The sequence below is a fragment of the Carcharodon carcharias genome, chromosome 14, assembly GCF_017639515.1.
Source record: "Carcharodon carcharias isolate sCarCar2 chromosome 14, sCarCar2.pri, whole genome shotgun sequence".
Lineage (NCBI taxonomy): Eukaryota > Metazoa > Chordata > Chondrichthyes > Lamniformes > Lamnidae > Carcharodon > Carcharodon carcharias.
In genome coordinates, this window is record NC_054480.1 from 137,032,315 (window position 1) to 137,307,183 (window position 274,869).

The window sequence follows — 274,869 nt, forward strand, 5'->3', positions numbered from 1 at the left end:
ACGAATATCAAAACATTGCAGAGTTTAGCAGCAGAGATTTTTGGACAGCAATTGGGGCAGGAAATCTGGATGAATTCCCCATCCCTAACCCTAATTGCACTGCTGAACGCGCCTGACAAACACCAAGTTAAAAGTTGCCACATAAATGCAATTTATTGTTGTTGTCGCTCATCCACTCTTGAAATTAGTAAAGGAACAGTGTTGGAGATCGAACCTGGGTCTTCCCTGATTTAAGCTCCTCAGTGACAGGGTCGGTAGGGGAACTCTACCTTATTCCGAATTATTCACCAAAGATAGATTTTCAGAAGTGCAGAACGCATTTGTGTTTTCTTGCTGACAAACAATACCAGTTAAAATAGAAGTCCATCGTAGGGGACCTTCAAGCTCACCTCACGATTGCCAAATCCTATGTTTCCAGAACCGAGACAACTATATCCGTTCCTGCAAGCTTCTCCCTGATGGCCGAACGCTGATAGTAGGCGGCGAGGCCAGCACGCTTTCAATCTGGGATCTGGCGGCACCGACTCCACGCATAAAAGCTGAACTGACGTCATCGGCCCCCGCTTGCTACGCACTAGCCATCAGTCCTGACGCTAAAGTCTGTTTCTCGTGCTGCAGTGATGGCAACATTGCTGTATGGGATTTGCATAATCAAACCCTGGTCAGGTAAGATGTGGGCAGGAATGTGGATAGCTGCCATCTTTGTATCCTGTTTATGTTTTTTCCTAAAGTTAGTAACCCCTGGCTCTTCAGGTGAAGGCAGCCTCCAGTGTCATTCCTTGGTCGCCATTCTTCATAGGAGAACCTTCCCAATGAATAGCTGTAGGATAATCAGTTGGATGATGGCCATTAAAGCAGAGCTTGTCCTTGATCCTCACCCAGTGCCTGCACATGTGCATTTGCCTTTAAGATGTCCCTGGGTGAGATTTTGGCCGGGGACTGATTTAATTTAATATTATGGATATTTAGCAGCCAAAGTTAATGACGAGCAATGCCAGGATCAAAAGCTTAGTGCATTTCGGAACTCTACACAAAAGGGATAAAATGTTGGAATATTGCTGGGGATGATCAGCACTAGTGGTAGAGGCAGAAACTTTAAACTCTTTTAAAAAGTACCTGGATCGGCATCTAAAGTGCTGTAAGCTGCAGGGCTATGGGCTGGGTGCAGGAAGGTAGGATTAAAAAGGGCACCTGGGTGTCCTCGGGCTGGCATGGACAAGATGGGCTGAATGGCCTCCTCCTGTGCTGTAACTTTTCTATGGTTCTATGGCTTGGGCTGCTACCTGGGTATTTTAGGTGTAGCAATTAGGGAAGCACTTGCTACAGTTGCTTTTTAGCAATGGTGTAAGCATAAGCCCAAATTTTCATAACGAAACCGTAAAAGATAGTGGGAGGGAATTTCCGAGTATAGGGCAGCTTTGAGTATAGGGTATCTTTGCCAGTAGTGGAGCAATCAAAATCAGGCTGAGGCCACAATTGGAAGGGTAAGTGAGATGATTCTGTAGTGGTAATATCACTGGATCCAGTAATCCAGAGACCCAGGCTAATGCTATGGGGACATGGGTTCAAATCCCACCACACCAGCTGGTGGAATTTAAATTCAGTTAATAAAAATCTGGAATGTAAAGATTCACATTAGTGAAGGTGACTATGAAACTAGAATTGGAAGGGTGTGGAGATCCTGAAGTTATAGGAGTGGAGGAGGTTACAGAGATAGAGGTGAGGGCCATCAAGGGCTTTGAAAACAAGGATGAGAATTGTAAACCTCACAAAGTAGCTGAGCTTTGCAGACTGGAAAATGTTTCGGCTTCATCCCCAAGCCAGGAATGTTATTTGATCTGCGATGGATTAGCAACAGAGGTATTTCAATTGGTCGCAACAGTCCTGGGATTAGGAAAGAGAAAGATAACCAGAGACCCCCTTCCTAATCACCAGCCAATGAGCTCTGCTGGTGCTTCATGCACGTGACTTTGGACTAATTTAATTAAAATTCTGGATATTTTGTGGCCATCTGTGAGGAGGGGGTGACCACAGGAGCAGCCTTGACTATAAGAACCCTCCAGTTGAAAAATGCGTTGGTGGTGATCATCGAGGCTCAACACCCATGGAACAAAATTCCAGCACCATCTAGACAGCAGGGGCTGGATTTTTAGCCTCCACCAGGGCTGGAATCGGAGCAGGCTAGACACTAAACTAGCTGATCCAAATTTTAATTTTGTCAATGGCCACTAAAAGCAATTAAATGAGGCAGACCGTTTTTTTTTTTTTCCCAGTCAGCCTTCAGGTTCCCGCAGGTGGTGGGGACCAGTTTGACTTCCTCCCAGCAGCAGACCAGGGAGTCAATGTGCCAGTGGGGCCTAGAGGCCTTCCCAAGCTGCCTGCCTGTATGCAGTAGCCTACTGCCTCCTATGGAGGGGTACTCCCGCACCCCACCCCAAATGATGGTCTGGCTGCAAAAGCCATTTTTAATTATTTAAACTTTAAAAGAGTTGGAGAGTGTCTGCATTTTGAAGCACCATCTCTCTTACTCATCTTTCATTGCAGGCTGCTGCTCCTTTCAAGCTGGAAGGCCACTGCTTGGCCCTTTTTTTGGCCTTCGTTCATTCACGGGATGTGGGCTTCATTGGCTTCTGCTTTGAGATTCCGCCCAGCTCGCCGCACAATTGGATGGCAAGCCCACCTTCTGGCCATTAATTGGCCACTCCAGGGAAAATCACATTGAATGACAGTTTCCCGCACAATGTTGGCTTCTGACCTCCATTTGAGCCTGAGGGTTGGATTCAGAAGCCAAAACAGGGAGGAACACCGGAGAAAAATGGCTGAACAAAAAAACAATAGAAAGCAAGATTGATCGAACCAGGAGTTGTTTATTGCACTGTTCAATTCAGATTCTATAATATAATCTATTCTCAATCATCTCCTATAATATTTGCAGCAATGGAATCTATTCTCATGGGTATAACACCTCTCTATTTAACAGTATTTAATTTCATCTGGTCTTTTTTTTTTATGCTCTGTTACATAGGCAGTTCCAAGGTCACACAGATGGGGCCAGCTGCATTGACATCTCAAATGATGGGACTAAGCTGTGGACTGGTGGCCTGGACAACACAGTCAGGTGCTGGGACCTGAGGGAGGGGAGGCAGCTTCAGCAACACGACTTCACATCACAGGTACAGAGCCTGAGAAGTACTCCACAGAGGGAGCAGTGAGGCTTCAAATAAGTTCCAAACAATCAGTATTGACTTTAATAATTACCCTCTCCACTGTTATCCAGCTGGGTGGGACTGCTCTCATCTGGTTCCATTCTTATCTATCCAGTTGTAGTTAGAGAATCACCTGCAATGACTTCACTTCTTCCTCCTGCACTGTTACATCTGGTACCCTCCCAAGGATCTATCCTTGGCCACCTCCTATTTCTCATCTGCATTCCGTCCCTCAGCAACATCATCCTAAATCACAGCATTGGTTTCCACATGTACACTAATGACACCCAGCTCTCACCATCACCTCTCTCCATCCTTGTGCTGTCTCTCAATTGTCCAATTGGTGTTGAATAACCAGAAATTTCTTCCAACTAAATATTGGGAAGATGAAAGCCAGTGTCTTAAGTTTCTGCCACAAACCCTGCTCCCTCACCACTGACTCCATCCCTCTCCATGGAAACTGAGGCTGAACCGCTCTGTTCACAACCTCATTGTCATATTTGACTCTGAGGTGAACTCCCGACCATTTACCTGCACAGTTACTAAGACCTCCTATTACCATCTCCAACCCTGTCACAACTCATCTGGTGCTGGAACTCTCATTCATGCCTTTATTACTTCTAGACTTGACTATTCCAACGTACCCCTGGCTGGTCTCCCATGCTCTACCTCCCTTTCCTAACTCTTTCCAGGCCCTGTTCCCCTGTTCTCACTGAACTACATTGGCTCCCAATTAAGCAATGCCTCAATTTTAAAACTCTTATCTTTGTTTTTAATCCCTCCATGGCCTTGCCCCTCACTACTGCCACAACATCCTCCAGCCTTACTAAGAATGCTTCCTGTAAGCTGCATGCATGTACACAAGAACACAAGAAATAGGAGCAGGAGTAGGCCATTCAGCCCCTTGAGCCTGCTCCACAATTTGATAAGATCATGGCTGACCTGATTGTGGCCTCAATTACACCTTCCTGTCTGGCCCCCCCATAACTCTTGACTCCCTTGTCAGTCAACAATGTAACCCAGCCTTGCAGACATTGAATTATGCATTCTCTACTTCTCTTTGGGGAAGAGAATACCATAGACTAATGACCGTCAGAGGGGAAAAAAGATCTCTTCATCTCAATCTTAAATGCGAGACCCCCTAATTTTTAAACTTTGTCCCCTAGTTCTAGACTTCCCCACAAGTGGAAACATCTGAGCATCCACCCTGTCAAGTCCCCTCAGGACCATGTATGTTTCAATATGGTGACCTCTCATTCTTCTTCAATGAATACAGGCTCAACCTGTGCAACCTTTCCTCATAAGCTAATCCTTTCAACCCAGGAATCAGAGGAGTGAACCTTCTCTGAAGTGCTTCTAATGCATCTATATCTTTTAATTAAGAGGACCAAAACTGTACACAGATGCAGTCTCACCGAGGCCCTGTAAAGCTGTAGCAACACTTCCCTATTTTTTATACTCAATTCCCCTTGCAATCAATGCCAACATTTCATTTGCTGTGTCTGCATTCCGACTTTTTTGATTCATGCACCAGGATGCCCAGGTCCCTCTGTACCATGGAGCTATGCAGGCACTCTCCAATTGACAAGTATACTGATTTTTTATCCTTTCTGCCAAGGTGGACAAGTTCACATTTATCCACATTATACTCCATCTGCCTAATTTTTGCAGCCACACAACAACCTGGAAGGTATCACGTAGGCTGCTCACTTGCACAGCTGTGCAGAAAAAAAAATTAAAGGTACAGCATTTTCAAACAAACAGGCCACACGTTCACTTTTGCAGAACCACTACATCCAATTCAGGTTCATAGGGAGTCGGAACCTATCCCAGCAGGCAATGGGTGCTAAGCAGGGTACAACCAGGATGGGATACCAGCCCATCACAGGGCACGCACTTACATTTTACCATAGCCAATCCACCTAAACAGCACATTTTTGGACCGTGGGAAGAAACTAGAGCACCCGGCAGAAAGCCATACAGACACGGGGAGAACTTGCAAACTCCACACAGACAGACACTCAGGTTCAGGGTCGAACCCAGGTCCCTGGAGCTGTGAGGCAGCAGCGCTAACAACTGCGCCACCATGCCACCCTAGGTCCCACACAATAAAGAAAATTAGAGTGGACAATGCCCACAAGCCACCGAAATCTCTGCTCCTCCAATTCTGGCTTCTTGAGAGTTCAAGATTTTAATCGCTCCAACATTGATGGCCATTCTTTCAATTGCACAAGTCCCAAGCTCTGGAATTCCCTTCCTAAACATCCCTGCCTCCGGCATCTCTTTCCTCCTTTAAGAGATCCTTAAAACCTGCCCCTTTGACCAAGCTTTTGGTCATCTGCCCTAATACCTTCTTCTGTGGCTGTGTCATATTTGATTAATCACTCCTACAAAGCATTTGGGGACAGTTTACTGTGTTAAAGGTGCCATATAAAGGCAAATTATTGTTTTGATGGGCAGAATTTTTCGGGTGGGCCGTGCCTAACCCGAACAGGAATAAAATCGTGCACGATGACATTGGGCGAGTGTCCCGATGTCATCGCGCATTCCTGCGATAATTAAGAGGCCGATTAAGGCCCTTAATTAATTAAATGGAATTTTTCACAGCCTGTCCTACTGTTCAATTGGTGGGTGGGCGAGTAGGCCAAGCATTCCATGGGCAGGATGAGGTTTCGACCAGTGATTTAAAAGAAGAAATAAAAACTTTTAAAACTCATTTTAACATGTCCCTGCTCATGTGACTTTGTCACATGAGACATGTTTTCCTTATTTTTCAACTGCTTATTTTTCATGTTAAAAAATCATCGGCTCCCTGAGGCAGCCCTGTGCCTTCAGGGAGCTTTCACTGAGCACACCATGCATGTGCTGACTTCCACACTCGCCCTCCTCCACCCCCCCCCCCCCCCTCCCCCTCCCCCACCCAGGCAGCGCTGAGGTTATCAGTGCCCGATTCATGGCCAACCAGTGTGAAATCGTGGTTGGGGCCCAATCGCGGCCGGTTCCAGACCAACCTGACGAGGTAAAAACCCTGCCTGATGTGTTGTTGACAGATGAATGTTGTCCAGGATACCATTCAAATTCCCTGGTCTTCTCAAAGTCATATCAAACAGCATGTCCCAGCCACTGTTCGCAATGGACAAGATACAGACCGTACCCAACCAGCCCACGTTTGCAAAACTCTAAACACAGTGTCCAACGTGAGATGTGATTCCACGATTGGACAACATTTTCTAAATAATCTTCAGTGTGCTAAGAATTACGCTGCCAGCCAATTTAAGATTGCCAGTCTCTCTCGCAGTGTGGGACATTTGTGTGTACTGGAAGCTACATAAATTAGTGCATGGGGCCCTGTTTTTTGCGGACAGAAAGAACATGTACACATGTCGTTCAGCTAAACAAAATAAGTGACAGCCATTCGCTGACCCATTCCTCAGGGCAATACCTTGACCAGTCAGGGTCAAAATGCCTGGTTTAAATTTCAAACAATGCTTGGCAGTCAACTGTCGGTCGCCATCACTGCTGTATTCTCCATGGCAACGCCTCTACCAATCCAAGTCCACTTGCCAACCAATCAGCACTCCCTTCTCATAGCGTAAATCGTTGTTTTCCCCTTATTCTTGCAAAGTGTCCTGATGAGTGCAAAACAAAAACAAAAAGCTTCGACACGGCTCTTTTTTCAGCAATACTCAAGTTCAGATAGAGTCAGGCAATCTGTCATATCCCATAGAGTGGGCTTGTGAAACTTTGCCACCTTGACAATTTGAAGCCTAATAGTACCAATAATAAATCCATAGATTTCACCATTCCATACAACTGTAGATGCTTAGAGCAGAGCTAGAAGTCATAACTGCAGTCATGACTGTGCACAATCCAAACCTAATCCCACTGCCTTGTTCTCCCCACATAGCCCTCAGAGAGAAGGGCAGCCTACATAAGATTTTTCTGTGAGCCAGAGCACGTTGGTGTCCATTTGCCTCAATCTCCGGGATGGTCCTAAGTCCACAATGATGTGAAGCTCCTACATTTGCAGGTTGGCTGGCAATAGCTTAACCTTTGCAACTCGAGCATCACAAGTCCTTGTGTGAACCTAACCAATTGAGCTACAGAGGCTGAATAACAAGCAACTAATCAACATGGTCATGGTTTACTTAGTCGACATCCCAACATGGGAAAAATCCTACTTCAGCCAGTACACACATTTAAAGAAACAGATAATTTTGACTGAGTCTACAACCAAAATAATAACTGGATCTGCTATACATTTAAAGCATTTTCTATTTTTATCCCAACTTTCAGATTCTTTCAATTCTTTTAATTTCGAGTTTAGGCAAAAAATGTGAAACGGACAATATTGATTCAGCTGTCTGCTCTTTTGGCTTTTCCTGTTTGTCATTTGCATTGACTGGTCAGTGGAGCATGCGACTGATCTGATACCGCCCACTTCACATTTAGCGGTCAAGATCAAAATGGCCCTCGACATCTCTTCAACCCGTGTTGTAGGGTCAGTGCAACGACGTTAGAAAGGAGTTGCCTGATAACAAGGTGACAATTAGTGAACCCATTGCTTAAAAACCCTGTTGGTTGTGTTTCAGATTTTCTCCCTGGGTTACTGCCCGACTGGTGAGTGGCTAGCTGTCGGGATGGAGAGCAGCAACGTTGAAGTTTTACACGTCAACAAGCCAGACAAATACCAGCTTCACCTACATGAGAGCTGTGTGCTCTCACTCAAGTTTGCCTGTTGCGGTAAGAATCATCTTCAGTTTCCACGTTGCATGGGGCTACAAGGAGATGCTGAACGGTTTTGACAGGATTGCTTTACCTGTGTGAACTTATTTTCTTACCGTCAGCTCATTCCATTATAACACTGCTCTAGCATTGTCATGTTGAATGTTCAACTTATGTTTAATGAATTCCTGGGATGTAGAAAGGCCAGCATTTATTCCCATGCCTAATTGCCCTTGAGTTATCACAATGAATCACTGCAGTCCATATGGTGAAGGTGCTCCCACAATGCTGTAGGGTAGGGAGTTGCAGAGTTTTAATCCAGTGGCAAGGCAGGACTGACAAGATTTGTGCAAAAATGGTGTGTGACATGGAAGGGAACTTGGAAGCGATGTTCCCATACGCCTATTACCCTTGTCCTGGTAGGTGGTAGAGGTCACAGGTTTGGGAAGTGCTGTTGAAGAAGACTTGGTGAGCTGCTGCAGTGTGTTCTGGGGATAGTACACACAGCAGTCACGGTGCACCAGTGATGGAAGAAATGGATGTTCAAGCTGGGTAAACGGGCTGTTGATCAGGTGGACAGCTTTGACTTGGATGGTGTTGAGTTTCTTGAGTGTTGTTGCAGCTGCATCTTTCCAGGTATCTTCCTGTAAGGCTTTAAAAAAAACTTCTTTCACCTCATCGTATTTTCATTTTGACAGCATTAGCATGAGGCATAAACACTAACAGGAAAGCTCCGTGTAAGGCAAAATTGCTATAGCTATTTGAAGTAATGTTTACCGCTCCTTTACTGCACTGGAACTCTACCAGTGGAACTTGTTTTCCACTGATGCAGTTACCAAATCTAAGGGAGGCTTAACATTATTAACATCTGTTAAGCTGTTGGGTAAAATGTTGCAAGCAGTGTGTCCCGATACACAGGAACTTAATATGTCCAGACTTAACACTAGTGTGGATATTGGGTTTCAGTTGGCCTCCTCCTGTGCTGTAATGTTCCATGATCCTGACCAATATTGCTACAAACATTACCATAAGTAGTTTAGCTGATAAATCATCTCACTGCTTTTTGTGGGATCATACAATGACCAAAATGTCTACCTTGGTCCCCTACATCACATCAGTTGGTGGAATCCAAAGTGCCTCGTTAATGTTGAACGAAGCACGCTGGTTGTATTTGAAAGAGGGGACCAGCAAGTTCGATCATCTTCTGTCAAAAGCCAAAAACATAACTTGAAAGCATGTCTTTGTGCAAAATTACTGCAAGATGCCACAGAGTTACATTTTAGACCTTGCCATTTTAATGAAGAGCTACCGTGATGGTAGTGAAGCCAACAACTTGAAAAACACATTTATGGTCAGATTCAAATTGGAGTACCGTGTAAAGTGAAAATGGCTTGTGAGTTTGTTCACTCTGTGACCCTCTCAGGGTTTAGGTGACTGGAGTGTGCTCCAGGCTGTGACACTTTCAGAATTTGGATGATACTGTATTTAAGCTATGATGCACAGAAAGACTTTCAATGACTGCAGTGTGTTCAAACTAATAAATTGAGGATTTGACTGGCAATGTGTGCAAATTGACACACTGAGCACCTAAATGCCTGTAGTGTGTTCTGTGATACACACTGATGGTTCGATTGACTTTGGCAGCATATTCAAACTGGGACAGATGCTGGAGGTTTGCTTGATTCTGTAAATTGTTGGAACTTTCACTGCCATGGTTTACGGTGCTTTCCAAACTTGATTGTTTTCCAGCTGTTCTTTATTCTGTGTTGGATGAGTGGACACTTTGAAGCAGTGAAACCTTTTTAAGCTTCTTTACAGACAATGAAAATCCTTCACCTTGGCACACTGCCAAATGTGGAAGATCACTCCTTTGGCCGCCATGGGGTTTGTTAGTACGCTCAGGAGATTTTTCGTCCTCCTCTCACACAAATAGATGACTTTAGCAGCCAATTTTAATGAAGTATTTGCTTCAGATTTCAGGAAAATGGTTCCCTTGAGCACTTCCCACACAGGGCCCCTGCTACACTTCTCAAACTTCCAGTTCCTCCCTAATGCAGCCCCTGAGAGGGTTTCTGAGGAAGTGTAAGTGCAGGCCTGATCCAATCTCACCATTGATCTCCAGAGGACGCCAAGCTGATGTCTTCAAATTGCTGCTCTTATAACTCTCCTCTCCATAGGTAACAGCAATCTCAGGCTTGCAGTAAGCTTTGGGCAGATACAGCAGTGAAAAAAAGACTTGCATTGATTTCCCAACCTCGGGATGTCCCAAAGCGCTTTACAGCTAATGAAGTCTTTTTGAAGTGTAATCACTGTTGTAATGTACGAAATGCAGCAGCTGATTTGTGCACAGCAAGCTCCCACAAACTCCTAGGTGATAATGACCAGAAAATCATTTTTTAAGTGGTGTCAACTAAGGGATAAATATTGGCCAGAATGTTAGGGAGCGCTCTCCTGCTGTACTTTGTGGTCGTGCCAGAGCATCTTTTACATCCCTCCGAGGACAGACGTGACCTCAGTTAAAACGTCTCGTCCAAAAGATAGCACCTCTGAAAGTGCAGCACTCGCTCAGTACTGCTTTGGAAGTGTCAGCCTAGACTTTGTGCTCAAGTCTCAGGAATGGGATTTAAAACCACAACCTTCTGACCAGAGGCTGCTACCACTGAGCTATGGCTGACAGGCAGAGGTAGTATAAGGTCTCAGGAATGCAGTGTTAACAGGTTATTACTGCAATGATCAAACCAGCATTCTTAGTCATTAAAGAAACACATTATAAAATGAACGTTTGAGAAACAAATCGCAGTATAAGTTATGATTTTGATTTTATTTTTTCAGGTAAATGGTTTGTAAGCACTGGGAAAGACAACCTCCTGAATGCATGGAGAACTCCATATGGAGCCAGTATATTTCAGGTACTGACTGATTGTGAGTTACTCGCTAACAGACATTGAGGGCTGCGTTTCCTAACGGGCTGTTGTTTGAGGGATGCTCTCAGGGGTTCTGTGCATGAGAGTTTCCATGTAGCCACCACTTCCTAGCCCCCAGTGTTTCCAGCTGGCCCTTACACTTGAAGGTAGACAAGCCCGATCTCTATCTGACCAATTTCTCTCCTCTTATTGACTGTAATAAGGGAACAGAACTGAGGCCCAGATCTATTAACATACCCCACAGCCACGGAAGTCATGAAAACAGGCCCAGAAACAATGCAGCAGTAAGCCTACTAAGAATATTGAGTAACTGGGAAATAGACCTATAAATACCACTGTTCAAAGCAGCTAATCTGAGAATTGAAGGAACAGCACAGTTTATACCTCACTTAGCCTTCTTAACATGGCTTTCGAATACCCTCTTGTGCATTATAGACAAGGGCACTGCTGCCACGGGAGTTGGTGCTCTCAGGCTCCTCCAATACCAACTTCCCCTCCTCGCAATATTTGCTTTCTGAAAGTTAGAAACGTGGTTTATCTGTTCAGGGACAAATATGCTTTGCACAACTGAGTTAATGACACTATACTTGATTTTTTTTTTTGCCAAGTCAAAGGAATCATCCTCAGTGCTGAGCTGCGACATTTCTGTGGACGACAAGTACATTGTTACTGGCTCAGGTGACAAGAAGGCTACAGTCTATGAAGTGATTTATTGAGCAGCAATCCCTCTCAGCCAGCAAGAAATCTAAAGGGACATCAAGCTGTTAATGGACATTGGATTTAACTAGGGACAAGTTAAGGACAACAACAGCTACTGCCAAAGCAGACTGCATTTGTACTGTTCAAGGCTGCAATATACTATAGAGCGAAAACTTCAGATATATTTAGGCAAAAAAAAACGTGGGGCGTTTGTCTTGTTTATACAACATAGTGAATTGTAATTGTGAAAATGTAAATATTTTTGAAACAAGTTTTTGCGTTGGCTTGTTTAGCCACAAAACGATCATTCATGGATGAAGTCCTTTCTTTTATACTGTCTTTACCTTCAGGAAGCAGGATTCCTGCTGAAAGCCTTGTACTTAATATTGATTGACCACATCTACCACTGTATAGGGGACAAATGCACTGTGTAGAACTACTTTGTGAATTAAGCAACAGTCTCTGTGAAGTGTTGAATGTTATTGTCAGAGTAGCATCTCTAATTCTAGCATTGGTTTCTTTTTCCGTCTCATAAGACTAGTGCCACACACCTGTGCAGGACACTGCTCCACAAGGCATTACCAAAGGGATAAAAGTTGCTATTTAACTCTTCTGTCTCGTACTGTGATCACTTTTTGTCTTGTTTTCACCCATGTCTTACCCGCGTTGCAGTGGGATAAGTGTCATAGGAAAGGTCGCTCTATGATTGTACCACTAATTTGTACTTTGAAACCCCAACTAGCAGGAGGATGGCTTTGATGTGAAGGTTAATTTCTCTTTCACCACTGCTCATGATACCCTAAACATCAAAGCAACCAAGAACCCTTGAATGTCCATTGGAGTCAAATTCAAATATCACTCTGTCCCCTATTTAATTTTAAAAAGAGATCAGAACTCCCCCCTCTGGCACTGCAATCTTCTTACCTTGTATAAAATTCGAATTCTGTAAATGCTTAATAAGTTACTTCCTAGAGGATGCAGCAGGCTTTGCACTAACAGATGCTAAAGTGCTGTTCCAAGAGAATTGGGATCAATGCATTATCACAGCGAGACACCCTGTGGAACGCATGAAGAGAGTATGCGCCTATGTGGAGCCAGGGGAGGAAGACAGAGTGATTCAGTGTCCTTCCTCGTGTGTGACTCAAAAGAAGTAGGTTAAGGAAAGGTGAGCAGAGGGACTGAGCGTGTGATGTGCTATAATATATTGCAGCTTAAAAATGAATTTTTGCACATAAATGTGCGTTTCAAGAACAAGCTTCTCTTTTGTACAGATCTATGTAAGTGAGTGACTGTAGAACACTGCTGTATAGTAAGTAAAAACAAAAAAAAAAACCCCATTAAACCTGCACCGCTCTGCCCATCATTGTACCTGTCTGTTGAGTGTTCCATGACCGAACAGGAAAAGCCGGAAGTATAACTAGATTTAAAAGTAAAAGTCGTAATATTTATAACAATTCAAGCAAATTTGAACAAACCTGCCTAATAGTAACACTTAGGTTAAAAATGGAGACCAATCCATTGGTTCACCCTGGATGGACTGGTTTGTAAAGTGGACATTACAAGGTAGCTATCTAACGAACTCTATCTCCAAATAATGGACCAGGCTTGATTACAGACCTGTACATTTGCGGCCAGGTGAGTGCGTTTCTCCCATAACCCATCCAAATACTTAGGTACCGAATACAAAACAGGTTCTGGCTCTATGCATGTTCCTATGCAAACCAAAGGCATGACTCGAAAATACATGTTGGGAAGGAAAGCATTTGGCAAAATGCATGACCCTCACCATGAGGACTGACTTGATTTTGGAGCACCAAGATGCAGTGGGAGCAGAAGAATGCCTACTCCAACCACCCCTCTCCCAGACTAGTGATCTTTCCACATCCTAGGATTGGGGGAGAGGACTGTGGTGTCAAGGAGGAGAATGCATGTGGCCTTTGGGGGAGCTAGAGAAAAGGTGGTTGGAGTTGATTTGTTATTTGAACTGTGAGGATTAGATGGGAAACCATTTGAGAACCAAGAGTGGCTCTCAACAGGGTCAGGGGAGTTGGAACATGGAAATGTTGAAAACTCAAATATCACCTTTAACACCAGTACACTTTTGTTCCTCTTAAACCCAAAATACAATATCTTAGATAAAAGCAAAATACTGTAGATGCTGGAAATCTGGAACAAAAACAGAAAATGCTGGAAAAACTCAGCAGGTCTAACAGCATCTGTGGAGAGAAAGACAGAGTCAATGTTTTGCATCTGTATGACTATGGCTCTGAAGAAGAGTCATACGGACTCAAAGCGTTAAGTCTGTCTTTCCACAGATGCTGTTAGAGCTGAGTTTTTCCAGCATTTTCTGTCTTTAATACCATATCTTAGGCTTGTGAATGTTTGAAAAAATCCCGATCCCAAAGCTGGGGATGCTGAATCATTGAGAATAGTGAAGTCAAACGTGAGTAGATTTTTGGGTGCTAAAGGAACCAAGGGCTGTGTGGATGGATCTGGAAGGTGTGGTTAAGGCAGATCAGCCATGATCTTATTGAATGGCAAAGCAGGCTGAGGGGCTTAATGTTTTACTTTTATTTCTTATATACTTGAGTTAGTGTGGGGTAAGAGCCTGCTTCTGGACAGCTCCTGCTTAACCTCATTGGGATACACACGTCAGCATACACACTGAAGCAAGCCACGTTTGGTAGGAATGCGTGCAATTTTAAATTAACTCCTTGTAACCCTGACTAAAATGTATCCAAGGCTATTTAGGTGTGGGTCAACTTACCTATTATATTAATTTAAAAAGAAACTCAAAATGCATTTTTGCTCAGTAATAGGTTTTTTTCTCTCTGTAGCAGTCAACAAACACTCATTTCCAAATTGGAAACAAAGAGCAGTTTTGAATAAATTTCAAAGAAATGTTCAATGTAGATTGTGAAATACTAGAAAATGCACAAAATAGTTTCAAAAATCATCTGTTTCCTGGGAAGGAAACCAACCAACCCCCTCCATCATCAAGTTTGGGGTTTTCACTTCAGGCTTTCATGTGCTGATGCAGGATGAACTTGCATTTAGATAGTGACATTCACACCCACAGTGTTTCATAGTCAATGCTTACATAACAGAACAAGTAGTTCAGACAAACACACGAACATAAGAAAGAGGCAGTAGGCCAAATGGCCCCCTTGAGCCTGCTCCACAACTCAATAAGATCATGCTCATCATCCACCTGAACTCCCACTTTCCCATTCCCATATCTCAATTCCCTTAGCGTCCAAAATTCTCTGAGCAGAATATTGCTGTCGGGGGGTGGGCCAGACATGCCAACGCGTAAAATGACATCAGGCATGTGTCCCGACTTCATCGTGCATCATTTCGATATTTCGTTTGGCGGGTGCGCACCATTACCTGATTAGCAACGCTGCCAATCCAACCTTAAGGTCGGGGGGGCAGGCGAAGGGCCCAAGCGGCCTTCGCGTTTTCCAGGAAACCTCATCCACAGGTGGGATGAAATTTCCTGAAGGTTTTATAAAATTAATAAGTTTGGTAAACTTTACAAACATGTCCCAGCTTATGTGGCACTGTCACGAGCTGGGACATTTTTTTTTTTTACTTTATTTAAAAAACTTTTATAATGTACTTAATCTCCCTGAAGCAGCTCCCACCTGCTTCACCCACCCGTACAGGAAGCGTTGAGCGTTACCGGCCATGCTTTACGTTGGGCAGGCTTTAATTGGCCTACCTGCGTAAAATTGCGGCGAGCAGCCAATCACAGGCAGCAATCGGCCCTGTGCCTGCTCCCTCCCAGCCCACCCGACATAGGTAAGATGCTACCCTATGGATCTTAGTCTTAAACGTACTCAATGACTGAGCATCCACAACCATCTGTGGATAGAGATTTCTAGAGATTCACAAACTTATGAAGACTATGGATGGAGTTTAATGTCCCCTCCTCCTCCCCAGTGCTGGGAGGGCCATGGAATTGGGCAGGTACGGGGTGGAGGCTTCCTACAATTAAGCTTGGGACATGGAAGGTCAAGGTCAGTCCACCCCTTCATCAATAAGGCCCTTAAGTGGCACGTATCAGCAAGCCACTATTCCCTGGCACAACTATCTGCAGCCAGGGAGGGGATGTGAGGGCCTCAGCCGTGGAGAGCCACATGGACAACAGGGGAAACCTTCTGCAAACACACCCCATCCTCACAACCTTGCTTGACTGGCCTCGGCGATGCCCTCCACTTGCCCCGGTCCCAGGGCATCCATCAATGTTCCAGCCCCTGGGCTTGCTGCAATGCCAGCTGTGGCCATGACTCCCAGTGGTGCTGCTAGAACTTAAGAGCCACCAGTCTCTAATTAGTTAATTAATTGGAGGTGGGATCCTCATCACAATGGCCCCAGCAACCCAGATGTGCCCGAATGGGATTAAATCCCATCGGGGCTCACGGTAAAGGCTGCAGTGGGGTTTCCACTGGCTTTCCATCTGGTGGACAGGGCCACTACTATGGTCATTAAATTCAGCCCTACGATCCCTAGTTCTAGGCAAGGGGAAAGGCCTTGGCATTTAACGTGGCAGCCAATTTACACATGGCTCAAGGTCACAAACAGCAAGAGACCCTGGCCAACCTGTTCTGATGGCATTGGTTGAGAAATAAATTGGGAAAACCTCTCCATTCTCCTTCACAACTTGCCATAGGATAGTTGATATCCACCCAAAACACCGGGGTGGGAAGGGGGATGGCTATGGAAAGGGGCTCCTGTTATTTAAAGGCTCAACCAAAAAAATCGCATCTAAGTCAATGCTGCATGCTCTCAGTTCTGGTGTGCCAAACTTCATGATGTACTCAAGTCTTGCAATGCAACTTGAACCTATAATCTTCATGGTCAGAGGAGAAAGTACGATCAATGAGCCAAGCTGGTACTGTTTTCCCTCCAATACAAGTGAAGGAATACTGGGTAAATGTACACGTCATAGACTTATAACCAGTACTAGTCTTCATTGATCAGGACCATCAACCTTTCTGAAAGTTGATTAGCATTTAGCTGGGCTTGTCTATTTTTGTCACTCATTACAATAGATAAGTTGACAAGTCTAATTAAAGAGACATAATAAAAATACAGACATCACATACAAAATAGTTTATTGGGAATTTAAATGAATTAACTACAAATTCATCCCAAATTGGGATGCAAAAGCATGAAAGATGGAAGGGATTTGGACATTACAAATCACCATATTGGGCAACAAAAAAAAATGTTGGTATTACAGAAGAATTTAGCAATTTCTTTCCTCCATAAGAAAGGCTCGAGGCACAGTCACCAAAGAGAATATACAAGTGGATAATTAGGGCACACAATGTATACAGTCAGTCATTAATTTTAACCGTGGAGGCAAAAAAAAAAGTGTACAACCTTCTAGCATTGCGGACATCCATAATACAAAAGAGGAAGTGACTCAACCAAGGTAGTGACCAGCTGCCTATGGACCTGAACTGTCCAGAGCTGATGTTGACTGCAGCAGACTCTTTGCTATAGATTTTACTGAAGAGACTGGTCTTCACAGTAACTATAATGCTCCCATTACGTTGCTATGGTGTGCACGCCAATCCTAGTACTTGAACCAGAAGCATCCACATTTAGCTTCGGAACAGTCCAAAATTGGAAGGTGACAGAGGACGAGAAAGCAAGAGAAAAAAAAAGTCTATAACATAGTCATAAACAGATATAACGAATGGAAAAGGGTTAGAATAAAATAATGTAAGTGTGACATAGCAGGACTGTTTATTTGGTTTATGCTCTGCTATGCATGCTACTCAACAGTTTTTTTTCCCAACCTTTGGGGAAAGATCCCAACTTTCTCATACCCTGAAGACCCACAACATTGCCCAAATTAGTCACCACTCAGGGAATAGCTGCACTTGACTATGTTCCCCAAAGGGGCAAAAATCCGATACTAAGCATGCATGTTTGTAAGTGTTTAAAAATAAAGTCACCAACCTACAGGCTGTTCATTTTGGTCCATCTGGGAAATGCAAAGAGTTATTAGAAATTTCATGTCATAAAGCTGGGTGGGCAATGACAGGACCATTGCAAGCCCCTCTGAACCCCCACATTAAAGGTCCTGGGAAACAGGTTGCAACATTCCATTAGTAAGATCCCAAACAATTTACCTTCAAAAGCCAATGAAAACTGGGTTGGTAAGTGCACTTCCAGACCAGGATATGAAGCATGCAGGCCAGGAAGGACCCAGTTTGATCACTGACCTGATCACTGTGCTGAATTAGCTGATTTTAGGGTTAGCAAGTGGCACCCCAATTGGCCTCAGCACTAATTTTGAGGAGGTTGTGGTTTGGGGAGAAATAAGGAGAGAATTGGACTTTGGTTCTTATTCCTGATCACTAGCAACTTCTGCTGGAAAGTAGGCTTGGTCAGATGTCAGGTAAAGACAGGGTCTCGCACAGACAGTATCCTCCCAGGTCTGGCAATCTTATGGGGACACACCGGTCGGGCACACACAAAAGATTGGGAAAAATACTGTAAAGTAAATAATGCGGAACTGTATTTGTGCAAAGAGTCAGCATTTTGATGAATGGTGAGTTGCAAAGGTACTGAGGAAGGAAACAGGAAAAATATTATCGACATCATTGCTTTTAAATGTTGTGGGTGGGTAAGAAAGGAGTAGGAGAGAAAACACATTAAATGGCACATATCACACTCATCGCTCTCAAGCCCAGTGTCTGAATTGGAACTAACTATTGCAAGTTAGAGAAGGAAAAAACATCACCCTATTGCCAGATGCAAACAGAATAGGATACTTAGCCTAAAATTTACAGGCCATCTCATTGCAATAGCTGTCCACTTGCTTTGAAGGAAAAAAATTTCCAAAAGTAAAGAAATCCAAAATCCTTTTTTTTTTAAAAAAAAGCATGATGATTCCCTTCCAAACCCAAACTGTGTTGGCAATAGCATCATACTGTCTTCCATTATATTAACAACATTATTAAATGGCTGTAGCCCTAGTTTCAGAAAACAGAAATGGAATAAATGTTCAGCTTCTAAATCCAACTGTACATGGATGGACTCTAATGGCTTGTGATCCTCCAGTTGAAAACGGTGTGGATTCCTTTCACTTGTGCTGTGGAATATAGGCATCCACAGTGTATTCAGTAGCTCTTCAGCTCCTGGACAACAGTTGTACCCACAAGGGACATAAATATATAAACTATTTTTTGGTGAATGGAATATATTGATGGTTCAACTTCTTTTTTTTGAATTCTATAAACAGTCTATTTCATGACATCACATTTATGGTCTACTGCACTAAGTGCAATCCCTGTGCTCTCCCCTTGCTTCCTCAAAGATTTACCTATAGCTTAACCAAAAGATGGATTGCTCCATAGGCAATGTCCGCAGTGTAGCAATCCTTTTGCACAATGGTGTTAATTATAGTCTTTGGCATGGCAGAGAATTAGCCATGCCAGCTGGTAGGCAAGAGCATCAAATCAATGAAAGCCTTGAACTAAGAGTGGGCAAATACAACCTGGAGCCAAATTTTCAAAACAGGCAGCTCCTATGGTCACATTTGACCGTCTGTCTATAGAAAGCTTACATTTAAAAACGCTAGTTTATATCAGTGGGGGGAGTGACTAGGAAAGAGAGGAGAGCGAACCAGGATTTCCTGTTTCACGCTGTTCTACGAAGAACGAACAGCACACCATAAAAAAAAGTTGCAGCTTCATAAATATGTTTTAAAGCCTAACTCATTGTGAAAATATTAGGACACAAAGTTCTGTTGCTGTAAAGATCTTCTCGGATCCAAGGGGCAGCACGCTGATGGGGAGTTGCCACTGACTTAACAATCAAGCAGCTTCATACTCCCCCCATCAAATGACCAAACCGAACAATGGATTTTAAAGTTACAGATAGCAAAAATGAAGAAAAAAAAATTTACAATTAATGTTACCCAAAACATTAACATCAAATCTGGAGTTAGCTGGGCCGAGTAAAGAAACCCTTCCTCTTCAGTTGAGCATCCACCATTTTGGTCTACTCATATATCCTCTTTTGTCAAAGCAAGTCAAAGTTAAATTTCAACATCCAAGTCAAGGCCACATCAGATAGTCTTCCAGCAAGGACAGAGACTCCATTAAACGTGATCCTTGGGTAATATGGTTCACCGATCCAGGTTCAAGGTCTCTTCTCAAGATTAAAGGCTCCCCCGCCATTGCATCTCCTCCAACAAAGAATTGACTCCTCAGTAAATTACTTCATACACCGTGGCCTTCTTGTCCCCCGAGCCAGTAACAACATATTGGTCATCAACGGAGATGTCACAGCATAGCACAGACGATGATTCTTTGGACTGAAAGAAAAAAAAAAGTCACCACCAGCAATAATATCAACAACTTATATTAATTAAGCACCTTTAATGCAATAAAGTGTCCCAAGTCACGTAAGGAGAGAATAAGTAAACAGAGAATTCAGGCAACTGGAAGCAGCAATGCAGTACAATATTTAACCTTTTATTGTAACTGAATGGCACTGTAGTTTAACCAACTGAATTCTTCCCACACGAAGGCATCAACCCTTGACTAGGATACAGTTCTACAGGCACTGGCAGCTGCGACAGTGCCTCAGTGCCATTTTTTCCATGGTGAAGCCAAGACAGTGAGCATTGTTGTGCTATTCCACCCAAGGACTGTCTTGCCCCACCTGAAATCTGCCAGGTACCTACATGGCTTTTCCATCCGAAACCAATGAATAGGAATCAGGATTGGGAGCTCTGCTGATTTCTACCCCATCTAACCAAAGGTCAACGAGACAAATCGTAGCAGCGCTACTGTTCCTTCAGCCGAGATCAGTTAATTCAAGCTACTGTTGTATCAAAGTGCCAGCACAGGCACAGTGGGCCGAATGGCCACCTTTTGCACTAAGTTTCTACAAACTCAGCACGGATCATGGATCAAATCTGGGGTCTTCTGTTGTGCCCATCTTAGCGGCCACTTGGAGGAGCACATGTCGTGTAACGGGTTAATAGAATAGGTATACTAATGAGTGATGTAGGCTATGATGTACCTGTGACATAAGCAGTCAAATGTGAGCAACTCTGTATAGCAGACGAGCAGCATTCAGAGATGTGCCTACTCAGTAACCCACCTTGTATTTATTGTACATAATGTAAATAAACAAGTTTTAAGTAAATAGCCGAGTCAGACTATGTTCCCACTTCATAAGATACAAGGCCTAGCATGTCCATCAAACAGTGCATACACCACTTGCATTCAAGAGTCTCAAACTAGTGAAAAATGAAGTTACATCTTACCCCCATCCCAGTATTCTCTCCGACTGCTATTCTGGAAGGTTCATGGTCCTAGGCCAATTTTCAACAGTCAAAAGCATCAGCCTTGACTAAGGAGACAATAGGTGAATACAACATCACCCCATCACCTTTACTGAGATCAACCAACTGAGAACAGAATGGGAATTGAACCTGGAAACTCCTTGGCTTACATGGCTTGCTCAAGTGGGCAAACGCACGAGGCCAAGATACACATTAGAGACTGTTCTTGAAAGAACAGGTCTTGTGCTGGTGAAGAATGGACTGCTTTTATTTTTGCAAGTGTGAAACCGTCTGCCTCAAGCAGCACAAATGTGTTTGAATGATGCACTTTGAGAATTTAAGAAAACATTTCCCCCTCATCAACCATAAGACATTTTAAAAAAAACAAATGTGAATTATTCTTAATGATTGAAAAGAGCCAGCAATGCCATTAGTACAAAATATGCTACTCAAGGAGGGTAATCCTGCAGTACAAGTGCAGATGTGCAATTGTCCTTTGATTCTCTCAAAAGGACACTGTTTCTGATGTCAGGGTTCCCACGAGAGGGGAAAGCAGATGAGTTAAGGGGGTAAAAGAAATCAGTAAGTAGGAATAAAGCTCGGAAAGGGTCTACTCCCCAAGGGCAGACTAGCAAATCTTTGCATGATTCAAGTGCAACATCAGCACAATGTATCTGGAAAACCTTTAATGAATAAGTACGTGCCAAACTTTCCTGGCTATAGTGCCCGAAAAATTTACTTTCCCTTCAGTTCCTCACATGAGCTGCAAATCAAATCAAAGGTCATTTTCAACCAGGGAGCAAGTAGTATATCTAAAATCAGCAGGGGCTGGATTTTGCCCTTGGCGAGGTTGGGCAGGAACGGTCAGAATGTCGGTCACCACCCGTGATCGGCTCCGGTGAGTGGGCCTGACGTGCAGTTCACGCATGGGGGAGAAAGAGCGCTTCAGTCTCCCTCAGGCACAGAGCTGCTTCAGGGAGATGAAGCGCTGCTTTAAAAAAATAATAAAGAAAATAAGAATGGCATAAAACATGTCTCCCTCATGTGACTCTGTCACGTGAGCTGGGACATTTTTTGAACTTAAAAATAAAACTTTTATTTGATGTTTATTTGCTTTAGGAAGCCTCGTGGATGAGGTTTCCTAAAAAATGTAAAGGCCGCCTGGCCTGCCCACCGACCGTTAGATTGGACGGGCAGCGTAAATTTCACTCTGATTAGCTTCTTAATGGCCTTAATTGGCCTTTTAATTGTCAGCTGGCGCACTGCCGACTCCGGTGTGTCATTTTACCTTGGGCTTGTCGGGCGTGTGCCCACACACCAAGCGTAATATTCAGCCCCAGGTGTAAGATGTGTTCCCAGCAAGCAGTCCCAGTTAAAATCCTCCACAGTCGTTTCTTACCTGGAATATACTTGCTCCATATGGTACTCTCCATGCATTTAGAAGGTTGTCTTTTCCAGTGCTTACAAACCATTTACCTGAAATGGAGACGGAGAGAGTCAGCACACAAACGGTCTAGCTTTGAACAGAGGTAGACCCTGCCTGCAGCCATTTTCAAAGAGAGCCTCAACATCCAAAGCCCCTTTGCGAATCACAGCTAGAGCAGCTTCATATTTGTCCTCCCCTGGTTCATTTTGGCTTTAAACAAGAACAAACACAATCACGTTAGCGGAATTGGGGGTCGGCCGAGAGGAATTACCAAGCCTGACAGCAGGAAAAGAGTTGGACGTCAGAAGAAATGGTCTTTAACCCAGGCCATTACAACACTGTGCGTGTTCATTCGCCTCCCTTGCACTTTCTCTCACGGAATCGACAGTCTTCAATTTACATTTAACTTGCTTGATGGAAAAACACATTTAATTGGTGTTGAGCTGATTCTTTTAAAAGACCCTCACAGTAATGATGCTTTTATTTTTCTCCCAACAACCTCCCCACCATACTGGTCATTTTTAGGGATTCATTGCTAAACCAAGTGAGAGACAGTAACACAATTTACTCTCAGGCTATGCAAATTGCACCCAAATAATATGATAAAAGCTCAGTGCAACTTATTCACCTTCGCTCTAGTGGAAGAGGAAAAAATTAGAAAACAAAATACCAGATTAACATGTAAAAGCACCTCTAGTCTATCCAGTGGCACCATTCCGATCGAGAATCTCCAGCGCAGTTATACAATTAAAGCTGAATCAAGCAATTGTTCAGAATGTAATAATATCAATGTATTAGTAATTACATTGTCAAGGTCCAATAACAATCTGCTTGTTGACTGGCAATTACATTGTATAGCAATTAGATTGTTAAGAAAACTGCTTGTAAAAACGGTGATGGGCATTGGTTCACCTGTAAATGGGAATAGCTGTGACGCCCAGTGTGGAAGGGACCGGTACACTGCAGAGCTGTCTTGAGAATAAACCCGCTTGAGATAAAAAACTAGCTTTGGACGCATTCTTCCATGACAGACACGTATTGTGGGGAATAATAGTTGATCTACACCAGAATTGCATTTCAAGTGGGCTGATCATTTTAAGAGAAAGGGATCTTGAAGATTATTAGAGGCTCTGTTTGCAGATGTCACATAATGTTGGTAACTGACCTCATTATACATGGTCACTTAATGTTACGTGCACAGCATTATCTGTTGGTACAATATCTATGGAATCCAGAGACTACCAAATTGCTTTTAATACCAAATAGATCTACCTACATTAAGCTGGGTGACAAAATCTCTCTTCTTGGCCAAAGTTGTGTTTCAGGAATGGTTCCGCAGCCTCAATACTCACTCAAGCCTCTGTCCTTGTGCATAATGTTTGATTGTACTCCTCCAAGACTCTTCGGTCCCTGACGGTCAACTTCACTTTCCAACAACAGCTGGAATGGGCAGACTGAGGGAAACCCCCGTTCTATTCACTTTGCTCAATCTCACTCCTGGACCAGCCAACTGCCTGTAGTCCATCACTCAACAAGATCTAGCAATATCTGGCTCATTCAAGTCTCAGCTACCTTTTGGAAAATGCAATGCATAAAACTGCACACTATAGTTTATATGATAGCTTTGCAAATGAGGGTAAATCGAGGATTTTTGATAGATTAGATTCCTAACGAACCTGCTCGGCAGTAATGTACAGCTTCTCTTCCTCATAATATGAAAGAATATTGCCAATGACAACACTGCGACATTTCCCTTTAGTTTTCTTAATCTTGGACAGGATTTATCTAGCTGCTGCTGACATCAGCAGTTGAGAGGCAAAGCAACTCTTCTGTTTCCAAAGGTCCTTCAATACCTACAAGAGTTGGTGGCGATGAGGTAGCACTACATGCATAACAGCAAAAATGTCAACCCAGTCAGCCAAAAATAAAGATAGTCATTGTTTTCTGCCTATGAGAAAGCGGAGTAGCTTTAAAGACAGTGCTCAGTAACTTATATGGATCTTCTTCAGCCAGCATCGAACAGGGAATCATCGCCTGACTATTAGCACTTGCTTCCCCTCTTCTTCCTTCACCCACTGTTGACTGTAACCCTTCAGCCCCCAAGGCACCCCCCACCCCTGGAATTTTCTCATTCAGCCCCACTGTCTATCTGTCTCTCTCTCTCTCTGTCTCCTTTCAAGACCCGTTTTTGAAACTTAGTCTCCAACCCAGCTTTTGATCATGCCTTCCTGCTCTTCTTCTGATTCAGCATCTATTTCTTCCCTTAGATCCCTGAAGTAGCTTGGAGTGTTTTGTCTACAGTAAAGACCTTACATAAATATGAGTTGTTATCCTTGTGCAGGAGGCAGAAACAATGCTGCAGGACAATAATTTTCAAACACATTTTCCAAGATCTCTGTATTTCCCCCAATTCTGGCCACTTTGGTGTCCCTGATCTTAAATCGCTTACCAGTGGCTTTGTCTTCAGCTGCCTAGGCCCTAAATTTTGAAATTCTCTCCCTAAACCTTTCACTACATCTCTCTCTTTCCTCCTTTACAACATTCCTTAAAGCCTACTTTTGGCCAAACTTTGGTCATCTGTCCTAATATCTCCTTAAACGGCTCGAGGTCAAATTTTGTTTGATTACACTCCTGTCAAGTTTCTATGGACATTTCACGATGTTAATAAAAAATTATAGTAGTGCAAATTGTTGGTATTTGAATTTGGTAATACTAAAATGACGAGGCAGTGAGCTGTGGCTCAATTTTAAGCTACGCCATCTCGAAAACTGCTTTCCTATGAAATCAACATTCGTCTCTGGTATCTACCCACTTTACCGGTATCAATGCTGCCATCCCATCTGCCTGAGCAACAGAATACGGAGCTCAAAACAAAACTCCAGCCCTACCAACGGCCTCTTTCCTCAACACAATCTGAGAAAATTAGAGGGGGTTTGGCAATTTCCCGGCAAAGTTCAAAGTAAAACTGGACTGTGTCATTTAAAGGAAGGAAACAAATCTTTTTGCTACTGGCAGATGTGAAAGCTGCATTTCAAATTTTTATTTTTCAAAATAAAGCCACCAAAATACACTGATTAGTCTTAAGACCATAAATGGGAATGAGCTATTTGCCTCTGATGCCTACTCTGCCATTCAGCAAGATCATGACTGATCTTCTGCCGTGGTACCTTACCACGCTATCCCCATATCCCTCCATTCCCTTAGTATCCAAAAATCTGTCAGTCCTGCACTATCCCCACATCTCTCCATTCCCCTAGTATCCAAAACTCTTGTCAATCCCCCATATCCCTCCATTCCCTTAGTATCCAAAACTCTCGTCAATCTCACCACTGTTAAGATTTTTTTTGAAATAACGCGTCTCAATAGATAGGGTGGCAACCAATTTCAGATAGACTAAAGATTTCATTGAAAAATTGCTTTAAGAAGCTATAACTGATTCAGTACAGAAGCACAGTGTCCTTAGCCTCAAGAGCTCTATCACAGGGTCTAAATGTAACTGGGGGGGGGACGATGGGAGGTAAACAAGAAAGTGAAGCAATTCTGCAAACATAGTTATATAGAATTAATTAACCTGAAGTGTACAATTAATTAAATTACTGGGCCATGTATAGTCTTTGACCCTTTAGCAATTTTATGATGCAAGTGACAGCTGAAAGAAAAATGCTTTACACAAATGAAATGAACAGAGCGCAGTAAGTAAATAATTGCCCAAAACAGAATTAACAACAAATAACTTGTGGGCATATCAGTCAAGGATCTTCCTATTTAAAGACAGTCCCTCACTTTATGTGGAAGAATCAGCTTTTGTGAAACTAAAATGTTTCATCTTACGCACTGGAACGATCGGCGAGGAGTGCCAGTTCCCTCTAGTGGCAGAAAATGCTGCTTCAAATCACTCAACACGTGCAGTGCTGAGCTCTCCACTTTCTACTTGGCCTGTACTTTTTTCCCAAAAAGCAACATATCGAATCACTTAACGAAAAGACAAACTGCAGCCTGTACGTTTGCAGACGACTGTGACGGTCACTTCATTGGCTTCACACAATACAAGCAACTTATTATTTCAAATGGGTGAAAGACCCCTTTAAAAGGTAGCCTGCTAAAGCAGCGAACATCTGTATGCTGGTATCGGGTGGTATAAATTTGAGGCCATCGTATTTAATCTGAAAACTAATGTTGTAATCCCTTTCCGTCCTGAATACGGTGTCATAGGTCTGTATCACAACCACACTTTTCACATGTTCATTACATGCATGGTCCACTTAAAGCTTAAGGGCAAACATATACACTTCTATTCAAATGTTTCGCAGTACAGTGGGGAGGAATTAGCTTGCTATCAGCTCATTCTGCTTTATAAGTGATCTGTTCACTGCTGATTTTCAGCCCATTCATTTGTACAATTGTGTTGCAGCACAAGGAATAAAATTCTCAAGTTGCCTTAATTTGACTGCTTCAGATCCCTTTTAGCTAACCACCCAACCACCCCCTTTCTCCCTCCTAAGTTATCCATTGCACCATAGCTTTAATTTCATTTTGAAAGGAGTAAGGAGGTGAGAGTTGGTGTAGTTCAGCAGGATGCACCATGATTGCATTGTTCTTTTACTCTACTGTCCTCAAATACCACCTCTCAAATCACTCGTCACAACTAGTTAAAAGCCCACTGAGGCTAATAATGAGAACCCAAGGCTACTGGGAACATTAGAATTAATTCTAATCTCTTACTTACACATCAGTGTGGTTAGTGCATGAATGAGCCTGTCAGGCGACCTGTTCCTTGACCTATAGCCAACAACCCTCAAGTCAATCCTATGGTCATAAATGGACTAGCAAGAATTGATCAGTAGGAAGCAAACAGCTAGAGGCCATACAAGAATACATCTTGCATATGCATTTTTTGTTCCAAATAGTGCTCATATACAAATCTCCCTGTTGCCTATTTCAACCTCTGTAAATAGCACAAATTCTGAAAATTGGAGGCCCCATTGTGTCATTGATAAGAGCCCAAACCAATTATTACCAGCCCAACCCAACGAGGCAAAAAACTACCACCACCCACCTCCCCCACGAGTCGTTGTAGAGGCTTAATCTGCAATCAGCAGTCCTGTGTCTCTCCAGCAAGGTTATTTAGGGGAGGAAGAGTGGAATAGGAAGGAAAGAAAAAGGGTATTAATTTTCTGAATTAAAAACTATGGGAGGTATGTTTTAAAGGATTTTCCTGTGATGGAATTTAAGAGAACGACTGAGTGGGAGAAGTAGTAGTTCTACGTTATCAGTAAAAGAAAGGGAGTGGTTATAGTCAGTCACCTTCCAAGCCACTTTCACCTTCCTACTGCTTAGATTGCCCACATAATAAGCAGGTCAGTTTAATCAGTGGGAATGGTCTGAAATGAACAGAAAGGCAACAACAAATGGAAGCTGAGTTTCAAGGCTCCTTCCCACAAATGAAAGGCACAGGGTTAAAACCATTCTTAAAACTGCCTTCTGGGCACCACCCCTCAGGAAGGAGATATTGGACTTGGATGGGGTGCAGCACAGATTCAGAATGATAACTGGGCTAAGTGAGTTAAACCAAGAGGACAAGTTGTGTAGACCAAGCTTGCATTCGCTCAAGTAGAGAAGATTAAGGCATGATCTAATTGAGGTGTCGAAGATGATCAAAGGATTTGATATGGGAAAAGACAGTGAAACTCCTTCTTCATGTGGTAGGACAGGGAGTCCAAACAAAGAGGAATAAGGTTGAAACTCGAGCTGGGTTATTCAGAGGCGATGTCATGGAGCATTTCTCCGCACAAAATATAATGAGAATCTGGAACTTTCTCCCCCAAAACGATGTTGCATCTAAGTCAAATGAAAATTTCAAAACAGGGATCGAATAGAATTTTGAGAAGTTAGGGTGTTAAAGATCATGGAAACCAAGGTGGGTTGATGGATTTAAGGTACAGATCGGCCACTAACTGACAGGTTTGAAGAGCTGAATGCTCACACAGTTTCAATATCGTAGAATCAGTTCTTACCACAATAGGCAAATTTGAGTGACAAAACACAGCTTTCATGAAGGTGAAGCTGATATTTATCCGGTTTGTTGACATGTAAAACCTCTACATTGCTGCTCTCTGTGCCGACAGCTAGCCATCCCCCTGTTGGGCAACATCCTAGTGCAAAGATCTGGGGAAGAAGAGGGAAAAATTAGTATTAAAAGATCAATTTTACTAGTAATACGCAATAGTCTACCCTCATGTTAGGCTAGATATGAATTGAGAGTCAGGGAGAGTCCTGTCTATAAAGCGGATTACTGATGTATTATCAAAGTACAAAGCAACAAGAGAAAAGTGGAGACCTTTATTTGGTATCAGAAATAGAATCAGCACTAATGAAATAAATGTGCAACCACCATCTTAGAGCAGCTGAACTTTCATTTTTGTAGATACATTGATTTTTCTATATTGGCAGCATCTTGAATGCCTCAAGATACAATTGAATTAACATGCCATGATTATTGGGCATATTAAAGAGAGAGACAACAGATAATTGTGAAAGAAGCCTTGGAAAGTGAAGTCAGCATCGCAAAAACTATAATATACATCTTAAGCATAAACACATGGACATTAAAGCTGTTCATGGCAATGAACTGACCAGATGAATGAATTCATGAGGAGCCTGGCCAGTGGTTTTCAATGCCAGTTCATCTCAATCAGCATGAACTAATTGGGATCAAATATTTTAAAGGTTGTATTAGAGTAAAAATACTACCTCTCTGTATAGAGCAAATATGACCATATAGCCAATGTCATGAAACTGTCTGCTACAGAATTGCAAGAAAATCATATTGAGGGGAGTCAGGTTCAGTTGCCTTACAATATGATGCTGTGTCATTTTTCTGTTTGCACCTTCTAATTACTACCAATGTCTCATCATTAAAACAATCTGGCACAATTCCAAATCTTCAGAAGGCTAGGTTTAGTTAAATATAAAAGGAAAGCCTCAAGTCTGTGACCGAGTGGTGTTGTTGACATCTTCCAATGCTTTGAAAGTGAAAAATGGGACAGATCTCAATCACTATAATGAGTTCTCAGATCTGCAGAATCCTAGGATCTGGATTTCCACTTCAGCCAGTTCCCAATAGCCAATATATCACCAGAATCTGACACAGGAATAAGCAGTGTCTCCACTGGCATCACTGTCAGGCAAAGACTTGGATAATAAGACTCTCAGCAAACAGTCCATTTTACAACAAAAAAGGCCTATTTACTCAGCAAGCAGAACTTATTTAAACTGCACGCTACAGCAAACAATCTACAGAGTCTATTTAGACAAAGAGCCTCTATGCCCTACAGCAAATCAGACCTCATGGGTGAAGCAGGTGGATTCTCCAGCAAAATGCAGAGAGTGGAGCTGAATAATAATACAAATTATATGCATAAATTCAATCCCAGTCACTGGCAGCAGTGCGATTTCCAGGGCACGACTGACTGGGAGGGAGGATTACCCAGTCATCCTGGCCTGGTATAGTGTTGTCACTAAATTCAACCAAGGACTGGAGGGAGAAACCTCACCCCAAACCCATCAAACTGATTTAATCTGGTAGCAAGACACTCAACTGCCCTGTAGACCAGAGGTGTCAAAAATGAAATGGGAGAAAGCAAATTAGAATTGGAGCGTGGAACAGGATATTTCCCCTTCTTCATTACTCTATGCATATTGGGAGTGGGAATCTAGGCTCTTAATTAAAGGAGGGCTGAAAAAAAAAATCACTGAAGATATCTCCCAAGATAGAAACTAATCCTGAGCTACAGAAACACCATTCCCAACAAAAGAGAATCCAACCATCTCCCCTTTACATTCAACAACATTAACATCGCTGAATCTCCCACCATCAAAATTCTGAGTGTTCCCATTGACCAGAATACTGACTGGACTAGCTATATAAATATTGTGGCTGCAAGAGTAGGTCAGAGGCTGGGAATTCTACAGTGATTAACTCACCTCCTGACTACCCAAAGCCTGTCCATCATCTACAAGGCACAAGTCAGGAGTGTGATGGAATACTCTCCACTTGCCCGGATGAGTGCAACTCCCAACAACACTCAAGGAGCTTGATACCATCCAGGACAAAGCAGCCCACTTGATTGGTACTCCATCCGCCAACTTAAAACAATTCATTCCCTCCGCCACCAGCACTGTAGCAACTCATTAAGGCTTCTTCAAAGCACCTTCCAAACCTACAAACTCTACCACCTAGAATGACAAGGGCAGAAGGTGCTTAGGAATACCTCCACCTCCAAATTCCCCTACAAGTCACACACCATACTGATTTGGAACTATATCAGTTTTTTCACTGTGTCAAAATCCTGATACTCCCTCCCTACACAACATGGACAGCAGCAGTCCCTCCCTACTCCCTCCCTACACTACATGGACAGCAGCAGTCCCTCCCTATGCTACATGGACAGCAGCAGTCCAAGGTGGCAGCTCATCACTACCTTCTCAAGGGGATTTAAGGGTGGATTATAAATGGTGGCCTCGCCAGCAATGCTCACATTCCATGAATGAAGTTTTTTAAAAATCAAGTTAATCCATTGCATTTTACACACAATTTCCCACTGCTGACAAAACTTAACCCACATGGACAAGTGACTATCAGTAAGAGGTAGAGCAAAGTTGCTACTAAACATGATGACTTTACTCCAATTCATCATATTAGAGAATGGTTGAATATGGGATTGTTCCCACAATTCAATGTCCTCCATGTTTCTGACTTAACCGCCCCTCAAGATACCGACTGGATTCTGGTCAGTGCCTATGAAAGGTGGAAAGTAAGGGTGAAAAAAAAAAAGAGACCTCATCACCCTCAGCTTCTCCACCACCTAGCAACATACTGACAGCAGAATTGAAAGAGGCTTAGTCAGGAAATAATGCATAGCTCAGGGAGCCCAGGATTAAAGAAAGATACACTAGTTAGGGGCAAGGTGGGAATAGACCCTTTAGCAACAAACTTGCTCATATTTGCCAGCGGACACGATGTACCTGTGATGCAAAATCATGTTGATGCACCTGGCGCCCCTCCCTCAGGTCCCAGCACCTGACCGTGTTGTCCAGTGCTCCAGTCCATAGCTTGGTCCCATCATTAGAAATGTCAGTGCAGCTGACACCATCAGAGTGGCCTTGGAACTGCCTGAGTTCAACAAAAAAAAAAACAATCAGAAATACAGTTTACACAATATTCAATTATAAAAGAAACACAACTTCACAACACTGATATACAGCATTCCTGAAGCTAAATGCCAAACCCTCTCCCTGAAAAGAAACCAAAGCTTCACTTAAAAGACTGGAAGCTAGTTTTTTGAAAACCAATGATCACAGACCAAAAGTGCACTGTGCAAATGCCATCAGTTTAGAGAATCCAACCAAAAAAATCCATTGAAGAAATGCATATCATCATTATTGCCTTAGGATCAAGACGATTACTAATCACACATTAATAATTGGAATGTTGTCAACATGCATTTTTTAGAAGTACTTTAATAGCTTAACCTTGAAAGTGACTTCCTCAAGTTCTTTTGGTTATCAGCCCTAAATCAGTGTTTACAGATACTTCAGTGTTTGGTTTATAGTCTCCAGCTCACCAATAAGGGGATGCTTCCTCAAACTTATAGAAAGCTTGGTCAAAAACGCCTGAATACTTCTATTTTTATTCAGCTCACTATAGGAATCTGCCCTCAATCATCCTTCCGATTTACTCTTACTTCAGCCACTAGGAGGTGCAAGAGTACAGCCCGGGGAAATTGTCCCTTCTCACAGTGGAGAAAGTATATGACCTCACTTATTACTTCCTGTGGACTACGTGATAAGAGAGCAAGTATATGTGTTGGGTAGGCGGGGGGGGGAATGCAAGGGAGTTGAAATTTTTAAAGCACCAAATATGTACGATTGGGCAATTGGAACCTGCGGTATTGAACACAATCTTAATGACTTAAAAAAAATCCTTGAGCATGGATGCAAGCAGCATTGTGCTGTATCAACACAGATATTTTGGAACAATATATCATTTTTAAGAGGTACGAATTGTTTAAATAATGGAGGGAGGTGGAGTGGGGGGTGATGGTGAGGGTTGATTTGGCATTTGTGTACAATTCTAAAAAAAATAGTTCTCATCTTATTTGAAAAATTCCAAAGGGAAAAATATCACGTTGACTAATTCCTTCACACAAATAAATAAATAAAATGACTTGGATATTGGAATGCGGAGTAAAATTCCGAAATTTGCTGACGATACCAAACTTGGAGGATTGGCAAACAGGAGTGGCAAACAGTGAGGATGATACCAGTCGGCTGTAACAGGACATTGATAGGCCAACACAATGGGTAGATGGAATTTATCAGTGAAGCGTGTGGGTGATGCATTTTGGCAGGTGTTAGAAGGAGAGGCAAGTTAGACATAATGACACAATTCTAAAGTATGTGCAGGGACAGATGCTTGGGAGCTCACACAAATAGATTTTGGAAGTTAGCAGGACCTATTGAGAGAGTAATAAAGCAAAACATGTGGAATCTTGGGCTTCATAAATAGAGGTATTGAATGCAAATGCAGGGAAATTTATAAAGCTCTGATTAGACTGCAAATAGAGCATTGCACCCAGTTCTGTCCACCTTAAGATAGATGTGAAGGCCCTCAAGAGGGTGCAGAGGAGATTTACCAGAATGGTTCCAAAGATGAGTGAATTTAGCTTACAAAGTTGGGTCAGAGAAGCTGGGGTTGTTCTCCTTGGATCAAAGGAGATTGAAGAGAGATCTGATAGAGGTCACGTTATGACAGGTGTAGATAAGGTCGACATAGAAAAACTGCCCCTGATGGTACAAGGACTAGGGGATACAGATTTAAGGTTTTGGGCAAAGGATGTGAAGGAGACGAAGATTCAGAGATGATCAATGATTTCAAAAGGAAATTGAGGGAAATAAATTTCCAGAGCTGTGGGGATACAGTGGGAGAAACTGAACTGGCTGGATTGCGCAACAGAAAGTGGCATAGACATGATGGACTGAATGGCCTGCTTCTGTGCTATAATGTCACTATGTCTCTAAGGCTCAAGGCTGGGTTCTGCCAAGTTCCATATTTATAATATGATTCTTCAACAGCCCTCCCAAGCCCACAACCCCTACTACCTAAAAGACCAAGGGCAGCAGACACTTGGGAACGCCATCACCTGTAAAGTTCCTCTCCAAGTCGCACACATTCCTGACTTGGAACTGGATCAACATTCCTTCGTTGTCGATGGGTCAAATTGCTTAGTGTGAATGTGCCTGCACCACACAGACTGCTTAGGTTCAAGAAGGTGGTTCACCACCATCTTCTCAAGGGCAATTAGGAATGGGCAGTTCTGATGAAGGGTCATACGGACTCGAAACGTTAACTGTGTTCCTCTCCGCAGATGCTATCAGACCCGCTCAGCTTTTCCAGCTATTTTTGTTTTTGTTAGGGATGGGCTGTAACTGCTGGCCTTTCCTATGATGCCCACATCCCATTAATGAACAAAAGTAAAAGTACTGCCTGTCAGAGGTGCAGTGTGGCCACATGTAGCGTGAATTAGTTTATCTTGGAGGGTTGTGTATTTTAGTGCATTTGATTCCCAAAGACAGGACAGGATTCTAAATCAGGCCTGAGCACGTGTCCGCTTATCCAATGACTGGAACGCTATCTAACTTGCAGGAAAGGCAAAACTATTGTGGTGGGGGTGGAGTGTGTGGATGGAAAAAAAAAATGAGAATGGTTGTGTGTGAACAGTGTGACATAACCCGATGACAAATTACTTGTGGTCTTAGCATTGTGGCAACCAAATGTGTTCAACAGGAAATACAGATGCCAGGGGTATAAAGGTCATGTGTGAGTCGAGTGAGTGAGCAATTTGGTTTCCTCCCTGTTATTGTTTAAGATTTTAAAATACTTGTGTCAAGACATCATGGTTATTGTGTGCAGAGGACTCCAAAATTAACTCTATAGATCTACTCTGATACCAATGTTTTTATAGCAGTAATAGATTATCAGCAATCTTCAAGAGGCATTGAGGGAGGCGGGGGAAGACAAGGGCCACTTGGCAAAAGGAAATGAGCCAGAAAATATTGGCCTTGCCCAATTAGGACCAGCTGTTTTCTAGTCATGTTGTGTTAATGACTAAGAAGCAAAGCATCCATTATTAAAACAAACAGCTCCACTAAACAACCGTATACCAGAAACACTGATAGGTGCTGGCAGAATCATTTTTTTTCTTAAAAACGCATTCAATATAGGTTTCAAAATTCATGATTGGCTTCCCCGATTTCCATGGTGAGAGAGCTTATCAAATTGTGCAATCGCATTCACAGATAATCATTTCCCCTTTTCTGTATTTTAGGATGATGTACAAATGTTTTCTTCTCCAAAGTGTGAAATGTAAGTCCAAGCCTTTTGTGCAGCACAGCGCAAACATTAAAGAAAGACAAGATGGATCTAGCAGCACTGATTCAGTGATGCCAAGCTTGGCTATTAAAAACCTGCCCTCTGTAAGAACAAGACAAACTGGAGGAGAGTTATCGGCAAGATCAAAAAGAGGAATATGAAGAAATGAACCAGGCAACCGAGGGCAAATAAGATGGCAATTGGCATTTTGAGCCTCTTCTCACCACCAACCTGTACAACCTGCCTCTTTCCTATCTTTTCTGTCCCTTCCACCACCCGCCTCTCTCTCTCTCTTGCTTCCCCAAATACGCATCACTTTATTTCTCTACCCCAACCTCTCATTCTCTCTTCCTTCCCCACCCAAGTACATTTACTGTGATAGAATGTACATTTGCACAGGAATCGAACGCCACACCTGTAACACTCTTTTCTTCCCCAGCACAAAACACCTCAACTTATGTTACCACACACATACCACAGAGAGAAGACACTCATCAATCTGTGTGATGGTGGAGAAGCCGATGGCTGAACAGATAAAGATGGGGGCACATAAATATGAATGATACATGTGCCACATTTAAAAGAAGCCACCAAGGGTGCAATTCAACTTCAATGAGGGCACAGAACAGCCATTCATGGATCCATTATGGGAACAAAAAAATTGGGTGGGTGTATAATAGTCCTGTTTGAGCACTCAAATCTTCAGTCCACACTACATTTATATTTTATGCATGTGGGTTATAAGCTTTTTTATAGATGGTCTGTGGTGCAGCAAAAACCACGTGCACTTTAGAAGGGTTTATAAAAAGACACAGAAACAACAGTTTGGCACAGACAGTTCCAGCAGGAGTCATCACTTCAACAGGACGCAGAGTCTGATGAAAAGCCACTTAAAGTTTGGAGAAGATTTAAAACATAGTTATTGCAGCATTCTATATTTATAGACAATTTGATTATCAGTTGTCAGCATGTCTAGCTTTCAAAAAAATTGGATTGAGGGTTAGAAATTAATATGAAGTCCAATTTTCATTCATGATCTAGCATTGACCATTCCTCTCTTCTTGCCACCAACCCCCCACCCTACCCCCTCCCACCTCAGAAAGGGTTTGGGAGATGATAGATGGAGATGATGGAGCAGCAATGGCAAGATGAGGCAGCTAAATGCTGATAAGATATGCACTGATGTTGTTTCTCCAGGCACTACAAACAATTTATTAGCCTGGAAAAACTCAGCAGGTCTGGCAGCATCGGCAGAGAAGAGCAAAGTTGACATTTCGAGTCCTCATGACCCTTCAAGACATTTTCGCATGAGGGGGACATGTTAATGATTTTTTTATTGTTCTATTTTTATTCTTTCACAGCTTTTCAGCGATCTCCCTGAAGCAGCACTTAGCCTCAGGGAGAGATGCACGCAAAAGAGCACACTCTCGCAGTTGGGGAATCCCCTCCACAGAGAGCACATAGCGTTTCCCGTCGGGCGACACGCTGGGCAGGCCTTAATCAGCCCACCCACTTAAAATGGCAGCGGGGCCTGATTCGGCAGCGGCCCGCCCATCAAGGGCAATATTGAGCCCTCAGAAGCGGTCGTGAATATCGAGTGCTAAAAGATAGGGTCAAAGATGTGTGCTGCCAAAGGTATGAGTTGCCAGTCACGGCCAACAAATGGTAGCGAGAGCATGGAGGAGTTATTTTAAAACAAATAAGGTGATGTGCTGAGCATAATGTGTTCATTACTTTGTATTATTATGTACAAGTGAGTTGCACTGATAGATTCGAGTGAGTCCATAACTTGCTTTATTTCTTCACTTGCAGCTTGTGAAATAAAATAGCTTAAATGATCCATATCCAGCTTCGTTTCACCAAGCAATTTTTCAGACCACCTCTGAAGAGGCTGGAGAAGCGCACTTGCTAGAATGTGCAAAAAGACCCTCAATCTATCCAGCTTGTTTGGCAAGTCACATTGTAGCATCTTCTGGGTTATGCTATCACAGAAGTGGATAGGGAGCAGCAAGAGTCCAGTTAACACAAAAGTGTCAGGGAGAAAAGTGACCACAGGGGATAAGCTCTGGAGACAAAAAGTGGAGCATTTATACATTTGATAATTTATATATTTGATAAAATTTGATGTACTATCAACTCGAAAAGCCAATGTTCACAACCGCAAACAATTGAAGCCATTACAAATTGAACCTTTCCTTTCTCTCACTGCCATCGTCCGCATTAGATCTTCAAACCAACTCACCTAATGAGTGTCTCGTTATGCAAATCCCAGACAAAAATACTTCCATCACTGCAGCAGGAGAAACAGACTTTAGCATCTGGGCTAATTGCCAGTGCATAGCAAGCGGGGGCTGACGAGGTCAACTCAGCTTTTATTCGTGGGCTTGGAGCTGCGAGATCCCAGATGGAAATGGTGTTGGCTTCTCCACCCACAATCAGACTACGTCCATCAGGGAAGAGTTTACAGGTACGGATGTAATTTTCTCTGTTCTGGAGGAAGAGATTACATTCAAATGTTAATTGTCCTTCAGAGGGCACAGCGATACACTCAACCGCTAAAAGCTACTAGTCATAGGCTCTTAAGAAATGTCTCACTGTAAAAGAATGGTTCAACTGAACATAGAAAAGGGTTTGGAATAATTTAGACCTTGGACAAAACATTCTAGTTGATCAAAATGACAGAGGCCATGATAAGGTACTAATGGAGGCCCCACTGACTTCTCTCAGTGGTAGCACTCAAACTTATGAATCAGAAAGCAACAGGTTCAAGACCAACTCCTGAGACCTGAGCATTAATTCTAGGCTGACAATTCCAAGGGAGGTACTGTGGGAGTTCTGCATTATCAGAGGTGCAGTCTTTCAGATGAGACATTAAACAGAGCCTCTGTTGGTGCCCTCGAGTGGAAGTAAAAGATCTCACAGCATTATTTGAAGCATGGAATCAGAGCATAAGAAATTAGAGCAGGAGCAGGCCATTTGGCCCTTCGAGCCTGATCCATCATTCAGTAAGATCATGGCTGTTCCGATCTTTGTCTCAACTCCACTTTCCTGCCAGTTTCCCATAACCTTTGTCTCCTCTATAAGTTCAAAAATCTGTCTATCACAGCCTTGAATCTATTCAATGGCTTGGCTGCCTGGGGTAGAGAATTCCAAAGATCCTAAATTCAGAAGAAATTCCTCCTCAATTCCATCTTTTTGAAACTATGGGTCGGATTTTAACCGAGTCAGGAAGACTCCATGTACCTTTAAAAATGGCAGGCAGGACCCTGGTGCAGAACTCTTGCCTTTTGCTAGAAGGGGAAGGGACACGGTGTGATTCACGCAGGAGGGAAACCTGAACTCAGCAGGGCCATTTGAACTTAGTGCTGAGTTTAAGCAGACCCCATTTTGGCTATTGCAAGGGCCTTAATCCACAGTGTGGGAGTCATGAATTGAAGGAGTAGACATAAGTGCTCTCCAAGGGCGGATAAGGCCTGTTTAAATGTCATGATCTGAAGTTTTCTAAATGGCCTGCTCTTTAAACTGTAAAAGGAAACTGGCTGCAGCTGTCAACGATTGCTTAAAAAAAAAGCCTCTGCTGGATTGCTTTGATTGACAGGTCAGCTGGTGTAGCATCTGTCCATGCTGTTTTAATAGAGATGTTTGTTGACATATTCCCAAACACTATCGTTATGTCCTTATGAAAGATTGGCAAAGTTTCAAAAGCTACAATTACCTTAGCAGGGTGGTGGGGTTCTGAGCTTACAGTTTGATTGACAGCTTAAAATATCTAATAAAGGATTAGTTGTTTTTGAGATGGATTATGAATAAAGTTTGTTTTTATAAGAGATTAACCACTTGAGATTTAAGAACTTTGAATAGGTTTCATGAATGGGCATCTTTTCACTGTCAAATGTGTAGAGTGAGAGCTCTCTTAGATTTTTAGAAGTTTATTTTATTTCACCTCCACATGCTTCTGAGCTCTGCCCATGGTGAGACTTGCAGAGTTGGCATAGAGGGTGTAAGGAACCATGGGGGGGTTGGAGGCATTGAGTTGGAACAGGGGTATGAGGAGCCATATTGGGGGAGGGGGCAGTGATAGTGAGGGGGTGTGAGGGGTAAGGACTGGAGAGCCTAAAATCTTCTAAAACAATTGGGACTAAGTCCCAGAGAACCATCCCCATGTCCTCCTGTATCTGCTTCTGGGGCTGGCAGACCCTGGAGCAAAAATCTCACCGTTCATGGTTCTTTTACCGAGGTGTGTCAGGAAATTTCCAAACTTGAGCTGCCTTCCTCGCTAGCCAAAATCCATCCTTTGTTCTAGATTCCCTCATGAGGAGAAATATCCTTTTAGCATCTAGGGGAGCTCACCCTGGTGCCTTGTCATTATTTATTCATTAACCAACATCATTAAAACAGATTATCTGGTTATTATCACATTGCTGTTTGTGGGAGCTTGCTGTGTGCAAATTGGCTGCCGTATTACCTATATTACAGCAGTGACTGTACTTCATCAGGCATAATTGGCTGTAAAGCACTTTGGGAAGCCCTGACATTTTGAAAGCTGCTATATAAATGCGAGTCTTTCTTTCTTTAATGACTTTTCTCATGCTCCAAGTAGGTTTGGTCACAAGAAAATATAACTGAAAATGGCGGGTGATGCAGGGCTGAAAATGATCTTGGGGCTCAGACCGAATCAGGAGGCTGTGTTACACCCAATTTTCTGTTCCACTGAAGTCAGTGTAAAGAATATCAAGCACGGTGTAAAACCTATCCCAATTCACACACCTGGCGAAGCCAATTTCACCTTCTGTGCTATTCCTTTAAAAGTGAAAGTGATAGCATGGCCCTAGAGAATCAAAACGCACATCTGGGAGACTAATACAAATCCATCCCCAGATTTCTCACAATCCAGGCAATTTGAAGATCCCAGAATATAAAGCATGAACTGGAACTTTAACAGTCATTGAAAACACACTGAACAGGAGGGGAGACACATGTCTATAGAAGGAAATTGTACAGATTTGAGGAATGAGGCTAAGAATTAAATAAAAGTGCTAGAAGCAAGTGAAAAATGAATAAAAATGTACCACAAGTCTACATTATTGGTAGCTCTGAGAAATGCAGGATTCGTTCTCAAAAAAAAGTGGACAAGGAAATGTACTGGAAGCAGAAAATCATAAGTAGGTTGATTCTCGCTCAAGGCTTCTTTCAGGCACAGTTTCCCCCTTGGCATCAGTGAAGTTACTCTATACAGGGCCCATCTCCTGGGCTTTTTTTGGGCTCTGGTGTCTGAATAGGTACCAGATGCTACATTGGTGGAGGCTTTTACACTGGCTCTCCTCTTCAATTTATGGTAGATTCTCTGAGAAGTACAAAGAAATGCAGTAAGAGACAGCAAGTTTGTGAGGGGCTTTGCATGGGTAAACAGTAAATGTGAAAACAGCAGGTACTTTGAGGACCTCGAGCAGTTGACCTGATGTACAGTCCCGTCAGGTTGTCTCACCTTGCTGGATTCCTTCAAAGTATACCATCTTATTCATTTATTCCCTGGGTGTTGGAATAGATAGAGAATGAGGTTAACTGCTGTGAGGAATGTCACACTAATGCCCTTTGGAGAAGTTGCCTTGAAAGGCCAAATAAAGCAGCCTTCTTCATACAGCTGCCATATGCCCATTGTTCTAGCCATCAGTTGAGGGGTGAATATAGGTTGGTGGATGGGGTGGGGAGTGAGTGCTGTATCACTTGCCCAAAACAACTTGCATTTATATAGCACCTATAAACATGGAAGCACCTTGGGATGCTTTACTAAGGAGTGTTATCAAATAAAATTCAACACCAAGCTACATATGCAGAGGGTGGCTCAAGACAAGGTAGGTTTTAAGATGCATCTTAAAAGGATCAATCCACGTTAGTTTGGGTTTCACTTTATTTAGATTCCTCTCTCCCACCCTCTGACATTGACAAGGGCTGAGAAATATGAAAGGTTCACTTTGAAACTTTATAAAGATGGAAGAAATACTTGTCTCCCCATTAGCCACTTGTAAGTCTACGCATTCCTTTAAATGTGACCCACTAACCAGATTTTGGCACTTCCCCCATTCGTCTGGCTCCAGTCACCAGACCAAAACTGTACAGGCAGCCACCAGTAATTATTCCTGTAATATTGTGACTGATAGTCAGCTGATTTCGCTGTTGGTTAGCTCTGTGCCAGTAGCTCAGCAGAGAGGCCTAAACTTGGGCCAGGATGGTAGATCAGTCTATTGCCCAGTCCTCCTTCAGACTGCAGTGCTGATGAAATCGAATAGCAGAACATTGAAATCCAGCTAGCCTAGTTCAAAATGACACATTTGGGAGGGATCATTTGCCAAAATGGTAAATATCTAAATAAATTTAACTGTGGAGCCAAGATTTGCTATTCTAATACTTAAGTGATTAACAGACTGGGCTGGCTGCCAAAACCCAATGGCATTTATTAGGTGTTGTAATAACTCCTGATAGCTTTGGGGGGTGGGTGCATGGAATGAAGAGGAATCAGGCACTTTATAACAATGCAATAAAACATGACAAGATATTAAGTTCAAGCAGTTAGAAGCAAACTACTCACTTATATCGGTTTTAGCTCCTCTACCACCAGCTACAGGTCTTCAGCCAATTGTCAGAAATTCTTCCAATTGTATATGGAGCCATTTATTTGGACAATAGACTGGGTTAAAGCTTCCTGCCCACAACTCAGGCCAGTTCCTTCCTCCTCCCCTCCTGAAAGTGTTAATGTCTGTAACTGGGGGTTCATTCTGTGGCCATCCTGGCCAAGTGACCATTGTGTGTTATGTGATCCTTGACAGAGGCTGCCAGCCAAGTCCAATGCCAATCCCACCTCCAGTTGGCATCCACTTTCAGCAGGGCCTGCAGAATGGCAATCAGGAGCAGGAACCCTCTCCCTAAACCAGGAATGCAGAAAGTAACTCGATGTTCCCAATTACCACCCTGAGATCAGATAACAAGACAGACTGGAAACCAAACCTGAGCCTTTCTTGGCTTGTAGGTTCAGCTACTTGCTGCTTCAACGGGGGTTGCTTGTGTTGCAAAGCTAGGAGGCTCATATGGTTGGCATGTATTTGCTATTTCCTTCGCACTAGGCACTTACTCACCCTGGAGGACAGGCATCAGCTATCCAGTACCTTACCCAAGTGACCACTCTCACATGATTCAAGGCAGTTAATGCATGATGACAATTCAATAGCATTGGTATTGGGAAGGTGGACAGCTGGCGGCAAAGCCCAACATTATTTTCACCAAGACCCACACATGGATTTTCCATAAGGAGTTTCTAGACAGTGATAATGAGTGGGAAGCTTGGCTGACGTTTCTGCTCCTGGCATCACTTGGGTGAAGTGCTGGAGGATGACTGACATCCATGATACGAGTGAGAGTCAGAATATGGGGAGATGGAAAAGGGTGAAGGCCAATATGCCAGCCGGACAGGCCTCCTGCTTTGTAACACAGGAGCTCTCATCAAGGAGTGAAGGTGGCTCCGCTAATGTATCAGCGTATTTATCCCATTCAAAGGACCCTTCTTACTGCTTAAGCCTGAAGTGTCCCAATTTATTACTATGGCTCAATCTGCTAATCGTCTTCACTTCTAGCTAGGAGCATTTCCTCCCCCACTGGCACCCCCCCTCCATCCTCCCTATCAGCTTTAGTGAAAGGTAGTAGAGGAATATGGAAGACCACCATATTAACCAGGCAAGCTATTGAAATCAATTACTGCCAAGTTCATGGACTTGCCCATAGTAACAGTGCAGGCAAGCACTGTACAAATCACCAGTCAGTTCACACGATGCTGCTTCAAACTGAATGCAACCTCTTCAGGGCTGCCAAAAATACCTATGCAAGGCCAAGACTGGGCTGTGTGGAGTCTGTAAGCTGCCATAGAGCAGGAATGCACTGTAAACAAGCTTTGAGAGCTCTGCTGGGATATCCTGTATAAATAAGCTGAATAAATGTGCCCTGCATGAGTAATGTTTATATGCATAAGGACACAGCTTTATCCCTGCACTTTGCCTTCGATCCGAGACTGTGTGTGACCCTTAGCAAGGTTTAAAAGAAAAAAGATAAATAAGGATACTGTTTTACCAGACAATCCAGCTGTGAGACCGGGCTCCTGTTTCCTGGCTGACTGATATCCCACACTTTCACGCAGCCTTTTCCCCCAGTGTACACGTGCTTTGTGAAGTTACTGACGGCTACAGCACACACCACCTCTCCATGGGGAAGGTTGTTGATCTGTCGAGCATGTCGTGGGATGCCCGGGCCTGTGAGAGCATCAGTCGGGAAAGCAACAGGCTGCATCTGTCTGTCTGCTCCAACGTGGAACGAGTAGGCGCTGTTAAGGGGGACAAGAGGCAAAAAAAAACATTACACCGATCTTTAGCTGCAAGGGAGGGTCATTCGACCCAGTGAGTTTTCTGATCAATCTGGACTCCGTCTGCCCGCTATTGTAAGATTTCCCACACCACCAATTCCTTCTCCAGGACTCCAGGATGCAATCCCATTAATTCTTGAACCCACTCCTGATATCGTTGACCCTGAACATCAAGGAATTCAAGTGAGTTCAAACAAGACATTTTGAATAACCATTTAACTATTGCTCCAGTGGCACTGTGCCGGCTCATCGTAAACAAAACCCTGGTTGGAAGATATTGTACTCAGTTCTGGGCACCACACAGTTTAGGAAGGGTATATCGGCATTGGAGTGCAGCATAGATTTGCTAGAATGTTACCATGAGTTAAATTACAAGGGCACAAATAACGAAGTCACACAAACTAAGGCCTAAATTTTCCAGCCCTGCCCACCGGGGGAATCGTCGTGGGTGGGATGGGTAATTTGACAGACCAGCAAAATGTCCGTTGGCTTCAGGCAGAAATTTCCAATGCCGCTGCAGACGGGACTGGAAAATCCAGCCCCAACGCTGGAATTTAGAAGATCAGGGGTGATTTGATCAACGTTTTCAATAGGATACACAGAGAGCGACTGCTTTTTCTAGTTAGGGAGTCGAAGGAGCATAGTCTAAAAGCTGAAGCCAGGTTTTTCAGGGCTGAAGTAAAGAAACACATCGACATACAAAAAAAAGGGTGGTAGATGTTTGGCACAATCTGCTGCAAGTGGCAGTTGATGCAAGACCAATTGTTGCTTTAAAATCAGAGACTAATAGATTATTGTTCTATTCAGGGACATGGGGGAAAGGCAAGTTATATGTTGTTATGTCAAGGATCCCCTGAAATCATGGTCGATCCAGGGGAACAGGCAGGAAAGGGGAGTTAAAGCCCAAGATCAGTCACGATCATATTGAGAACAGCGGAGAAGGATCAATGGGCCCCAGTGGACATGGGGGAAAGGCAAGTTATATGGTGTTATGTCAAGGATCCCCTGAAATCATGGTCGATCCAGGGGAACAGGCAGGAAAGGGGAGTTAAAGCCCAAGATCAGTCACGATCATATTGAGAACAGCGGAGAAGGATCAATGGGCCCCAGTGGGTCTTCTCTAGCTCCTATTTCTCGCATTCTTATCTCATCAAATGGTAGAACAGGCTTGAGGGGCTAAATGGCCTCGTGTTCCTATTTAACAGCACTTACTCTTCCACCCTTCACTGCTTAATTCTAAATTGAGTGAGCTGCAATTTCCTCCTCCCCATTAAATATTGGGAGATGGAAGCCATTGGCCTAGAAACTGGAAGGGATAGTGTCAGACTGGCTCTAGGGTAATGAGGATGGAGGCCCATTATTTACCCTGCACCCCTTAATCATCCAAGGGAGGCTCCTCCCAAATTTCTTGGCCATACCTTCGGCTCCCACCAGAAACACTCATGACCAATTCCACCTCTCTCCCAGGTCACAGTTGAACTACATCGCTTGAAAGCTTGCTATTCTATTAAAATCGAGCAAAGCTTCCAAAACCTAAATCCTCTCTATCACACAGATTCTTTACTTCCACCTCTATTATCCTCCACCTCTGCCCTTGTCAGCCCATCGGCTGCTGAAACCATCATTATTCCATGTGTCACCTCCAAACCAGATCATTACAGTTCTAGGCTGGCCTCCATCCTCCAAGCTTCAGCTCATCTTTAACCGTGTTTTACAGGAGGAAGAACCTGACATAGCGGCAACAGCACTAAACTAGTAATCCAGAAGCCCAGACTAATCCTCTGGGGGCACAGGTTCAAATCCCACCATGGGGCAATTTAAATGCAATTAATAAAATCTGGGATTGAAAGCTAGTCTCAGTAATCATGACCATGAAACCATTATCGTAAAAATTCATCTGGTTCACTAATGTCCTTTAGGGAAGGAAATCTTACCTCGTCTGGTCTACATGTGACTCTAGACTCACAGCAATGTGGTTGACTCTTAATTGCCCTCTGCAAATGGAGGGCACAGCAAGTCACCCAGTTCAAGGGCAATTAGGGATGGGCAACAAATGCCAGCATTGCCAGCGACACCCACATGCCATGAAAGAATAAATAAATAATCCTGTGCTGTCTCACTCTTCCATCACTCCTAAGCAATATTAGCTTCCAACGCTTAGCTCTCAATCCTCAACGTCTCCAATTTAAAATGCCATGTCCCTCCCCATTTCAAACATCCCATCAATTCTGGCACCCTCTATTCACACTACCATCGATGGCTGTGACCTCAATATCTGGACCACAAGCTGTGAAATATTCTACCTACATCCCTCTAGCTCCCTCTTCTTCACACCGCAAATCATTGCTGTTTGAACTTCAGACTAATAATCAGGTGCTTCAAAGACTGCTTTGTCATAATAACTAAGATTAATAGATTTTTGTTAGGCAGGGGTGTAAGGGGCTACAGAATCAAAATGGGTAGATAGAATTGTGATACAGGTGGAACAGACCATGGACTAAATGGCCTATGCACATTCCTATATTTACATAAAAGCAAGTTCAGTTACAGCTCAAAGCCACATTTTGGGCAAAAATCCATTGTATTCTACTTTCACTCTCAAGGTACTTACGGTTTTCCTGCTGTTGCTGCCGATAGGCTCCCAGGAAGTCCTGGGCCTCGTTTGTGAGAGTGAGGTTCAAACCCAGCCTGGGCACACCACAAAATGGTGTTAAGACAAGAGAGAAACAGGACACTTTGGATTAGAAATTTGCAACCAATTTATTTTCCTTTCTAAAGTAAAATAGGTGAGAGAAACGGTTTTATTTAGGAAAAAAAAAATTATTGCTTTGTGTGTGTGACCAATAACTTCAGGAGTGGTTGACAAGCAATGATTATGTGAAGGAAAACGCCTTACTTCTTTCTCCATTATACGATTAAAAACAAACTTCCAGGCAAATAATCTTTTGATGCTGAACTACCCCTTCTCCTTCCTTCTATTGGGCTCGACTATTCTGATCAGCCTCCCATCTTACATTTCAGCTCAACCGATACTCATTCTTATATTTTAAGTTGCATCAATTCCTGTTCACTCACCACCCTTGCAGGCCTACATTGGCTCCCAGTCTTTGAACACCTCGATTTGAAAACAATTCTTACCCTCGTTTTCAAATTCCTTCATGGCCTCAACCTTCCTTTATCACTGTGACCTTCTCCAGGTCTACAACCCTGAGATCTCCGCTCTCCTCCAATTCTGGCCTCTTACCCATCCAGATTTTAATCACTCCATAATTGCCTCCAGCTGCCTGGATCCCAAGTTTTGGAATTCCTTCCCTAAACATCTCCACGCCTCTCTCTCTCTCTCTCTCTCCCCTCAAAACCCACCTCCTTTGACCAAGGTTTTGATCATTTGCCCTAATATCTCCTGATGTAGCTCGGTGTTAAATTTTGGTTGATAATTGCTCCAGCTAAGCGACTTGGGAGATTTTACAAAGCCAAAGGCATTATATAAATGCCAGTTGTTCTAATGTTAACTGAGGATTCAAAGTGTATTTAAGAACCTGGAAATTTGGCTTCACGATGCTTTTTACGAACAGCAAAAACACGCAAGCTTATCACAGGTTAGTGTAACTTGAGGTCATCTCAAGTTTCTTTAGCTACCACACTCTGCTGAAGCTACAACTATTAAATGCTCAGCATTTCCAACACAGCCCACGTCTAAATTTGAAAACGAGATACTCAGCTTTCCATTCAAGGTTAGATTCGGGGAGGTGGCAAATATTTGTGAACACAAGACTGAATTAATTATCAGGGTTCACAATTCAGCACATTTAATGCTGCCCCCCCCAACCATAACCCCCACCCTATGTCCCTGCATTTAGACCTATTTCTAAAAGGCAACTGAACATATGATATGCTGGAGGTTTCCTGCATTGAGGAAGCTGCCCAATAATTTAAATAGCTCGGTTAGCAAACATTTCACGCACACATACAGAAGCATCTAGTGCTATTCAAGAATTCAATTGTAATCCTAATCATGATAAGGAATAATTTAGTTCAACAAAAAAAACACATACAAACCAAGGTCTTTCCTAAAATATACTGGGTCTGTCTTTGTTCGCAAGTGATGGGAAGCTCATAGAATAAAATTACTTTGAATTTGGAATTAATTGGCAATCTCACTCAAGGGGCCTCAGCAAGGCTGATGAAGGAAATGATTCCTTCAGAACAGGAATGACTGGGCACTTTACTTTTGTCAGCCATGAGAGGGGCACATTAAAGAGCCTCATGAGGCTACATATAAAGTTATTAAAGCCAGGCTCCCATTAATGTGCATACCTCGAAGTCTGTTGATACAAACAGAACTTTGGTTTTCCAATTTGAGATTCATCAGTCAATGAGACAATGGTCCCTTTCAAATCTCCAGGCCCACAATATCCCAAAGGATAAATCAGTAAGTAAGAACTAGAAGCAAAAATAAGACTGACTACACTAGGTCCAGGCCTTGGAGGAAGGACCAACCTGGGGTGCTTGATGCTAACAACGACACCCAAAGTGGAAAGTCAGTGTCAAACACAAGCATTCCTTGCCTCAACAGACACAAACTTCACACACAAAAAAAACATTTATTGGGCAACCAATCCTTGGGACATTACTTTCTTCCTCTCCCTTCCTTCTCATGGTGTCAACGATTCACAATACTTTCCAGGTTGTGAACTTTTGTCTTTTAAGAACTGTTTGGACAACACAAACGCACAGCTTACCACAGATGAGCGTCCAAACGTGGAGGCTGAGGCTCCGCCATTGAGCTGAGGGGAAGCGAAGTGTAAACCAGCGTAGGCATTGGCACCAGCAATCCCACCATTGACTGCAGTGTGGACCATGCCGAACGGGACAGGGAAAGCACCCTGTACTGACAGGGGTGTTTTTAAGCCTAATGCTAAAGAAGAAAGCATTAAATTAGTAATGCATGGTTAGTTCATCCAAGTGCACAATTTGTGCTAACCTTTGTTTTGTTTCTGAACAACATTAACTAAACAACAAATTACAAGAATGCGTTTTCTATAGTGCTACTAGATGATTAAAAAAGAACAATTATTCGTTCCCTACAAATCTAATTCAGTTTAATGGTTAATCTTTAAGAACACAAGAAATAAGAGCAGGGAGCAGGTCGTATGGTCCCTCTGAGCCTACTCCACCATTCAATAGGAAAATGGTCAGCCTTCAATCAACTCCACTTTCACACCCAATCCCCAATTCCCCCGCCCCCGCCAAAGATGTTTCAGGCGAGGCAGTTTTCTCCCTCCCACTGCAAGTGGAAACATGCCCCAGGGGGAAAGAACTCCACAGTGTAGGAATAATATTTAGAATAATTCAATGTTTCTGTACAGCAGGATAATGTGATAAATTGGGCATCTCTTTGAAAAAGCCAGCACAGGCAATGGCAGGTTGAATGCTTCCATAAGTACAGAAATTAGAAGTACCTGTTTTAACGGTACCAAGTACTGTGGGAGAGGAAGAACTTTCTCTTCACATGTCGATCTTGTGGACAGCTTTGTAGAACTACCATGAAGGGCAATTCAGATTCAATTGCTCACTAAGCCCTTGATTCGAGCATGGTGGAAAGGTGCCATCATCGGGCAATGGGGAAAATAGGTACCAAATAAAAGGGCCATGGCCAACATGCCCTCTAAGTTGCAATTGGGCATATACCACACAAGGGACAAACTGGCCGTGCACAAGTAGTGGCCTCTTTAAGGCAGTTTAGCAAACAAGCCATGCACAGGGAAGGGGAGGAAACTATTGGGACGGAGGCCATCATGAGTTGGCCAAAAAGGGGGCAAGGTCCAATTCTCAATGCTCAACCTCCAACTCTCTTGACAGGAGCATGACAAGCCCCTGAAACATAATCGGAAGCTCTTAGAATACACACCCTCAAAAAAAACAGTACTTGTGTGGGCACAGAGCCTCCGTTAAAAATGCAACAATAGGCACGTTGTCAATAAATAAGAAGAGATTCAAATCAAGAAGGTCACATTACCCAAAGGATCAGTCCCGGCTTTGCTAGAAGCTGAACAGAGCTGTGACGTGCCACTAGTTCCAGGGGTTGCGGAATCGCTCCGTGATGCTGGTATATTCGACTTAAGACCAGGTGTACTGGTTTTCTCATTCTGCCATCAGGAACATAAATAATAGTTTGACAGTTTTTAAACTGAAGCTTGTATTAGACTAATCATGGCCTTGGCACATGACAAAGTGCTTCACATCAGGACCTTTTATAATAGGCTTCTTTTCAGCTGCACTCTGGGAGAATGGGCTTCATATCCTACTGCTAGTGCTTTTGCTGTTAACTCAGGGTTCTGTAGCCCTGAGGATCCAGAGAGCAATGGAGCACACGAAGAAAGAGGGAAGAGGGAAAAAAAAGAGAAAGAGAGAGAGAAAAAGAGAAAGAACGAGAGGGAGAAAGAGAGAGACAGACATAGTGACTCCTGGCTTATTTGAAAACGCACCTTTCAGTTGAGCCAAGAGTTCATTTCAGATGAACCTTTTAGTCATTTTAATTCAGCCACCCAGAAGATGTGACAAATGAAGAGATAGAAAAGGGAAGAAGCACTTACCACAACTGGGTCTTTACTCTTTAAAGGAGGAGGGGGAGGGGGAGGAGGAGGGCTACTCGTGGAAACCAAGGAGTTGGGGCTATTCACTTGGTTCTTTCTCCTCACATGCAGTTTGTCTAATCCATTTTCATGTGCTGCTTGGGAAGGACTGCTGTAAGGCGATGAAGGTTCCTGCAACAGGCAACACCGTGTTGTTAGTCCACAGTAAAAGGCTAGAATGCCTAATTTAAAAAAAAAATGTTCTCAATCTTCAGTCTGTATTGACTGGGCTGAGCTTAACCAGGTCAGTGGCAAGAGTGCTACCATTGCATGTGGACTTTGGGGTGAGGGTGGGAGGTGCAGGGGCAGAAGCAATGGTGTAAGGGAGAAAAGAAAAAAAAGAGACAGGCATAAACTGACTCCTGAACCCCCCCCCAGTGACATTCTGGGTAAGGAGAGGATATGGTTGTCCTTTGGTACTCTCTGCAGTTGTCACTCATCATCAACATTCACACCGGTAACTGGAGTGCACGGAAACAACTCCTAGCACAAGTCAGTGCCTTCCACCCAGCAAGGGGAGAACAAGAAAGTGGAGGGGGTCTCTCGTTTTTGAGCATAAGCTCGACTTCCCAGGACACACAGCTAATGGGGTAGACAAAACGTACCAGGGTCACAGTTGAGACCTGCCGCTTAGCAGCAAGGTTGCAAGGAAGAAGAAGGAGAGGAAGAACTGAAGGGATTTTTCAATGGAGTCTTATACTCCTGATGGGTCCTGGGCAGGTGGAAAGTGGAATTTGGCTCATTGGGATCTCCAGTGTTTGACAGCACCAAGGGAAGGAATTGAAAAGCATCGTCTTATGCCCAGCCCCTGCATGCAGTCTCACCCAGACTTGTTATGAACCACTTCGGCCCAAGCCAACTCATTCCTGGCTAACAATGAGCTAAAAAAAAAAAAATACAGTTCAGTGTGATGATGGGCTAGGTATGGAATGTAGCAGGCTGGGGGAAACAGCATTTTGGGATGGACCAGGCCTAGTTTGGGCAGCAAGTAGGGCACCATACGTGACTGTGACATTGCTCAGAACTGCAGTGGAGAGGCAAGTAGGTGGTTGCACAAGAGAAGCAAACAGCATCCTTGGAGCCAACTTGACAATGGTTAGGTTGGAATAAAAACATTCCCCATAGGAACGAGGCAACTTTGAGCTAGGTTTAAAAAAAAAAGTGAAAAACGTCAAAGATTTTTCATTTATTTTATAAATTGTACTTTAACTTGTATTAATAGTTGGCAGACTGTGGGGGAAAAGTTGTAGTCAAAATAAATTAAGGAAAGATATTTTAAATGATTTGAGTTTGTTTTTATTGGTAGATTTTCTTCATTGCTTATAGTTAAGATTTCTGATTTGTTGCCATCTTGTGAACACATGATTTGAGTTACTGAAAGAGCGACTCCAGTGCACGACAGTATTTTAATATTTACATGAAAGCGTCAAAAATGAAGGCAAGGTAGGCTGCAGGAAAGCTTTTAAGCCGTTAAAACCTAATCTTACAAACATTTAACTGACCTCATTTGAAACGTCAACAACAAGATTATCATCACTCTTGTCTTCATCGCTGTCCTGTTTAAAAAGAGAGAAAAAAATGTTAAAACTTCTGGAAGATGTGCTTGGCTGATGTTCCTGCCATTTCCAGCACAGGGTGATTCATTAAGTTTCAGCACATCTTCCAAAACAAAACAGGTCAATAGTTGATGTCAGTCATCAAGGTCAGTACAATTGTTATATTCAAATCAGGTTGGTAAGTAATTGACTGAGTGGAAACATATGAAATACGAGCAGAAGTAGGCCATTCAGCCCATTGAGGCTGCTCCGCCATTCAGTAAGATTATGGCTGATTTGTTTGTACTGCTAATTCCACATTCACATCTACCACCGATAACCTTAGATTCTTGTTAGGCAAGGGAATCAATCTACCTCTGTCTTAAGGATATTCAATGACCCCGCCTGCAGAGGTAGAGAGTTCCAAAGACTCACAACCCTCAAAAGAATTTCTCCTCATCTCTGCCCTCAAAAGGGCATCCCTTAATTTTAAAACAGTGCCCCCTAGTCCTGGAAAGCCCCTAGCTTGCATCCTCTGCATCTGACCCAAGGAGTGCATTCCTATTTTCGGTCATCTAGTTACTCAAGCTTTAAAATTCACATTATGGACCTCTGAGGAGAAGGCCATGCTTAGCTGTGATGGTCCCTGTGGTCAATGAGCCTGCTGCTCACAGTCTTTGTTCAGGCAAGTACTGCCACTTAGTGGATATTGGTGTTATTTGTAGAATTGCAGTCATGTATGGAATAACATTTTCAAATGAGGAGGGATAGAGAAGGGGAGGGAGACTTGTTATTAAAATCTGGATGTTCTAATTGTTACCATCGCTGAATTCCCCACTAAAATCATCCTGGGAGTTACCATTGACCAGAAACTGAACTGGACCAGCCATATACTGTGGCTACAAGACCAGGTCAGGGGCTAGGAATCCTGACTCGCCAAAACCTGTCCACCATCTACAAGGTGCAAGTCTGGAGTGTGATGGAACACTCTCCACTTGCCTGGATGAGTGCAGCTCCAACAACATTCAAGAAGTTTGACACCGTTTAAGACAAAGCAGCCTGCTGGATTGGCACCCCATCCACAAATATTCGCTCCTTCCACCACGGACACACAATAGCAGCAGTGTGTACCATCTATGAGATGCACTGCAGAAATTCACTAAGACTCCTTACACAGCACCTTCCAAACCCACAACCACTACCATCCAAAAGGACAAGGGCCACAGATACATGGGAATATCACACCTGGATGTTCTCCTCCAAGCCACTCACCATCCTGACTTGGAAATATATCAATGTTCCTTCATTGTCACTGGGTCAAAATCCTGGAACTCCTTCCCTAACTGCACTGTGGACGTACCTCCACCATGTGGACTGCAGTGGTTCAAGAAGGCAGCTCACCTCCACCTTCTCAAGGGCAATTAGGGATGGGCAATAAATGCTGGCCTAGCCAGCGACACCTACATCTTTTGAATGAATAAAAAAAAGAGGGCAGTCCTCTGAACAGATGGAAATAATATATAGCTGCACAAAGGCACCCAACTGTACAGAATTACCAGCAACTGGATACAACCCAAGCAATCATCATTGCAGTGCAAGAGGAGGAAGAGAAAACATGAGACACACAATTAAAGAAAGCAGGCAAAATAGGAAATCACCAGTAAAGAGGTTCTAACCTAGCAATTAAATTTACTTATTCATCTCTCCCATGCCAACTTGACTATAATTGGCATAATGTATGACCTCTTAAAAAGATACAACTTACAGCAACTTGAGTAATCCTATACTGAATGCCCTTTCTCCACCCACACCAATTTTCTCTCCTCTCTATTGAGCTCTTATTGCTCCATAACCCCCCAACCGCTTACCATGGAATTCTCCATGTAACTTTTCTTCAAGTAGCACATCAGACCAGCATATATCACTTGGCTCATTAACAGGGGGCATCACAGATGAGCCCAAATCAAAGCATGCCCATGCACACAGTGGGGGTGGCACAGAATCACTAGAAAGCAGGAACCCAAGGATGATTTCTCCATTCCTCAGGCATGGAGGTGAATTTTAACCCATGGCAGCCAAAAATTAGCTTTAGGGATCAAATCTGCAGCTGTAATGCTCTGTGCAGCTCAGCAACTCTCCACCTTAAGTAATCAGGACAAGGTGACAGCATCTGAATCAAATGCTCATGTCACTCTGAATGAACTTACACTCCTTCATTGTACTTTATTTTATTCTTTCACAGGATGCGGGCATCACTGGTGAGGTCAGTATTTGTTGGCCATCCGTAACAGTCCTTGAGAAGGTGGTGGTGAGCTGCCTTCTTGAACCACTGCAGCCTGCATGGTGTAGGTACATCCAAAGTGCTGTTAGGAACAGAGTTGCAGGATTTTGACCCAGTGACAGTGAAGGAACAGCCAATATATTTCCAAGTCATGATGATGAGTGGTTTGGAGGGGAATTTCCAGGTGGTGTGTTCCCATGTATCTGCTGCCCTTGTCCTTCTAGGTTGCAGGTTTGGAAGGTGCTGTCGAGGGAGCCTTGCTTCAGTACATCGATGGCTGTAAAGTGGTTTGGGGCGTCTGGTGGTTGTGAAAGCTATTATATAAATCCAAATCTTTCTTTCTTTCTCATTCCCAACTTTCCTTCATCCTAATCATAGAAGTGCACTCCCCCTGGCACCAATGTTAATTTAGTCTCCTCCGCGCATCAGCCATGCTCATGTCTTCTTCAAGCAACCTGGCTAATATGGAGCCAGGATTGTGCACAATTTGATGCTTTTACTCCAGGCTCACCGAGGAGTCAGGTCAGAATGTCAAAACACATTTCACAGTGCCCTCTGTTTCACAGAGCCCTCTGTTTCACAACGCCCTCTGTTTCACAACGCCCTCTGTTTCACAACGCCCTCTGTTTCACAGTGCCCTCTGTTTCACAACGCCCTCTGTTTCACAACGCCCTCTGTTTCACAACGCCCTCTGTTTCACAGTGCCCTCTGTTTCACAGTGCCCTCTGTTTCACAGTGCCCTCAGTTGCATCATGCCAGGTTGGGTTGGATTCAAGAACCACTTCCTGAGGTTAAAAATGGCGTAAAACCACCCTGGGACTCCTTTCAAATTTAAAACATGGGGGTGAGTCTTATTAATTTTGGCTGGACTGCGAAATGTACAATAAAATCTATACATGCTAGAATAAACTAAAAATAGAGGGGCAAAATCAGGTAAAACATTCCACATTTGAACTCAATGCTGTAGTCTGCAAATTAAGATCCCAGGGCGATGATAGAGATCAGGCAATTTAATTATGATGAAAGCAATACCTAGGGCTGAACTCAGTGCAATGGAAGGGGATTGTGAAGGGGGGGATGGAATATACGTGTACAGAAGGAGAAAGGATTTTTGACAATAATCAGTGAGGAAGAAAACCTCTAAGTCCGTAACAAGGGGTTCAAACTCAGGATTGGCCAATGGAGCGGTGAGGGACTGGGAAACTAGAAAGGCTAGAAAATAATTTTGTTATCTAAAGGGTTCTTAAGATAGGAATCTTATCAAAACAAAATAAAAACCATAAGTTGCTTTCAAAGTTAGAAAGGAATGAAGCAAAGACGAAAGTGAGGACAGAGCTAAAAATTGTGATGGGAACAGCTGCACTGTGGCCTTCCATGTGGCTGTTTGAAATGCTGGGGTGAACACTGCAAAACAAGCAAACGGCAACATATTGCATTTATATAGCACCTTTAAATGTAGTACCATATCTCAAGATCCTTTGCAGAAACATAATCAAACAAAATTTGACACTGAGCTACATGTAGAAATATCAGGACAGCTGACCAAGATTGGTCAAAGGGGTAGAGAGGGGTTTAGAGGGGGGTTTAGAGGGGGCAGGGGGGTTAGACAGGGTTTAGAGAGGATTAGAGGGGGCTAGAGAGAGAAAGAGAGAGAGAGAGAAAGAGAGAGAGATGAGGGGGACTCCATGCAACACAGGAAAGCTATTCACCACAGAGGCTCACCAACTCCCTTGGCTGCAGTAAGCAAGGAAGCTGTAATTAAAGCAAAATTACCAGTGCCCAACATTGAACAGGGATACCATGGCACTTCTCTGCAAGCTGTCCACACACTTTGTCGACTCTCTGCATTAAATGCACCACACAGAAGTCCGAACTTTCATCAGAGCCAAGAATCAGGTTAGAAAGAGAATTTAAAAAAATAGTGGATTGCAAAGTGGAAAACTAAAGCAAAGATTTGACAAGATAACATTTACATATGGTGAAAGTTTATGGTGAACCTTATAAAAACACTGGTTCATCCTCAATTGGAGTACTGTGTCCAATTCTAGACACCACACTTTAGGAAGGATGTAAAGGCATTAGAGGGAGTGCAGAAAAGACTTACAAGAATTTCCAGGGATGAGGGGATTCAGTTACATGGATAGATTTGAGAAGTTGGAGTTGTTCTCTTCAGAGGAGATTAACAGGAGATTTGATAGAGGTATTAAAAGTCATGAGAGGCCTGTACGGAGTAGATAATGCAACTGCTCCCATTGGTGGAAGGGTCAAGAACCAGAAGACACCACTTTAAGGGGATTGGAGAAAGAACCACAGGCGACGCAAGGAGAAACCTTTTTGTGCAGCAAGTGGTCAGGATCTGGAATATGCTGTCTGAGAGTGTGGTGGAGGCAGGTTCGATCGTGGCTTTCAAAAGGGAATTGGATAATTATCAGAGGAGAAAGATTTGCAGGGCTATGGGGAATAGGAGGAGGAGCAAGGCTAGCCGAAGTGCTCTTGCAGGCAGTTCAGGCCAAATGGCCTCCTTCTGTGCTGTCACCATTCTCTGATTCTATATATAAAAAAAGAGAAGAGCAGGTGTGGGAAGGAGCACAATATTTCAGGGTTCCAAGTTTCTCGGTTGGTGATGTATATACATCCAGCTTTTTCAAATTTAAAACATGGGGGTGAGTCTTATTAATTTTGGCTGACTGCGAATGTACAATAAAATCAATACATGCTAGAATAAACTAAAAATAGAGGAGCAAAATCAGGTAAAACATTCCACATTTGAACTCAATGCTGTAGTCTGCAAATTAAGATAAGTAAGATAAGATAAGCTGAGCACACTTTCCTCACACGAGGGTAGCGCTTATTTGCAGCCGGATAAGTGCACGAGTAGCGCCTTTCCCCTGCTGCAAGTTAAGTACGTTGCATCATTTACATTTTAACTTGTACTGTAACCTCAGCTGTAGATTTCTCACGTCCCCTTCTCCAAATTCGACTCATGCGTAAAAGCAGGCACCTGACGAGGTCACTTTTCTGCGTCGAAGCTGAAGCAACGCTGATCGAGGCACACTCTGCTCCAACACAACCAACACCGACAAGTTCTAACCCCCATTAGGAAAAGTGCCACAATCTGTTGATAGCACTCTAGGGCCCCAGTCACGGAGATCAGTAACTTGCACGGGACGCAGGCTCTGCCCTCTAAACTTGCCTCTGGGGCTGCCAACCCTTCGGGATTACCCTGGAACATCTCCAGGAGTTAGAGATTAATCTCCCGGATATTGTCCCCAGCAAACTTCAGAAGAAAAAGCATTGCGAAATGTGAATTCTTGGGAAACTGCCAATGTTTAATTGTCAAAGTATTGGAGATGGGGAAGATTGACTGATCCACCATCCAACTGAGTTTCCCTGGTATGCGAAGATTGGGCTCGTCTCCTTTGAGCGCAGGACATTCAGACACCTCATGGAGATATTCAAAATTATGAGGGGTCTTGACAGGGTTGGGATAAAAGCAGAAACTGCTGGGAAAGCTCAGCACTGGGGTTTCTCTGAGCCGAGTTTTTCCCCAGTGCTTTGTTTTTATTTCAGATTTTCAGCAGCTGCAGTGGTCAGCCGTTATTTTTGGGAGAGTGGGAAATGAGCCAGCAACCAGAGGTTACGGGCTTAAAATAATTGGCGAAAAAGACCCAAGGCAGAAGTGAGAAGAAAGGTTTTCACGTTCAAAGATCTGAAGCACACGACCGACCATAAAAGGGTGGGCGAACCAGATTCCATCGGAACTTTCAAAAGGCAATTGGACCTGCACTTAAAGAGGATCCATTTGCAAGATAGGGAAAAAGACAGTTTGCGGGACTAAGTTGTGGGCAGTTCTTTCAAAGAGCCGGCAACAGGCACAGTCAGATAAAGATCCTCCTCCTGTGCTGTGAAATGATATGATTCTAGATACCATTTCACACTCTGTCCAATCTCTCATCCTGGCCGTCGTTATTCATTTCGGAGCCTAGAGGAAGGGATGACATGCTACTCAACTTTGAGGGAGTTGTAAATTGCCTCATTCAATCCTTACCCGACATGTCTACACCCAGCTATCTAATTATAGATAGCCACACATATCCACACAGCCTCATCTGAGGTCACCAGACAGCAATCAAGAGCAGGGAAGGTTGGACATCAAGGGATCACTCAAAGTGTACTTTGAGTGTCATAAATTAAGTTGCCTTTGATGAATAGTTTCTCTTTAGCAAAACAAAGAATTGTGTAAACAATGAACACAGTACAAATTGGAAATGATTTGACCATTTGGACACAGAGGGCAAAAGGGACAGGGGAAAGGGATCCAGAAAAGTTCAACTAAATAACAGACGTTATGGCCATTTCCTCTTGACAGGGATTCAAGTACACACTAGAAAAAGTGAAAGTCAAAAGGACCAAGGGCACGGGGCGGAGACAGCAAAAAGGGACTGTGTCAAATCAGAGTAGCCCAACTTCAGCAGAGGACTCAATGCTTGTCTCTGTCCCTCTCCTTGAGGAGGTTTTCTTATTTTGTCAGGAGGTTAAACAAGACAATGAATAGATTGTGTCAAAGGACAACATGAAAAACTGGGATACATGGACTTCACGATGTCACAAATGAAATTATTTTCCATTCATCTGATCACAGAGGCACACTCCTGTGTCCAATCAGCTCGGTGGGAAAAGAAAAAGTCTGTATAGCAACAGTGCCTTGAGATTTACTTTTCAAATCATTCTGATGGTAATCTATTACCTTATTAAAGTGTGACAAATAAATATTGCACCAACATTTTTATTATCTACTGGAAGCTGTTCAATTGCGATGAATAGCTGAGATCCTTCTTGCATTGTACAGGATGGAATGTAAATTGACCACTGGGTGGTTAACACCTTAATGCTCTGACCTCATTACTCCTAGGTCTGTTAATATAACGAGTATATTCAAATATATTGTCCTACACATGACCTCTAGTGAATGACGGTTACGTGTAATCGACACACATTTGGTATGGTGGGGGGAGGAGACAGAGAGAGAGAGAGAGAGAGAGAGAGAGAGAGAGAGAGAGAGAGAGGCAGACCAAGAGATAGAGGCAGAGAGGGAGACCGAGAGAGAGAGAAGCAGAGAGAGAGAAGCAGAGAGAGAGAAGCAGAGAGAGAGAAGCAGAGAGAGAGAAGCAGAGAGAGAGAAGCAGAGAGAGAGAGACCGAGAGAGAGACCGAGAGAGAGACCGAGACCGAGACCGAGACCGAGACCGAGACCGAGACCGAGACCGAGACCGAGACCGAGACCGAGACAGAGACAGAGACAGAGAGACAGTCAGACAGACAGACAGAGAGAGAGAGAGAGAGAAACAGAGAGAGAGAGAAAGAGAGGCAGAGAGAGGTGCAGAGAGAGACAGAGGCACAGAGAGGACAGAGAGACAGAGAGGCAGAGAGAGACATGGAAAGGCAGAGAGGTAGAGAGGCAGAGAGAGAGAGAGAGAGAGAGGTAGAGAGAGAGAGAGAGGCAGAGACAGAGAGAGAGAGAGAGGCGCAGAGAGAGAGAGAGGCAGAGACAGAGAGAGAGAGAGGCAGAGACAGAGAGGCGCAGAGAGAGAGAGGCGCAGAGAGAGAGAGGCGCAGAGAGAGAGAGAGACAGAGACACAGAGAGAGAGACAGAGACACAGAGAGAGAGACAGAGACACAGAGAGAGACAGAGACGGAGACAGAGAGAGAGACAGAGGCAGAGAGGCAGAGAGAGACATGGAGAGGCAGAGAGGCACAGAGGTAGAGAGGCAGAGACAGAGAGAGAGAGGCAGAGACAGAGAGAGAGAGAGGCGCAGAGAGAGGCGCAGAGAGAGGCGCAGAGAGAGGCGCAGAGAGAGGCGCAGAGAGAGGCGCAGAGAGAGGCAGAGAGAGAGGCAGAGAGAGAGGCAGAGAGAGAGGCAGAGAGAGAGAAGGGCAGAGAGAGAGAAGGGCAGAGAGAGAGAAGGGCAGAGAGAGAGAAGGGCAGAGAGAGAGAAGGGCAGAGAGAGAGAAGGGCAGAGAGAGAGAAGGGCAGAGAGAGAGAAGGGCAGAGAGAGAGAAGGGCAGAGAGAGAGAAGGGCAGAGAGAGAGAAGGGCAGAGAGAGAGAAGGGCAGAGAGAGAGAAGGGCAGAGAGAGGGAGACAGAGAGAGAGAGAGAGGCAGAGAGAGAGAGAGAGAGAAAGAAGGGCAGAGAAAGGGAGACAGAGAGAGAGAGAGAGAGAGGGAGGCAGACAGAGAGAGAGAGAGGGGCAGACAGAGAGAGAGAGGCAGACAAGAGAGAGGGAGAGAGGCAGCACAGAGAGAGAGAGAGAAAAAGAGAGAGAGAGAGACTGTTAACACTCACTCCTTAAAACACATACGACCTGGAGAAAGTGGTGAGTGTAGCCAGTATATTTTAATAGATTTTCAATGATAGAGCACATTGATCACTGGGATAGATTGATTTTTGTTTCTTAGGGAAACAAGTGATATGAAGAATGGGCAGGGAAGTGTTTATATAGAAGATCAGTCATATTTGCATTGAATGGTAGAGCAGGCTCAGGAGGGCAGATGGTGTCCTTCTGCTCCTCTTTTTAATGTTATGTTCTTAACATGGAGAAAACAGTGAATTGAACAGATATATTTAAATAGGAAAAGGCACGTTCTAAGTTGCGTCGGTAGAAGGGAGGGGGGACATTGGCAAACACAAGAGCAATGATGGATATGTAAAGACCCTCCATACATCCTGACCCACCCAACTATGATAGTTTGTGTATCACACTTGTAATGGAATGCATGGTTTCACAGCTTATATATTTTGGGCCAGATCTTGACTGAAAGGGAGGCTGAATCATTAGGTTCCTAGGGAAACTGAAGCTGATTGAACCCAGATAAAAAGGCACAGAGCCATCTGAGCTCAGATGATCCCATGGTGCATCGCAGGCAGGCTGAAAGAATATAAAGGCTGGTAATGGGAATGGAGATAGAGGAAAATAAAGTTAGTGCCACTGCTTCAGTTATTCTAACGGGAACAGGCTGACCTGCACTTCAGCCTGCCTGCAATGCACCATGGGATCAGCTGAGCTCAGATGGCTCTGTGCCTTTTTATCTGGGTTCAATCAGCTTCAGTTTCCCTAGGAACCTAATGATTCAGCCTCCCTCTCAGTCAAGATCTGGCCCAAAATATATAAGCTGTGAAACCATGAATTCCATTACAAGTGTGATACACAAACTATCATAGTCGGGTGAGTCATAGAATGCAAACAGGTGATTACTGAGGGTTCAGATAAAGGAGATCCTGGTGAATCTTCGCCATTCAGAATATTATGAACCGAATTGAGGGGGTTATGCAGAAGTGCACCATTTTGGTGAAGACCTTCTCTGTGGATCTCTAGTTGGTTGGGAGCTACAGGTGAATGAGGATCGGTAACTAAATCCTTGAAGAAATGTTGCTGGAATTCCACCTGAGGAAGTTCAGAGTTTTGAACGACTTTGCGGCTGAAACTTTTGCCACATATGCTGGACAGAATTTTCTGCCTGTCGGGCGGGTGGGCCTGACCCAATCTCCGGTGGGCAGGGGAGCCGATCCTCGCTGGAGAAGCGGGCCCTGCCGCCATTTTAAGTGGGCAGGCCAATTAAGGCCCACCCAGCGTGATGTCCGCCGGGAAGTGCTATGCGTTCCCTGTGTGGGCGGGGTGGCGGGGGGGATTTCCCTAAAAGCAAGAGTGCGCTCTTTCGCACTTGTGCACATCTCCCTGAGGCTAAGTGCTGCCTCAGGGAGATCGCTGAAAGTTTTTCAAACTTTAAAAATAGAAAAATAAAAAAATTGTTAACACGTCCCCCTCATGTGACAATGTCACACGAGATGGGACATGTTAATAAATTTCACTCAAACTTTATTAAACTCTTTTAAACCCAACACGAAAACTCGTCCCGCCGGTGGATGAGGTTTCATGGCTTTTCAGAAGCCGCCGGGGCTCCTGGCCTGTCCGCCAGCCTTAAGCTTGGACGGGCAGGGTCTTTAATTGTTTTAATTATCCTGTCAATGGCCTCAATTGGCCATTGACAGGTCGGTGGGCGGACAGCTGATCTCGCTGTGCCCCCCGCCTTCCTGAATATTTAAATGGGGCGGGATGACATCGGGGGTTCCGCCGACATCACCCAGTGTCATTTTACGTGTCGGCGAGTAGGCCCCACCCCCTTGCTCGCCGACGGCAAAATTCAGCCCGCTGAGTGGGCTGCCCAGTAAATCCATGAAATCTATCTTTATTGTACATGCTATTCAATGTATGGTTTACATTGGCCATAAGTTGCCTGTTAACTTATGCTTAATTTAAATCGATTTTGCTTTGATTGTTAATGTAAAAGTTATTTTTTTTTTTAAAAAAGTCAAATTTTGTCCACTTGGGTTTCTCATTGGGGTCGTTCGGTAAATTCAGTTATTTTGGTTTGTTGAGCTACACATAGGGGGTCAAAGCACACTCCATCCACCCTCTGTCCCCAGCCAAAACCACGTGATATCCTGGTGAGGCAAAGTTAAAGATTAAAATCCCCGGCTAATTTGGTGGGGGGTGGGGGTGGGGAGTGGGAGGGAAAGTAGCAGCGTCGTACAAAGACCCAAACTATCAAAGACTAGACCTACATAATCATTCACCGAATCTCTCTCCTCTGTCTTCTTTTTCTTCAGGTGGTTAGGGTATTCAGTCGAGTTCCTTGGCTTGTCCCCGTTGGATGAGTGGACGGAGCTCTGCAAGAGGCAAGGGAAGAAGGGAGGGGGTGGCGAGGGGAAGAAATAAAAGCAATCTGAGCAAATTCTGGCTGTGATTCATGCAGGCAAAGGATTTCAGGCCAAGGATTTCCTCAGCACCTCAAACCAATCCCCCATCCCCACCACCACCACCCCCCCCCACCAACCCCCACCCCCAACCACACCCCCCCCAAGCAGCAACGAAGTATTCATTCCAGGGCTCTGCAGGCAAAACGTTTCAAATTTTCCCTGCCCCTTCCAATCATTTTCTGCTCATCAAACTCCCAAGTCTTACAGCACAGAAGGCAACCATTCAGCCCATCGAGCTGGTGTCGTCCGCTCTTTCAAAGGAACATTCAATTAGTTGCACACTCCCCTGCACTCCCCCATGCCCACAACCCGCCACTACAGTCTTGCAATTTTCTCCAATTCCCTTTTGGAAGTTACATATTGAACCTACCTCCACCACCCTCTAAGGCTGTGCATCTCAACTCCCAAAGATACTAGGCCCATTCTTCCACAAATGTCGGCAGCCTTCCCATACCACCAACATGTTTTGTTTTCACATAAAGACCAGGCAACACGGGGTTAGATTTCCAGCAGAAAAGAGGCAGAAAAATCGAGCCCAGTGTATGTTATTCAATCTTGGGAGGCATCGCAGCAGGGACTGACTTCTGCTCTCGCCCTATGTGCTGGACATACACTTTCTAGCTAAGACTCACTTGAAAGCAATCACAAGTTGAACTCTGATTAACTTATTGGTTCACCTGATATTGGTAATGATATGGGGTCATTAGGCCAAAAAAAAAAGTTGGCCATTCGACCCATGGAGCTCATGCCAGTTGTTTGGGGGCAGGAAAAGTAGAAAAAATGCCCGTTTTTCTTTGGTTAGTGCCTTGGAATTTTTAAATACCCAACTGGAGTGCCAAATAGCACCAACTAAATGGTGAGTCCTGCAACAACACAGCACCCCCTCAGTGCAGCAGTATCCATCTAAATTAGGAACTCAAATCCTGGTGTGTGTCTCAAACCCACCACCTTTCAATCCAGAGATTTGCGAGCTTCCTGGTTTAAAGGTCTTGGTCCCATACCAAGTATCACATAAACCCCTGAGCCACTAGCATAACTCCCAGCAAATACCTTAGCACAGGGACAGCTTAGAGGAAATTACTTTTTAAATGGATAATTCAGATTAGATATTTATTTATTCAATATTAGAGCGTTTGCACTTTAGTCTCATTCGGTTTAGAACAATACGAATGAGGAGGGAGAAAATTGCAGGCGGGGAGGAGGACAGAGTTAACTATTGGTAGAGTAGAAGTTCATCCATTGAAAAAACAAGTCAACCAGGAAACAATCTGATTGCCAGGGTGTCGAACCCCATTTAGACTGGAATTTCCGGTTTGGATCAGGTTCAAAACCCCAAAAGGCCATTTAGCAAACTGTTCAAGTTATGAATGCTGAATTGGTGCCCAATAGGTTTCAAAGCCATATGGATTGCAGGTTCGTCAGTTCTATTAAACACAATGGATGAATTCACTTCAAGGATATAAAAAAGAGAGAACAAAGATAACACGGATTGACTCTCATTCAAAGCCAGCATTAAAAATACATATATTTTACTGATAAATTCATTCACTCTGCCCACGTGGTTTTCAACTGAGCCTTGGTGTAAACAGCACAGTAAATCAACTACCTTTCACTTATCCAAAGATTCCTGGTACATGTGGGACTATAGCTGTGCTCATTGTTAGCCAGAGCGGAACTACCCTGGGTACAAATTAAAATATATGTGGCTGCTTTTAACATTTCTCTTCACCGCAAAGCTGGTCCGCCACTATAGATAATCTGAGGGTAAGGCAACCATGCAATGAAAATTGCAGTTGAGTATGAATGGCATGGGCTTTGTGCCCACTGGCACTGAACTGAGGCAGCTTCTTTACATTGAGTGCTTGCCTGGTTATGTTAGAGGGGCTTTGGAGATAGCAAAATCTGCCTGCCTCCACTTCCCTAAAAAGCGTTTCTCTGCAACCTTTAAAACTAGCAGATCGCTTGACAAATCCCTTTTAGTAACCACGGCCCTTAAATGCAGTCCAGAATTACAGACAGGTCAAATGTGTTGCAACCCTTCTCTTTAGCCCAGCACATGTAATTGGAAGTCCACTTTGTTGCACTATCTGCATTTTAAAGCAGAGCAGCTGCCATTTAAAAGGCTCAAGATCCCTTTCAAAAGCACGCGCAGCCACTGAGCTAGATGGCTGTTCATTGTGCTGGCTGCTGTTGGCTGCGTTGCTGGGAAAAGAGACCTTTATTGCAGCACAGAGACTCCAGAATGGCCACAGGTCCCATTTACAGCGAAAGCATTCTGGATTCACTCCAGTCGGGTCGCTAGTGGGAGGCATTAAGCAATTAACTCTGTAATTCCAGAGTCAAGTCAGTCAGCATTTACGCAGAACTCAAGTCACGCAGCAGAATCAATGCCAGACTCACTGGAGTGCAAACCCTTCAAATGAAATGGAGCTGTAAAGAGTTATCATGATGACTTTCTACAGAGGTTCAGTGAAGTGACTCAGACGGGAGTTAAATATTTTATGGTTTGGCTGGAGGAAGCTGTTTCATCTGCCTGTGCATGACCGATCCTAGGGCTTAAGCCGCCTGTCAGATTCTGCCCCCACCCGCCCCCCCCCCCCCCCCCCCCACCCCAGACCCCCACCGGCTCTAAGCGCTATCAGGGCGCTCTGCCAGTCAGCGTTACCTTGATTATCGACTACTGAAAATCAAAGCTTAAAAAAAAAATCACTCGGTGCTCCTGTGAGGTCCCGAGACAGCTTTTCACTGCCAACTTCTGCTCGGAGGCCAAGAAACTAGGCCACAGCCACAGAACAAAACCTTAATTCATGATAAATTAAACATGCGCTGCTACCGGCTTCAGGTGAATTGTGCAAAACTTTGAAGCAACTCGATCAGCCAGGTTCCTCTGGTCTAACCTTTCAGGCTGGCATTCAGCCGAGTGCTGAAAAGGAGCTCTGTGCTAACGTGGTCAGCACAGGGCTCGATTAAAACACGTTTCTTTCCTTCACTCAGACACTATCCTTTCTAAAAACGGATCACTGTTACAAAGGCAAGGAGGGCAAATTTAACCGAGCAGGATGTTAGCCATTTAAACACTTCAAATCCAAACAGGCCACTTTTGTCGCATGTTAAAAGCCGCCAGGCCTAATGGAGAAAACTAGAGGCCACCAGTAAGATAGGCCGGGATTTTGCGGCCCTGCCATGGTAGGACCCACCGCAGGGGGGTGCGACAGCCCAGCCAAAAGTCCATGACTTCCCGCAGCGGGTGGGGGGGCCAGAAAATCCCACACTAAGTTTTTGGCCATCTGCCCTAAATCCCTTCATGGTGGGAGGGGGGTGGGGGGGGGGGGGGGGGGCGGCATCATGTCAAATTTTGCTTGGGAACGCTCATGAAGCACCTTGGAATGTTTTATTACTCCAAAAACACCCTATAAGTACAAGTTGCAGTAGATTGCCTCCCATTCCAGTTTGTATTCTCGCTGGTATTTAATTAAAGCTGTGGTTGCGTTCCTGAAAATCGCGACTTTTAAGTGAAATGACTTTAAGTGAATTATAGGTTCTCAGAGGACCAGAATTAGGTTCCTTCGGACATTTCTCGCCCGGAAAGAAAAATCAATGTACAATTTGTAGTACTGAACCGTGCACGTGCGGTACTGTGCGTTCCTAGCTGCAATAACTTGCAAAGTAAAATGTATTGAATATAAAAGAAATAGAATTTACAATACAATTAAATTTTTAAAAATTACAGCTCAAGTCCTGACTAGCTGCACAGGCCAACTTCTACCACTAGATGGAGCCCAGAAATTCAGCTCGAGTTCAGCAGTGAAGCCGGCAGAGGGTCCAAAAAAAAATATCAGGAGCCACTGAAGAACAGGCCATAGAGCCACAGAAAAGTTACAGCACAGAAGGAGGCCATTCATCCCATCTTGTCCATGCCAGCCCGAGGACGCCCAGGTGCCCTTTCTTAATCCCACCTTCCTGCACCCGGCCCATGGCCCTGCAGCTTACAGCACTTTAGGTGCAGATCCAGGTACTTTATAAAAGAGTTTAGAGTTTCTGCCTCTACCACCGGTGCTGATTGTTCCCCAGCAATATTCCAATATTTTATCCCTTTTGTGCAGAGTTCCGAAAGGCACTAAGCTTTTGATCCTGGCATCGCTCGTCATTAACTCTGGCTGCTAAATATCCGTAATATTAAATTAAATCAGTCCCCGGCCAAAATCTCACCCAGAGGCGTCTTAAAGGCAAACGCTCATGTGCAGGCACTGGGTGTGGACGAGGATCAAGATCAAGCTCTGCTTTAATGGCCATCACCCAACTGATTATCCTTCAGCCATTCATTGGGAAGGTTCTCGTGTGAAGAATGGCGACCAACCAAGGAATGATACCGGAGGCTGCCTTCACCTGAAGAGCCAGGGGTTACCAACTTTAGGAAGAAACGTAAACAGGATACAAAGAAGATGGCCATCCACATTCCTGCCCACATCTTACACCCGAGGACCAAGGTAAGAACAGAGACCAGGAGGCAAGGCAGGAGCTGGCAAGGGCGAGAGGTTGGAAGCACTGCGGGAAAAGACATGGGAGCAGACAGACGACAGAAGTCTGTGGCACATGATGTTAAAGTGAAACTGACAACTCTAAAAGGATATATTGACACTATTAATGACATTAAAATGAAACAACATTGAGTCATTAAGCAAGGGCTCACTGTATCAGAGTGCCTCAGTTTTTCTTTTTAAAGACTTTGTTTTAGCTGCACTGCTGCAGTCCTCTTTAGTTCCAATGATGCAGGACTCAGTTACACTACTGCTAGCCAATGTGACAACTGCTGTCTTGTTCAAATAAAGTGCTAGACATTTCAGAACAACCCCAACAATCCTATTAAACAAAAAAAACTGGAGCTTGATATGAAGCTCCAGACAATGAGCAGGATGGTAGGAGTCATGGGTTGAACAACAATAACAAAGAGAACTTTTTTTTATATTGTGCCTTTAATGTAATAGAATGCCACAAGGCGCTTTACGAATGATACCGAACCACATTAGGTAATAATAATCAAAGGTGTGCCTGAAAGAAGGAAAAGTGCGGTAGAGAGGCTGAGGGGTTTTGGGAGGGAATTCTGGAGCTTATGAGCACAGGCAACTGAAGGTGCAGCTGCTAATGGTGGCCCTAACCTGCCGTGCATGTTGCTTTTACAATGGCGGGTAACATGGTGTCAGAGTGTCCTGCCTCAGGCGATCTCCCCTTACTCCAGCCCGTCCATGAAGCCTCCAGCCAATCACGGCCTCTCCCTCTTGATTGTCACATCCTCCCCCTCCTGATTGTTTGGGGGTGGGGGGGGGGATGGTGGTGGTGGCCACTGCAAAGGGTATTTAGGATGTTGCCTCCTGGCACCGGTTTTCCCTCCCAGGAATTCGATCAGCTGCAGGGCAGGGAATGGATTTTTTTTTTTAAAAGCGAGGCTGTGCCGAGAAATTCAGCAGCGTATACACCTCTCCAGCCTCGGGTCACGTTACACCTCGTCTCCCTACCCCCACCCCCACTCCCTTCACCACCCCCCACCCACCACCCACAACAATCCCCCTATAAATACCGGGCCACTGGCTTCTGAAATCATGGTCCTGCATCACTTTAACATTTAAAACCCATGCACTCCTCAGTGCTTGTACTCCCGTCATCAGCTGTGAACTGAAAATTGTTAATGGTTCCTTTACTGGCATGACTCACCCAGCTATTAAACAGCAGGAGCAGCATAATGTATCAAAACGGTGATATGTTTATTGGATCCCATTATACCTCACTGCAGCTCATTCAAATTACAACCCCTGGAGTGCTATAACATAAATTGATGTGAGGAGGGGGAGGGGCAGGGGGTGGGGAGGGGGAAAGAGAGAAAATTATGATCAGAAAGAGGTTCTCAGCTCCTCTGTGTGTAGGTTTAAGAGTGACTTGCAACAGGATGTATGTGCTCCTTTTTACAGCAATGATTATAAATAACATTAAGCATTCGGAAGTAAAATTGCATTCATCTTAAGTTATGCAACACAACAGCATGCAGGAGAGAAGCAAGGATAATTCATATCCTATCTAACTGGCATTGGGTGCTGATCAAAACCACGGAAGACCTAAAAGAATTTAGTGGGATGCTCGGGCCTGTTCCACAGCAGACTCATTTTACTCTTCGACTGTAAAAACTACTCAGGCCAAAACAATCAACTCACCGGACAGGTTCAAGTTGGTTCATGGTCGGAAAGTTTTGCTACTGCTCTCAATTTGGTCGATTTAAAATGTGGTTTCCTCATACATGGGGAGTGAGGGCCAAGTTCGGTGAAATTCATTTTTGGATCGCTTGAGTGAAAGAGCCAGCACAGGCACAATGGGCTGATTGGCCTTGTGTGCTGGGTGCTGTATTTCTATGTTGGTTCATTACAGACTTACCAGTCTCACACTGGACTGGTAAACTAAATGTAGGTTTGGTTTATTTGAAGGTTTAGTACCTTGCTTAGCAGATAAATTTGTTATAAAGATTAAACTATTATTAACACGAAAGTCCAACTGTAACTCCTTCACACCACATGCTGCTAGCTAAACTGAAAGCTACTCTGAACAATGTCTGCTGGTCACATGGTTTGCATCCTGGCTACTTACTCATTAGCGTATTCTCCCAAAGCGATATCACAACATCCCCTTTTTATCCCCAAGATAATATTACATACATTAAAAGTGAAAATACACATACGATGGGATGGTTGCAAAAGGTAACTCTCTGAATAAGAGTTTAAGGATTTAAAAATTTATGAGTTTAAGAATCTGTATAATGTATAGATGGTTTAACAACCTTCCCAGAACTCATAATGGCATGACCTTCTTGAGGTCTAGACTTATTACTTGGATGTTCTTGGATGTGATGGTATCTCATGTATTTTTGGAGTGCTGATTGTTTCCACAGTCGTCTTCCACAATTTCAAGCTAAGTCCATCTTTGGCTATGTTCTTGACACCGTTGGACTGCTAAGCACTATACTGTTGTACAATCTCCTAGCTAGCTTCGGTTCCTTCTTAATGTCGATGTTTTGACTTCATAGGATCTAGGGTCATTGCACACTTTGGATTCTTCTGTGGGTAACCAAGTTCCCTGGGTAGGATGTAAGATTCGAACCTTTTGTCCTACGTGCCAACTAGGCAGTTCTGCACCTGCATGTCGATCGTGCATTGTCTTCACTGTCCCTTGTTTTCCAAGGAGTTTCTCCTATGCTTCTGAGAAATGGGACAGGTGATGGCTTGGCAAGATTTTCCTAACCTGCCTTCCAAACATGAATTCCGCTGGTGCAGTAAGCCCGTGTCTAAAGGTGTCGCTCTTAAATATAAGATAGTGATACGGAGATCTTGTTTTGTTTCCCTGCACTTTGAGTAAGACGTAAGGGTGCGAGCCATTCGCTCAGCAGGACCATAGGATCTGGGACAGTGTGCCGAGACTGTCACATGCTTTATGCCCCACTTAGCACGCATGTTCCTAAAAGGTCCACCTGTATATTGTGGCCCCTTTGCCTGATACAATCGCTTCAGACATACTGAGCAAACTGAAAATTGAACCCATTGTGTCTGCACACAGATGCACTTGAGATATCCTTCAATTGGCTGGTGAGTGGAAACTTGGTAATCAGTGATTAGGAGAAAAATCATCGCCATGGATAGTGAATAAATCTGTTGCAATTTTTGACCAAGGGTCCGATGGAACTTCGTGAGGGTGTGGTGATTCTTTGCGTTGATATGGTGGGTGTCTCTGGCACCTTCGCACATCCTCATCGCCTTCTGGATATCGGTGTTGATCCCTGGCCAATACATAGTATAGCTTGCCAGGTGCCTGCTGATGAACTGATCAACTGATACTTGTAGCTGTTGTCTGTAAGCCATTAGCTCAAAACAATGTATTCCAAAGTTCATCTTTGCACAAAGTTGATCCTCCAGCATGTTCGATGGCTTAGTAAGATCCTTCTAATCCTCCTCAGTCAGACAGGCCCAAAGTGTTGACTCTGAGCAACCCCTCGTTTCCAATGGCTATCTTTATTTGCATCGCTTGTTCATTCAGTTCAGAGGGATCAATCTAAAAACTATAGCTTCATCTTTTCATTAAAAAGCCTAAATTCAGATAGAATAGCTGTGGCCTTCCAATTTAAGCTGGGGAATTTGGTGGGCATCTTCCAGATGTTTCCTGTCTTTTTACGAATGCTGTCGATGTGTAGAGGGTTTGTAGCTTCTCCACAAGGTGGGGAGGTTCAGCAATGTAGCAGCTGTGTGATATTTTTTCCTCTCTCCCTCTCTTTTTTTTTCGTTTGCTGGCTGGAGTTCGGCTTTTTCTCTGTTTCAGTCGCTGGCTGTTCTTTTACGGGGGAATGGCACCCAAGAAGGCTGCAATGGCCCTGCCGCTGTGCTGTCCAACTCCAGCTCATCTGCCCAACTCACCACTGATCCGGCTACCGCACAATTCAGGTACATTCTGCTCTTTGAGACAATGTCTGTAGGGGGCTGTACCTCCCGTGGTCTTCAGTGCATGTAAGGTTTCGTACAACACAAAATCTTGTCTGTGGCTTTTCCTACAACCTTCAAATCTTTACCATTTTGTTTAAGAAGAACCACTACTGCTCATCATATTGCTTTAATACAAACTTGCCAATCTCACACAGGACTGGTAAGCTAAACATAAATTCGATGTAGTACAGGATTGCTCAGCAGACAGGTTTACTCTAAAGATTCAACAGCTATTGTTAACCTGAAAGTACAGCTGCAACCCCTTCACCACTGCATGTTGCCAGCTAAACTGAAAGCTGCTCTGCATAATGTCTATTGGTCACATGGTTCACATCCTGGCTATTTACTCATTAGCATATTCTCTCAAAGTGAGATCACAATGCAATGCTCCTCTCCTCCCAGCCCCAGACCCCTTTAAATTCCATTCCCTCCTCTCCTGCAGGGTGGCAACTTATGCTAAAGAATGAATACTGAGGTTGGGAATTTGCGAACTGTAACACTTCAGAGGAAGGGTTAGATTCACTCCCACGGACAAACTGGGCTGAGATTGGATGACCTCAGGCCATGCTACTCAACGAAGTTAATGCAAAGAGATGAACGCTTCTCAGAATCCTAGATTAAAATCAGCACCGAATCCCCGGTTGATTTGGCTATACTTTAATCATTTGATTGAAACTTAACTTATAAAACCTCTCGAGTTCTACTCATCTTGACCAATGGTTAGCATTTTGTCCCATCTATGAATCTAATTGGCTGTGGAAACACCACAAGAAAAATACAACAGGAGCAATGGGGAGAAGAGAAGAAGAGGGGGAAAGAATTAGGTGCCCCTTTTAGAAAAATAAAACCATTGCCTTCAACCCAACAAAGATCCTACACAGTATTTCTGAATTTAAAAAAAATATATAGTTCTTCAAGCCACAGGAATTGAAGATAAATTAAATCTGGAATGTGTTCAATTTGTTTCATTCCCTCCCCACTCCCCAACACTCACTCTTCAGATCAGAAGGCTCAATACTAAAACATCAGTAAGTGAGATCTGATGATTTGAGAAATATGTGCATGTTGGGGAGGAACAAATTAACACCAGATGATAACTTCCTTCATTGAGACCAAAGAAATGTATTAAGCTTTTTTAAAAGTGTGTTGAAATTGAAAATATTAGGTTTTTGAATATTCATGGAATGGAGCTGAGGGGGGGTGGTGGGGGCGGTGTGGGGTGGGGTGGGAGGGGGTTGCGGGGGGGTGGGGGGGGGGTGCAGCTAAACAAATTGTGGCTCTCAAACCTCAAAAAAAAAGTGACAAGTTCCAGAATGTTCACTCCAAACACCAGCCAGTAAACTGATGGTTTCCAGCCAGTGAATGATGCAGATGATGAAATACTGCCAAAAAATCCAAGTGCAGCTGTTGATTTAACATCACTTCTGGCCTTACTAAGGGTAATACATAAACAGGTCTTCACACGCCCAGCCAAGAATGAAAGCCAAAGTCTGTCATGGAGGGATGTTTTGTCAAAGGCAATACAAGTATTTAAGTTAGTAAGGTATCAAATTTAGTGCTTCGGAGGCAGATTAACAGAGCTACACACAGTGACACAGACACACGAACAATGTGAAGATGGAAAAGAATCACGTTGAAAAGTGCTGTCAATGACCGCGTTTAAAATCAGTGCAGCTGCTCAAAACTGAGCCACCGTGGGCAAGGAAGGCCCCAGTTGGCTCTGTGAGGAGTTAACCTAGGCTCAGGTTGCTGTAACTAGCCTCATTGTCCCTGGGCTTGCGAAGGGGGACAAATTATAGGCTTCCTGCTCTCAAGCGATTCCTAGTGGAAAATGTGCACGTGCGGGTTTCAGGTCAGGAATGCTGTAATGCTGCTCATCCGGCTCCTAGTAGGAGGGGCTACAGACATTCACCATGTAGATTGGTGAGGTACCACAGAGCAGTCTGTCTCTGCTGATCTGTACTTACCTCGGCATGAGCTGGGGCCTGGACCAGGAAGGGCAATGTTTAAAGAAAAAACTGGGAAGGCTGCAGTGAAACCAAGGATGTGGCTGCTTAAAGCGATGCACAGATTTTAACACTCAGTAGGAAAGCTGACAGACCACTGCCTGAGATGTCATAAAGTCTAATGTACTTCAAAACATGTTTGGACTATTAAACAAGGGCAAGCATTTTCTTAGAATTATCATTCTACTGAAGTCCATTACCAGAGAGTCTGCTCATAAAGTCAATCCTGAAGCCTTTGCCACTGCAGCAATGGGAAATTTACTGAGTCTATTCATTGCTGAAGCTTACTACAAAATCTCAAACTTGAAGCTAGCCAACATATTAAGCCGGAGGTTATATAAAATTTGGAGCTGTCAAAAAGTGACGCATGGCCTTTAACCTAGAGAGGATCCCAGACCAAGCAAGACAATGGAAAGTGCCTATTACTCTGCTTTACATGCTGTGCTATGCTGAATTAACCCCCTTCCCTAACAATAAATCTCAGAAGTATCCTGGCAGGGTCACAATCAGAGCAACCCAATCAGCAGAATTTGGTTCATTTGAAAACAAGTTGGGTCGCAGAATTCGCACAAGAACAATTGTTGGGTGTGGATAGATAATCTCACATTGTACAATCTCGGGCCAATTACTGAACAGTACTCGGCTGAACTCTGTCCTCCACCAGGGCAGTGAAGCGGCACTACAATAAGCCTGGGGTAAAAGTGGGGGTGAGTAGAACTACGATTGATTCTATTCCTGGTCACTAATCAGCAAACCCTAGTAGACGACTGCATGTGTGGAAATTTAGCTGAAGACAGGCTTCAGTACAGCAGTGATGCTCCGCTCTCTAATGTTCTGAAGTAGCTTGACAACACTTAGCCACTGTACCCTAGTAAGGGAGTCAGTGCCTACAAAGGCAAAGGAGACAAAAACAAAGGAAATTCATTCAAACCTCTTTTCCTTTCAAGTTACCAACAAGAGGCTCTAATTTTATAAGCCTTTCAAATGTGTCGAGAGTTCAAGGTAGCATACAACTATTTAACTATATATTTAGGGCAGCTGAGCACTTCTCATCTACTTATCAGATAGCATTAGAACATCATACACTATATATTCAACACAAACACACTGTACAGTGGGAACGTTTTATAATGTCCAAATATTACATCATTCATATTGTGTCAGTGACACCGAGTTATTCATGTAGTGGGAGGGCAGCAACAAGCAGACGCATTTAGCAGATGTCTTCCTGGTTTGAAAAATTGCCCGGACCTATGCCACAATTATCTCAATTAAGACGCACGGATCTTTTAAGCCAGTTTTCAGCCGATGTTTTGTAACTTGAATCCATCTCCTAAAATAAGAATGAGGAGGGGGAGAGAAAAAAGGAACTAAATACGTATATAAAAAAATAATTGTCCTCAGTTTCAAATCTCTCCATGGTGGTAACTCTCCCTTGCTTGGGTTTCTGCCAGCTGTTTGTCCCCACCTTGATCCTCAGACACTGGTCTACTTCTCATTCCTGACTCCAGTACTGTGGCTGCTCCGTCAGTCACTATGACCTCTCCCTCAACACTCCCACCTCCTCTCTACTTACAGAGATCTTTTAGTCTCCAATGCCTCTTTTCTGCTTGGTGTCCAGTGCAAAGCACTGAGAGATGCAAAGGACCAGTTGCACGGGGAGACAAAAGAAGCTGGGATTGTTCTCTCTCGAGTAAGGGGAAATTTAATGTGTTCAAAATTCTGAAGAGCTCTGATAGAGAAGATAGGGAGAAACAGTTTCCACTGGAACAGGGGACGATAGCCAGAGGGCACAGATTTAAGATAATTACCTAAGAAGTCAAAGAGCAAGATGTGGAGAATTTACAGAAGGCACTGCCTGAATGGGTGTGGGAAACATATTTAATACTAATTTCAACTTGCAGAGTTATAGGGAAAGCGGGAGGGAGTGGGATTAACTAAATAGCTCTTTCAAAGTGCTGGCACAGACATGATGGGCTGAATGGCCCTGTTCTGTGCTGCTGGATTCTATTATGCTATAACTCCCTTCAGAGAATATAAAAAGGCAGTTGTAAATAATAATGTATTGTCAACTCTAATGCAGACAGTTTAACAATGCCCAAGTTTTAGGAACTGCCCAAAGAGAAAAACTATCATTTCCCTAAACTCAAAAGTTAAAGGCATAGTCTGCATGGACAGAAGAGGGTTAAATGCTTTCTGCAAATGATGGTTTGGGGACATTAAGCTAAACACCAGTATAGCAGCAGCTGAAAATTCATTTTCCCCTTTTCTGGTCCCATGATCATTGCGTACATTGAGGCAGCTAATTATTAATAAGGAAAGCAAGCATGCATGACAGATGCACTACATCTTTGTCAACACATTCCCTGTGGACAAACAAAGACACCATTTTGGCTGTTGTAGCAATTGTCAGGTCAAACATGATGGATCTCCAGTCTTTTGATTACATTCAAAAAGAGATCATTTTACCTTCAGCGCAGGGTACTAATGCAAGGACAGAGGAATTCAGAAAATAGGAGGAGGCAGCTACCAAGTTTAATAATTCCCAACTTGGCAATAGGGAGTCACATGCAATTTTCAACTCTATTCCAATTCCTTGGGTTCAAATCAATCCAACTTTCAGTCAGTTTGCATAGTTGAGTCCACATCTTTTGTTTTCTTTTTAAAACAAAACATACACTCGTCAGGTGGAAACATTCCAGTGCTGGAGGGATGAGCCCACTTGTACTTTGCACTTAGTAGTAGTATCAACCAATCACAGGTCGCCAAGGATCTTTTGACAACAATCCCCAGTTGTACACTTAAGGAATTCCTCTTTCCGTGCTTTCTCCGGTTAGTATTAGACCCTTTTTGAGAATAACTGCAGCATGGCAGTATGAGATTGATGGGCCGAAGGGTCTGTGTCTGTGCTGTATATCTCTGTGACTCTATGATTGTGCGTCCATAGGAATTTGCATTCTGTACAACAAGGCCCTTCGTCAGTGGAAAAAGACTTTTAACCCATTAGCTGGAATTCATTTATGAACCTGAAGAAAATAAAGCCTCAGTACAACTTGACACTGCATTTTCTATTTGCGCATGCAGGTACATGCACACACACACACACCTATTGAATGCTTTGCATTGTAATATTAAACCCCTCTAGTTAGGCAATTTGGTTTAAGTAATTAGCATAAGAGCCAGGAAGCGAGAAGAGGCACATTTATTTTACTCAGAAAGTTATGATGATATGGACTACACATCCTGAAAAGGTGGTGGTGGAAGAAGATTCAATAGTAACTTTTAAAGAGGGATTTGGATAAATACTTAAAAAGAACATTGCAGGTCAATGGGAAACTAGCAGAGGACTAGGACTAATTGGATAGCTCTTTCAAAGAGCCAACACTGATAGTATGGTCTGAATGGCCTCCTTCTGTGCTATAAGATTCCAGGATTCTAAGTTTAAGTGTGTTGGGCATTGAAAAATTGGAGTCCTGCTAAGAGTTAGCTTTAATTTAAGAAGCTGTTCAATAAAATGTAATGCAAAGTCAAAAGAGTAGTTGGGGGGTGGGGTGGGGGGCACACATAGAATAACAAGTAAAGCTCCTCCAAAGCATTTATTTGCTGGCAGAAACACTGAGTGAAATTCTACCACTAAACCATTCTGGAAAACTAAACTATTTTCAATGCAGTCAACAATGCTTAACAATAATAAAACAGTCTTTAAGCTAAAATATTTACTTCTCCAGTAATTTGAACTGAGCAGCGTAAATAACATGGTAATATTCGGAAAACACATGGAAATTCAATACAAAATAAATGTGAATTAAGTGGATAATTCAAAATGAAGCAACTTTTTGGAGAGTAGATATTAGATCCCAACTGAATTGAAGAAATGGGGAACTCCCAGTATAGGAAGCCACTGCCCCTGACAGTCACTGGCGTTACAAAGTCGACCTGGAAAACAGAGGGTACACAGAGGACTTCAAGGAAATTCCAGGCCCATAATAAATGCTTAGGAAGCATTTACAGTTTAGCTGCCAGTCCGGAATAAATGTTAAACTTGTGTCATAAGAGAAAAAGAGAACCCTGAGTAAGGTGACAGTCCAATTTTACACAATAATGGAATGAATGACCAGATAATCTTCTGATCGTGGTGCTAGTTGAGAACAATATGGCCAGGGAACTAAAGAATTGATGATCTGGTTGAATAGTGCCATGAAATCTTTTATGCCTTCTTCAACAGGGACATGCAATTCACTTTAACATTTAATCCAAAAGATGTAACTAAAGTTCCACAGTCTAGCCCATGCAAGGTACGCTGTTTTGGCTCAGAGGTTGCAGACCAAGTTCTTGACTGCTGTAATAGCTTTAAAAACAATGGTTACGAATCAAGATGAGGATGAGGCACCCACGTCCCAAATCCACATCTGGATACACATCTGGTTGTAGTGCTCTTGCCTTTGAAATCTGAAGTGGTGGGTTCAAGCTCTAACCCAAAGTTGAGTAGAAAATACAGTTGGCCAATGTAACACAGGGCGGAAGGAGTGTTGCAATATAAAAAGCACTACCTTTTGGCTGAGACATTAAAGTGACTCCCTATACGTGTGGTTGTAAATGGTGGCAAGGCACTCTTAAAATGAAGGGGTCATAGACTCATTACGGAAAGCATTAGGCCCATCAAATCCACTGCGGCTCTCTGTAGAACAATCCTGTCAGTCCCATTCTTCCAACGACCTGGCTAACCAAAATCATAGAATCCTACAGTGCAGGGGGCTATTCAACCTATGCTGGCTCTTTGAATGAGCTATCCAACTTATTCCCATCTCCCAGCTGCCCTTTTTATCTGTTGCTATCTTGCAAAGTCTGACGCCACAAAAGAAACAAAAAATGGCCATTCATCTCATTCCTTGTCTCTGGATTCTTGCTGTGCACAAACTGACTGCCACAGAAATAAATCATTGGACGTAAAGCACTTTGCAACACCGCATTCCATTGGCTACTTTTATGATTACATTCTCAAGCGGCTCCTTGCCTGCAATAAGAACTCCATCACCATTGCTCATAGAATTCTGTATGAATAATGGAAGTGATTCTGGGAAGATTGCTCAGCTGTGGTTTTCAAAGGGAATGCATTGTTCATAAGCTATGCCAAGAGAGTCTTGTTTACTCCTCCATCAATTACAAACGGTCACAAATTTCAGAAAGATTGCACAAACATAGATAGTTCTTTTCTAGCAGTTTTCACTGACCCAAAGATAACTCGAGTACGAAAGCTCGATATTTGCCTGCACAAAAAATACATTTTAACTATAATAAACCATGAGGGTTGAAGGCTTTATGAACATAAATAAATAAATGAGGAATATTGCAGCTTGAGAGAATGTTTCTTATTTGTCCCACTTTGAGGGGTTTAAGAATATAAATATGAGTCTTTGGCTCTGGGGGATTGGGGAACCTACATTAAAAGCTAGGATGATTGACAGGCAATGGCTAACATTTAAAGAACTAATACATAGTTTACAGCAAAAATACATTATATAATGCACAAAAACCCAGCAAGGAAAGTGTTCCAACCATGGCTAACGAAAGAAGTCAAGGATTGTGCGAGATGACAGGAAAAGGCATATAAAGTTGCCAATTTAAAAAAATGGTAAGCCTGATGATTTGAGCATTTAAGAATTCTGCAAAGGGAGGACCAAGAAAAAGATTAAGAAAGGAAAAATAGAACATGAGAGTAAGCTTGTGTGCAACATAAAAACAGACTGTAAAAGCTTCAATAGGTATGCATAAAGGAAATAAATTAGCAAAAATAAATGTGGATGCATTACAAGTGGAGTCAGGAGAATTTATAATGGGGAATAAGAAAATGGGAGGGTAACTAAACAAAATACTTAGGGAAGAGTTTTCGGGTCGGTGAGCGGGGGTGGGGCCCGCTTGCCGACGCATAAAATGACATGCGGTGATGGTGAGCAAACGTCCCAACGTCACCGCACGTTATTTAGATTTTCAGTTTGGCGGGCGCACAGCCAACTCGGCTGCGCGCCTGCCAAACTGTCACAGGCCTATTAAGGCCATTTAAATAGTCATTAAACCAATTAGAAGAGCTGGCCGTCCAACTTTAAGGTTGGCGGGGGGCAGGCGAAGACCTCAGGCGGCCTTCGCATTCTCCATGAAACCTCATCTACGGGCGGGATGAGGCTTCATGAAGGGTTTATTAATTAAATAAAAAATCTTGAAAAAAATTCACTGACATGTCCCAGTTCATGTGACAGGAAAAATAATACACAAAGCATTTCTTAAATGGGGAGAGGCTGGGATATGTTGAACTTTGAAGGGACTTGGGTGTCCTTGTTCATGAGTCACTGAAAAGCTAACATGCTGGTATAGTAAGCAATTAAGGCAGCAAGTGGATGTTGGCCTTTATTACAAGAGGATTTAGGGTGTAAAGATGTCTTACTGCAATTATATAGAGCCTTTGTGAGACTGCACCCGGAGTTTTGTGTGCAGCTTTGGTATCCTTACCTAAGGAAAGATATACTTGCCATAAAGGGAGTGCAACGATGGTTCACCAGACTAATTCCTGGGATGGATGAATTGTCCTATGAAGATAAACATGGCCTTTATTCTCTGGAGTTTAGAGAATAAGCGGCGATCTCATTCAAACATGCAAAATTCTTACAGGGCTCAACAGGGTAGATGCAGGAAGAATGTTTCTCCTGGCTGGGAATGGGGTGGAGTGCCTCAGAATGAAAGGCAGGCCATTTAGGACTGAGATGAGTAGAAATTTCTTCACTCACGAGTGGTGAATCTTTGGAATTCTCTACCCCAGTGGGCTGAGGAGGCTCAGTCATTGAGTATGTTCAAGACAGAGATTGATGGATTTCTACATATTAGAAACATCAAGGGATACAGGGATAATGCAGGTAAATGAAGTAGAAGATCAGCCATGATCTAATTGAATGAAGGAGCAGGCTCAAGGGGATGAATGGTCGACTCCTACTTCTATTTCTTATGCTCTTATGCACTGTCAGGAACTGCACTACTTGCATTGCACTACTTGCATGCATCTTTACTCCTCAATGTTAACATCAGAGCTCCACTTTCTCAGCCACTCCTTATGTCCCTCAATTCCCCAAAAGATCATAATCTCAGTCTTGAATATATCCAACAATGGAGCATCCACAGCCCTCTGTGGTAGACAATTCCAAAGATTCCCAACTCTTTGAGCAAAAAAATTTCTCATCAGTCCTAAATGATCGGCCCATTATTCTGAGACTGTGCCCCCGATCCAGATTCCAGAGCTAGAGGAAACAATCTCACCGTATCTATCCTGTCAAGCCCCTTGAAGGTTACAATGAGATCACCTCCCATTCTTCTAGAGTTTTATTCAATTTATTCAACCACTCATCATAGGACAACCATCTTGTAAAGGAACCCAACTATAAAAATGGAGTTATAAGATTTTAAAAAATGATTTCCTATGAGGGATTAAAAATTAAAAGCAGAGTTCATCTGCTGGACAAAGGTTTAGGAAATTATAAACATGCCAGGGCATAATTGCATGCTCAAGGGCACCAGCATCCTGTGGCATAGGATATCGTATATTCTCTAACACAAGACAGCTCCTGAAAAAAATAGTAACTAGCCTCTACATCAGTTCAGCGAGGCATTGATAAATTGTAAGATACCACAATCTAACAATAGGTAACCAAAAGGATGCCTCTCAATCATTTGTCAACCAAATCCTGGAAACTAAGTATAATGACCACTATCTGCATCTCTCAGTGGTCTGTTTGCTTGAAGGATGTTGACTAAAATGAAGAATGTTAACCAACATGTGTGCTCAACATGCCTCCTACTGACTCAACTATTTTATGGTATAAATATTGAAACCACACAGGAGGATTTTTAGATTAGTTGGGTTCTTTCTAGGTAAAGGAATAGCTGCTGTAGCATAGCGATGATAGTACTCCCCTTAATTGGGATAGAGGTATCTCGCTCTATAGCTTTCTACTCAGGATTTAAGATAAATACTACTTTAAATATTGATGGTATCTTAAGTATCACCCTGTAACATTATTTAGACTTACAACTTGGATTCCATAATAGAAACAAAAATTATACTTTTCCTAGAATTATCAAGGTTGCGATTACCATCAAATGTGAATTGCATGTTTGGTTCTTTAATAAACTTTTATATAATTTAGAAAATATATTGGCTCACAATATAGTCTTCTGTATTCAAACTCAAGAACCCATCTCTGAACACTCTTCAGCAGAGAGGTACATTGTTGAGGAGAGATGCCCAGACCCTTATAACTACAGGTTGTTATAATCTAGCTAAAACTTGTTAAAAAGGCTATCAGGGGAGTGGTAATATTCTCGGGTGGTTTCTTTACTTCAGGGAGAGTTACATCAGTTCTTCAGATCTATTTAAGTGTCTGTGAGGTCTGTCTTTCTCAACCTTAAGGAGATTGATTATCCAAAAGCATGCCTGATCCAGGACAGTCCCAAAAGGGGCTAGGATTATAATCCACTTCAGTCTCACCCCAGGAACCAATCTACTGAACCTTCACTGCATTGTCTCTGATGCAAGTATATCCTTCCAGAAACACGGAGAGCAAAACTGAGCACAATACTTGTGCCCTCGAAACCCTATGTAATTGTGGCAAAACTTACCTTACCTTGTACTCCAATATCCTTGCAATAAAGGCCAATATGCCATTTGCCTTCCTAATTGCTTGCTGCACCTGCATACTAACTTTGTGTTCCTTGTAGGAGTACACAAAATTCTCTCTGAAAGTCAACATGCAAAATTTCACACCTTTTATAAAAGTATTCTGCTTTCCTATTCCTACAACTAAAGTGAATCATCTCACACATTCCTGTGTTATACTCCATCCATCACCTTGTTGCCCACTCACTTAGCCTATTTATATCCCTACGCAGTCCCTAGCATCTTCCTCACATCATATGTACCCACCTAACTTTATTCCCAACTATCTGCCCTTAAAAGGACAGCCGCCTCTGTAGTCCCTTGCATTAATCCAGAAAGTTACGCGAGCTCAGTCTTCAGAATTCATACCCGAAAAGCTGCAGAACTCCAAAACACACTTTGGACATTTAAACCTCATTCTTTTCCAGGAGTCTATGGCAGAATCGGCTCAGATTTACACTAAGTGCAGTAGCGAGCGGGTAAAACAACATTTTATCCGCCGGCCGCAATGGCGGGTTTTCATGCTGTATCGTCCTAAACCCACTGCATTAATTATGCATTACCGGGATACATGCCATTTCGATCGCGGGCGGGCTCCAATTCGCCCGCCACACTGTCACTTTGCCTCTTCATCACGCCAGGCACCACATTTAAAGTGCAGCCATGCTCAGTGCTTCCAGCCCAGGACCGCAGCAGAGAAGACATGGCCCCGAAAGGCAAGACGGCTGCAGCCCTCAAGCGCCTCTGCGTGCCTCTGGAGGCCCCGCTATGATGTACCCCCACTCTGTGCGCAAGAGGGGCAGCTACATTACCACTTTGGCTTGGTAGGCGATGGTAGTGGGGGTCAGTGCCAATGCTGCACAGAAGAGGTTGGCCATCCAATGCAGGTACAGGATGAATGATCTCATCTGTGCAGCCAGGGTATGGCAACCATCTCAACACTCTAAACTCACACACTCAAGCCCATCATACATTCACTGGCATCTCACTCACTGCCAGCTCAAGGGACATCACCACGCTCTCTCATTCACACACCCTCACATGTCCATCTGGCCTCATCTCCTCTGGAGACTGACTCCTCAGCCCTCACCATCTTAAGGCCACTTGGACAGATCAACCTGTGTCCCCCACACACACATACCCTCCTTCCCCAGTACAGCTCTCGTCCTGCAGCCTCTTCCCTTGCCTGAGGCCATTTCTCCTCCTTCCCTAAGCAAGACCTTGCCCAGCATCCATTGAAAAGCCACCCACATATGGCTGATCCAGCAAGTAGAGACTTACCAGTGAACCCCCCGAAAAGTGATGTGGTGCTGTCCGTGAAGCCTGGCACTGATGACTGCGAGTGCTAACTGAAGCAAGGTAGGCAAACAAACCTTGAAGTCCCAAACGAAGAGCAGCCCAAGTGCATGTCGTATATACGCCGACGTGGATGGACGATCCAGCAATGGTGGGGCGGGGTGGGGGGGGTTGAGGAGGATGAGTCTGACGGGCTAGCCTTTCATTGATACGCTGATGCATTACAATGAGGTTCCTGACGTTTGATGGTGGGGTATGCAGCCCGCCATCGGTGAGCAAAGCGGACAATCACAAACTGGTTTCACGACGTTGTGAAACCGATTTTTGGCCTTCTCGCCATATTGTCCGCTCAGGCCACTGAATGTGCCCGAAAAGCCCGGCCTATGTTGGGCAAAGCACATGTTCCCACTTCCACTCCTAGCCACAGTTCTACAAAGTGGCCAAGACCCAGGAAGTAATTTCTGCAACACTAAAATTCGGTAATGCAATGGAAGCATGGCCGTCAACCTGCTTATTAGGAGTTCCACGCTACACGCATGTGTGGGGGTGAGGGGCAGTAATTCTAACCTATACCAGCAAGCAGGAAACCAATGGGATTAGATAGACCAGTGGTTTTACATTCTGCCCAATATTATTCTCCACTGACTTCAATGTACAGCAAGTTATGGAAGAGCGCAAAATCAGCATTGAACTCAACCAGTAGGGTTCTGATGGGTGAGTAGCTTTGAATTCCACCTGATTGAAACAGACAGTCCATCATTTAAAAAACATGGAGCTGACTTGCAGACTAAAGTTACGCATTTCTATCCAGTTACACCTAGCCCCATTTTCCCCAGGCAATGTACAGGCAATGGTAGGTTAGACAGTGAGTCCTATCCAGAATTGGGTAGAAGCTAAATGAATTGAGGGATTCAATTTTAAATATTTACAGGTCAACTACTGACATCCCCTGCAGAAATACGGACAGGTTAGATTCTCATTAAAGCAGGGGAACTGTCTCTTGCATCCCCCTGAGAACAATGTACAAGTGGCCTTTCACCCACCTCAACTTTGCAGAATGAATTTGCTCAACCTAAGCCCCACAACTTGACTGACGGTAACTTACTGAATATAAATAGTCAGTACAGCAACCTTTATAGAACCTGCCTTTCTCTCATCATCCCCAGAGTCCTGGCAATCTGGCCTTTAAAAGGTCAAGCAATTCAGTCTTATTTGTGTGTCTACATTTTCTTCTTTGGCGTTTTTGTGACCCTGTATTTGAAAAAGGCTGGTTTTTTTTAAGCCATGCTGCCTCATTGCTAGCTAAACCCTAAATCAAAGCACCCAAGACCTGTTAGAAGAAGCCATTAGAAATAAAGTGCAAGTTAATGGAAACATGGATTTAAACATCATGTGAGCCCCAAAGCTCCATAGTATGGACTTATGTGACCCCTGAAGACCAAAGCTTGGAAAACCCTGTTTTATAGCCCTTATGGAATTCAGGGTTAAGTTGGAAAAGTATAGCTATCATTCACTGTAAAGGTAATCCATTCTGTTGTGCCTTTTATGAGATTGTTTATTGTTCGGGGATCTTTCCACTTGCCTCATATCCAGGGGAATATTAGTGAAACAGATTTAAAACTTCCAAGCCTCAGAGGAAAAGGCAATACAGAAAATAGTATGTATAAACGTTGTGTGGGCCAATATCTTATTGAGGGGTGGCATTTGTGGTGATCTATAAAATGAATGCCCAACAGGAATTGTAAAGCATTAACTGAACATTTGATTTAGCTTTCACAACCCTTCCAGGCCATTTGCCAAACACAGAGCACATTCGCCCTCCAAAAAACATCTGAAAATAATTTTGATACTATTTCCCATATTTGTCACACATAGGTACATGCACTCAACACATTGAACACAGTTTTTTTTCAAACATCATACCCTGGAATAGCTCCAACTTAACAAGCGGAGTCACTAACTCCCTTACTATGCATTTCTGGAAATAATTGTTTTGTTTGACCTCCTATGTTTTCTTCATAAAATGGATAGCAGCAAAATGTCACTACTTACTGAGCCTTGGTCTCTGTCTGACTCGGTTGGAAGTACACCAGACCATAAGGAACAAGAGAAACAAAAACCAAGTTAGTCATTTGCCCTTCAGCATGTGTCATATAAAACACAATCCATTCACTTTGCTTCACAACTACAACAGAGGAAATGTCAAACACTGAACCAGTCCAATTCAGACCTTCAAAAGGTCAACCCCTCTTGTATGCCATTTCCCACTGCAACATCCAGTTGATTTTTTTTTATAAAGCATTCTTGAGGTAATATTGTGCCTTGTGATGGCAGCACACAAACACACCTCACACAAAACCTCTCTGCTTGGCATCTCAATGAATGCACCAACCTGCCAATTTCAAAGCCGGTCGATGCCCTCATTGACAGAGTCCCTACACAGATACCCGCACCCTCTCACTTCACACAGCATCCTTAATCCACCATCACGTCTCACAAATTATTCTAAACCTTGAATTAACCTTTCAACTAAAGTCATTTTTCCTCAATGTAAATAATGCCCACTGAACCTGAGCCTAAAGTAATATTCAGTGTTTACTCTGTCATTTAATTTGGTGTAATTCAGAAATTCCCCACTTCGAATTGTACAAGTTGATTTCCTCTCATCTTTCTTCAATGATCCCAAGTGCAAGAAGGGAAATCAGTCTTTCCTCTAATAAGTGTATAATCATATTACCTTTCATTATTTTTTTTGAAATCACTTGCAAATGATCGTCAACAGCAAAGTAATTATAGGATTGTGTTCAATGGGGCCAACGTGAATACCATCTCACTGAGTTTTTCTGTTTATAAATGTTGTAATTCTCCCTCACCCATCCAGCCTATTTTCTTCCTCCTCATTGAGCCTAATTGTAAGATGCTGCAGCATAGAATTAGGCCATTGAGCCCATCAAATCATTACCTCTACATAATGAAAACAGTCTAAGCCCACTCTTTTGCTTGTTCCCCAAACCTGTTTAACACTCCTTTTCTAATTGCCTAAATCACTTTTTAAAAATAAACCAAAATGATATCACAATGGTAATGTTACTGGACTAATAATCCAGAGGCTGGAACTAATGCTCTGGAGATACAGGTTCAAATCTCATGGCGATGGGGGGAATTTAAACTCAATGAATTAACAAATCGCTAATCTCATTCATAATAATCACCATGAAAATACTGATTGTTGTCAAAACCCATTTGGGACATCACTAATGTCCTTCAGTGAAGGAAATCTGCCTTCCTTACCTGGTCTGGCCTATGTTTGTTTCCAGACACACAGCACATGGTTGACTTTTAACTGCCCTCTGAATTAGCCTAACAAGCCAGCCAGTTGTATCCCAAGAATGAATTTTTAAAAAATATATTGCAGAGAATGCAACATTCTAACCATCCTTCCGTGTCAAGAATTTTGTTTTAACGTCACACTTAATCTTTAAATTTGTGCCCTCTCATGGTCAGTGGGAAAAAAAAATCAATCACTATTTATCTCATTAGAACCCTTCCATCACCTTGAAGGCTCAATTCAGTCACTCCTTAATTACAGATGTAGTGGTAAAAGTCCCAAATTCTCACATTTCTTTTCATAACAGCAATCCCTCATCCCCAGTAGCATCTTAGGTGAATCTGTACTGTACCATTTTCTGTTGCTTTTACACTTTTATCATGTGGTACAAAAAGCTGCAACTTTAGCCTTAGGTCTTATAGGGTGGAAATGACCTCCTTGCTTTGTATTTTATGTCTATGGTTTGACCTACTTGTTCTGCCAACTCTTACGACCTATTTATTCACAAGCCAAGATCCCTCTGCTCCTCAACTCCATTTAAAACCGCGCAATTTGACGCACATTTCTTTAAGAAGAGATAAAATAGGAGGAGTAGGCCATTCGGCTCCTCAAGCCTGCTCTGCCATTCAGTAATATCATGGCTGATGTGATGTGGCCTTAACTGCACTTTCCTGCCTGTCTCCCTAGACGCTTGACTCCCTTGTCAATCAAAAATCTGTCTAACTCAGCCTTGAATATATTCATTGGCCCAGCTTCTACTGCTCGCTGTGGGAGAGAAGTCCAAACACTAACAACCCTCTGAAAGAATAAGTTCCTCCCTATCTCCCTCTGTGATTGGCTCTGAATTGCTCTCTGAAATGGCCGAAGAAAGCCACTCAGTTCAAGGGCAATTAGGGATGGGCAGCAAATGCTGGCCTTGCCAGCAATGTCCACATCATATCTGGAAACCTCATCCCCTAGTTCTTGATTTCACCTACCCCTCCACTACCAAACTGAGGGGAAACATCAACATCTACTCTGTCAAGCCCCTTCAGAATCACATGTTCCCTGTTCTTCTTTCCAAAATATGCTTTTCTATAATCAAACCGTACTTAGCAATTGGCTCTTTTGCAATGGGATGTTTGCTAACCAAGTCCAAAATGAAGTAGGCGACTTAGGCCTCAAACATTATTATGTAAGTCAACCCCCTCCAGGGAAATGTGTCCAAGGAGTTATTTTGAGAAACTTCGTGCCACTTGTAGGAGGAGGGGGGTTTAAGGGCTCTTGTGGTTGGGAGACATTTTCTGCAAATTTTATCAGCTACTCACTGTGTAAACCCACAGACGCTGGGGGGAGCCCAAATCTACTTTCAACTGCATTCTCGTAAAAGTCAGTGAAGCTTCAGGCTTGGGTTTTTCTCCCAATCACCTGCAGTATCTTTGGCAGAGAATCAGTGGGAAGGTCTCCTCTGCAGTTTATCCGAGGTTACAGCTGGCATAATTACAGCGACAATTGAAAGGACTGGAGGAATTCCTTGTGATGCTGTTTAACAGTGCACCAAAACAGGAAGGATAGAGCGCAGGTATCATGTCAAAATTCCCGCCTGGGAAGTAGTTTTAAACGCTCCCAGCAGTTAGAGAACAGGTTTTAAAAAAAAGCATGGATTGCTTTACCTCGTCGATGCTCCGGATCTTGATGGTTCTTGTCTTCTTTAAGTGCAAATGGGGGGTGAGCTGCCAGTGCATTGGAGAGCGCCAGGAGACCTGAGCTGGCACCGATTGAAGACATGGCAGGAAGCTGCAGTCCTGATGGGTGAAGGGTGAGTGGGAATGGAGAAGCATGATGAGACAGCTGTTGGGGTTGGAAGTGGTGCTGTTCCAAAAGGGAGGAAGCAGGAAAATTTGAAAAAACTGATTAGAAATCAAATTCCTCAGCACATTTGTACCTAACTTACACACATAATCAAGCCTTCAACACCTCCCCCCCACCACCCTACAGCAACACGCAATAAAACATGCTCTCAAAAATATTTGGAATTTATATCATATAGAATCCAACACTGCAGTCTCATAAGGTCATTATTTCTTTATTTGAGCAAGAGCAGCATTTTATCAGCAGAGGAGACATCAAATAATAAGACATCTGCCCCAATGAAGAGGTCCCTGTAGCCTAACCATTTGGGGAAGTGGTTTCAATTCCCATTTTTTGGTCTTCAGCCGCACAAGGAAAAAAAAGGTTTTGCACTTACCACAACATCACTAGTCAATACAGGACTGCCTTGGCTGTCATGCTTGGATTTTATATATTTTAGGAATATGCCACAGTAAATTATCCAAGCTTTAAAATCATGAATGCAAAATTAACCTAATTAACGCAGACAGCTTAAGCTAGGGGCTTCCAATTTGCTTGTGCTACCCAGAGTTAAAAAACCTGCTGGCTTCTTCAAGACGGACATTAATACATTGTTCAAAAGAGGCCATTCCTCACACTTTAGGCAAACATTTTTGGTCTGTTTTCTTAATATGGTCCCTTAAGAACTTAGAACACATGCGGTAACTTTTAAGTGAAGTTAAATAGACCATATCCAACACGCTGAACACTGAAGAGAAGTCTGATTAACATGTCTGATTAAAGTTTTTTAAAGCATTAATTCAGTAAGGGAGAGAGAGAGAGGGAGAGAGATGGTGAGAAAGGGAATGATTTGGTTGGTACATTGGAATCTATGCTTGGATTACACATGGATTCATAGTTCAATGGATTTCAAATTTTTGTTATTTTGACCCATGTCAGTCGCCTAGTGGGCTAAAGTCTGCACTTAATTATTTTTAGGAAGCCCATTTAAAATGAGACCTCACTAGCCCGAGGCTTTTAGACGCCATTCTTTTCTCCTATATACGGTCCCCTTACTTATAGCAGCCTTGGTGCTGAAGCAGCTGTCATCAACCCTCTCTCAAGATGATGGATGGTATCCAGATGTTTGAAACCATACAAAGTGGAAACAAGCTTCAGAAAAGGGCGGGGGCGAGAAATCCAACGACATTTGGTAGGCCAGAAAACAATTATAAGGACAACTCAGCTGAACTAGAGCGGCAAAGGAAATATGCATGTAAAGACGTATTTGGGTCAAGTCTTGTGGCCTCAAGCTAACCGTTTACCAGTTACTACAACATTCTGTTTCAGAGTCATTCAGAAAAGGAAATGCTTTTAATCCCAAACTTCGGCATCTGTCCACAAAAGAAATAAGGAATGACTATCTGATTCTGCTATGTTTTTCTTGCTTATCTTCTTGCATCAGTGCAATAGATTTTGATCTTCCAGCACTCCCCTGTGTAATATGCGATACCTAGCACAGATCAAATGACTTCATATCACACAAAGCGAAACCCATCACAGCCTCTACACACAGGTTTAGCAAATGATTTTGATTTAAGTCCTGGTTATTCAACAGCAAAGGCCAAACTAGCAGTAAACACAGGAAGGAAGTTGAAATGGAACTCTTGACATTGGCATCAATGGGATTGAATTGAATAATGGGTCAAAGATCAGTCAGAAAAAACAGACCACCAATATATCTGCTACATTTTTAGCGAGCTTTGATCGAGGCTGGAAAAAGAAAACATTAGTAATATTAAGAGGATGGGTTTGAAAACGGATTCTCTGCTTCATGTGACTTTCCTGGGATGGAGCAAGTTTGGGAAAGCCTTACAAATGTGAATAGTAGAAACTTGGTCCTTAATTCAAGCATTTACCACTGCAAATGCTAAGATGGAAATCTGAAGACACATCCTCACATGGCACAATGAACAGATTTCTTTTTAAACAAAGTGAGAATCAATTTTTAAAACCTATATGAAATTTTGAATATTGCATTAAGAGCCTCATGAGGAAGGGATTCACACAAACAATGTTTAGTCTAAGTGATTACAAAGTATGCATCAACAAATTAAAAAGGCTGTATTTTGAAAGACCATTAATGTAACATTCACAGTTGTCAAAAGTAGCATAACAACTTAAAATTCTATAGCAATTTTAACATAGTAAAATGTCCCAAGTAGGTTAAGCAGCAGAATTTGCAGAGACTCAAAAGATGGTGTGCAAGCATGGTAAATGGAAGACAGGTCTCCAGGCTTTTACAATTGTATTCCCTGGAGTACAGAATATTAAGGGATGATCTAATTGAAGTTCTTAGGGTAGAGAGAGGGGAACCATTTTCCTCTGGTGAGGGATTCCAGTCAGGATAATTACCTTAAAATTAGAGTTACATCAGCCTGGAATAATGTGAGGAAAAGCATCCTCACACAAGGGCTAGAGAAAGCCTGGAAATACCTCCCACAAAGCATTGCTGAAGTTGGGGGAGGAGGTGCGGTCAATGGAAAATTTCAGAAGTGAGTCTGATAAATTTTTGTTAGGAAATGGGTATGAAAATATAGATCAGCCATGATCAAATTGAACGGCAGGACAGACTTGTTGGGCTAAATGACCTACCTCAGTTCCCAGGGTCCTAGAGAGGTGACTCAGGGCAAGAACAGTTGGGACCCTCATTAGCCAATGCAAATTAAGATCTTATGACATCAGTAGCAACTTTGGAGTATCAATGGATAGAGCATGCATTGTACACACTCCAACCATGTAAATGAATTTTATGCAACCATGAAAACCCATCCCCCTCCTGACACATGACCTTCCATGTTCCTCCCTCAAGATTACCCTTCCCCCAGCCTCCAGTATAGCCATTGGGTTTTTTTGGTCCTCTTCTTCCAAGTGCAGGAGCAGGCTCACCGACAACCAAAATGAGACCACAAAAAAGGAAAAGTTGGCACAACAACATGACAGATAGATTCCTGTCCAAAGACAAGTATGCAAACTGTTCGATTGCATCTAGGTCACAAAAAGGTTTTTCTGCCATCTGTGATGTTAATTCAGAATGAAAGGTCGGGCTAGGGACTGAAAAACAAAAGAAATACAAAAGGATCTTAACCAAAGGTGCAGGAAATTCAACTTTTACAGAGTTTTTTTTTATATATTCATTCGTGGGGTGTGGGCATTGCTGGCAAGGCCATGATTTGTTGCCTATCCCTAATTGCCCTTGTTCAGAGGGCATTTTTAAGAGTCAATGATATTTCTGTGAGTCTGGAGTCACATGAAGGCCAGATTTCCTTCCCTAAAGGACATTAATGAACCAGATGAGTTTTTATGACAATCAACAATGGTTTCATGGTCATTATTCGACTATTAATTTCAGATATTTATTGAATTCAAATTCCACCATCTGCTGTGATGGGATTCGAACCGGGGTCTCTGGATTACCAGTCCATGACACCACCGCCTCCCCTGTTGGATGCATAGCTTTATAAAAACTTTCCGTGAAGTTCCTTTGCCTCTTCAAACCATCGATGAAACCACGCAGCAAAGAAGGGGTGGAACTTTACGGCCCTGAGCAAGGGGTCACAGTCTCAGGAAATGGGGTAGGCCATTTAGGACTGAGATGAGGAGAAACCTCTTCACTCAGAGGGTGGTGAACCTGTGGAATTCTCTATCACAGGAGGTGTGGCGGCCAAGTCACTGAATATATTTAAGAAGGGAATGGATAGATTTCTGGACTCTAAAAGGTGTCAAGAGGTATGGGGAGAGAGCAGGAAAATGGCGTTGAGATAGAGGATCAGCCATGATCATACTGAATGGCAGAGAAGGCTCAAAAGGGCTGAATGACCTACTCCAGTTCTTATGTTTCTACGTTGGGGCGGGGATGGGGACACAAAATGCGGAAAGCCGTTCAAAAGTCTGTTAACTTCAGCGGGACTGGAAAATCCCACCGGCCTCCCGCCAAAATTCCATCAGTCAGTCTATTCTGCCTGTGCCAACTCTTTGAAAGAACTATCCAACTCCCACTTCCCTGTTTTTCCCCCCACCCCCGATAGAATAACATGACACAAAATTCACAGGGCTAAGTATTTTAAAGGCCATTTAAAGCGACACTCTGTGTAGCCATCTGGGAGAAATCGGCATCATGGATTCCCAGGGTTGTCTGTTTGCTAAGCAGTGCTTGGATCAGAATCACAAACCTCCCACTCTTTGCAATCAATCCATCTTCTTTAATAAGTATAACCCAGAATGCCTGAGCAGGGAAGCAAGCTTACTGGGAACAAAACGAAACGAGTCAAGAAATGCCACGCATGTGTATCTTCCAAGAGAGAGAGAGAGAGAGAGAGCACGGGAGAGAAAAAGAGGGTCCAGTTCCCACTACCTCCATCCTCCACCATCTTAAGCAAATCACTGTCATTCTCTCCAACGGATATCACTGCAGTGCCTTAGCAGAGAGAAAATGATGGCCAAAAATCAAACCTCATCGCTGTTTAGCAGAGATTAATGAAGAAAATTAGTCAGTTAGACTACTGTGGTTTCAGATTACTGAGGTAATTAAAAGACCAAGTATTATACAGGAGGTCATAGTATTACAGGAAACACCAGAGGATGTATTAGGAAAGAGCAATCTCATATATGATTACATTGCATCAAATAAAAGAATGGATCGAAGGAAGTCCCTGCTTGTTCTTCATATTTTTATTGATGAAAGTATAGTCATGGAAAGACAATACAAGTAAAAATGCAGTATTACTGTAATGAGACCAAGAGGGAGATTAATAGGAAGCAGAAAGCAGAAAATTGCCCTCAAGATTATATTATCAAGTCAAAACTCACTCTTGTCTTAATGCTACTGGGACTATCAGAACATGACAACCCCATCAAACCCTCTGTGCCACAATTATTCAATCACGTACCTCTCTCCCTCACCAATCACGGAGGCACTATTTTAAAGCAAATTTATTTCCCACCACAACTCAAAAATGTACATACATCTTTAGTGGGCATATCTCTGACAGACTCAAGAGCAGCACATCAGCAACTTGGAAGGAATTCATCTGATTGTCAAGTCTTTTGGTGCACTTCCTACGAGCTGAGGAGTTGAGCAGCGGGACCCCCCCAGGAACCTCTAAAGAAGTTTCAATTTGTGAAATAGGGGAGTGGCACATTTTAATGTAGAATGAAAAGGAAGTATGCAAAATGAAATGGCTTGAACCATCAGAAACAGGCCTCACCCACCAAACATCTGCTCTTCGGGCACGTTGGAGACCAAAACCCAAAAGCAGCGAGTTACGGAGATATAGAATGCTTTTTGTAGATACAATATAACCACAAGTGGCAACTGCCATGCAAATTAAAAGCAAAACAAAATGGTCAGAGAAGAATCCTTGAAAATGGGGCTGCAAGTTACCACCACCATCAGCCTCACCGCCCATCTCAACAAATTACCACCCAGCTCACAATCATGAATGCTATCCCAATGGTTACCATAGTCCTGACTATTTCACTCAGAACAATTTAAAATGACCACATTCATGTCACCACAATAAGCTGCATGCACATGGTAAACTCCCACACCACTTGCAAGACGTTAGCAGACATCGCTTCGGCTGTTGCACACAGGAAGGTTTTGCATATTTTGTAATTTAAAAGCACCGCAAACTACAAAGTGCGGTTTATTTTTGGGAAGGGTGCAAAACTGTTTCTTCCCTACCCCTCCCCACATTACTTACTGGGCCATACGTCAACTGTGGGTTGAGGATGACCTACTTGCTCCTAGGACTTCTTGCAGGACAAGAGACCATCAAAAGTTTTTGTCTACTAGTCAACAGCAGAGGCATCTCTCACCATCTCCCAGCAACAATCTAGCTGAGATCATGAATTTGAAAGTGACAGACAACCAGGAGGATGGGAAAACAGAATTATATATCCCACCAATTGGCCTATTAGAAGCCATTTCATGCTGTGCAGCATTTAGAAATTTAAAAGAAGAGTAAGCATTCCTTTCGTATGTTCTACTTCCTTCTACCTGGGAGGAAGAAATGCAGAGACATGAAAACAGAAGCAACACAGAGCGAATTCCAAACACCAAAAGCTTAAAAGGGTGAAAAAGACCCAGGATGCAAATTCAGCCCCGTTTAATTGGATAGCTCCATGAAAACTGATTTCCACCCCAGCCCCTCCCCTTAGATTTTTTGGAAGTAAATAAAAACAAGCAGAAATCCAAGCTTGCGAATCCTAAACTCTATCAGCACTCGTTGGTCCACTCTACAGCTTCTAATAAAACACTCTTAGTTGTGTGTTGGAAGAGGCAAAAAAAAGCATTAGTATATTGAAGGGCTGAAGAGGGATCCAAGTGAATAAGGCACAATGTTTATTTTCTGGAGGGGAGATGGTTTGAGAGTACGCTCCTCCTAAAATGTAAATTTTGGACATTTTCGAGCAGTTTTCCAGCATTTGAATCAACAATAAACCAGCCAATCAATCCATTGCCCCAACAGCCCCACATCCTCCACACCAGAATCCTCCTAGGTAGCACCATCATGAATAATAGAACATTAACAAAAATAGACAGTTAAAATATTAAAAGCAGTGATTAATATTGCATTGCTCAATTAATTTATGTTCTCTGAAACTAAAGCGCGACTTAAAAAAATTAGAACAATTTAAAATGTGAGAAATATTTCTATTATAATTTTTAATTTAATGTTGATATATTCAAATGCATCAACTTAATCTAAAGGATTAAAAATAGCTAGTTAAGCAGAAGCTTTTTTTTTTAAAAAAAGTATTTTCTTTCCAATAATTTATTACATTGTTTCAACAGTTATTTGCTAAAGTGTTTCTGACAAAAAGGAATGGACATGATTTGTATCACTGGAGGTGGAGGGAGGAAGAGACTGGAATTTGCCTCCTTGTTCCCAGTTCTCCATGCATCATCACTATTCAGAGAGGGACTGCACCAGATATGTTGTCCAGCTAGGAACTATCCATGGGCTTTTGCAGTCCCTCAATCAAGTCCCAGCCAGTGTTTGCAGAGAATCTTACTGACCATAAGGCATTGACAATGCTTCCCCCTCTCTCTCTCTCTCTCTGCTGGCACAGTGTTACAAATTCCATACATTATGTGCATTATACTATATGTTATGTGTATTATACTATATTAACTGTTATATATGAGTTACCACTCTTCCCTGGCAACTGAAGCATAACCATCTGTCAATGTAACTTCTAACCTGTACCCCAAACCTTACTTACAAACAAATCACAGAGAAAGGCCATTTCAGAACTTCACTTCCATTTGCCTCACCAAGCCCATGAACCATCTTAGGAAGCAGCACATGGACACAGTGCAAGGCTTGCCTCCAGGAACAACCCACAAGCACAAACAGGCAGGATGAAAAACAGGATCGCTTCACAAAGTGGAGGTTCCAGACATTTCGGTTGACGCTTTACCGAAAGATTGAACAGCAAGTGTGGTCACAGAAGCGGAGTGTGAATATGTTCAAAAGACAAGCACGTGTGTTTCTGGGCAGTGAAAACAGTCGGGGCCAACAGCAACTTACACCCATTGCGATATTAACATAGAAAAGTGCCCCAAGGCACCTTACAGGTAAAAGTGACACCAAGCTAAAGATGATGATATTAGATGGAGGTAATCAAAAGCTTTGTCAAATAGGTCAATTTTAAGGGGTTGTGGAGTTAATCAATGAAAGAACAGGCTTGTTAGGCCTCAGTACCTCTTTCCAAAAATTCTCACTCTTTCCTTGTAAGGTTTTTTAAAATTATGAACTTTGAGTACATCAATAATGAGGATGGATAACTCTTCAATTCAGTTGTCAGCCCCCCCCAACCCTAATCCCCACCTCCAGCCCCCCAGAGTATAGAGGAATCGGGGCTGCTTTATATATTTAGAAGTTTGCTGTTGCCATCTGTTCCAGATAAGCAAGTCCCTGCAGCCTACAACGATCGAGTGTGCTACTGACCAGACTCGTTGAGACCAGATGCTGGGGAGATCTAGTAAAGTAAAAAACAAAGAAACCCGTCTTCTCAGCTGCTTGGCTTAGAAAATCCAGCTTATTTTGACATTGATGCCAGCTGTATGTGGAAAACACATCAGGAGCTAGTAGTACTGCATGGTCATTAAACTTAACATAAAAAATCTATAGTCTCATCATTTACATGGAGATTTTCTTGTTAAAATTGCATTAATAGGAGCCATGAAACATCAAGATTCCCACCAAACCAAGTGGGGAAGCAACTTTAACTTTTACTAGAGTGCAATAAATTAACCCTTTGCAAAGCACGTTCTGTTGCACATAAACCACAATAATCTAGCTACCCAAAACTGCTGGATCTCCCTGTATAGCCCGGGCACTCTTTCATCTTTCTATGTTGGCTCTGTACCAAACAATACTAAATGCAGCAAAGCGTTTGTAAGTAATACCCAAGCAGTGTTCTCAGCTTTTTATTTGTTTGGATAGAGATGTTCCTAAAATGTTCAGATAAAATAGTATCTGACTGCATGGAGATTCTTTTTTAAAAGCAGATCTATCATCATGGTCCAACTATATGAGATTATTCCGTCTCACCATTATCTCTGGAGAGTCTTGCCATCAACTCCTTTCTAGGGGTGCTGAGGGCGGTGGTGGTGGTGTGTTCACACCATCATCTCCTGTGTATACATCATCACCTCCTTCCGAGCAGGAGGGCGAGGGATGGTTTACCATGATTTCCTTTCTTGTGTGGGAGTCAGAGGGGGACAGGGTGTCATGTAAGAGATGACACTTACGCAAAGTCTATAATGCCCAAGTTAAGTAAGTCCATTGGAATAAATCTTGTTAATAGAAATACATACTGGGGGTGGTAGAATGGGAAGTCCTCGGACACCAATGGCAGCATTTAATTCACCCATGGTCACCTGCTTTGCACGTTCTATGGTCTGGATTACCTGTTGTTGATGCTGGAAAAATACCAAAAAAAAAAGTAAGTCTGGTAAAGTTGGATAGGATAAACCCATTCAATACCTGCATCCAAAGTCTAGTAACAGGATTAAATCACCTTCAAATGACCAATAGCACAGAGAATGGACATTACCACAACATAGCTTATCAAATTGACACCCTCTTGGGGACTCCATGTCCTATTATTTCAAACATAATGCCAATTATGCTACATGACGACTACAGAAACATCTTATTGGCTGAGGAGTACTTTGAGATGTCTCAAGGTTGTGAACCGCACCATATAAATGTAAGCTGCTTTTTTTTTTACCCAAGAGCATGATCACGGTTCTTTTCTTTATTTCTGTTGTATTCTACTAATGCAGAACTATCAAAACATACAGGAGGGTCCAAAACTTTTGGTCACAAATATATGGAGATGAGAGTTATAACCTCAGGCACCCCTTTATCCCTTGACAATTTGGCCCAGGAACTCTATTTGAAACTTTACACTTTTTACTAACATATTGTCATAACATATGACTTTTTGAGTCACAGGATTCTGAGTTCAAGTCCCACGCCAGGACTTGAGCACAAAAATCTAGGCTGACGCTCCAGTGCAGTACTGAGGGAGTGCTGCCCTGTCGGAATTGCTGTTTTTCAGACAAGATGTTAAACCAGTGTCCTGTTTGCTCTCTCAGGTAGGTGTAGAAACACAAGACACAAGGAACGGGAACAGCAGTAGACCATATGGCTTGTTGAGCCTGTTTTGCCATTCAGTTCGATCATTGTTGATCTTGAGCTTCAACATTTTCCCACCTGCTCCCCATGCCCCTTGACTCCCCAGGAGACCAAAGATCTGTCTATCCCAGCCTTAAATGTATTCAACGATGGAGCATCCGCAACCCTCTAGGCTAGAGAATTCCAAAGATTCACAGCCCTTTGAGTGAAGTAATTTCTCTTAACCTCAGTGTAAATGATCGACCACTTATCCTGAGACTGTGTGCCCTTGTGTTTTACGATGCCCCAACCAGCGGAATCAATCATTCAGCATCCACCCTATCCAAGCCCCTTCAGAACCTCCTATGGTACCTCGCTCTCAAAGGGCAGCAGATTTATCCCCGGTGTCCTGGCCAATATTTATCCGTCAATCAACACACAAAAACAGTTATTTATCTGATCATTATCACTGCTTGCAGGAAATTGCTGAGAGTAGGTTAGCCACTGTGTTTCTTACACTGGAACAGTGACTATGCTTCAGAAATACTCTGGTGGCTCTAAAGGGCTTTGAGACATCGTCTATTCATGAAAGGCATTATGTAAAAGCAAATCTATCTTTCTTTCACATGTCTATTGCTTTTGGGGGTGAACAGAATTTATCTATTCTATAAACAATATTAAACACAAACAAGGGAAAGTGAGAACAAGCTTGAACTTAACCAGCCATTTAAAAAAAGTGATGCACTTAAAAGACTTACTTCGAAAAAACTTAATACATTTTACATCTGTTAAAAGTCACACTTACTTCCTGTGATAAGTAAGGGAGGAGCTGGGCACAGATCACATTCAGTCTCTTTGCAATTTCCGTCTAGGAAGAAAAGGATTGGGTTTTAAACAAAGATATTCTAAAAACAGAGCTGCAAATGTGAATTCATATAGTTAACGCAGTAAATGGGTGTCCAGGATTTGGCTTTGTTCCAAAGAGCCAGCAAACATACTTTATATTCATGACTTGCTTTTTATGACACATCTTGCATAAAAGAAATACCTTGAAGGCTGTCTATTAGCCAGTTTAGTGTGTGATCCAACAACTTACACTGTGCTGGAATTGGGAACCCATCGCTAATTAACATATTTGGTAGCTCCCTTAGGCACTTTTGAGAGTAAATGCACTTTAGCACCTTGGGCCTGCATTTTGCATGCCCCCCGCCAGGTGTGTTTCCGGCAAGGGAAAGGGTAAAATAGGGCAGGTGCCTATCCCACCACCTTTCCACCCACCCTCAAGCTCACCCCCACAATACCAGGAAAATTGGGGGGGAGGTGGGGTGGGGGGAGGGTGGGCGCCAAACTCGGCAGCCCGCACCGCCATAATTAAATAGATAAATCAAGAGTCAATTGAGCTCACTATCAAGCCAATTGGCCCTGATAATACACTGCCCAGGCCATAAAACATTTGACGTGAGCAGCCCGATCTTTTGGGAGGGGCATTCCATCTTTGGGACTGCCCTTTGCCAATCGGGAGTGCTCCCATCCCCCGCAAGATTGAACATGCCTTTTCTTCCTTTCTGCCGGCAGCCTTAAATCAAATTCCATGCCCCCTCGACCTGCTGAACTCTTCCTGCCCAAGGCCCCGGACTTACCAGTTTCCGGGGATCCCTGGGCCTTCTTCCTCCTCCTCCTCCCCCCCCTCCAGTCTTGCAGTCCCGGCTGCGCCCACTATTCATTTTTGGCGCTGCCGGGTCTGATGGAGCTGCCAGCCAATCCAATTGGCTGGCCAGCTCCTGAGGGCGGGATTTCCTCCCAAGTGCAGGTCGGAAGTCCGCGTGGCCCTTGTTTCGCCAACCTGCAGCGCATTATGGCTGCGGGGCAGGTTGGCATAAGCGAGCCGGCTCCACGCTGGCTTTGCTTCCGTGTGGTTGGGGTGGTGGGGTGGGGTGGGGTGGGGGGTGTGGGGGGCGGGGGGTGGGGGGGGTGGTGGTGCGCAGAGGGGATGTGTGGGGGCAGCTGTCTGTGCACCCCATAATATTCAGCCCTTTATTTAACTAAGCGAGTTGCAGTATAAATCAAATTGTGGGCCCACGTTCCTCCCTCAAGTATACCTTTTAGGAGACCAAAATTGGCCAGCAGTCCTTGAAACATTGTATAGAGGGCATGACTGTAAAGGTAGGTGGTTTTAAACCCATATGTATTGTGACCAAATCAGAGGAGCTACTACCAGCAATGTTTCCATTCCTCCCAGCTTAAAAAGGTAGATCTATATTTAGGATGAACCATTCTTTTAAAATAAGACAGACAAAAGGGGATTCAAACCCTGACAACATTGGAGGCTCCAGTTTTTAATTAGGATTCAGTGCTGAAGGGTGAATGAAAGGTACAGGAGACCGAGACAGACCTAGGAGACAGTGTACATACTCCAGAATATTTCAGCCGCAGAACCAGTCAGGCTGACAAACTCATCAAGCACGCACAAAGCAGGGAAGATAAAAGTGATGCAACTTAATGTGACTTACACTGGAAGAGAAACGGGGGCAAATAAAAAGTCTTACAGAGCATATGTAGCCAAAATAAGCTCTTAAAATAAGAAAGATTTTCCCACACAGTCTGCTTCCATCACACACACACACACACAAAAAGAAAAAATAAAACACAAGAAATCAAATAACAAGCTCAGATTTAATAAATCACAAAAATAAGTGGTCGGGTACCCGCAGAAAGCAATAGCTGAAAAAGAATCTCTCACGCATACACAGTAAACACACTTTGAACGTGCTGTATTCTCTATTGTAAACAGACTGTCAGCAGGTCTATACAAAGATGGCCCTCCCCTGTGCCAGTACCTAACAGACTCCAGGGCAGTAGGCAATCTCACACTGTGCAGTCTACAGGGAGGCGAGTGGTAATTAAACAGCAGGCTCAAGCTCAGTGCTAACACACTACGCACTACAGAGGGGCAAATCAAGCAGTCACAGAGCACTTTCTGAGGTATGTATACCCCCATTAAATTCTTGCTACCTACTGAATTTCAAGAGCTGGCAGAATATAGATTAACTCTTAATAGCTCGTGACAACCGCTTACGTGATACTTTTTTTAAAAAAAAAAATGCTGATCGGGTGAGCTGAAAACTGAAACCGAACAAACAGAAACAGAGATGTAGTAATCCAAAGTAATGTCTGAGCCCCAGCAAAAAATGTCAAAACTGCTTCCCTCAGTGCCATTCTAGGTTATGGTTCCAGTTGGCTTAGATTGCCTCAGCCATTCTTCTTTCACAAGCTTAGAAAGCAAGTGCTGGCAGACTTCTTAACCATGGGTGGCATCACGGCGATGCCCAGCAACCACCACCACCCCCCCCCCAACCCCCCCCATCCTCTTTATCTCGGAGGTGCTGAAGCCTATGATAGCACCTCGAGTGCGTTCAGCCAGCTTCAAACATACAAAACCCTCGTTAGTCTTGAATAATTTTAATTTAACTCTCGACAGCAACAGGAGCACTGCATTTTTATTGAAAGTAGGTCACTTCTGTGCCAGCCATGTGCATCAAGGCTGAAACGAAATCTCAGCAAGCTTCATGCCCTTGACGAACAAGGACAGTGGCACAAAAATTAAGATGTGCCTTCATTACTAGAAACGCAGCATCGTGCTATGATTACCGGACAATCCATAGCCCCCAATAACGCTTGCACCCATTTGATCTTTACCGAGGGAAAGGACTTTGAGATTTCGTTAGTTAAGCATCTCGCCTGGCAAACTTTACTCAGGAGCTGGAATCTAATTCCACGCAAGTTTCCAAAACAGCTTCAATTCACATGCCAAAAGGAAAGAAGGATAAAGTAAAACCACTGCGTGTCATCAGTTTTCTATTTATTAATCCATCAAGTGGCATAGTGAGTCTATACAAAACAAAAACAAACCATGCAGGAGAAGATGGTGACAAAACCTTATGTGGCTTCATGGCAGTTTAGCTCAGCGGCTGCACTGTTGCTTCGGTCAGAAGGTTACATTTTCAAGCCCAACTTACAAGGGTTTGCCACACAATCTAGGCCAGCACTAGGGAGTGCTGCATTGTCAGAGGTGCTGTTCATCTGATGAGCAGTTAAATCCAGCACTAAATGTGTGCCTGTTCATAATCACGAATGTCAAAGAGCTCAGGCGCTCTTTGAAGAACAACATGCAGTTCTCCCTCTGTCCCCAGACAACAAAAGTCTCCCACTTACCTGCAACACTGAAGAGCTGAGTAAGTGTTCATTTACCTCGTCACTGGTTGTCGGACATTGCTTTGTGCAAAATGGCTGTAATGTATTACCCAAATAAAAAAAGACATGCAATTCATTGCCTGGTTCTGAGTAGTGCAACTCTCCCATCCCCAACCATATCATCATGCCACTTCATTTTTAAAGCCAGTTAAGTCAGGGGTCTATAAATTCAAATTAGTTCAAAAATTAATAAATTGTTTCCAACCTTAAAACTCCAACTGGGATTTAAAACAGGAGAGAAGTAAATGCCACTTCATATAATGACACAGCAGCACAGTGTACTTAAAGCAATTTACACAAAAATAAAATTGATTGTTGTTAAAAATTGCATTTTGTTTTCAAATTGCTTCATACCACAACAAAATCCTCATAGCAGACAGGTCAATATGACACTTATCACATGAGTGAGCAAAGCAGAATGGCTCACAAGCACAAACAAAATTCAAGAGTTATTGGGTTTACTCAGTCAGGGGACAAATGCAGACAAGTATCCTCCATGCACACCTTATAGAATCAATAATAAGCCCACAATGAAGCTCCCAGTGGAGCTATTTCTAGTGACATCCAGCAATGAGATAAGATGCGAGAATTCCTAGGCCTCTAAGAGGAGAGCCCAACAGAGGAGATTGAGGGGGGGACATGATTGAGGTGTATAAAATTATGAGGGACGTAGATAGGATAGACAGGAAGGAACTTTTCCCCTTGGTGGAGGGCTCAATAACCAGGGTGCAGAGATTTAAGGTAAGAGGCAGGAGGTGTAGAGGGGATGTGAAGAAGAATTTTTTCATCCAGAGGGTGGTGGGAATCTCGAACTCACTGCCTGAAAGGGTGGTAGAGGCAGAAACCCTCATAACATTTAAGAAGCATTTGGATGTGCACTTGCGATGCCATAGCATACAAGGCTATGGACCTAGTGCTGGAAAATGGGATTAGAATAGTTAGGTACTTAGAATTAGAATAGTTAGTTTGACTGGCGCAGACTCGATGGGCCAAAGGGCCTTTTTCTGTGCTATAGACCTCTATGACTCCATAACATTCATACAACCTCCAAACTTCAATCGCCTCAAGTTTTTTGGAATTTACAATAGCTAGAGGATGCTACGATTCACACTCTTCCAGAATACCTATTCTAAACAGTGACTTAGATTAGGAATTTAACTACTCCACAACTTGGTGGCAGAAGATGCTATTTACGACCTCCATACAGCTCAACATGCGCAGAACTGTATCACGGCTCAGGTGTAAACCTTCTCCTGTCACACTCTCATCTGGCTGCCTCAAGTTCGATAAAAAACAGTAACAAAATCACAGCTGAACAGGTAAAGGAACGTACAATTCAGGAAATCTAGCGCTAGCAGGAATTAAAGCGTCATCCATAGGGTTCAAAATAATAAAAAAGGACAAATCAAAAATCGGCCGTCAGCAACACAATCAATTAAAGAACAAACCTCCATGGAAACAAACTTCCAAATTCTCTCAGCGGCTGTACAGTCCTTTCCAATTTTCACACCGGGTCATTCACAGGTAGCACCAATGCGACTGCCAACCCATCCTGAGCAACATCACCAACTATTGAGTGACAGTTTCAGCAGGAAAACAAGCCGAGAAAAAGGTCAGGTATTTTGTTGTAAAGCCTGGACTCTTTGCGAATATCTAACAGACCTGAGAAATTTAAAGCACCTGCTTGGTTTTCCCACAGACAGGGATTGAGTGATGGCCTGAAACTGATTAGCAGCTAAAATATCACGGTCATGCCGAGACCCTGGACTATCTGCAAAAAATAAAATGGGAAAGAATCCTACAAAACGAGTTCCATCTACTCAAGTGCAACATGCAATGATATGAATATTCTTGGGCCATCTGTACATGTGTTACTCTCTCAACTGAGAGCAAGTTAGTGATTGGGGTTGTCTGTTCAACTTCTACAAAGAGGTGTGGGGGAAACACTCAGTAGCAGAACTTTCTCCTGACTCGGGAGAAAAAGCGTCCTGGACGTTCTAATTTTTTTCCTTGGGAGGTAGGGGTGGGTGGCGGTGTGAGTCTAAGAGGGGTAGGGCCCACTACCTCCAAAAGAGAGTTCAGAGGCAGTCACAGGGGCTGTCCGGTGTGAAATGCCCATATTGATGCCGTGAAACTTAAGAAAAAATAGAAAAACAGCCCTTGAGCCCACAGAACACACTTCCCATGCCCTGCCCAAGCACCTTATGCCTCCTTATGCTTATTGGGGGTGGATGAAATTCATCCACCCCCAATAGCCCCTCATATGTTCCATGCCAACCTATGCCCCTCTACTCACCCCCCCTCAAGGCCCTTCATACCCTCAATGCCAACCCATGCCCCTCCACCCACTCTCACAGTCCCATACCCTCCAAATAGATGTAAACGGGTATGATATGATTGCCACTAAGGAGACATGGCTGCAGGGTGACCAAGGCTGAGAACTGAATATCCAAGGGAACACGATATTTAGGACAAACAGGCAAAACAGAAAAGGAGGTGGCATGGCATTGTTAGTCAAGGATGAAATCAGTGTGGTTGTGAGAGAATATTGGCTCAGAATATCTAGAATCAGTCTGGGTGGAACTAAGAGGCAACAAGGGGTAGAAAACATTAGTGGGAGTTGCCTTTAGGCCTCCAAACAGTAGTGATAAGGTAGGGGGTGGCATCAAATAGGAAATTAGAGATGCATGTAACAAGGGTGCTACAGTAATCAAGGTGGACTTTAATCTACATATGGACTGGGCAAACCAAATTAGCAATAGTACTGAGGATAAATTCCTGAAGTGTGTACGAGGTGCTTTTTTAGACCAGTATGTAGAGGAACCAACTAGGGAACAAGCTATCCTAGATTGGCATTGTGCAATGAGAAAGGGTTAATTAGTAATCTTGTTGTGCAGTGTCTGGTATGGAACAGGGACCAAAACATGATAGAATTCCCCATTAGGATGGAAAGTGAAGTAAAAACAAAAAACAAAAAACTGCGGATGCTGGAAATCCAAAACAAAAACAGAATTACCTGGAAAAACTCAGCAGGTCTGGCAGCATCAGCGGAGAAGAAAAGACTCCTAAATCTTAAAGGAAACTATAAAGGAATGAGGCGTGAGTTGGCTAAGATATATTGGGGAACTTCATTAAAAGGCACAATGCTGGATAGACCCATGACTAATATTTAAGGAACGAATGTATGCGTTGCGACAGTTATACATCCCTTTCTGGTGCAAAAAGACAACAGGAAAAAGGGTCCAACCATGGCTAACAAAAGAAATTAAGGGTAGAATTAGATCCAAAGAGGAGTCATATAAATTTGCTAGAAAAAGTAGCAAGCCTGAGGATTGGGAGCAGTATAGAATTCAGCAAAGGAGGACCAAGGGATTGATTAAGAGGGGAAAAACCGAGTATGAGAGTAAACTTGCAATCAACATAAAAGTGGACTGTAAAAGCTTCTATAAGTATGGAGAAAGAAAAAGATTAGTGAAGACAAATGTAAGTCCCTTACTGTCTGACACAAGAAAATTTATAATGGAGAGCAAGGAAATGGCAGAGCAATTACACAGCTACTTCACAGGGGAAGACACAAACTTCCCAGAAATAGTAGGGGACCAAGGGTCTAGGGAGAAGGAGGAATTGAAGGAAATTAGTAATACTAAAACAATAGTGCTGGGGAAATTAATGCGACTGAAAGCCGATAAATTTCCATGGCTCGATAATCTACATCCCAGGGTGCTAGAGGAGGTAACCATGGAAATAGTGGACACGTTGGTCGTCATCTTCCAAAATTCTGTAGATTCTGGAACAGTCCCAGCAGATTGGAGGGTAACCACATTCTTTAAAAAAGGGAGGGAGAAAACAGCAAATTACAGACCAGTTAGCCTAACATCAGTGTTAGGGAAAATATCGACGGGATTAGACAACGCCAACATGGATTTATGAAAGGGAAATCATGTTTGACAAACCTACTGGAGTTTTTTGAGGACCTAACTATCAAAATAGATAAGGGAGAACCAGTGGATGTGGTGGATCTGGATTTTCAGAAAGCTTTTGAAAAGTCCCACATGAGAGGTTATTGTGTAAAATTAAAGCACATGGGATTGGGGATAATATATTGGCCTGGATTGTGAATTGGTTAGCAGATAGGAAACAGAGAGTAGGAATAAACGGGTCTCTTTCGGAGTGGCAGGCGGTGACTAGTGGGGTACCGCAGGGATCAGTGCTTGGGCCCCAGCTGTTCACAGCATATATCAATGATCTGGATGAGGGAACCCAATGTAATATTTCCAAGTTTGCTGATGACACAAAACTTGGTGGGTGTGAGCGATGAAAAGGGTATTAAGAGGCTTCAAGGCAATTTAGACTGGTTGAATGACTAGGCAAATACATGGCAGATGCAGTATAAGGTGGATAAATATGAAGCTATCGACTTCAATAGGAAAAACAGAATGGCAGAGTATTATTTAAATGATGATAGATTGGGAAATGTTGATGTACAAAGGGACCTGGGTGTCCTTATACACCAACCACTGAAAGCAAGCATGCAGGTGCAGCAAGCGGTTAAAAAGGCAAATGATATGTTGGCCTTCGTTGCAAGAGAACTTGAGTACACACGCATAGATGTCTTAGTGCAGCTTACACGGCCTTGGTGAGAGCACACCTGGAGTAGTGTGTGCGTTTTAGTCTCCTTACCTAAGAAAGGATATACTTGCCATTGAGGTAGTGCAGCGAAGGTTCACCAGACTGATTTCTGGGATGGCAGGATTGTAGTATGAGGAGAGGTTGAGCCGACTAGGCCTGTATTCACTGGAGGAGTTTAGAAGAATGGTCACATTGAAACGTATAAAATTCTGACAGAGATGGACAGACTGGATGCAGGAATGATGTTTCCTCTGGCTGGGGGGGTCCAGACAACAGGTCACAGTCTCAGGATATGGGATAGGCTACTTAGGACTGAGATGAGGAGAAACTTCTTCACTCAAAGGGTGGTGAACCTGTGAAATTCTCTACCACTGGAGGCTGTGGAGGCTAACTCAATGAATATATTTAAGGAGGAAGTAGATAGATTTCTAGAATCTAAAGGCGTCAAGGGGTATGGAAAGTGTGTTGTAGTAAGGCATTGAGATAGGAGATTATCCATGATCATATTGAATTGTGTAGCAGGATTGAAGGGACGAATGATCTACTTCCGCTCCTAATTTCTATGTTTCTGTGTCAACCTATACCCCTCTGCCCAATCTCCATGACCTTTTATATCTCCTATGCCAACTTGGGGCCAACAACTGCCTCCCACCTACCATTCTTTGTCCTTACACCCTCCATTCCATCTCACTCAGTATCCATCATGGGCAGACCTCAGGACCAAAGGCGAGATTAAATAAAATAAAGCTCTAAGTGCCGATTGATGGCTTCACTATTTTAAAAAAAAAACTCTCATTAATAAAAACCCATTCACCAGACTTGAATTTCTTCAACTACTTAATCTCTTATAAAAATAAGCATTGCATTCAAGTGCTTGATCCCTTATAAAAATAAGCATTGTATTCATTGCCCCATTTCAAAGACTTTATAAGCACTTGGAGTTGTCAACCAAATTCTGAACTGACAGGCACCTCACTGTGATAATGATAAATTGTGAAATCAGTCATGCAGCACAAATATTCTAATGATAATTATCAAGCTTATGTCCACAAACAAGAGTGAAATAGCAAGCACTGATTTTCTTTAAACTGCAGACTTGCTTTAATTTAAAGGGGAGATTTAAATACCCTGACAGTTCCAATGAGTTTATCCACTTTTTATGCACATTCATATCTACGTTTAACAATCCCAAAGGGCACCTGACCTCTCCCAAAGATGTCACTGAAACTGTCCAAAATGGTCCCTTGCCTCTCCAAAAGGGTCCTGGACCTCCCCAAATAACTCCAGTAAGTTTAGACTTTTGCCTGAAAAATGTAAAGCCCACAAGTCGTGTTTTGAACATCCCATTAACGAAAATTGTGTCTGTTTGAAGGTAGCTGTACTTTGACCTGGTGAAATGGTGATTTCTGGGTTAGAGGGCTGGACTTCCAGAATTAGGGCTCTGGCACCATCCTAGCTAGGCCGGGAACCCACTCCATCCCTGCCTAATTCAAGCCTAAGCCTCTAAAAATTCTTCCTCTTAATGTCCTGTAGCTGGTCTTACTGGCTATCCTCTCCTTGACCATATCACAGTGAATGCATCTTACTACTTATACGGCACAAAATAAATACATCAAACTCAGCAATCCCAAACTTCAACAGTGTAGCATTTTCCTTCCTTTAATCCCTACAGTGAGCCACAGCATGATAGGGCCTGCAGCCCTCTAGCACCTCAACCAAGTGGTCATTTTGCACTCATGGGCTTACCCAGCAGGAGTTAGAACAACTTAACGTCTGACAACTTTTTTTAAATTCGATCTCGGCCTCAAACAAACCATGTTCCCACAGACAAGTTCAAGGATTGCTAAACAGTGACCAGATACAATCACAGCATCTCCAAGCCCTGCTCAGCTGCGATTTGCTAATTTGAACCTAAACCAAGGTTTGAGCACGGGACTTCTCTGTCCTTGCAGTTCACACCACCCAGCACAATGCATTTATCAGCTGGGCCAATGGGACTTGTTTCTGGCCTGATTTTTTCAGGCGGCGGGCAGGCTGACTCGGTGGGACCAGTCACGGAGCTGATCGTCACCCGCGATCGGCTCCACGCCACCATTTTACGCAGATCATCTTTTTCAATTGACGACAGCATCCTGTTAGTGGCAATTACCATTCACCTAGGCACTACATGGTGGCAGCGTGAAATGCCTTGCTTAATCCGTTGCTCAAATTTGTGAGCTAATTTGTCTATCCAGGGTTGTGGTCAGAGAGCTAGAATGAAAAGGTTCCATATAAATAGTTATTCCATCATCTGTAAACTTTTTAATCTCGATTTGCCTCTGGATCTCAAGAGAGCAACCTACATGTTTCAATCCCGTGACTGGGAAGTGATGATGCCAGGGACCACTTCACACAAAGCACAATGAAACTATTGAACTCTATCCTCCAAATGACAGCAGAGGCTGGGGATCAATGGATGAACTCTTGATAGCCAATGGTGTTGATGGGTTATGGAACCAAGCCAGCTAAATGGAGTTGAAATAAAAGATCAGCCAGGGTCTAACCGAAAGACAGAAAAGGATCGAGATCTTGAATGGCCTACTCCTGCTCTGTGACAGATTAGGAAACCCTGGAAAAACATTACAGTTGCTTCGAGATGGACTGTTTTATAGTATTGCATCATCAGCTGCACAAAATCTACATGTCATGATTCAATACATTATTAGTAATATCCTGAAGCAGCTGTTCTCAGTGGGGGTGGGGTGGGGGGGGGTGGGGGGGGGGGGGGGGGGTGGTGAGGGCAAGGCGTAAGGCAGAGAAAGAGAGGAGGATGACATAGAACAGTTAACACTGTGTCTTCAAATGTTTTTCTACATTGGAAAAAGGTGCTGTATTAATGCATGTTGTTATACCTGAGCAGATAGATACAGTTTTGTCGGATTCGATCCATGACAGAAACACAATGACAGTTAAGGGTTAAGTAGCATATACATGTGGGATGTTGCCAGGAAGACAGTTTGCCAACACCTCTGAATTTAAAGCTTCCGCTTGCTGAAGAGATAATTCAGGAGTTGGCAGCATTTAACAAGGCGTTATTTACAGTCCCCAAGGACCAACTATGATGGATTTCCTACATTTGTCCTGTGTAAGGCAGCAGCACTTTTGGGCCACAGTTCCTGCTGCACTTACACTCATTAATAAATCATTTACAGGCTATTTGCGCTCACCATGGGAAATCAAAAATTCTCTACAATATCGCAAATGGATTATTTGCAACCTAATTTGTCTTTATTATTTTTGCAGTTGGGCAGACAGTTAAATGGCTTTTGCATTAACACAATCTAAAAGTACAAGGGCCAAAAATAAAATGATCCAAAAAAATGATACTTTTCTCTTTTACAGGAGGAAACCGCATGTTTTGGCTATGATCATTCATTACAATCATCAGGAGTTTGAACTCAGCCACTCCTTCCAGAAAAAAAAAAACCAAACAAACGAGTTCACCCTCCGCCCCATCAGAAAACACTTCTATTCTTGCATCATCATTATGTCCAGTTTTGGAGCCGCTGCTATGCTGCTGGTCTCCATCAGTGCCTAGGCTGTACCCCCTGTAATGTTTCACAATGAACAAATGCACAGGCCAGCTCTCATTCCAAAGCACATCAAAACCAATGAAGTACTTCTGAGAATGTTGCTATGTGGAAGAGGCAGCCAATTTGCACACAGCAAGCTCCCTCAAACAGCAGTATGAATAATGACCAGGTAAATCAATTTGTGTGACGTTGATTGAGTGGTAAATATTGGCTGGGGCACGAGGAACAACACCCCTGCTCTTCTTTGGAATAGTGTCATGGGATGTTTTATGTCCACTTGAGAGGTTTAACTTCTTAACTGAAAGATGCCTCCTCTAACACTGTAGCACTCACTCAGTACTACACTAGAGTGTCAGTCTAGGTTTTTGTGCTCAAATCCCTGGAGTGGGACTTAAACCCACAACCTGGTGATTCAGAGGCAAGTGTGTTAACCACTCAGCCACAGCTAACACAGAAGCAGTTGGCTCTTCAATCCTTAGGCTTGCTCGCACTCTGAGTGCAGCTGGCTTGAGGGAGATGCCTGTCCACAGTGGATATATTCATATACTGTAATAGTGCTTAAGATCGTTGACACAGACTGGGAGCCTCAATGTGGTTAGAATCTCTAGATTAAACACAGACCCAACTGGTTAAGACTTAGCGCAAGTTCCAATTACCTAGTTAAAACAACAAATAGGTTATGCGATTTTACAAAGAGTTACCACTTCCTTGTGGGGTGAGTGAGGAAGAGACACCCTAAATGATTCATCAAGTACATGCACTTTCAGCCAAGGGCAGAGCTACAACAGAATCCCTAGCTTTACTAAGGAGTCCAAAAGCACACAGGGCAAACCTGTAGCAGCCAATCACCACCTATACCATTTGCAGGAGGTCAGGAGAACAAGAAGGGGTTAATCTTCTTGATTATGACGCCAGTACCATGTCAACAACGCAGTTACCAAAAAAAAAGTAGCCGGGGAGGGTAGGGGGAGAAGAGAGAAATGGAAATTTGATGAGCACTCAAACTATTTCCAGATAGCCCACTAAAAAAAAATCCAGACAGGTAGCAACCCCATGTGCAAGGAATGTGACCTGCACCAGTGGGGCATAACACACATTTCAAAAATGGGGAAGGAGAAAGAGTTCAACAAGTACTTGCCAATGGTGCTAATTAGCTGCTTAGTGACCAATTAACACTGACAGGATCAGGCAGATTATCTCTCAATATCATTTACTGAGTTAGACATCTCATAAAAGCTTCTCCAGGTTTGGCTATTTAAACTGACGTGCAATGAAGCTCTCGCACTGTATTTTATATCACCCTTCATTATGTCACCCAGCACATATCTCAAAAGTGAAGTACAGTGGTTGCTATGCAGTTAAGGTTGCCAACCCGGGCTGGACATATTCCAGGAGACGTCAGCGGAAGCGGTTTCAGGGTGCGGGAGCAACCCTTCAATACTGGCAGGTCACCCACTTGATTGAAGTTCGGCATCTGAAAACAATCCACTCAACAGGATGAACTTGCAGCCTGCTAGATTCAAGAAAAGTAGAGAAAACAATGGCTATTCACCAGACTAAACAGGTGTAAACTTTAACTACTAAAACTTTGCAGATTGTGCTTTTCTGATCTCATTTCAGTTCCATGTTGGACATTGTTCATCCTCTCAGCTAATTTGTTTTTTTTAAAAAGCATGATTCTGTTTCTATCACTCTGCTCTTCACGTCTGCACACAAATGAACCTTGCTGAAGCAAAAAGGTCCACGAAGACATTAAAAGTGGCTAGTAAATCATGGGTGGCAAAGAATTTATTTTATTTTTCACACCAGTAAATCTAAATAGCCACAACTAAAACCTGTTTGTAATACAGACAGAACTCACCAGTACACAGAGGCACAAGTACGCTTGTAGATAAGACTCAATGAAGAAAGCATGGATTTCTGGCCAGGACCTATGCAGAAGGGATGATGAGAGTTTCTGAGCGCAAGTGCAGTATATCGAGTTGGAGGTTGTGTCCATGTGACACACTTATCAAGAACAGAGAAGGCTGAAAATGCAGCCAGCCCTCATTTAATGTTGCTCCGTTTAACTTAGTTTCGCTTTAACGACGGTAAGTTAATGGGACAGGTAATCTCGTGGAGCGCCACGAAATTCATTTTAACGTCGTCTCCCTCATGACCCGATTGGCGTCATTTTGGTGCAGCCTCTTCCCCGCTCCCCAGCCCACCCTCTTGCAGAACCTCTTACTCTCTGACTCGCCCTCTTGCTGCTTCCTACTCCTGGACCTGGGTTCCATTCAAGATCCAGGAGCAGAAGTACTGAGCCAGGGCTGCTACAATCCATTTTTTAAAAAAAAAAACAACTGCTAGAGCTGCTCTGCTCGATCCTCTACTCTCCAGCCCTTGCTCACAGTGAGGGCTCAGGAGAGAGAAACAGCGAGCAGGGACATTTTAAAAAAAAACACATGGGCTGGAATTTTCCAAACCTTCCCGCCAGCGGGATCTTCCAGTCCTGCCGAAGTCAATGGACTTCTGAATGGCAGGCCACGTTTTCCAGCCCCACCCCCACTGCGACATGGCATGAAAACTCCACCCATAAATTGTCACATGGATTGCAACATCGTGATTTTCAGGAACGGCAACCACAACTTTTAAGTGAGGACTCACTGTACGCAACAGTTGTAGTGAGAAAACAGCATTCCAATCTCCCGGAATGCTTTCTTTGGCCGCAATGAGATTAATGTTGATTCCAGTAGACTCCTGGCCATTCCGAGGGGGTTGGAAATCTTACAATGTAGACAAACCTTTTCTAAGTACCGGGCCACCATGAGGACTGCAGCAGTAGAGATTAGTTCTTAAATCCATGCACAGTTGCCACATCTGAGTTGCCCTTGGTGAATTAAGTGTCACTAATGATCAACTTACAGATCCTCTGGTTCTCCAGCACCAATTAGAACTGAACTGGCGGTGGCCAAATGCCTCAAGATTGAGATCTGGCAGCCCACAGGCTGACAACTCTCCTGAGATTCGGACCCAAGCGATGTGAAATTTTTAAGAAAAATGTGCAAAGAACAAACGATAACACAAACAGCAGCCAGAACAAAACCCAAAGCTAAGTAAACTCAGAAGACAGCAAAATAACAAATCTCAGAACAACCCTTCACCATTGTTGCCACGCTTATGCTCAGCCAGGGAAGCCAGCCAGAAAAATACAGGGAGATTGGGGAAACATATGGCATATAGGAAGTCTGGTGGTAACAGAAGAGCACTGAATCTCTCCTGCATGCAAACAGCTGAGAACTATGCAATGCTGCTTCAGGACTACCTTCGCCTGGGTAGAAGGTCAACCCTCTACTCAAATTCAAGATCGCAATGCAAACTCAAAGAAGAAAGCACCTTCATATTTGATTTAAGACAAGCTGTTAAATCAGTTTCATTACTTATAGAACCTGGACCGCAAAACTGTATACTGAAGATTCTTTATGGGAGGGTTGGGTGGGGGAGGGCTGTAACAGGATGAAAAAATTATAATAGATTACATTTGCAAATAAATTGATTACAGTACATAAACAGGAGCATCATGTTACTCCATTTACCAGGTGGCAATGCTTCTTTTAATTATCACCTCAAGCCCAAAAAAAAACATATATGTGATTCAAGCAGCAAGGTTATCTGTCAACCTGACCCAAATGGTCTCCAAATTTGGCTCAGATGTAGTTTTAACTAAAAGAGAAAGTAGCAATTTTTTTTTTTTGGCTTGTGGTGGGGGGCTCTGACCAATTTATTGCCCATCCTTACTTGCCCAGAGAAGGTGGTGGTGGTAGGTTTACCCCTTGACCTGTTGCACTCTATTGTGGTGTTGATCACCCCCAAAAATGGTATTAGAATGGGAGTTTGAAGAATCTTAACCAACGTCAGATTGGAGTGCGATTTGGCATGGGGTGTTGGGGTGGGAGTCGATAGTGTTCCCATAGGAAAACACTCAAATTCTGACACATTAGCAACCCAGCTAAATCCATTTCCCATTAACTGAGAGATTCTAAGCTTCCTTCTGCAGTTTTACCAGTGTTTCCAGTTTGCTAGTTAGTCCATTTAGAAAAGTTAATAAACTATTAAATAGTGATGAAGATCCAATTTTACAGACTAAATGGAGAGCACTGCACGCTGACTGGATACACACATTTTATTTTTAAATCTCTTCAAAAATAAGCAATGCTAAGTGCTAGGAAATGGAGCTCTTCATTACAGTTATTACAGTCAGCATGAAGCACTTCTAGCTCAGGCATAGCACAGCCAAATGCAGTCTCACCAACGTGCCTCAGACGCAATCTCAAAAAGAGCACCCAATACCGAATCAGTGCTATATGGCTTCAGTTCATGGTCAATCTGTGCTGAATCAACAGCAGGCTTGATGTGTAGGCCCATAAGTGCACCAGGAACTGGATCAAACACATTTACATACGATCTTTACATTCTACAGATAGAAATGGATTTCTTTCCCGTCAGTCTCCACTGAATTCGGGCGCAAGAGAATTAAAGCACCTGGGGACAAAATCTGCTTTCCGCACCCATCATTCTCAACAGGCAGTGAACTTAGCATCTTTAATATACTAACACCAGCTACATCAAAACACTGAAATCTCTAAAAAAAAAAGTCAGTAGTTTCTACTTCCGTTCAAACTAATTCAAGTTGCAATGGAATACGCAATTACAACTCTTGGGGTAAGGGTGAGGCCTCATGAGCAAATCTTAGTGAAAAAGAATGTAATTTTAACATCAGAGGCCGGAAACACAGGCGCACAACTCTTGTTGACATAGGGAAAGTCAAACGCAACTAAACTAGTTTCTACAAAACCTCGACTTTCTTTCCAAAGAAAGCTTTTCTTCTTTCAGCAAAAGAATAGGAACATAAACCACACCCCCCCCCCCAAAAAAAAAGCCTACACAACCACTAGAGGATATAAAGACAGCATTCATAGACTGACTACAATGAACTGAAATCATTATTATTGCCTTGTGAAGTTACTAATGGACTGTATAAATATTGCATAAGCCTACTTAATTCGATGCACTAAGGATCTGCCATATTAACTCAACAACATTTTGGCCACTATTCAGACAGACAGCTAAAGACAGGTTCCTTCACCATTACAGTATAATTGAGCTCTACCTGGAGAAAGGCCAGTTGCTGCAAAGCTGTTAAGAATCACAGCTGAATTAATTTGGCAGTTTTCACCTTGGCTCCTTTAGACCTGGGTAGAGATTGCTTCATAGCGCCGGAACTGAACGTGAAATCTACACTAGTCTCAAGATGGGTTCGGTTTCCACAGATGCAGGTTAAGAGATTATGTAAACGTCAAACCGTCAAGATTGGTGGAGGAAACAACAGCAACAAAAAAAAAAAATGGCTCTTGTTCAGGAACCAGAAAGTGTAACTCCAAAATCTCTCTGAAGTCTGGAACTATTTCATCTTTGCCTAAGCTGATTTGGATTGCTGTGAGCACTCCAAACACAAAAAAAAAGAACCGGGACAGAATTGTCGAATCACTTCAGAGGTCAGGAATTTGAGAGAAAACCGAAGATAACATGCACTTGACACAAGGCACAAGGTTCCAGAAGAGCAGTTAAACCACATAATCAGGATGCATTATGCATCAACACAACTCTGGCCTTAAAGCTTAGTATTTCCACTAAACATGTCACGTAAGATTTTGGATCCATGCAAAACCTGGATTTCTTTTGCAAAAATGTAATCCAAATCCACTCAAGTTGAACATGAGCAGAGTGGAGAGTCACATCTACTTATCAATGAGTAGCAGGCGCCAGGCAGATTCTCCTCCTTTTGATGACTTCGTTATTCTTTCCCCCCTCGCTCACTTCCATATGCTCAAAAAGCAAAAAACTTTTTAACCTATAAACACACAGAATAAATGTTTCCTTTTAGCTGAGGTACCTGCGGTCCAAGGACATGAGTGGTTGGGGAGGGAAAACAAGATGTGAAGATGGACATTAATGGTGGCCCCAGAAGGGAAGGAATCAATTTTGAACGCCAATCCCCAATTGTAACTCCAGCGTCCAGCAACTCATTTTCCTTGTAAAATGTTTAATTCAGAAGATCAGGACAATGCAGGATCCTTCTACAGACTGGTAGATGTCACAACTTTTACACAGAATAGAAGATGAATTTAACAGTCTTTCCCATATTCAAATCAGGTGCCTGTGTGAAGTCACGAAAGTTCGCCACTGATTTGTACTTCCCACTTGTTGCTGATATGGGGGAAAGAACATTTTCTGATGCCAATCCATTCATGGAACGTAAGCATCGCTGGCAAGTCCATCATTTGTTGTCCATCCCTAAGTGCCCTGGAGGACAAGAGTATGGCACAGCAGGAAGCTCCTTTATGCTCTGCATATCACATCCCTCAACAGGAAAACACAAGAGATTCATTAATGCTATTTCACAACACCTAGGCTTCAAAGCTAAGTAGGGGAAAGTTGAAAATGATAAAAAAAAAACCTTGGCTGCCCATTTGCTCGGAGCGGTTCCTGTACTTAACCAACACTGAACTCCCAGGTCATGAAACACCTAGAGGAACAAAACACTTTCTGCAGCAACGACTGCCCAACATGGCAAGGTTATGCAATATCTACCTGCCCAACAACAGACTTACTTCACCAGCAAGGCAGAAGCTGAACTCCTGCGAAGAGCCTGGTGTTTTGTTGGCCCAGTCTATACATCTAACTTCATTTCAGTAGGAATGTTAAAAATGTTTCCACTTCAGCAAATTTGTAATTAAAATTTTATTTAACTGGTTCCAAGGGCAAGGTATCAAAGTCTGCCAGCTTGCAACTAATGTACAAACAAGTTTAATGGGAACTAACTAGCAGCGGGGAACACTTGGAACTCATGCATGCCCCACTAACCCCTTCAGCCATTTCCCTTATTAGACTGGTATATACAAAGATTTAGTGTATGAATTAGGGAGCATATATTAGTTAATGTGTTTCGTGCATTCTCCTGAAGCCTAGCAACCAGAGAACACTAACTTTTACACTGCTCACGCAATATGAGGCTACGTGGTTTATTAGAGAGCTTTTAAAACGGTGGCTGCGGCATTTTAATTCCTTGTAGCATTACAAATGGCTGTGTGTTACTGAAATAAATTCATACCCAGAGCTGTTAACAAAAATTAAAGAATTAAAAAGGCTGTAAAATAAGCAAACTGTGAAACGTACATGTTGGCAGAGATCACGATGAAGCTTTTGTTCAAAGTTTTAATAGCGGAGGGTCACTGTGCATCCACAGAAATATTCAAAAGCTGCAATAGAAATGCCAGGGCCGAGGAGCTCATGTCAGTGTTTACCCGAGGGAGGGGGGTAAACAGTGGGGGGTGCGGGATGGAGACAGAGAGAACGAAAGAAAGTTGGAGGGATGAGAGAGAAGGGGGAGGGGTGGGGGTGGGAGAGGGAGGCATGAGGAGGTTAGAGGGGGAAAAATGGGTGTTGTCCTTACAGCACAGAAAGTTATGCAGAGATTTAACAGAGGTGTTCAAAATGTCGCAAGGTTTTGATAGGGACAAGTGGTTTCCATTGGCAGGGGACTAATAACCAGACACCATAGATAGAAAAAGTAACTGGCAAAAGAACCAGAGAATGAGAGCGGAGGAGGATTTTCTTTTGCAACAATGCAACAAGTTAGGATATGGAATCTAATACAAAGCCCGAAAAAGGTTGGTAGAAGCAGATTCAGTAGTTATTTACATACTTATAAATGCTTGGAAAGGAAAAATGTGCAGGGCTATGGAGGAAGGGTGAGGGAGGGGACCTAAATGAATAGCTATTTCAAACAGCTGACACTGGCGCAATGGGCCGAATGGCCTGCTTCTGTGCTGTATGATTCTATTATTTACCTGTCCTCTTCCCATATCCCTTTAGCCCCTTTTTCTTTATCCACCTACCGAATCTAATCTTTAACGTTGATAACAGCGGCTGCTTCAAAATAGTTTTTCATTGGCTGTAAAGTGCATCGAGACATCTTGTGGCCGCGAAAGGTGCTACATAAATTCAAGTTGTTCTTCATCAAATTCAGGTGTTGTCTTTTAATGTCCTGGGAGCCTGTACTTCTAAAATCCCTCTGTTCATCCACAGCACTGAGATGACTACTATTTTCTTAAGAACCCAAAACCTCTTGCTCTTATTTTGAATTCCACTTCCTGGTTTTTAAAACTCATTCCCCCATCTTATCACTATCTCTTTGCCGCTTTCTTTAGTCTCTAAAGACTCTAAAGGCTATTATACCTTCCTACTTTGGCATCACGTTGACACCACACCCTCCAGGTCTATACCCAAATCATTGTTATACGCAGTAACCAGAAGTAGCCCCCTATCTGAACCGAATGGGTCGCCACAACCCATTGCTGAAAAACTGCCTTTAACTCTTGCTATTCTTTCCCCCCCTTACCAATTTTAATGCAGCCTCCTATCCTCCCCTTAACCCTAATTTTAATCTTCCCTAGTAATCTGCCATGCGCTGACTTGTCAATAAGTGTTTCTAAAGTACATGCACATTACTGGAAAAGTGCAGCTCCAAGACTGGATAGGCTGGGGGTGTTCTCCTTGAAACAGAGGAGGCTGAGGGGAGATTTGATTGACATGTACAAAATTATGAGGGGCCTGAGTAGAGTGGATGTGAAGGGTCTATTTACTTTAGCAGGGAGGTCAGTGACTAGGGTACATAGATTTAAAGTGCTGGGTAGAAAGATTAGAGAGGAGAGGAGGAAACAATTCTTTCAGCCAAAGGGTGGTCGGGGTCTGGAACTCTCCGCCTGAAAAAGGGCAGTACTGGCAGAAACACTCAACTCATTAAGGCGTCTGGATATGCACTTCAGGTTCCATAGCCCTGCAGGTCACGGACCAAATGCTGGAAAGAGGGATTAGACTGGGTGCCTCATTTTTCATCCGGCACAGGCACAACGGACCAAGTGGCCTCTTACTGCGCCATAAACTTCCTATGATTCTACGATTACATTCACTGCTTCGCCCATGTTTGTCATCCCCTCAAAGAATTTTATGATGCCTTTCAAAACTAACTATTTTCTCTTTTAATTGAGCTATGTTGTAAATTTTATTAACGTCTCTAACATCCCTCCTATCACAGACCTTATACTCACTGGCCTGTAATTAGCCTGATTAGCTCCATGTCCTCTATAAGCATGGGTACCACGTTGATCATTCTCCAGCCCACATCAGTAAGAACTCTCTAGGGCCTCAGCTATTTCCTCCCTCACCTCCGTCGAGATCCTAGGATGCATCCTGCCAGCCCCTGGCGTTTCATTTTCCTTTAGCCCAGTATATAAATTTTTTCTGAACCTTTTTAGATAAATTCGTTAAACTCTTCCCTGGATTTACAGTGAACACAAGTTCAGTTTTGAGGTGAACTGAAAGAGTAAGTACACTGAGTAATGGCCTAATCTGACTCTAGAATGAATATGAGCAAGGTTCCCTCTTACAAAGATCAAATTTCAGGCTGACTCAGGGTACACTCTGCATATATCAATAGAACTAGTGTCGAGGTGAAGCAAAACTGTTTTGGGTTGATACAATGGTAGTGGTTCAAATGCACCCTTTAAAGCATGGAGAAATACTCCCAAGATCTTATGGATGGTTACGTTTGCACATGAAGGAATACTGTTATTTGATTCCAAGTGAGGGCAATTTTATCCTAACCCTTTTTGCTTTACCCCCTTTCACTTCTTGGCATTAGACACAGACAGTCATTGCTATAGCAATAAAAATCTAAAGCTTAAGTTTTAAACCAACTTCCCACTCTTACTTTCAAGGCAGAATCGCAGACCCACATTTTGTTAGTCACAGCAAGGTCCTGCAGTTTATATCTGAGAGTGCAGCCAACAGCAGGGGAAGCACCATCACAGTCACACTACAGAAGTGTCAAGTGTGACTCGTTGGTAGCACTCTCACCTCTGAGTCAGAAGGTTGTGTATTCAATCCCCACTCCAAACTCTCAAGCACAAGATCAATACTGACAATCCCAGTGCAGCACTGAGCAAATGCTCCACTATCTAATGTGTCACCCAATGTTGCCAAACTTGCCCGCACAGGTCTGTAGTTACTACACAATTGCAGGAAAGAATGTTAAGAGGATGCATTGCTGCATCCTATGGACAAGTTACGAAGAGGTTGCACCTGTCCTCTCAGGTGGACATAGACAATCTCATGATACTACTTTGAAGGGCGGGGCAGTTGTTCCTGTCTAACTAAATACAGATTATTTGATCATTATTGGCATTGCTGTTTGTGGGGCCTTGGTGTGCACAAAATAGCTGCCATATTTCCTACAGTACAACAGCAAATATACTTCAAAGAAAAAATGTACTCAATTGTTTGCAAAGTGCTTTGGGATGCTCTGAAAGGGAACTGCATAAATAATTGAAAGGCCAGTATTTGAGTGCACAAATTGGTGCCCTTAAGCTGAACCCAAACCTTCAATCTTTGAAAAGCGAGCCAATATTTTAATGCTAACTTAACCCCATTTTCCCCTCCTTAGCCTGGAGGGTAATCATGGTGGCTACAGGGGCAGCCTTGCAATCCCAGCAGGATGTTCCACTTGCACGGGGGGCGGGGGGGGGGGAGCACAATTCAGAGAATCAGAAGCACAATCTCCAAACCGCATTCGCCATCTCCATGGCTCTCCAATGGAATGCAGCATCATGAGGTGACCCCTACGAGCAAAGATCAGTTAAACAAATGGCAGGCACCTTGCATAGACTAGTATCACACCACAGAAACCACTTAAACACCAAACCACTCGAGACGGGATTAATTTTCCTCCAATATTTTCCCTTCACTGCTTGAAAATGCTAGGGGAAAGTTGTTCAGTCACTGTGGGGTGAACAACTTACATTCACATAGAGCCAAAGCGCTTCACAGGAGTACTATCAAATAACATTTCACACCAACCTATGTAAGGGAGTATTGCGATTGGTGACCAAAAGCTTGGACAAAGAGGTAAGTCTTAAGAAGCAAAAAAGAGGTGAAAAAGAGGTTGATGGGCAACTGAAAGCACCACGACCAATGCTGGGGAAAACTTAAATCAGGGATACGCCAGAATTGAAGGGGGCACAGAGGTTTTGGAGTGTTGAAGGAGGGATAGGGAGGGGTAAGACCATGGGGGGATTTGAACAAGAATGGGAATTGTAGGTCTGGAGGGAAGTTACAGAGATACAGGAATGAAGCTGTGGAGCCAATAGGGCTACTGAACCATACTACCAGCATCAGTAGCCACACAAACTATACAGCCTGTTTATTACAATCTTAAGGCAATTTGAGCCTTGCATCCAGTTCTCATCACCCAGACTGCAGGAGACCTTTTGGCTCAAATGCAAGGTGCCTGCCATTCATTTAACTGATCTTTGCTTGTAGGGATCGCCTCATGATGCTGCATTCCATCAGGGAGCCATGGAGATGGCAAATGTAGTTTGGAGATGGCAAGCATGAGGCTACCAGCTGACTCACAGTATCGGAGAATTGAGTCACGGGAAAGACTGGAAAACCTTGGGCTGTTCAGCTTTGAGAGAGACAACTAGAGAAAGAGACAGAGCCTGGGGAGATGCATAAAATAAAAAAGGCACTGAAGGCAAGTTATTAGAACACCAGCAGTCCCCATAATGGGATCCCTGGCCTTCCCAGTCAGTTCAGCAACACACCGTAGGCAGGAGGGGAGAATTAGTCACAAATGGGCTGAATCCTCCGAGGGATTGCATTCACTGGTTGGTTCCTGTTTCTTCTCAAAAACCCTAAAATGGAGCTCCACATTTCTGGCCCAGAATTTCAAACTGGGCCTCTTCAGAGACGTGTAGCGTACTGTTCAGGCAGTCCTCCTTCATTGTACAGGATCGACGAAGGAAGCCAAGCCACAGCCCTTTTCTTGCACAAGCTGTCGTATTCCAGTAAGTTTAGAAGTCCCATAGCCATTTGTAAGCGGGTGTAGGGGTAGGGTGGCTTGAGGGGAGCAGGGCAGGGGGAGGTAGTCAGGTAGTCCAGTGGGGAGTTTAGGGGTTGAGGGAGGTCAGCAGTACGGTTATCCAGGACTGGTTTTTTGAACTGGTTTTACTCCTTTTAACTTTTCCTAGATAACAATTATGGTAATTGAGTCAGAGCCATCCGACGTTTCTGATTTGAATTCAGAGCTTCGATGGGCTCCATATGCAGGAGAGTCCAAACTTCCTAAGCAATTCCCACTTAAATCAGTGTGTCAGGAGTTCTGATGGGTCCCGCAGCGTGTCTGGGAGGGGGTACCCCCAAGGTACGGCCATCTGGAGATCGGAATCTTTATTGTCAACACCAGATCCAATACAGTGCAAGCTTTCAGACTCAAACACTGTTGCACCAACTCAGCTTTCCCGTCAAAATTTTAGCTTCAATTTACAGCATTTTTTCTTTTAAGGTCTACGAGCCTTTATGGCAATATAATTTATTATGTGACGGGAGAAGGGAAAAGTAGAGGGTCCTTTCCATGAAAAAGAAAGATGCAATGTGGGTTTTGTCACCCAATTACAAAGCAAGCGCTTCTGGCTTTGTTTAACAGAGGCGGCACTTGCCCTTTGGTGTGTCTGTTTAGGATAAAATAAACGCATCGCATATGAAACAGGTTTTAAACCAGAATCAGCTGCTCTTGGAACCAGTTCCCTCTGGCTAGGAGGCCGCAGAGACCAAGCTCAAACTCCAGGGGTGCCCTGCGGAAATAAAGCTGACACCAACTCCAGTGCCTGGCAGTGCATAGTCTGATTAACATGTGTGATCTAAGACTAAAAGCATACATTTCACATCTTTTTGTGCAGGCCCACCAGAGACACGTTAACAACCTTTGGCACCACCCTCCCCAGGTTAGTTTGAAAATTCCCCTGGGTGGAGATACTGAAACAAGAGTTGCACGCAGCTTTTATACATCAGTGCATAATTCAACTGTCAAAAGGAGAACACATTACTACGATCCAGCATACATGCACAGTTGTTTAAAAAGGTCATATTTGGGTCTCCACATTTTCCAATGGGAGTAGGGAGATCTATACAGGTTCAAAGTCTGGCCATTAGTTTCCTATGGGTAGATCAAGCCCACGGTCTACCTCCAGATGAGAAATGCTAATATATGACACAATTGATGATGTACTACTGACAGTCAGTCGTATGTTAGAGTAGAGAGAGAGAAAGAGACAGAGAGAGAGAGAAAGAAGGAAAGAGAGAGAGGGAAAGAGCGAAAGAAAGGAAAAGAAAGGAGAGCACGAGCGAGATTGGAATCATGCCCAGGAGCAACATGCCATGATCCTTGGCTGGACCTCGGGTTGTTGGGGGTGGGGAAGATCTGGTTAGGGACCAATAATGTTTTGTTTAAAAGCAGATAAAGTTTGGAGATTCAAGATGTGTACTAAGTGAATAAAGCCATAAGATTCCACAGGTTTCAAACAAACAAAACTAAACTTTACTATACAAGTTCAGAAAGATTAAACCATTTACGACATCTACCTTATACTCCAACATTCAGGGCAAGCACACGGTATGTGAATTAACAGGTGAACTGTGGTTGAATACACCACACTACACAATAAATGACAGATGCCACCAAAACAGATTCCATGGATTTCTCAACAATCCACCGTGATGTTTGTCACATTCGAAGCCAACCAATCTCACTGAAAATTCGGGTGGAATCATCCGGTCCCGTTGGTGGTGGGCATCATGGTGAGGTTGAGTAGACAATATGGCGAGAAGACCAAAAATCGTCTTTGCACCATTGTGAAACTAGTCTGAGATAGTCTCTGCTTCGCTCGTCAATGGTGGGCCATGTTTCCCGCACCCGCATGTCAGGAACCAACACTTTAGCATCTCATAAGCCGATGGCTGGAATCATCTCTGACGCTGGATCATCCGGGCACTCGTGCCAACGTGTTTCACAACTGTACATAAGCGACATGAACCTGGCGAGCTGCACTTCGCTCGGGACTTCAAGGGTTTGTTTGCCTACCTTACTTCGGGCAGCACTCGCAGTCATCAGCGCCAGGCTTCACAGGCAGCACCACATCACCATGAAGGGTTCATGGGCAGATCTTTACTTACCAGGCCAGCCGAAAGGCAGGGGTGGCTTTTCAATGGCTGTAGGGCTAGGGTTTGCTTGGGGAAGTAGCCTCAGGCAAGGGAAGAAACTGCAGGGCGGGCTGTACTGGGGAAGGAGTATCCCAGGCTGTGCGTGGGGCACATGTTGATCTGTGCAAGCAGCCGCAAGATTGTGAGGGCTGAGGAAGCAGTCTCCAGAAGAGACAAGGCAAGATGGAGATGTGAGAGAGTGAGTGGTGATGTCCCTTGAGCTGGCAGTGAGTGAGATGCCAGCGAATGTCTGGTAGCCTTGTGAGGGAGAGAGTTTAGAGTGAGATGGTTGCCTTGCCCTGGTGGCACGGCTGAGATCATTCATCCTTTTTCTGTACTGGATGGCCAGCCTCTTCTGTGCAGTGTTGGCACTGATCACCACTGCCACTGCCTCACAAGCTGGAATGATGAGATTGCTCAATCTCCTCCAGCCAGAGCCGGGGTGGAGGTACATCACAGCGGGCCTCCAAAAAGCAGTCCAGGTGATGGACCATTGAACGCTTCTTGGCTTTCACTGGAGTAGTCCTGGGCTGCAAGCATTGAGAGATGTGTGCACGGTTGCAGTTTAGATACGGCATCTGGAGTGAGGAAAAGTGAGATAATGATGTGGCGAGCGATTCAGAGGCCGCCCGCCAGCGAGGCAGTGTGTTTCCTGTGGCTGCATAATTAATGATATGGGAAGCTGATGATACAGCATGAAAACCGGCCATTGGAGCCGGCAGGCAAAACATCTTTTCTCACGCCCGCTACTGCACTAAGTGCAAATCTGGGACGATTCCGCCCTTCATCTTTCTCACAAGGGTTTCCAACCTCTACCTTTGAAGATCTGTCCTTGGAATTCTTTCCAGAAAGTCACTTCAACTCAGACAGCTTCAATGACAGCCCACCTCGCAAGGTTTCAATCTCACCTTCCGGGATTACCTTTCCCTGGATTCCCGAGTACACTGAAACACTAGCTCACAGGCACAATTTCAGCTCTTCGACCACACCGAGCAGAACACCACTACCCCTAAGGGGTACTACTGCCCCAGTGGCCCAAAACACAGGGTCACTAACCTTCGGCTGCCTTCATGGATCTTCTGGGTTTCTCTCAAGCTCACTCCACTTAAAGTCTGCTAACTGCAGGCCTTTTCATTCTTTCTAACTTAATTGGGACCTCTTCCTGTCCCTGTCCCTTACCTCTGGGACTAAAAACTGACTCCAATCGACTGTTCAAGAAGTGCTATTCACTGACCCTTGAACTGATCTGGTGACATATCAAAACACTCCAAGAGGGTCCCACCCTTGTTACTAGGCAAGGACAAATTACAAATATTGGAATTTCCTGTACTTTAAAGTCTTACGACCTCCACAGACTGCTAACTTACATAGCACACAGAATGAAAGGAGATCACAACAAACATGCCTACTCCATAACCAGTTTAGATGTAGTACTAATAAACAAGTGTTAAGCAGATACCAGAGTATGTCTACAGTCTGTCTGCTAACTAAGTGCCACAACTAGAGACCATGGTAGAAGGACCCATCTCAGAACATGGTGGCAACAGTGGAAACATCAATGTAAAATAACAGTGTTATTGAAGGAACCACAGAGTGAAGAAACTGTTGAAAGTAGCTCAAAATAAGTAAATATGGACAGAAGGAAGCACACTGGAGAGAGGTAACGATGACCGTACCTGGTGAGCTGTCCCTGTCCTTGCCCCACCCAGTTGTCAGCCTCGAGGGCCCGCAGAGAGGCCAGCAGTGGGAGTTATGGAAACAACATATTCTCTGGTACTGAGCAACGTCATGTCTTCACAAAAAAGAGCCAAAGCTCCAAGTCAGTTCCTTTCTTTATGTGGTAGGTCCTGCAGCAGATGACATTTTCCTAAGGGAAGAGATGCAAGAGTCCACTGCGGTCTTTGACTCCATTCTTAACGCCTTTGACACCTATTTAATCCCAAAGCAAAATTTGGTAATGGAATGAGTGTGTTTTAACCAGCGCTCACAACAACCTGGGAACTCAACTGAATTATTTCGAACTGACCTATATCACCCAGCTAGTTCTTGCATGTACAGGGCGCTGAAGGACTAGCTAATCCATGATCGCAATGATCAAAATGGGGGCGTCAGCCTAAAATTTGAAGGTTGAAATATGCTGACACAAACAAGTAGCGTTGCACCGACTGTTTTCTGCCAGTCAAGTCAGTGGCACTTGTTCGGAGTTGAGATGGGGCTCTATTTTCCCCAAGTAAGCTACTCAAGACTGTAGTTTGTTAAAACCATCACTCATTTAGAGCTCTATGTACATCTTAGGAACATTGCGCAAGGTTGGACTTCTCCTCCCTCCAGATCTCTGTTAATTAGTCATGTCTTATTATATCGTAGTTACATCAGCATCATGTGTTTCTGATATGAACCCTTTACTCTGCATCGCCACACTGCCCCCACCAAGTCTTTATATACATCCACCTACAGCGCTGTGGTTTGCTCAAAGTAAGAGGAATATGGCCTTTTGAACAATCTAGATTGCTCATTACCTGAAGCTTATTTAACCCATCTGCACAAACTAGAATCTACCATTACCTCATAGAACCCACATGAGGAATCCTTTTCATACAACTGTCTTTGTGAAGCAAACCCATTTGCTCTCTGCTGTGTTGTTTATTTTCTGTCACTGTACAGTAAAAGAGGGAGGGGTGGGGCGAGGGAGGGTATCCAAGGCACCAAATATGCTGAGCTTTCTTCTCCCGTTATGCTGCTAGGTTAACTGGGCAAATTGATGGCAACAGGCCTGTCTCCTTATCAGGAGCTTTCCCTTTCCCATAACCTCCATCTCTTGAGGAAGGCTCTACATACACCAGCTGTCTTCCTGTACGTCACCTGGGTGGTGATTCTTCACGCACAAGTGAATGTTGCTGGGTTACTCGACTGTCGATTAGTCAGCCAGGCCTAGTCCTGTCCCTGGACAACCTCCGCATTTTCCAGCTATGGAAAGTCGGGTGGGGGAGGGTAGGGCAGAAGAGTGAAAGAACACAGTTCAGTAGATACCAATCAGAGCAGGAAACATGACCTTTTCTTTCCCCCTTCAGCTAGGACACTTTAATTTGAATGGCTCAGTGCCAGCCTTGCTAACAATGAGCCACACTTTCCAGGTTATTATACCCAATTGCTGCCTCTTACTGAGGGAAAGTACAATTCTAGGCTTTCACCTTCTCTTTCTCCCTTCCTCTTTGCTTTCATACGCCTAATAAAAACTTTCACTTAAAATATGAACTTGTCTGTTTTCTTTCAGATCCGGTTAGGACTGATATATCAGCTTTCTCGAATTTTTTTCCCCTGTACTCTTCCCACAATTGAAAAGAAGTCCTTGAGCTGCCAAATTTAGGGCCTTGGATGCTGAGCCTCTTTGTCATGTTTAGTTCAATTGTTACTGAATACCTAGTGATCTTGGCTGACTTTTTCACCCAAGAAAATGAGGCAGCTACCCACGCAATGCCTTTCAGCATCAATTGCAAAATGATCAGAATCCAAAGGATAGTGCATGAAACTGATCTTCAAATCCCTGCTGACATGCAGGGTTGTGTTAAAAAATATATATTTTCAAGCATTTCACACCACCACACAATACAAATGAAGGGAACAAAATGTGAGGTGCATGGGGATTAACAAGCAATAGAAATTGCTGTCAGCTGACTCGATTCAGACTCTGAACACCAAGTTGCATCTCAGTACTTCTAACACAATTACAAGAGGCAAAAAAAAACCACTGGGGAATAAAACAGCAAAGTAAGCGATTCAGTGCTGGAGGGAAAGCTCCACAGTTACAGCATTACAAAGTACTAGGGAGCCCAATTACTGCTTAAAGACAAATCCAGCAGGATGGTTTTCATCATTTATTAGAACTCCCAATGAATGCCTTGATCAATTGGCTTTTTGATCCATATGATCATAGGCAAGAATATTAAGAGCTATGGAACCAAGGCAGATAAACATAGAGTTAAGATGTGGATCAACATTTTGCTGTCAAAATGTGTTTAATGGGCTGAATGGCCTATTGCATCATGTGCAACCTCCATCAGGAGCTACTTGGATGCAAACCTCCATCAGGAGCTACTTAGATGCAAACCCTCCAGAACATAAGTTCACTTAGGAGCTTAAGAAATTCACAAACCTGAAAGGAGTCCTCAGTGACTTCCCCATAGTTCTAGACTTTCCCTCTTGGCAGGGGGAAAACAAGCACTCCCCACCTGTCCTGTCAAGCCCTCTGAGAATCAATCTAGTGAACCATTGTTGCACTCCCAAGCATATCATTCCCAAGTTACAATGGTAATAGTACTCCAGCTGCAGTCTCATCAGGGCCCCATAGCAGACTTTATCCAAACACAGCAAGACCTGGACAACATCCAGGCATGGGCTGACAAACGGCAAGTAACATTCGCGCCACTAAAGTGTCAGGCAATGACCATCTCCAACAAGAGAGAATCCAACCATCACCCTTTGATTTTCAATGGCATTACCATCACTGAAACTCCTACTATCAATATCCTCAGGGCTACCATTGACCAGAAACTGAACTGGACTAGCCATATAAATACTGTGGCTACAAGAGCAGGTCAGAGGCAAGGAATTGTGCAACAAGTAACCACCTCCTGACTCCCAAAGCCTGTCCGCCATCTACAAGGAACAAGTCAGGAGTGTGTTGGAATACTACCTACTTGCCTGGATGAGTGCAGTTCCCACAACACTCAAGAAGCTTGACACCATCCAGGACAAAGCAGCCCACTTGATTGGCACCACAACCATTCTCTCCCTCCACCACCGACGCACGGTAGCAGTAGTATGTACTACCTACAAGATGCACTGCGAGAATTTTCCAAGGTTCCTTCGACAGCCTCTTCCAAACCCACGACCAATACCATCTATAAGGACAAGGGCAGCAGTTAGATGGGGACACCACCACCTGAATGTTCCCCTTCAAGTCACTCACCATCTTGACTTGGAAATATATCGCTGTTCCTTCACTGTCGCCGGGTTAAAATCCTGGAACTCCCTTCCTAACAGCACTGTGGGTGTACCTACAGTACATGGACTGCAGCAGTTCAAGAAGGCAGCTCACCACCACCTTCTCAAGGGCAATTAGGGATGAGAAATTTTAAAAATGTGGCCCAACCAGCAAAGGTCATTCTACTTGTACGACAACCCCTTTTTTAAAAATTCAATCACGGGATGTGGGCTTCGCTGGCTGGGCCAGCATTTATTGCCCATCCCTAGTTGCCCTCAATAAGATGGTGATGAGCTACCTTTTTAAACCGCTGTAGTCCATGTGGTGTAGGTACACCCACAGTGCTGTTAGGGAGGGGGTTCCAGGATTTCAACCCAGTGACAGTGAAGAAACGGTGATATATTTCCAAGTCAGGAGAGTGAGTGACTTGGAGGGGATCTTCTAGGTGGTGGTGTTCCCATCTGTCTACTACCCTTGTCCTTCTAGATGGCAGTGGTCGTGGGTTTGGAAGGTGTTGTCAAAGGAGCCTTGGTGAATTCCTGCTGTGCATCTTGTAGATGGTACATACTGCTGATACTGTGCGTCGGTGGTAGAGGGAGTGAATGTTTGTGCGTGTGCTGCCAATCAAGCAGCTTTTTCCTGCACGGTGTCAAGCTTTTTGAGTGTTGTGGGAGCTGCACTCATCCAGGAAAGTGGGGAGTATTCCATCACACTCCTGACTTGTACCTTGTAGATGGTGGACAGACTTTGGGGAGTCAGGAGGTGAGTTACTCGCTGCAGGAATCCTAGCCTCTGACCTGCTCTTGTAGCTAGAGTATTTATATGGCTAGTCCAGTTCAGTTTCTGGTCAACGGTAACTCCTAGGATGTTGATAGTGGGGGATTCAATGGGCGATGGTTGGATTTTCACTTGTTGGCGATGGTCATTTCCTGACACTTGTGTGGCGCAAATGTTACCTGCTACTTGTCAGCCAGCCCAAGCCTGGATATTGTCCAGGTCTTGCTGCATTTGGACATGGATGGCTTCAGTGTCTCAGGAGTCGTGAATGGTGCTGATCATTGTGAAATCATCAGTGAACATCCCCACTTCTGACCTTATGATGAAAAGAAGGTCATTGATGAAGCAGCTGAAGATGGTTGGGCCGAGGACACTACCCTGAGGAAGTATAAAGTGAACAGTGGGACTTATCTCCTGTTTCAGGGAGGGGAACACTTTTGCTCTCCTTGATCACAGTTCCCCGTGTGCACTGGTGCAGCACTCCATATTTAGGTCAACTTCAGACACCTATTGGTTACCTCTTTGCACCTGCATTCACCATAAAGTTAACTTATGATGTTACTTAATCTCTTCTCCCTTTGGGGTTCTGACAGTCCCATTATATAAAAAAGAGCCCTCCCACTTCCTATGAAGCACTTTCAGCTAAAATCATGAACTGGCTTTTTCCTCATTTTAAGTGGTGGATCACCAGCTCTCACATTCCAGGATAGGTTGGAAGAGCACAAGTGATGATAGGATTTTCCCTCTACAAACACCCTGCACACTCCAAGTGATACCTTCACATCCAGCAACCCACGTGGCCCTTTTTCACCTTTCTATTAGCCATTCCTCTGAACAGGAACAGTATAGGCACAAAGCATGGCCTAAAATAAAACACTGTTATTAGGAAATTAAATGCAACCATAAAAATTCCAACAAAGAGTACACAGTACTTTGCCATGGAAGTCAGAAATGCATCACAGCACATTTATATAGTGGACTTGGTCTTGTCTCAGCAAGTGAGTAAACCAAACAAAGGGAGCCTTACAGGCCCCAAACATGGCAACACACATTTATTTTCTTTTGTCTGGATAAACAAACAGATAATCTTGTCTGGAAAAGCAAGCTCAACACATGACCTTTTGTCCAACTCTGGAGTTTCAATCTCCTGCCCTACCTCTTCTGAGTGCTCTGTGTCTCTCAAGCTTTCTATCCCCTCCAGCTTGTACAAACATCCAAGCCATTATCTTGTGATCCTGGACAATACAATGTAAAGAGGGGAAGCAGAGAATGGGTGTTCCAAAACATGCATCAAGTACAAGCTCTGGGCTGCTCATTGTGTAAAGAGTAGCATTCTTTAGCTAGGCCAGAGAAACATTACCTCGCAATACACAAAAAGTGATTTTTTTTTTCCCCTCAAATGTTTTATGGCTGAACAAAAATGAATTTAAAAAGCACTCATGGTTCCCAAAAGATGCAGTTAGTCACATAATCGCACAGTATTCTTTATAGTTAAACCGTTGCCAATTTACAGTATTAGTTGTTGCCAAAGCTAAGTATCCAGTCCTAAGTGATTTTCCAACACAGATCAGGCTGGAGAAAACCAATAGGACAGTAGCTTTACTCAGAAACACAAATCACAACTGAAGTGACACTATTGTCTAAAACTTGGTTGAGAAAAGCAGAAAGACCAATTTCTCCAAATCCCCAATAAAATGTTGGGGTATTGTCTCAAGTACACGCAGACCATCCAGAAATTGGGAAAAATAGCATGAACAGAAAAAAATGGTGAGCCAGTGTTATTTTTCAAAAAGTGGAAAAAGGTAAATAATCTTCTGGGAATATTTGGAATGGAAGAAGCTGCAAGCCAATCCATTCAGGGGTGAACAAATGTCCCACTTGGTCTCCATAGCACCTTTCACAAAATGGCTTACAGACAATTAAGTATTGTTGAAATGTAGTTTGCTTTGTGTTCAAAGGCAGCCGTGCTTTCTCATAGTATGTCTTTACTGAACAGATTGTAAGATGGCAGCTTATAGAGCTTCCCTCATGACAGAAGTCACATGACTGCAGCAAGCCAGATAAGGCATGTAGTACTGTTGTATTTCAAAACCCAAACATTCCCCTTTTCATAAAATTAACAAAGGACACAAAAATTCCCCTTCTCCTAATGAACAAAAGATGAACTTGCATGCACAATCATGTGTAACTACGAGTTACCCAAGCTACCCAATATATACCCATTGTTCTCATACATTAACGACTGTTAGTCCTACAAGCCTGTATGCAGTGCAGGTGTGGAGACAGTCATTAAACCATGCAGGTCTCTTAATGGAACACGTGTGCCTCGTCACTGACTGTTTGCCTGGGCAATGTTTCTTGTCCGGAGTGTGTTGTCCCTCTGGCTCTTCTTGCTTTGGTGACTATTGGTGTTCCACTGCATTGTTGGGGGACCCGTGGACCTCTGGGATTGATGGTAATTCTGTACCCAGTAAAGCTGATGAGATCCCTTCTTCCTGACCACCCAATTGCTGTGAAGGAACAGCTTCTCTCATTGTTCGGATATGTCTGCGGTTGCATCAGTTTATTTGGTCGTTCACTTCCACCATGTGCAATCGTGGTGACAACTTCTCCACACATGTCCCACATTAGCACAAGGGCGAACTCCTGTTGAAAGCGTTGAAGGTTTATTACCTCGATGGGCTCTCCAATGCTAGCTCTGGCAATGGTTTGGCAGTTTTGTCAAAATGAAATTTGGCTTTCCGCCATTTCACCTTTTTTTTTACTCATGCTTGTTACTACTTCTGGCTTCAGTAGCTTATTTGTCACTGGAAGTGTAGTTTGGGTGTGGCATGACATTAGTCTTTGGAGTTGACTAGTTTCCATCCCTCGAGTCAGTGTGTTTCTCCACTTGCAGATTGTATACATCAGTGCTAGATTTGCTCGATTTCTTGATGATTCCTTTGGTGTTTTTTACTGCCACCTCAGCCTTTCCATTTTGACTGGGGATAGTGTGGAGATGATGTACATAGTGTTGTATTTCCCAATCCTTTACGAAACGACTGAATTCTTCACTCATGAGCCGAGGGCCATTGTCACTGATCACAATGTCTGGAATGTCATAACGACTGAAAGTGTGCTTTCAGGCATTCTATTTCCCCTGTTGACATTGAAGTCAGCTGGTCTAACTCCCAGTAGTTTACAGTGATACGATAATCAGTTCCTGCTATAATGAAGAGGTTTACTCCCAGCTTCACCCTGGCTGTCTGGGATGTCACGTGTCATCAATGGCTCTCCAACTTGTTTAGTTTGGTACTTGTTGCAAACATCTCACTGGCCGATGTCATCTTTAATTTCATTGCTCATGTTTGGCTAGTAGAGCACTTCCATCATCTTTCCCAGATTCTATTCAATTCCTTGATGGCTTGCATGGATGCACTTCAGTATCTCTCCTCTCATCTCCTTTGGCATGGTGACTCTGTTTCCATTGTACAAGATGCCATTTTGAGCTGTCACTTCATCTAGGTATGCCCGATGTACCCTTGATGCTCTCAGGCCATCCTTTCATCATTACTTCTTACAGCACTTGGACAGTTGCATCATGTTGAGTAGTTCGCTTGATTTAAACAGGATCCATGTCTGTCAGATTCAATGTCTCTGCTGGGTTGATGACTTCTGGAGCATGTCAAGCAGCTGCTTCATGTTGAATCTCTGTCGGCACATTTAGGGTTACCCGCCAAATCTTTAGACTTGCTCCAGCTAAGGTGAGTAGCTGTTGTGTCCCATCTATGACCTGGAACTCTAAGTCTCCCTTCTTGTCATTACGTTGGGATCTCAAACTAATTTGTCCTCTTGGTATGAGTATTATGCCATCATATAACCTCAATCTCACTCTCGAGTGGTTAATTATGGATTGCCATGTTGAACTACTTTGCTTCGGTCTGTGAAAGTCATTATCTTGCACGACGCACAGTGTCTATCTGATACTTCTTGTTCACTTGTTACTCTCTGCCATCATCAGTGTAACAGTCACAAACCTTTTCTCACCTATAGACTTGACAGAAATATGCATCATATATAGATCTTCATCAGACTCTTCTGCTGACCATCTGTATAGGCTTGTTTTGCTTCTTCCTAGCCAAACACTTGGGTGCAAAATAAGTCAGCTCCTTGCAGTTAAAACACTGCTTTCCCCACATTGCACAATCCTTCTTTTACTTTGTATTTGCATCCTGCCCTTTGTCCACGATTGTTCTGCTCTTTTGGCCTGGGACGTACCTCAGCCATACGTGTCTTTTAGCTGACGTTTTACAATCTCCACATTTCTACACACACCTATTGCTTTCCTGAGTGTAAGCTTCTCCTCTTTCAGTAGACTCTCTAATAGAGGGGGTCTCATATGCTTAATCTTTAATCAGATCATATTTTAGCTGTTTGAATTCACATGATTCTGCAAGCTGCATTACTGCAGCTACACGCTGTTCAATGGATTCTTTTCCCCCCTTGAGCTCTAGTTTTGAAGGCATAGCATTCATAAGTTATGTTCACTCAGGGTTCAAAGTGTTCGTTCAAGGCTTCCCAAATCTCTGACATCTGTTTTCTTCATTCGTCAGTTAAATTTAGACAATTTGTAGCAGTCCTTCCCCAGCACTGTTAGAAGTGTGGCTACTCTTACCAGCTCTGGCTTAATTAAATCTGTTGCCAGTTCATAGTTTTGCCATTGAAAGTGGGAAAAACTGCCAGTTTTGCTACATATCACCTTTCATTTTGACAGGGGCTGCGAGGGGGAAGTTTACAGCAGCCATATTAACTCACCAAATATTTTACTTGCAGCCTTCAGTTTGCGTTCACGTTTCCTTTCCTTTTTTCAGCAGCTTTTAGCAGGTTTAAACATATGTGTGTCTTTCTGACCTGTGGCTTCTCTGCAGATGTCCAGGATTTCAAAATTCTATAAATCTACCTCTGACACCGTGTTTCGGGTTCAAAGGCAGCTGTGCTTTCTCATAGTACATCTTTATTAAACTGTTTGTAAGATGGCAGCTTACACAGCTTCCCTCATGGCAAAGGTCACATGACTACAGTCAGGTAGGACACATAGTACTTCAAAACTCAGTCATAGGTGCAGTAGTAGGGGAATGTGACAACAAATTTGATGACCAAAATAAAGAAGGCTCATTCAGGGAGGCACCGAACACATCGAGAGGCTTCATCAGAAATGTGCAACGGCAAATTAGAGGTGTCGAAGGGAGCGCATAAGCCTCCAAACAACTTACCAACCCAACCCTTCAAGCACCACCTGCTCCAGGTGCAGCCAAGTCTACAAATTGCACTATGGGCATATCAGCCATTTCAGAACCCATTAAACCAGAGTGGAAGCAAGTCATCCTTGACCCCGAGAGACTGTCCAAGACAACTCCGCAGGATCACAGTAGCAAATCAGTTTAATGACAAGTTTTTTTTTTTAAATGGTTGAGGGATGAATATTGGTCAACACACCAGGAAAACCGCCACCACCCCACCCTCCCCTCTAGAATAGTGGGTAGAATCAGAGACATGGGGTAATTGTAGTATAAGGGGTTAATGCTAACAATAGAATATACTAATGAGACAGTATACATCATCGCAGGAAGTGATGTAACATCTCATGATCTTGTTCTCTCTTGTAGATCTCATGGAGAGATGAAGCCACTGTAAGATGTTTCTCAATAAAGTTAGAAATTTCCTTACCTCAGCAGTCTTTGCAAGTATTCTGTATTAGCACGAGATGGAGACTCCCATTCCACCCTGCTCATCTTCAAATGGTGCTTTGGGGTCTTTTGCACCCAGTGAGAATAGTTGGACCCTCTGTTTAACATCTCATCAAAAAAAAAAGCACATCCAATCAGTGCAGCAGACCCTGCGTTGCTGCATCTTACAATAATGTGCTCAAGTCCAGAAGTGGGGTTTGAGCCCTCAGCCTTCTAGCTCAGAGGCGAGAGTGCTGCCGCTGAGTCACTGCTAACATGATTTTAATAGTCTTCCGCAATGGTGAGCTCCTAAATCTTGGGAGTCAGGGGTGCAGGGAGGGAGTTGAAAGAACAATTAATAAATGATTCACCACAGTGTAGTTACCTTGGATGAAACTTTGGCTGGTATGAAAAATTTTGCCTTTTTTAAAAAAAAAAGGAGGCAAAATGCTTCACATTGGATGCTCTCTTTTCAGAGTCAGTATTGTTCTGGAGATTTGCCAGTCATGATTCCTGTATTTAACTGCAAGCGATGAGGTCAATGCTAGGCCAGCTTTTGCACATGTAAACAAAAAGTTTTCACTACTAAAATAAACCCTCCCATGAACCCTCAAACAGGCGTCACGTGAAAGTCCAATACACTCTTAGTGCCCTGGCGTCACACGGTGTTTTTCAAAAAACAAAAGCACTCCTATACCCTGAAAAGCAGAAAGATTAAAAATAGTGCAAGGTACAAAATAGAAGTCTAATCTTTCCAATAATGATGTTTTGAACAAGAAAGGGTGCAGATTTTATTGCTTCAACATGCACAGCAAGTTACAAAAACACACATAATTAATTCTGAAACTAAGTCCAGTGAGCTATTCAGAGAATTTAATAAGGAAGGTTGTACAGCAAGGTTACTTCCTCGTGCACCACTCCCCTCTTTCCAACCCACAGTTTTAACTAACGCGGACCACCCTTGCACTCGGGCAAACAGATTTTCGGATCGATTGCCGCAGCAAAAATTAATTTACACGTTCTAAATAATATGCTGTGCACATGCTTCAATCAAGTCACTCGGGTGGTAGCCTCTCATTCAGAAGGTTGGGATTTCAATCCTCACTCTAGAAACTTCAACTCAATCTGCAGAAGCACCCAGTGTGCAGCACTAAATGAGGATTGTCAGAGTTGCCATCTTTCGGATGAGATGTTAAACCAGAGGCCCTTCTATTTAAATAAGGACAGGGGTGTTATCCCCTGTGTCTTGCCCAATAATTTATCCGTCCACCAGCATGGCTAAAACAGATTATTTGATGGTTATTACATTGCTGTTTGTAGAAGTTTGCTGTGGGCAAAATGGCTGCTGCATTTTCTACCTTACAATAATGGTCACATTTCAAAAGTGCTTAATTGGCTCTAAAGCTCTTTGGGATTTCCCCAAGTCACAAAAAGGTGTCATATCACAATTGTTACAGCGCAGGAGATGGCCATTCGTCCCATCATGATCTGTGCTGGCAATATGTAGAAGCAGTTTGCCAAGGACTACTCCCCCATCTTCTCCCTGTAACTCTGCACATTCTTCCTTTCCCAGGTTATATTCCAATTCCCTCTTGAATGCATCAATGGAACCTGCCTCCATCAGCTTCTCAGGCAGTACATTCCAGATCCTAACCATTCGCTGTAGGAAAAAAATTTTCCTCATGTCACCGTTAATTCTTTTGCCAATTACCTTAAATCCGTGCCCACTTGTTCTTAACCCTTCCGCCAATGGGAACGGGTTTTCCCCCTATCTGCTCTGTCCAGATCCCTCATGATTTTGAATACCTCCATCAAAACAAACGTAAGTTTTATTGTGCTTCTTTCTCTGCTACTGAATCCTGGCATCACTCTCCACCCGTCTTCCAACTACTACTGCCCAGCAGAGATCAATGAACTGAGAAAAGACTAAGGACCAATACTGGCACCTTCATGGTTTAAAATACAAGCTATCAATAGCTTTGCATTTATCCATTGACCGGTCAGCCATTATCAAAATTATACAGCACAGAAGATGACCATTTGCCCATGCTGTCTCTTTCAAAAAGCTATCCAATTATATGTTGCACGTTCAGATCTTTTGACTTGATGTTTGATGTTCACTTTTCACTTTAAAAATAGGAATCACATAGCTTGGGAATGTGTTGCCAAAAGACATCCAAATGCAATTTTGAATAGTACACGGAATAGAATAGGGGGAAGCAGTAGCATAGTGGTATTGAGACCCAGGGCAATGCTCTGGGGACCCGTGTTTGAGTCCCACCATGGTAGATGGTGGAATTTGAATTCAATTAGAGAAAAAAAAACTCTGAAATTAAAAGTCGAATGAAATCATTGCCAATTGTCATAAAAACCCATCTGGTTCACTAATGTGCTTTAGGAAAGGAAATCTGCTGTCCTCACCTTGTCTGGCCTACATGTGACTCCTGGTCTACAGCAATGTAGCTGGCTCTTAATTGTCATCTGAAATAGCCTATCAAGCCACTCAGTTGCATCAAACTGCTAAAAAGTCAATAAAAAGGAATGAAGCTGGAAAGACCACTCGGAATCGACCTAGGCACCTGAAACGAAAACAGCAAACCCAGCCCTGTCGACCCTGCAAACCCCTCCTTACTAATATCTGGGGGATTGCGCAAAAATTGGGAGTGCTCCCAAAAATTGGGAGAGCTGTCTCAGACTAGTCAAGCAACAACCTGACATAAGTCATGCTCACGGATACCTTAACAGATCATGTCCCAGACAGCACCATCACCATCCCTAGTTATGTCCTGTCCCACCAGCAGGACAGGCCCAGCAGAGGTGGTGGCAGAATGGTATATAGTCAGGAGGGAGTAGCCCTGGGAGTCCTCAACATCAATTCCGGACCCCATGAAGTCTCATGGCATTAGGTGAAACATGGGCAAGGAAACTTACTGCTGATTACCACGCAGCGCACCCTTCACCGTCCCCCCACTCCAACCATCTCAGCTGATGAATCAGTGCTTCCTCCATGTTGAACATCACTTGGAAGAAGCACTGAGGGTAGCAAGGGCACAGAATGTACTCTGGATGGGGGACTTCAATATCCATCACCAAGAGTCGCTCGGTAGCACCAGCACAGACTGAGCTAAACGAGTCCTAAATGACATAGCTGCTAGACTGGGTCTGCAACAGATGGAGAGGGAACCAACAAGAAGGAAAAACATACTTGACCTCATCCTCAACAACTTGCCTGCCACAGATGCATCTGTATATGACAGCACCAGTAGGGGTGACCACTGCACTGTCCTTGTGGAGACAAGTCTCATCTTCACATTGAGGATACCCTTCATTGTGTTGTGTGGCACTACCACCGTGCTAAATGGGATAGATTTCAAACAAATTTAGCAACTCAAGACTAGGCATCCGTGAAGTGCTGTGGGCCATCAGCAGCAGCAGCAGAATTGTATTCGAACACAATCTGTAACCTCATGACCTAGCATATCCCCCACTCTACCATTACCATCAAGCCAGAGGGGTCAAACCTGGTTCAATGAAGTGTGCGGGAGGGCATTGCAGTAGCAGCACCAGGCATACCTAAAAATGGTGAAGCTATAACACAGGACTACTTGTGTGCCAAACAACATAAGCATCAAGTGATAAACAGAGCTAAGCGATCCCACAACAAGCCGATCAGATCTAAGTTCTGCTCTCCCACCACATCCAGTTGTGAATGGTGGTGGACAATTAAACAACTCACTAGAGGAGGAGGCTCTACAAATAGCCCCATCCTCAATGATGGGGGGACCCAGCACAGCAGTGCAAAAGATAAGGTGCATTTGTAACAATCTTCAGCCAGAAGTGCTGAGTGGATCATCCATCTTGGCCTCCTCCAGAGGCCCCCAGCATCACAGATGCCAGTCTTCAGCAAATTTGATTCACTCCATGTGATATCAAGAAATGGCTGAAGGCACCAGATACTGCAAAAGCTATGGGCACTGACAATATTCCAGCAATAGTACTGAAGACTTGTGCTCCAGAACTAGCCAGGCCCCTAGTAAAGCTGTTCCAGTACAACTACAACACAGGCATGTATGCAAAAGGCAGAACAAATCCAAACCAGTCAGTTACTGACCATCAGTCTTCTCTCAATCATCAGTCAAGTGATGGGAGGGGTCATCAACAGGGCCATCAAATGGCACTTGCTTAGCAATAACCTGCTCACTGATGCCCAGTTTGGGTTCTGCCAAGGTCACTCAGCTTCTGACCTCATTACAGCCTTGGTTCAAATGTCGACAAAAGAGCTAAACACCAAAGGTGAGGTGAGAGAGTGACTGCCCTTGACGTCAAGGCAGCATTTGACCGAGTGTGGCATCAAGGAACCCTAGCAAAACTGGAGTCAATGGGAATCAGGGGGAAAACTCTCCGCTAGTTGGAGTTATACTTAGTAGAAAGGAAGATGGTTGTGGTTGTTGGAGGTCAGTCATCTCAGCTCCAGGACATCACTGCAGGAGTTCCTCAGGGTAGTGTCCTCGGCCCAACCACCTTCATCTGCTCCATTAATGACCTTCCTTCCATCATAAGGTCAAAAGCGGAGATGTTCGCTGATGATTTCAAAATGCTCAGCACCATTTGCAACTCCTCGGGACAATATCCAGGCTTGGGCTGACAAGTAGCAAGTAACGTTAGCGCCACGAAAGTGTCAGGCAATGACCATCTCCAACAAAAGAGAATCCAACTATCACCCCTTGATATTCAATGGCATTACCATTGCTGAATACCCCACTATCAACATCCTGGGGGTTACCTGAACTGAACTGGACTAGCTATATAAATATGGTGGCTAGAAGAGCAAGTCAAAGGCTAGGAATCCTGTGCAAGTAACTCACTTCCTGACTCCCCAAAGCCTGTCCACCATCGACAAGGCACAAGTCAGGAGTGTGATGCAATACTCTCCACTTGCCTGGATGAGTGCAACTCCTACAACGCTCAAGAAGCTTGACACCATCCAGGACAAAGCAGCCCACTTGATTGGCACCACATCCACAAACATTCACTCCCTCCACCACTGACGAACAGTTGCAGCAGTGTGCACCATCTACAAGATGCACTGCAGAAACTCACCAAGGCTCCTTCGGCAGCACCTTCCAAACCCGCAACCATCTAGAAGGGCAAGGACAGCAGATACATGGGAACACCACCACCTACAAGTTCCTCTCCAAGTCACTCATCACCCTGACTTGGAAATATATCGCTGTTCCTTCACTGTCGCTGGGTCAAAATCCTGGAACTCCCTCCCCAACAGCATCATGGGCATAACACCACCACAGGGGCTGCAGCGGTTCAAGAAGGCAGCTCACCACCACCTTCTCAAGGGCAATTTAGGATGGGCAATAAATGCTGGGTTAGCTAGCGATGCTCACACTCTCTTAATTTAAAAAAAAAAATAAAATTTTCATCCTTTCCTGTGTGACCACTCTCACCAATGATCCCTCTGCCTAACAAGGGCAAGAATAAGCAGGGGGTGGGGAGAAACACAAAATACAGCTGGCAAGTGTTTATGGCAGAGTTTCTTCCTTGTGGTTTTTTCTAAGGCACATGACTATTCAGAAATGCTGTCAGACCACAGAATTGAATTGAATCACTGTCTTCATTGCTAGTCAATTATTAAGTTAACTCATACCCTGCTGAATGTGTGAACAGATAGCACTGCTTGCATCTAGTTCGACAGAGCCTGCTCTAGCTGAAGGCAGTTTTGAAGTGGACCATTTTGTTTTGGAAAGTGCCGCCCAGTCATTGTAAAAATTAAAAAGAAAACTGCCAAGTAGCAAGACAAAATTTGTTTCCCCAGTGAACCATCTTAAATGTTTGCCCCTCAATTACTCAAGTTCTGCAGTATTCATGAATGCTGGGCAATCTCCAGTGCCCAGACAACTGGAAGTCATCAGGTAATTTGGTTTTTGGGAGGGGGGAGTGGCAGCCAGAATAGTTGATCATGGGTGTCGGCTTCTCCCTTCAATAGGCCAGAGGAGGCGTCAACTGTATTACCTCTATGGACAACTAACTGAGATAACCTAACCCAATGCAGAAAAGGGAAGTGTCTACATGGCTCAGCTCCAACCCATAAAATGTCAAGATAGAAACAAGCAAGGACTAATTAACCAACAGCTTCTACCAAAGTAAAGGTAGAATCTCCTAAATATTTTGGTACCTCAAAGATGACCCTGGTTTTTTTCCCCCAAGAGATGTGAAAACAAGTAGTTACACAGGGTTCAAGGAGCTGTAGGTCTATCTAAATCTTCCTCCACTTGCACATAAAGGAAAGTATATAAATTTTTTTGCATAGAAAAATTACGCTTCCTTTCAAATTATAAACTCCACAATTGATTTAGAGGCATTTACATTAACAGACCAACAAGATCATTTCCCCTAAAGTTGCATTATTAGCCATTCTCCCACAGTCAAGATTATTCCATTTCGTTCTATCCATTAGGAGGGAATTTGCTGCATGCCGGGCGGGCTGGTTGGGGAGCGGGCACAGGGCCGATCGCCGCCCGCGATCGGCTGCGTGGCACCATTTTACTTGGGCGGGCCAATTAAGGCCTACCCAGCGTAAAACACGTTCTGCAGCGCTCAGCGCAATGGGAGGGGAAGGGTGAGTCGGGGCCTGCGGAGCTGCCTCAGGGAGATTAAGTACATTATAAAAATTCATAATAAAGAATAAAGTTAAAAATTATTTAGACATGTCCCTTCAGTGACGTGAGCTGGGACATGTTTCTGAATTGTGCAAAAATTATTTATTTATTTATTTAATTAATTAAAACCTTCGGGAAGCCCATCCTGCCCGTGGATGAGGTTCCATGAAAAGTGCGAAGGCTGCTTGCGCTCTTCGCCTGCCCCCCGCCAACCTTAAGGTTGGACGGGTAGTGCTGTTAATTATCTAAACTATTTCCCTAATGGCCTTAATAGGCCTTTGACAGGTCGGGGGGGCGTGCAGCTGCCTTTGGTGTGCCCGAACGGAAGGTCTAAGTGACGCGTGATGACATCGGAATGCACGCCCAATGTCATCTCACGTCATTTCGCGCGTCGGGCCCGCCCCACTCGACAACGTCAAAATTCAAGCACCCATACCTCTTCATCCCCATTTCTTCGACCACCCATGTAAACTATTCCTAAATGTTCTCATACTGTCTCTGTTTCAATGTCCAACTCCAGTGGTGCATTTAAATGCTCCAAAGCCCTCTTTAAAAAAAAATATTAATTAAAAAAAAATTTACTTTGAATCTTATATTCATGCCCTCTTGATCATTAATGCAATATTAGCTTCATCGCAGGGGGAGTGCCACAGTGTTTACAGCAAGTATTGTCAACTGGGCAGAAAGCCCAAAGGCAAGTTTCAATATTTGCTTTGGACCTAGAGGAGCAAGAGCCCTCCCCCCAGGATTCGTTGTGCTTCCTCAGCCCGACCTCCCTCCAATTGTGTTCAAACGCTCCACTGCAACCCACCCATTGCCTCCAGACCCTTCCTCTAGTCACAGTCAGGGATCTATGGGAATGAAGCCTGACACTGGCCTTCTGATACCAAATTTCCACCCCCTAGTCAGCCGTGAATGTGGCCAGGACTCTGAGAATGTTTTTTTTCTCTTTAAACGAGGCCCTGCCATTGAAATCAGCAGGGCCCCTGCATCCTCAAGCTCTCCAGACATGCCACCCATGCCTCATTGCACCCACTCCCCTTTTAAAAACTGCGGCTACAATTTCAGGCAGTGAGTGATAAACTTGTGAAACAGGTGCCCAAAAAAGATGATAGAAGCAGAAAATGCTTCAAAACACAAATTAATTAGTTAAGATTTCTTTCAGGCAATAATTTTAATTTGGGATATCGTATGTAAGTAACTTGAGACATGGCATGCACCAAGTTTAGGAAGCTTGCGAGGAATAGGTGACTTTGGATTGACGATTCTCAAAGCTTTTCACCACTGGGGGTTTGCTTTGCCTCATGCCTGGGTCTGTTGTAGACCAATTGATTTGCCATAATTAATCAACAACTTCATTATCAATGCACCATGCACCAGGATAGTAGAAGACTAACTAGGGTGAGTCACAGGAATTGCTAGATGATGAAAAGACTATGCTCCTCCATTAAGAACTGAAGCTGCAAGCACTTAAAATTCAATGGGCAATGCATGAAAGTACTAGGGGCAGGAATGGAGTTGAATAAAGCTTCAATTATTAAGGTCATGCAGTTAAGAGCTCGTACTAGCTTCATGCTTCATTTGAGATTCTGATAGCCGACTAAAATGATCATTTAAGGAACCTTAAAAGATACCATCAAATTACCACTGCAGCTTCAATGATACAATAGGGAGTATTAAAGTGCCCCAAGTATTCATAATAATCACCATTAAAAGAAGTTTACAAATATTTGAATATGCAGTATGAAAACAATGAATAATTAAATTGACATTAAAAAATAGCTGGTTCACCTATACAAAGTTTCAGTAGATCTAACACTGAACAAGACAGCCACCAAGCAGTTAGATTTTCAATAGGCACATGCAGCCCAGGTGTTATCTACATAGGTGCTGGCAATATAAATCACCAATTTGGAGGTTGCAAACTTGCCAGCTAGAGGCAACTCGAGATTATAAATTTTACCTTAAATCATTGACATTGTCCAGTTTCTCCATAAAAACAAAATTTTAAAATGTCTTTGCGCTTAGACAGTACCTTTCACAACCTCAGAATGCCCCAAAATGCTTTTGACATGTAGTGACTACTCTAAAGTAGGAATGCCAGTAACCAATTTTGCACACAGCAAGCTCCCAGAAATAGCAATGTGATAAATGACCAAGTAATATGTTTTTGAGACGTTCACTTAGGAATAAACATTGGTCTAGACACTGAGGAGAATTTCTCTGTTCTTTTTGGAATAGTGACATGTGTCCTTTGGCATCTACCTGAAGAGACTGACCAGGCATCAGTGCAACAGTTCATCCAAAAGACAGCACCTCCAACAGTGCAGAGTACTGCACTGGGAGTGTCAGTCTAGATGTTTTGCTCAAGCCTCTGGATCAGAGATTCAAAAGCAAGAGTGCTACCAACTGGGCCACAGCTGACAAAAAGTAAATATTATTCACAACTTGCTATCCCCCTGGTCATCACTGACTTAGAACTTTTGAAACTCAGAAAGCAATGCCTACAATTAGCACTTAAAACTTGCTTTCTCCCCTCGTGAAAAGCATAATAAATGCTGAATCCTGAAATGGTTCCACAGGCAGTTGGTACCCAAAGGGATTGTTCTATGGGAAGATAGCGAGTAGGCTAGGCCTAAACTCCCCAGAGAGTTTAGAAGAATGAAGGATGATCTATTTGAATCATAAAATTCTTAAGGGACTTGACCAGATAGATACTGAGAAAATATTTTCCCTGGCTGGGAAACCTAGAACATGGGGTTCACAGCTGAGCTAAGACGTTGACCCTTTAGGGCTGAAATGAGGAGAAATTTCTTAACTCAAAAGGGTTGTGTAACTTTGGAATTCTCTATCCCAGAGAGCGGTGGATGCTCAGTTGTTGAGTATATTCAAGACAGAGGCTGATAGATTTGTGGATACTAAGGGAATTAAGGGATATAGAGATCATGTGAGAAGTCATAGTTGAGGTAGAAGATCAGCAACCATCTTGTTGAATGGCTGAGCATGCTGACCTAGTCCAGCTGCTATTTCTATGTTCTTGCATAGTAGTAATGGATCCATGGGTGTCAATAGGAAGTGGGCAGGCTATTTGATCAAGAACAAGTCTAATTCTGTTTTCATTGAACATTTATACTTATGCTTTTACCAGCAGAGGTCACAAGACAAAATTACAAGGGGAAGCTGGATTGATTTTCCCCTCTCTAGCACATGGCTGTGAAACCCAACAAGAGCACCCTGTACCAGCTGAAATCAGTTAGATCAGGACGGATTAGTGATTGAAACTTAAGACGTTCTCAGTTTCCGACCTAGTTCCACACAGGTCAAAATGAACCAGGCTCCCAGTGATAAGCAAGTTTATAAAAGCATAAGAATTTAAAAATTAGAAAGACAAGCATTTAAAAAATAAGAAAAAAAACCAAATCACTATACAAACAAATGTTGAGATACTGTAAACGACAAAACCCCTGACGGTGCAGCAATTTAGAGGAATAGTTTTCGCCATATAATGTGATAAGCTGAGCCGACACTGCAGCTGCCGCATCCATACAGTCTGCAAGGTAACCTTTATTGGACGTGTTTTCTGCCTACACACAAATTTTTTCCAATGTTCCAGCAAGTTTGAACCACATATGCAAAATATTACACCAAATACCCTAGGCAATTGGCACAGTAGGGTCACTGACAACACACGTCACATCCATTTTATTCAGATGAAAGAAAATTTGATTAGTGGGCCTTAGGTGGGTTGGAATGAATTACTGCAGAGCTCTCAGGAATAGTGTCACATTTTCTAAAAAGTCGTCAGCACTCTCCTCTTCGTGTCAGAAAGCCCCAACATAAAACCTCAGTTCAAGACCTAATCAAAACCGGTACCTCCTGTGCAATACTACGAGAAAGTATTGCACACATGGGGGTGCTGTGTTGTGAAGGAGGCTCCAGTTCCCTGCTCCTGTGAACATTAACAATCCCAAGACACTGTTTGAACAGGGAGTCGTCCCACTATCATGGCCAACATTCTGACCTCAGTGACCAGAAACAGAACATTCAGTAGCTCATCTCTGTTTATGGAGTCTTGGCCAGTTCAAAAAATGCCACATTTACCTAGAGAACAAGATATTGCAGCAAAATCACTCTTTGACTGTAAAATGGTTTTGAGATATGAGAGACACAATAAGGCACCTAAAGGAAGATAGGTATGTTTCTTTTTAAAAAGAGGTATGAGTTATATTAAGAATGTGAAGCATTCCTTTTCAAAAATCCTTTTTTTGTATCACTTTCACACTTAATGATCAAACATAGGCTTAGAAATAGCCATTCTCTAATTTATTTTTATGACTGATGCTTTAAGAAAAAAGGGCATCCCTCAGGCAGTTCCTTATGAGAGCTTGGTGCCACAAATTAGCTGCAACATTACCTACAACAGCTATCGTGCTTCAAAAAGTAGTATTTCATCGGCTGTGAAGTGCTTTGGATTGTCCCAAGCTTGTGAAAAATGCAAGTTCCTTCTTTCACTCACCGCTTACTGTGGCTGGGTACCTCACTTCCAATACCACTCTAATGCTGGACATGGCAATTCACTGCATTACAACGATGGGCCCATCTCCAAACGTTCGAGCTAACTGTGCCCAGCTGAAGCAGCAACCTTCTCAGGTGTCCATGCCAGCTGCATTAGGAATGAAGGGCTTTACAATTTGGATCTTTGTGAAACAAGGGTGCCAACTTTCAACAGCCCACTATTAAAAAAAAATGGGCAACCAGCAACTGAAAATCAGAGGTGTGTCTTAGCAGCCCTATAAATGCCCTAGGACCTCCTGATGCAATTTCCAAACAAGCATTTCAATAGGTGAACAAGTGCTATCCTGAAGCTGGCAGGACACCACTTAAAACGTGCGAACCTATGACAGTTTTAGGAACAAGATTGTGATTTTCAGGTAAAAATGATTGGAGCGCGTCCCATGCAAGCTCCATCCTGTTGAGCCATGTGTTCAGCCATCTGGCCAGAGGTCCTTCAAAAAAAAAAAAATTCTTGGTGGCTGCTCAAAGACATGTAAGAAATACCTGGGACTCACATCAAAAAAAAGCTCTGACCTGTCCAAGGCAGAGCTCCCCGCTTTACTATCATAGCAAGAACCTGGAATCTTTTTATATCCACTTTAACAGGCAGACAAGGCCTCTCCGTATTCACAAAAAAAAAGCAGCTTCATCATGAGAGCACACCCTCGTTGAGGAACTGAGGTGCCAGCCTAGATTGTGTTCACAATGCACTGCAACCACTTGCCAAGATTCATTCAACAGCACTTCCAAACCCACAACCTTCATCACTCAGAAAGACAAGGGCAGCAGAAGCATGGGGACATCAACACCTTCAAGGTACCTTCCAAGTCACATAGCATCCTGGCTTGGATTCATATCTCTGCACTTTCACTGTAACTGGGTCAAGAACCTGAAACTCCCTCCCTAACAGCACTGTGGGTGTACCTACACCACATGGGCTGCAGCGGTTCAAGAAGGCAGCTCACCACCACCTTCTCAAGGGCAATAAATGGTGGCCTCGCCAGCAACATTCGCATCTCATGAACAATTTTTTTTAAAAAGGCCTAGGACTTGAACCCATCAAATTCTGACTTGGAAGAAAGAGTGTTGGCGGAGCTAAATGTACATGTGGAAGCTGACACCATGCCAACTGATGTTGCCAAGAGGCAACATGTGGAAACGAACACCTGGTTGCTCTGGCTGTAGATGTCAGTTACGAGAGATCATCAACTTTGAATCATCACCGAGAGCAAGAAGAGGGGTTAGGAGAAATTCCTTTACACTTTGGGTTGTTAAACCATGAAACAATTTGCCACAGAGTGGGGTTAGGTAGGTGATGCAAAGACCATTACATCTTTTAAGGGAAAACTGAATAAACAATTCAAACAGAGAGTAAGACACAGGGCTATGAAGAGCAATCAGGGCAATAGAATTAGTTTTACATTGCTTTGGCACAGACATGATGCACAAAACAGCCTCCTAGAGAAACAAAACTGGACTGGGAAATAGAAAGAGGATTAACAAACAATGGAATCCGAATATACAGCTGTGACCACTTTGCAAACCCAAAATACTGGACCGCCATGTGTTGACGGCTGATTGAATCCACCAAAGGAGGGCAGAGATGCACATGACCAGCGTGCTTAAATATCATGGTTTGTGGCAATTACCAAAAAAGATGTCAGGAGGTTTCATCACAAAATTGGTACGAGGTGATAAATCAAACCAACCAGAAGCTACCATGTTTGATTCTGGAATGCGCTGAGGAAGCTGATCTCAGGAAAGTTAGCGGGAGAAAGACAAGGGGAGGGGTGAGAAATGAAGATTATTGCACTAAATGTTGTCATCCTCCCAACTCAGGGAGGAATGAGTCATGGATCCTACCCCTCACCAATAGTCAAGAACCCTTGCTGGATGTATTTGGCTGTCAAGTGAACTGATCTTGCTCACCAAGAATGGCCCAGCAACTTGTCAACACTCACCAGCTTGACTTATGCGTCAAGAATGGTGTAAAGCGGGGAGAGGTACCAGAGGGCACCTGTGAAACCATTCTCTCTTTCAACAGAGAAGGGATAAAGTGGGAAAACACAAGCAAATTGTCACTTCATTTTACAAAAAAAACAGTACAGGCATGCACTCTTCACTTGATCAAATAATACCATTATGTAAATAAAATACATTTTGCAATTAAAACTCCAGCAAGTAGAAAAACAGTTTCTTTCACCACCTTCACCTTATGTCTAAGGGCCTGCTGACAGCAATTTGCTGACTTGAGTCTCTCGCTTCCACACCTCTTCTCCTTCCCTCTTTAACCCCACTCCCTTCCTTCTGTTCTACAATTACCAGAAAAACTGTTTTATTTCATTATAAAAACACAATTCTTCCACAATGAATGTGAAACAGCCATCTGCCAACATCTAGGCCTTGTAGGCCAAGCTTTGGGGGAGGAATTGCAAAACCAAATACTGATTTATATTCATACTACCCACATACTCTTGGTTTCGTGTGTGAACTGCAGATGACAGGCAATTATTCCATTCATTAACCTCATCAAAGGCTTTCATTTCCTCTTGTACTTACTTGTTTATGCATCTCAAGATTGAGGCCATATGACATCTCATAGTACTGAAATAAAACAAAACCACACATTAGCAAAGCAACAAACATTCCAAATGAAAGCCACAGAAACTAGCTTAATGCAACACAAGGGGGTAATCTACAAACCTTGAAATGGAAGGATTTTAACCATTGGTCAACCCATTTAATTCAGTAAACATCGCATGAGTTCAGCAGCAGTTTCTCTTTTCTCAAATTTGCATAAGTCAGCAGTTTGTACACAAACTGGGAGATGAATGTAAATAGTGGTGTTAGGTTAAGAGATCAGGTTTAGGAGCTAGGTTAAATTGGGGTTCAGTTCAGATACAGAGACCCTCCCAGCTCTCCAGAATGTTGGTTCAGGGATCTTGGGAGTCATCAGGAGGTTTGGCCACTGTTTTGGGATTTTCCCTTGTAACCAAGCTAGGGTTGCCAACTGCAATGAATGTATTCCTGGAGGTTTCATCACATCTGGACCCCACGCTCCAGCCATTAGTCGGCCAACACATCCATCCTTGTGACACACTTCCTTCCAACACCAAGTAGAAAGCACAAAGACTCATTACCCAATTGGAAGATGCTTAATTGTTAGTCAAACAGCCATTTTTCCCACATTTTTAAAATCTGGTAAAGAGAAATGTTCAAAAGAAAATGACAAAATAATTTTTTTTAAAAAAATATCCCTATGATCTTTCTCCAGGGTTGCACACTGCACAGTGTCCTGGAGATTGATCTTCAATTCCAAGAGACTCCAAACCAATCCTGGAGGGTTGGCAACCCCAAACCAAACTTCTATCCCCAAAGTCCTATTCTCACACTCACTTGTCAATAATGGACAATAACCAGGTCAGGAGGGTGATTTCCCTCCCCGCCATGGCCCACTCTCTTTGCTGCCGCTATAGGGGGCGAGGAATTAACAAAGCTCAGCACTCAAACCTTGGTGCTTCTCATTTACACAGTGAGCCTGAACTGATGGACAATCTCAGAAAAGACACCCAGAAACACGTTCGATAAGCGTTCTTGTTCTGTACTCACTGATGTTACAAAACTAAAAGCTGGAGTTTGACACATTCTATCAGCACTAAACACAAGCAGACAGCCAAAAGAATTGGATTGTCCCTCTTCGGGGCAACGTTTAGGTGCAGCCAGACTGTGGGTGGTAGATAGCGCAAGCAATTATTTCAAATATTTGCTTCCCTGAAATAGAATGTCTGCAAGCCCACTTCTGCACAAATTCCAGAGTGACATGTTTTAAAAACTAATTTTGTTTAAAGTTTTTCGAAAACAAAATCTTCGACACTCCAGGCTTCTGTACTTCAGCAGCTTATAGATGAACACTGAAGTGCGATATCCCAAGGGTACTGGCATTTGCCTTGAGAACTAGGTCAAATTAAAAGGCATGTCCAGGTAACAAAGAAAGAGTCTGTTTCAGATTATCTCAGCCCATAGTTCAATCCAGTGCCCCCAAGAGATCCTTCTTAGGCAGCAGACTTCATTTTAAACTTTAACAGCCAGACAAACGTGTTAAGCACCAAGAGAACAATTTTCACAATAGTTATTATTTTATCTAAATTTGTTGTTTGCAGCTCCTATGCTGAGCAACATTAATTGTCTTGCATAATGGTCCAAACACAGAAGTTATCTGGCTTAATTGTTTGATACATCGCTACAAATCACATCATGGAATGGTGAAACTCTGATATACAATTGAACTTAAAATCCTTATTTTCTCACAGTGTTGCAAGAACTCACATCTTTAAGGCACCTAAAAACACTTTACAAATCAGCCATGATCTTATTGAATGGCAGAACGTACTTGAGCGGCTAGATGGTCTACTCATGTTCCTATGTTTTCATAAATCATGAACTTCTTCAAATTAAAATGTTATATAGGAAAATGTAGTAGCATTCTTCCCAATGAATGACCAACCAATATTTTTTTAAAAATTGGTTGAGGCAAGCCTGTCAGCCAGAACAGTAAGAGAACTGCCTACTCTTCTTCACATAAAACAGAAGAAAGAATACAGGACCTTGTGCATAAAAGGGGTAGAGTTTCCCCCTTGGGGGCAAAGTGCACTAATTTGCTGAAGTCAACGCTTAAACTCATTTGTATAATCAAATGCAAAGTCTTCCATGGACCAACGCAATAGGCCAGTATTTTAAAATGCCCCCACATTAAACAAAACCTGTCTTGACATTACATGAGGGTGGTAACACTGATGCAGATTTAGCAACGCGGCTAAAATGGGTTGACCACAAAAAAATGTATTTTTAGACAACTATCTGGTCTACGAGGTGTGAATAACCCAATGCTAAATAACTGAAAACTATTTACTCATTTCATTGTGGGCACTAGTCAATTTCTCAGCAAGTTCATTTTTCTTTAATATATTTGAAAAAGGTTTAGTGCCCATGCACCTAAAAGAAAGCTCAAGATTAAGAACCCGCTTGAAAAATCACAAATAGCACAATTAGTAGAAACTTGTCACGCAAACTAATTTGATTTGGGGGCTTGGTAGTTTTGTGGACAGGGCCAGAGTGTTAAACAAGTACATAAAAGATTGCAGAAACTCTACTTACACCGGGCATCACTTGCACACAAAAATTCCTCAAACTTTTGCTCTGCTTTGGCCAAATTACTCTGGCAAGTATAACCTAGTAAAAGCTCTACAAAGTTTATTTAAAGGGCAGTACCTCCAGCAAAGCAGCATTTTTTTCAGTAGCACTGGAGTGTCTGACTTGACTACGAGCACACTGGAGTGGGACTGGAACACATTGCAAGAATGCCACCAGCTGAACCAAGTAGGTATGCAACCATTGAAACAAACTTGTGGCTATAACTTCCAGCTTCAGATCACAAAATGGAAACTGAACCAATGGTGGTTTTGTAATTTGCTCTATGAAAACCTCAGTCCAAGAAATCCCCAGAGTACTTCCATCTATCTCAATGTTACATTACTCCAATTTGAATGGTTTAGTGCTCAGGATTCAACCCACTCAATGCATTTGCCTATAGATCCAAACTTCCAACCCCCCTCCACATTCAGCATTTCCTCCTGCCACCACTGCCATACAATTTGTTTTATAAATATAGATATTTTGTATACAAAAACGCAGTAAAACATACCAAAGCACCTCAGAGGATTGTAAATCAGACATAGGACTTAGGAGCAGGAGTGTGGCCCTTCAAGCCTGTTCCCCCATTTGACAGGATCATGGCTGACCTGGTTGTGGTCTCAACTCCACTTTCATGTCTGCCCCCCATAACCCTCAACTCCCTCGTCTATCAAAAATCTATCCAACTCTGCCTTGAGTAAATTCAATGACCCAGCCTCCATTGATTTCTGGGAAAGAGAAGTCCACAGACTAGCGACCCTCCAAGGGAAAAAAATTCTCTTCAGCTCTGTCTTAAAAGGGAAACCCCTTATTTTGACATAGTGCTCTCTACGTCTAGTCTCCCCCACATGAGGACACATCCTCTCAGTATCCACCATGTCAAATCCCCTCAGGGTCTTACACGTTTCAGTAAAATCACCTCTCATTCTTCTAAAAGCCAATGGATATAGGCGCAAGCTCTTCAGACTTTCTTCGTAGGACAGGCCCTTCGATACTGACACCAAGTCAAAGAAGCAGATATTTGGGAAAATCGACTAAAGGCTTGGTGAAAGAGGTAGGTTTAAGCAGCTTCTTAAAGGTGGAGAGGCAGAGAGGTTTGAGGAAGAAATTCCAGAGCTCAAGGCCTAGATGGCTGAAGGCACAGCTGACAACACAGGGCAAAAGAATATGTGGCTCTGCACAAGACGCCAGGTTCAGAGAAAAGCAGAGCTCGCAGAGGATTGTAAGGCTGTAGAAAGTTACAGAGGTAAAAGAAGGGATGAGGCCATGAAGTAATTTGAACAGTTTCCTTTCTAAGCCGCATTGCATGGCAAGTTATCTTATAAGGGATTCAGTCCTTGTTTCTAGGGAGTTTCCAGGGAATTAGCATATTTGCTACAACAGCCTATGAAATTTCTAAATTGGTCACTGGAGAAAATGGCAAATCAGCTATAAAACTGCTCCAGCGCAAACTTCTGCAATTTATTTTTTTGGCACTGTTGGAACTTTCAAAATCAGGTTTTAATAAAAGTACAACATGCTGTACTTTGATGCGTCATTGCACACCTCTGTTTACAAGTCTGGCGGGATGCCAAGCGTCAACATCCTATAAAAGGAGAATACTTGCCTTTTAAAGCCATCTAAGCTCTCGAATCGTGACCCCCCTCCTTTAACAAATACTTAGCTAACTTTTATTTGTGCGTCAATCATTATCAGCTGGGAGGCTACTTATCCCAGCTTTTCTGAAACCCTTAAGAGTATCTGCCAAAAACACCACAAGAGATTGTTACTGCCACATCTTTCAGTCATGCTTTACTTGATCCAAAGCAAACAGCAGTATGCTTAAGAAAATTACCATATCTCCCTCTCAATCTTCTAAAAATAGCTGAAACTTCACAACAAACTTTTTACCACCTATCCCCCGCACCACCACCACCACCACCAGCCCCCCCCACCCACCCCTCCATGCCCTACAGGAAAATAATTGGTCTAAAAAAATTCAGGATGCAAAATTCTACAAATAAAAAACAGGAAAAAGAAACTTGGGATTCATTCAAACCAGGAGGTAAAAGCAACCATTCAAGTGACACTGCTGCCTTGTTTCAAGGCCAACTTTATCCATCACACTCTCTGTCATGTGTCTCTTCCTGGACATTAATTCCAGCTCTCCCAACGCTTGCCCCCTCCCGTTCAGAGAGACTCCAGGTAAAAAGGCAGGGTTTGGGCCAGGATGCGCGGGCACCTGCTGACCAGCAGTTTCCTCGGTCTCGGGTATCCATTTTCCTGGCTGCAGTTCTACAATCAGCTGTCTTCTGCGGCGCATTGATCCTGTGCATGCAGCAGGCTGCAACACGTGTGGAGCTTCCCATCAGCAAAGTGGAAACACTCAACAAGTCAGACAGCCTCTGTGGACGGAACAGATAAGCTGACATTTCAAGTGTGAATCCACCCGTCAAAGTTCCAGCTGGTCCAACACCTGAAATGCCAACTTGTCCATTCTCTGCAGGTTCTGCCTAACCTGCCAAGTGTTTCCAGTATCTTTTCTTCCAGGTTTACAGTTCCTCACTTACACCAGTTACTAACATTATGTTAGTAGACAGCACTGGGACATATTCATCTTGTTGCTTAAAAGTTCAGAACTTCAATGGTAATCTAACAGATAGTCTAAACACTTTTGGCTGAAGCGATACCTCACCAAACTGAGGTGCAAGACAGCCCTTTGGAGGATTTTATTTTTGCACTGGCGTATTCTAATTTCTAGATCGGAACTTGAGGCTTGGATTTATACCCTTACTTTTTGCATCTATGAATGTTCGAACCAAGTTTACTTCAACTGCTCCCCCAACTCTGTGACCTCTACTAACAAAGCAGATAAGAGCAGCAATATCTTGGGAACACCATCAACAGTACATTCTCTGCCAAGTCACAAACCATCCTGACTTATTGCCACATGAGTAAAATCCAGGAATTCCGATGCCAGCATAGGAGTACATCATTGGAGAACGGCAGTAGTTCAAGGTGATGGCCTACCAGTAGCTTCTTGGGCACCCTACCCATGTCCACTGAACAAATAAAGTAAATCACTTTGCAGAGTCCAGTATAAGAGAGCATGATGAAATTATTTTCTTCTGGTTCTATCGCCTTGCGTTTTAATGAATCACGGCCTGTTGGGTTTTCTTTCTTCTTATGAACAATTTATATCCCATTGGGTGAAAGGAGACATGGTCCTCCATTCACATATTATATTTAGTGCTCCATAAATATGAGTAATTCTTGGACAACTTTTCTCCCACTATCAAGACCTGATTTTTAAACATTGCAGCCATAGCACAAAAGAATAGTCATGAATCAGTTTAAATTGTGATGAATTTCAACCAAGATGGCCACAAGTTTACACCCAATTTAAACTCTTTGGATCTCAGGTTTAATCATTCGATACCTCAACCCCAGGAAACAAACTGGCATCCAAAGCCTCAGCCAATCGCTATGATTTAAGCATGAGATGGTCAACATATTAGACTTCCCACAAATCACTCATTATCCTGTGGAGGCTTTTCACAAGGAACTTTTTGGTCAAATTGTTCATTCAAAACGGAAGGAAAGTTAAAAGGTGAAGACAAGGTTTTCCACTTCTACATCCAGTAATCACTGGTCAAAAAGTGGTGAAGATGATATTTTGGAGTAGGGCCCAAATAATGTACTCAACCCCTGCCCCTTATATAAACACATGGCTCAATACCTGACAACAACCAAACCGTAGTCCTTCCAAAGACAGGGTCCAATTAAATAGACATTATGAGCAATTAGGCCAGAATAATCCAAACATTTTGTCTTCATCTGCCAATTTGCTGCACACCATGGAGACTCCCAAACCACATATGAAAAGTTTAAAAAGAATGTACCCATTAAATTTGCATGTAATTCAACCTGCCAATACCAACAGATGTAGATGCTCCAATTTAGAACTTGGCAACCAATGAAGCAACAGCATTAAGAGCAGTCTTTTCAAAACATTCTGGCCCGTAGAATTCAAACAGGGCTAACGTGCAAGTAAGAAATACAACACTGAAATAAAACAGAGTTGCCTGGGTTGAAGCCTGAACTGCCGAGGTTCATATGGTGCTTGTGGGCTATAGTTTAAAGAGTCCAATGGTGCGAGTCACTAAATCCATCCCATGCAAACTTCCCTTTTTCCTTTAAGCTAAAAGGAGATAAGATTCATGCTCGCGATTTTGGCGAATTTGAAGCTAAGACACTGGAGCTTAAAGAATGTTGCAACTGTTGCACAGTAACTAAGAGAGTTCTATCCCAACATGAAATATTAGCTCATGCTAGTTTTTTTACAGTTAGTCTATTAATGCAAGAATGTAGATTTACACCCCATAAAAAGTAGCTCAGTCAGGCTCAGCCAGAAGACAGTTGAAGACAGTGTAATGGAGACTTCTGGAGTCTGATTGCTATTTCACTGCACCATGTTTAACAAAAAGAGTCATTATCGTTATAGACGATACTTTTCATATCACCACTTCCGCACTCCGCTCCAAAGAATGGTCCTGCCAATTGATATACCCCTGTTCTGTATAATAACAGAAGAGGAAGAGCAAAAGCAAGGATCTCAGAGTGAGGCATGATGGCAGAAGACAATAAGCTACTCATTAATTAACCTGCTAGCCATATAAACACTGTGGCTACAAGAGCAGGTCAGAGGCTAGGAACCCTGTGGCAAGTAACTCACCTAACTTCCCAAAGTCTGTCCGCCATCCACAAACACAAGTCAGGAGTGTGACTCTTCACTTGTCTGGATGAGTGCAGCTCCAACAACTCTTGAAGCTTGACACCATCCAGGATGAAGCAGCCCGCTTGATTAGCGCCCATCCACAAACATTCACTCCCTCCAATGCACAGTGGCAGCAGTGTGTACCATCTACAAGATGCACTGCAGAAACTCATCAAGCCTCCCTAGACAGCACCTTCCAAACCCACAACCGCTATCATCTAGAAGGGCAAAAGCAGCAGCCACATGGGAACTTCACCACCTGGAAGTTCCCCTCCAAGCGACACACCATCCTGACTTGGAAATATATCGCCGGTCCTTCACTGTCACTGGGTCAAAATCCTGGAACTCCCTCCTTAACAGCACTGTGGGTGTACCTACACCACATGAACTGTAGTACTTCAGAAAGGCAGCTCACCATCACCTTCTCAAGAGCAATTCAGGACAAAAAATAACTGCTGGCCAGGCCATTGATGCTCACATCCCACAAATGACTTTTAAAAAATTACCCCTGTTGCTGGCAAGTGCATTTCTGCTGTTTGTTAATAATAGATTAATGTATGGAGCACTTTACTCATCCCGCTAATTAAACTGGTGGGGAGGGGAGTGGCGGGACATTGCATTAACCGGCTATTTTAATTAGGTTAACTTCTCTGTTAAAAATAGCGAACAGAGGGATGTCATACAAGCTTGTTCAACATTCACCTTTTATAATCAGCAACAGTCATTTCTTGCCTCACAAACTGAAAGTGGTTTGAAATGCACCACAGGTTAATTAACATCTGAAAGGAGAAAAGGCAGAAGGAAAAGAGTGACCTGTCATCACAACAGATTTGTTTATATGCTTTCATGGGATGTGGGCATTGCTGGCAAGGCCAGCATTTGTTGCCCCCATCAGTAATTGCCCTTGAGCTGCTAGGCCATTTGAGAGGGCAGTTAAAAATCAGCCACATTGCTGTGGGTCTGGAGTCACATGTAGGCCAGACCAGGTGAGGATGGCAGAGTTCCTTCCCTACAGTGAACCCAGATGTTTTTTACAACTGTCAATGATAGTTGTCATGGTCACCATTATTGAGGCTGGCTTTATAATTCCAGATTTATTAGTTGAATTTAAATTTCAACGGCTGTTATGGTAGGGTTGGAACCCATATCCCCAGAGCCTTGGCCTCTGGATTACAAGTCTAGTGACATTACCAATACACCACCGTCTCCCCCTATTTGCTCCAATGACATTGGCTTGTCCTTATTTGTTGGGCAAACCGACAGCTTAGTTTATCACACACCCCTATCCCACATCACTGAGTCTAATTCTTTATTTTTACATGCCACAAGGCTTATATTCAGAGGTGTTTTTGGGCCTGCAAAATTATTTATTTAAATTAGTCAAATCATAATACGGGTACCTGCAACTGACATAATCCCATGCCTGCTCCTGGATTGCTATTGGAGTCAGGTTCAGAGACAATGGCCAGAATTTTTCCGTCGGTGAGTTGGGGGCGGGGCTCGCTCGTCAACGTGAAAATGATGTGGGATGAGGTCGGGGGGAAACTGCCAATGTCATCCCGGCCCATTTAAACATTCAGGAAGGCGGGCGGACAGCGAAATCAGCTGTCCACCCGCCCGCTGACCTGTCAATGGCCAATTGAGGCCTTGGACAGGATAATTAACCCAAATAAAGGACCTGCCCAGTGGCAAATAGAGAAAACATGAAACCTCATCCATCGGCGGGATGAGGTTTCATGTCTGTTTTTAAAAAGTTTAATAAAGGTTTAGTCATATTTATTAACATGTCCCATCTCGTGTGACATTGCCACGAGGGGGACATTGTAATAATTTTTTTATTTTTCTATTTTTGATGTTTATAAAGCTTTCACCGATTTCCCTGAGACAGCGCTTAGTCTCGGAGATGTGCGCATGCGCGGAAGAGCGCACTTTGACAGATGGGGAATCCCTACCCCTCCCCCCCCCCCGCACAGGAAGCACATAGCGCTTCCCGTCAGGCTGGGTGGGCCTTAATTGATCCCCCCACTCAAAATGGTGGCGGGGTCCGCTTCGGCTGCAGCGATTGGCTGCCTGCCCGCCGCCAAGCCAAGTCAGGCCCACCTGCCCATCAAGGGCAAAATTCTGCCCTGTGAGTTATTTGTTAGTATACAGCAGCTTGGCTTTTGTACACATGTGTCCATATGATATGGCTGGGGTTAGATTTCCTGTATTCTGTACAGTTGTACTGAAGACCTGGCTATTCAATTCATTTTAATGTTTAAAATACCTACAATGCTTCCAAGAGACTTTAATTTTGGTTTAAATGTCAAAACTGCATACAGTAATCCCTTGCATTTTTCAAGTTTATAATGTGAAAAAAAACACCATCTTGAAGGCACAAATCAAAAGCTTGGTCAAAAAAAGGTTGTTTTTAAGATGGACATAAAAGGAGATTGAAGCTTTCAAGGAGGTAATTCCAGAGCACTGGGCCTATGCAGTTGAAGCCATGGTTGTCAATTCTAGAGGCAAAAGGGAGGGTTGAATGTACAACAGGCCCAAGTTGAAGAAATCTCTGGGCGAAGTTATAAGAGTAGGGAGCTAAGAGACCGGAAGGGATTCAAATATCAGATGAGAATTTTACACTGGGGGAGAGGGAGGCAATGTTGATTAGCAAGGACATGAGTGATGGGTGAGTGGAATAAGTTACATGCAGCAGCATAGGCTCAAAAATATCAGAAAAGTACACCAAATAAAGCAGCAAAGTCTTGGGAATGGCCCCAAGATCAAATGTGAAAATAAATCTTGTGTCTTCAGTGCACAATTCAATTTTCAGTAATTTCTAATTCCACTACTCCTGCAAACAGTCCTTTTCTGTACTTTAGAATTTTTTCTCCAATAAAAGTGATATCTGTATTTACTACATCCACAATTTAGATTATGGTAAGTCTGTGTCCCACAGCACTTCCAGTCTAACTCTTCATTTTCACTGTCAGAGGTTTTTTTTTGATGTGCTACTGTTAGTAGCCATTGTTCAGCATGTCAGTTTTCTATGTTGGCTTGTATATGGCTAATCTAAGGAAATAATAAAGGAAAAAAGCAAAAATGCTGATCAACACAAGCATCTGATACGATAGTGTCAGCAGTGGTCAGAGGGCTGAATAGCAGGGGTTGATGGCTATTAAAAATGATAGATGCAGGTACTACCACTACATTTTACATATTACATTAGCAATATCACATGACTAGAAATAAACACGACAAACAGGAAGTCTTACATCTAGATCTGTTACAAGCCCATTGTACCAGTAACCTCGTTACTGTATTTAATTAGAAGAGCAATCAAGACATTACTCGCTCTTATTTATTAATTTTCAACTCTTAGACAAAATGATGAATTGAAGGTCAAGACAGTGCTGCATTGTACAACTCTTATTGAAGATCTTGTACTCACCATCACATAATGTCGCTGCATCTCTGTCTTCTCGCTGGCCAGTTTTTCACATTCCATCTTAAGGCTTGCAAACAAGGAAAAAATGTCAGAACACATTTTGAAATAGCTTCCACGGCTCCCTAATCCCATTTTCAACCTCCCACAGGGAAAGCAAGACACTTTCAACTCTACCACCTCGAAATTATATTTCCTTCATACTCTTGGACAGAGGACAAGGACAAATCTTTCCTTACCCTCTCTTGAGGCTCTAATTTCAACCCCTAACACAGTAGTCGCTCTTCAACTTCCTACTCAATTCACTCAAGGTCCCACCCAATATGCAATCTCAAGCACTTTCATTGCCCCACATTACTCAGTTGAAATTATGACAAATCCTACTATTTTCTACTCTAACTCATTCCTCCCCAGATTCAACTTGTGAAAATCATCAACTCCCTCAGTGATACCTTCATGCTTTCAACAACCTGGAGGGGGGGAGCATGGGGGGTGGGGGGAATAAATTTAAGGTAATTGGGAAAAAAAAACACCCATAGGAAGAAGATGAAGAGAATTTTAAAAAAAAATATGTAGCAAGTTTTGACCTGCAAAGTACTACCTGAAAGGGTGCTGAAAGCAGATTCAATAATAACTTTCAAAAGGAAATTAGATATATATTTGTAAAAGGGAAGAAAATTATAGAAGTACAACGAAAGAGCAGGGGAGTGGGACTAACTGAATAACTCTTTCGAAAGAGCCTGTAAAGGCATAATGGGATGAATGGCCTTTTCCCGTGTTGAAAGACTATGAGATTCAATGACAGAAACACAAGCCTGCTGTCGTACAACCATTACTTCAGGATTCGGCTGCTTTTCCTTTCCTATTCTATTGTACTGACTTGGATACCTTTCACCCAAATTTATCACTATTAATGAGAACGTCCATATTAGTTTGCATTAAGCAACATGATGCATGAGGAAATTTGATGGTGAAGCTCACAATAGCTTTCAGTAGCAAGGTACTCGAGACATTACTAGAATTAAAGTACAAAGGGTGACAGATTTCGCTCGTTAGACCTCTGTCTCCATCAGAGTATTTTTAACGGCAGTCACTTCAATTGATGCCACTTGGTTCTCTCCCTCCCCTCCTCGCCCCAGCTTTCAGGGCTAAAAGGTTAATGAGGCTTCATTGAAAGCTATTAAGCTTAGGCAGTTCAATAGAAAAAGGCAGCAGCAGGTGGAATAGATGCACTGCAGGAAACAGCTTATTAAAATGGAATCTTTGATATCCGAGTTTGATTTTAAAAGTAAAATCAGTACGGATTATTTAAAGGACATCATAGTTATACATCTCGTTCCTTCTCCCACAGGTAATTACGCCATTCAGCGAAGGCTTCATCAATTTAAACCAGAGGACAACTAGGTTTAATCCCTAGTCTGTGCTAAATTACACTCAGTCTAGATAACAGCAGAGCCGTCAAAAGAAATATAAAAGGGGCGAGATTAAAAACGACCAGAAAGAGAGAGGCATATTTCAGATGCTTTAAAAGATATGAAGTGGTGCTTCCTTCAGTCAGGGTAATTTCAAGCACATAGCAGCCAAAATCAAAATGAGCAGAATTTAACAGATCCAGGAGAGTAGGAATTGGTCTCTGTCTCCAGATGGTTTGTGTACGTGGGGTAGGGGGAGGGAGACAGACAAAAAAAAAGGAAACTAAGGTTCTCACATCCAACCAATATCCACTTGCTGGAGGTACGTGCATGTCGATAGAACAATGGCTGGAACTGACACTTCTACCAGATAGCCCAACAAGCCTCATTAGGAACATAGGAAATAACAGAAGTAGGCCATTCGGCCCCTTGAGCCTGCTCCACCATTCAATTACATTATGTTTGCTCTTCAACCTCAACAGCATTTGCCTGCACTGCCCTCACACCCCTTCATGGTTTTACTAACTAGAAATCCATCGTTTTGAAGAAGAGTCACACTGGACTTGAAACATTAACTCTTTTTTTTTCCTCTACAAATGCTCCCAGACCTGCTGAAATTTTCTAGCACTTTGTTTTTATTTCAGATCTCCAGAATCCGCAGTATTTTGCTTTTATTATAGAAATCTATCGAACTCTTGTCTTAAATCTACTCAATGACTGAGCCTCCACAGCCCTCTGGAGTAGAGGATTTGAAAGGTACACCACCCTCTGACTGAAGAAATTGCTCCTCATCTCAGTCCTAAGTAGCCTACCCCTTATTCTGAGACTGTGTTCCCTAGTTCTAGACTCTGCCTTCTTGCACCCACCTTGCCGAGCCCAGTAAGAATTTTGTATGAATATATCAATGAAATCGCTTCTCATTCTTCTAAACTCTGGAGAATTCAAGCCCAATCTCCTTAATCTGTCCTCATGGGACAATCCTACCATTCCAGGAATCAGCCTGGCGTTTCTTCATTGCACTCCCTTTATGGAAAATATATCCTTCCTTAGGCAAGGGCACCAAAACTGTACATAATACTCCAGGTGCAGTCTCACCAAGGCTAAGCACAATTGCAGCAAGACATCTTTACTCCTATACTCAAATCCCCTTGTGATGAAGGCCAACATACCACTTGCCTTCCCAATTGCTTGCTGCACCTGCATGCTAGTTTTCAGTGACTCATGAACAAGGACACCCAGGTTCCCTGGGCATCAACACTTCCCAATCGCTCACCATTTAAGAAATACTTTGTATTCCTCTTTTTCCTATCAAAGTGGATAACTTCACATTTTTCCACATTATATTCCATCTGCCATGTTCTTGCACACTTGCTTAGCCACTCTAAATCCCCTTGAAGCCTCTTTGCATCCTCCTCATGACTCACACTTCCACCTAGTTTTGTGTAATCAGCAAACTTGGAAATATTACATTTGGTTCCCCCCCCAATCCAAATCTTTGATATAGATTGTGAACATCCCAGACTTATACAGTATTTGAATAATAGCCACAAGGAAATGCTCATAAAGCAATTCTACCAAACAGAACTGACCACATTTGGAGTGCGAGAGGAAAGAAAAGATTTGCATTTACGTTGCATCTCTCATGACTTCAGGATATCTCAACATGCTATACAGCCAAGGAAGTACTTTAGAAGTATAGTCACAGTGAGGGGAAATTGGCAGCCAATTTGCACAGAGCAAGATCCCATACACAGCAATGTGATAATGGCCGGATAATCTGTCTTAGTGGTGTTGATTGCGGGATAAATATTGGCCAGGGTACTGGGGAAAACTTACCCACTCTTCTTCCAAATAGTTGCATGGGATCTTTCATGTCAACCTGATCACGGTTAAATGTTTCATCCACAAGATGGAAAAATGCGGAGGGGCTGCTGTTGAGTGGCAATATTTAAACTGCAGGACACGGATCAAAAGCTGCCTGTAACTCGGAACATCTGGGCCTGGTGACGCATTCCCTGTTTATTGCGACACTGTTTTATGTACTAAGCTTTCCGTGCTGCTGATTTGTCTTGTTTGACTTTTGGAAGGCCCAACAGTTTGGAAAGCTACATTGCCCACAGGGAATTTAAATATTTTATATATGACCCAAGGTACACAGCAAAGTGAGCTATCAAGAGAAAACCTGGGAGGAATGATGGGCACACAAAAGATATTATGGGGAAAAATGCTGGGACCAGCAGATTGAAATATTTTAACAATTATTTTTGTTTTATAGCCGGAAACATAACGTGTGTGTGTGTGTGTGTGTGTGTGTGTGTGTGTGTCATTTCACAAGGATGATAAGGCCCTTTAATTTATTGAGCACAGGCTTCAAATGTTTGAAGCAAGTTTCTAGTAGATTAGATGTTTCAGTATGTGCTGCATCCATCGAGTCAATGCTTGGCCAGCATCCCTTGAAAATTGCTCTGCAGCCAATTTTTCCCCCAGAAACAAAATCGAAGGCGCTTTGTGATAAAACTGGCATATTCTACTTTCAGATTATTAGAAAGCTAGTGAAGCTAGCAAATCATGATCAACCATAAAATCCCATGGGTACATTCTCTTATTTAAAAAGATGGAAGGAATTGGTTTCATTTTCATCTGTCATGGGAATTTGAGGGCAGCATCTAATTCTGGCAAAATAGCAAGCGCTGAGAATCTTTTATTTTTTTTGAAATTGCTCATCAAGGCAAGAGGTTGTCAATGTTAGGAAATGGAACGTTTCATTTCAGGCAACTAGTGATCCCAGATCATGGTATAGCACCTAATCTAACAGAAACCTACTTCAAACATGAAAGCTGGGGCTCTATAATTTTTATTAGCATGATGAGTCCGTGAGAAAAGCCTTCTTCTCAGCCCCAAAGATATGCTCCTCAGAAAAGCACTCTCTTCTATCTGTCTGTGTCTTTGAAAAGCCATCTTGTGGCTTTTCTGACTGAACTTATGAATTTACTGCCAAACTCTTGGCAGTTCAGTACTGTGAGCCTATGGATTGAGACTGCCTAAGGTCATTTCACACTACAGAGGGACTTTCGTCTGGCTGGTCTGGGTTGAATTTGAACCCAGTACCCCAGAGGTGAAAGGGCATTGCTTAACCCAGTGTCTGACTCCACAGATTCTCATCATCTGGTACCACTGATGAAAACAGTAACCGATAGAAAAGTGAATTTGTGAAAGTTCTAACTCCAAGAGTAATAAGGATAAGAATAAAGATGTCAAATACAGAGATGCATTCCTCACGCCAATGCTTAATGTAGGACCAGGTCTGATTTTGGCATAGGATTTTGCTGATGGCAGAAAAGGCAACTTGCAGGCAAGGAGTAACAGATTGTGCAACAACTAGACAACATAAATATAGACACTGGGACTTCCTTATTACCCAGCATATCTTGCTGAAAATTGGATATACGCAGAATATCAGGAGACAATAAGGAACAGCCAAACAAACAACACTGCCAACATCCACAGAAGAAAAGGCATTTGAGAGTGGCAATGCCACTACCAAGAAATTGTTGTAACAACAACTTTAAGTGGCACCATTCATGGAATAAAACATCCCAAGGTGCTTCACGAGTCATTATAATGGTGCGATGGTTAAAATTGGAGATGCTCAAGAGGCCAGAATTAAAGCAGCACAGATATCTCGCAGGGTTGTGGAGATATCGGAGAATACAGGTGCAGGGAGAAGCGAGGCCATGGAAGGATTTGGAAACAAGGATGAGAATTTTGATGTGTTGCTTAAATGGGAGCCAGCGTAGCTCAGCAAGCACAGGAATAATGGGTAAATGGTATATGGCGTGAATTGGTAGCCCACAAGAATCGGGGGTGGGGGGGGGGAGGGAAAAATAAAGTGAAAAATAGTCCAGTGGGATGAAAAAAGAAACAACGGGAACAGTTGCACACAATTTGGACACTGCAGCGAATTTTCAATATCTGCTGGATATATGTTATCCTATTGCCAATTGGAGTCAACCAACTTATCAATCAATCCAATGTTCTACCAGTCACATTCAGCATTTACAGCTTATGATGTGCAAAGTTATACTGCTTTTGCTGAGGGGAAGGAGGAAATGGAGAGAGATGAATGGAGGGCTTGGGAGGAGGTCTTGTGGTGGAATAGATAAGACATTCTAAGTCAAATGATGATAGGAAAAAGGACAGGAAGCTCGGGGAAATCCCACGTGGAGTTGATCACGAGTGAAGGTCAGTCTAGCCACAACTTACCCCCCAAAAGTTAAAGGAAAATCAAACAACATATTGTCCATTTCTCTCTCCTCCCCAACCTTTGTGGCCTACAGCTACTTTGTCAGCACTACTTCTCTCAAAGAAAGCATATGCTACATTCAGGCATAAATATTGAGCGTTGTCAAGCTAATCACATTCTTGCCAGATGTTCTGCATGCATCCACTTTCCAGCAGATGTTAATGGAGAAATGTAGGTTGGCTTCTCCCCTCTTTAGCCTGAGTATGTTTAGAGCAGTCATAGCACCTGCAATGTCTGCACCCGCACTCCCCGCCCCACACCCACCCCAACCCAACTGAGATAAGAAAACTCAGCACAGATCAGGAATCAAATTCACTACCCTCATACTGAACCCGTCCCTTAGTCCTTAAGAGTTTGTAACCACACCAGTATTGCTGTGGAGAAGCACCAAATGGAGGTAGATATCATTTTGCCAGGGCTAAGAAAGAGATGGATCACTCGAACATCATGGTAAATTCTGAAGGCTCTGTCTAGCCCACTCCCAGAGAGTGCTTCTAGACCAAAATATAGGTTGGAGATGAGGGTTACAAAGTGACAGAGTGTATTCTGCAAACCAAACTCCCAGCTAAGCGAGGCTCTGCATGGGGAAAGGAGCCTGGCTAAACAAAAACTTACAATGCCCCAACTAGTTCAAAGACAATATTGGCAGAGGCCTGGAAGTTGTCATAGATGCAGGGTCCCTAGGAGGTCAAGTGGACAAAATTGGAAGATAACGGGCTGGATTTTCAGAATCCGGGAGACTCCCCGGACCTTTAAAAATGGTGGCCAAGACCCAATTCAAAGCCCCATTCCCGGCACCCCCAATTTTCCTCAAAGCGGAATAAGGGTATGGGTTGATACAGATCCTGAGCCCACATCTTGCACTCCCTACCTAGCCAGCTCTATTGTGGGGATAGGCATCTCCTAACCCACAACAATTTTTGTGGAGTTGGGCGAGCTTTTCAAGGCATCAAGAACCATAGTCTGGATGAGGGGACCTTTTGAAGGACAAGTTCAAAAGGCCTTACCCATGCCCCCATACCAAACCATGTCCCTCTAGCCACTCGATGGCTCCTTATACCCCCATGGATCTTATGCTTCTCCACCTAGCACCCATTGCCCCTCCTCCCCTCCATGTCAAGCTATGCCCATTTACTCACACAGGGGCCTTCATGCCCATGCCAACCTATAGCACTTTCATATCCTTTCAACCCGTGCACTTTCCGTATAGAACCAATGAATACTATAGTAACAATGTTTTTTTAAAGCTTTTTCACACATGACAGTCATTAATTCACAACTTTTTTTTAAAAACTGCTTTTACTACAGCCCTGTAAGTCAGGTGAGAGCTCAGACATCCAATAGTCTGTGAAAATAACTCTGCCCAAGGGAAAACATTGTTTGATTGACAGCTTTTTCTCTTGGATCTAATTCTCAATTGCTCAACATTTATCTATGCAAGATAAAGAGGTGTCTAGTGCTTGTAGTTTCTGCTAAAGATACTTTAAAGGTCTGGATGATTGCACTTTTATTGGGCTGTAGTGAAAGGAGCTTTTTTGTTGCAGAAGTTATGAATTAATGACTTTTTTTAAAAGCATTTTCACACAGCATTGCTAATGTAGGATTCATTGGTTCTGTAGAGTGTGTACCGGGTGAATGGGCATGGAAGTGCCATAGGTTTGCAAGGGGTAGAAGGGCATAGCTTGGCATGGAGGGGGCCAAGGAGGTGTGGAGGGGTGAGGGCTAGAGAGCTGTTTTCTGTTTTATTGCTTTTATTACAGCTGGGAAGAAGTCCCACAGCACTGGGGCAGGCCTTTTAAACAGCCCACCTGGCAGAAAGCACGGCTGCCTCCGAATTCTTTTTGGGGGTGGGAAACAGGCCCAACCTGATCATGCACATGGGCCTGCCACCATCGCTCCCCCACCCCACAACATCCCATGCCCACAAAAAAAGTCCTGTTCTCCTGAGGTGGGAAATTTCCAGGTTCAGCCTGCTCAACTCCCGCTACCCATCTCTGGGCTGAAAGTCCAGCCCAACGTATGTGCTTGATGGGGAATTGTTAGACCGTTATTTTGAATCCGTCAGCTTCATATTATATAAGAATGAAGGGTGGCAGTGGCATAGTGGTATTATCACTGGACTGGTAATCCAGAGACCCAGGGTAATGCTCTGGGGACCTGGGTTCGAATCCCACCACGGCAGATGGTGGAATTCGAATTCAATAAAAAAAAAACCTGGGACTAAAAGTCTAATGATGACCATGAAACCATTGTTGTAAAAACCAATCTGGTTTACTCCCTTTAGGGGAAGGAAATCTGCTGTCCTTACGTGGTCTGGCCTACGTGTGACTCCAGATCCACAGCAACGTGGTTGACTCTTTAAAGAAAATGCCCTCTGAACCTGGCGAAATTAAGATAGCAACTCTCACATCCCATGAACAAATAAAAAAACAACCAAGAGGATGACATTGGGTCATCCAGAATCTACCATAGGTCTCCAACTCTACCACGACAGTGTCCACTGCATTTTGAATGCTCCAGTATCTATGGGATAAAGGTAAATATTTATCACCCTTCATTTTTTTTAAAAAAAGTAAAGCTCCCAGCATCTGCTTTATGTTTGCTTTTCACTCTTTTCCAAACAGCGGCTACTCTGCCGGCTCGAGTTAAGGTAGATCCTTCCATATAAGCGTTCCTTCATGGAGCAGATGCTGGCAACATCTGTGAAGATATCTACAACATGTTGCTTTTATTCACAATTCTTCCTCTGCCAAACACAAACAACTGTTCCTGTTGGAAAATCAAATGGCTTTGCTGTCTAGCCTCTCATTTTGCTAAACACGAAGTAAAAGGGCATGGTCAGCTGCACAAATTGAATTTTTTTTTTAAAAGCTCAAAGTCTCCTGGCATATAATGAACCTTCCAATGTTAAAGAATACCCACGCTATTGATTTTAATTTCTTTAAGTTGGACAAGACAGGAAAATAGAATCAGGCTATTTAGAGAGAGGCACAATTAAAAAAAAAATTGGTCATCTCCAGAACTGCAGACCGACTCAAAATGTTAACTCTGTTTCTCCCTCTCCAGTTCTGAAGAGGAGCCACGTTCGACTCAAAGGTTTTTTTTTCCTCTCTCTCTACAGATGCTGCCAGGCCTGCTGGGTATATCCAGCACTTACTGTCTGTTTGATTCCCAAAACCCGATGGCCTTTCAAAGTGGAACCTCAAACCCGTTGACACCTTTCCAATCCCCGTTAGCTCTAAAGAAGGACCATGCAGAATCGAAACGTTAACTCCGTCTCTCTCTCCGCAGGTGCCGCCAGACCTGAATTTTTCCAGCATTTTCCGTCTTTATTTCAGGTTTCCGGCATCCGCACCATTTTGCTTTTATTTTATTGCAATATACTCGGGCAGTTTTGGGTACAGCGAAGGATCATTCAAACAGCCCCACAATAGTGAGAACCGTCATCAGCCGCATCACCTTCTCTTCACACCCCCCAATTTTGATCATTCCCAACAGAACAAATATACAACAATACAAAGACACTCCACCCGTCATTTAAGTTTCTCTAATTTGAAGCTTCTGAATGTTAATGTAGTGTACATTTACTGTATGGTCTCACTGCTAGCTCTAGGAGAGAGAGAGAGAGAGAGAGACAGAGAAAATCAATTAGGAAATGGACCTGCAACTGACGTGGAGGTATTGACCTCCCTGCACCACCTGCCCCTCCCACCCCTATGAAATGCATTAACTGGTGTTTTCCATTTACAGATACTGACCGACCTGTTGTGCATTTACAATATTTTCTGCTTTTATTTACTGATAAGTGCACAGAGTTAAGGGGGGGCTGGTGGTGAGGAAGGAAAGAGGAAACAGCAGCAGTTCTGGACCAGTTGCTGCTCCCGTGTCCTCTGTCATTACACGGGCTGTTTCAAATCCCAGACCTCTAGTGTAATATTTTAAATTGTTGACATACTAGCCTTCCAGTTGACGCTAAATGGAAGAGCTTTAATTGAGTGTGATGTACAAAATGTTTACAGCATGGCAAATTAATGCACATCAAGCCATTAAATTATAATACGCCTTCCTAGAGCTGCACTAATTATATGCTAATGATTCTCTGATCTGCTGACGTCACTGGTTTATTATGTACATGGTAATAGCACGCAGCTGCAGAAGCAGCTTAAGCGAGCGACTGGGACACGTCAAGAGCCTGATGGACAGCTCAGTTGAGTCCAATTTATGGGAAGATGTGTCAAAAGATGTGCAATTACACCCAAGCCCGTGCAGAAGCAGTGCGCAGTCAACTGCACCCACGAGTTAAATCTGTCTGTATTTTGACAAAGCGTAGCTTGGGATTGTTTGCCCAAAGACAGTCATTAAGTGAGATCAGCGAGCATCATTAACTGTTTATAAAAGAGAATCATTACCTAACTCATGAACCTTCTAAGAACCATAATATGTTACTTTCCTCCCCCCACCCTGCCAACCCCACACACTCCAAGAAAATATGGAAACTGTGACAATGACACTTTATGCAGCCTACAGAGAAAGCCCTTGTGACCTGCACCAAGGTCCACTGTGCATGATAAGTAGCATCCAGGAATTTAAAAACACAGAAGGGCTGAGTCACAGGATATGTGCTGCATACATTTAATCAATGTCAAACCTACATTTCCTTCCCCCTCAGAACTTTAAAAAAAAAACAGACGGATACATGATCTCTTAAATGCCCTTTTAAATGCTAAGGATTAATACGATCCAAAATTGAAAAGGGCAACTCCAACTTGTTGAAAAGGCAAATTGTAAGTAGCCAAGAAAGTCAGAATCTGTGGGCTCTAATCTGGTGCAGCAATAATAAACTGATTTGCTCTCAAAAGCTATCTCTACTAGGTGGGAAGGAAGGAGGGGGCTGGAGCCACATCATCGTCAAGTTTTGCCTCAATTAAGTGCAGATTTCATCTGGTCATTAACTTGTTTCCAAGCCAGTAAAAGGAAGCCACAGCATGTGAAAACAGTGCCCCCTAGTGTCAAACAGACATAAAAGCACGTAAATGGTAGATGACCCCAGCCACCAGACGCATGGCAGCATCCATCCATACCTGTGGTACTGTGCCTGCAGAAACTGGAACTCTTCCTTAATCCGATCCAATGTTTCTGGGAAGGTGAATTTTAATGTTTGGGATGCTGCTGCTGGGGTAGCAGATGGTGGAACCTAGAGAGAGATAGAAATAGGTTGGGATATATTCATGCAAAGTATCACCCGCCACAGAGATCACAGTGAATGGTAAAGAATCTCAACAAGCTAAATAGCACGGGAAACTTCAATAAGCCTGCTGAATTATCATTCGCTGGCACCAGTAAGAACAAAAATCAAGATTTTTTTAGCTCGCAAATTAGAAATTCCTAAATGTAGGAATGCTGGTGGCAGACTACAAACCACTCTGCCTTTTGAAAACATGTGTGTGTTTCTTATATTGGTTTAGCAGGTAAACTAGCATGGTATCCCTTTCATCACATCTGACAAGAAAGTAGTCAAGCATAATGTGGTCACACAGCAAGCAGGTCAGTTCACAAGTAACTTGGAGCACAGCAACCATTTGTATAAATGCAGTGGATAGTGGATGGCGAACTGCAACCAAATCATTTAGAACTAGAGAGCTTAAAGAAGCTATTATCTGAGCAGCAGAGTAATAGCATCCATGACATTCATTCCAAAACACTACCACAAAAGCCCAGCACTCCACACTCTAGCCACCCTTCTTAAAGGGCTAACAGTTCACCTCTCACTGTTTTAAACCAGTGGTTTTCAAACATTTTTTGGTTGAAACATTGCTTTTTGAATGGATTAGTAGAAAATCCAGCCCCACCCCCACCCCCCCCGAATCCAATCTAAATTCTACTACATATGCTCATAATACCTGGGCGAACTTGGCTTTTGGCACCTTGGAGTACATAGTACTTCAATATTTTTGAAAGCTCCCCTCTCTTGAATAAGGATGAACTCACCTGGTGCTCACCACCAGCCCCAGTAACTGTAGGTCTACCTGCCATCTTCCTGCCACATCAGCGCTCCTCCGAGCAGAGACGGCCAACCTGCTCTGTACATATGGGTGCCACACTCTGCATCCACCTTGCCTGACCGCTGCAGATGTGCACACTGCTAGACTATAGATATAAGATATAGGTAGGTTAAGTGAGTGGACAAAGATCTGGCAAATGGGGTATAATGTGGGAAAATGTGAAATTGTCCATTTTGGCAGGGAGAATAAAAAAGATTATCTAAATGGTGAGAGACTGCAGAGCTCAGGGATGCAGAGGGATTTGGGTGTCTTATTGCTCAAATCATAAAAGGCTAGTATGCAGGTACAGCAAGCAATTAGAAAACCAATAGAATGTTTTCATTTATTGCGAGGGGAATTGAATACAAAAGTGGGGAGATAATGCTTCAGTTATACAGAACACTAGTGAGGCCACATCTGGAGTACTGTGTACAGTATTGGTCACCTTATTTAAGGAGGGATGTAAATGCTTTGGAAGCAGTTCGGAGAAGGTTTACCAGACTAATGACTGGAATGGGTGGGTTGTCTTACAAGGAAAGGTTGATCAGGCTAGGCTTGTATTCTCTGGAGTTTAGAAGGATAAGAGGTGGCTTGGTTGAAACATACAAGATCCTGAGGGGGCTTGAAAGGGTGGATGTAGAGAGGATGTTTCCTCTTGTGGAAGAATCTAGAACTAGGGGTCACTCCTTAAAAATAAGGGGGTGGCCCATTTAAAATGGAGATGAGGCAAAAAGTTTTCTCTCAGAGGGTCATGAGTCTTTGGAACTCTCTTCCTGAAACAGAGTCTTTGAATATTTTTAAGGCAAAGGTGGATGGATTCTTGGTAAGCAAGGGTTACCAAGATAGGTTATCGGGGGTAGGCAGGATGCAGATTTGAGGTTACTATCAGATCAGCCATGATCTTATTAAATGGGTGAGCAGGCTCGAGGGGCCGAATGGCTTGCTCCTTGTTCATATGTTTGTATTTCACAGACCCCTGGAAAGTCAGCACAGGCCCTAGTTCAACAAATATTGTTTTAAAGCACAGGCTTCACCAACTGTACCGGCAGTGCACCCTTTTCATCAGCCAGCTAGATTCCATCAATATTTCATTCACGTATACCATGGAACACCGCCCATAAATAAGAGCCTAGGTTCTGTCTCCTCTGTCAGTGATGACTTAAGGAATCTCACCCAGAATATTAATAGGTAGAGGGAGGGGTGGAGGTACAAAAAGGGAAGTGGAGGTTAACCACAGCTCCAATTCCTCATCTCCATCCAGTGACTGCTGTTGAGGAAAAGTGCATGCAGCTACAGATACAGATATCTGGTCAGAGTGGGCATGGCTGTGATACCCTCTGCAGTCACAAAGCTCACCAATGCTCACTGTCTATACTCGCCTGTCAAGATCAGTCACTTGGGCAACATACCAGAGGGGGCTGCAGCTTGAAGTTAGGGGGGGAAATTGAGGAAGACACAGTTACAGTTGATATAAGTCAGATCTTCATTCACTCGCTTCAATCACTCCATTGTACGCAAGGGAAGTTCCCATCCCTACCCATTGAGAAGCCATTAAAATAAGTAGAAAAACTGCACTTTCAGTAACACAGTATGGCAAGACAATTGCTTCACGTCATTCAAGTCATTGCTTTAAATCCCATCAGTATCTAGCTTTTAAACTCGTACTACAACATGTCAAGAGTTCCATCCATTTTCACTCGGATTGTCTAAGCAGAGAAAACACACACTATCCTTTCATCTGATAATAACTATACTTGTCAATTGTGTTGTACAGAAGTCTCGCATTAGAAGACTGGAAGATGCTTGTGGTATACTCAACTGCTTTCCCAATCACTCTAGTGATGAGCAAGAATGAGGGAAAGCCAAAAAATACCTATAGCCTCAGTCAGTCAGTCAGTCAACACTGGTGCAGTTTGGGTACTTAATATTGTTCCACCTACACAGGCTTTGACTATATATAAAAATCACTCACCACAAAACTGACTTTAAAAGTAACCTAGATTTAGCAGGGATGAAATGGGTTTGGGAAACTAATTTAAGCCACAGTGATAAGTCAGAAGTGACTGCACAGTAGACACAGCAATGTGCACAGACAAATCCAATCCAAATTTAGGCATAAATGGCAGGAGACTGCCTTCTCCAATGAAGACCAAACTGCTCAATCAAAGCATTGAGATGTGAAGAAATACAGGTCTGAAATATCACTTCAGTGTGAAAGGAATCTTTCTAATTTATCTCCAGTTCTGGACTGCAATTCCAATGTTGCACACAGAACAACATCCACCCTTTCCTGGTCCGAACAATCAAAATACTCCCAGGCCTCTGCTACTCTGGCAGCTACTAGGAGGTGCAGACAGAGGCACAGACTAACCCTGTGCAAAAGATTCCACCAACGCTGTCTTTTCTTCACCCTCCCTTCCAAATCCTCCCAAGTTGTCAATCATCAGAAGCACACTAGGTGAGGAAAGAATGTTAGGTGGACGAATGCCAAGCCTAGACACTACGTTCTGTCAGCACACAATCAGCAACTTGTGATATATGCAAATTAATGGCAGCATGGATCTAAGTTTTTAGAAGATGGCTTCTCAAGGCTCCAGGGGGCTCAAGAAATGTATTGCACAAAAGTAAAAGGCACTCCTGCTGTACCTGATTTTTGGAAAAGTGCATTCTGCAGACAGTCAAGCATATCCCTGATCAGAAGGTAGGCCTGAGGCCTTCCCTTAAATAGCAGCTTGACTACAAATCGTTTTGAAGCATGGTTGTGAAGGTGAACAAGGCAGCAAATCTGTGTAGTGCAAGATCCCACAAACAGACAATGAGAGCAATGGTTGGCCAATCTGTCTTCGGCAGCATGGTGGAAGTGATGACTGGGGGAGCAAAGCTGGCCAGGAGACTGGGAAAACTCTCAGTTCTTGGAAATAGTGCTGCAAGATCTTTTACATGATAAACTTTGACAGCCAAATGCGACTCCAGTTTAAACGTGTCATCAGAGAGGCAGACCCTCCAAACAATGTTGCACCTCCTACTGCACTGAAATGTCAAGCCTGGACTATGTACTCATTTCCTGGAATAGGGCTTCTGTCCATGACCTTTTCTGACTAAGCGACAAGAATTCTACTACAGAGCCAAGCTGGTGTTATTCCACAACATTGAAAAAAATCAGATGCCAATTTTTATTATCAATTACTTTAGGCTATGTCAGGGCAAGTCTGAAGCTTTATTAAACATGCAAGATAAGGCCATTATATATAGATGTACCGAAAGGATGACTACTCATCCTGATGGTCACTTACAAGACTGGATTCTGCCAAAAGTATCGAGAATTACTCATCTCTTATCACTAAATGTAAGCCTGCTGCTAAGTGAGTGTAAATCTGACCCATTGAGTTCCATATGAGTGGGTTTACTGTATTGGTTTTGGAAAAAGAAATCCAATCAGCCATCATTACAAAGAGTTGCAGTAGCTGGTTAACTACATGCAAATGAGAATTATCACTTTCGTGTCAAGTGCTTCATCTGCTAATCCAATAAAGGACCAGTTGTGGTGCAACCTCTGTGAAATATCAAGTAGCAATCCTACTCTAATTTTGCTACAATCCAATATTTCTATGTGAATGTATGGTGAGAGGGATATGGGTGAGAAAATGAGGGAGCTGCTCCCCCAATGACTTTAGGTATAAGTGCACCTTGTAGTGTGCTAATAAACAATATGCAGCAGCAGGTCTCAGGTTCAATCCCAGGTCTATGCTCCTTTAGCTGATATCAGCAATTGGCACTTTGCCCCTGGGCTAGGGAGGGGAGACAGATTAAAAAGCAGCTAGGCTTCCCACTTCTGATTACTATCCAGCAACTCCTGCTGAAAAGTGCAGGTGTAGACAGGACAGACTCAGCTGTGATGTCCTCAACAGCTGTACATAGTTGGTTAATGCCTGCTCTGTAGATTCACACATGATGAAAGGCAATTTATATGAGCCATGGCTGCCACTGCCCAGCAGAGGTCAATGTCTCAGATGGGGGGGGGGGGCAATAAAGAAAATAGGAGTAAGATAAATATATGGAGATCAAAGAAAAAAAAGTGTTCTTAAAGCCATTCAAAGGAAACATTAGGCTAGGAGATGGTGACTTTGAAAAGCTATTGAGGAGTGAGAAATGGAACAGGAGAAGGTTACTGAAATAAAAACAAAAAACTGCAGATGCTGGAAATCCAAAACAAAAACTGAATTACCTGGAAAAACTCAGCAGGTCTGGCAGAAGGTCACCCCTTCCTTGGATTCACCTAGTTCTGTTGAAGGGTCATGAGGACTTGAAATGTCAACTCTTTTCTTCTCCGCCGAAGGTTACTGAAAACCTATTTCAGCAGTTAGAAAGCTGAAGACATGAAGAGGGGCAGACAAGAGGGGGAAATGAAGAGATTCCTGTTTAGCTCAAAGAGGTCACCTCCTATGAAGCCATATGCTTATAACTCTTAAAATGGTGACTGCCAGGGGATTCAATCCGGAAAGGGGGAAATAGGGGGCCAAATTACACAGCAATGACCAACAAGTTAGAGGAAGGCTTACACAGGTTTGCAAGCTCAACAGCTTGGGGGAGGGGGAATAACAGTCTGATGTGAGAAACTCTTTAAGAGAGAAAGAGAAACATAGCCTTCTATCCATTCTAGCAGTGCATCAATCATAGCATTCATTTCTTGTTCACAAGAAAAATCGCTTAAGACAGGCCACATGATTAAAACAGAAATATTATCCAACTTCATTTTCCTTTACACACAGAACAGCCAATTCACAAGTTTCATCCAAATATATTTGCTCCACCCAGTCGATCTGTTTACATAACAACGATTCTAGAGTAGGCAACCATTCACAGGCATTTTTGCCTTTTTGTGTATCCAGCACGCGCGCAGGATACAAGACGTCTGGGTTGAACAAGTTCATCCATCAGCAAATAGCCCACGCACAGCAAATGGCACAAAGCACCCTGGAATACATGAATTAGCTTCATTGCAGAGCAACTCCAAGCAGGTTGGTTTGGGACAGACACCTGGTAGCCCCGACCAATCAATTCCCTTCACTGAAGCCCTATATTTTCCATATCTTTAGTGCATGGTCCAGTGACTGCATAGTCTTTGGTGCAAGCATGGGAAAAAGCCAAGGAACACTAGAACATGTTTCAAAACAATTTAAGTTACTGCTTGGCAAATAAAAAGGTTATGTGCCCATTTCACTTTCAGTATCACTTGGTAGCAAAATATACCTCCACAAGCCAAATCTCTAATGAGACCAATATAGGTTCACACATGATACAGACTCAACTCCAGAGTGAAAATGGCTAATCTGTACCTCAACGTCAATTATTTAAAATTCTCATTCTCATTTTCAAATCCCTCTAAAGCTTTGCCTCCCCCTCCCCCCCTGCCCTCCCCCTCTCCTTCTGCAACTTCCTCCAGCCCTATAACCCTTTGAGATCTCTGTAATCCTCCAATTCTTTCCTCCTGTGCACCCCCCCCAATTTTAATCCCTCTACCATTGGTGGCCATCCCTTCTGCTGCCTGAGTTCCGAGCTTTGGAATTCCCTCCCTAAACCTCTCCACCTCTCTTTCCTCTAAGATGCTTCTTAAAAGCTGGCAGTTTGACCAAGCTTTTAGAGCCTGTTCTAATATCTCCATGTGGTTCAGTGTCAAATCTTATTTGATATTGCTCCTGTGTAGAGCTGAGACATTTTATTATGTTAATATGCTCTATAAATAAAAGCTGTCATGCATCATTTAACATCAGTCTTGAAAATCTCAATTGGACCAGCATTCACAGTCTCTTGGGGGAGCAAATTATGGATTTCCACAACCTTTTGTTTGAACAACTTGGCAGGACCCTCACACTCCCCAACCTTCCTCCCCATTCCACGAGGGAAAGCCCACACAGTACCCCAAGGATGAAAACCCACCTCTCCAGCGATGGGTTTCATACTTCCCACCACTGACATTTACCTTGCTTCATGTCGGGGGCAGGTGACTGAGTGACAGAGATTGATTACCTATGGTAGCCAACAAGCCCATTGTCATTATATTATGCAACTAACAGGAGGGTTGATGGTAAACTAGATTGGCCTTTTATCAATCCACCAATTCTTATGCTCCTTTCACAATATAAACTGGAAACAATCAACCTGTGGACCTCATGTGGAACACTAACCATTTTGCCACACAATTCACGGTAGGAATATAGATATATCCCAAAAAGGTTTCATATTCATACTCATATCTACATCACACTTAAGACCGAAAATACAGTTTAAAATATTACAAACACCATCTGCAAGCCAACAGACCAGGAAGGTGCCACCTTTCACAAAAAAACTACTAAACAGAGGGGGGTGGGGGCAAAAATATAGCCTCAGTGAGCCAAGATGATCTGAAATTGTTACTGCATCTGAAAGGACAGTGAAAGCAGATTCAATAGCAACTTATGAAAAAAAAGGGGGAATTAGACACATTCTTGAGGAGAAATCTGCCGGGCTATGCGGAAAGAGCTGGAGCAGACACAATGGGCTGAATGGCCTCCTTCTGTCCTGTAGGAGTCTACGAACAAGGAAGGCCATTTTAAATTTGGGCTCATTCATGCAGAAATGTCTTAGTTTCACCCTTACAATTCCAATTGGCTGGGCTGCTGGTACACTAAATGGCAAGCCAGGGTACAGGTCAGTACACAAACAGGGCCCCTGCTCAGTAACCCCTGTTCAAAGTGCATCTGTGTGATGAACAACTACTAGCCTCCCAACAGAACCGTGTCCCAGCAAGGAAATCAATGCCAGATTTCTATTTTGAAGTCCTAACAGCAATACTCGCCATTGCTCTAATATAAATGTGGCCGACATAGCATTTAAGGAGTGGTGGTGTCATCCTCCATGGATCGGTAGGAGGGAGGGGGAGAGACAGAGAGAGAGAAAAAAAAACACTTGCAATAACCACAAGGCAAGTATGACAGTCAGCTTTCAACTAACAAGGGAATACAAGGACGGGGTAAGTCACTGCACGGACAACAGCACTGTGACAGGCACCCAGAATTATCTGACCTCTATCACCCCCCAGATGCCAATGTAAACAACTGACTGTAATTGGAGCAAGCCGTCCCTTCGGTCGTTGCCCCACACGTGTAGGGCACATGCCCCTCGGCTTAGAGTGCAAGGCGTTGTAAAACTGTGGGCGGGATGGGTTTTTTTTATTTTAAAGTCCCAAATTGCTTTACCGTACGGTGTAAACAAATTAAAAGCTAATTCACTTGTAGTCGGAATCCACTGATTCTCTTTATGTGGGTGCCCAGCGCCTCTCTCTCTCCCTCCCCCCGGGGACAACCCATCTCCATTTTCTCCAGTTGTTACTTGGAGTTTTTGACTTCCCGGCAAACCCAGGACAATGCAGCAGCAACAACAACACACACACACACACACACAAAATGACCCTTCCCGTAAAGGCGCTCTTCCGAAAAATTATAAACCCTGCCATGTAAGTATTTACACTTGCAAGCGAGGTTCGCAATGTGAGAGACTCACACCCCGAACTAATCGCCTATTAGCAATTCCCCTCCCCGTGTTAGTATCACTTTAACTTCATCTGGGGGAAGAGACAAGAAAAATAGGCCACAATATAACGAGACAGTCGCAGTGTACGGAAGCGGCGACTCAGTGTACCCTTTCATGCAGGAACAAGACCAAAGCACTTACCGACGAACGGTTGTGAGGAAACATTTTTTCGCGGTGCTGCTAACGAAGTAAATCCTCCAGGTTGCCGAAATCTTAAATTAGAAGCACCCCAAATAATATTATTTTTTTAAAAAAACAGCCGCGATCAAACACAGTCTAATACAATGTTGTACATCCCCTGGATCCCTTTGTTCAGATGGGCTAATTCAAACAAGCACTTCTTCTCTGCCGGGATCAAATCATGTAGCCTTCAGGCGATGGTTCGCAATTGGCTCATAAATCTGTCAGTAATGTCGGATACTTTTTTTCTCTCTCTCTTCCCCCCCCCCCCCCCCCCCCCCCCCTTTTCTCTCTCTCTCTCTCTCTCTCTCCTCCCGGCGTCCTGGCTGATGTGTAAGAAAGGCAGATTAATAAATCACACGCAAAAACGGGGAGAAAATAGAGATGGTAAATAAATATTTTTTTTTGGGTGGGGGGGGGCGGACTGGGTGGGTGGGTTGGTGGTGGTGGTGGTGGTGGTGGAAGGAAACTAAGGCAGGACCGATCGAAGACTTTACACTGGCATAGATCAGGACACGCGGTTTCCTGGAGTGAAATCTAATGTTTTCACCGCAACTCGTCAATTACCAGCGCCCCGCCGACCAATGGCAACGCCGCTCGCCCGGCCCGACCCACGTGGGGGCCTCGCCATCCTCTGTCGCCCATTGGCTACTTTTGGGTTCCAACGTTTTGGCTACATTTCTGGCGTGTAGCTTTTCTATTCCAGAAAGCTGTATTTATTCCTAACTGATGTTCCAAACAAGTTACTTCTTTGCCCCTCAAGTAAGGACAACGTTTATCGATATAAATAAGATGGGAGAAATAAAAGCAAAAACATGTTTAATTAAAGACAAGTAAAGTTGTTACATTTTTTTTAATAAAAGGGTAACCCATTCGTGAATGCAGTGGAGTGACACTGATCACCAAAGGCTGGGAATTGTTTTACACAGCAGGTTTGTACAGTTCTGTTGAAATCAGATGATGAACATGCAGAAGTAAAAGCAAAAATGCTGGAAATATTCACCACATGAACAGAATCGGCGTAACCTTCCAATCGAGAGCAAAGAACCCGAGGTGAAATTAGCCCAGGTGCAGCAATTTTAAAACTGGTTTCAAAAATGGGCAAACTCGTTTTGCTCATGATTACAATATCTGCAGGACTTGTAGGAAATGCATTTTTGAGATATTCCTTATTTGATGGAAGTTGGGCCAGGATACTCAGACTCCTCCCTTACTGCCTCTCCACTTTGTGCCTACTCTTAGCTCGACTCCCAGTGGCTAAGGTGGCATTTGTTCAGGAATCACACTCGTACCCAGACCCTGTGCAATTTTCAACATCACCTTTGCCCTCCTTCGTATTGTTAACTCTTGCAGTTTTGCTAATTGATTCTTGATATTTGTTGGCTGATTTTAGAGAGTTATGGCAGTCTGATTATAGAAGGATTTTGTAACAGCTTGGATTTATTCTTAAGGAAGGCAAGTTTTATTTTATGTGCTGTACAATACCAAGGTGATGGTAGATAAGAGGAAGTATGTTGCCTGGTCCTTTAATACCACTATGCATGTGATAATTATGATATACCTAATATAGCATAAATATATCAAATAATAAATCAATATAATATGCAAAATTCAACTAAGTTCATGAGTATAATTGAATACACTTTCACTCCTTGCTGGGAGATAACTAACTGGGAACTTCAATTATAAAAACAATAAATACATTTTATGGTTCGGGGAGGGGTGTTGCCTTTGGCTAGCGAGGCACAAGATGACTAGTTGTAATAAAAACATTGTAATTAATGTGCTGCTAATATTTCAGTGGAAGATTAAGGATGGACGATGATTACAGGGAGAGTAGGAATCCAGGGAAGGGATGCTGACCAATTCATTTCCTGGTTTTTGGAAATTGCCAGGGGAGTTGATCAAGAATCACGCTGAAACAGCCAGAAAGAACTTAGTGGGTGTTTGGATTGAGGCCAAAAGTGACAAAGGAGGCCGAGAAAGGGGTCAGCCCATGAGTGGCAGGAACCAGGACTAGGCCATGGGCAGGAAGGGAGCTCAGGACTGCGATCAGACATAGGTAGCAAGGTGGAGGATATGTGGGAACTGGCCATAGATACTGACAGAAGTTCCTGAAAGTGCATCCAAGTGCTGAGATTTATTTTTTTGGCTAGTCTGGAAAAATTATCCCACAAAAAAATGTTGAATTTCGATGGTTCCTTTGGTATTTTTTCCAAAATTTGGCCTTTATAAAAGATTTTCAAATAAATGAAAACCTTTATATAGGATTTCTTTATATTTAATGCTTCTTTCTCTATCTGATCTCCCTCTCCTCTCTTTCTCACCCCATCCCTTTTCCCTATTCACTTCACTCATGGCTGCACTTCTCCCTATATTTCCAGTAAGCCACTGTTCCTATCTTTCTGTTCCCCTTCCTCCTCTCTCTCTGTTCCACTTCCTCCTCTCTCCCTCTGTTCCCCTTCCTCCTCTCTATTGGTTCTGTGCCTCTATTCTCCGCTGTACCATTTACTAGCATTGGAATTTAGCTGATGCCAGGAATATCACAGTTTGCCACCACCCTCCCCACCACCCAACCCCCCCCTCCACCAACCACCCCCCCCCAACACCAATCCAATTACATGGAGGATCCCTATCTGCCAGTGTGAGAGTATGGGATTCCCGAATGCTAGAAAGGAGCATCTTGTCTTCATTGACTCGTTGATGCTTTTCTCAGCCCCAAGTAATTTTGGCCACTTAGTTCAGAAAAAGATCCCCTGACCCTTACACAGAATGGAAAACATACCATTTAAATAAAATTAAAATATTAAATAAGACCTTCCAGTGCCCGCATTGGTAACTCACCACTGGCATAGATAAAACTTGGCATCTGGATCAGGTCACCACCAGTGCTCAGGAACAGGATTGGTCTAAAATAGAAGCAACACCATAAACTATTGCCGAAGCATGAACGACAACTGCAAAATACACTGGCCCACTTTAGCTAATGCACTCTCCTGAATCACACTTAAGTCACCATTTTTCAAATGTGAGTCTAGAAGATCAGTTTTAGCTATTTAACCATAAGGGTTGACCAATACCCAGCATCTATATTCATGTATTTTCCAAGAGGAACCACTTGATAGTGATCATCCTCCAAGCTCCATTAACTCCAGCTTACTCAACACTGCTGCTCATATTCTATCCTGTTCCACCTCACTCAGCCTGTCCTTCCTGACCTACACTGTGGTTCCCCAAGACCTGCAGGTTAAAAGTTTCAACCTTGTGTTTAGTTCCTTCATGGCCTTTCCCTGTAAGCTTCTCTTCTTTTTCCTTCCATGAACTCTTTATTTCTCCAACTCTGGACTCTGGCATCTTGTGCATGCCCCCCCCCCCAACTACCACCATCCCACCCCCACCTCACCGCCACACCCCCTCCCCAACTCCCATGACCCCTTTTTCCCCTCCATGGGCAACCAAGCAATCAGCCATCTCAGCCCCCATGCTTTGAAATTCAAACCCCTTCACCTCGTCACCTCCCTCTTCTCCTTTAAGACCCTTAAAACCTACTCTTTGACCAAACCACCCTTTCTAATACCTCACTCTGGGGCTCAGTATCCATTTTTGTCTGATTACAGCTCCATGATGCACCTTGGGACAATTTTCTACATTGAAGGTGCTATATATATATAGTTGAAAGTCGTCATTCATTTGCTGTAAGGGCTCAGTTTAACATAAGCCCTCCCTATCCCAAGGGCACTGAGGACCACTGTAGCATTTGAACATCACCCCTGACAAACATTAACTGACTCAGCACAGACCACAAATTAAAACTGGGATGTTTCTGGTTGGTATGACTCAAGATAACACATATTCATCAAGGGAGGTCCAAAAGAGGATACTGAAATCATTCATCCTAATAGCTTTTACACATACTGAACCAACACCCATTTTCACAATAGGATTTTAACAAAACCACCTTTAATATATTGTGCAAAATAACTAACGTTCAGGGGGAGAACTACAAACGAGCATGTATGTTTTCATTTTGAGTCTTGTACATAAGCATACATGTGTGTATAATTCAAGCTTGGCACCTGTTAACTACATAATATACACAACATACTTTAAAATTGTTATAATGTGGAATATTTTGGCAACATGTTATAATGAGTTTTTTTGTCTCACCTCTTCCTGTCATGTGATGTTGCCTTGTGATGAATGGACCCAAATAACAAAACATTGGGGCGGCATTCCCATCAGCGACAGAGGAAGAAATAAACCAGAACTTGCCAACAGTAGCAGAGCAGACAAGTCATAGCAGCAACAGAACATTGTATATGTTATATATAAGAAACAGATGGTTTGGTTGGTGTTTTACAATATCATAATCCAACTTTGGGGTTCAGATAACTTTATACACAGCCCAGGCTTTGCTTTGTGGTTTATGACATCACCTGAACTTTGAGTTTGTGGTGCAGCCTGTAACACACTCCAAGCAACTATTATTCATTTGTATAATGTACGTCTTTGTGCCAACTTGTGAAAATTTGTTTCCTGTCACTCTCAATGCTGATGTTGGACGTTCATTTTTTTGGTACTTTCTGTGAGGATAGACGTCTCCTGATTTTCTTACACCCCAATCCCAATGTGTCACATACCACCTATGGGTGAGACAGGGTGGGGGACCTGTTTTGAACCCACTGCCAATATTGTTTTGAGCTGATACCAACTGAACACTAGCACAATGGAGGTAGCGAAGGCATTCCACATTCCCTGCCATTATGCACTTGCTGCTGCAACTTGCTGCATTATCTCACCGCCAACATTACACAGTCACTATGACACCAAGTTTGTTTCAGAGGAGCTCCTGTGGTGTTGCTCACTGATTGTTAAGGATTTGGCACATAATTGATTAGCAGCCATACCCAAACCTCATGCTCTGGAATTTCCTCCCTGAACACCACCATCTCTCCTCCTTTAACACCTTCAGTAAAACCCACCACTTAGACCCGACCCAAACTGCCTAACCTCTCCTTCTTTGTAAATCATCCATTTTACCCATGTCTCAATGAAAGTGCCTTGGGCCTTTTGTTTTCATGTTAAACGTTATAAATAAATGCAATTTGTTGCTATTCAGTACTGCTGACTGCTTGCACTCTAGATTCATGTCTTAGCTGGTCAGTTAAAGTTGCTGTGCACATGGACACTGTTTATAACTGTTTATAGAATCATAGAATGAGACACTACATTTGGTCCATCTTGCCTACCAGTTTTTTGTAGAGCTATCCAGTGAGCTTTGCTCCCCCATAACCCTGTGAATTATTTCACTTCAAGTATTAACCAATTCCCTTTTGAAAATTCCTATTGAATTTGCTTCAACCACTTGCAGGCAGTGCGTTCCAGATCACAATAATGCTCTGTGTAAAAAAAGTTTCCTTCTGTAGCCTTTGGTTCTTTAGTCAATTAGCTTAAATCTGTGTCGCCTTGTTACTGACCCTTCTGCCACTTGAAAGTTTCTCCTTATTTACTCCATCAAAAATGTTCATGATATTAAACACATCTATCAAATCTCCTCAACCTTCTCTGTTTGCAGAACAACCTCAGCTTCTCTGGGTAGCTGAAGTTCCTCATCCCTGGTACGACTCTAGTGAATCTCTTCTGCGCCCTCTCTAAGATGTTACATAGTGGCTGGGAGGGCCTGGAGTGGGAGTGGCAGGCAGCATGTGTAAGAGCTGTAAACTCTTATCTTTAATATAGAATTTTAAAAAATACTTAGGGAGGAATGAGTCATAGTGCTAATCATTTTAAGCAGTTCCATAGCAAAACCGATAAAGTAAAATGTAATTTACAAAATCTATGTAAATACGCCTTTGATGCAGGTTTTTATGATCCAAAAACATTGGCCTGCAACTTAACCAATACAGCGTTTGATTGGCTGCCAACTGGCACTGATATCAACTCATAAGTGATTCCTGTCAATGGCGTGACACACATTATGGGTTTTACTGAGACTGAGAAACAGACAGACTAGTAAGAAACTCCGGGTCAGGGTACTGATAATGTCACACTTGTAGAATTTTTTAAAAAATTATCTTTGTGGGTTACTGACCACACCCATAGTTTAATAACAGGCTAATCATAATAAACCTTACTTCTACTAAATGTTGATATTGCAGCAATCCTTGTCAAACAATGAGCATAGTTGAAGTCCTGAGGTTAGAGGATAATATTGAGAGGGATTTAAGAAGCAGATAAAATGCTGCCTAAAGTAACAGAATGTGGCATGAAGTGAGTGGGAGTTTCTATTCCAACCCTAAATTAATAATTTTAAATGACCCAACATTAAACTAAACATTATTAACGGGAGAAATTGTTGATTGTGCCTTGCTTTTTTTTGGAGTCATGTGATAGCTTCAGATGAAGAATGCCTTTCAACCATTTAATCTCATTCTCCCAGGAAGCCAACCTACCATCTTACCATTAAGGTATCTAGCTGTTTCTTAAATCAGAGCAGTGCCCAGTCCTCACCCACTCTTCCTCTCCAGAATCAGTCATAATTTCACCTTGTGGTATTTTCAAGAATGGGCTAATCTACCATATTCTTATATTTCATTATCCAGAGTTTCCTCATTTACATAATCCATTTGGTTTCACAAAATGTCAGTTGCTTTTCTTTCCATTCCCCTTCAGCCTAATGTTTTCCTCTATTCCCTTCTGAAGAAAGTAACACATATTAGGGGACAATTTTAGTGTTCAGCCCAAATGGACATTCTCCATGTGACAAGCAATAGCAATGCATTTTTAGGTTGCAAGAGCTGTTACTGGCTGTATGTAGCTATGCTATATGTTGCTGACCTCTGTGTTATTAGTCTGTGTATTGCAGATCTGTGTATTGTTAACCTGACTATTGCTGATCCATGTATTGCTGACCCCTGTGCATTGCTGGCCTGTGTATAACCAGTCCATGTATTGCTGATTTGTGCATTGTCAGCCTATGTATTGCTAGCCTGTTCATTGCTGCCTTTATTGTGGCCTCTGCATTATTAGCCTTTCCAGTGGTATTCAACAGCCACTGGGCTAGTCAGTGGTCAAAAAACAAATGTAGTGATTATGCATGCACAGTTGTTTAAAAATCACAATCTTGCACATGTGTAGTTGCTTATCTCATGCCATCAATATTGAGAAACCTGTTGGCAATGTGGGGGGCATGGAACTGAGAGACCAAGCAGCTGGAACATACAGGAATCCTTCGGTTTAATGCAGTTCTGTGTAACAAAGAACGTCAAGCTTCAATATTCTCAACCATCCATCAAAATTTTCCAAAAAATACGTGTGGAGAGCCATAAATGTTTACAGGAATTCAGGTTTAAAGTCAGAAGACCAGCAACAATTAGGCAGCCAGAATTTACTAATAAAAATAAAGAAAAAAATTTCAGTTTGAGATAAAACTGATACAAACCTGAAGCTCATTAAAAAGGAGATCTTGGGGCTGCTGAAGTATCTGCTCAATTCAATTATCTACCAAGTATGACCCTCTCTTTATGGAGATAATCAAGGTGATAAGTCTTTCAACAACAATAACAACCACAACATATAAAGCGCTTTTAACATGATTTAACATCCCAAGGCGCTTCAAAGGAATGTTGTAAAGTGAAATTGACACTGCGCCACATATGGAGATATTAGGGCAGATGGCCGAAGGCTTGGTGAAGGAAGTAGGTTTTAAGGCGCACCTTAAAGGAAAGAAGAGAGCGGAGAGGTTTAAGGAGTGAATTCCTGACCTTAGAACTTTGGCAGCTGAAGGTACTGTTACCAGGGATGGAGCGATTAAGTTCATGGATGTTCAAGAGACCAGAATTAAATGAGCACGGATATCTTGGAGGGTTGTGAGTCTGGTAGGGATTACAGAGATTTCATCACCTGATGAGGAAAATACCTATGAATCATGGGTGTGTAGGAAGCTAGGGGTCCTTTGCGTCTTAAAATGAAGCTTCTTTCATTCAGAACCAATTGCCATTAACACATTTAAATTTGTTCTTAATTTCTTCTTCAACAGAAAACAATCTATCATCTATAATATATTGAAAGTGTTGAACTGCTCAACAAACTAAATTCAATCAGAAACACTGTAAGGGGAAGGACCTTGCTTCAAGTGGTGGTACTTGCTCCAGAGGTGGTTTTGTAACCCCTCAGCTGTCAGAACAAGCACAGTTCCAACCAACACCAAACCAGGCCATGCAGCTTTTATAGATGTGTGATTTTTTTTTTCATTCACTCTTGGGATGTGAGTGTCGCTGGCTAGGCCAGCATTTATTGCCCATCCCTAATTACCTTCGTTTAAAGGGCATTTAAAAGTCAACCACGTTGTTGTGGGTCTGGAGTCACATGTAGGCCAGACCAGGTGAGGACAGCAGATTTCCTTCCCTAAAGGGCAGTAGTGAACCAGATGAGTTTTTACGACAGTCAACAATGGTTTCATGGTTATCGTTAGACTTTCAATTCCAGATTTTCATTGAATTCAAATTCTACCGTCTGCTATGGTGGGATTTGAACCCAGGTCCCCAGATCATTACCCTGGGCATCTGGATTACCAGTCCAGTGACAATACCACTATATCACCTATGTGTATTTCTTGCACTTAACATTAATTCGTTATAGTCCAGTTGTTACACTTCGAAGAGCCATACTTTGTTACAGATGCATCATTAAACTTTTAAGTAAGAAAGGAAAACAATTACTTTGTGCTGAAAGCTAAACCGGAGCCAGAAACAGACAATTAGTTACAATTACCTGGATTTGTCCATTTAGACTGCTTTGTCACAGGCAATATTTGAGCAGTGCTCTTAAAGGGATGAGCCAGGTTTGATTTAGCTCCATCTAAGCTACTTCAGTCATGTTCCAGGCTACCTGTGAGCAATGCCATAGGAAGTTCACTAGTTCTGCTTGAATTGTTTAAATAGTAAAGATATTCTGCGCGATATTTCTACTTTTCCTTGTACTTCAGCCAGCAGTAGGCAGGGCAGAGTACTTCCGTCATTATGTGCTGATAAAACATTCTAAGCATTCTCTACGTGGCAGCTGATGACACCTGCCAAGTAAGTGAAAAACATAGTTAGAAACATAGTCAGGATGGTGAGTGGCTAACTTGGAAATATATCGCCATTCCTTCACTGTTGCTGGGTCAAAATCCCGGAGCTCCCTCCCTAACAGCACTGTGGGTGTACCTACACCACAGGAACTGCAGCGGTTCAAGAAGGCTGCTCACCACCACCTTCTCAAGGGCAATTAGGGATGGGCAATAAACGCTGGCCCAGCCAGCGACGCCCACACCCTATGATGAATCAGAAAAAGCTCTTTTATCATCTAGAAAAAAAAATCATAAAATAAATGAGTGTTATACAGGCATTAGGGGATATTGTGAGTACTGATTATAAATTGACAGAGTCCTGGAATTGTCTAGTAAAATGTATAAATGTAATGTATAGTTCTTTTAAAGTGTCAATCAGCAGTATGTGAAAATTTGCTGATATCCTTTAGGGAAGGAAATCTGCCATTTTTACCTGGCTTGGCCTACATGTGACTCCAGACCCACAGCAATGTGGTCGACTCTTAAATGCCCTCTGAACAAGGGCAATTAGGGATGGGTAATAAATGTTGACCTAGCCAGCGACGCCCACATCCCGTGAATGAATTAAAAAAACAGGGTCTTATAGCAAGACGATGAAAATACTGTAACAACAAATCTGATAGGAAAGCACTGAGAGTTGCCAATATTTTCAATCATGTAGTGTCTTTTATGCAAATAAATGCTTTATACATCAAGGAGGCTTTATATATGTCTCGATATTACTTTGCACTTTTTAATGGCGATTTGTGAAGTCTAGAGTTTCCACTATAGGCGTAGTGTAGACCCACATGGGTAATGGTGAGCCTTAAACAGAATTAACTAGACATTTCTGATGTAAAGGGCATTGGCCTGAAACAGTAATTCTTTCTTTCCCACACTGTTGCCTGACCTGCTGAGTGTTTCCAGCAGCTTGTTTTTATTTCAAATAGTCACCCAATTTTCTGATGTTACATTTTTAAAAAAGTTTTAGACACAGATTTGGATAGATGCGGGGAGCACACGGGCAGGACATGGGTGTCTGGGGCCGGGGCGGGGGGAGGGGGGGTGGTGGGGTGCGGTGGTTGGGGTAGGTGGTAGAGGCTGCGGGGTTAGATCTTGGCTTCCTTGGAATAATGTAAAACAGTTAAGAACAATCCAGGAGAGGCGCAAAATGGGCTATTGACTTGGCATCGCCTGCTTTACAATATTGGACAAGGTCAAGATCTACCCCAAATGGTAGGAGCTAAAAAATGCTTAGAAGTGATGAGAGTAGCATCAAAATAAAAGGGAAAATATTCTGAAAGCTTTTGGAAATAATCAAATAGCCTCTCAAACCATTTTCCAAGCCTCAATAGAGGAGGGGCCTAAATTAGTGACATAAAAGTGAAGGGTAGGGAAACTAAAGCCTGTAATTTTATGTGTCAGTGAAAGGAATAAAAGCAAAAATGGGAAACTGTTAACATATAGCTAAGTTCACTAACTTTAACATTAATGTGTCCTTTTCGATCAACATCTGTATACTTGTCATAGCCGAGCAATTCTGGGCAGCCATTTCATATGGGATGAGTTACATCTGGCGTCCTGGAGCCAGAGTACTGGCAACATGATTAATATTTAAACTTAAAGCTTGATTGTTAGAGTGAGTGCCTCTGATGCCCTTTGACCTCATTCCCACAAACTGAGCCATGGCAGAGTGGAACTCCTCCCCATTTTTTTGTTTGATTTTTCTCTAGTGGAAAATTTGAGCAGGGCCCATCATAACGTTTCCCTCCCCAACCAATTTTCTTCCCTTTCTAAAGGTGCTGACCCCAGCTGGGTATGGTTCTCTCAATGCATCATGTCTTCTGTTAGATTGCACAGGTGATTCTTGGTCTACATGGCTTGGCTTCAGAGTGGGTAGAGCAGCTTCCACTTGAGACTTTGGAAATGCCCAATACACCAATTTAACTATGCAATTTTCAGTACAAAGGAAGCGCCAGGCGAAAAGCAGTCAATTTTTTAGTCAACATTTGAAGCTAATAGAAAATCTCAATCCCATTACCATAAAACTTATGTCATTGGAATGGGAAGCTGTTGAGGTTGGGAAGGGAGGGGGCAAAATGAGTTCAACAGAGTTCAAATTCCAATAATTTGATCTGAGTTTAAAAAAAAAGATGGAAAGTTCGTGAAACCTCAGGGATATTACTAGACAGTGGAACTTTGGCAATTTGATCATTCCAATATCAGCCAAATTACTGATGATTAACTGACATCTGGTTTCCCATTTATGAACGGTAAAATATTGTCATGAAAATGGGCTATGAGGATCCTATTTCAAGGTGGTTAATTTGTTTGTAACAAGGAATTAACATGTGTCATATACATACCTTAGTTTATGCTACAAATAAAGGTATTTGTCAGTACAAATCTGTCATCAATTTAATGAACCAATGCCTTCATGCAAAAAGTGATAAGCAAACCTCTCATTGTATATTTTGCAAAGCCTCTAGGTCATTTTCATCACAATGGTGGCATAGTGGTAATGTTACTGGACTAGTAATCCAGAAATACAGGCTATAGTTCCAGAGATATGAGTAACTCGCAACATGCCCACCATGGCAGCTGATGGAATTTAAAATTAATTAATTAATAAATCTGGAATAAAATACTAGCCTTATCATTGTCTTAAAAACTCATCTGCTTCAATGATGTCCTTCAGGGAGGAGTTCTACCATCCTTACCCAGTCTGGCCTACCTGTGACTCCAGGCCCATAGCTATGTTGGTTGACCCTCAACTGCCCTTTGAGGTGGCCAAGAAAACTACTCAGTTGGATCACACATGTAGTGACGGGTGTACCTGCATTTACTGCAGCAGCCCAAGAAAGCTGCTCACCACCACCTTCTCAAGGACAGTTTGGGATGGGCAACAAGTCCTGGTCTTGTCAGTGACACTCACATCCCAAGAATGAATGAAAGCAAGTAATGAGACACTTTGTCAATCTATTCATTCATAACAGGGTACATCTTGTGAAACCTCATATATTCTAACATTTTTTTCTGGCTTGGAGCTTACAGAATTTATCGAACAACTGAAATGAAAGTACTGTCCCTTTAACAGTCTCTAGTATAAACTCATTAATCTGGGGTAAAAAGCATTTGTTACAGTCCAGTATAAATATTCCTTCCTCACGGCTTGCTCCCCTCACCCCTGTCCTTCTGCAAACAGACCCCTGTGTCAATCCTAGTTTACACCAGGCTAACAGCAATATAGGCTGGTGAGCAAATCAGCGCTGGAATAAATTTTGCCATGAAGCCGCCATCAGCTGTTCTTGCTGAAAGGAGAAAACAGCAGGGAGTCGGAAATAAGGGAATGAGCACAGGCTCACATTACGAGCTCCTTCAAGGTGCTTCGCATCATTTCCAAGTGAGCAATGCCGGAACATGTTTTCCAGATGCATTGCATTTTTTTTTAATGAAATTATTATTAGAGCTGCTTTGGAACTTGGCATTGAAACCATACATTAAAAGGGGCAGTGTCATCAAGACCTGATGACTGCAAGGACTCTTTAATTTGGTTATGAACAGAGGCGGGCATATTACTGCAATCAGTATGTCACTCCTAATTTATGATTTTGAACTCAATTTTGATTAAACAATAATTATGATGAAGTTAAAGGAGGAATAGTGACTGTTGCAGTACAGATTTAGCAAAATGGTTTCATTTTCAGAGCAAGCTTGCCTGGTCTAAAATCTTCTCTCCCTTTAAGTTACTTGAGAGTGAAGAAATAATTTGTGAATTTTCCAATCAGCTAACATAAACATTCTAATTTCCTTTAAGTTACTTTGTTATCTCCAATTTCCACTTTAAATTTCCTGGAATTTTGTTTTCTAGCTCTATCTGTGTGTTGCAAACAGAGCAGTTGAGAATTAAGCGGCTGGCAGCTTTCATGCATTACCTGGTTTCAGCTCATCTACTGATGAAACCCTCATCCATGGCTTTGTTACTCTAGACTTCAGTATTCCAAAGCACTCCTGGCTGACCTCTCACATTTCTACCCTTTGTACACTTGAGTCATCCAAAACTCTGCTGCTCGTGTCCTAACTTGCACCAATTCCCATTCATGCATCACCCCAGTGCTCACTGACTTACACTGGCTCCATGTTAAGCCATGTTTTGACTTTAAAACTCTAATCCTTGGGTGGTATTTAAGGGAGGCAACAGAAGTCTCACCTGCCAGCTGGAGAACCAGCTGGAGCTCCACGTCACCTCTTTTCAGGAAGATCTGCCTAATTACATGCCAATCAGGCATTTAATTGGTCAGAAGTGGGCTTTCTCGGAGATCAAGGACCCTGGACATCAGGCCCACCACCCCAAGAGCTGCTGAATAATCAGAGACCAAGACCTCTGCTTTGCTCAGTAGCGCCACCAGGGAGACAGTGGCTGCCACCGATACTACACCCTCCCAAGGCCAAGGATTGCACATAGAGCCAGGCACAGATAAACAATGGCAGGAGGGGTTTGTGGGGAAAGGGGGGTTGTCAGCAAGGGCAGGGGATGGCTGTCAGAGGACCCTCCCTTCCCCTTCCCTTATCTAATGGTAGATACCTCAATCAGGCACTGAGTGTCTTTGAACAGGGTCCCCCTCCTGAACTCCCCACAAAGTGAATATCAGTGGCAGTGGGATGAGACCCTTAAGTGGCCAGTAATTGCTCCTTAAGGGCTTCAATTGGCAGTGGGTCAGGAAGGCTGTCCACAGACTTACGTGAGGCAGAGGTGGGTGTCCCGCCAATTAAATAATCCCCTGCAACCAAACTCACCACGTGGGAGGGCATTAAATTCCACCCCTTATTTTCAAATCTCTCCATGGCCTCGTCTCTTACCTCTGCAATCTCCTCCAGCCTTGCAAACCTCCTAGATATCTGCTCAACTCCAATTCTGACCTCTTGAACACCCCCAATTTTAATTGCTTCACCAATGGTGGCTGTGCCTTCAACTGTCTGGGACCCAAACTCTCGAATTCCCTCTTTAAACCTCTCTGCCTCTTTACCTCACTTTGTTCCTTTATGACACTTCTTAAAGCCTACCTCCTTGACCAGTTTTTTGGTCATCTTCCCTAATATCGCCTTATGTGACTCAGTGTCATATTACATTTTATGATGTTCCTGTGAAGCACCTTGGGATGTTTTATTTAATAAAGTATGTAATAAAGCATATTACATTAAAGGGCGCTATATAAATATGTTGCTGTTGTTAGGAATGGTTTGGAAAATGGTAAGCAATGTAAACAGGTTTAAGCTCTCACTCCCGCCCTTTGAGAGTAATTAATCCATCAAGGAGGGTCAAAGAGTCAGGGTTTAGTTAAGTGTGTGTTACTATCTTTGGATTGCCCTAATGGCTCAGCAGTTCATTGGAAGTGAACTCTACAGACCAGGAAGGTTCCAAGTTCAGTCTACAGTCTTTACTGAATTCATGGAAGTCAGATGTAAAGGGGGAGGGGAGGTGTTGGGGTTAGAATTGGTATCAGTGCACCTTCCCTAGATAGAACAGAAAAACTCAGGTTTCTCCCCCCCGATCATGATCCAGTAACTCATACTGGACAATGGTATGTGTGTGAACGCTTGGTAAGACCAGATCCCTGCTGCACCCCTTACCCCTCAGTTCAATAGCCTGCTGAAATTTTTTTTGTCAACCGTCACACAGGGGAGGATGACTAGGGGAAACTGCATTTGTAAGCACGGTGGATTAGCATGAATCATCACCTGCAGCCATGCAAATTGGAAAGGTGGAGGGGAGTTTAAAAAAGGTGACGCTCGAGACAAACTGATGCCTGGTCATGTTTGCAGTCAATCTGAAATGTGAAAACAGTCGACTTTTAAATAATTTCTCCAATGTATGGTGGATTGGGGGTGGGGGAATGATGAGGGAAATAAATGAATGGGTAGAGTGTCGGATAGCAAACAGAATTATTGCTCCACTCAGTATAGGGAAACGGGGATAATCAGAGTCAAGTAAACCTGTAAAAGTTTGCTTTATTTCTGAAAAAAGAGACATGCTGTTGAAGTTTTTCATCTTGCACTCGTCAGGACAGAATCACAAGAATATCATAACCAAAGGGAACAATAATTCATACTGCATGGGAAAGGGGTGCTGATTGGTTGGCAAATGTGCCAACTCATGTCCACTAAGAACTGGGCGGTGACTATCCATTCTCTTTTCACAAAGGACCCATTCCAGTGGACAGAATCTTATATCCTTGTGGTTTGAATTAACATACAAGGTGTGAAAGGGCAATGCATAATCTCCTATAATACCCACCAGCCCCTAATCCCCTTCCCCCATACATCGGAGAAATGATTTAGAAGTTGACTATTTCCACGTTTCAGATTGGCTGCAAACATGACCAGGCATCAGTTTAGCTCAGAGCGTCATCTTTTTCAAATTCCTGTCTGGTTCTCTGCCTTTCCAATTTGCATGGCTTGAGGTGATGATCCATGCAAACTACGGCATTTACAGATTTTTTTAGAAATACTGAAGTTCTGTTCTACCAAGTACCGAATTTGCTTTATCCAGTGACATCAGCATTAATATTCCAGCCACTAAATATAACCACACCAAAGGGCGGGGAGTGACCTTTCTCCACCCCTCGAACATTCAGGTCGCCTGTCACGGCAGCAGTTTGCATCTGGTAAAATTGACTGCTTCCGTGCTTGATTGTTCAATTTGCTTAAGGCCGGTAATAAATTATTAATGAACAGGAGAACTCATGGTTGCGGTCGAGCATTCCAATCAAAGCGGCTGATTAAAGCTGCTGAATCAAGAACTATTACCCTAGCAGCTCGCCTGTGTGCAAGCAAATAATGGGAAAAAAACCTGTCATTTGATCAGAAGTAAATCTCTGCAGTCACCTCATGGTAGGTCAGGGCAGTCAGTTTCATTTAAGTCAAAACAGCTGAATGGCATTCCTGGAGTATTGCAGTGGACCTGATGCCACAACACATTCATACATACATACAAATACACATATACACACACACACACACACACACACACGAACAGATACATACTTACATACATAAACACACACATGAATACATACACACACACACGCACACACATGAACAGGTACATACGTACATACATACACACACACACATGAACAGATACATACGTACATACATATACACACACATGAATACATACATATATACATACATACACACACATACAGATACATACACACATACACGCACACATACATACACGCACACATACATACACACATGCACATACATACACACCCATACACATGCACACAAACACACACACATACAAACATACACATGCACGCACACAACATACACCACTATCTTACTATCCTGAACGACCCGCTGAACATCAGCACATCAGAGTTTCCCATTAGTGTAAGTAAGACAATAAATAAAACCTATTTTTACGTGGAGAGGCCACCAGCGTAACAGCCATCTACTGCTTTACACCGATCAGTGATTGAGTTTGAGAGTTGCATTGAATCCTGGCTCACCCTATGCTGTGCTGTATGAAAGATGCACTGCAGCTCAGTACTGGGATACTGTCCATTGCCTCGCAGTGCCCTTGGACTAGAAAGGGTTAATATCAGCCAGGATTCTTGCTCCAATGATGGCCGCTGGAAGATTTGGTATGGATATTGGGCAGAAGCAGGAACAGGCTTCTATGAACTGCCTGCCATAGTTGAACAGCCTGCTGACACTCAGCCACTTAGAAAGGGTATACATTCTTATTGAACCATCCCCCAGCAAGGATTGATGAGAGGACAGGGCGGGGAGAGGAAAAGGAAAGTGAACATTGAAAAAAATTGAAAAATTTTAACAAGTAGAAGCAACCCTTTGAAACAGCTGTTGGCTGATTTTTGTTCAGCAGGATCTAGTGTAGGACACATGAAGCACTCCCAGATCAACATTAGCACTGCTAAGATGCAAAGCAATGTTCTCTCTACTCTGCCATAAAAATGGGCCTGAGCTTCATCTTCAGAAGATCACCCACTATTGCATCAGAAGCAGTTCAGAGAAGATTCACTCGACTGATGTGTGGGATGCTGTGGTGGGGTGAGTTAATTTACTAGGAAAGGTTGGATAGGCTGGGCCTGTATTCATTGGAGTTCAAAAGTTTGAGAGGTGATCTTATTGAAACATATAAGATCCTGAGGGGACTTGACAGGGTGGATGCTGAAAGGATATTTCACCATGTGGGACGGACTAGAACTAGGGGACACGGTTTAAAAATAAAGGGTGTCCTATTTAAGATGGAGATGAGAAGATTTTTTTCTCTCTCGGAGGGTCATGAATCTTTGGAACTCTCTTTCCCAGAGAGCAATGGAGGCAGGGTCAATGAATATTTTAAGGCAGTGGTAGGTAGATTCTTGACTAATAAGTGAGTCAAAAATTAGAGTATAAAATTATTTGCTCAACCCAATGGGATTCTGAACTGCTCAGATAAACAATATTGAGTTATTGTGTATTAAAGCACAGATTCTTAGCTGAAGGAAATTAGTGCAGAAGATTGATTTAAATAAAAAATACATGTTGCTTTTGAACGATACAACTATTTGCTCCAGTTATCTTTTTTGCTTTAATTTACAAGTCTGGCTAATCCAAGCTCCTCTGAGCCCCAGATAATCTGTAGTTTAAGTGATGTTGTTTGGGGTATAAATATTGGCCAGGACATAGGGGGGGAACTCTGATGGTTTGAAATAACAGTATGGCACATTGGCGAAGAACTTGCATTTATGTAGTGCTATTCATGATCTCAAGTTATCCCAAAATGCTTTATGACCAGCTAATTGTTTTTTGAAATATAGCCACCGTTGTAATGTAGGAAACGTGACAGCTAATCTGTGCACAGCAAGATCCCACAAACAGCAATGTGATAATGACCAGATACCCTTCTTTTCAGTGATGTTGGTTGGGGAATACATTTTGGCCAAGATACCAGGACAAGTTCAAGTTTCCTGCTCTTCAAAATAGTGCCATGTGATCATTTACATCCACACGAGAGGTCAGATGTGACCTCGGTTTAATGTCTCATCCGTAATATGACACCTCCGACAATGCAGTGCTCCCTCTGGACTGGAGTGTCAGCCTAGATTTTGTGTCTCACATCTCAGGAGTGGGAATGGAACTCGCAACTTTCTGACTCAGTGACAAGAGACCTAATCACTGCAGGAACACTGGTGTGTATTGGGTTAACTTGTACTTAGCCAGAGTGGCAATGGGAGACTATATGGGAGCTTCTCAACGTCCCTTGTTTGGGGGAAGGGAAACTCAGTCAAGATTGCTGTTCCCAATTGGAATTCAGTAAGCCACTTTGGAAAGCATAGGTGGGCCAGTCACTAATGTTGCCATGTTGAAGTAACCTGTTGACACCCATTGCTCAGGCTTAAACAAGAGAATTAACTGACTGTTGAGGTATTGGGAGTTAGCTAATGCCTGAGCAACTGTAGCCCCACGATCAGCAATCAAAGAGAGAATAACACCGGAATTTCACTCATTTCAGTCTGTGCTATGTTTTCCATTTCTGTACCCTATTCGATTGCCTGGATAACTCAATATGAGGAAAGTGTCTCTTTTTTTCTGATTCAGACCATTTCAAGGACAGTGTTCAAAGAAATCTCATCAATTTCAACTTCAATGCATTAGAATTTTGTGTGTGGAATCTCATGGGAATGAAAACTGAACAGTTGATCATTTTTCTTTAAAAAGCTGAAAAAAAGGGACTGGATTTTGCATTAGGTTAGACGTCAGCCTTTGATATCTAGTACCGGGGTTCAAACCCAGCCTGAATTGATGGGAGGCAAACCTTCTCTATCTGCTGACTAAGCAAACGATTGAGGAATTCGTCATCTAGTTTTTAGTTGATGTGGGCCAACAGCACAAACCACTCCTAATTCAGCACAAATGCAAAACGTACTCAGAAAACCCACAGTGTGGCAGGATGCAGGAAATGGATAAGTGTCACACTGCTGCAGTAGAGAGTAGCTTGTTTGATGTTGGAGCTGATGCACATTGTTGGAAACCCAAGAATTTTAAACCTGACCTGGGAGTGCATTTATGCACATGTTGTATCTGGGGAAATATTTCCTTTCCTGCAGCTCATGACCCCTCAATGGGCCGAGTGCAAAACTCATAAAGAATAGCATCAAAAGGAGCTGTCCTGCCCAAAAGCACAGCCTATCTCATTGGCAGCTGTGAATTCCTTCACCGCAATTGTACTACAATCCCCAACCCTTGTAGCAGATGGTGCAACTTGCCACTGTAAGCAGTGGTCAGCCAAGGGGAAGTTAAAGGCTCCTGAATTTGAGCTCAGGTTTAAGCCATTGCTCCAACAGATTAAAGTGAGCTAATGTATTCTCGACAGGCTGAAATCAAACAATATTCAGGTGCTAAAGATTAAGTAGTAGCCTATGGATTCGCAGTTAGTTTTGATAATGTGTTTCTCTCCTCCCTCCCTCCCTCCCTCCCTTCATGGCTCTATTTTGACATTTTTGGTGAATCTGATTACCAAGGCAAATGGCTACTTTCACAACCACAGCAAAATACAAATTTACTGAAGAACCTATTGAACCGTCCAAAACATCCGGCAAGGTTAATACATTATAATTGTCACTTGTTAAATTGACTCCTATGTTACTAGCACCACTCGCCCGAAATAGGCGGTTGCCTGTGCTAAGCTTGGACAGTACAAGTGGTGGGGACCATGATTTAAAACATCATCGACATGCAAAATAGAAGGGTGGGAATCAGACTCTGAGTTGATATCATTGTCACAGCACTTTCTGCCAATGTACCTGGAGATAGTTTTGCATTTAAGGGCAACTTTTGTTGTTTCTGAAATGAGCCATGCATGGTTTCACACATGGTGAGTTTGAAGGTTAATGGGCCGGCAGAATTTTCTGTCCATTAGCGACTTTCATTCTGTACGTCCCAACATGAATTCTTGGTACTTGCTGGGAGTGCCAAAGTCGTACAATTTAACTCTTCTTGTAACTTTCCATACTGAGAACAACAGGTCTTGTTAGATAAGGGCATCGGGGATATGGGGATGTGTTTAAGTGGGAGTTGAGGTACAGATCAACCATGATCTAACAGAATGGCAGAACAGATATGAGAGGCTGAATGGTCTCCTCCTGTTCCTATGTGAATGCATTGTTAGATATGGTGCTGAGCTTACCAGATTTGCTTACTCCCTGATCTTTGCAGAGTTAGCCAATTTAAGGTGAGGAGGTAGTAGAAGTGTTTTAATTGGCCTCAGTGCCTCTGAACAAAATGCAGAGAGGGGAGGAAGCAGCCGATGTTAGGACTTCTAAATGCTATCCTATCCAGGGGCTTCTGCCAGAAAGTATTTCTGTTTGGACATTGGAAGAGAGCAGCATGAGGCTCAGCTGTGATGCCTTTCACGGTCCAATACCCTGTCTTGACTCACATAGGAAGAACAGTCACTTAGATGAGACACCAGGGGTGGAATCTTGTGCTGCTCCAGGGAGTGGCATTCTGGACCTATGGTCTTCCGACATTGAAGTTCCCTGCATGATTCAGTACCTTCCCTCTGTCCCCAACGAGAGGTTGTGAGGATCGGCACTCCCTCGGTCAACAGGAGCTATCCTTCAGCGCAACCTCTCCTCCTTCCCCCCATCTTGCAGGGATCTTGGTTGAATGAGACCCATGGGTCAGGCAGCAAGGTTACTGTGTTTGGAGGTTCATCGTAAAGATGAGAACATACATGACCATGGTGCCCTTCCCTTTGACTCATGATCATTAGGGTGTCCCTTTAGTCGACCAATGGTGCTCTTCATTAACTCCACCAACCCAAAACGACCCTCGGTCGCTTCAAAGGATCACACTTTCAGACCAAATGTGTTTCCAAGAAGAGCTTTATGAAATGGTGTGCATCATGTTTCAGACTCACTCTACCACCTCCTACCCTCCCCCTGTCACCCACCAGCTTCCCCTATCACCCTTGACTCATCAACTATAACCATTCCTCTCCCTTCTGTTACCTTTGAACCTCCCTCTTACCCTTGACACTAGAACCATCATTCACCACATGCCTTCTCTGCCCTCTGAGCCTACACCTGTTACTGTCCCCATGCTGCCATTCCTTTGCTGGATGGTCTGGAGGAGAACGTGCAGCGAGGCATCGCTGAACCGTGGGGCTACTTGTTGCCTGCTCTGAGACATCACTCTGGTAGCGGCAGTTGGTTTTCTACGGGGGGGGGGGGGGGGTGTGAAAGTTCAAAGGATTCCAGCAGCAGCTGTAATCGCAGCCACACTGATATTGCTGGCCTGTCCAGGTGCCCTTTAAACATGGTATCTGGACCTTTGACCCTGTGAAGTAACGGCAGGGATGCCAACTTCATGCCCGCCGGCCCCACCCACCGCATGATTTGCTGCACTCCTCGAGCATGCAAAGCTAATTGGCTGGCTACCGCGTGGTTGCGCATGACCAGCTGCCCCCTCACATCCTTGCCGAGTGAACAGTATTACCACTACCTCAGAAGATTCTGCCACAGAGGGTTGCTAGCAGCTGTGGATCTGTACCCAGACCAGAGAAGGTGGCTTCAGGTCAGCGGGGGACAAAATTCAGAAGAATAATCAATGGAAAAAATATTTCTTTCATTTAGAAGTTTTGTGGTGAATTCGTACAGTCAGCAAGTTATGCAGAAATACTTCTCCAAACTGACATGCCTTATCTGCTGTAGTCTTCTTCATACTGCAAAAAAAAATGATCACAGTGTAATGTAAAACTCTTTACCTATGGCTATAAGCCCAGCATTAGTATGTTGAAGCTGGTCATGTATTATTTGTCTGAAGTTTTACTGACACCATCAGGCAGGTCATCACTTCCCTAAAATGCACCAACTTTACCTACTGACGTCTCTGGTTAGTTATTAGCCTTCCACCTTTTGAACTGTTTGCACCATAAAGTCAGTGAAATTCTGTATTACATCCCCATCCTGTATGTGTATATGGAGGCTGTGAAATTAAGAATTAATTCATATTCTTTCACAAATTTGAGATCTGTTCCAAATACTTGAGCACAAAATCTAGGCGGACGCTCCAGTGCAGTACTGAGGGAAAGCTGCAAGGTTGGAGGTGCCACCTTTTGGATGAGATGTTAAAACCAGTGTCTCGTCTGCCCTTGCAGATGAACATAAAAGATCCCATGGCACTACTCAAAGAAGAGCAAGGGAGTTCTCCCCATGTCCTGTTCAATATTTATCCTTTAACCAGCAACACTAAAACTGGTTATCTGGTCATTGTCACATTGTGGTTTGTGGGACCTTGTTGTATACAAATTGGATGCCACATTCTCTAGCTGCATTACAACAGTGACTACACTTCAAGAACATTTAATTGGCTGTAAAGTGCTTTGGGGAATTCTGAAGATGTGGAGTGCGCTATATAAATGCAAGTCTTCCTTTTTTTCTCTTTTAGATGCATTTCAGAAAGACCAATGGCAATATGATGCTGTTTTTCACCATAACGATTGAAGCTTGGTTCCAAGGACAGTGTCGTCTGACACCACCTCCAAATGGACCTTCTTCATGTGCAAGCAACAGTGATCCAAGCAGCTTATTGGATGGCCAAGAGGCACCATAGACTGCCCTCATCCAACATCTACACAAGTCCACTTCCCAGTGCTTAGCTAACTGATAGCAGTGGGGAGCCATGTCTAATTTTCCACTTTCTAGTTTACAAACAGTGACATGAACTGTAACCTTTGTCCTGCCTGTGATCAGCTGAAAACAGCACAGACATGGTTGGTCAAACCATGGGATTCAACTTAACGGGACACTCGATCTCATCAGATTAGCAGCACTGTAAAGAAATAATTAAGCAAACGGGTACTAATTGCCTCAACTGCTTATCCAATCAAAGGGGTCAGTTACATCAACAATTTTTTTGGAATATAACAGGATGCATTTTGTGTTAAATCTGTAGAAAGTTAAAACTCCAGTGTGAGTAATTATTCTTACAGAACATGATGATATCAGATGTGCTATGAGCTGAGATGTGTGCCCTTGCGAAGTTTCACATAGTCCCCATGAGATCTAATATCACACCAGTGGGACACATCCATGGCACATTAATAACTATCATATTATCCCACAGTTTGCTGGATGAAGGCGGGAGGTGGGGGGGAGGGGTGGTGGTGGTGGACAAACACATACTTAACCCTAGAGAGGCCACAGTATACATCCACTACCATTTGATGTCTCAGATAGGACAGTGAAAAGCAGTAAAGTATATTTACAAATTCATACAGATACGAATTAATCAACACCCAATTTTGGATGTAGAGAGAGTGGGGTGGTTACAAATGTGCCCAAACTGACAGGCCCGAAATTGGACCTCATGCCTCATTAATATAGCTATCAACGCCTATTATGCCTTCACAGGAAGTTCACCCATTTGAAGGGATGAATTTTGGACCGCTTGCTTCACTGTTGGCATTGGATGGGAGGGAGGGGGCTGTGGAGCAACAGTGGGGGAGTGGGGAGAGCAAATACTATACAGTGGAGTTGGGGGTAAGTGCTTCTACTCCTCCTGGCTTCACAGCGATGATTTGTCTTGTTCTTTATGACCACTGAGCTGGGCTCATGCTTCTCAAGTGAACCTGTTGAAAGATGTGTGCCTATATGGACACCATATGACCAGGCTCTGTTGCAACATCTCTCTAATGTGTCATAAAACCCAACTAAACATCATTAAAAGGTGTTAGGTGTGATTCAGTAATGGCATGCTTGCCTCCAAACTAGAATGTTCAAGTTCCACTTCAAAGACTTGAGCACAAAATTTAGGCTGACACGCTGGTGCACTCCTGAGGGAGTGCTGCACTGTCAGAGATGCTCTTCTTTTAGGTGACATATTAAAGCATCTTTGTTCTCACAGGTGGATATAAAAATTGTCATGGCAGAGGAGAACATCCGTGCTCACTCCCATCACCACCCCGCCTCCCCCCACAACCCCCACCACACCCCCCCCCCCCCCCCACCCCCCCGACCTCCCCACCACCCCACTTTCCCCCAACCCTCACTCTGGCATCCTGGCCAATACATATTCCTCAGTTAATATTTCTAAAACAGCTTGCCTGGTCATCATCACATTGCTATTTGTGGGATCTTGCTGTGTGCAAATTGGCTGCCATATTTCCTCCAGTACAACAGCGGCCACATTTCAAAAGTAATTAATTGGCTCAAAAGTGCTTTGGGAGATCTCGAGGACATGAAACTTGCTGTATAAACGCACATTCATTCTTTCTTTAAAGAGTAAGTTAAAGTGATCTCAAGCTGGAACTGAAGGGGTGCAGGGAGAAAGCATGGGTGGGGGGGGAGAGGGGTGGGCGGTGAAGGTGGTGAAAGAGCTGGATGGGGTGATGGATTAAAGTCTTCTCACGGAAAACTCGAGTAACTAACAGTTTCCCGTCATGTGACAGAAGGAACTTGGAAACAGGAAAAAGACCACCAATGAGCTCTCTCCACCATTTTGTTAGCCATGGTAGCAAGTTGCTCTTTTAAAATCCCAGCTTCCCAAAGGGATATGGTAAGTGGAAACAAATGGAACTTTATGCTAGGAATCAGACTTTGTGTTTCCGGTTTACATTTTTGGAGATTTCCTGACTTGCCACTCAAAAGCCAAAATTGGATGGGATGCAACCAGTGGAGGAGAAAATAAAAATGAAATGAAGTATAAAGTAGGGGCAGTGTGTTATAAATAAACAAATACCCAACTACAACAGGATACAAATATTTACAGTTTCTAAATGAGAATTTATAACTTTGCTTCCTTTAAAAGCCAAACTGCCGGCCTGGCTACATTCTCTGCCATGTCATTTGGCTGCAGTCCGTAGCAGCAGAGTTTCCATTTTTTTGCAACAGCAATAGTCAGAAAGATACATTTCCAAAGGGATCAGGGACTGTGATACACACCCCAGCCTCCATTCAGCTGGAACAAAGAAATGTGTCACCTCAGAAGAAAGAATGTGCATTGATATAGCGCCTAAAATATTTTACAGCCTACTTCCAACTACTTAGTCAAATGTAGTCCCTGTTTCACTGTAGGGAAAGGCAGCAGTCAAGTTACACACAGCAAGCTCCCACAAACAGGAACGTGTCAAATGACAAAATTAATCGGGGTGGTTTAAGTGATGTTGGTTGGGGGATAAATATTGCACACAGGACACCCCAGAGATCTCCCTTGCTCCTTTTCAAAGTTACTCCATCAGACCTTTTTAAGTACACCTGAGAGGGCAGCTGGAGCCTCAAGTTTAGGGGTCATCCAAAAAAACAGTGCCTCTGACAGCCCAGCACTCACTCAATACTCCACTGGAGCATCAGCCTGGATTTTCTGCTCACATGTCTGGACCGGCACATGAACCCATGGCCTTCAGACTCTGGAGTGCAATAGCTACCATGAACCCACATCCAAAACCTCACACATTCCTAATAGACTAGCGCTGATTTCAGCAATGAATCTTTATTTATTTAACTTTGCTAGAAGCTGATCGATAACTTCAAAAACAGCAGAACGCAGCCCTAAAAAAACACAGTGCCCCAAAAAAACGCAGTCCTGAAAAACTGACAGCTCATAAACAGCCCTGGCTGTAGATATTATGACACATGAAGAAGGCAGGAATTGGCCTTAAAGTGAGGAGGGACTTGGGCTTGTCACAACTTAAACTGTGGGCATACCTCACATTCCATCATTCTTATTGACAGGAAGAAATAAGATCTAAAATACACAACAGCACAGTTTGTAGCTTTGGTGATTTTAGAAATTATGAAAGGTGAGTGTGAGTGGAGGCGGCAAGAGATATATTTTCTGAGGGTTTTCTCTCCCCGCTCCCCCTCACTCCCAGAAAGGTCCAATTGGAAATTATGGCTGGGCTCTTCCATTCTGGAGTCTAAGTTCAGTGGCTGGCGCAGGAATGGGGGGGGTGGGGGGGGGATACCTGCCATGAGGTGCGTCAGCTGATCACAAGTGATCTTGTGCTGTTCAGCTCATTATTTATGCACCCGCGAGGAGCTGGTCGAATCTCTCAGAGGGGGCGGGCAGGAAGTTGCCATCCTCACCATTACTTCATGGGGTTGAAGGTCCAGGCACCATATTTAAGTAACAGCCAGACAGCCATTCAATCACTGCAGGTCAGGAGCTCCAGATTCTGCGTCAGTCAGAATGTTGCCAAGGAGACAACAATGTGTTGGCCCCATGGCTCAGTGAAGGCTTCCTGGAAATTCTCCTCCAGGCCGTCCTGGAAAGACAGGATGTCCTATTTCCCCGCGATAGCAGCAGGAGGCCCACCCGTCTGACCACGGTGGCCTGGGAGGAGGTGGCTGCGGAGGTCCACGCCTGTGGGGCCCACCAAAGAACGGTCCAGCAGTGCAGGATGAATGATCTACTGCACTCCACCAGGGCAAGTGGCACCGACTACTCACTGCAAAGTGACACTACTAAGGCCATCGGGCAGTGTAAGTGTGCGAGCGCATGGGGATGTCAGACAGGAGCTTGGGTTGCAGGACGCAGCAGTGGATGGGGCGTGTGCACTGAATGTTTGAATGTGTGCAGGCCACTTCACGCTGTCAATGCTCTATCAGTTGCAGGGCATCCTGCTTGTTAATCACTTACTGAGGTGAGGTTGGGAACTGCTATAGGCACGCATGCTCCTAAACCGCTCATGCACCCATTGGGATGACGCTCAATCCTTCTGTTTGCCTGCAATAAGAGGGAGCGGGTCAAGGCTAGAGGCAGCATTCCGGACATTCAAGTCCTCACCCATTTTGAGGAGCACGCTACCGAGAGAGCTGGAGATGAGTAGGACCGTTCCTGTGCTGAAGGCAGGACTCCCCCAGGAATCCAGGACTCCCCCAGGGATCCAGTTAGACTCCTGTAGCCTGCAGTTGTCAGCTGAACCCACTTCACACCTGCTCAGACTTTCCAAACCTTTCTTTTCTCCATTCCGGGTACCAGCATTTTCCGTGAGAAGACTTTAATCCACCAAGGGAGAGGTCCACAAGGAAGACTAGCCATAGAATCGGCTCCAACCCCACCTCAGAGGAGGATGCCTCAGAACCCTCAGAGGATGCAGAGACCCAGCATTCATCTCCGCCCTCCACCAGCACAGTTACCTTGGTAGGTCAACATTCTAGAGTAGGCTCGGGGGTCATAATTTTTTTTTATTTGTTCATGGGATGTGGGTGTCACTGGCAAGGCCAGCATTTGTTGCTCATCCCTAATTGCCCCTTTAACCGAGTGGCTTGCCACATCATTTCAGAGTGCAGTTAAGAGTCAACCACATTGCTGTGAGTCTGGAGTCACATGTAGGCCATTTCCTTCCCTAAAGGGAATTAGTGAACCAGATGGGTTTTTACGACAATCGGCAATGGTTTCATGGTCATCATTACTGAGCCTAGCTTTTCAATTCCAGATTTTTACTTTAATTCAAATTCCACCAGCAGCCATGTTGAGATTTGAACCCATGTTCCCAAAGCATTAACCTGGGCTTCTGGATTACTGGTCCAGTGACATTAACATCACGCCTCCGTCTCCCCTGACCACCCGGCGAGCACATGAATAACATGGGTCCACAGCTGGCGGAGGAAGTGACAGCTGAGGTCTCTGACACTCGGAGGACTGCTGGAGACCAGGCCCCCACTCAGCCACATGCAGGTGACGAGCCTCAGGACTCAGCCCTAAGAGACATGTTGGAGGTGCAAAGACAGGCAAAGGAACACCAGGCAGAGATTCCAGAGACCATGTGCAGACTGGACCAAAGGCTGGAGGAGCCCATCCCCGTTCTATCAGATGTCATGGCTTTGGCATACGACTGCTTGGCTGCCTCCATGAAAAGGATGGCAGCTGCTTGGCGACCCAAGTCCAGCAGAACACTCAGTGGCTGCCGGATATGCACTCGGACCTGCACACCGAACATGATCTTCCCAGATTAGTCTGCATGGAGGAGCGACCTTGAGGGGCCAAATGGTGTTCTGACGCTGCTCCTCCCCATGGACCCATAAATCTGGTTCCATCTGAAAGAGCTCTCTGCCTCACTTTGGGAGCAGGTGTGAGGGTGATATGGGTGCATCCCTGCCAAGGTTAGATTTCATATTGCTTCCAAGTTGTCATGCACACGGACCTTGTGAGGGCATGGGTAAGATCTCAATTCTACTTACAGGCGTCCGAGGTCGTGGGAGAACGGAGTGCTGTGCAGGTACCCATGCTCGATTTCGGGCCAGGGCTCTGTGTATCAACACAGTTTGGTGCATGCAAAGGATCACACCACCAGCAGGACAGACAGTAACTAATACAATTTAATTCAGCTATCATAAATCAAGGTACACTAGGGAAAAGTATAACATCTGTAAGCAAAAAGGAGCTGGGGCCTTCCCAATAGAAAACCAAATAGTAAAGGATACGTTTCAGGAGCTTACTCTGGCTGGAATCTGTTAGCTATCAGATTGTCACGGGCCTGTCTACTGCGCCGTACCCTTGCAATGACCTCCGCAAAATCCTGGCTCTCGTCAGCACCGTCTCCTTCACTGTCCTCATCATCGGAGGAGACATCTTGGTCCTCCATGTCTCCCTCATGAAAGACACCCTCCCTTTGTAGCGCTAGGCTGTGCAGGGCATAGCAGACAATGAAGCCCCAGGACACTCTCTGTGGTGAGTATAGGAGGGTCGCAACTGAGTGGTCCAAACATCTGAATCTCATCTTTAGGGGGCCTGCTCAATCATGGGCCTGGTGGAGGCCTGTGCGGCATTGTATCTCCTCCTGCTCAGCAGCACTTTGCGGATGGCGAACTGGAGTCATCAGCTAGGTCTTCTGGGAGTATCCCTTGTTCCTAAGGAGCCAGTGTTCAATCGCCAAGGTCCTTCAAAAGCCTCGAGCACCTGGGATGGGGTCAGAATGTAGGTGTCGTGAGAGCTCCCCGGGAACCGAACCTAAACATACAGGATTTGTCTTCTGTGATCACATAGCAGGTGTACGTTGGTGAATGTGACTGGCTGCTGCCAGGGAACTCTCAAGGACATGTGTGTGCAGTCAATATCCCTTGCACTTGCAAGAAACCCAAGATATCAGCAAAATCCAACACTCTTGCGGCCTGGCTTTTGGGATCCAGGCAGAATTGACAAAATTGATGTACTGTCCTGAACAGCTCATCTGTTGCCTCTCGAATGTACTTGTGTGTTGCTGACTGGGAGATGCTGCACAGGTCCCCAGTGGAGCCCTGGAAGGAGAGACTGGTAAAGAAGCCTAAGGTAGTGGTGATCTTTAATGCTACCGACATGGGATAACCTCCAACTCCGTGCAGCTGCAGGTCCCCGTTAAGAAGCTGGCAGATGTATGTAACCACATCCCGGGACATTCAAAGGCAGCTCTGGCATTGCCTTTTGCTCATTTGTAGATGGGTGCACCATTTACAATATACCCATGGTCAGGCCAATGCTCACCATTGCACTGGCCCCTGGTCTCCAGCATCATGACCCTCTTAAGGTCCCTCTACCTCTCGCTGCTCAGGCCATTGCTCCTCCTGGACCTATGCCAACCTGCACAGGTTTCTCCTCCTCATTATCTAGATGAGAGCCAGTAGCAAGGCAGGGTTGCCTGTATCTTGGCATCAACAAGGCCTCAGCGGATCTGTGAATGAATTGTAGTAATCAATCTAGTGAGCATATCCTTTTCAGGTTTGCCTCCATCTCAGTGCCACCAAGCCAGTGCTAAGCGCTGTGCCTGGCTTCCATCTAGACATGGCATCCCCACCCACCCCACACCACCCCTTCCAGCTGAAGGACTTCCTGAAGGAACAGAGGTGAGTGGTCCTCCTGTTTACACCTGACCAGTGTGATGAGAAACATGTGCGAGAAGCCTCGTTCAGACACTATTCAGCTTGCCTCCATTACCTTTAAGACTCTGACCGCTCCTGTTATCCAAGCCACCTGTTTCGTCTGTTTCCATGACCCCACACCCACCCCTTGAAATATCCAGCCATCCAACAATTACCCTGGACTTGCCACCCTCTGACAAGCCACTCCCCCCTGTCACTGTGACTGTTCCCTCCACTGCCCAATACCCCAGGACCCTACTGCAGATAGCAGGCCCCACACTCTAGGACCACCACTCTACCCCACCTCCCCATGGAAACCCCCTCCCTCACCCAACCACAAGACCCTTCCCTCCCATTCCCTCACTGCCTCCCTCGTTGCCCTGGGCAGTCTGCCTTCCTCTGCTGGACAGCATCCTGACCCTTCCACCCTTCGCCTACCTCCCGAATCCAGCCCTCGCACCGCTTGGCCTGCTGGCGCCTGATCTGAATCAAGAGGTTGAGGCTTCTGAGCAATCTCCAAGGAGGCCAAAGGAGCGCCTGTTCACTTCAAAGTCCAGGAAGAAGTCAAGTTCACCAGGTGCACGCCACTTATATCCAGTCATAAATGTGAACATGCTCATTTCTGAATGGCGGGGAACTTAATTGCATGACATGCATGACATGCTAATGTATGCAAAAGGGCTTCCCGACATTGTTCATCGGGAAGCTCAACTGGCCTTTAACCCACTTCGGAAATCCAAGAACAGAATTGCTAAAGTTCATCCTGCCGTCGGAAAACAGATTTTTGGCCTCCTGCCAAATTAAGTTCCGACGCCTGCCAAGCTGGTGGGACCGGAAGATTCTGCCCTATTTTTGATGCATTTGCTCATATTTTGAGGTTGACTGTAATGCTGCCTCTGAAGCCAAAATTAGTTTCTCCTAAGTGGGCTTACTGTATTTGCCAGACTATAAGATGCAACTAAAACAAAAATACCTGGAAAAACTCAGCAGGTCTGACAGCATCTGCGGAGAGGGATACAGTTGCCGTTTCAAGTCCATATGACCCTTCATCAGAACTAAGACATATAGAAATGAGATGAAATATAAGCTGGTAGAAGGGGGTGGGACAGGAGAGCTCGATAGGGGGCCAGTGATAGGTGGAGGCCAAGAAGAGACTGTCAAAGATGTCATAGACAAAAGGACAAAGGGATGTTGATGGTGGTGATATTATCTAAAGGATGTGCTAATGGGGACATTAAGGGAAGCAAGCTAGTGGCAGATGGCCCTTGTGCAGGAAGGGTGGGAGGAAGGGATCGAAATGGGCTAAAAGGTGGAGGTGAAACAATAGATCAAAATAAATTTAAAAATAGGAGGGAAGAGAAAAAAATAGTTGTAAAAAAAAATGATAAATTATTTGCAAAAGGGGGATTGGAAAGGGGGTGGGGATGGAGGAGAGAGTTCATGATCTGAAATTTTGCTTATATATAAGATGCAACTCTTTTTCTGATTAAAAAGTCGCCTAAAATTGCTGTGCGCCTATGGTTCGAATGTTACCCTCAGTTGCAAAAACCATTAGCATGTGTTTCGGAGTTACACACAGTGATTAGTTTGTTGTGGTGTCTTTGTAAAATTTGGTACGAACCCAATGGGTGCAAAACAATAGACCATAGGATTCTATACCTCACCAGGTGAGGTATACCGAACAAAATGGAAATAGAGAAGCTGAAAGGCATTTTGGTTCCTCCTCCAACCAAGAAAATGATGCGGGAGTGGAAGAAGCAAGAGGAAGAATGAATGAAAATAGAACCGAGCGAGCGTACTTCTTGATGCATTGTGATTTTTGTTCCATAATGTTAAAGGTAAACATTAAATACCTATATGCATTGAGATGGTCAGAAGATTGGACAGAAAATAAAGAATAGGAAAGAATGACTAAAAGATTAATAAGAAGGGGAAAATTAGAGTATGAGTGAAAGCTAGCTAGACATATAAAAGGAGACAGGAAGAGTTTCTACAGGTATTTCAAAAGGAAATGAGTAAGTAAATTGAGCGTTGGTCCTCTAGAGAGTAAGAATGGGGAATTAATAATGGAAAATAAGGAAATGATGGATGAATTGAGCAGATATTTTGCATATGTCTTCACGGTAACAGATACAAATAACATTCCAGAAATAATTCTGAGTCAGGAGGTTAAAGGGAGGGAGGACCTTAAAACAATGACAATCACCAGGGAAAGGGTAACAAGAAAATTGTTAGAACTAAAAGCTGACAAGTCCCCAGATCTTGATGGTCTTCATCCTAGAGTCTTAAAAGGAGTGGCTGCTGAGATAGTAAATGCACTGTTTTTAATTTTCTAAAGTTCCCTAGATTCTGGTAAGGTCCCATCAGAATGAAAAACAGTGACGGTGTCTCCTCTATTCAAGAAAAGTGAGAGACAGAAAGCAGGAACCAACAGGCCAGTTAGCTTAACATTTGTTGTGGGGAAATTGCTGGAATCTATGATTCATGTAATTCACATGAATAACAAAGTGCTGGAATTTCCAGATTCTGGAAAGGTCCCATTGTTTTGGAAAATAGCAAATATGACTCCTCTATTCGAGAAAGGAGGGAGACAGAAAGCAGGAAACTACAGGCTTAATCTGTTACAGAGAAAATCTATTATTAAGGAGGTTGTAGCAGGGAATTTAGAAAATCTCAATGTAATCAGGTTGAGTCAACATGGTTTTGTGCAAGGGAGATCATGTTTGACTAATTTATTGGAGTTCTTTGAGGATGTAACAAGCAACATAGATGAAGGGAACCTGTGGATGTGTTGTACTTAGATTTCCAGAAGGCATTTGACAAGTTGCCACATCAAAGATTACCACGCAAAATAAGACCTCATGATGTAGGGGGATACGTATTGGCATGGATAGAGGATTGGTTAGCTAAAAGTGAGTAGGCATAAATGGGTCATTTATATGTTGGCAAGATTTGACAAGATCAGTGCTGGGGCCTCAACTATTTGCAATTTTTATCAATGACTTAGACGAAGGGACCAAACGTATGAGTGGTAAATTTTCTGATGACATAAAGATAGGTAGCAAAGTAAGTTGTGAAGAGGACATAAAGAGTCTGCAAAGTGACGTAGATAGATTAAGTGAATGGGAAAAAATTGGCAGATGGAGTATAATGTGGGAAAATGTGAACTTGTCCACTTTGGCAGGAAGAATAGAAAAGCAGCACATTATTTAAATAGAGAGAGATTGCAGTACTCCGAGGTACAGAGGGATCTGGATGTCCTGGTACATGCATCACAAAACATTAGTCTGCAGATACAGCAAGTGATTAGGAAAGCAAATGGGATACTGTTGTTTATTGCAAGGGGAATGGAATATAAAAGTAGGGATGTTTTGCTACAGTTATACAGCTGGTGAGACCACATCTGGAGAACTGTGTACAGTTTTGGTCTCCTTATTTAAGAAAGGATATGAATGCATTAGAAGCAGCTCAGAGAAGGTTCCCCCCTCCGATACCTGGGATGGAGGGATTATCTTCTGAGGAAAGGTTTGACAGGCGGGGTCTGTAACATGGGGCTTAGAAGACTGAGAGGTGATCTTATTGAAACATTAAAAATGCTGAGGGAACTTGACAGCGTGGATGCTGAAAGGATGTTTCCCCTTGAGAAATAGTGTATGCAATTTAAAAATAAGGGGTCTCCCATTTAGGATGGAGATGAGAAGAATTTTTTCTCTCAGAGGTTCGAGATTCTTTGGAACTCTCTTCCCCGGTGACCAGTGGAGGCAGGGTCAATGAATATTTTTAAGGTAGAGGTGGATGGATCCTTTACTAATAAGGGAGCCAAAGGTTATCAGGGGATAGGTGGAATGTGGAGTTGAGGCCACAATCAGATCAGCCATGATCTTATTGATTAGTGGAGCAGCCTCAAGGGGCTGAATGGCCTATCCCTGCTCCTTATCCATATGTTTGTACGTATGAAATATTTTTTTCTAAATATTTGTTTTTAAAATCCTGTTGTGTCTTATGATCCAGAAAATACAATTAGCACAAAAACTAAAATAGCTTTACAGACCTCAATGTGACTTTACAGGTTCAGCTCTTTCCCTGGGAACATAACCTTTGGTAGAAACATAGAAACATAGAAAATAGGAGCAGGAGTAGACCATTCAGACCTTCGAGCCTGCTCTGCCATTCATCGTGATCATGGCTGATCTTCCAACTCAATAGCTTGCTCCCGCTTTCTCCCTTTCTTGATACAATCTGTAACCTGAGGCCTTCGGTCGAGTTTCTAAACTGCTGTGGAGCCCCTGTTCTTCTTGATGATAAATCTCAACACTAACAATTTTTTTGATGTTGATGGCTCCATGTTAATTAGTTGAAAAACATACTTATCGTAGACGGCAGGCAGTTGATAAACTGTCCATGCAGTAACATAGCTTCTCTGAATATCAGGAATTGTCTTTGATTTCTTGGACCATTTTAAGCAGTAGTTAGTTTTTTAAAATTCATTCATGGGTTTGGTCACCGTTGGCTAGGCCAGCATTTATTGCCCACCCTGAATTGCCCTTGAGAAAATGGTGCTGATCTGCCAACTTGAATCGCTGCAGCGTGTGTGGTGTAGGTACACCCACCGTGCTGTTAGGGAGGGAGTTCCAGAATTTTGACCCAGCGACAGTGAAGGAACGGTGATATATTTCCAGTCAGTGGCTTGGAGGGGAGCTTGCAGGTGGTGGTGTTCCCATCTATCTGCTGTTCTTTTCCTTCTAAATGGTCATGGGTTTGGAAGGTGCTGTCTAAGGAGCCTTGGTGAGTTCCTGCAGTGCATCTCGTAGATGCTACACACACTGCTGCTACTGTTCATCGGTGGTGAAAGGAGTGACTGTGGATGTGGTGCCAATCAAGCCGGCTGCTTTGTCCTGGATGGTGTCCAGCTTCCTGAGTGTTGTTGGAGATGCACTCATCCAGACAAGTGGAGAGTATTCCATCACACTCCTGACTTGTGCCTTGTAGATGATGGATAGGCTTTGGGGATTCAGGAGGTGAGTTACTCACCGTAGGATTCCTAGTCTCTGACCTGCTCTTGTAGCCACCATATTTATATGGCTAGACCAGTTCAGTTTCTGGTCAATGGTAACCCCCAGGATGTTGATAGATTATACATGTTATCCAGTCAGTGGGTAAGTGCAGTCTTAAATGGATGCAAACATCATACAAGCATTGTACACCAACATACATGTAATAGTTTTTACATTTTAAATTATTCATGAGGTGTGTAATATAACACAGAAAATAACATTAAATACTTATGTTGGAAAGTGGGCTTGAGGTTTACATTGATATTTAACAATTTGACTTTGTTGTTTCTCCCCCTGTTAATGTTGGAGATGTGGTCCCTGAATTAGGGCTGCTCACCAATGATACAAGGATAATCCATGATGGACTGTGAGTAGAGTGGGCTTGTTTGACCAAATTACATTTGCTCACTCCAAATTTCCACTCTTAAAAGTATTACTACTGCCCAGACATACTGTCCGAACATGGTCAATGGATATATGTTAAAGCTGGGCAGTAGATATTCGAAGAATCATTGAAAGAATTTTAAACAAATTTGGAAGGAACGCCACTGTTTTTCTGAGGAGAATTTTCAATATTAAGCGGCAATCCCTTCATCCTCCCAAAGATTGTTCGCAAGTCTTTTTTAAGCCAACTCTCCTCCCGTTTGGGTCCGGTCTAAGGTCAACAACAAGGATTAGTATGCGTTTTGAGCCTGGAAGCCATCTTCTCAATCTTGAGAAACTTATCTGAAGATAGTGCAGGGCACCATTCAGGGTGAGAGGAAGCACAGCTAGTCAGGAGGTTAACTGGTGCAAGGTTGAGTTTTAAAAACTCAAGAGGAAAAAGTTAAAACTGAGGAGCAAGGGCTTCCACAGTTTTGAGGCCCGGTGTGGAAAAAGTTAGAGAGTGAGAAGCTTCAATTGGGTGTACTTTGGCTTGGGCCCATTGCTGGGGCCCTGCACAACAATTACATATCCAAGCTGAGGGGTCCGAGCATCAATGTAAATTGGTCCTTGGGCCTTATCAGCATGTTTGCCATGACGCTGATCACCCGAGTGAAGTGGGCCGTTGGTGCCTCATTGGTGTGGGGGGGAGGGGGGGGAATTGGAGTGGGCAGGAAGAAGGTGTCGGGGTGCAGCATTGTGACTTCAGTGAACTAGGAGGAGCACTTTTAGCTCACCAGAAACATTCAAATAATTACTTAGCTTGCATTGCGGCCATGAAGAGTGAGTTCAGCCTAACATCTGCCCCTCATCACCTACTAAATTCTGGATGCAATCTTTTACTAGGTGAATAGCCCTCTAATTTACATAAATGAAGGCCCCCAAGAATTTAGCAGTGGGCCTCAGTCCCTTGATTCGAGGATGAACTGATTGGACGCGTGCTGTCCTATTGCCAAACTGGTATGTGCATGTTCTATGTTTGAAAAATAGGCGCAATGTCTCCCAATTTCTACACCATTGAGTCTTCAGTACACCCCTTTCAGGATGCAAGGAGTGGGAAGAGGGTGTGGAACTCAGAATAAGAGAAAACTCACGTTAACAATGACTCTATCAATAAAAATGGAGAAACACACACACGCACACACACAAACATGAAAAATTGTAAAGAAGAGCGAGTGAAGGATGGTTGCTCAGATAAAATGTCCTGCCCTGAAATGTAGGTGAGTTGTTGGAAGAATCGCCTTCAACGTGGGGACAGCCTTTAATTCTGAATAAACCTAGGCAACTCAACCAGTGACAAGCTCTGGAGTTAGATCTGAGGGAGGGATCAAGCTTCAGGAGTGGGAAGGGCATCAAAGCCTTCTCACTACCAACCCACCGCTACCACCCACCCCCCCTCCCCCCGCCCCCACCCATGACAGCTGCCAAGAGATGGAATTAACTGATATGCCATCCAAATGTTTTTTTCGCTGTCTGGAAAATCTGACATGACAGACGTGCACAAAGCTGCCGCTGAATTGGAAGAGAACGGAGGGGATCTATCCCACATGTAAAATAATAAACAGCCTTTGTTTGAGGGGGAACTGCATTTGCTGTCTGAATAGATATTCCACTTCAATGATATCTCATAGCAGGGGTGGGTCACAGATTCTCACACTCTGAGAAAAAAAATTTCATTAGGAGCTACAACCATCATTGTCCCTCTTATACTTGAGTTATGGCTGTCAATGTTCTTTCTACAGATATACAGAGAACAAGCTGTAGATTACCACTAGTGACATTTTAATATTGCTTTAACAGAAGAGATCCTTCTCCTTATATCTAACACTGACATCATGACTGTGCCCAAAAATGACCTTAAATGAATATTGCTAAATTGCATGGCAAACAAATCTATTGTGTCTAAACACTTTGTTTCTATAATAATTACAAATTCAGGAACAACATCTGAACATTTAAATCCACAGCCTTGTTTGTTTCGCATTAATATTGCTGTTTTCAAACTGATAAAAGGGTTTCTGCTGATTTCCACACATTCTCCTCCACACCGCTAAATAGTAGCCATCATTTCAACTCTTTGTAGCATTTTTCTAATGGTCAACACAAGGTTTATTAAATTGTGTCGACTTTTGAGGAGGAGTGCAATGAATTTAATGTCTCATTTTCTCATTTATTAGCAATTACATATTCAAACACAATTCAAATATTTGCAGAGTATATGTTAGAGCTCCATTTACACTGCATTTGTAGTGTCTTTTTCGCTAAGTGGGTAGCTTTTTGCATCCCTTTTTAAAATGGTACTGATGAATTTTTGTTCTGATGGGGTCCCCACTGAAGGTTCCTTACCTTATTGTGGAACAACCTTGACCTGTTTATATTTTTTAGATGACAGAAGAGTCTGATTTTAGGCTTGCTTTCACATGCCAAGATTTTCCTTGCCAATTTGTGACCACTATTTATCTCCCTTTGCCACTGCTCCTCAAGGAATATAGCCTGGCCCAACTGGGCATTATTCATGTATGATTCTTGACAGCGAATGTATGCGAGCGGGCTCTTTAATTGTGGGGCATATCACTTTTGTGCCCAGCCCTTCTTCAAAGTCCATAAATTTGCTTTTCAGTAGGGGTTGCTACCTTATCCCTGTTTTGTGTGAGTCACATTGTTGGTATCTTGGCTCACTAAGTTTTTCTGTGCTACCGGGTTGAGTGAAACCTCTTAATTCAATCCACCGGACGTCAGCAGAACACTACACAGGCACGCTCAGAAAAAATCTTTCCCTGCAAAAAATAGTGTGTGAATGCATGTATTGAACATATACACAGGCATAGAGTAAAGGTGCATCTCAGATGCTAGGTAGGATCCTACCATACTGTACTTACACTTGTAGGTCAGACATAAATAAAAGTGAATACCAGAGACCTACACATAATGGACCATGATCAAAGACAAAGAGCATGGAGATTGGCAGAATAGATTTTGATCTGCCAGGTCAGTCATAGCTGCACTGGCTCTGAAATCCCTGCAGAGAAGTACTGAGGAACTGTTACGTTGTCAGAGGCGCTGTATTTTGGACAAACTGAAGCCCTGATATAAAAGCAAAGAACTGTGGATGCTGGAAATCCAAAACAAAAACAGAAACAGAAATACCTGGAAAAGCTCAGCAGGTCTGGCAGCATCGGCGAAGGGTCAGGAGGACTCGAAACGTCAACTGTGCTCTTCTCCGCCGATGCTGCCAGACTTGCTGAGTTTTTCCAGGTATTTCTGTTTCTGTTTTTGTAAACTGAAGCCCTGCCTGTCTATCCTCTCAGTAGCCTGGCCAACACACATCCTTCAAGCAAAACCATCAAAACAGATTAACAGATCATTCATCTCCTTGTCGTCTGTGCGACCTTGCTGTGTGCTACTTGGCCACGATATTTGTCTACACAAGACTAGCGGCCGCAGTTCAAAATGCTTGTGAAACCCTTTGGGACATTCTGCAGATGTGAAAGGCACTATATATAAATGCAAAGAAAACGGTTTCACTGAAAGTAGAACTGATTTAGATGTGGGCTTTACATTGGTAATTGGAGAAAATCCCCAATGAATTTTCTTGGGACTCCCCCAGTCGGCTGCTTTAACTTTGGCAGAAGATAGGCAGAAACTCGCTTTTCATCCCAAGTTTCTGCAGAATTCACATTGACCAAGCAGGAGATTCCTGTGGAGAATCATTTTGCATGTAGCTTTGCAAATTTAGACTTCAAATAGCTCCCTGCTTTCTGCTATAATATCTTATTAACACTCAAACTTGAAGCTGTAATTGGATCTGAACATTGAGATGACTGTGTGCAGGTTCCTAAAATTTCCCACAAACACTGCAGGACAGTTTCCCGATCCAGGCAATCTAAATAAACACAGCAACTGGTGTCCAACTGTTTCACACCTTCCAAATCTGGCTTGCTCTCCCTCACAGCATGTTCCCTGACATACCTGAACTATCATTTCCCTCTCACCACTTCGAATGCAAGCTTAAAATAAAACGAGAGTAGAAAAAGAATGTGAACATCATTTAAAGCAAGCATCTACTCAATGCATCCTTGAGCGTAATGTGTGTATTTATGGAGTATGTACATAGAGTGAGGGCAAAGGCAATAGCTGGCCTGCTGGGACATTGTAAATTCCTTTGAGGAATCTCCAGACTCTAGTCTGGAGAGACACCTGGAGAGAATAGAGAAATTGGAAGTGTTCTTCTTAGAGTAGAGAAGGACAAAAAGAGATTTACTAGAGTGTGTTCAAAGTTATAAAGGGGTACATAAGGAGAAACTATTTCTACTGTCAGGAGGGTCAATGACCAGAGGACACAGATTAAAGACAATCTGGAATGCACTGTCTTAAAGGGTGGTGGAAGTAGATTCAATAGAGGCTTTAAATATGGAATTGGATATATGCTTGTAAAAGGAAAACTGGATAGGGCTAAGGGGAAAAAGCGGGAGAGTGGGATGTTTTGGATAGCTCTTTCAAAGTGCTAGCACAGGCACAATAGGCTGAATGGCCTCCTATGTGCATCAAGATTGAATGAGCCAGATTTTGAAAGGGTTGGGATCCGGTGCAGGCGCGATTTCAAAATCACAGTCCCTTCAGTCATCTCGGGGTCCCAATGCCTCTGGGACAGTTTATAATTTCCAAAGGGTTGGCGTAGAGGAGGGAACGGGAAAACTGCTCACCACCAATTGCTGGATCATCAAGCCCCTTAAAGAGCTTGTTAAGCTGCCTGTCTAGTGCAGGATGGAATTTTTAAACTTCATTTAAGTGAACCCGAACAGCCTGGTGCACAGATGCACAGGGGCCAAGAAAAGTTTATTTGTCTTGGTTTAGAAACTGTTTCTTCATGGACTACGTGCACTGCTGTACACGCTAGACTTTTATTTTTACTTAATGGTCCCTTTCATCCCCACTGAAGCTGTTGGCCCTGTAATGAGCTGCCTGTTCTATGTAGTAAAGCAGCGGCAGCCCCCGACCTGAGTAACGACTGCTTTAACCTCTGGTGGAGGGCAGGCAGCTGTCCCAGCCACCCCTGCCCCTGGAGATGCTACGCCACTGATATATTTAAAAACACATCATGGGCTCGGGACCCAGGACTCATTTGGGTGTCGGGTTAATGACCGTATTTTGACAATCCAACCCTTGGAGTCTGCCTCATTTGACATGTCTCCTGGTTGTCCCAGCGTAAGGTCACCTCTTTGACTTTTTGTTGGTCTGGAGGTCATTTGAAAGTTTACGTTTTGAGTTGTTAGAAGTGAATGGTCATTCCTTCCAATTTTCTCACCAACCCCCCCCCCGCCCCCCCACCCCCCCCCAACACCCCCAACCCCCACCGCTGCTTCACACCCCATCCCCCTCTGGCCCTTGTCCCGAATCCTTTGATTTATTCCCAGATGTATTTCCATCCGCATTAGCAAGCCTCCTATTTCGCACCTCAGCAACCATTTTTCACGTGCGAGTCAAGACAGTAAGTGTCGACAGGAATTTTCACCATGTAAAGCACAGCTGATCTGATCATATTTTCAAATGACGTTCAAACCCGGAATTTCCCATCTTTAGTCATTTCCCAGCAGCTGGGAGCAGAAGTGCTTGTTGGATTTTCCTCTCCCCAACCCAGGTGCTCCGGCCAACTGCAGCCCAACTGCTGCCCTTGGCTGTGATCCGCTAACTCAACATATAGAATAGGGATTGAACCAGGGACCTTTGGGCCAGTATATAATAATGACCAAATAATTAGCTTTAGTGATGTTGGTTGAGGGCTATCTATTGCCCAGAACCACGAGGAGAACTCAGAATCATAACATAAGATCTTTTACATCCACTTGAGAGGGCAGATGGGGCATCAGTTTAGGAGCTCATCTGAAAAACAGCACCTCCAACAGTGTGGCACTCCCTCAGTACTTCACCAGAGCATAATCTTGTGTGCAAATCTCTGTGGAGTGGGACTTAATCTTGCAATTTTTTGGCTCAGAGACAAGAGCCCTTTGGTTAATCCACGGCTGACAGCTATAATTCAGTGCTGCACCAGACCAGGACATTCAAAACACAATCAATGTTCGACAACAACATTGGAATGCAATTGGGGTCTTCTACAAGGGGAGAAAATAAGGCTTGGGTGAGACAGATCTTTTTAGATTCAGGTAGATTTTCCATAATAAAAGGTATTGTAAATTTACTATTGCCTGGCGCTTTTCTTCCTGGTAGAGAAAGACGAAGTGTTATGTTGCAATTCAGATTCAATTTAGATCAACACAAGTCTTCTATCAAATTACCATATCCCAATGTGTAAGGGGGCACAACTTCAAAGGACTGACATTCCTTCCATACAAACAAGTCTCCTGCGAATAGACCCAGACATGACAGTGGATTGAATAACCATGGAAGAATCTTAATCTGCCTGAGGAGTGACAGGAGAAGCTGTGGAAAGGAACAACTTGGGATCAGAGTTTCAAATCAATGCAGACTAAGAAGATGAAGATCTCTCTCTCTCTCTCTCTATCTCTGTGACAGTTCATGGTATTTAAATAAACTGAGGCAGTATCAATAATTTCCAGTGGGCATGAATCCACAGTGTAGGCACAGCCTCCTAATTAGCAGGAGAAAGTCTGGGAATTAATAGAGAGCATAAGAAATTAAAGTCACACTGGTGCAGTGGGGTTGCTGCTATAGTCATTGTTCTTTTGAAGTCGAGAGTAACAAAATCAGTCAAAAGGAAGAAGTGATATTGGTGTAAATGGAAATTCTCAAATCTCTGGTGCAAATGGTCCAGACTGGCGCACAATTAGTATAAGTGCACATTCTGCCTAGTACCTATTGGCATCCATCCATCTCTGTATTGGATGTCACCTGTTGTGGCTGAAGAGGCTGATTCGTGAGGAGCACCCCCTTCTCTTTTGGGAAAACGGGAACATTTTTGCCAGCGGGAATTTCACTGCAAGTTCAGACACAGTGCCATTTGCCTGGCCATTTAGCCAATTCACTGAGCGCTGAGGCTTCTGGTCCTCTGTATTCCTGCCTCCTCTCTTGTGCAAGGCAGCGGTAGGCACCTCCCATCTCCTTGCAGAACATGGTTCCAATAAGTCGATGCCAAGCTCAGCTCCGGCCCAATTAGGGCATTAACATTTTAAGATTGTGGAGCGGAACACCGAAATTATCTGGGCATTAGGTTCCCTGCCCTGATTGGAAAATCAAGACTATATGTATATGTCTGTTGCATACAAACACATGAACTAGGAGCAGGAGAAGGCCACTCGGCCCTTCAAGTCTGCTTCGCCATTCAATAAGATCATAGCTGATATGATTGTAACCTCCCGCCTACCCCGGACAACCTTTCAATCCCTTGTAAATCAAGGAGCTACCTAGCCGTGCCTTAAAAATATTCAAAGGCCCTACTTCCACCATCTTTTGAGGAAGAGACTTTCAAAAACTCACGACCCTTAGAGAAAAAATTTCTCCTCATCTCTGTCTTAAATGAGCAACCACTTATTTTTAAGCTGTGACCCCTAGTTCTAGATTCTCCCACAAGAGGAATAATCTTCTCCACATCCACCCTGTCAAGACCCCTTGTGATCTTAAAGGCTTCAATTAAGTCACCCCTTACTCTTCTAAACTCCAGCCAACCTTTCCTCATAAGGCAATCTGCCCATACCTGGTATTAATCTAGTAAACCTTCTCTGAACTGCTTCTAATGCATTTACACCTTTCCTTAAATAAGGAAAACAATACTCTAGTACTCCAGATGTGGTCTCACCAGTGTCCTGTACAACTGAAGCATAACCTCCTTACTTTTGTATTCAATTGCCCTCACAATAAACGATAATATTCTATTAGCTTTCCTAATTACTTGCTGTAACTGCATATTAGCATTTTGTGATTCATGCACTAGGACACCCAGATCCCTCTGAATCTCAGAGCTGTGCAATCTCTCACCATTTTACTCCTATTAAAGTTAAATGTAATACTCAGACAAGACCCACCAACCCACCTACCACTGCCCAGAATGCTAGATATGGTGCCAAGCTATACAAAGCAGAAAATCCCACATTTCATTCTTCATCTGTGCTGCATTAACCAATCTTAGCTTTTGAGCAAGTGGCAGACAGACAATTAGCCTCACCACCTCAAGCTAAGAAAACACTAACAATGCATTCCTCTGCTGGAATGTGTGAATGTATCAATGTTGGGTGAAGACAAGACCAGGTTCAGTTGTGATGCCTTCTCTAGCGAGAGTGACCTTCTGATTGACATTATTTTTTATGTCAACAATCACATGGTTATAATAATGGAAATCAAAAAAGCCAGGCCAGGCTCATGGAGAATGTCCTCTTGTGTAAAGTACTGACAGTGCCCAACACCCACTAAGTACCTTCAAGAGAGGAATGGAATGGGATAAAAAAATTGCTGCAAAAAATCCTACCCTAGAGTTGCTACTTGTTTTATGCTTAACTTTTAGTAATAGAGCTGCTTGATGCAGCAACACAAAAACAAAGCTTAAGTAGAACAGCACTTGGTCCTCCTAACTATCTTTTTACTTTGTGTCCTGAAGCAGTCTGTGTGGCACCAGTTGTTGGCACAAGGCATATTAAAAAGGGCTTCTTAATAATATGTGAATTGTATTGTTAAGATATGCAGGTGAAGGGTATTGGTTAATTAAGTACTTTAAAGCACATATAAATAGGGGATAGCTGGGACACTGGGGAGAGAGGAGAGCTATGAGACTGAACAAAGTCAGTAAACTCTCTCAGTAAAGAAAGAGTCTTGGTTTTGATTTCTCTAAAGCAGCTTACATTCCACTGACATTCCAATGGAAAGCAATTGCCTAGTGTGGAAATGAGCTGCAGAGATTCTGTATCTGTGCTGACTTCATTCACCTGGACTCAGCTCCTGGGCTGCACTGATCTTGTCTAGACAGTGTGGGTTTGGGGAGAAAGAAAATCAGCCTGACCCTGTTAAATAGTGCACATGCATGGCTGTTAAGGGAAAGCAGGATCAAGCAAAGTTGTTGGAGGAATTGCCTGACAACAGTCGCCTGTCAACGTTTACCTGGATTTATTGGAGGGCAGACAATGAGGGGTCCATACCTGCAGGCAGGTGGGGAGAAAATTGGAAGTGAAGGAAAGCATAGACAAGATAAAAAGTGACCTTTTTATTTGAGGAAAGGGAAAGACGTCTCCAGATGCTCCAATATAAGTGCTATTAAACCATGCTGCCCATTGCCTGTAGTAACACTGTAATTGGGCCTTTGGATGAGAAATACTGAGAACCTGCAGCCAAATATTAATGGTCCCATCTCATTAACTTCATGTCATGGATTTTGACACCAATAAACAGCCCTTGCCTGGCACCCTATAGAGGCGTGTAATACAAAACTGGCAAGTTGATCAGTGCTGACATATGCGTTATACCACAGTGACACCTACTGAATCAAATACTGCTGGTCCAACAGCAATCTGTGCCCAGTCTGTCTCTGCAGCCATATAAAATCAGGGCCATTTAAAAAGCACTTTTATATTCTCATAAGGGGTCTTGTGGGAAGCAGTTCTCAAAATCTAAACATGCTCTTCAATATTGACCTTACTTCCTGTGCCTGCTCCAAATTAAGGATTGAAGACCCTTGATTTCATGGTTAAAAGTGAGGGAAATTGGGCTGCATGTATTGTAAAGGGGCATTAAATGGCAGGTTGTGGGGCCAGGTCTCTGGGCTACGGGCCATTTATGTTAAAGAGGGATGTTGTGGCATTCCTCCCATGTAAAAATGACCATCATTTCCATCCAATGGGCAAAATAGTTCAGCATAGCAATGTTGCTATGGAGCTAAACAAATGGAGGTTTTGCATGTGATGTACAAATGTGACAACACAAATTGTGAATATAGGACAGTTCACCCTTGCAGCAGAGGCACACTGTGAGGCCTAGTAACCCACCTGCCAGCACTGCTCAGGTTAGTGTGCACTCTAGACTTGCCCGTGTTCATGTGGGGCCTGGATCCTGCACAGAACTTTGCATTTAAGATCATAAAATTGTAAGAAAGAGGAGCAGGAGTAGGCCATTCAGCCCCTTGAGTCTGTTCTCCAATTCAATAAGATCATGGCTGATCTCAATGTGGCCTTAACTCCACTTTCTGCTGACCCAACCCACCATAACCCTTGTAGATCAAAGATCTGCCTACCTCAGCATTGAATATATTCAATGACTAGCCTCCACTGCTCTCTGGGAACAGAATTGCAATGATTAATAACTCACAGATAGAATAAATTAGGTATCTGATACAATGTTAGAACACCAGTCAAAAAAACTGAGAAATTAGGGGGAGTGTCATATCGCCACTCAATGCTGCCTGTGTGGGAAGTTGATCCCCTCTCCCCACCACGACCTCAACCTCATAATTTCTCTTTCAGCGCCAACAATTTTCCTTCCCCTCAGGAGTAGGGCTGCTGCCTAACAATCCTGTTCCCTAACACAGGGAAGCCGATGCCAATTGTTTAATCCCTACTGCCTCCCTAGTTACGATGAGCTCATTCAGCACAGCAATGCATCTTGAACTTTCTTTTGTGTTTCACACTGGGCAGTGAAGCTGCCAAGTGAGCAAAGGTTATAGGGTTAGCCCTACCCATCATTATCATGTGTTCCCTTGATAAGTGCATACAAACACACCCATGTACATGTGCACAAGTGCACATACCCTTGCACGGACATACATAGGCACAGAAAAATTTGGTAGATAAACTGGGCGTGGGAGGCCATCCCATTCAAAATCCAACCCTGAGCCCTTACATTAGGTCAGACTATGGAGAGCTCTTTAAATCAATTCTGTTTTGGGAGTCATAGTCATTTCTTTAGTCAGCAAGCATTCAGGCTTGTCCCTGACATACATCAAAGTAATTTTCATTTTTTTGTATGTGCCAGAGCCTCCCAACAAAATATGTGACCTGTGCTTTTTTACAAGCCCCTCGGCTATCTGAAGTTTATGTAAAAGGGAGAGCACTCCACACCAGAAAACCTAATAAACAAATACATTTTCAACCAGCTCACCAAATGATTAATGAAAAGGCATCTGAAGAATGAAGGCTGCTATTACATTATATTGAAGATGAGATTCTCAAGAGTGATGTTCCCTCAAAACCAATTTCTTTTACTGCTTTAGTTGGCAGGTGTGGGAAGCGGGGGCTTAAGAGTTCAGATATAAATGCTTGCCACTGTGAATATGTCTCTGAATTGGGAACACTGACTGGTGCCAGTGTAAAGTGGAGTCACCTCAGGAATTGGCATCGTTTAGGGTACTGTTGCAGAGACATGCCAATATAACATGGCAGTTGAATTATTGCTGCTACAATTGCTGAATTATCCCAGTCTGCCCTTGTGTTCTTCACTGAATCTTGTGTCACAGCTGCCAAGTACAGCCTGATTTCAAGTATGCTCAGAAGCAGTGTCGGAAAAAAAGGAGCAATGTCCAGTTAGTCTTCAGTCATTACAGACCAGATGAACCATAGATTCGATTCCTGCTTTGCGCTGAGTGAGCTGTTTTCACCCAGGGCAACAAACCATGAGCTGCAACTGACCTCAGTACCCCAGGTTAAGGAAAACAAAATATCAGTCAGGATCCCCACTTCAAATCACTGTTCAATAACCTTTGCAGCAAAGCATGCGTGTAGGAATAGGTGCAGGCCATTCAGCTCCTCTAGCCTGTCCTGTCTTTCAGTGAGATCATTGCTAATCTGTACTGCAACTCCATTTACCTTCCTTAGCTCCATATCTCTTACCTACCAAAAATAATTTGGTGAGAAGAGTATCATGTTAAGCAGTGATCTCCTTCATGGGCAAGTAGCCCATCTACATGGTCTAGGCTCGCAGCCTCTTGGGTGAGTTAGTGCTCATGGAGACATATTACAATATGAGTTTGTGCCTTCAGGAGACGACACACCTGGGAGGAAGAGTTATTGAGACTATTTGCATGTCACCTCAATTTGCTCAAGATTGAAGACCGAATTGCTCAATTCTGAAGAAAGGTTCCACCTGAAATATGGATCTTTCTTTCTCCAGCTGTTTATCAGTCTTCCTTGTATTTCCAATGGATTCTGTAGTGGATTTGGCTTTATTTTGTCAGAAATCGTGATAGTTATTGATATAGCAATATTAAACCCTATCTATGGGAGGGGAACTCTCCCTGCTGTAACTTTGGCAGAAGTGAGACAGAAATCCCACAATTGGGGATCCCAGCAAAATACAACATGGGAGCAAGAGCAGTGCGAAGGAAATCCCCAGCTTAGGATTCCTGCTCCTGATCTCAGTATAATGGCCTCCACAGAAAATTGGATGCAAACAAGATCAGCTTCTATGGTGCATAGTCTGTTTGACAGAAGGCCACCTAGTCAAGGTCCTCGGGCCCTACTAGCACAGGGTAAATCCATATCTCCGAAAGCAGCCAATGGTGTTAGGAGGCAATGTAGGAAAATTGAAAGGGTTGTTGGGGATGGCTAACAAGAGATTGGCTACACTTTAATTTCCTCGTTCACTATAGCTAAAAACAGGTTCTGAATTTCACTATAAGTCTTGTGGAGTGACCCGATTTCAGCCTGGGCAAGGGTGACACAGTTAACCTTAGTGACCCCAGTCTAGGGAGAAGGGTTCGCCATGTTGCTTTTGCTTTATTCTTCTTCAAAATCCTCTTTTGCCATTTTTCCTAGCCTAACCTTTCACACCCCAGCATTCCCCAATTTCTGGTCATCACCTCTGTGGAAAATCCTAGGCTACTTTGTTCGGTTAACAGCATAATAAATATGCAAGTTGTTGTAGTTAGTGAAAAACCTTAAGAGGAAGGAAAGAATTAAATCACAGTCACACTTTTTACATGTGACCTCTTCCACTCCGCTTGCATCCTCCCTGCAGTCCGGACTCCCTGGTGGAATATATTCAATTGTGGGCATGGCATAAAGACAAGATTGAACTTGACTGTGATGCATTTCATGATTGAACGGCTGGCCGACACTCACCCTTGTCATTCATCTGTCGGCCATGGACCAGTTGGTTGCACTCCTACCTCTGAGTCACAAGGCCTGGCTTTAAGTTCCACTTCTGGGCTTGAGCATAAAAATCAAGGCCAGCACTCCTCTTGGAGGCGATGTTAAACCACGGCCCCATTTTCTGGCTCAGGCAAATGTAAAAGATCCCATGGCACTATTTCGGAGAAGAGCAGGGGAATTATCCCCAATGTACTGGCCAAATGTATCATTCAATCGTATAAACAGATGAACTGATCATTATCACATTGTGGGAGTTTGCTGAGGGCATATTGACTGCTGTGTTACCTACATTACAACATTGATTACACTTCTAAAAGTACTTCACTGGCTGTAAAGTGCTTTGAAACACCTGGTGAAGTGAAAGATGCTATATGGATGAAATTCTTTCTTTCATGAAGAATGGAAAGTTGGTTCAGTATGGGAGGGGTGCCAGGACCTGTGGATTTTGTTTTTTCAGAGTGATGAGGGCAGAGAACCAGCAGACGAAAATCATTTTTAAAAAATGTTCCTAAATAAGTACCTTGTTCTGGGTGTGATGACATTACATGAGCCACTACACCACAGCTGTAGTAATAACATGCATGTAGTAATTTCAAACACAGAGGAGCAACATTGTTGAATTATAATTTAAAATGCCCTCAAAATCCATGTAATTATGATTATAACATCTGGGATACTGTACAGCAAAGCGTTGGCTGCCAAGCTATAGCCAAATGATCCTTCAGTCAATCCAATTCACAAGACAATAATACTGTCCTTTAAGAATTTTGTCTATTGATCATTATAGTAGAACAAACTCTCTTATTGAGGGTCCCGCTGTAGCAAGAATGTAGTTGCTATTAGGACAGTTATAGCAGCTTAGCACAACCCTCAATTATAAGGAATTTGTTAAATTACATATGTTAAGAAACCCAAAGGGTAAAAGCATATTTTCAGGTTAACCATATCAGACCTGGTGAAAGAACAGCGTGGGAAAGGTAATGGAATCTTTGTTCATACAGGCAATTGGAAGCAATTCAGAATGATGTCAATTGAATTCCAGCTGAGAGTGCAGATCTGTGGTATTCACATGGCCCAGGGGCTACTCATGGCCCATGTCCTACTCAGTGGCCAGCAGAGAGAGAGAGAGAACAAGAGAGACAGACAGTTTTTAAACAATTGTGGGAAACATATAAACAGAAATGTTTGAAGAAAAATGAATCAACGTTTGGAGTTGCTTTTTGGTATGTCTGAGAGAGCAGCCTTCAAGTAAACCACTGTCCAGGAATGTAGTCCTTGACACTAAGTTAGCAAGAACCCAGAGTGTAGATAGTGGAATTAATGTCACATAATAACACCCGTGAGGTACAAGGGAAGAAGCTAAAAGCACCACAGTTGGCCAGGAGTCTTTCCAGATTGGGGAATTACACCAGCCAATAGTGCTCAATCACTTCCTGAAACTTTAAAAATAAATTAGTTGAATCCCATAAACCATTGATCTTTAATCTTTTTCATTGAAAGGAAGGGGATAGAATTTCAACAGAGGTTTTCTGTTTCCTTTGTTGTTTCCAAGGTTTCTCTGCACCAATCTTTGGCCAAAGTTATAGAGGAATATTGGGAAACTTTACAGGATGGACTTTGGTGTCACAGGAACATTGGCTTTTGGGATGTTTCCAATGTGACTCAATGTAATGGGATGAAAATTTTCTTTGACTATAGAGAGTGAAGTGTATTTGCACAGTCTCAACCTAGTTTCCAGCAAATATAGATCCTTCTTTTTGGGTCATTCTTAGCACTGATGCTTCAATTTTTAGAATGACCTCTCAAACCTACTGTCAAGGCCTACGCATAATTTGGCTAAGAGACAAGAGGAGCCATGTCTCACCAAGAATCCAATTTCTTCAACTGTGGAGCCACACCTCATGAAGAATCCACCTCCTCATGGAAACAAAGGGAGAAAATTGGAAAGGAAAACATCATTGACCAAGGTCAGTCAGGCAGAGTGTGGAAGGATCACATTACTCTTGAATGTGTTGCTAATTTTCCTGCCCTCAGCTAACTCGGTTTCTCTCTCCACAGACGTTGTCTGACTCACTGAGGGCTACCAGCACTTTCTGTTTTTATTTTAAGTTTCCAGCATCCACAGTATTTCACAGATATTTCATTCTAATTGGCTCTGATCGATTATAGATTAGATGAATAATCCAGGCTAACACCTCAATTCTAAGTATACTGCATTGTTGGAGGCCCTGTTTTCAGGATGCAATGGTAAAGGACCAGCCTGTTCCATTGGTTCAGGTGCACATTAAAGATCCCACAACAGAGTTTGAGCAAGGATTTGTCCCATTTTCCTGATCAATGTTCCTTCCTCAATCACCCTCCCCCAAACAAATGTCAACTGTTTATTCGTCTCTTTACTGTTTGTGAGTTTAAGCTATGTGCATTTGCCTACATAACGATCATTAACACCCTTTAAAGTAACTCATCATATGAAAAGCAGATTAAAATGTTTCTGGAAGATATGCTAAGGCACCACATAAATGCAAATCCTTCTTTGTTTGACAGTAATTGCACTTTTAAAGGAATTTATTGTGTGACATGCTTTGAGGCATTTCAGTGTGATGTGGTTCCACATAATCTGAAGCATCACATTACATTTCTTCATTCCTTAAGCAAAAATATTAACACAATTCACATCAGCGCTTTTCATTAGTGTATTGTCAAGAGGCACGTTCCCAATACTGATCCTTGCTCAAGGCCTACTCTCAGTTATGTTTCAAGACACTGTGGTATAAAGTGACGGACTAGTGCTTTCCCCGCATGTGTTACCCTGGTTAATTAGAGAGTGAAAGCTAGGCTCTCCTCATGGGTCGGACTGCCAGCATTGATATTTTCATTAAAAAAATTCTTATTTTAATAGCACCTTTTTAATTGCTCTACCAGTGCTAGGGAAGCTGGTAACAGACAGCAAGCAGTGTCGACAACAGTATTCCACCATAAGCTACTGCTGTCAGGAAGGTAAGAGATAAAATTGGAAAAACCATCAATAAGGAGAACTAACTCTAAATTGTATGTGTAACCTTTCTTCCCTCCTTCCCTTAAACGTAAGTCAAATTTGGGTTTGAACCTGAGTCACAATAGGAAGGATATGAAAGGGGATTTACTAGACTAGTACCAGGATTGAGTTTTTTTATTGTTCATGGGACATGGGTGTCGCTGGCCAGGCCAGCATTTATTACCCATCCCTAATTGCCCTCATTGAGAGCACATTTAAGAGTCAACCACATTGCTGTGGGTCCGGAGTCACTTGTAGGCCAGACCAGACCAGATAAGGACAGCAGATTTTCTTCCCTAAAGGGACATTAGTGAACCAGGTGGTTCACTAATTGACAATGGTTTCATGGTCATTGTTAGACTTTTTTTTCCAGTTTTTTTTAATTGAATTCAAATTCCACCATCTGCCATGGAAGGATTTGAACCCAGGTCCCAGAGCATTACCCTGTGTCTTGGGATTATTAGTTCAGCGACAATACTACTACCATAGAAGCTGGCATTGTTCTCTATAGAGCAGAGAAGGTTAAGGGGAGATTTAATAGAGTTGACCAAATTGACAGCAGATTTTGATTGAGTAGATAAGGAGGAACTGAGCTGGATTTTGGAAGCCCGCCAGACGTGAAGATGGAGGTGGGTGGGCCCAGAGTTTCCTGGCACTGGTTGGTGCATTGATTGGCTGGTCAATCCCACCTCCAGGCCATTTTTAAGGAGGAACGTTGAATAAAGTAAAATGAGAACCCATCCCTAAGCAGTAGGTAGCATTTTAACGTGATTGAAAGACTAATTGAGAGCAATGATCAGAGGCTGACTGAAATTTTCCAGTCAGCCTTCTTGGGCACCCCCCCATGGCATTGAGGGCCCTGCAGATATCTGGAGGTGACCCACGCTTGGTGGACCGGGGGGACAAACATTCCAGTGCCAATTTAAACATCGCCCTAGTCCTCCCCCCCACCACACAATTCATATCTACTGGCCACAGCTGCAAACACAGGCTGTCTCGTGGAAAGGGTCCCTCTCCACACTGGTGGGCCAGCAGCTGTGGCCATCTCTTTTTATGTTTGTTAAAGGTTGGTGAAAGTGCTGAGAGGCTGACTCCATTTTGAGGCACCGTCTCTCTCCCTTCCCTGCGTCAGCAGGCTGCAACTCTTGGATGACCTCCTGATTGGTCCTTCAGACTTGGAGTCTTACTACCATCTAGAGTCGGAACCCAGGAATTGTCCTGACTCGGGGGACCCAACCCAAAATGAAAATCTCTGTTTCTACTGGCAAATGGATTGAGAACCAAAAGACACAGATTGAAGATAATTGGCTGAGGAAACAGGAAAGACGTGGACAAGTTTTATTTTAAAAAACGCAGCCAGCTATTCTGACCTGGAATGCACTGCATGAAAGGCTGGTGGAAGCAGGTTCAATAGTGACTTTTAAAAGGGAATGGGATAAATATGGAAAAGGCAAGTTTTCCGGAGCTAGAACACCAGGGAAGTGGGACCTCTTTCAAAAGAGGCTGTTGTGGGGGGTGGGGGGAAGGGGGACAGGGACGATGGGCCCAATCCCCTCCTATTCTAGCATTCCATCTCAGCTTGGTTCAGTGGGTAAGGTTCTCACCATATGGTTGCAGGTTTGAGTTGCTCACCAGCATAGTTTAATGAGTGAAAGGAGTAATTGTATTTATCTTTTCAGATAGACGTTAAAAATTGCATGGTTCTACTTCAAAGAAGAATTGGGATCTCCCCACATGTCCTTTCCACCATTTCTTCTGCAACCAATGCTACTAAAAATAGCACAGATAAACTGGCTATTTATCTCACTGTGGTTTTTGGGAGCTTGCTGGCACAGATTGCCTGCTGTATTGCCAAAATACCAACACATACTACACTCTAAATATAATTCACTGCACGAAGTGCTCAGAGATATTTCAAGGTGATTAGGAACTAAATAAATGTTATTATTTTTAGAACTGCTTGGCTGGTATGTCATTAGTGCACTGATTTTGAAATTCTTGTCCTTAATTACAAATCCCTTCTCTGTAGCAACATGTTCCAGAGTGCACTCTTTTCTCATTCTCTGGTTTACGTTGCATTCCCCGACTTTTTTTAGTCTACATTCATGATAAAGCCTAAAGGAACCATACCCCATTAATCAGCAATTCTCTTCCTAAACGCCATCACTTGGCTCAACATCTCATTCTTCAAAAGCCTGTCTATTCAATCAGCCTCTTCTGTAATTTTTCTCTTAATTCCTGATTGCCATCTCTCCCTCCACGACCTTTTATGAAACACCAAGGGATGGTTTCCTATCTTAGAAGCAGTGCGTAAGTGCAAGCCTTAAAGTAGCATCCCAGGACTATACCGCTAGAGGTAGAGGTTCAAGTCTTATCATACCACCACCCACGATTGGCCCCCGACTGCAATTTCACGCTGGCTGGCCAATTAGCGGCCAGCCAGCGTGAAAGGTGCGCTGAAAAGCTCAACACTGCTGGGCTGGGGGTGGGCAGAGGGAGAGAACTGACGTCAGTGCAGGCGCAGGGGAGCTCCCTGAAGGCAGTGAGCTGCCTCAGGGGGCTGAAGAATTTTAAAAACAAAAATAAAGATTACGAAATCCTGAACAAAAATGTCCCCACGTAGGACTCACTCACCTGAAAATATATAGATATTAAGAATTCTGTCAAAACATTTTTATGTTTTTTAATTAATCTCGGGAATCTCATCCCACCCGTGGATGAGGTTTCCTCAAAGATCCAAAGGCTGCCTGGCTGATTCGCCCGCCTACCAACCGTAAGGTTGGACGGGCAGTGGAAAATCGCTCTTAATTAATACATTAACGGCCTCAATAGGCCTCTTAATTGTCGGCGGGCACACTGCCGACTCTCATGTGTGCCCGCCGGCTGAAATATAACACGAGTGTGCGATGACATTCGGGACACTCGCCCGATGTTATCTAGTGCTCGATCGGGTCGGGCGAGCGCCCGCCCATGGGACGTAAAATTCTGCCCTACATTATCAACGTAAAGAGCTGAATAAACAAAACCCCGACGGGGGGAAGCAGATTCGACAGTAACTTCCATAACAGAATTACGCTGTCCTTGAAAAGGAAACATTTGCAGAGCAATGGGGAAAGAACCAGGGCATTGGGACTGACTGGATGCCTCTTTCAAAGTGCTGGCACAGGCACAAAGGGCCAAATGGCCTTCTTCTATGCGGTAAGAGTCCATCTTCATAGCAGAAAACTGAGGAAAATTAGCAGCTGAAAAATCAACGAACAGGGGAAAATTATCCTCCACCCTTTTAATGGAGAAGGGTACTGTAGCCTATTATTAAACAATGCCAAGAATCTGGCAAACTGCTCCAGTTTAGTTGAAAGCTGTGTAATGGCAGAGGAGATGTTTTGAGTCAATAGCTATATATCTTTCTAATGAGTAGAATAAACGTGTACAGTTCTATTGGCAAACAAGACTGGGCTCAGATTTAACATGCTGATGGTAGGCACACTGCAGCTTGTATCAGTGAAGCGGTTTCTTCTTTTTAAAAAGTATTTATTTTGAATATTTTGACATGATTAGCTAATGCACAACTGAATGGGGTTAAAGAGTTAGAAGGCTTATAAAAATTTACATAGCGTGGGAATTAAAAAGTGCAAGTACCATAATCAGGTTTTAATTGTTTAATTGAAATGGCTGTTTGACTAAAGCAGCCCTGCTCTCCTTAATCAACTATTAATCAAAAGCTCCTTCAAATGTGCTCACTGTGTTTCACTCTGTAGCTTGTCACAAATCCAGAACTATATCTTGTTCTGTAAACTAATTAGCTGCATTCAGCACCATTTCTTGCATGCAAATTGAGGAAAATTAGTCATTAATTTCATGCCACCTGGTTATCTTGCTCGGAAGCAGTCTTAAAACAAAAGGGCTTCTGATTCGATATTCCACAGGGGAAACAGGCTGTCGGAATGCAGTTGTTGGACTAACTCCAGAGCTCCTCCACATGGCCAAGTTGATAACTCCACATGTGCCATTGATAATCCTTTTAGCCTGTGGCAGAGGTAGCTCTCGTCGGCTGCATAGGCAGTAGGGATGCTACATATGGCCACCATGCACTTGTCCAGGGAAACAAAAATCAATCAAGTTCCTACTGCAGATTGCTGAGTGAGTGAGTGAGTGAGTGGAGGGAGTGAGTGAGTGGGTAGAGGGAGCAAATTGGAGGTGCAAACCTCTCTTGCTCCTCCTAGCCCACAAGCAAACCTAAAAATAAATTTAAAAAATGTTGCTTACTTGACCTCTGGCGCTGAATACATCCCCAGCCAGCCATTGTTGCTTCCCCACTCAGGTCCCCAGCTAAAACTACAGATCAAGTCCTGGTGTAATAATCGGGCTCTGATCTCCCTGTTACCTTCCTGTGTATGTTTCACTTGCCTGAGCTGGTTAACAATGGGACACAGTGGAAAATCATTGGAACCAGAGGGGGATTAATGAGTGCTAGGGTGGCCGGGTGTCCAGTTTTGTACTGGACGGCCTAGTTTTTAGCCAGTCCAACTATTATCCAGTACCGGATGGCTTCACATTTTGACCCCTAGTCCACTTATCTCAGTAAAACACCAGCTGGGGCCTGTGCTTGTTCCTTTTCCCTTTCTGCAGCAGTCTTGATGTGACAGGAACACACAAAAAAAAATGTTTTAATACTTTGCACACAACCCCCTCGCTATCTCTCCAACAGTGCGGAATCTTCAAACATGGTGACCTTACTGTGTTCGTGATGATGTCATTCTCATACAGGTTGACATTATCCCATGCATGATGATGTCACCTCTGCGCATCATGATGGCCTCCAGCATTGGCCAGCAAGAGCCAGCACAAGTCTGGTGGGCCAAATGGCCTCCTTCTGTGCTGCCTCATTCAATGATTCCATGATTCGTTAATAAGGTGTCATATAAATGCAAATTCTTATTTACTGGTTGGTTAAATTTTGCTATATTCAGCTTGGTCACTAGATGGCATATTCTACTGAAGGAAAACTGAGTATACTGTCCCATCTTATACGAAGAAAGCCCTTTGCTTCTTAAGCCAGGGAACAGCATAATTATCAGTAACATTATTCTATGGGGGTGAATTTGCTCAGAGCTCTACTTCATCATAATAACTTTCCCGGAAGCTCAGCAGAAAGCCAATTTATGTTGCTAAATAGGGTTTCTGTTGAATGCCCACAGATGTTATGGCAGTGCAGTGGGAAACCTCTGAGGAAGTTCACCTGCATTGTTTAAAATTAAGGTTTCCCAGAACTTTGGTTATGGAATCAATGCTTCGACAAATTCACTGCAGTTTTTTTTATTCTCCTGCCATCACTGCGACCTTAGCTTAGCTGACTTGGCAATGTTTTCATTAGAGCCAGAAGGTTATGGGTTCAAACTCCACTGCATTTGAATATGTCACGTCATTGTTGTACTGACAGCATTCTGCATTGTTGGAAGTGCTGCCCCTTGGATAAAATGTGAACCTAAGCCCCTGCCTGGTTTGGTGATGCAAGGGTATGCTAATTAACCCATGGTTCTATTTGAAGAGCTGGTTAACGTTTCTCACTTAGCCAAGAACACACTAAAAGAAAGACTGCATTTATATAGCGCTTTTATGAGTGCTATATACTCATAACCTGGTATCTCAAAGCACTTTACATCCAACATAGTATTTTTTGAAGTGTAGTAACTGTTGTAATTTAAGAAGCAAAGCAGCCAATTCTCGCATAGCAAACTCAAACAAACAGCATACAAATAATGACCAGATGATCTGATTTTGAGATGTTGATTGAAAGATAAGTATTGACCAGGACACCGTGGATCACTCCCCTGTTCTTCTTCAATATAGTCCCCTGGGATTGGTTACATTCACTCAAGCAGGCAGATGGGGCATTGGTTTAACATCTCAATCCAAAAGACAGCACCTCCCACAGTGCAGCCCTCCCTCATACTGCACTGAAATATCAGGCTTGATTTTTTTTAGTGCTCAAGCCCTGGAGTGGGACTTGATTGCAATTCAGAGGCAGAGGTGCTACCAACTGAGCCTCAGCTGACCTACAAGTGAAGACTGGCTGCATACGTACTCACGTAATCAATGGAGGTGGTGGTGTAGTGGTATTTTCACTGGATAGTAATCCAGAGAGCCAGCATAATGCTCTGGGGACCTGGGCGTGAATCCCACTGTTGTAGATGGTGAAATTTGAATCCAATGAAAATGTGGAATTAAAAGTTGAATAATGTCCATGAAACCATTGTCATAAAAAAAAACTCACATGCCCTTTAGGGAAGGAAACCTGCTGTCCTTATCTGGTCAGTTGTACATGTGATAATGGGGTTGACTTCTAAATGGCCTAGCAAGCCATTCAGTTGTAGCAAACTGCTTGAAAGTTAATGAGGAATGAAGTGTACCTACACCACATAGAATGTAGCAGTTCAAAAAAGCAGCTCACCACCATCTTCTCAAGGGAAAGAGGGGGAAGTGGAGAAAAGGAGCAGACAGGAAAGGGTGATGGATATACAAGTGGAAGGAGGGGAAAAATTAGAAATACTACTCATGAAGTGGGAAAAAGAGAATAGGGAAAACTGAGAAACCATGCTTTGGTAGAGGGGGTAAGAAGGAGGAATCCTCTCATTATTCTTCACTTGTCACAGTTTTGCTCATTCACTTATTCTGTCTATGTCTCTTTGTTACCACCTGCTTCCATCTACAAACTTGCATATACAACTCTGTCCGTTCATCTAATTCATAGTGTATTTGGTGCAATGTTCAGGCCCCAGAACACATCCATGGGGAGCAACACCTGCCACATCCCATCAAACAGAGTGCATGCCTTTTATCCCCACTCCCTCTGTCCTCTATCTCCCAACCTCTTTTCAAACCAAGACAAAAGATTATTCAAAAAGTTACCCATTTTGGCTAATAATCTCTTGTGTGGGAGTCCATAAAGTTTTTAAAAAATTATTTGAGGAATATGGGTGTCACTGATAAGGCCAGCATTTATTGCCCATTCCTTAACTGCCCATTCCGGCACACAGTAGCAGCAGTGTGTACCATCTACAAGATGCAGTGCAGGAATTCATCAAGGCTCTTTAGATAACGCCTTCCAAACTCACGACCACTACTATCTAGAAGGACAAGGGCAGCAGACACATGAGAACACCACCACCTGGAAGTTCCCCTCCAAGTCACTCACCATCCTGACTTGGAAATATATCGTCGTTCCTTCACTGTTGCTGGGTCAAAACCCTGGAACTCCCTCCCTAACAGCACTGCAGGTGTACCTACACCACATGGACTGCAGCAGTTCAAGAAGGCAACTCACCACCACCTTTTCTAGGGCAACTAGTGATGGGCAATAAATGTTGGCCCAGCCAGTGAAGCCCAAATCCCAGGAATGAATTTTTAAAAAATGCCATTTAGAAAATAGTCACTTTCTTCAATATAAATGAGATCCAAGGTTACTTCAGAGGGCAGTTAAGAATCAACTATACTGCTGTGGGTCTGGAGTTGTACATCGGGCAGGGTAGGGAAGGAAAGCAGATTTCCTTCCCTAAAGGGCATTACTGAACCAGATGGGTTTTTATGACAGTTCAGTAGTTTCATGGTCACTGTTCCTAATACCAGCTTTTAATTCCTGATTTATTGAAATAATTGATTGAAAACTCCCCAGCTGCCATGGGGGGTGGGATTTGAACTAATATCATTAGATTATTAGTCCAGGCCTCTGAATTACTAGTCCAGTAACCTAACCACTAAAATGTGCTAACATCCATAGACACTCCTTATCAATGTTCTCCTAAACAGATTCAACAGATTTAGTCATGACTTACCCTTAACATAACCATACTGGCTATTGCTGATCAATTTGTATATGTTCACATGTTCAGTCACTCTATCCCTCATGACAGATTCTAGTAGCTCGCCACAGCTCACAGGCCTCATGTCCTTTCTTTAATAATGGAGTGATGGTAACAATCTAATGCCACAGTTCATGAATTAAGAGAGTTTTGGAATATTATGGCCAAAGCTTCTGCAGTGACTGTACCTAATCCTTTTAATAACTTCCCATAGAAACCATAAGGCCCTGGAGATCTAACTATCCTAATTTGTATTAATTTCTCCATTGTCATTTAGAGGCAAACTTATACTGAGTCCAATATGTTCTTCCTCTTAATTTATTGTTTATTTCCCTTCCAGCACTGGTATTTTATTATCTTCCTGTATTGCAAAAACAGATAGAAAGAAAGAACTGGTTTAATAAATCTGCCATTAAGCTGTTGTTTATGACAATATCACCTGTGTGTGTCTTTGCTGATTAACATCTTCCAAGGTCACTCTCTTACTCTTGATATATTTATAAAAAAACTTTTTATTGTTAGCCATGATATTACTTGCAAGCCATTTTTTCAATTGTATTCTCTTTTTGTAGCTTTTAATATTTTCTTTGTGTGTCCCTTTGTTATTTCCTATATTCCTCTCAGGCTGCTGGATTACCACTTTTCTTGGCATTGTGTAAATCATTTCCTTCAGCTTTGTATTGCATCTTACCTCATAAGTTGACTATGGTTCCTTTGCTGTACAAGTGGAAATTTTACTCTTGTGAGGAATGTGTTGGTCCTGCATTGTACTAAATACTCCTTTGCACAACCTGTTTCTCTGTAGCTTTACCCATTAACAGCTCAGCCAAGTTTAATGCACTAAGTTTGCATTTCATTCCTTCAAAGTCTGCTGTACTTCAGATTAAAACCTTAGTTTGTATGTGATATATTTCCTCATTAAATTTAATGTCAAACTTATCATGCTATAGTCACTGATTGCAAGTGACTATATAAACAACAGGTTGCATTTTTGTAGCACCGCTAATACAGTGAAGTGTCCCAAGGCACTTTGCTTCACAGGAGCACCATCAAACACAACTTTTACACTGTGTTTACATAAGAAATATCAGGACAGGTGACCAAAAGCTTTGTCAAAGAGATAGGTTATAAGGAACATTTTGCAGGAGGAGAAAGAGGCGGAGAGGTTTAGGTAAGGGATTCCGGAGTTTAGGACCTTGGCAGCTGAAGACCTGGGGCAGAATTTTTCCCCTTTTGGGGGGTGTGTGGGGGTGGGGGGGGGGGGGGGATGTGGAGTTCAGAAGTGGGTGCGACGCCATTTTATGTGGGCGGGTGATGTCTGCCAGGAAGCGCTATGTGCTCCTTGTGGGGGGAGAGGGGGGGGATTCCCTGAGCCGAGAGTGTGCTCTTTTGCACATGCGTCGAAAGAGCGCATTCATCTCCCTGAGGCTAAGTGCTGCCTCAGGGAGATTGGCGCCAAATTTAAAAATGTTAAATGTAGAAAAATAAAATTCCCCTGACATGTCCCCTCATATGACACTGTCACATGAGTTGGGACATGTCCATCACTTTTAGTTAAACTTTTATTAAATTTTTAAAAACCTACATGAAAACTCAACCCGCCCATGGATGAGGTTTCATGCTTTTTCTGAAGCCCGCCAGATCTCCCGGCCTGCCCACCAACCTTAAGGTTGGACGGGCAGCCCTGTCAATTATCTAAATTGTTTTATTAATGGCCTCAATTGGCCGTTGACAGGTCGGCGGGTGCACAGCTGATTCGGCTGAGCCCCCGCCGACCTGAAAATTTAAATGACGCGGGGTGACGTCGGGAGTTCCGCCCAATGTCATCCCGCATCATTTTATGTGTCGGTGAGCTTGCCCCACCCTGCTGCTCATCGATTGGGAAATCCCGGTCATGGTCACCAACGGTGGAGCGGTTAAAATCAGGTATGAGCAAGAAGCCAGAGTTGGAGGAATGCAGAGCTCGTGGACAGTTATAGGGATGGAGGAGGTTACAGAGGGGGAGGCATTGAGGGATTCGAAAACAAGAATGAGAATTTTTTAAAAAAATCTCACGGTATTGCGGACCAGAAGTCAATGTAGGTCAGCGAATGCAGAGGGTTGAACAGGACTTGATGCAAGTTAGAATATAGGAAGCGGGATTTTGGATAAGCTCAAATATACAGAAGCTGCATGGTCAACGTGAGGGAGAGTGCAGTAAGCACGAAACATTTTCACTCTCCCAACTGTCATTGACACTTTGGGCACTTGGCTGCAGGAGTCCATCTCTACCCATGAAGAATGAGTCAGAGATTTGTAGAAAGAGCAGGGAGGTCGTGTTTCACCCAAGATGGACAACCACATTTGCTTGCTTTCATGCAGTTTGTGGGGCCTCCAGCTGTGGGACACGGCACCAACAACTAGCGCAGCTGCAGGAAGGGCTTCCCTCACTGTAGCTCCCCAATCCATCGAGAGTGAGCAGGTTTTTGCAGCCACTTGTCGCACATGGGCCTTAGCTGTTTGCAGAGACCTCTGTAGGAAAGGCCCAAAACTGTGGATCACAGCCACATAACCACCCCAGGGGCCTCTCAAGACAAGAAATCTCTGTGCTCATGAGGGTAGAATTTCGACACAGTACAAGATTAGAAAATATATCTGCCCACCTTGCTGAGTCATTAAGGAAAGGCACAGAGGCTGAAATTTGAGAAGGTTACTTGTAGATAAGCAAATAATGAAATGCTTTTTGTATTTGTTCATTCAGTGGTGTTTGGAAAGCAGAAGGCAAGTGTGGGCAACAGTAGACAGACCTCCATGTCAGCATGGGAACAGTAAATCTGCTATTTGTGTAAGTTCCACATCAAACCCATACAGTTAAGCCATTGAAAGGATTTGAAAACAATGATGAGAATTTTAATAAAGGCTAAGGTATTGCTGGATTGGGAGCCCATGTAGGTCAGCACATGAACGATGGGTGAATGAGATTTAGGTCACAGGTAGTGGAGTTTTGGATAAGTTCAAATTAGTTGAATGGCAGAAGATAGGTGGCTGTAAGGAACCCTTACTAGATGCAGTATTGAATGACAACATTTTAGGCCACTGCCCAATCATACCATTGACACTTTAATGATACTTCCCACCCAGCAGCAGGGCCACAGACCAGCCTTCCATTACTTCGATTGCTGCAGACCTTTGTCACTTTAACCCATGAGATTTATGCCAGGGATCCCAAATGATCTATGCATCTCGAGGAATACAGGAGATACTCCAGCAAAAAAATAGTCTGAACCAAACATGCAGCCAAACATCTAGAAATCAGGTGCATCATTGCTTTGCAATTTGCTAGATTAACAGTGTGGGTGGAGCCTTGCCCAAATTTAGGAATTTCTACAAGGATCCTCTTCTGCTTCATTTGAATATTTAAAGGGAGCCCACATGTACTGATGAAAGGTCAAACAGAAATGCCAATACATGTCGGTCCAAAAACTGGGCGAAAAGCTTTAGAACCTTTGCCTGCAGTGTCCAAGACCAGCATTTATTTGAACCTGGAAAACTTGTCCACAAACCCCTGGAACAGGATGATCTATGAATTTCTAAGGTTTGTCTGCATCATGTAGACTGAATCGAACATATTTTGGTCAGCCAATTATTTTTTAAAGGTATATATACTTTTTTTTATTAAGTTCTCAAGAAGGTACATCCACATCTTACGAAGCCATTCCAGAAACAAATATATATTCACATATTTTATGAATTGTCAGTCAATTTTCAAGATTATATGGGAGGGAAATTTACATAAGTTTTTAATGTAGTGTGTTGTTAAGACATGGAATCTCCAAACAGTGGTTGGAATTCATATTAGCTTTTAAACCAGATAAATATTTGTAAAAGAATCAGGCTGTATAAATTGGGACTGTGGATACTTCTACAGAGGACTAGCATAGGCATGAAAAAGAGGCCTGTAATCCCGAGACCTGTGGTAATGCTCTGGGTTCCAGGATTTGAATCCCACCATGGCAGATGGTGGAATTTCAATTCAATAAAAACTTGGTATTAAAAGTCTAATAAGTGATTGTTGTAAAAACCCATCTTGCCAGGCCTGGCCTGCATGTGACTCCAGACCCATAGCAATGTGGTTGACTCTTAAATGCTCTCTGAACAAGGGCAATTAGGGATGGGCAATAAACGCTGGCCTAGCCAGTGAAGCCCACATCCCATGAATAAATAAATAAAATGAGTGGCTGAATGACCTCCCTCTGAGCTGTAAAAATCTATTTCTACGACCAGGAAATTCATCTTTGATTTCTTCTTGTTCTTGACCTGATTCTATAGACTCATGCGATACATTCACTTACTTACTTTCTAGCCAAGGTCACACGATAAAGATCAGAAGCAGAAACCTTGCCTTACTTTTTACTCCTATCCTTCAACCCTCGAAGGAATGGTGATCATAGTGGGCTCCTATTGCTTCGACTGAGATCAACTGGCTAATCAGAGACCAGTGATTAAACTATGGGGATTTCCTTCTGTATGACTCAACAATAATCATTCATTCATCACAAGTAATGAAAACCTTTGGGGACTGCGGAGTCAGTGGCCAGAGAGCTGACATTTGACTTTGTTTCTCTTTATAATGGTCGAACTGCTCGATGCAGTATTCAGTATTGGTCAGATTTACACTGGGATGTAGAGCCAATGAGTCACCTGAATATGGCTGCAGTTTCAGGAGTGTGAGGATTTAATTGTGAAGTACTCAGGCTTACAGTGTCTCCTTCTTTTGCTGCCACTTTTTCCCAGCTGTTGGTGTAAATGGGATCATTTTATCAGGAGAGAATCATAACTATAACCCAGAGGGGCAGGATGCCCCCCAGTGGTAGTGGTGCCGTCTTGTGTTAGTTAATTTAGAGGATCTCCTCCTGAGTCCTCAAACATTGGGTGGGACCTTCCATGCCAGCGTGTCTGGCCCCAGGGTTTTTCACCCCCAAAGTCATTTCAGGACAAGTTACTCAGCAGAGCTCGAGGAGCTGACAAGAACTTGGCCGTTTCTTGACTGGGAAATGCTGCCCATTTCAAAATATTATTCATGGCGTTTTCATGAAGAATCAATTTATTTTTATGAGTCAGTGCACAAAGTCAAAGGAGCTTTGAAGATTTTTCATCTGTTAAATGTGCTCTTATTGGGGGAAGGAGTGAGTGGTGGTGGGGTGGCGGGAAACACATGGTGCACTACTGCTCCTAGATGGCACAACTCCCTCCTCCGGCACAGAATCCCACATCGAGGAGCCTCAACTGTTCACTTAAGCATGAATTGTACTATAAAAGGAAATTAAAACATCTGTGGATTCTCATTTTATTTATGCTTGATATGCCAGTAAAGATTTTAGGAATGGTACAGTGCAGATTAGCTTGACCGTTCAAAAGGATCATGATGAATCATCATTGTGCAGCTGACTGGAGAGTATTTCCTCATGCGGACTGGCTGATTTCCCTCAGACCCTCTCCCATTCCGTCCCTGTAACTTCTCCAGGAATGTGGGGGAAACTGCGGCGGGGCAAGGAGAAGTTGCAAGAAAATTCAACCCGCATATCAGTCTCCGATGTAATGGACACTAGAACCTATACAGAAAGATTTGTATTTATATAGTGCCTTTCACATTCTCGGGATCTCCCAAAGCACTTTACGGTCATTGAAGTGCTTTCTTAAAAAAGTGCAGTCACCCATGCAACGTAGGAATCGTGACAAGTCAATCTGTCTTGGCAAAGCTCCCACTGACAGCAAAGTGCTAATGACCGGATCATCTGATTTTTGAGGTGTTGATTGGGGGATACATATTGGCCAGGGCACTACTCTTTGAAATGGTGCCATGGGATCTTTCACATTTTTTAAAAATTACGCTTTCATGGGATGTGAGCATCGTTGGCAAGGCCAGCATTTGTTGCCCATCCCTAATTGCCCTTGCCTTTCATCCATCTGTGAATGTAGATGGGGACTCAGTTTAACCCCTCATCAAGAAGGACAGCACTTCCAACAGTGCAGACCTCTCTGAGCCACGCACTGGAGCGTCGGCCTAGATTTTGAGTCTTACTGAATGGAAAAATACTACCCAGCAACAGGTCAGGCAATATTCATTCTGTTTGATATTCTTAAAGCTACACTATTATGCTCCAGCTATTGACTACTGGTAGTATTCATAAAAGGCTATGCAAAGTTGGAAGGATAATGCTTCAGTGAATTTTTAGAAGTGAGAGGAGGCAGTCATCAATTGGAAGATGACTCCCGTGTGCATGTTAAAGCAAGACACATTCAGTTTAAACCATTCTTGTGCCTACAACATAGCAAATCATGTCCCTGCATTGACCCGGTTGGGATAATGCAGTGAGTAGTTGAACTGCGCAGACCAGCAGTAGGTTCACTTCAGTTGGTCTCACTAAGCTGGGGATAAGGTAAAATCAGGACTGGGGCCGGGATTTTCTGGCCCTGCCGTGGTGGGATCTGCTGAGGGGAATGTGGTGAGCCATCCAAAAGTCCATTGACTGTCAGTGGGACAGGGCAATCCCAGTGGTGGGCAGGGGCCAGAAAATCCTGCCCTGAGTTACCACCAAGTGTCCCTCTGCTGGAATTGCATGTCTGTTAACATTAAGATGAGGTTTGCAGTGCCCCTATGCCCAATAGCCTGCCCTCACTGTGGCACCAAACATTGGTGGGGGTTGGGGGTTGAGGGCTGGGGGTCGGGTGGGGGTTTTGGATGGAGGGAGAGACAGTGGCATTGTGATAATGTCACTGGCCTGGTAATCTAGAGGCCCTGGGAATATGGGTTCAAATCCCACCACAGCAGCTGGTGGAATTTTAAATTCAATTAATAAATCTGGAACATAAAGCTTGTCTCAGCAATGCTGGTCTTGACAACTATCATTGATTGTTGTAAGAACCCAACTGGTTCACTAACATCCCTAAGGGAAGGAAATCTGCCTCCTTACCTGGTCTGGACTACATGGGGAGAATTTTCTCCCCATCAGGCGGGCCGGTCGTTAGCGGGCATGGGGCCATTCGCCACCCGTGATTGGCTACGTGCCACTATTTTACATGGGTGGGCCAATTAAGGCCTGGAAGCGCTCAGCGCTACCTGTGCGGGTGAGGGGAAGAGGAAGAGTCGGGGCCTGCACGCGAAAGAGTGCAGAAATCTCCCTGAGGCAGATTAAGATATAAAGATTGAAAAAAATAAAAAAATAAAATTATTCAGACATGTCCCCACTTGTGAGTGTCATGTGAGCTGGGACATGTTTATGAATTTCCATAAAAATTTAATTTAATTAATAAAACCTTCATGAAACCTCATCCCGCCCGTGGGTGAGGTTTCATGAAAAATGCAAAGGCCGCCTGAGCTCTTCACCTGCCCCCCCACCGCCAACTTTAAGGTTGGACGGGCAGCCCTGACACTTACTTTAATTAGTTTATTAATGGCCTTAACAGGCCTATGACAGTTTGGCGGGCGCGCAGCTGACTCCGGTGTGCGCCCGCCGATTGGAAGATCAGAATGAAGCGCGGCGATGTCGGGACACACGCCCGATGTCACCGCGCGTCATTTTATGCGACAGTGCGCGGGGCCGAACAGAAGATTCTGCCCCATGTCACTCCAGACACACAGCAATGGGGTTGACTTTTAACTACAAGTCCAATCAGGGATGGGCAACAAATGCTGGCCTTGCAAGTGATGCCCACGGAAAGAATAAAGAAAACAAAGGCCACCTGTTTGAGATAGAAGAGCAAGCGGCCAACGACCTCAGAGGGGAGATTTGACAGAGGCATTCATTCAGAGTCATTTGTTTAAAAATAAGGGGTCACCCATTTCAGGCGGAGATGAAAAGAAACTTTTTTCTCTCAGAGGGTCATAAACCTTTGGAACTCTCTTCCCCAGAGAGCAGCGGAGGCAGGGTCGATGAATATTTTTAAGGCAGAGGTAGACAGATTCTTGACTAACAAGGGAGTCAAAGGTTACCAGGAGTAGGCGGAATGTGGAGTTTTTTTGTTCGTTCATGGGATGTGGGTACCACTGGCTAGGCCAGCATCTAGGCCGCAGTCAGATCAGCCATGGTCTTATTGAATAGCAGAACAGGCTCAAGGGGCTGAATGGTCTACTCCTGCCCTTGATTCACATGTTTGTATGTATATACAAAATTATGAGGCGTCTGGATAGGGTGGATAGGGAAAAGCTGCTCCCATTTGTGGGAGGATTGAGAATGAGAGGCCAAAGATTTAAAGTGATTGGCAGAAGCAGCAGTGACATGAGGAAAAAACATTTTCAACCAGTGAGTGCTTAAGATCTGGAATGCACTGCCTGAGATATGGTGGAGGCAGGCTTAATTTAGTCACTCAAAAGGAAATTGGATTGTTACCTGAAAAGGAAGAATGTGCAGGGTTAATGGGAGAAGGCCGGGGAATGGTAGTAGGTAAATTGCTCATTTGGAGAGCTAGGACAGAAATGACGTGCTGAATGGCCTCCTTCTGTGCTGTAACAATTCTGTGATTCTGTGACAAAGAGGGGAAGGGAAGACAAGCGACAAACAAAAGAGGAAGAAAAGAGAGAAAGTGAAGCATTGTTTGGCTCATTGTTTAATACAGGAATGGGAATAAATCAATAATGATGTCCAGTAATATTTGACATCATGCTGATGGGCATTGATAGTCTTTTATCTGCTTCACTAGCACTAACTAATTAATGGCTAATTAACTAATTAACTAGCTAATGGCATTTACTAAAACTGGAACAAACACAGAAAGTTAGCTTGGGCCCTGAGCAAGAATAATACCCACAGCACTGAAGCTTTCCATATCATCGTGATCAACTTCCCCAAAACTTTCATCTTCAATCTGTCATCTCCGATTATTGTTCCACTGACAGCCTCCTTTACCTCTCTAAAATGTATTTAAACATGGCACCCACCCAGCTCCATGCCCACCTCTCGAATCCTTTCAGTTCATTTTCTGCCAGCCCCCAGCACTGAGACTTTGGGTAGAAAGTGAAATGAAGGGATTCAGGCAGAACAAGGCAGGCATGGGGCTGAGTGATATCAACATGTTCAATGATCTTGGAGAGGAAAGGGAGGTTGGAGATAAAATACTAAATGGAGAAGGCAGAATTGAGAGGGGGCTTAGATGATACCAATGTGGAAAACTTCAGAAATGTGCACGTTCTCCTTGTTCAGAAGTATTGTTCCAGTTTCAGAACATGATTGAAGTCACCAGCAACATCTTTCATAACTGTGATAATGCACTTTTATTCCTTGTCCTGCTTGAATTCTTCATTGCCCTCAACACAATAAAATTATCCATGTTCTCTCCTCTGAGGACAACTGCTTTGTGTGATTGCAATTGTTGTGAAGCAGTCTGTGTCTAGATGCAGCAAGACCTGGACAAACATTCAGGCTTGGGCGGAAAAGTGGCAAATAACATTTGCACCATGTAAGTGCCAGGCAATGACCATCTCCACCAAGTGAGAGCCTAACCATCTCCTCTTGACAATCAATGGCATTACATTTCCAAACCCCCCCAATATTCTGGGGGTTAACATTGACCAGCCGTATAAATACTGTGATTACAACAGCAAATCAGAGGCTGGGAATTCTGTGGTATGTAACTCACCTCCTGACTCTCCAAAGCCTGTTCACCATCTACAAGGTACAAGTCAGGGGTGTGATGGAATACTCACCACTTGCCTAGATGAGTGCAGTTCTAACATCACTCAAGAAGTTCGACACCATCCAGGACAAAACAGCCTACTTGATTGGCACCTCATCCACCACCTTCAATATTCAGTCTCCTCACAAAACAAAAATAAAAATATCTGGAAAAACTCAGCAGGTCTGGCAGCATCTGCAGAGAGGAACATGGTTAACATTTCAAATCTGTATGACTCTTCAACATAACTAAGTAAAAATAGAAAATCTTCACCACTGACGCACAGTGGCAGCAATTTGTTCCATCCAGCAACTCCCCAAGGGTCCTTCGATAGCACCTTCCAAACCCGCGACCTCTACCACCTAGAAGGACAAGGGCAGCAGATGCATGGGAACACCACCAGTTGCAAGTTCCCTCCAAGCCATATATCATCCTGACTGTCATTCCCTCACTGTTGCTGGGTTAAAATCCGGGAACTCCTTCCCTAGCAAGGTGTCCCACGCCACATGGATTGCAGTGGTTCGAGGAGGTGGCTTACCAATATCTTCACAAGGGCAGTGAGGGATGAGTAATAACTGCTGGCCTAACTAGCGACACCCACATCCCATGAAAGAATAACGAAAAAGAAAAATAAGTCAAATTCCCTTTCCTCAAAATGGGGATTTTCAGAATTGTTTTTGGTGTATTGGATATCATTCACCCTCACTATATGGCCAGGTACACTAGGCCCATTGAAAATGCAGTTTGAAGCTTACATGGGAGAGATAAGGTCTGAAAGGCCAGAGCTTTGATGGGCCCTGTGGATTTCTGTTCCATATGCCCCACGTCTCTTCATGGCCTATTAATATTTTTTAATTTCAACAAGCCACTTCTTCACTCACCCCTTTCTTTCCTCCTCCTCTTTGCAGGCTTGGCAGTAACCTACGCACAGGGCCTTGGTCCTTCACCTGGACTTCCCAATTATAAAGACAAATCATGCTATTTACCTTCTTAGTTTTCTCAACTGACCTCTGCGTTCTTCAGTTCATTTTGTCCATGACCACATATAACATTTCTCCTAACCTTCTCCATCATCAACCTGCATTTTAAATACTCCCTGGAGTAATTCCAAACCACAAACTGTGGGACACAAGCTGGAGAGGATACTTTAGCAATGAGTAATAATGTTATTCTGTAATTATTCCTCAACTCCAGGGAACTCATGAATGAGCCTCTTTGTCCCAAATCTTGAAATTATTATTGGAACTGGGGTTGAACTTTCAATCACTCTGTCAAACTCATGTGTGTTTAAGAAATAATTAACAGTTTTCTTTTTTTGCATATAAACTTAGTTTATGAACAATTTTTAAAAAATGAAAAGGGGAGGAAAAGGGGCACCAGGGCAATCGGTGTTCACTTCATACAATAGATGTCCAACCCTATGGTCACACTCACAACTGCCAGTGAATATTGATTGCTAGGGCATGCAGTAAAAGTAAGACATGTGGGCAATTTCAGGAAAAATCTGGGGCCTTCCTCTCTAGAGCTTTTATCTATGTAGCACCTCTGACATAGTAAAACATTCTGAGAGAGGCTCTCAAGAGTGTTATCAACAAAGTTTGACACCGAGTCGCATAAGGAGATATTACAATGGATGACCAAAAGTTGGAATTAAATAATACCCTCCCCCTTCGATTATGTTCCGATTTCCGAAGAAATTAAATATGCTGGACCCTAATAACTATCTTCATCCATTAAACCAAGTTAAAGGTCACTGACTTTTTACCTAGGGACTCTTCAACAAACTCAATTACCATGAACTTACATACCACTCATATCATGTCAGTCGTGGGTCTATGGTCACACACTGGCCTGAGCCAGGTGGATCTGGGTTCAACACCCACGGGAGAATCTTGAGGACATAATCAAGGCTGACACTTCCAGTGTACTATGACAGAGCATAGCATGCTGGAAGTGCTGTCTTTTGGATCAGTTGTTAAACAAAGGCTCCATCAACCTTTTCAGGTGGGTGTGAAATGTTACATGGTGCTATTTCAAAGAAGAGCAGAGGAGTTCTCCCCAATATTTATCCCTGAACCATCATCACTAAAACATATTATTTGGCTATTATCTCATTGCTGTCTGTGGGGGCTTGATGTGTGCCAATTATCTGCAGTGTTTCCTACATTACAACAATGACTATATGCTGCAAAAGTGCTTCATAGGCTGAAAGCACTTTTCGGCCTGATTTTAACCCTGTCTAGATGAGCTGGTTTTGGGTGAGTAAAAATTGGGCCCTTCGAGATATTTTGAGGTTGTGAAAGAGACAGAAAAAAAGCACCTTTCTTTTTCCATTGTCCTTGTGTTGTAATAATAGTGTTTTAGACTTTCTTGTACTTCATTTTGAAGCAGTGATGGGTAGTTTTACCTTTTTATTTAATACACATTATTCCTTGTGTCTTTAATCCTTGAGAAATTACAATGCACGTGGATTTTTCCACAGACTCCAGATCGGAGTTAAGAGCCTGTGGAAAGTGTTTGGGGGTGGACTAGGAGCAGGGCAAAAGATCCTCAGCTGAGGTCACTTGACAGCATAGGACAGTCTGTATGGCTCAGCTATTCATTGGATAAACTCCTTGAATTTAAAACTTCTATTGTTAAATCAGAAATAACAGGGAGCAAACAATATTAACGAATAGCTGGCTCAAGAAAAATAGTTGACAAAGCCCCAGGAGCAAAAATACCAGCAACAAAATCCAAATAGATGCAAAACTGTATGTTAATATTTTTAACTGTCTCAATAGGCAGAATGATGGTCTAAGTCTTACAGATCCGTAGACTGCAGCTTCAACTCCCGGACAGCTTACTTGTAGGTAAAAGATGATTCAGGTCACCTTACCGGACAGGATTGGCTAATGAACAATAGGAGCAGGAGGGCCATTTGGCCCCTTAAGCCTGCTCTGCCATTCAGTAAGATCCTGGCCGATTTGATTGTGGCCTCCAAATCCATTCCTGCTTATCCCCCATTATCCTTGACTCCCTTGTAAATTAACAATTTGTCTAACTCAGTCTTGAATAATAACCCAGCCTTCACTGCTCTCTTGGATGCGAAGTTTGTTGATCCTCTGAGAGAAGAAATTCCTCCTCATCCCTGTCTTAAACAGAAATCCCTAAATTTTGAAACTGTGCCCTCCAATTCTAGATTCCCCCATGAGTGGAAACATCCTCTCAGTATCCGCCCTGATAAGCCCCTCAGAATCTTATATGTTTCAATAAGATCACCTCTCATTTTTCTAACGACCAATGAATACAGGCCCAAGCTGCTCAACCTTTCCTCACAAGACAATTCCTTTACCCAGGCATCAACTTATAAAACCTTTTCCTGAACTGCTTCAAATGCAACTATAACCCTCCTCCAATCCTGCTTTAGTACTCTTGGGCTGATGAGGAGAGTGGGGTGTTGGTTGGGGGAATGGAATGAGGCAGACTGCTGATCGCTATTTAGTGAGACCTGCTGGTAAATGAATGCAACAATAATGGGGTAGAAAAGGATCAGCTTCAACCGCTATGTTGTTCTTGGTCAAATACCAGCACTGAATACAGCAAAATGGATAGGAATGGCCACTTCAATGACCCAGCAAAGGTAGCGTTGCCAATCCTCCAGCATTGGCCTGGAGTCTCCAGGAATTAAAAAATTAACCTTTAGGACACTGCTGCAAGCGATTCAGTGGAAAAACCATTGAGGTTAATAACATTCTTTGAACGCACTTTTTTTATTATAAAACTATTATAGATGGGGAAAAGGGCATTCGAGAATTATTCCATGATGAAGAGTCTGTTCATTTGCCAATTGGCTGGGAAGGTGGTGCACCACCAGTATGGGCTTGTTGGGTGGACAATGGCTGGAATGTGGGATGGGGCCGTCAGAGGCAGGAGGTCAGGCAAAGATACCTCCAGGGATATGTCCAAACCACAGGGTTGGCCAACTCAAACAGTGGGGATGCCAGCGACAGCAAGGTCAGTAACTTGGGCAAGTTGGAGTGGGAAAGAGAACATTGGAAAAAGGTGAAAGAGAACCAATCAATCTGTGTAGCTGGAGCTGAACTGACTAAATTCACAGAACGGCCTTAAATGCTGTTGATGTGTGGGGTAATGCGGTTCATTAATGCACCAGCATATGGTGCTATCAAACTTGAATTCCTCACTCCACTGATGTTCCAATCTCTGCTGTTTCCGCAAGGAAGGGAGATCATATCAGGAGCATTTCATATTAATGCATCAAAGCGAGTACAGTCATGAGATTGGGATGTTGTGAGCCCATTAAGTACTAAAACAATTTTCTTGGAAATGAATCAATGGGCTAAGATCAGACACTAGAAACCACTGCGAATAAAGAAACCTTTCACAGCTGCTGCTGGTGTCTGTTCAGCTTCGAAGGGCAGGAGGCCTCGCCAGCCTCAGGTGGGTGTCTTCACAGACATTTAAAAAGGACTTGGATCCACATTTTAACCCTGCCCACTCGGTGGGGCAGGTGAGTGGTTACAATTGCAAAAATCAACTTACCAACCCTTGCCCACTGAGTCCCTGATGACTGCCATTTTAACATGTCAGAACGGCTTCAGGCAGATGCTGAACGATTTGCAAATCATGGCCCCATCGGAGCCCCAACGCTATGTTAACTGGGCATGGTGGAAGTCCTGGACAGCGGCCAACCTGCTGAGTGAAAACTCAAGCTCAGAAGCTGACTGGTCAGAGCTGCTAAAGCATTTAAAGGAGAACTTAGCTGAAGCTAAAAGATTGAAGAGCTGCTATGCCCACAAGGCATTGGTCAACTATTAATTATTATTAATCGTTTTCTCACCACGTGGCATCGCTCACTCTGTTTAAGCACTCCTTGCTTATCATGGATGTTAGTGTTGCTTATGTACTCTGGTTGGAGGAAGTGTGGGGGTTGGGATAGCACAGCAGTTTAAGAAAGCAGGATGAGCAGAAGCTGGGCTTATTAGAGTGCAAGAGGCAAGACAGGCAGCCAAGGAGATCATGGATCGGTCATTCCTCCAAGCCTCTCATTAATCTTCTTGAGACACTGATCTGAAAATTGATGAAAAGGTTCTCTGTTTTAATAGTCCTCATTACTCCCTTCATTACGCATTACAGAACAGTGAAATCATTCAGCCGACCACTTTATCATTGACATCCCAACAAAGCAGCCTAACTGGCTGCCAGGGAAAAATAGGAATTCCTAGTGGAAAAAAAGTGATGAACGGAAGATCTATTTCTCTCTCCACAAATGCTGCCAGACCTCCTGAGTATTTCCAGCATTCTCTACTTTTATTTAAGGAATCATACTTCCCATTAACTGGTGGTACAAGGGCAAGAGGGAAATGTGAGGAAGAACCTTTTTATGCAGCAAGTGGCAATGACCTGGAACCCGCTGCCCATGAGGTTGGTGGAAGCAGAAGCAAATAATGATTTCAGAAGGAAATTGGGTGGCCGCTTGAGGGAAATTAACCTGCGGAGCTATGGAGATTGAGTGGGGTGGGGGTGGGACTGACTGGGTCGCCCCATGGGGAGCCAGCATGGGCTCAATGGGCCAAATGGCCACCTTCTGTGCGGTAAAAGATGCTATGACTCTGTTGGACTGAAACATTTTGATAAACAAGATCTCACCCTGTAGCACTTTGTAATACCTCACTCTATTACCCCTATTAGAGGCTTCAGCTGAGCTGGTGTTGGTGAGCTATTGTTGCTTATGTTGTGGACATTGAGATGACCATAAACTGGCTAATCCTGGGTGCTCAGGGTTAAGTGGGCCCAGCTGGACACTGCTGCACTTCACAGCCTTTGGACGCAACATTGAGTTCAATAATTTCAGATCTTAATCCCTGCCTCCATATTTTTGGATGGCGATTGTTAGTCATTGATTCCCCTTTATCATTTACGCCTCCTGCAGACCCATCACTTGTTTCTTTACTTGCCCTATTACCATCTCCTTTTGCCTTGCACCATCATCCCTTTGTCATTTACCTGCCTTCCACCCAACCATAGGCAACCGCTTTTGTCCGCTCCTCCTCTCCCCCATTTTCCTGTCTCTGTACGTGCTTAAAACCTGTTACTTCCCTAACTTTTTCCAGTGCTGACGAAATGTTATTGACCTGAAGCATTAATTCGGTTTCTCTTTCCACAGATGCTGCCTGACTAGCCCAGTATTTCCAGCATTTTCTGTTTCTATTTCAGATTTTCAGTATCTATGGATTTTGCTTTTGCATTAAACTAGCCAGTTTGATTATGCCAACAAAATCCACTCATTAGCTCTTCTCTCAATTTCATGACTCCCCCAATTGCTCCATTTCTGCCATTTAGGTATAATTGTTAGCACAAAGAAACAAAAATAAAAACAAAAAAACTGCGGATGCTGGAAATCCAAAACAAAAACAGAATTACCTGGAAAAACTCAGCAGGTCTGGCAGCATCGGCGGAGAAGGAAAGAGGTGACGTTTCGAGTCCTCATGACCCTTCGACAGAACTTGAGTTCTGTCGAAGGGTCATGAGGACTCGAAACGTCAACTTTTTTCTTCTCCGCCAATGCTGCCAGACCTGCTGAGTTTTTCCAGGTAATTCTGTTTTTGTTTTAGCACAAAGAAACATGCTGTTCTAAGGCAAGGCACTTTATGGGTGGTGGGGCATGCGGGGGTGAATGGGGGAGGAGTGCTGGTTTTCTAATGGGAAGAGTTAATGGTGAATGGAACAATTTGAAGTTGACATGAAATGTTAATTGGTGACAGGAAACATACATAGATGCCACGGCGCTATGTTCTGTCTGGCCCCTGTCACTTTTTAAAGCTGTCTTGTACATTGTGTAAGATCCAACTTAAGCGCTGTCCATTCATGAAGCATTGGTCCCCTCAAGCTGGCTGCAAGCCCAATATAAAAATTGCCAGGGCCTGGCTAAAAACTATTGGGAAGCCTCATTTTAAGCAGGTCTTCCAGTGTGCTGGTCTTAGCAAGTTGCTAAGCAAGCAGCTTTATACTCGACTTGCAGCGACTGCCACCTGCGATTGGGCACGCAGCGCGATTTTACGCGGGCGGGCCGATTAAGGCCGAGATCTGCGGGAAGGGGAGGGAGGCCAATGTCCGCCGGGTCCAATGGTGACCCTGCGGCCGATTCAAAATGCCACTGAGTTCGGTTAGCTGCAATGGTCGGAGAGCAGGCCAGGCGGGAGGGCAGGTCAGAGGGGCAGTCGGCCCTGAGGTTCTCCGATGAGTGCCTCGCTGCCCTCCTGGAGGAGGCGGCAGCACGCTGGGATATCCCTGTCCCAAGGGACGTGAGGAGGAGGCCCCCCCCTCCTCCCCACCGCCTAACCAAACATGCCTGGGAGGAGGTGTCACGGGTCAGCTCCCACAATGTGGTGAGACGCAGATGGGTGCAGTGCCGCAAGCGGTTGAATGACTTCCTGGGATCGGGAAGGGTGAGTCACAGCAGTTAGGTTGACTCACCTCCCCCCACCCCCCACCCACCCCCCCACCCCCCCCACTGCCCCCCTGCACCTTTGCTTTTTTATTCATTCACAGGATGTGGGTGTCGCTGGCTGAACCAGCATTTGTTGCCCATCCTTAGTTGCCCTTGAGAAGGTGGTGCTGAGCTACCTTCTTGAACCACTGAAGTCCATGTGGTGCAGGTACACCCACAGTGCTGTTAGGGAGCGAGTTATAGGATTTGGACCCAGCGAAAGTGAAGGAACGGTGATATATTTCCAAGTCAGGATGCCGAGTGAATTGGAGGAGTACTTCCAGATGGTGGTGTTCCCATCTATCCTTACCCTTGTCCTTCTAGGTGGTAGTGTTCGTGGGTTTGGAAATTCTTAGAGTGTGAGCGGCAAATGTCATGGAGGCAGCAGCTGGGCAAGGGGGTGAGCCCTGGCTGCTTGGAGTGAGTGTCTGGTAGCTCCAGGGTCACGAATCGGCTGAGCCCTGCAAGGTTTTCCTCAGGAGGGGGTTGGAAAGACGGTAAAGACAATGCAGGTACACGGTGGACTAATAGTGCTCCTCTCTCCTTTCAGGAGAAGACAGTACACAGTAATGCTCAGAGGCTGTGGACTGAAGGAGAGCAGCCTCACCTTCTGACCCTCACCAGATATGAGCAGGAGGCATTGGAGCTGCAGAGACGCCAGGCGCCTAGATCAACCGGCCGCAGTGAGGTTGGGGTGCCACTGGGAGCTCAGAATGCCTGTCATTGTAACCTTTCCACTGTTGACTGTATATTGATTTCAGCCTCCAACGTGGGACCCCCATTTATAATGGAAAGAAAAGTGCATCCTGATCCAGGTGCCAGGTATTCATTTTAATAATGTAACTGCTTCAACTAATCAAATGTCCTTATTCTTCCTTTCAGCCTCACCAGAGCACACCTGGTCTCAGGAGTCTGAGGGGCTGCCGCTGACCCCTGAGGGCACAGAAGATATGAACGGACCAGCGTCACACCCTCTCAGCCAGGCAGGCACCAGCCCAGATACCAGCACCTCGGTGGGAATAAGATCATCGGCTAGTATCTCGGTGCACAGCAGTGAGGGCACTTCACACTTGCTTGAGGTGCAGGCAGAGGTAGAGAGAGCCCAGGGCGCCAGCAGTCGGAGGAATGCTGGGGACCAGGAACATGCTCAATTGGTGGCTGATGATGGGCCTCTGGAGTCGTCCCTGAGGCAGCAGATGCTGGAAGTCCAGTAGGGTGTGCGGGAGGATCTGGCGGAGATACATGAGGGAATGGGTGGCATGGTCTCCATGATGGAGGTGTCCATGTGGAGTATGAGCAATGCAAAGACCCTAATGGCCGAGCGCACTGCCTCCTCCATGGAGAGGCTCCTCCAGGAGCTCAATCAAGGGTTCCTGGAGATGCGCTCGGACCTGCAGCCCTCACACCGGCAATGACCTCAGCTGGTCAGTGTCAGTGTAGCAGACAAGTGTCCCAGCTAGGTTCCCGTCCATCAATGCGGAGCAAGGAGGTCCAAAGCGACCTGACATTGGCACACAAGCTGCCTGTCATCTCTGTGGGCTCCTCTCAGGGCGCTCAGGATAAGGGCAGCAGCTCCGCCCCTCTGCCAGTGACCGTGGCATCAGATGAAGCTGCGGCGACTGAGGAGATGCCAGCCTTGCCACTGGCTGGTCCCTCCCAGCCGGGGCCAGCATAGGCTCCAAGAGCCAGAGGATGCCCACCAAGGTCATCAAGGCCAACAAGACAGCAGAGTGAGGAGGCTGTCTCCAATGCTGGTGCCAGTGATGGAGGAGCACCTAGACATAGCACCAGTAAGCACCAGTAAACGTAAAGCACCTTAGGCACAACACGAGCTTATCACTAATGGTTTTCTTTTGCCCCACTTTTAATTTAATGTTGAGTTGGTGTGATGTTTAACACCTTTTCATTTAGTTTGATTTTCATATGCCAAGCTGCAAATCATTAAATGTGTTGGTTCTCAACAAGCCTCTGGGTGCTTCATTAGTTCTGCAGGTGAAGGGTAACCCATGATGTTATGAGTGACTTGTTTGTCATTGAGCTTTATTGAAATGGCACATAGTTCATGTTAAAAACAAAAAAACTGCGGATGCTGGAAATCCAAAACAAAAACAGAATTACCTGGAAAAACTCAGCAGGTCTGGCAGCATCGGCGGAGAAGAAAAGAGTTGACGTTTCGAGTCCTCATGACCCTTCGACAGAACTTGAGTTCGAGTCCAGGAAAGAGCTGAAATATAAGCTGGTTTAAAGTGTGTGTGTGGGGGGCGGAGAGATAGAGAGACAGAGAGGTGGAGGGGGTTGGTGTGGTTGTAGCGACAAACAAGCAGTGATAGAAGCAGAATATCAAAAGATGTCAACAACAATAGTACAATAGAACACATAGGTGTTAAAGATAAAGTTGGTGATATTATCTAAACGAATGTGCTAATTAAGAATGGATGGTAGGGCACTCAAGGTATAGCTCTAGTGGGTTTTTTTTTTATTTTATATAATGGAAATAGGTGGGAAAAGGAAAATCTTTATAATTTATTGGGAAAAAAAAAAAGAGAAGGGGGAAACAGAAAGGGGGTGAGGATGGGGGAGGGGACTCACGACCTAAAGTTGTTGAATTCAATATTCAGTCCGGAAGGCTGTAAAGTCCCTAGTCGGAAGATGAGGTGTTGTTCCTCCAGTTTGCGTTGGGCTTCACTGGAACAATGCAGCAAGCCAAGGACAGACATGTGGGCAAGAGAGCAGGGTGGAGTGTTAAAATGGCAAGCGACAGGGAGGTTTGGGTCATTCTTGCGGACAGACCGCAGGTGTTCTGCAAAGCGGTCGCCCAGTTTACGTTTGGTCTCTCCAATGTAGAGGAGACCACATTGGGAGCAACGAATGCAGTAGACTAAGTTGGGGGAAATGCAAGTGAAATGCTGCTTCACTTGAAAGGAGTGTTTGGGTCCTTGGACGGTGAGGAGAGAGGAAGTGAAGGGGCAGGTGTTGCATCTTTTGCGTGGGCAAGGGGTTGTGCCATAGGAGGGGGTTGAGGAGTAGGGGGTGATGGAGGAGTGGACCAGGGTGTCCCGGAGGGAGCGATCCCTACGGAATGCCGATAAGGGGGGTGAAGGGAAGATGTGTTTGGTAGTGGCATCATGCTGGAGTTGGCGGAAATGGCGGAGGATGATCCTTTGAATGCGGAGGCTGGTGGGGTGATAAGTGAGGACAAGGGGGACCCTATCATGTTTCTGGGAGGGAGGAGAAGGAGTGAGGGCGGATGCGCGGGAGATGGGCCGGACACGGTTGAGGGCCCTGTCAACGACCGTGGGTGGAAAACCTCGGTTAAGGAAGAAGGAGGACATGTCAGAGGAACTGTTTTTGAATGTAGCATCATCGGAACAGATGCGACGGAGGCGAAGGAACTGAGAGAATGGGATGGAGTCCTTACAGGAAGTGGGGTGTGAGGAGCTGTAGTCGAGATAGCTGTGGGTGTCGGTGAGTTCATGTTGTTGACCAAGCAAATGTTCCTGTCAGCTATCAAGTATGGAGCCTGCAGCCCTGGCATGTGGTAGTGGTTCATCTTTGGTTGGCTAACTGAAGGAGTGTTGGATCAAAGCCTGCTGGGTGTCCCTGCCTTCCTGGAGGTTGCCCAGGAAGGCATCTATCCCCTCAGCATTCTCCTGAGAATGCTCTTCCTTGGAATCACTACTGGACTCATCATCTGCTGCCAAAGCAGCTGAGTCAACATCTTCTTCCTCCACTGCGTTCCCCCCTTTCCAGTACCAGATTTTGGAGAATGCATCATGCAACCATTCTCAGTGACACACGATCTGGGGGGTATTGGAGTGCAACCCCTGAACGGTCCAGGCATCAGAAGCACATCTTGAGAAGACCGATGGTTCTCTCCACCACAGCCCTTGTGGAGGCGTGGCTCCTATTGTACCACTGCTCAGCTTCTGTTCTTGGATGGTGGAGAGGTGTCATGAGCCACCTTCTGAGGGGATAGCCCTTGTCACCCAGCAGCCATCCATCCAGCTGAGATGAAGCACTGAAGAGCCTCGGTATCTGGAAGAGGCTCAGGATATAAACGTCATGGGAGCTGCCTGGGTACCTTGCACAGACTTGTAGAATCTGCCTCTTGTGATCACACACTACCTGCACGTTCATGGAGTGGAAGCCCTTCCTGTTGACGAAGGCACTGGCTTACCCGCTGGCGCCTTGATGGCCACATGTGTACAGTCTATAGCACCCTGGACACGGGGGAAGCCAGCAATGGCTGCGAAGCCTCTGGCTTGCTCTGCCTGGCTGGTCTTGTCCATACAGTAATGAATGAAAGTCAATGCACACCTGAACAGAACGTCTGTCACCAGCCTGACACAACTGTGGACAGCTGATTGGGAGACTCCACAAAGATCACCCACCGACCCCTGGAAAAATTCCGGAGGTGTAGAAGTTGAGGGCCACCATGACCTTCAGTGCCACTGGCTTGGGGTGTCCACCCACACAGTTGGAACTGATCTCAGGGCCGATCATCTGACAGATGGAGGTCACTGTCTCCCTTGAGAGACGGAGCCTCCTTCGGCATTGCACCTTGGACATATTGAGGTAGCTGCATCGCTGCCTGTAAACCTTGGCAGCAGGATAGTGGCATCTTCTGCAGCCCCTTCCACCTTGGACAACCTCTTGGCACTGCGCCTGTCATCCCACAGGTGGCTCCCCTGGAGGTTGAATATGGACTCCTGGCCTCCTCCCACTTCTGGCCCTCTCTTCCTCCTCAGAGGAGGTTCCTTCAGCAGAGAGCACAATCCCCATTCCCAGGGTAAGGGAAGGCTGATACCTGGAAGGCCCCAAGTGTTATGAGTTCTCCGGAGTCCTGAACTGAATCCTATTATTTCTGTCAGAGCAGCTCTGAAGTGAAATGAAGTTGTTCTGTTCACACAAGCAAGTAGCTGTAACAAACCAAAGTCCTAACAACTCTCATTAGCGAGCCCACTCACCCCTCTTATCCCACCCGTGGATGAGGTTTGTAAAAATGTGGCCTACCCATTTGCCCGTTGTGTCTGTGTGATGCCCTGAAAATCACACAGGCCGCGCAAAATCGATGTCAATCGCTGCCTCAAGGGCCTTAATTGGCCCGTTAATTAATGGCGGGCACACCTCCAAGCTCATAGTGCGTCTGTCTCCTGAAATATCGCGATGGCGCCTGGCGATGTCGGGACACATGCCCGAAGTCATCGCGCATCACTTTACGCACATGCGTGTGGGGCCCATCCTCACATGCCAACTGTGAAATTCTGCCCAAGTTCTAGACGTGGAATGGGTTGTGCGAGTACAGACTTCGGACTATGTAAAGGCAATAAAAGCTGGCCTGTTCAGCTACACCTACATCCCGTAAATGAATAATAATAAAAAATGCTAGTTCTTTCAAATTGGGTTTTGAAGGAACTACATAAGTGTACGTTCAAACTTCCCAGTCCTTTCCGTAAGTTTGATGAAGCTTTTGGCACAATCACTTGATTTTATGGTTTATATTAATCTTTTAGAGGTAACTTTGAGTTTTTGGAAAGCTCAATTTGTAAATGTAAGGTAATTGAAAATCTGGAATTCAGAAGTTGCCTGATTACCCAAGATATGAGCTCCTTCCATGTGTCCTTGCAAGGTCAATGTTAGAAGGGTGAGAGGCCTAAAACGGCAGGTGGCCTCAGTTAGCTGGGGAACTGAGAAGAATTGCCCTGCCTTCGTTAGAAAAGCGAATTATTCATGTAGGCCTCAAAATCGAAGGTTTTGTTTTAAAGCTAAAAGTCAATTAATTGAAATATCCATCAGGCATCCCAAATGTTCTCTGTTACCATTGAGATAAGTGATTGAGGGTGGGTCCTTGGTTGGAATCCTGAGAGGTTTTGTCTGTGGGATTCTTCCAGAAGATTTATTTGGAGTCCTGGGAAACAGCCAAGCTGGGAGCTCTAGAAAACAGCAGAAAGAGAAGACAGCCAGCCATGAAAGCAGCCATGCAGATGTCATAACGGTGAGAGGTTGAAGAAGATTTAAAGGAATTATCTGTCATGTACCAGCGGAAGGAAGGTCCAGAAAATCTCAAACTTTAAAAGCAAGCGGTAGAAAACTTTCGAACTGGGCCAAGATAGTGGATAACTTCAACAGCCTGATAAGTAGCCAAAGACTTTCTGGTTGGGGGGAAAAGGTAAGGTTCAGCTGAGGATTTCAGTTTTAGAACTTAAGTAATTGTGGTTTATCGTGCATTTCAGTCTTAAAGTATAAGTGATTATCTGAGAGATAGAATATGATGTATCAAAGTGTCAAGCTATCCACTTTGGTAGGTGAAATTGAAAAGTGGAATATGTTTTAAATGGTAAGAGATTGAGAAATATTTGGATTCAGAGAGACCAGGATTTCCTGGTACACAAATCATAGAAAGTTAATATTTGGTACAGCAAGCAATTGAGAAAGCAAATTGTACGTTAGCCTTTAATATGAAGTGATTGGATATGAGTAAGGATGTCTTACTATAATTATATAGTGCCTGGTGATAGCGGGAGGATATTCCCCCTCGCCGGGGAGTCCAGAAGTAGGGGTCAGAGTCTCAGAATAAGGGGTCAGTCATTTAGGATTAGATGAGGAGAAATTGCTTCACCCAGAGGGTTATGAATCTTTGGAATTCTCTGCCACAGACAATTGGGCTTTAGACGAATTGCTGGCTCAGGACTTCCTCTCCTTATATTTTCTCTCTGCCTCTGATGTATGCTTGCTTTCGAAGGAGGCCACACTGTTTTTTCATTTGGCTGCACAAGGTGCAGCGATCCTGGGTAATACTCTCGGGACTTGAGGTCAATATCAAAATTGTGAAAAGAAGCCTGCAGAGTGCCCGTGTAGCGCTCCCTTTGACTGTCATGAGAGCACCACACCCCCTGCCCCAGGCTCGAGATCTCCACAGAATATTCACTTTGGTAAGCGAGTGTCAGACATTCTGGCTCCGTGACCAGCCCAAATTAGTTGTGACGCTCTCAATATATTGTGGATGCCTCAGTGAGTATCTCAGTGCCTGGCATTATTTTTTCTGCCATCTGATTTTCAGTACCTTCCAAAGGCAGCTCAAGCGAAAGTGGTTGAGCTCCTTGGCACGATGCTAGTACACAGTCCAAGTCTCGCATGCCCAGAGCAGAGCAGGCAGGACTAATTGCTCAATAGACTTTCCCGTTTGGTAGGCAGACTTGCGCCTCTTCATTCCCAGAATGATGTTTGAAGCCTGCCAAAAGCTACACTTGCTTTGGCAATCCTTGCTTGTGTATCATCGTCAATATAGACAGCTTGAGAGAGTATGCTGCTGAGATAAGTGACCTTATCCAATATTAACAGGTTCTGGTCATGGACTGAAAGCTGGGGCTCAAGACAGGGCTTTCCTGAAGCAGGCTGGTACGTTACTTTAGTTTTCTTTATGATGATATTAAGGCAAAAGTAGTTGGGGGCATCGGAGAATAAGTCCATTCTACATTGTATGTCCAGCTCTGAACTGGTAGCTAAGTGCAATCATCAGCAAACAGTTCTATGCATTGGCATCTAATCGACTATAGAATCACCCAGGCAGAGGGAGAGGCAGAATGTGCGCGTAATGAAAGCCATGTTCTTATCATTTCAAAAGATTTCAACTTATTGAGTATACGGAGTATATCTTTGAAGCCCAGGAGGAACAAGTGAGGAATATTCACTGACATATTAAATTTCCCCATTGATGTGATAAAGACAAGAAAAATTGCAATACAAAGGAGCCGGAGGCTGGAGATGAAAGCAGGCTTATTCCTGTCAATTTTTTTAAAATGCAGTACCTCGAGTCATAGATAGAATGGGCAATGCTTTATGGCCCTGCTGTCGAGGGGGAAATGGCTGTAAAATGCGACCAGCTATTCAAAAGTCCATTGGCTTTGGTGGGATCTGATAATCCTGTCAGGGGGAGGGGGCCGTAAAATTCTGCCCAACTTTTGTTGTCTTTCACTGCCTGTGATCAGTATGTTTTGTATGAAGGAATGTGCTTTTTCTTGCCCTTAGAGTGTGTATCCCAATTAAATGGTTCAGCAGAAAGCTTTTGTGAGTTTAAAAATCAAGAAGGTTATTTATTCTTACATACTTGCCCATAATTAAATGAAATGTCTCACTACAAATTGGACACAGGTAAGGTAATGCATTTTTACAGATTATAATTATCTCTGTTTCTGATTTACAAACTCTTCGTCTCCCACATCGCAGTCCCATAGTCTTTTAAATAGTTTTGATGAATTAAAGTGGAAGTGAGGGTCTTATACAGTGAAGAGTTCACAGTGGGTTGTGAGGTTTCTTGCAGACAAATTTCTAGGAGGTTGGTTCTCAGGCGAACTGCAGTTGGAACAAGTTACATACTTGTTTGCCTGGTGTCTCGCAGCTTACTTTGAGTCTGATTCACAGACTGGCCAAACTGATAGTTTTGTTGGTTTCGGTGGATCTAACTGCAAACAGCTTTTAGTTGTTCCTTTGAGCAGGCCAATAAAATGTGGCTGTCTTCCTATGTGACTTGTCACTAGTTTAGCGTCTGTCCTAAATAAGGTGATGATGCTCATGTTGATTCCACATCCTGTATTGTAGTTTAACATCTTTGAGATTTACCCAATCTGGTCTGGAATGGGGAAAAACTATCTTAATACAATACAGTGGAAGGTTGACAGGGTCAGTTCACTTCCTTCTGCCACAAATTGAGTTTTGACCTCCCTTTTGTCCAGGATGCAGCAAGAAAGCAGGCAGTTTGGAAATTCTATTGTCCTTTTGTGTTGGTTCGTTCTTAAACTAGGTGATGTGTGAATTCCCCGGATGGCTGTGAATGTCCAAATCAAATTAGGTATTCACTTGAGACTGGGCACTGGCTGTAGTTCAAATGCTAAAAGCTACATGATGTGCAGCAGCCATTTTAATAGCTTGCTTATGTCTAATTTTTAAAAATATTGATTGAATGTTCATAATATGATACCTCTGTATTGGGCATGACAATAGATGGAATTGTCCCACACTTATTGTTCTGTGCTGATGTAATGCATCCAGCCTACAAGAAAGGAAGAAGATGTCTACTCTCAGAAAAATATCACTGCCAGAAGGTGGAATCATTACACCCTTTTCCTCTAGGCAACACACACTGAGAGGGTATTGGCAACCACAGGCTTCTATTGGATTGGTCCATGATTATACTTGGCAAAGTGCTGCAGTGGTTTATCATTGTCTTCTGCAGTTTGACTGACCAGGGAACTCTCCTGCTCTTGTTGCCTGCCATTGAGCATACTGGAAGGATTTTCAAGCTGGCAACCTGTTTGGCTATGTTATGAATGCATCTTCCATGACCTTCAAGTTCTGAAGTGGAAAGTGAACCTGGAGCTTCTGGCCCAGAGGTAGGGATGCTACCATTGCGCCATAAGACCTCCCTCTTTGCTTCTATGGCATTAAATAAATAGCTTCCTACCATGCCTGAGATATAGCTGAGCTACTGTTCACCACAGGTTTTGGTCAAATGCTCACTTCTATGGGATGTTTGTTTCTGTGAAATGAATAGATCACTTTGTTTAGCAAAAGAAAAATAAACTATTCTATTTGGAGATGCTACAATTCCTGGGAAAACAAACTTACCCCTGTGTTGTGTTGGAATAATGCCAACTTTGTTTAAGTTTATTTTTGACATGAAACACTTATCTCAGTAAATATTAAAACATGACCAGCAGATCCCACAGATAAATTCACATATCCTTGGTCCTAATTTAAAATGGAGGGCATCCACCAAACTTGAAAAGCACAGTGGCCTGGAAATTGGAAATGAAAACAGAAAATGCTGGAAAAACTCAGCAGGTCTGGCAGCGTCTATGGAGAGAGAAACAGAGTTAATGTTTCGAGTCCACATGACTCTTAGTTCTCTTTAGCTCCGAAGAAGACTGATATGGGTTTGAAACGTTAATTCTGATTCTCTCTGCGCAGATGCTGCCAGAGCCACTGAGTTTTCCCAGGATTTTATTTCAGATTTCCAGCATCCGCAGTATTTTGAATTTATCTTGGCCTGGAAATTGGTCTGTGCCCAAGTTTGGCATGAGCCCGGTGATGACGATGTCCATGGCGCCAGAATTGGTGCACAAGAGAATGTTGCAAAATTGGTCCTCTTGTGCCAATAGGAGTAACTGGCTTGCTGGGAATGCCAATGATGCCTCAACAACAACAATGTACTTATACCGTGCCTTTAACATAATAGATGTTATATTGCATAATAACATAATGTGCCAGGATGCTTCACATGAGCATTATAAAACAAGGTATGACACCGAGCTACATGAGGAGATATTAGGTCAGATGACCAAAAGCTTGGTCAAAGAGGTAACTTTTAAGGAGTGTCTTAAAAGAAGGAATGTGCGTTGTGAGGGGGAGAGGAGTAGAGAGGGTATTCCAGAGCTTGGGACCTAGGCAACTGAAGACATGGGCACAAATTGTGGAGTAATTAAATGTGAAATCCTCTTTTGATTAGGACAACCGTTGGCCAGCGGGTGAGCTTGAGGGGTGAGGAAATCCAAGAAGAGTGAGCAGCTGATCATGGTTTTGTTGCAGAGCCAGAAGGCTCCTCTTTCCAGCTCCATATTCAGACAAGTAGAAAAAAATGTTTTGTCTTCATTTTCATGGTCCCTTTCCCGTATTCAATTACAACTGCCAGCACGCTATTGGAAATTTCCAGCCTGTGGAATTCGACATGTGCGATGCCATGTGTGGTCAAAATAGCCTGCCAACAGAAAGAGTTAGGCTCACTTATGAAGACTGACTTATGGAACCATACCTGAGCAAGAGCCAAAGAGAAAGGAAGTGGAGAGAAAATAATGCAAAAAAACAATTAAAAATAGATCTAATAGTATTAGCTGCAATAAAGCTGGCTTTCACATTGCTGACTCCAATCCGCTGAGCTGCTCCAGACATGAACAGAGTTCACAGACACCAGGGAAAGCTCAGATCAAAGCAAAATACCGCGGATGCTGGAAATCTGAAACAAAAACAGAAAATGCTGGAAAAACTCAGCAAGTCCTGCTGAGCTTTTCCAGCATTTTCTGTTTTTGATCAAAGAAAGCTTGTCTCATTAAAGCACATGTTATGAAATATTTATATGCATGCTTGAAAAAACATGCTCATTGAATCATAAAAATGTAACTGCCAATTGGATGGGTGCTCAGGGTCTTCATGTTGTTTGGCCTCAACTATCAACCTTCCTTACTCCCTCATGCCCTTTATCACTTAAATTGCCCATCAGAATTGTTAAATATTATTTATAGTCTTATTTCAGTTATGATTTTATAAACGTTTGTGATTAAAAATTGCAGAAAAGATTACAGTAGATGATTTAAGTATATCTGAAAATGCAAATATGTTCCATTGTGTTAGTCAGTCTCGAGGCATATGGCCAGATATCATCTTGTCTTGTGTTGGCTTCACAAACACATTGGGAGTTAGGCGAGGGTGGGGTGGGGTGATGTTTTACTGCCTACCATGCAGGAGAGTGCCGGGCAGGGTTACCAACTGTGATTAAATGTATCCCTGAAGCGTCATGAGAGTATAACAATTTTCATAAGATTTTCCTGGTTTATTGTAAAGTAGGTTTATGAGGGTAGGCAGTTGGGTCTGTCTGTGTGTGTGATTTAATTACATTTGAAGTCAGGTAGACTCCTGGCTTTGACTCAAAAAAAGGAGCTAGGTGCTTGATATGCTAATGAGTAAACATGGATGTTGGCTTAGCATGTAAGGTGTGAAGGGAATTTGCATTTTTAGATAGATGAAAGGGGATTTGGATTTCAAAGGAATCTCAGTCTGTTTACAAATAGCCAGAGAAACAAGCTAAGGAATGTGTTTATTTTTCCCCAAGGGTTACTGACAACATGAAAGTTTTTATGTTATGAGGGAGACATAGTTTGAAAGACTTAAGAGACAATAGAATTTGCATATTAAGAGATAAACTTATTTAAAGGAGAATGAGGCTATGTGTCAGAGAAAGGCATTGTACGATCTCACAGGAATGTGTGAAGTAGCCTTAATGAAGCTGCCAGCATTTGTGCATAAGCCTGCTCTCTACGGAAACTGAAGCTGGAGAAAGCTATTTTGAATTCCACTGTCCAGGATAGTGTGTTAATTTGTTGGATCTGTTTAAAATCTAAAACATATTTTTGAACCATTGCCTTAAAGGGGGTATGACTGGCAGTCAGGTTAAGTTGGGATTTTAGGATTTATTACACTATTAATTTGTAGTTCTATGTATGTGCTTGAAATCTTTTCTTTTGTCAATATTTTAATTTAGTTTTTAAAACAATCTCAAAGTCCTAGTGGACTTATTACTTCTGAATTCAGTGCACGCACCTCGAAATAAATACAAATTGCAAAACCATTGTGACAGTGTGATCAAGTTTCCTTCATGGATTTGATTCACCTGGTACACATCATCTGCCATGTCACAACATGGAAGTTTCATCACAAGACCCGCTCCCACCCTCCAGCCATTAGTTGGCCAACACATCTATCCTTGTGCTGCACTGCCTTTCTACGCCAATTGGAAAGCAAGAAGACTCATTGCCCAATTGGATGATGCTTGGCTATCAGCCAAACAGACTTTTTCTTCCTTGGTTTCATTATTTTTATATCTGGCAAAAAGAAATGTTCAAAGAAAATGGGGAAAAAAAATACAATCATTTTGAATATCCCAAGGATTTTTCTCCAGGGTTGCACACAGCAGCACCCTAGAGATTAATTTTCAATTCCTGGAGACTCCAAGTCAATCCCGGTGGGTTGGAAACCCTGGTATCTGGAGAGAAGTTAGATCAATAAAAATGTTAAACTCAACCTCAACCCACTGTGAATGTACCTACCTCCGGTTTAACCACTGCAGATTTGGGGACATTTAACCCATTCTGGAGAGGCAGGTCAGTAATTATAATATTTAAATGAGGCTTCCCTCAGATTTTGGGAGCCATTTGTATTTACCGGGTTTTCTAGGGTTCAGGAAATCCGGCTGCTGAAGGGAGGCAGGAGCTGCCAAATCCAGCAGGTAAGGGCTTTTCCCCGCATGAGGGCCAGAAGAAGCAGGAATGCTTTCTCCAGCCTCTTACACAAATCTTTTCTTTCCCTTTTGTAAGACCATGGGCAGAATCATCCTAGATTTGCACTAAGTGCGGTAGTGGGCGTTAGAAAAAACGTTTTGCCTGCCGACTGCACTGGCAGGTTTGCGTGCCATGTCATCCCCTTCCCGCCTCATCAATTATACAGCCACAGGAAACATGCCATCTCACTGGCGAGTGGCCTCCGATTTGCCCACCATGCCATTGTGTTGCCGCTCCCTCACGCCAGTCGCCATATTTAAACTGCAGTTGGGCGCATAATTCTCAAGGCTTGCAGCCCAGGACTGCTTCAGTGAAGACATGGCCCCAAAAGCCAAGAGGAGTGCAAGAGAGATTCAGTGATGCAGCCCTGGGATGCCTTCTGGCCGCAGGAAGACCATCGGTCTCACCGCTTCGGCTTGAGAGGCGGTGGCAGTAGTGGTCCGTACCAATGCTGCACACAAGAGGTCGGTCATCCAGTATAGAAAACAGATGAATGAGCTCATCCATTCCGCCAGAGTAAGGCAACTACCTCATCACTCACAAGGACATCACACATTCACTGGCATCTCACTCACTCCTTCACACACACTTTCACATGTCCATCTTGCCTCATCTCCTCTGGAGACTGCCCCCTCAGCCCTCACCATCTTGAGGCCACTTGCACAGATCAACATGTGCCCCCCCACACACACACACACCCCCTTCGCCAGTACAGGCCTTGCCCTGCAGCCTCTTCCCTTGCCTGAGACCACTTCTCCCCCTTCCACAAGCAAGCCCTAGCCCTGCAGCCATTGAAAAGCCATCCCCTCCCTTATGATTGGTTTGATAGTTAGAGACCTGCCAGTGAGCCCCCTAAAAGTGATGTGGTGCTGCCTGCAAAGCCTGGTGCTGATGGATGTGAGTGCTGCCTGAAGCAAGGTATGCAAACAAACCTTGAAGTCCCTAGTGAAGTGCAGCTCACCAGGTGCACGTCACTTATATACAATAGTGAAACATGTCGGTGTGATGATCCAGCATAGGGGGATGATTCCGGTGAGCGGGGCTTATAATGAGATGCTAAAGTATTGAAATTAGGTTCCTGATGTGTGACGGTGGGAAAGGTGGCCCACCTTTGATGGGTGGAGTGGACAATTGCAAACTGGTTTCACAACAGCATCAAACCGATTTTTGGCCTTCTTGCCATATTGCCCACTCAAGCCCACTATGGCACCCACTGCCAACGGGACTGGATGATTCCGCCCCATGTTGTTTTGTTCTAATAATACTAAGCTTTTGTAAGACTTCCTTAATAATAGATTCCAACACTTCCTCGATGATTGGTGTCAGGCTAATTGGCCGTAGTTTCCCCATTTTCTCTCTCGCTCTCCTTTCTTGAATAGCGGTGTTACATTTGCTAACTTGCATCTCTCCACAGATAACTGACTGGCTGAGTATTTCCAACACGTTCTTGTTTCTTATCGCCGATGACCTGTGGTGTATGACTCGTATGAGCAGGTAGCAGGGGAGGAGAATTGGAGTCTACACAGAAAATGATACAAGCGCAGATTATGGTTTTTAGATCAGGAGGGGAAGATATTAGGTGGGGCCAGCGCTATTGCAGAGGCAACAGAAAATGATTTTGATGACCGACCTAGATGTGGGAGGGAACTGAGATAAGGTTGAGCAATACATCAATGTTTTGCATCCCTGAGTTGGCAGCCATGGAAGAAGATGGAGTTAAGGCTGGAGGCATGTGTGTGCTTGCAGGAGTTGGAGATGATGCTTTGGTTTTCTGACAACGTTAGAAGATATTTTTGGCTCACCCACTTGGAAATGGTGGCAACAAACTGGGGACAATGGAGGAAGTGGCAAGGTTGAACGGGGCATTATCAGCATATTGCAAAAGCTGACTCTCTGCTTCTAGATAGCATACTCCAAGTTAAAACCACAAAGGGGAAGATGCTATAAAAAATAAATCATCTGGAAAACAACATTTTTAAATTAACAATTAAAACTAATACACATACATTATTCTGAGAAAGTGCTCCTAATACTCTTCCCCTTTCTGTCCCTGCCAATATGGGGGATCAAGCTGTCCAGGGGGCCCCGAGAACAGGATCCATCCAATGCCCTATCACTGTGAAATGCAGAGGCGCATGTCAGCACAGCCACAACCATCCGGAGGGAATTCATAACATGTGCTTCCCAATAAGGTTCACTGGAGCATTGTAAAACAAAATTTGACAATGAACCACACAAAGAGTTAGTGGGGTAGATGACCAATGATGTATGTTTTAAGCAGCATCTTGTGGAAGGAGGTAGAGAGACGGACAGAATTAAGAGCGAGTTACAGAACCTAGGGAGCTCAAGGCATGGCCACCAATAATTAGCATCTCCCATTTTAATCCCTCCAAGAGGGCAGAATTGGAGGAGTGCAGGGATCACAGAGGGTTATGGAGTGGATAGGGTGATAGGGAGGGTTGAGGCTATAGAGGGATTTGAAAACAAAAGGATGAGAATACTAAAATTGAGGTGTTTTTTTTACACTGGGGCCAAGGGTGATGGGTGAACGGATTTGGTGTGAGTTAGGACACTGGAAATTTGAGTTCATCCAAAACTCTATTGTCCGAGAGTAGAATGTGAGAGGCTGTCTAGGAGTGCATTGGAATAGTCAAGTCTAAAGATAACTAAGGCATGGATGAGGGTTTCAGCAGCAGATGAGCTGAGACAGAGATGGTGTTGAGTGATGTTACTGAGATTGAAATAAGGTGCAGATATGTGGTGAAAAGTTCATTTCAGCATCAAATATGGCACCAAGGTTGCGAAAGGCCTGGTTCAGCCTCAGTTACCAGGGAGAGAGTGAAACACAGGGCAGCTATGAGCAGCAGATAGAAGTGGTGTTGGTCCAGGAGCCATCTTGATGGAGGAAGAGGTCACCTTCACCGACAGCTGGTCAGGCGAAGGATTCTGCGTGCTGGCACAGTGGCATTAAAGGACTGTGCGGTAAACTGAATTTATATAATGATATGTTAATGAGGTGAAAAGGGGAGGCCTCACTTCAACTGCAAACTGAAGTGCTCATATCGTGGTGGTGAGGCAGGGAGGGGCAGGAGACAATGTGTCCTCCAAGGCTCCACCTATTTTCCCACATGGTTTTGCATATAACAAATGGACACAACCAACAGAGAATAAAGTGGAGGGAAATCTGCTCTGCAATAATTACCTCAAATTGCTTCCTATCATTTCAATTGCACCAACTTCAGTTCTGGGTAGTCTAAATACCACTAGGACAAGATCTCCACCCCACCCACCCCCCCCCCACCACCATGAGAATATCCTGTTTGAAGAAAATCAAAATATAAGCTCAGCAAATTCCATTCTTTACCATTGTTTATTTTCAAGAAGGCTTGAGACTCCTTTTATATTGCGTGAATTTAAACTACCTTTGGCAGGCAAAGGGTTCAGATATTTACATGCACGGAGGAGAAACTCATTATTTCCCTGTAGCTCCAGGCCAGAAATAATATGCATGGAGAGAGGAATGCAAACACAATAAAAGGTTCAACTAAGTAGAAATTAAAAGTGCTTTTACAGTAATGGAGGAAGCGTTTTGCATTAGGAAAAAATTGAAGGAATTTGCAACTGGCAAAAACATTGACATAAAGGACACGAACATGGCTGGAAGCTGCAGATGTGTTAAGTGCATAAAGATAGACACACTAATCTATTTGGAAAGGTGACATTACTGGTAAAGGATGACATGACAGCTATCAAAAAGGTGGAAATAGTAGCAGCGAGAGTGCTGGCAGAAGCAATATAGATAGCTATCAGTAATGATAAAGCAATAATTGGCAACTGTCACACCACCTCAGATCAAGGGGAAAGGACCAATGGAGAGTTACTCAGGCAGGCACAAGGAATTGTAATTGTGGCAATTATGGGGAATTTCAAATGGCCCGAAAGCAAACATACTAAACCAGGGACCACAGTGTGGGAGGGTTGAAAGTGTAACCAGTATCTTTTGAGGCAATGGGCAATTGCCTCTTGACCCACCCCATGAGTCAGCTTACGAGCGATGTTAAATCAGATTCAGTGTTTAGCAGATCAGTGTTAACGCTTCACAGCCTGGCAGTGGATGAACAGTCAAGTTTTTGCCACGGTTGCACAGATTTAAGATAAATTTGAGTGCCACAAAAAATGGGTTTGCAAATTCAGAAAAATAAGATCTTAGGGGGCAGGTCAACTAGGTAGAAAATTAAATGGAAGGTGCTTATATAAAAAAACAAAATATGTCAGAAAGACAATGGTCTTTTTTAAATAAGCGCAATGTGACCTAAGCTCAGAACAGCAAGGCTGAGACCAGAGTGTTAGCAACGTACTAAAGAGGCTGAAATAAAAATTCACATTTGAAATGGATCAGTCAAATGAACTCCCCTTCCTTGACATACTAGTTGTGAAATCTGCCAGGGGCTTCTCTACTATGGTCTACCGCAATGGTCTCTACAATGGTCTTCACTGGTCAATATATGCATTGGGATTCTTTACAGTTCTACATGCTATAAGATTATTCTTATTAGCAAACTTGTAAATAGGACCGAGCCATTTGCTCACCGTGCAAGCTTGATGTTGAAAAAGGGCACATCAAAGGCAACCTGTAGGATTGTCATGTCGCACTGTATTTCACACAAACTCATGAATGGGCTTAACTTTTGGCCTTGAAAAATGCTCAGTCTATCTCAGATTATCCTGGAAGAGCAAGGTATCTCAAAAATTTGAGCAACAGTTGAAACTAGCGGTTTCACGCTGCCAATATGCAGTCACAACATGAGTGGTATTTGCCACTAACAGGATGCTGTCATCAAGCCAGAAAGATGTTCTGCCTATCACATAAATGAGTAATGTGGTATATGAATCTCAGTGCCAGTGTAATGCTAGGTATGTAGGACGTTATGTCTCAAGGACTGGTAGATTGTTTCAAACAGCATGTCCCAGCCGCTGTTCACAATGGGCAAGGTACAGACTGTACCCAACCAGCCCATGCTTGCAAAACTCAAAACATAGTGTCCAACATTAGACGTGTTCCACGATTGAACAATATTTGCTAAATAATCCTCAGTGTGCTAAGGATTACGCTGACAACCAATTTAAGATTGCCTGTCGGACTCACAGTGGCACATTTGTATGTACTGGAAGCTACATATATTAATACATGGGGCCCTGTGCTTTGCAGACAGAAAAAGCATGTACACACATTGCACCTGTTTCAGCTAAACAAAATAAGTGAGAGCCATTTGTTAGCTCATTCCTCAGGGCAATGCCTTGACCAATCAGGATCAAGCTGCCTGGTTTAAACTTCAAACAATGCTTGATAGTTAACTGTCAGCCACCATCATT

General features: G+C 43.5%; 2 protein-coding genes and 1 long non-coding RNA gene across 20 annotated transcripts in view; 2 read left to right on the plus strand and 1 right to left on the minus strand.

The window, feature by feature from the left end:
* The window catches only part of LOC121286860 (transducin-like enhancer protein 4), a 214,085-nt gene extending 201,173 nt beyond the window's left edge, over positions 1-12,912 (plus strand). For all 8 annotated transcript variants that reach the window (XM_041204006.1, XM_041204012.1, XM_041204008.1 and 5 more), the window contains 5 exons: positions 419-666; positions 3,026-3,173; positions 7,799-7,949; positions 10,764-10,840; positions 11,464-12,912. In XM_041204006.1, the coding sequence (XP_041059940.1) occupies positions 419-666; positions 3,026-3,173; positions 7,799-7,949; positions 10,764-10,840; positions 11,464-11,571 (732 nt within the window). In that variant the 3' untranslated portion in view covers positions 11,572-12,912. The remainder of the gene's footprint in view (positions 1-418; positions 667-3,025; positions 3,174-7,798; positions 7,950-10,763; positions 10,841-11,463) is intronic.
* Positions 12,913-16,657: 3,745 nt separating this feature from the next.
* LOC121287469 (transducin-like enhancer protein 1) lies at positions 16,658-180,149 on the minus strand. 11 transcript variants are annotated; one of them, XM_041205383.1, is made up of 21 exons: positions 179,859-180,149; positions 172,093-172,251; positions 171,186-171,298; positions 160,396-160,459; positions 149,579-149,623; positions 98,546-98,608; positions 97,029-97,040; positions 87,889-88,087; positions 84,961-84,977; positions 62,204-62,308; positions 51,271-51,324; positions 49,730-49,900; positions 49,153-49,282; positions 47,876-48,051; positions 45,745-45,821; positions 42,845-43,094; positions 36,972-37,219; positions 31,324-31,471; positions 28,314-28,464; positions 22,273-22,349; positions 16,658-19,895 (listed from the first exon to the last, which is right to left on the minus strand). In XM_041205383.1, exons 2-21 carry the CDS (start codon positions 172,135-172,137, stop codon positions 19,788-19,790), a joined length of 2,253 nt encoding a protein of 750 aa, XP_041061317.1. In that variant the 5' UTR covers positions 172,138-172,251; positions 179,859-180,149; the 3' UTR covers positions 16,658-19,787. The 11 variants fall into 11 exon arrangements, with proteins under 11 accessions (XP_041061317.1, XP_041061313.1, XP_041061314.1 ...); XM_041205379.1 differs by having other exon boundaries at positions 96,936-97,040; XM_041205380.1 differs by lacking the exon at positions 172,093-172,251 and having other exon boundaries at positions 96,936-97,040.
* Positions 180,150-180,212: 63 nt separating this feature from the next.
* On the plus strand, positions 180,213-185,018 carry LOC121287246. The gene is made up of 3 exons (XR_005945164.1): positions 180,213-180,284; positions 180,761-180,829; positions 184,140-185,018. It is a non-coding gene; the product is annotated as an uncharacterized LOC121287246 (long non-coding RNA).
* Positions 185,019-274,869: the final 89,851 nt, after the last annotated feature.

Excerpts from the sequence above, each read along its gene's own strand:
- LOC121287469 (XM_041205379.1), bottom strand. The coding sequence starts at position 172,137 with ATGGCAGGTAGACCTACAGTTACTGGGGCTGGTGGTGAGCACCAG. Across the intron at positions 171,299-172,092 it reads GGGCTGGTGGTGAGCACCAG|GTTCCACCATCTGCTACCCC; the intron begins GTGAGTTCATCC and ends ATCTCTCTCTAG. Across the intron at positions 51,325-62,203 it reads GAGATTCGGTGAATGATTAT|GACAGCGATGAAGACAAGAG; the intron begins GTAGGTCTAGTC and ends CTTTTTAAACAG.